Below are 255,269 nucleotides of genomic sequence, written 5' to 3'. Positions count from 1 at the left end.
AATAGCAGGGGAATCCTGTATGTTTTCTTGTCACAGTAATTATCCTGTTGTGGAGAGAGCCATCTCTTAACAGCTCTTTTACTGTCAGTACACAATGTACCTCACTGTAAGGGCTGTAATTGTAATAAATTTAGTGGAGCTCAGCAGCAGAAATTACAGCATCTATGCTCTGGATGTAACCTCAAAGACAAGAAGACAATAGTGCAAATGATCTGTTTGTCTTTAGAATAGCTGTGAAAACATGTTTGGAGATGGACAAGAGTTTTGTCTTCAGAAATGGTCTCATATTTTCATGTGGAAATCTTAAATAAGTAAATATTTGCATGTAAGAAGGTCTCTCAGCTTGTGATTTGAAAGAAGAGCTCCTTGTCTGAAATTACAACAGAGACTGAGATGCACTTCGGTGACCAGTGAGTCATGTAGCCTGTGTGTGGAGGGATGATGAAGCACAGTGTGCATTAAGTAATGAATACTTAAGCTCGCTAGCCCAAATGGCTGGGATTATGGGATCCCACATGGCAGCCGTGATTAACATAGTCACAATTCATTTCTGATATAATCTGGAGGCTTTAAATGTAAAATGTATTCAAAGGTAAGAGGGTTAATGGAAAATGGGCCACAAACTGGATTAGAGGTGAAGAGGCGTATTGGCTTTGTGACTAACTCACCTAAGATTTTAAATAAAATTTGTAATATACAAGATACAACTTTAAATAGAGATATCTGTTGTAAAATGTCCTTGGTACACTGTACATACAGTATAGCGAGGCTAAAGGCCAGTGGTTCCTGACTGGTCAGAGGGTCAACATTTCTCCATACTCATCGAACCCCACAGGGTTCGAATTATACAGCAGCTTTCAGGGGAGCTTTATTTTCTGGTATGCTCTGCTACTAATCTTGTCAGATGCACACACATGGAAGTGTGTGCCAGCACGGCCAATTGCAGGGTTACTCCACAAAACATTTTATACGGACAGTTTATGCTGTCAATAACATTTCATAGAAGCTAAACAACAATAACATAAGGCTACTTTTTCAGTATCAAAGAATACAATTGTTTTTACATGGGAGGACTTAAAATATCATAGGCAGCTTTCTCTATGTCTCTCTGTCCCTTCACTTCCCTGTCGTTCCTCTTCTGTTTCTGGAAATGTGAATTAGGGACGAAAGTTCTACTTAACAGCAATGGAAAAACAGGCAGACTAAGAAACTAAACTAAGTGGTGTGCTCTCTATGTCTGACTGTCCATTAATCTCCATCAATCAATCAACGAATAAACAAGCAACACTGACCCAAAAATGGACGATGTTGTAGAGCCTCCCCCTGAATGTCTTGCACGGCTCCACTTAACTCCCCCCTAATTCAAACCATGTGCTCACATACAGGCTAACTTAACACCCATTTAATTTTATTTCCATATTGTGGCCTCTAAAACTATTTTACAGCAAATGAAGCAACACAGTCTTTTTTATTTTTAAAATTAACCTTCATTTAACTAGGGAACACCCACTGAAAGTGAGATCTCATTTTCAATGTGCCATTTGACTGTTATGGTCAGTAGTTGCTAGAGTTTTCTCCTCCCTGGTGTCCCTGTCTCTCTGTGTGTGTGGACTCCTCCCTCTCTCCCTGATTACCTGCTCACCTGTCTGACTGCTCAAACCTGCCAGCTAGTGGTGGGCGATACCGCAAGATTTGGTATCGATCCGATACCGATCCGATACCAGTCAGTATCACCGATACCAATACTGATACTTATGCTGCTCCTTTCCAGCTGTTCTGTCCGCCGTGACAGGAGCGGCACTCAAAAGCAGCGGCACTTACACAGAGACAGACAGATTGCCTCCGCAGCAGCGCAGACAGGACAGAAACTAAAGTATCGATCCCATTACACTGGTATCGATCAATATCAATACCAACGTTGGATCGATATATCGGTATTTTGGATCGATGCGCCCACCACTACTGCCAGGCATGCACTCATCAGTAGCAGTATATGGTTCTCCATCCACTCTCCGCCAGATCGTTGTCTCTACATGCCTGGTAGTAACTTTCTTGGCCAGTAAGAGAACTAACTAACTCATTCATTCACATTCACACACCAATGACACAGCATCAGGAGCAATTTGGGGTTCAGTATCCTGCTCAAGGATGCTTTGCCATGCGGCAGGGAGTAGCTGGGCAATCAAACCAATAACCTTCTGGTTAGTGGACCACCTGCTCTACCTCTGAGCCACAGCTGCCCCAGCGCATAGAATGTCTAAGTACAGGAAGTTGACAGAGGCTCAACTGTTATTGGAGCACAGAGAAAAAAGGGGCGGTCTGAAAGTATATGTCTCATAAATGGTTGCCGCAGTTTTTGGGTTGATACCAATAATTACAGACATTTGGTGTGAAATGTTAGCATTTGTGATCACATGAAAATTGATTAAGAATGGTTGAACATCTCACCAAGACCTTGAGGAACACTATAAAAACATTTATGCTGTGATTTGCCATTGGACCTATTTGGAGATTTATGTAAGAATTGCATTTTTCTGTTCTGGAAATTGCTCAGAAACTTCCTTATTGCAGACAGAGCTAGGACAGCCATCCATCCTAGTCTCTAGTTATTACTTGTACAGTTTTATGAGGCTCTGATTATCCTCGAGGTCACAATAACTATTTTTATACAGTGAGGTCAAATTTCAAAAATGCTCTCATTACAATGAATTGGCTACTATAGGGACATGACACATGAATACAGATGGGCTCATTGGATCCCAAGAGTCTCATTTTTACAGTCATACCCAAGTGGCAAGCTCTGTGCTTTACAGCAGAAATAAATATATTTACAGCCTAGTACAAACATTTTTTTGGTCTCTATAAATAATTTCCCTGTTAGTGACAACTGTACAGGGGTGAATTTTTATACAAGTCACCTGTTTAAATTATATTAAGACTTAAAGTTATGCATTTTTAAGGGAGTAGCTGCTTTGAGTGACAGGTCACAGGCGGCTGTTTTCAGTAACCAGGCTTCATTCAGCTCCAGCCATACTCAACTTCTTTGCCCATTTTTGGATTTGCCAGGACTGCCCATTTGGCGACAGCCAGAGCCGACCACACCATACAACTACTGCTTTTTAGAAACCTATGGGAGATGTTGCATCACACTATTTTTTTTATACACTCTATGGTCATACCCAATTTATGAAGTATGCAGAAATATGCTGTATGCAATAAAACCTGCATTGCTTTTGCTCGAAACTGCTTGGGTTGCATGCTTTACGCCAGTAAAGAGGAGACTTGTGTAACTATAGAACCCATATTTAGCCCCCTCCCCGATATGGTTGGTACTAGTGTGTCTTAGGTCTTTTAGTTTCATATGATATCAGTATTTACAGCTGGCAAGCTTTAAAACTGAACCCACTACAGCCTCTGAAACACAGTAATGTCGGCCGAGGACGATGTCATCCTTGCTAAGTGGAAGAGGTTAAAGAAAGAGACAAATGGAGAGTATGAACCAATTGCATGCAACAGTACCGAAACTGACTGCTAGTGATTCTGAATGAAAAAACAGGTGTAACAGTATTTCAACATGAATTCAAATCCTGTAGGAGGGTGATATTTAAGGAGCCTTTTTATATCCCAGTCTCGAGAACATGGTGAAGAAGCTAAATCCATTAGAGAGAAACTAAAGCCTTTCAACAGGCAAATAGAAGAGGCCACATTGAGATCATGATCAACAGCATTTGTTTGACATGATACTAACCTGCTATTATCATGAATATGCATGCATTCGACTGATTTAAACTTTCCTTCCAAAGGTCACAAGATCAATGAGATTTCCAAAGGTACCATTTTTTTACGTTACATTTACATTCACAGGGGAAATTACTGTGATATTTCACATGCTGATTCTAAGTTTAATGGTTTGCTAAATGGAGGCATGAGCACTTACATTAACACTGTAAATCCTTTTCCTGACACTCTAAAATTTAAAGCTGCAGTAGGTAACTTAGAAATAACTTATTATCATTATTGCAGAAATTTTCACTATATCCTGACAGTAATACAGATAATCTGCAAAAAAATCAGGTTCCTCTGGCTCCTCCTAGTGCTCCTAATGGTATTTGCAAGAATCCCCTGGGCCTGAACAAAAACAACCAATCAGAGCCAAGAAAGATATAAAGACACTTTGGGCTGTTGGCTTGAAGATAGTTGATTGTTGAGTCTGTAGTGTCTGTCTTTGACACCCTGCAACTATCTTTCTCATCTGTGATTGGTTGTTTTCATGGTTAGGTTTCTGCAAATGTCATTAGGAGCACTAGAACAAACTTGATTTTTCATCAATTATCTGTCTCATATAGTACTGTGAGAATATAGTGAAATGTGCAAACTATGACAAAAAATATTTTTAGGAAAATTACTTACTGCCGCTTTAATATATTAGATTTATTGAATGATAACAAGAAGACAACACAAGCAGCTTTTAGTGTCAGTTCTTGGCTTGGGTATAAATCATTTGTCATGATTGATGTTGTGCAGGTGATATCTTTTTTTGGGGGGGGGGGCTTTTATTGCCTTTACTTGATAATGACAGCTGAAGATAGACAGGAAAGGGGGGCAGAGAGAGGGGATGACACCCAGCAAAGGGCCGCAGGTCAGATTCGAACCCTGGGCTGCTGCAGCAAGGACTCAGCCTCTGTACATGGGACGCCAGCTCTACCCATTGAGCCTACTGGGCACCAATATCTTGATCTTGCATGTTGAAAAGATACAGGAGCTGATTGTAACTAAAATAAATTAATTCAGTTGTAGGTGATGTTTGAAAAGAGCGTGCAGAGGTTGTCTTTAGACTATAAATGAGCTTGATTGGATGTTGGGGCATCGTTATAGGCAGGGTTGTTTGTCTTGCTGCTAAGATACAGTAAATGAAAGTTGAAGTTACATAGATGTGGTGGGGGTTTATAATCCACAGATGGTAAATGGAAGCTCTAATGGCCATCATAATGAGCTACCTATGATAAACACATAATTGGACAAGAACAGTAATTTCCGTTGTGAAGTGATAAACTTTTATTCCTCATTATAGTCATAAGTTTACATCACCCCTCACTACCCCTCCCCTCATCTCTCATTTTGCAGGTTCCACATTAAACTGAGCCAGCTATAATTGGTTAGTAGAATTGTGCTGCTGCCTTCTGCTGCCAGTCCTCATCCAACCAGGAAATGAACTTTTTACAGTATGTCAACATACAAGGAGGAAATGCCCCTGGAGCCAACAGCCACTCAGACTGTGCGTCTGGGGATAAACAGTGCCACTTGTTGATGCCACGCACACTTATTGTTCATTTAACTACTAAAAACTCATTTATACTGTCAAATGGGTAACTGAGTCCATAAGTCACATTGAAAAAGGCATGGTTATTGTTAAATTAATGTGTTCCAGAAACCCTAAAGACGTCCACATAAATGACTGGAAATGCACATCGACAAAATAACACCATGATTCCTACAAATTAAACAGATAATAAAAAAGATATTTTAATCCGTGTTCAGACAAAGTTGAATCTATGGCTCAACCTTTGGCACAATACAACATCAACAAGCGAAGTCCTGCGGTGGCCGGTGCACATTCCTAGTGGGTTACTTTTTAATGCAAAACATGTGGAAACTTTTGCGCATAGAATCAATAAGGAGCTCTGGCATTTTATACATTATAATAAAGTTACAGTGCACGGCAGCAGATTTCATATGTATGAGAGATAAGTCAGTCCCTTCTGATTTGGTCATTGTTCTGATAAAGATTTTGGAATGACAAGATTTCCTGATTTCTGTTCATGTCACAATCTTTGCAGACAGGAAACGAGGCACAGATAGATAATTATGTGTTATTCCCAAAATCTTTCAGTGATACCTCATATATCACTATAATTCAATAAATAAATCAATAATGTAATAATAATAATATATAATGTAAAGACATATTAGGCCTGTGTATCTTTTCAACAATTGTCTGTAAATCTGTGGAGCAGTGCCCATTTTAGTAAATTCTTGCAAAGAAATAAGTTTGAATCAGATTTTCCAGCTACTTTTCCTTTGCATTGAACACCTCAATTTGGTAAGTATTGCAAACACCAAATTTAAAATCCGATTTTTCCTATTTCTGTTTTTTAAAAGTGCCTGCCCTGTTTCCAACGATGACTTCCCAGATGGTTCTGTGTAACAAACCATATGACGCCGTCAGGTTACCAATCCACTCGGGTGCCAAACTTTTATCTTTACTAACATCTCATAACCATTTGCTAATTTACTAATCCTTGATGTAAGTGTTGCAAATAATGGACAAGCTGACACTGAAGTGTGAAGGCAAAACATATATAGATATTTCAATTTGAAAAGATGGATTTTCATCATCAAAGGATGGAGAAGGTTTCAGTTTTATTAAAATTAGCATCTTCAGAATGCACAAGGATGATGTGACAGGATAGTTGTTTGTGACACACGGTGGATGATGGAACCTCTTTGGCTGAATTTTGTGAACCCTAGCCCTAACCCTGAATTTCCCTAACCTTCCTAACCCTAAACCCTGACCTGACAAACCAAAAACTGGCTCTTGATAGGGGTCTTTTTTTTGTGCCACTATAGTTTCTTCTTTGTGCTTGGAAGGGGAATGTAAAGCAAGGGAGATAAACTATAAATGCCATCTGTAGATGCCACTCAATGCTACACACTCGTCCTTTAAGTTATCCGAGTGTTACCTGCTTTTATACAGAAATGTAATCATGTGGTAAAAGTGTGTTTAATCAGTGCTAATAAGTGCAACATCAGGAGACATAACTGATTTTAAAGTCAGTATACCTCACAATACCTAGTCAGTATACCTAATAACAGGACCTTAAAATGGGTTTATGCACACTAACATGCGCACATTGATTAAGGAAAACACAGAGGTAAGCTTCAAACCACAAAACAGCCTGTTGAATGGCACCTCTGGAAATCACAGTCATGATGTGGCCTTTAGCAAATGGTATTTTTCTTTGAATGTGAACATGAGGCCTTGACAGAAAAACCTGGAGGTGGAATCATTCAGGAGCCAGAGAGAGGCAGCGTCTTTAATCAGGTATTGACAGAAATCTCTTCACTATTCAACGCAAATACCCCTGAGAAGGACCTTGTCCTGCACATGCATAAAGGAAAGGGCAAACTGAACAGTACATACCCTGCCAAAAGTTAAAAAAAATTTGAAAACTACATAGTAGTTGCAGTGATGAGTGGGTGGCTGTCCTTGAAGAGCAAGGGCAGCATGCTATAATCTGATTTCTGATGCATATATGTGTGTAATTCTAATTAAGTGCATGATAATCAATTGTAATTTGTTCATAAATAATTAATTGTGAAATCTGAAATGGGTTCTCACAGAGTGTGATTGGATGGTGGGACAGAAACCACCTACAGCTCAACACAGGGAAAACCAAGGAGCTGGTGGTGGACTTCCAGCGCAGCAAGAGGCCCCCCTTCCCAATTGCGATAAGGGGGGAGAGGGTAGGGATGACACTCAACAATAAACTTGACTAGATAGACAACACTGAGGCACTCCATAGGAAAGGACAGAGCAGGCTGTTCTTTCTGAGGAGGCTTAGGTCCTTCAATGTGTGCACTCGGCTACTACGGATGTTCTACCAGTCTGTAGTGGCCAGTGTCATCTTCTTTGCTGTGGTGTGCTGGGGAGGAGGCATCAGGACTAGGGGTGCCAACAAGTTTAGCAAGCTGGTGAAGAAGGTTAGCTCTGTGGTGGGGAAGAGAAAAATTTTTTTTTTTTTTTTTTTTTTTTTTGTGTTTTTTTTTTTTTTTTTTTGTGGTGGGGGGGGGGGGGGGGCAGTGGGGGTAAGGGGGGGGGGGGGGGTATGGGGAAAAAAAAAAAAAAAAGGTTTTAAAAAAAAAAAAATAAATTTTATTTTTTAAACCTCTGTGGGGGGGGGGGGGTGGGGGAGGATTATTATTTAAAGTTTTTTCCTTAAAAGCCTTTGGGGGGCCTTTTTGTACCATCAACCATCAGACTCCACAACCCCACCCCCAACATCTGCTGATTAAGACTTGAATAATTAAATAATTAAATTGGACATGTACTGTTTGGTTTAATACAGTTTGGCTGCTTAAGATATTTTGCACACCATTTTTTTGCACATTGCATATAGTGTATACATTTTTCATTTATAGTTTTATATTTAGGGACCAAGTGCTAAAAGTCAAGGACCCTTGGTTCTTAAATTATTATTTTTCTGAAAAAATTCTGCTGAGCAAAACATTTTGTGGTCATTTTTGGCATTTGATTGCAGGGCTTCTATTTTAACTAACTCCTCCTACAGGTTTTCTATTGGATCTACTTCAAAATTGGTCAGTGCAGTAAGGTCTAACAGTTTTCATTTTCTGACTGTACGTTGAAGGGTGTGTCCGTGGCGTGCCAACATTGTTGCCCATTTAAAAAATATTACACTTTTATTTTTTTTTTTTTTTTTTAGGGCTTCTTTTTTAACGAACTCCTCCTACAGGTTTTACTGGATCTACTTCAAAATTGGTCAGTGCAGTCAGTTTTTTGCGTGGCATCCCGTGGCATCCAATTTCAAACCTTCGCCATGAAAGAGGGATTCGTCATAACTTCTGCGTACATGATCCGACTGCAACAAAACTTCACATGTTCGATAAGAGTCCCGCCCTGAACACGTCTACATGATAATATTCGGTAATAGTCAGAGCGCCACCTAGTGGCAACAGGAAGTATCACGTTTTATACTTTTATGTTCTACTCCTAGCAGGATGATCAGATCTAGCTGAAATTTACCTATGAAATGCAAAACACATTGTTGATGATATGTGATGAAATTTTGATGTATCGCCACGAAACACGAATTCACTGTAACTTGAGTGCACATTGTCCAATCGGCTCCAAACTTCACATGTCTGATAAGAGTCCCGCCCTGAACACATAGTGATAGTGCCACCTAGTGGCAACAGGAAGTGCTGCGTGGCGATTTTGAGCTGATTTACGTGAGATTTTCATGTCTTAAAATGTTTATTTTTTTCAAACTTGAAGGACAGTAATCCAGCCTGTATTATCCCATGGCCTGTGCCAGTTCTTGCTGGAGTTCCGCTCCAGTAGCTAGCCATGCAGTTAGCTGGCTTGCTAACAAATGAATCTTCACTATGTGTCACTAAAAGGTGAAGATTGATTGACAGCTGAATGTCATGACATAATTGGTTGAAATCGGTTAGTTCAAGCTTACATAAGAACACGTCACATTTTGTTTTAGAGGAAGACAGAATGATTGGATTTTGATATAATACAAATACATTTTTTGTCATACATTTTTAAGTAAGGGTGCAATATGACTGCAATACTAAAGGGTTTAATGGCCCTTTTCATTTAATCTGAACTTGTTTTGGATCACATTTTAATGTCAGATGTTTCTGTTATTTTGTCCACCCCCTGTATATTTAAAGCTAATTCTTTGAACATTTATAGACACAATCCATGTTACAAAGTTTTGCAGAGAGGATGAGTCATTGACCCTGGTCCATTGTATATTCTGTGTGCCATGCCTCTTAACAGCCACTAGGGAGCAGCTGCACTAACAATGGTGACTTGGTGAATGAATAAATGGATGAATGAATGAAAGTGTTGCTACCCTATCTAAAAGCCCAATTCAAATCTGTTATGATAATTTTTAAGAATGTGGCATGGCATCGTTGAGGAAAGCCATTCATCCTGAACAGGCCTATAGCCAACAGCAGCACTATTATTGGATTCATTAGCCTGATTGCACACAGTCTTTTTAGTATGCAGTCTGTATTTCATCCTGGCCTGGCAAGGTTCAACACTGCGAAAGCGTCAGGAGGTGGAACAGCTTTCTCTGGCTTCCTTTATGAACAAAGAAGAAATTAAGTACAAAAAGTGATGGTCAAATACTGTTACAGGAACTCTCAGACATTGTGACGCAGGAGGTTTCTTGTCAATTGAGTTAAATACTGCGGCAGCGGGGTGGTGAATGAGGGCCACACCCTCCTTTTACTCTGTCCGTCACTGTTGTGGGAGAAGTGCCAGGGGGGCTCCTGCGTATTTCCCTGTCTGAGTGTGATTGATAATGTCTGGGCTTCGTCCTCTTCGTCATTGTGTGTAGAAACATCAGAGTGACTTCACTCAGTAGTGCAGTCATTCAGACTGGCTGGGAATAGGGGATACTTTGAGTCATGAATGCATGAATGAATTCATTAAGTCCTTGTGTACTGATGACTTTTATTAGTCTGATGTATTTGTTTGCAAAAATATGGGGTATGATTTGTTAATATTACTCATACTCAGATAGAAAATATTTACCTTTTTGTCCAGGGTTAGGGTTACTTGTTCTGAATCAAACTAGAGCTTTTGAAAATATACTATTACCATATAGAGTAATGTCTCATTAAAGAATGTATGCTTATGCTTACTGTCACTCAAGTGTATCTCCAGCTACACTAAAAACAACAACACCAGGGCTTGTGTTTGATCAGGAAATTAAAAGAATCTTTTGTGTTTATGTTTAATAAATAATTAAAACAATTCAGATGAATTAAATCAACATGATTCTTGATATGATTTTTGATTTTGTGCATGTTTTCCACGCCTAGCGAATGTTTGTTGTACTTTTTCATGTAAGTTACACTCGAAAGGATAAAGCAAATACGTTGGGCCTACTTAATTTACTTTGGTTGGTTAATGGCTGTTAATATACTGTATGTGGAAATAATAGAATTATTTACAGTACAAACAGAAATTTTCTTACATGTTAGCAAATATGGATACCCAAACCTGTCAATATTAAATGAATAAAACAACTGTACTATGTTTTCAAAAGAATGTTTCTTGTTGTAACAATACAACATATTATACAACGTATCATTTTATCTTGTTAAAATACAAAATCAGTGTATCTTATTAATACTAGAAAATTGTGAAATGGTAAATTATTATTTATAATTTAATATTATTTATTACAAGAATGAAATGTGGACTGTTAAATATCAGGTCTCTGTCCTCTAAAGCTGAATGAATTAATATCACATTATGACATTGATTTACATTGTTTTACTGGGAGCTGGCTGTCCCACGAGGAGTATGTTAGCCTAAATGAATATGACAGTGCTGTAGCTAAATTTAAGGAGATTCCATCAGTGTTCAATTCAATGCCATGTCTGAATACAACAGTCATATAATAACTTTAGTCCCTCCGAAATCGATAATCTTGTTAATAGTGCTGCAGGCTCACTACGATCAACATTAGATTCTATCACTCCTATAAAATGGAAAATATTAAAACATAGGAGACTAGCACCGTGGTATAACCACCAAACCTGCAAAAAGTGCGGATATCTGAAAGGAAATGGCACTCTACGAAATTATTAGAATATCGCTCAATTTGGCAAGATAGCCTTAAAACCTATAGAAAGGCCCTCCGTAATGCCAGAGGAGCCTATTACTCAGCACTAATAGAAGAAAATAAGAATAACGCTAGGTTCCTCTTCAGCACTGTAGCCAGGCTGACAGAGAGTCACAGCTCTATTGAGCCACATATCCCCATAAACTTAAGTAGCAATGACTTCATGAGCTTCTTCTATAATAAAATTATTATTATTATTATTATTATTATTATTATTACTATTAGAGAGAAAATTAGTCAGCAAAAAAGGAACTTTAACTAATGTAAAATCAGATATATATTTAGAATGTTTTTCTGCTATAAATCTTCATCAGTTAACTTCAATAATTTCTTCATTGAAGCCATCAACCTGTCTATTAGACCCGATCCCAACTAGGCTGCGTAAAGAAGTCGTACCCTTAATTGGCACTTTTTTATTGGATATGATTAATCTTTCTTTATTATCAGGATATGTACCACAGTCCTTTAAAGTAGCTGTAATTAAACCCCTTCTTAAAAAGCCCACTCTTGACCCAGGGGTTTTAGGCAACTTTCTTATTCTTATTTCTGATTTCTAACATCCCCTTCTTCTCTTAAGATTCTGGAGAAAGTAGTCGCCAAAGAGTTGTGTGACTTTCTACATAACAATAGTTTATTTGAGGATTTTCAGTCAGGATTTAGAGTTCATCACAGCACAGAGAAAGCTCTGGTTAAAGTTAATAATGACCTTCTGATTGCTTCTGACAATGGACTTGTCTCTGTACTTGTATTATTAGATCTTAGTGCTGCATTTGACACCATTGACCATAATATTCTTTTACAGAGACTCGAGCATCAAATTGGCATTAAAGGAACCACACTAAGCTGGTTTAGGTCATACTTATCAGATCTTTCTCAGTTTGTACATGTTAACGAATCTTGCATAAATAATGGAGTGAAGCCTGCGAGCTAGTTCAGGCAGGTCAACTCGAGCTGCACTGATTATGACATGCCTTATTCTATAATCACTAACCAAGCGCTCCCTTCCAATCTGGCGGTCTATTTAAATTGCACAATTTCCCAGCTCTCCCTCTGCTCTGTCAATGCTGCTGTTGCCCTGCATCCGTATTGCTGGTGCTGCTGCTGCTGCTGGTGCTGCTGCTGGTGCTGCTGCTGGTGCTGCTGCGCTGTAAGCCCCACCACCACCCTAGCATCCACCTGTAGGCTCCGACTGGGGGTTAAGGTATTTGCGCATCACTCCCCAATATCTCTATGTAAACATATCTGCGGGGAGTGATGAGGTCGGAGCCTAGACACCAAAATCTAAATATGCTATACTGCTGTAATAAACATTCCAAACGTGAGTTGGCTGACTGAACTACAGTTAGTCATGGAGTTCCACAAGGTTCTGTACTAATCCTGGATGAGCAGTAATTTTCTTATGTTAAACTCAGAAATTCTTGTACTTGGCCCCAAAAACCTCAGACTCACTGTCTAAAGATATAGTTACTCTAGATGGCATTACCTTGGCCTCCTAGCACCACTGTCAGGAATCTTGGAGTTATCTTTGATCAGGACATGTCATTTAATTCCCATATAAAGCAGACCTCTAGGACTGCCTTCTTTCATTTATGTTATATTACAAAAATTAGACACATCCTATCACAGACAGATGCAGAAAAACTAATCCATGCATTTGTTACTTCTAGGCTGGATTACTGTAATTCCTTAACTCCATTAAGATTCTCCAATTATTCAGAGCGCTGCAGCACGAGTACTGACAGGAACTAGGAAAAGAGATCACATCTCTCCTGTACTAGCTTCTCTGCACTGGCTCCCTGTAAAATTTAGAATAGAATTTAAAATCCTCCTCCTCACCTATAAAGCTCTTCATGGTCAGGCCCCTTCATATCTTAAAGAGCTCATAGTACCCTATTACCCCACTAGAACACTACGTTCTCTGAATGCGGGGCTACTTGTGGTTCCTATAGTCTCTAAAAGTAGAACAGGAGCCAGAGCCTTCAGTTACCAAGCTCCTCTCCTGTGGAACCAGCTTCCAGTTGTGGTTCAGGAGGCAGACACTCTCACCACATTCAAGAGTAGGCTTAAGACATTCCTCTTTGATAAAGCTTATAGTTAGGGCTGGATCAGGTGAGTCCTGAACCATCCCTTAGTTATGCTGCTATAGGCCTAGACTATCATTTCCTGCAGCTACGAAATGTAGCAAAAATCAAAAGATTCTTGTCCTCCAGTGATCTGGAACAATTAATTCACAGCTTCATTTTCTCCGTCTAGATTACAGTAACTTCCTCTACATGTGCCTCAGTCAGGCTTTGTTAAATCGATAACAGGTCCCACATTACTCCTTGTCTTGCATCCCTTCATTAGCTTCCTGTAAAATTCAGAATCAATTATAAGATCTTACTGATTACATATAAGGCACTTCATGACCTTGCCCCCAGTTACATTTCAGATCTCCTTGTGCCTCATTCCACTCCTCGGCCACTTCACTCCTCAAATCTCGGCCTTTTATCCGTTCCACGCTCTACCTGTAAATCTAAAGGTGACCGTGCCTTTGCTGTTTTAGCCCCAACATTGTGGAACAGTCTTCCCCATTCACTTAGATTCACTGAATCTGTGGACTGTTTTAAGCGGCTGCTCAAAACCTCTACAGGCAAGTCTTTTTATAGGTCTCCTTGTTTGTTTTCTCATCTGTCGGGTCTCTTTTAATTTATCCCTCCTTTTTGTTTTATCTTCCTTTGTTTGTTTTTGCATGCTCTCTATGTTTGTGTTTTTGTGTGTTATGTTTATTTATTTTCAATCATTTCAGAAAGTGAAACTCATATATTATATAGACATAGAGTGAAATATTTCAAGCCTGTATTTCTTTTACTTTTGATGATTATGGCTTACAGATAATGAAAACCCAAAAATTGAGCATAGCGTTAGTTCAGGCAGGCCACGAAGTCAGGCTCGGCTCTCAATTCCAGCTACATCATATGATCACAGCTAGTCATAAACACATATCAGCTGATGGCTCAGCTGATTCCTCCTAAGCTTCCTATTGGAAACCATACACAGTCAGCTGACAGCTCAGCTTTAGCCTGCCTATCTTTGCTGCTTCCTCTACAAGCCATTTTCAACCAACCTCCACCCCAGCTCCTCCTTTTTATGTTGTATCTAATTAATTAATGTCATTTTCTTATTGCCATTGATGCTTGCTCTGTTCTGTACCCTGGGAGTCTCTGCTTCCACTCTCCTTGTCTTAAACTTTTCCATGTATGCACATGGAAGGGCAGGGAGATGTGCTCTCCCTGCTTTAAGGTTTTCTACGTGGGAATATATATAGAATGAAACTTGAATATATGGAATGAAAGTCTGAATGTATGGAATGAAATGTCACTTGATCAAGGCACTGCACCATTTTGTGTTTGCCAGCCTAATATTATTCCATAAGGATTTTACTGCAAGAAGTGTGGGCCTGAGTGAGCCTGCATCGAATCTATCTGAAGCAGTTCTTACTAATGAAGAGATAATTAACACCATGGCGAATGCGGGCAAATATATTAACGCTGTTACTGTACTGTAGCTGTATGTTCCATCACAATGCATAGGAAGCTGCAAAAGGTTTAATTTGGTTAAAGCAGGAAAGCAGTAAATCAGTCACTGATCTATGAATGAATGTGGATGATTCTTACAGTATCTGCTGTCCACAACAGCTTTATATTGTATAAAAAGCTTCTCCTTCAGTTCATGAAGTCCCTGCAGCATCTGAAGGCATGGACGGATATGTGAAGTTGTTTTAAGTGCCGCGCCAGAGTTCTGTGTCTTTACGCACGACCGTTTGCTGAGTTTACCTGCATTAAATATAAAATATAAACATACAGACCTCTACACGGATCAGACTGGTCGGATATAACTCTATATTTATGCTTTTTTATGAAGGAGACATCCGGTTACCAGGGCTAATCATAGCCTCATCCAACTTTCTTTTTGGCAAACGTAGTATCTCATGTTTTATCCGTGAAATTACAATGCAATGCAAACGCTACTGTGTAACATTAATTACTGAACTATATGACCATGTACGAGATGAGATACATGACAATTATTACTAAAAGACCATCAGTCAGATAGCTTATAATAATACAAGCGGTTTCACCAAATCAGTGTCTTTATTTATCACCACCTATGATCTATATTTACCCAGCCCTTTTGCAGGTTGCGCTGCTGAACATACATGGACCAAATTAGAAGGTTCACATGGAGACGCCCATACAGTCTGTGCGCCTAAAAGAGCACCTTGCGCTTGGCATTAAGGGTGCAAATTATTAAACTCAGGGTGAAATGCATGTTTGTGTTAACGCGAACCCATTTTAACGGCATCATTTTTTTTATCGCGAGATTAACGTTCTTTTTGGCCTAGCACACTTTGTAGTTTTTTTCACATGCTGTTGCAACAACTAGTAACATTAGAAAAACTACAACACCACACCGGATCTAGCTAGACCGGAAACAAAACAACAGGCACGCCGCACACACCTGTTTAAGAGTAGTAGACGTTAAGTTTTGAGTGGATGGCGAGCGTGAGAAGCCGAAATGGATGCCAATAATATTCTGAATGGAAAGTTTACTTTTCAAAAGTTGCCATATGGTTCCATTGACAAGACCAAAGTGATCTGTGTGTTTTGTCGTTGTTAACTGAGCTATAATCGCAGCACGTCCAGTCTGAAATACCACTTGATGGCCAAGCACACGGCTGATGCGAATTCTCCGCCCCCTCGTCAAAGCCAGGCGACAATGGATGATTTTTCAATAAAAACAACATTTGCACAAAGCAAGCCGATCCACTTTTCCATGTTGATAAGAGCATTAAAATGAGAAAAAAATAATGGGACAAAAAGAAATCAAGGGACATTTAGAATAGATAAAAATGTGCGATTAATTGCGAGTTAACTATGACATTAATGCAATTAATCGCGATTAAATATTTTAATCGTTTGACAGCACTAATATATATATATATATATATATATATACCCCACCTAGAGCCGAAGGATCTGTCCTAGGTTTCTGCCTTTTAACAGGCACTGTTTCCTTGCCCTTGTCGCCAAGGTCTTGCTCATGGTGGTACTGTTGGGTCTCTGTAAATAATGTTTTAAACAGTTCGGTCTAGACCTGCATTATTTGAAAAGTGTCCTGATATAACTTCTGTTATGAATTGGCGCTATACAAATAAAATTGAATTGAATTGAATTGAATTGAATATATATATATATGCCGTTTAGGAAAAGCAGCAAATACGATAACTGGCTCTGCCCTGCTTGTTTTGATTGGCAGAGAAATTGCCAGAAAAAACTATATTGTTGTGAACTAACGACTGCAGGGGTTCAATAGAAATGATCAACTCAGTTATTTTGAAAAAAAATTAAATTCTATCATACTGAGTTGATTTTTAAAAATATATTATGGTTATTTTACGCAGTTCATATTCATTCACATAATTATTTATTTCATAATGTCATCATTTATGTATTCAATGTGGGACATTTTGGGTCATCATAAATAATGATGAAAACAGTAGACCTTAGGATCAGGTTTACTGACACACACAAGGACTGTGTGACTCCTGTTTGTCAGAAGCTCATAAACAGGAAGATAATAGACGTCAGCTAACAAGATACTAAAGATAAGGAATGAACGATGAGGACAAACAAGCATCAGATAATATAAATGATCAACAGCAGCTGGACAAACGGAAATATACAGGTTGAATAAATATATTAGATGCTAACTGTTCTACATAGTACAGACACAATCAGCCTACTTTTATTGGTAGATACAGTGTATACAGCCCAAATAAAAGGTACATTTGATATGATTTGACATGATGTGATATATATGTATACAAAACATAGTACAAATAGAAAATACAAAATTTAGTTAGTTTTACTTTTTAATTTTGTGAGTGAAATGAACACATCTATTTACAGTGTTAATATATGTTTAGTTCAGTCTCTTTCTCTTTGCTGAGTCTGTGTTCTACAGAGCCCCTACATAGTCTATTACCAGCATAGTAATAGTAGAAACACTATGAACTACTCTACTCTACTACTCTCACTACTCAAAGTATTTAAGTGTTCAAAGAGATATTTCTCAAATGTTCTATTACACAAAAAACAAATAGTTACAGCAGTTGTTTCAGCTATGCATGTATGAAAATGTATATCATACAGGAAATTCACTCTAAAAGACCATGCCAATGACGAAACTAAATTATAATGATTTATTTCATATAATGGATAAAGGTAAACCAAGATTATGAACTGAAGGAGGGACAACAGAGCTACGGAGCTATCGTTCCTGGTAATAGTAATTTGCCAACAAAAAACAAATAAAAGATCTGCACTCAAAGCAGGGTAACCCGCAAAAATGTTGCCTAACGGGTAAAAAATATATTTATTTAAATTCACGGTTACTGGTATAAATGAATTAAATGTGGGCAGGCAGTGGGTGAGAACAAAAATGTGCTCTTTTTCTGGAGAAATGATTGTGCAGCATTTTCTGGAGCTTTCAACCACATGAAATGGTCTTCATCAGTGTATGGTGTTTTAGTATTACACAACCTTTATTTTTGAGTCCTGTAGCTGAACCTCCTGTGTGGTCATGCTTTGGAACAAACTGTACAACCAAGCGGGAGGTACAACTCTTTTAGCTGTGTTTGTGGGTGGGAAGCCAGCAGGGGTTCTTATCCTTGTTGCTGCACTGGTGACTTCTACCACTTGGTCGGGGTCCCTGCACAGAGGGCTCGGAGCTGACTAGGATATCATGAACCTCCTACACCTTATGCCCTCCTGGTGAAGCTCATTGCTGGCAAGTGAATAGTGAAAAGTGGCTGGTGATACCATGTGTCATGTGACGGCATGTGACGGTGTGCAGAGTTAAAAGTGTCTAACCTGACTGCACCGCATGGTTTGTTCCAAGACAATTTATTTGATTAAGTCATTATACAACACAAGGTTGCACAACGAAAAGAAAGTTGCAGTCCCTTCATACACACATAGGACATAACAGATAATTAAGTTACATATACATCAAATAAAATAAATCAATATATACAGTTATTTATATACATATATGCATATGTATAGTAAAGCTTAAAAAAATAATAATAATCAAAGAAACACTATAGTAGGAAATACTATAGTTGGGCCACAAACTCACAGATTGAAGCGTGGCAAGATGATGATTAAGATGATTATAATTATTGCAGTGTCAAAAATTGGATTGTCCTTCAAAAAGACATAATTATTGTTCAGGTCTAAGTACAGGTAATGCTGAATTGCAAAAGGCAATTCACAACAAGGAAACAACAAAACTATAAAACGTGCAAACCAGTAATACCTAGATCAATATATTGCTCAGCTTAATACTTACCCAGCATTCCTTTTACAGATCACATTTGGTCCTGGGAAATGGAAAGCAGACATATACAGTTTTATTAAGGCACAGGTTTGACACATTGCCTGTAGCTGCAGTGACAAACCCAGGAGCATCTCTCTGTCCTTGTGTGAGCCCACTTGAAGAGAAATACAGGAGCGGGAGCAGGGAGGGGAGAACCGGTTCATTTAAGAAATGAGTGGCAATGAAAGAGTGCCCAGCAGAGCCGCAAATTAAGGTGACGTGTCCCATCTGGACCATCTTGAATAACATTCCTCTAAACTGAGTCTTCAGTGTGACTGAAAGGCAGTCACCCCTAAACAACTTTCAAAAGGTGATTCATTCTTTTATTCCCTTCAGGCTTTGAAGTGTGTGTGTACAGTATGTGTGTGTGTAGTGTGGAAGGGCAGATGAGTGATGCAACTATTGTGGCAAACTGGATTCCTGCAGATTTCACATTGTATGACTCATTCTTGTAGCATCTAAGAAAATGAAAAAGTCCTCACAACCTTCAAACATGAAATTGTATTTTGAGGTCTATGTGATCTGTGTGTGTGTGTGTGTGTGTGTGTGTGTGTGTGTGTGTGTGTGTGTGTGTGTGTGTGTCTGTGTGTGTGTGTGTTTGTGTGTCCACTTGTGAGAGAGGTACACAAAACTGTACTTGACATTTAGCAGCTAACAATAGCTAACTTAAGTTGATGGTGTGAAGTACAGATGACAATTGCACATGGATTTGTTCAAACGCCTCTCACACTGGAAGCAAACCCCACTCCTGGCACTCCTGAGTACTTGATGGCCAAGCACAGCCACTTCACTTTTCATCCCTCACTCCAGAAAAGTCATGGCTGGTGGGTGTTTTTGATGTGTGGGGGACAATATTAGATTGTAGCTTAATCGTTTGCAAAAAGTGTGGAGAGTTGACTCCAGCGGCTGGTGAAGGCCATAAGGTGCGGTGGAAAGCTCTGCGGATGAAGCAAACTCCGGCTGTTGATGAAGACTGTGAGTTGAAGTCATTGACAGTTTATATAATGGATAGAGCTTCTGGGTTTGTAAAGTGAAGCCAACACGGAAGTGTCTTAAAACCTGCATTCTGTGTAAAGGTTGGCAGGGGGGGCTCTATTGGCTGCAATAAAAAAACAATACAATGCAGTCTAATGGAGAAATGACCCGACTTGCTCAGGGAACAGATATTCCTAATGAGTTTGTTCCGATCTCTAGTTTCAGTCTTCTTCCATACATCATGATGTTCGTTTAGTAAATGATGGTCCCATTTAGAGTAAAATAGACAATAAATACTTTTGATGATTTGATGATTTTGATAAATGTTTTTTGGTTCTGGTTTTCTACCTTTGGGTACTTGGTGAAGTTAAACAAGGTATTGCTTTGAGCAGGTTTTAACAATACAATTATTTCAGTTTTAAAGTACAACTTGAGCTTGTTTTGTTGGTTGGCTCAAGGTAAAGTTAACCCAATACAGTATTTTTTTATTATTTCTGTTAGTATGTTACCCATAGATTTTTAGTGTATAAATTTCTCATGTCCACACTTGGCCAATCACTGCATAAAGTTGGTGTGCTTGTTGAATTGGCAGTTCTGTAACTTTACAAAAGATGTCAGATGCAGGCCCCCCAATTCCAAAGTCAGAAATGTGTCGGGGGAGGGGGATCCAGATAGAGTTGCTCTTATACCAATACCAGTGTTGGAATTTCCTCTGATACTGCCAAAAATGTGGGATTGGGTAATGGCAAGTACACTTGTACTTGTGTGTACTTGGTGTAAAAATAGGAACTATTGTTAGGAAACATTGTTTAGTTCTATGTGTCACACATGTTTTGAAGTGACACCACCTGAGTCACCGGAAAAGGCTGAATGTTTACACGCATGCAGTACGAAAACAGTACGAAGTACCCTTCCTGTGATGAAGTAACAGACTTTAACATGGTGGCAGCGCAAGAGGACTCTGTCTGAGTACGTGCAAGTTTTCTCCGATCAGAAGAGAGTTAACTGATTCTAGTTTTGAGCCGCTAGCGTGTGACTGCCGTGTGATTCCATGGAGGGACTGAAGCCGCCACAAACGTTGTGTTTAGACTCCAGCAACCTTTCTAAAACATGGAAGGGACGAGTTTGCTCTTTATGTGGATCTGGCGATGGCTGAAGCTGATGATAAACAGAAGGTAAAACTGTGCAGCTATCTTGTCGGCGAGAGCGGCAGGGAACTTTTGGATACCCTGATGGGCGACACAGCTAAGGATGCATGGAAGAGGACATCTTAACAAAGTTTGATGATCACTGCAACCCCAGCGTGAACGAGATTGTCGAACGCTATCGTTTCTTCACAAGAAACCAGGCAAATATGCAAATATAGTCAGTTATGTCACTGAACTGAGACTGCTGGCCAAAACATGCAACTTTTAGACTTTGAGAGACTCGCTCATTCGTGATAGGATTGTGTGCGGTGGTAACAACACGATCGTGAGAGAAAGACTGCTACGGGAGAAAAACTTGACACTTGACACATGTTTGCAACTGTGCGGAGCCGCAGAGCTCTTTAAGGAGAATGCTAAAACCATCACTGGGCCGATGGTAGAAGAGGTGCATGCCGTTCAAGGAGCACAGTACCAGAGGAAAGGTACACACAACACAGTGGAGTGTAAATTCTGCCGAAAAACACATGAAAGAAATAAACAGAAATGTCCACAATATCGCTTGGAGTTCCAACTGGTAAATACGGACGGTGCAGTGCCTCTGCTGGGTAGGAAAGCCAGTGAGGCAATGAAACTGATTTAAGTACACCATGAGAATATCATGACAATAGACAGTATAGTCACAGCAGGAAAACCTACAACAGGGCAGTGGACAATAGAACAAATCAAAACAAGTTATGCTGATGTGTTCACTGGAGATGGCTGTCTTGAAGGAAAATACAAAATGGAGGTGGACAGCACAGTGAAGCCGGTGCAGCAGCCAAAGAGACGGGTCCCAGTGGCCCTGATGAAACCACTGAAGGAAGAGCTTAGAGACCTGCAACACAGAGGAATAATCACTCCTGTAGAATGCAGCACAGACTGGATCAGTGCTATGGTGGTAGTACAGAAACAGAATGGCAAGCCAAGAGTTGTATTGATCCCAAACCCTTGAACAAAGCACTAAAGGGCAGTCACTTCCCACTTCCAACCATCGAGGACATCTTACCAGACTTGTCAAAAGCTAAAGTGTTCACAGTGTGTGATGTCAAGAGTGGATCCTGGCATGTACAGCTGGAGGAGGAGTCCAGCTATTTGACAACATTTGCCACTCCATTCGGACGGTACAGATGACTGAGGATGCCGATGGGGATAAGTCCAGCCCCTGAAATATTCCAGAGAATGGTACCTGGTCTGTACATTATTGCGGATGACATCCTGATCACAGGACAAGGGGAGACACAAGAGGAAGCGGAACTGGATCACGATGAAAAACTGAAAAAGTTTCTTGACAGATGCAGGGAAAAGAACATAAAACTAAATGCAGAAAAATTCAGACTGAGACAAAAGGAGACCACATACATTAGACACCGCTTGACGGCAGATGGACTCAAAGTGGATCCTGAAAAAGTGTGTGCCATTGAGCAGATGCCGGCACCGACAGATGTAAAAGCAGTGCAGAGGCTTATAGGTATGGTTAATTACCTCACCAAGTTTTGCCCTTACCTCCCAGACCAATGCAAGGTATTGAGAGACCTGACACACAAAGACAGTGAGTGGAAATGGACAGAAACTGAAAGAGACAATAGCGAATTCTCCAGTATTGAAATATTATAACCCTGATGAGGAGCTGACAGTACAGTGTGACGCTTCAGACACAGGTTTTTGGCGCAGCACTCGTGCAGATGGGGAAGCCAGTCGCTTTCGCAAGCAGGGCACTGACACAAACTGAGGGGCGCTATGCCCAAATAGAAAAAGAGTTTTTAGCAATGGTTTTCAGCATGGAAAAATTCCACCAATACACATGTGGCCACAAAGTCACTGTCCAAAGTGATCACAAGCCATTAGAAACCATAGTACGAAAACCCCTACGAAAAGCATGATGCTGCACATACAAAAATATGACTTGGACGTCATTTATGTGCCTGGAAGAGACATGTCACTGGCCGACACTCTCAGCAGAGCCTATCTTCCTGAGAGTACACCTGTGGAAGCTGAAGTAGAGACTGTCAACATGGTGCAACACTTACCGATCTCATCAGACAGACTACATGACATAAGGTCTGCCATAGAAAAAGACAATACATTGCAGTTTATCATTGAAACAATGAGCCAGAGATGGCCCAAGGACAAGTCACAGGTACCGAGTGAAATCAGGCCTTACTTCTCATTACAAGGAGAATTAAGCCACAAAAGATGGAATAGTCTTCCGGGGTGAGCATGCCATCATTTCTGATACACTGAGATCAGACATCACTAGCCGCTTACACTCATCACATCTGGGTGTTGAAGGATGCCTACGTAGAGCTAGAGACTGTGTCTATTGGCTGGGCATGAACGATCAGATCAAAAAGTATATAGCCAAGTGTGATATCTGCAGATCAATGGACAATAAACAACAAAAAGAAACACTAATGTCACATGAAGTGCCAAGCAGGCCATGGGCAAAGGTGGGCACAGATCTGTTTGTGTTTGACAATAAGGACTATCTCATCACTGTGGATTATTTTTCAAACTTTTGGGAAATAGACTACCTGGCAGATACCAAATCTACCACAGTGATCAAGAAACTGAAAGCTCATTTTGCCCGCCAAGGTATTCCAGATTCAGTGATCTCAGACAACGGCCCACAATACGCATCCCAGGACTTCCAAGAATTCAGCAAACAGTGGGGATTTCAGCATGTGACCTCATCACCTGGCTAGACGTGACTGGGGAGAGGGATGTCTGAGATACCTTACTTAGTCTGAGGCCACTGTGAACTGCACCCAGATAAGTGATGGACAATGGATGGATGGATGAATTTAAATGTGCAGATTTGCAAATGTAACTGGACTTCAACTCTTTCTGACTTTTGCTACATTCCTACTATCTTCCACTGGGCAAATGTGTATGGGAGTTCTGTCCAAAACTAAGACTCCTACGTAGGCACTTCCCACAGTGCTACACACTATGCCACAACTTTTTCGCTTATTAAATGGTATTTGTATAGCCACTCAAAGCGCTTTTACACTACGTGCCACATTCACTCAGTGAAGATGGCAAAGTCCATCCAACAGAAACTAACATTCAACGATGCACAGCATCGGGAGCAATTTGGGGTGCAGTATCTTGATCAAGGATACTTCGACACGTGGCACCAGGGGCTGGGGATCGATCCCACAACCTTCCGATTTAGGAACGACCCGCTCTGCCTCTGAGCCACAGCCGCTCATGGGCTATGGTTAGCGTAAGGGTGTATGACTGCTAGCGAGGTAGTTGACCTGCAAACTCATCTCAGGGAAAAAAAATCAGCCCAAGTGAGCATAAACCTGATTGCCCTGTCCTGTCCATCCAACGTTTTTAGTCTGTGGTTGATCTCCAGAGCAGGGCCGTGATCACTGTGCCCATTTGCTATATCAACTCTTTATTTCATCATTTTTTTCTTCTTCTTTGCCCCTATAAAAAGGAAAATATTAAAACATAGGAGACTAGCAGAAGAAGTCTTACCCTTAGTTGGCACTTCTTTACTGTGATCAATCTTTCTTTATTGTCAGGATATGTACCACAGTCCTATAAAGTAGCTGTAATTAAACCCCTTCTTAAAAAGCCCACTCTTGAGCCAGGGGTTTTAGCCATCTATAGACCCATTTCTAACCTTCCCTTAAGTAGTCGCCAAACAGTTGTGTGACTTTCTACATAGCAACAGCTTATTTGAGGATTTAGAGTTCAGTAATATTGCTGATATTATCGTTATTATCATTATTATTGCAGTTACTATTATTACTAATATCATTCCCCACCCCCCATCGTTGTGGCTGTTGTCGTCATCATCATCATCATCATCATCATCTTCATCATCATCACTATCAGTCACTTCTATTAGTGTAGTTGTTGCTACTGTTGTTGCTGTGCACCTTTGTCCTTCTGTCTTTAGTCCTGTCTCTGTCCTTCTGTCTTAACCTTTACTCTCTTTCTCCCTGTCTCTCTCTCTCTCTCACCCCAACTGGTCGAGGCAGATGGCCACCCACCCGGGGTCTGTCAGAGGTTTCTGCCTCTTAAAAGGAAGTTTTTCCTTGCTGCCGCCGCCAAGTGCTTGCTCATGGTGGGAACTAAGGAGTACGGTCTAGACCTGTTCTATTTGAAAAGTGTCCTGAGATAACTTCTGTTATAAATTGGCACTATCCAATACAATTTAATTGAATTGAATTCTAACCTCCCATATCATACAACAGAAACCTGGTTATTGTTTGTAATAGACTTTCACCCACACTCTGAGAAACAAAAGTTACCTGATACCTGTCCTGTGCAGTAAATCTAACATAGTGTCTATGGTGAAGCTTGTTCCTCCTTATCTCAGACAGATATCAATATTCCTCTCGCATCAGCCACCCGCCCACCAAGTGAGCATCCATTATCCAGATGGACCCCAGGGGACCGACTCCATCAGAAGGTCACAGCATTGTTCATGCAACCAAACTCTCAGCATATAAAGCAATTCAGCCACAAGGAAAAGAGTGAGATTTCGTCAGAAACAAAACTTGATCCCAGGTTGTTTTTCAAAAGTACAACCAGAGACAGATGCACAAACACAACTACAGCTAAAGCTAATGTTTTTATCAAAAAGCAACGCATTTGCAAGGTAATAGAAGACCTGACAGACTTATCCTGCAGTGCGGAACTTTTGTCTCCCCCTTTTGGCAGTGAGAGTAATTACACAAACACTGTTGACGCATGCACATGACGTTACACAGAGCTGCCAACACTCACGCTTTCGCCGTGTGACACACGGTTTTGCCTGTTTTCACATGCACTCACGCCACACATCCAATTTCTCACGCTAAAAAAATCTGATCTTGGGCCGAGACTCCTTTTTAAACTCCCCGACGGTAGATGGCGCTGATGAGCGCCACTGAACCCTATGCGCTGCACCCATATATGCTGCACCCCGTTCTATATATACAGTCTATGGCACCCCGAAGTTGGCGACAGAAGATGAGATACCGAGAAAGACAGCGGGAGAAACTACCTCAAGAAGTCTGATGAGAATCTGAGCTGAGACTAGGTATGTAACAATGAAATGTCGTCCAATTGAGTACTCACTCTCTTAAACTTTAAATCTTGAAATAAGTTATTTGTTTGTGTTTGTGCGTGTGAACATGATTTAGTGTGGTGAAAGCTGTCATAACAAGCAGCAGGAGAGCACCTTGTCAACCTCGTGGTATACTGCATGCTCAAAATATCAGCTCATTGCATTGTTTATTTACTCACATGGCATTTATCTTTTTATTAACAGGCCAAAGAAAAGGACTCACTGTGGATGAAGACTTTTTCTGTAGGACCAAACAGCACTTCGAAAGAAGAATTTAACATAAATACAGGAAATGTGTGCAATAGAAGTGTTGCATGTGCATGTTTTTGTAACTGAGAGTAGAGTTATTAAACCAACATGATCATTTGAATTCTTTAAGGTTTCAAAGATGTCCCATAAGAGACCTTTGCCAGGACAAGAGCGAAACCTTTTATTTTATTTAAAGAACCAGCCAAGTAAGAAAAGACAGACAAACACACTGACAGAACAGCCAGAATGAATGATAGAAATGACAGGACAACAGACAGAGGAGCAACACACAGGACAGAGAGAGCAGGAGACAGGACAGACTGACAGACGAGTAGAGGAGCAACAGACAGGACAGACAGACGCACATGCAGAGGAGCAACAGACAGGACAAATAGAACAACCAACAGGGCAGATGGAAGAAGACACAGAGGGACAGACAGAAGAGGCCCCCCCAATCCAACAGCAGGGCCAGAAGAGTCGTGCTCTGGCTGGAGCAGCAACATATAGATGCATTTTCAAAAATGAGTGGACCTCTTCATGGCCATTTATTACCAGAGGGAGCCTCAACACACACTACTGGTGTGCAGTATGCCGTATTGAAAACTCATGTTGCCACCAGGGTGTGGCAGATGTAGTGCGCCACATAAAAAGCAAAGGCCACCAAGAAAAGCAACAGGCTCTCCAGTCCACAGCCACAATATCCCAATATGCAGTGCCCGTTCCCTCTGTTGGGGGGATGTCTGCACAAGAGGTTAAGGTATGATATGTGTAATGGTCCTGTCAAGGTTCAGTCAAGAGTTTTGTGTAATAGTTGATCAAGGTAAAGTCATGGTTGATAGTTTTGACTAATTTGTGGTTTGTATTTCAGTGTAGTACAGTCCAGTTTTTTTAATTTGAGATCTTAGTTGCTGAATGTGTTTTTTACCTGTGCCCTATTATCGCAGGTGTCTATTTGAAATAAACTAGGTTAGGTTTCAGTTAAGAATTAGTTTAATACCATTCTAATCAAAATATCAATCAACCTACAGGTACCTAGGTCCAATCTTAAACACTGGTCTATGAATAAGGCTTTATTGTGATACCGGCAGTCATTTAGGCACAACAACAGTTTTCTGGTTGAATTTTCAGCTCAAGTCTAGAAGGCCCTACAAGTCATGATGCCGAACATGAATCAGAATAAGTTCAGGTATTGCACATCTTTAGCAGACCACCCAAAAATCCACTAGAATGCAGGAAATCACATCTACTTAATCCAAAATTTCCTGGGGGTGGACCTTCAGCTATGTCTGCTTTTCAGAATGTAACCAATATTGTCCATCTCCAGTAGGCTGCTCCTATCAGCGGCTTTGGGCCTCCCCACAAACCACCAGAATGCAGGGTACAACATTGGTACAACATGAAATGAATTCCAATTCTCTGATATCTGAGCCACCAACTTGTGTGGCTGCGTGCGGGCATAACTTTGGTCACCCCCGACAAAATCTCACTCCAAGATTTTTTGAAAAGTTGGCAGGTATGGTTACATAGCACTCATACCCCCGGAAAGTAAGTTATTTAAGTAGATTAATGTAATAGTTACATGGCCTAATGCAAATATTTTACAAAGACCAAGCTGTCCAAGGGCAATATCACAACATCTGTGTCTGCTCTTAGTCCTTTCTCTCCTTTCTCTAACAAGGAAAAGCTATACCAGTGGTTATCCGTGTTTGTCCTCGATTGCTTTCTTTTTGTTTTGTCAGTAATCTTTCTTTCGAAAGTTTCTTTTTTATCTGAAGCAAACCTTTTCTTGGCCAATTCTTAGGTCTTTCAGTCCATAGTCTCCACCATACTCCTAGTTGCTGTAGCCTACACTAAAGACAGAGATTTACCTGGTGACGATAGACCTATTCAGCATTGTGGAGATGCGTTTGGCAAGGACCTCTTAGTATCTGTTACCGGACCCCGAAACCTAATTTGGGTTTGCCTATTTGATTCTGGTGAGGCAACACCTCATGTATCATGGCAACACGGTGGCTCAGTGGTGACCACTGTCATCTCACAGCAAGAACGTCCTGGGTTAGATTGTGGGTTGGGGCAGGGCCTTTCTGTGTGGCGTTTGCATGTTGTTCCTGTGTTTGCATGGGTTTTCTCCAGGTGCTCCAGTTTCCCCCACCATCAAAACATGTTAGTTTGACCACTTTGACCACTGGCTCAGGTACCTGGGTGCTGCACTGTGACTGCCTACTGCTCCTAGTACTCAAATGCAGAGAATGAATTTCTGTACAGTGATCAATAAAGGATAACTTAATGTTGCAATGCCTGTAAAGTAGTTACATTTATAATTTTATGATCTTCGTGGGGACTGGGATTGTAGATTTCATAACTTGATTCTGCTATTTCTGAAGTGAAAGTTTTAGGTTAGGGGTCACCAGATAATCAGACTTCTGCAGTATCTGGCCAGTCATTCTCAATATATCTGGACCAAAGACAGAACGACCAACATTTCCATCCTCAAGCCCAAGCAGTAGAAGTACAAATTTGATCAGTACAGCACAGTAAACCATACACATTCTCAATCTGTAGTCTTAAACCATGTCATTTCTGGACATTTTGCTTTGAGATATTTTTGTTCCATGGGATGTAATTCCATCAAACATCTAGGGAATTAAATTGTGGTGAGATTTACTTTTGCTGGGAGGCTTATTAATGGCCCCTGGTGACCCCTGGACACCAGTGTGTGAACCACAGGAGTAAACCACATCACTAGATGTTTTAATCAAAGTACTGAGTGGCTACCAGCAGGATACTGATAATACTGAACAGCACCAAAATAAGAACATAGATAGTTTCATGAATATAAAATAAAGGAGATGATGTTGGAACAGAGACTGTGTGCTCAACAAACCTATAAAATATGTGACAATGATGTTTTGGACTTTATGGAGCCAACCAGGGCATTAAGGTAGTTTCAGTGTGCCATAAATCTAACACAATCCAATAACACCTAATTGGAAAGATTAACCACAGCATTACACATACATATTTCAGAAGTGTTATTGGCCTCCTTGTGGATCTACTGTGTGGTGTTTTGTCCAGCAAAATGGATTGTCCTTATGGTTAGGCCAAGCATCAACATGAATAAATACACATGAGATTCTCATTATAGCTGCAGTAGGTAATCTTTATAAAAATAAAATTTTGTCATTTTTTTCACAAGAATCCACCTGGCCTGTACAAAAACAACCAAGAAAGACAGAATGACGTTTTGGGTTGTTAGCTTGAAGATAATTATTTTTTTCACAGATTATCTGATATACTGTCAGGATATAGGAAGGTTAGGTAAGGAAATTTTCACCAAATATGACAAAAACATTTTTTTAATAAAAAATGATCTACTGCAACTTTAAAGGCAGATGACGTGACAATCACATCTTGCCAGACCAATTTTACGATGTGGGTACATTGTCTGTCACAAGTGAAGGCAACATAATGTTGTCCTGGTGACAGATATGAAAAAAATAATTTGGGTCATTTTGGGAGGCAATGACACATAACCTGTTTCCTCTAAGTTGCAGGACTTAATGCAACCTTTCTAAAGTCCAATTTTTATATCAGGTCTTATATATCTACAGAAGAAGGAGTTCTTGTGTCTGCTCATATCTCATATCTGCTCCTGTTGTGAAATATCTGGTGGGCATGTTATATCCACAGAGGAAAATGAACATGTGGTAGCCCCATTAAAATGATCACCACATCTTTAATTTGAAAAGAATGAAAACGTGACACGTACTTTGGTGAGTTTGTTTGTATCAAGTCTCACAGAGTTGGTACACCCATCATTTTAACATCTGTAAATTATTACCACCCTTCTTCCTCATTTGACAATGTCTTATATTACATTACATACAAGGCAAGTATTGGAGTTTTATGTTTTGTATCATATTTGCTGAAATTGTGTTCTGACAGTAGTACTTGCAACATAATCTGTGAAAAAATTCAGGTTCAGAGAAGGAAAAGATATAGCTTGAAGAGTTGATTGTTGAGTCTAATTCAATGTGAATGGGCTAATGTGGTGTAGTGTTAAAGTGCTTTAAATCGTCAGAAGACTAGAAAGGCGCTATACAAGTACAGTCCATTTACCTCTACCATTGCAGCAGAATTGGTCTGGCCCAGTCATGGTCCACACATTGGACGCACTTAAACTGGCCCCATTCTGGCCCTATGTTGGACCAGACAAATAGTTAAGTTATATATATGTATGTATATATATATGTATATATATATATATATATATATATATAACAACTCTGTTTTTATTTAGCATCTTCTAGGCTCTTTTTAATTGAAGCATAAATTAAATTTGGTAGGAATCTGTTTACACCAGGGATTTTCTAATTCAAGTCGCTCATGTATTTACTATTGGCACTGTGTTGCTTTGACTCAGTCATCTCTTTCAGCAAATGATCTGTTTTGGATTCATTCCATGCACTAAATCAACTTATGCTCTAATATATTCATGCATCGCAGAGTCCCATTTGTTGCTGGATGCCTTATCAAAGTTAGAGGAGTGTCCACAGTGGCCGACTACGCATTCCAGCTGATCGTATTACCTCCAGGCAGCGGTATCGACTGCGAATGCCTCTTGGTCTCACTGGACTGATGTCCTATTTGTCCACATCTCCCCACATAATCTGCATATCTGTTTATCTCCGTGCCCCAACTTCAATTCTTTTTTCTTGTTTTTTACCTCCTACATCTTCCTTCTCAATCCTCCTCCTCTGTGGTAACTCCCTCCCATGGTTCCAACAGCTCCATCACCTCGCTCTTTCCAGCTCTCTCTCCTCACCTCCCCCTTCCGTCTGTTAATTGGATGAGCTGTCACAGTTGTGAGGATGATTAAATTCCAGTCCGAAGTGGCTCTGTGAGCATGTAGCCCCCTCCCTGTTAGAGATACGTAATGAGTATTAGTGTAAACCCATCCACAGTCACTTTACCTACAGGAAGTACAACAGGACATCATCACTTTATGTGTCCTAGAACCAGGCAAAATGGTCATTTCGAAGGAAGAAAATTAACCATGTCCATGGTTTGAACTCAATGCTCTTAATTCTCAGAAATATTAACATCTAAATATACTGAATATGGAGGTCAACTAGGGCCAGTCGATGCAAAGCATCCTTCAAAATCTCCTGTTAATGTAAATGTGTTGCAACTTGGATTAATTGAACAAATAGATGAAACACTTGCCATAGAAGACAGACCAAGTCCATTCCCACCACAGGGAAAATATTTGCATTTGCCAATAGCACATGGGTAAATAAAATGAACTTATTGTTAATGTAATAAAGGCACTTGAGCAAATCAAGCACTGGTTGAGGTACATTGAAGCTCAACTTGGTGTGGCAACGTGATCCTCTATTCATGCTGAGCATCCTACTCTTGAACACACAGCTTTTCTAATGGAAATCAGTGGCACCCTCAGGTCACACACCCTTCTCCTTTTCATTCAGGCTTTTATATGAGTGATTTCTATACAGTGTTTCCTTTGAGCTGTAGGAATAGGCTATAATACGGAAGAGGTTTAGGGCCACATGTGAAACATTTATTTTAGATTAAAGCAAAAAGTAAGAATTCTGAGTTAAAAATCTGAATTCTGACTTTAAACTAAAAATATAGTTACGTTTTTCAAATGTATCCCTATTTGTCTTCCATACTGTCTGAGGCATTGAGTGTAAGATGTTGCCAAAGTCAATTTCAAAATGATACAATCACACATGTTTTTTTCACATCTGAAAGATTTATTTGAGTCTAAAGTTGAAAAAACAGTTAGAAATCTTTTTTTTTATTTTATACCAAAAACTGAGTTTGCACACAGACTTTATATGTAGATTTTGAAACTGCGACTTAAAATTTGAGTTTATAACACTGAGCTCCCTCCACTCTCTTTTCCAGGCAGAATAATAGCTTACATAAGGCCCAGTCACCATGAGGCTTCTCCATGGAGTTCTTGTTATCAATCTGAATGCTGAATATTAGTAGGTTATGGTGTCATAACCACTTTATCAATGTTTATGACCAACGCAGATCGCATTTAGACCCACACCGGTGACGCACATCCTTTACAATCCGTAAAGTGCTTGGACTGGGAACTACATTATTACTCTAATACTCGTGACTGGCCGCGAGTAATCACACTACTGTAACGGCGTCACCAATCAGCGCCGCTGAGGCTGCTATATAGGAGCGCACGCGAGGCACACTGGACAGCAGGACGCACGAGACCGAAGACCGCAGAGGCTGCAGAGCGAGCGCGCGGAGAGCTTCGGAGACATTTGGCGGGAGCCCGGCACAGCGCTTTGACGCACGCACGCGCTATGGACTACTGTTGAGCTCAGAGAGAAGACGCACAGTACAGCCGCTGCTCGCGCCTCGAAAACGTACTCGTTTGTATTTTTTGTTCTGAAGTTGATTATCGGCCGTTATTTTATTACAACACTACGTCTAAGTGAATCTAAAAGCAGGTCTGGCATCATGAAGTTGCTGCTTTTACCTGTTTTAATGGCTTTTTTCGCCGTCGCCCAAGTTTTTTGCGAGGAAATCGACCCAAAAGAAGACGCTGACTACTGGACGAGCAGTAATCAGATTCAGGTAGTATACAGCACGGCTTTATTGAGCCCCTATTCTAGAGTTAGTCTGTCAAGTGGTATTTACTACTAACTAATGTGTTCTTGTCAGAGGCAAAAGCAGCACTTGTTTCTTTTATTCTGGAGGAAAGTTGCAGCCTACTACTGTCAGCTTGTTTAACCCACATTAAAGAGCAAAAATGTAAGTGTTTGTGATAAAAGTAAAAAATATGATCGGCTAGTTAATAGTTAAGCCTTAAATGATACCGTTTGCCACTAACAAACACCATACATCTGTCAACAGCTGGCCTTTCTCTACAGAGTTGAACAATAACCCATAATGATGAGATAATAAAGCCTGTTGGTAGTATTACAATTCATTACAATATTATCGGAATCGCAATATGCAAGTCACGTAAGCTGCAATATGTAAGTTAAACAGCATTATAGGCTAATGAAGTACCCTGCAGAGGTGGTACAGACCCCAACAAATGTCACATCATCATGATTTCATTAGGTTGTTTTTTTTGTAAAAATGAAATCTGTGATGACAAAATGATCATTCCCAATAATCGTGAATCATACTACAATCACAATATCTGTCTAAATAATCGCAGCCCTAATAAGTATGGTATAATATCAGCTCCTTAGAAACATTCATCCAGATGTTTTCGGACTCTTTAAGATGCCATTCATTGCTCTCTCCATTAAACACAAGTTTGAATGATTAATCAGTACAAACAAATTAGGCTATACTATTAAGTAGGGATGCACAATATGGATTTTTTATGCTGATACGATAACCGACAATTTATCGTCTTTATCACCGAAAAGACAACTGATAAAATTTTTGCATTTTAAAATGAAGTTCATAACCTGTAGATTTGATATAATTCAAGGAAAGAAAGGCTGAGATGTAGTGAGCAAAAATGGATGATTTAATATTCCATATCTGTTCTAACATCACTATTGTTAACAAACAACAGTTCTGACTCATCAAATGTTCATTTATTTTTTCTAGTAAACTTAACAAACATATTTTGGCTTTCACAGAACATAAGGCCTATTAATCATTTTGCATAAGAATCCAAAATAAATAATTATTATTATGGTTTGATTAATCATCAGCTATAATTTCATTATCAGAATAATACATAATAATATAAATGTCCCACTATCAGCTGATCATTTATCTGCCCTGATAATCATTGTGCATCCCTGCCACTAACATATCCACAGTGTCGCAATTTGCCGCCACATCAACTGACACCAGTTCCCTTCTGAACAGCAGTCCAACCTGCCAGCAGACTGCTTCCAGTTCCTGAGCTTCCTCAATCCAGAAACCAGCAGTGTGAGATAATCGTTCTCAGCTGTTCTCAGCGCAGTTTCATGAATCTTCCCAAAGCAGTGCCAGTGCAGGGACATGCAGCATATAGCAAAGGCAAATTCATTAGCAGGATATCAATGAAATATTCTACACTTGTTTCCAGACAACTGTGAGAGAAAGAAAATAAGAATTAGGGCTCTTTAGGACACGCAGGTGGAGAGTGTTGCAGTGGTTGGAGCAGCCAGCCAGTGGGAAATGAAATAAAGCCTTAAGTGCTCACTGTAGTCGGGGTTGGAGACCGTCTCCATTGACATGATACACACGTCCTGTGTTTGACATTGGCAGTTGGAAACGTGCCAGTAGCCTAAACTCTACTGTAGGCTGGGGCCCATTCTGCAGATGAATGAGCCTACAATAAATCATTACAGCCCAGTGTGCCAGACATTAGTGGCCCCCAGGTCCACGTCTCAGACTAATGCATCCTGGGATGGAAATAGAAACATTAACATAATGAAAGTTCAAAATTCAAGCCTTATATGGATTATTACTCAGTGTAGCTTGTGTGTGTGTGTGTGTGTGTGAGAGGGTTGGTTTATACTAAATGTATATATAAATGTTATACCCTACTATAATCGACAAATTAAGATGCATTCAGGACATTTTCTTTTCTTAGCAGTTATTGCCTGATTTACCCTAAAATGTTGCGGAACTATGCAATCATACTTGTCTCTACAAACACTGATTGAGACCCCCCCCCCCAGGACGGCTGGCTCTCCAACGACCCATTCAGAGAAATCCTTCTGAGGATGACGAGAAAGCCGCGGCCACATCAGTTCATTGGCCTGATGGGGAAACGCTCCACGGGTGAGAGCTCCTTCTCGGCACCACACACAGCTTTTCTCTCCCTCCACGGACCTGTTTTTAAAACCCCTCTCTTTCCTCTCACAGCAAACGCACAGATCACCCACAAAAGTAAGTATCATATTAGTGTAGTATGGATTTACACTTGGTTGGTTGACATTTTTCCGGCCTGCAGCTATCCCTTCTTTAGCTTGTAAGAAGCCTATTAATGCCCAGTCATTCTTCAAAGCAATAAAATCGCTTGTCAGTTTTGTTAATGTTACATTCACTTGTTATTGAATTTACCTCAAAAGTCAGGGGGAAGGGGGATTTGAATGCATAATAACATCTGTGCTTTTATGGGTTCAGAAAATTCTCCAATGCCTTTGCCAGTCCATGAGTCCCCCCCCCCATCCGCCCAGAGACCAAAAAGATCATATAAAATTCATATAAAACGTGTAGAATGTAATCTTTCCAGAAGAAATAAGGAGAACATGACATCAGTGTCCTCAGTGGTAGCTACGCCCCTGCTTCTGTGTCTCAGACTTAAAATAAACCGTCTATAAACACACTGAATGCTGTAAAATGCTTTGTCACAAAGCTGCTCTGTATCATAATACTAAAACTCTCCGATTTCTATGCAGATTGCCTCATATAGGAGAAAAGCCACATCTGTCAACATCAGACGCAGGTTGTTGTGTGACTGACATTAGCGGCAGTAAAAAGCATGGAGCCAGCAGGTGTTTTAGGGGGCGCGTGGCATATATATCCCAGAATGTTGCAATAAACTACATTAAAGGAGTGATGGGTTGAGCCATTTGGTCTCCGACGCTTCGTTCCAAAATCACAGAACAGTGTAAGCACAATGGGGAAGAAAGCAAATCCTCTCATATTTCGCCCACAGTGTTATTAATTGAGTTTATGCCAGTGGTTAAGAAGGAGTGTATGAGCACACCGTCTCACGGCGTTTAATTCATTGATTTTGCACATTTTTTGCTTTTCTTTTGAACACCAGACCACATTAATTTGTCAGTAAAGAGGGTGGTCTGGAATCTGTGTGTGACAAAGAGGAAAGAGATAAGGAGCAATGGAAAAGGAATGAGGAGGAGGGGATTTTCCCTTTTCTCTGTCAGGTTTTTTTTTTTCTGGTCTAAATTAGTCACCCACTCAGTGATGCAACACAGCGCAAGTAAGTATACATCTAATTTATTCCTCTTATGGAGGCATGGCTAGAAGTCAGTCATCATTAGGGGAGAGGGAGAGTGCTGGGATCAATGCCCCAAGGACATGTGAGAGTTAAATTGGATTGTTTACGCGTGTGATGGATAGAGGGAGCTCCGCGTTTCTCCCGTCACTTGGAACCAGAATGTATTCTGCCAATACACTCTTACACAAAGGGACAAATCAGTGGAGAGACAAGAGTCAGCTTCCTCACCTTTTTTATATATGTAGGATCAACTCTCATCAGACTAATGCAAATATTGATGTTTGTAATGTAAGATATTCCCTCAGGGCTCACTATAGTTTTAGAACACCCCAATCCAATATACACCCACTCCCCCTCCTCATGATCACATTACAGTCCATTACTGTGATTGACAGGTGCCCCAGTCAGTCTCCATGCAACTGTCTGTCACATTTACACCACTCAGGGTTCCCACTCTTTAAGAAATCATTTTCCAGGACCTTTTTCAAGAGTTTTTATTGTAGGTGGTCAGTGTTTATGGGACATTCCGCGTTAGCTCACTTGTGTGACGCACTTGGCCGATTTTTCCGCTGCGGTCTCTGGTGAATTGACTACTGAGTTTTCCACTCATTGTAACATTCATTTGGCCATAAGTAACAGTTCACATCAAGTAGAATTTATCTTGTTTTACAGATCTGAGTGAAAATTGTTGATTATTTCCAGGATCTTTGGGTAATTTTAATCAATTTCTGGGTTTTTCAGGACGAATGGGAACCCTGACCACTGCAAACCCAGGTCCCAGTGTCTTACTGAGTTAAGTTTGGTTTCACAGAGCTGAGGTTAAAGCAGTGAAATGTGTCTCTATCAGGGCCATAGCTACCACCAAGGACACCGTGGTCACATCCACACTATACTGTCAGGCGACATTTTGACATCGTACTGAGAAAGAGTCTATATTCTGCTCTCACACACAAACAGAGAAGGTTAACAGAGAAGGAGAGCAGAAAAAAAGATTTGTGATGCACAAAATTAGGTTTATTTCTTCAGGCTTGAGATGAATCTACTTTTTGTTCTTGTGAAAAACGACCTCTTAGGCTTGATCAGGAATAATGACTTGCTGGTTAAAGTGGTCACAGCCTGCACAATAAACATCCCTTCCAGAGCTTTGTTTTAATGAGTCACAAGCCTTTTTGTGACTCCTTTTTCTTAAAAGCTTAAGAAACACTGGACTAAAGGTCTTAAAATGTGAGTTGTTTTATTATATATGAGAAACAAATATGTATAGAAAATACTGAAATTCTTAAAGCTGCAGTAGGTAACTTTTTGTCATATTTACTGAAACGTTCACTATATCCTGACAATAGAACATGAGACAGATAAAAATCAGGTTCCTCCGGCTCCTCCTAGTGCTCCTAATGGTATTTGCAAGAATCCACCGGGCCTGAACAAAAACAACCAATCAGAGCAGAGAAAGATAGAAGGATGCTTTGTGTGGGAGGCTTGAATATAGTTGATTGTTGAGTCTCATTCCCAAAGCGTCTGTATTTGACACCCTGGAAATAGGACTCAACAATCAACTAACTATTCTCACCGCTGATTGGTTTTATATATGATATTATCTGTCTCATGTTCTACTGTCAGGATATAGTTAAAGTTTAGGCAAATATGACAAAAAGCTATTTTTATAAAAATTACCTACCGCAGCTTTACATATAAATGTGTGTATATCTTCACCAGGGAGTCAATAATATTAAGAAAAAGCAATCAGTAAAATCTCATTTAAATGATCAGAAATGTTCAGACTATTCTACAGTAGCTGTTGTCTGAGAGGTTGCTGCGGCACTGGTTGCAGTTAGCTACTACAAACTGGTCTCAATTTAAAATATGTTTTCTTTGAAGGGCACAAAGTCAACTCCTTTGTTGGACTGATGGGGAAAAGAAGCCAAGAGGAGCCAGGTGAGCTCAATTCAAGTTAAGCTGCACCTCATGGTTCTCACTTTATTTATGAAAGTAATAAAAGGGCAAAATGTGTGCTTAAGCTAACGAGCTGTGTCCCTCTGCAGAGTCCTATGAGTGGAGCACAATACAGACGTACGACAAGCGCCGCTGAGCAATCATCTCCTCTCCTGCCTGCTTCTCATCTAGCCATTCCTCATCCACGGGAGGGGTGCCCGATGCTGCTTTTGTTTTCTCCAAAACTGTGTGTAGCTGTTAGTCAAATAAAATGATTCTGTTTCCACATTGTAGTGATGTAGCAGTGCTGTACCTGTGCCAGTTTCATTCGTCCCAGCAGAAGGTGGATGAGGAGGGGGAATGGTGTCATTATCAATGTTAGTGTTTTCTGTGAGCGTTTTCCACCAGCTGCCGTGCTACAAAAGACTAAATGTTGTTGTGGACCATCAATGCAAAGCTATACCCTGGGGTATGCTGAAAATTGCACTGCCAAAGTCACTGTATAGTGCCTCATAACTGTTTAACTGCAACTGATTGTTCTATAAATAACACACTGGTTCTCCTTTTGACTTTCAACTGACTTTAGAAGAGCTGTCATGTTCTCCACCTGCACATATGGTGCAGTATGACAGGATACCTGTGTGTAATATTAAAATTATTTTCTTTACTGGTTCAACTTCAGCTTGCAAGTTGTGAATTCCTTGTGAAAAAGAAAAAACCTCCCGGTGTTCAGAGCGTCTGAAATAGTGAGGTAAGGGCACACTCTGTTAGACAGCAGAGGTACTACAAACTGACAACACACTCCAGTTCCAAGAGGTGAATTTATTTTAGCAGCAATTAGTACCAAACCGCAACAATAAAGAAAAATCTAGTTAGGCAGATCATGGACAAAAAAACTAAAAATATAATGCAATCCAATAAAACAGACTTGCAATAAATTATTCACAACTATGAAGCTCACTTTGTTCAAATGATCCTCAAGGTTTGATGCTTACTGGTTACTGAATTGCAGTATATTGTCAGGCATCCATTTCCTGTAGTTCACTCACATCTCCACACTCTAACTAGGGTTGAGCAAAATATCTATATATATCTATATAGATATATATATCGCCCGAGCCTTACTTAAAACTGCAGTAGGTAACTTTTATATTAGCTGAAACCCTCACTATATCCTGACAGTAGTACATGAGACAGATAATCAGTGAAACAATCAGGTTCCTCTGGCTCCTCCTAGTGCTCCTAATGGTATATGCAAGAATCCACCGGGCCTGAATGAAAACAACCAATCAGAGCCGAGAAAGATAGTTGATTTTTGAGACTCATTCTCTGGGATTCAAATAAACACTCTTTGGCACCCTGGGGATGACACTCAACAGTCAAATGTCTTCAAACTTCCAACCCAAAGTGTCTATAACTTTCTTGGCTCTGATTGGTTGTTTTCCCCCCCCCACAGATTATGGTCTGGCCATCATGGTCTACTGTCAGGATATAGTAAAAGTTTCAGCAATTATGACAAAAAGTTATTTTTATGAAAGTTACCTACTGCAGCTTTAACATGATGTGCCTGTGCCACACACTTGCATAGCCAGTCCTAACCGAACACCTAGTTCCCAGTGAAGAACAGCAGAGGTGTCATTAATCAGCGTGAAAAGCTAATGCCAGCTTCACTCACTGAGTCACCTCCATCCATGAGAAACTGTAAGATGTCTTTCACACAAATTGCATAAGATACTAGTCAACAAGCTGGAGCATCAACCTTTTTGGTGTTAGCAGCTCTGAATACAGTAATCTGTTAGAGGTTACACCCTAAACCTACATAGAAACATGAGAAAATATATCTCCCAAATAGACATCTAATTTAGATAAGTTGAAGGATCAGTATGAAGCTATTAAAATATATTTATCATGTCTACGGTCATTTATGAGGCCACGGTATCTAAGAGGGTCACCCTACATGGTTCTACATAACAAGACTGATGTGGCGTTCAAGGCCCATTGTTTTTAGATTGGTAACTGATCTTTTTTGTGCCCTTGAAAATAAAAAAATATTGACACAACAAGGAAAGCAGTGTAACAGCATGTAATCCATGACACTAAAGCTCAGGCTCAGAATGTTTTAGTTGGCTGAGCAGCTCCTCAGGGAAGGCTTCACAGTCACATATTAAATGTAATATATCATAGTGCCCAAAAGATCATGGTGTTCACTGTGATGGATCATCTTTCTCAAGCAACTTTCAAATCCCTGCAAGTTCATTTTCATCTCTCAACACAGGCCTTTGTGGCTACAATCACACATCAATGGCACTTGCTGTATAGCGCAGTCAGCTGCACAAAGCTGAACAGGGTCTAATCAGGTTTTTCTAAATAGTAGCTGTATAGCTCCTCTTATTTTGACAAGTAGCAGTCCCAGAAATTGCCCAGTTGACATGCTCAGTGTAACTAATTTCAAATGGAGTTCAATTTAAAGCTGCAGTGGTCATTTTAGAATATATGTCATATTTTACAGTACAGTATTACATGAGACAGATAATCAGTGAAAAAATCAGGTTCCTCTGGCTCCTCCTAGTGCTCCTAATGGCATTTGCAAGAATCCACCGGGCCTGAATGAAAACAACCAGAGGCGAGAAAGATAGTTGATTGTCACAGTTCAGTCGTTGTCTTATTTTGAAGTTCTGTGCGTTTCCCGTTTTATTTTGTACCTTTCTTTCCCTTGTTTCTGATCTTCTCACTTCCTTTCCCTGTGTTTCCCGCCAATGGTAATTGTTTGCTCCGCCCTCAATCACCTGCACCTGCATCCGATTACCTTACACCTGCTCACTATATAGTCTCTGTGTTTTCCTCCCTCCTGTGCCAGTTCGTCTTTTTCTTCTCCAACAAGTGTACCAGCAGTATTTATGGTGTTCATGTACGTTGGTTTTCTGGATTTTTGCCTGCCCTTTGACTAGCCTTTTTTGGACTGGTTTGCCATTCTGTGGATCCTGTGTACTGAACCTTGCTTCAGTGAAAAAGGAACTGATTTACCAAGTTACATCATTCTCTGCTCTGATTGGTTGTTTTTGTTCTGGTAAAGCAGATTCTTAAATGCCATTAAGCGTACTAGGAGGAGCCAGAGGAACCTGATTTGTTCACAATTTATTTGTCTCATGTACTACTGTCAGAACCAAGTCTGAATGTCACCCATTGGTCTGTGGAGTACCGTTTTGAAGGCTTGAGTTTGGCGTTATGGCCGTTGCGTGACAGTGTCAGAGCCAACAGCTGTCTCATGTACTAGTGTCAGGACAGGCAGCAATAATGACAAAACTATATTTTTAAAGTTACTAACTGGAGCTTTAAATTGATAGTTTAGGTTTTTTGAAGTGGGGTTGTATGAGGTACTTGTCCACAGTCAGTACATTACCTGCAGTAGATATACTCCTGCAGTTGCTATTTTAACAATATTTTCAGAGCTTGTCCTTGCAGTCAGACAGCCCTTTCCTTTGGTGCTACATTTCCTCAGCCATATCTGATCAATCTTCAGAAGTTCTTTTTCTGTATACTCTGGTTCATGAAGGTATCCTCTTGGCTCCACAGGGAACAGTATTTCATCATTGCTGTCAGAGTCAATTATTTTTCTGTTCCATAAACTCCACTCCACTCCAACAGCTGATCTGCTGCACAATACGCCGTTCAAGGAACAGCTGGGCTGAGGCGTAGGAGTACAGAAGTTATAAGTTGAGACAATGTAGCGTCAAAGGACATGAGAATGTTCTTAACACTGTACAGTGTACACTAAAACTGATATTGATTTTTTTTTTTTTTTTAAAGCTGCAGTAGGTAACTTTTAGAAAAAATAATCATTATTGCTGAAATTTTCAGTGTGTTCCAACAGTAGTACATGAGACAGATAATCTGTGAAAAAAATCAAGTTCCTCTGGCTCGTTCTAGTGCTCCTAATGGTATTTGCACAAATCTACTGGGCTGCAACGAAAAAAAACCAATCAGACCCAAGAAAGAAATAGACACTTTGGGTTGGAAGTTTGAAGATAGTTGATTGTTGAGTCTTATTCCCAGGGTCCCAGAGCGTCTGTATTTGACGACACAGGAATGAGACTCAACAGTCACCTGTCCTTCTTTGCTTGGATTGGTTGTTTTCATTCAGGCCTGGTGGATTCTTGCAAATGCCATTAGGAGCACTAGGAGGAGCCAGAGGAACTTGATTTTTTTTACAGATTATCTGTCAGGATAAAGTGAAAGTTTCAGCAAATATGACAAACATATTTTAATAAATTACCTACTGCGGCTTCAAGGTGGCTAAAATAAGGTTTTCTACTGCAGGCAATACAGTGACTATGGATAAGTACTTCATACAACCCCACTTCACAAAAGCTGAACTAAACAAAGTACAGTATGACACACAGAATGTTTTAAGAAGACCAACATATTGTTGACTGACACACACACAGCTGTTCCCGAGCTGCTCATTGATCTTTATCAGGTTTGTAGATACACAGGGTCCGGGCCGATGGGTCGGTGGCATTGATCCAGCGTGGCATCCAGTAATGGGGGAGCCACTTAGCCCGGCCTGGGTAGTGCTTCTCAAACACCTGTCTGAAGTAGTAGGACTCTTTGGTGCGTGGAGGGTTGTGAGGGAACGTCTTACAAGCCTTCTCCATCTGGTCATCGTTCACCTGAGAGAAGATAGAGGCCAGGTCAGACAATGAAGGACCACAGAGGTGTTTCAGTGTCCCTTCAAATATACTGGAATACATGTGTTGGACTGAGATATGTAAGGAATTCTTATTTTTCTACCAAAGAACTGCATTTTTGGCAGCTGCAAAACATATTTGAAACATGGCACAAAATTTACCTGTGGCGAAAACTTACATGTGATAGAGGTCTTACACCTGGGCGTGGTAAAATGGCTCGACAGTGCCCTCTAAATGTAGCCCCCGATGCACGTTTCACATTATGTATGAAAATCAATACACACATGTACATAGGCAAACAAAAAGGCCACCTGGACCCAACCCTGAACTCAACAGTAAGTCGTAGTAAGTAAGACATTTTTAATTTAGTGGTCATTTGTGGCGATTTTCACGCACTGTGAACAAACTCCTCATAGAGAACTGATCAGGAATGAGACCTGTGTGATGTTACACTTTGTTAAAAAAAATCAACTCAGTTCAGTCTCCTTGCTCGTTGTTCTGACTCAGAATCAGTACCGCTTTTCCGTTATTATTTAAAAGGTGGCTGTTCAAATATATATATTTAAATTATTTAATTCTTTTTACAGGTCTTGGTTCGGCAGTAACACGTACCATAGACTCTAGGTGGTCCTGCAGGCAGGTGTACCAGGACTTCTTCTCAGACATCATACCGTCACTGAAGGCCTCTTTGCGCCTCCACAGGATCTCATCAGGGATCAAGTTGAGACCTTTGAAGGAGTCCCTCAGAAGATGCTTTTCAACGCCGTTCTGTTCACACATGACATTCAACACTATCATTACAAAGCCACGCTAAAACACCGCCTCCAAACATACCGTCATTTTATGGAGAGTGAAATAAATGCAACGGCTGTACACATCTACTGACCTTGGGAACCCTCATCTCCTCGGGCAGAGAAAGGTAGTACGCTGTGAATCTGTGGTCCAGGAAAGGCACTCTAAGTTCCAGACTGGAGGATAAAAAAAAAGGAACATCAGAGCAGTTGAGACAAATTCATCAACAACTTACGTACAGAATGTATCATATGATTAGGGGGTGTAAGAAAATATTGAAAAATATCACATCGTAATATTTCGGTTTTGTGATATAGTATCAACTCTCAAAAATACTGTATCAACAGCAGTGATAGTAACTTTTTATTTTATTTTTTTAAATCATAATATATCACCCTGTTTACAGTATCGCAATATATTGAATCGTAACCCCTGTATCGTGATACATAACGCATGGCCAGATTCTTGCCGATGCATACATACACTGCAAGTGAAGAGGTAGGATGATTGCAGGACTCCCTATATGTTATTCATCCACTGGCACTGTATAAAATGGTTAATAGCTCCATTACTATCAATTATTAGTGTTCATCATTGGGTGCCTTTATTTTTAATTGATTTGCTCATATAAAAAGCAGTATTAACCTTACTGATTGGTGGCATTCATTTCTGCAGATCTCCAGCCTCATTATTGAGGTTTAATTAATCACATTTTGCTCTAATTATAATGCATTATTCATTTCACCACTGATGCTCCTCAATCATGTTGCTGTTGACCACTTTATCTTTCTCCTCTCACAAAGGAGTTACCTTTTAGTGGTAAAATTAAAGATCTGAACACCTTTCAGGCTACTGAAAATGAACATTCCTGAGAGAATGAGCACAATGTTAATTAGTACAATTACTAATGTAAGTCAATAATGAATAGTTTTTCTCCCCAATTAAATAACTGACTCACAAAACAAATGTACAAAGAATTAGAGTCCCGTGGTTGTATGCCTCTGCGATACAGGAAAGATTCAGTTTACATCCACGTTTGTCCAGACTCATAATATACATTGCGAATACTGGAAGTTATCACTATATTGATGCTATATATGTATGATTGCAGTAAATATACACTACACACATATTTGATTACTATGTACAGATGGATTCTTACAAAGTGTAGTGCTAAATGTGCTGCTTCTGCGTTCCGCTGGCATTTTTAGGATACATTATATGAATATATGTGAAAGCTGAATCTGTGTAAAGTGACAGTGTATACATGTCATGTATGTAGGGCGGCTGTGGCTCAGAGGCAGAGCGGGTTGTCCCTTGAAGGTTGTTGGTTCGATCCCCGGCGCCTCCTGCCACGTGTCGAAGTATCCTTGAGCAAGCTACTGAACCCCAAATTGCTCCCGTTGCACAGCATTGGTGTGTGAATATGTATGACTGAGTTTCTGTTCGATGGACTTTTCCATCGCTGTGTGAATGTGTGTGAAAGGGTGAATGTGGCACGTAGTATAAAAGCACTTTGAGCGGTCGGAAGACTAGAAAGGCGCTATACAAGTACAGGTCCATTTTCCATTTTTTCCATTTCCATTTTGGAATCTACATCGAATATAAAAAGAGGGAATGATACACAGATTCATGTCTTTTGCTGGTTTATGTTTCATGGACACACTGCAGTGTGTACCCAGCCTGAATTCTTTAGTGAGGGCAGAGGTGAAGTGAAAGATGATACCCGTGTGCAGCAGTTGTGCGATCAGCACGGAGGACATCAAACAGGTAGAGTTCCTTCATCAGACGAACACTGTCCTCTGCAGCTACTTTGGGAGACGGAGCCTGGAGGAGGAACACAGTTCTGTTAGTACACATGCTTCAAGACCCCCTTTACATTCCTAACACGTTCAGACAGGCGGTCTCATGTCACTCTTATGTAAATGTCACAACAGCAATCAGACGTAGTGACATTTCTTTATCACTTTCAATGTGTCGCAAGTCTGAAGAGAGTTTGTACACGAGATTGTGTGTCAACAGGCGAGCCGCCATTGTTTCCTGCTATGGACGAGTCGAAACTGCGCAGCCAATGAGAGCAACTGCAGGTGTATATCTACAGCAGGTGTATATCTACTACAGGTGTATATCTACTGCAGGTGTATATCTACTGCAGGTAATGTACTGACTGTGGAGAAGTACCTCATAAAACCCCACTTCAAAGAACCCAAACTATCCATTTAAAGCTCTTTGAAAATAACTTTGAAACTATAGTTTTGTCATTATTGCTGACTGTCCTGACACTAGTACATGAGACAGCCGCTGGGTCTGTCTTACTGTCATGGCGATGGCCATAACGCCAAACTCAAGCCTTCAAAACAGTACTTCACAAACCAATGGGTGATATTCACACTTGGTTCTGACAGTACATGAGACAGATAAACCGTGAACAAATCAGGTCCTCTTGCTCCTCCTAGTGTTAATGCATTTGCAAGAATCTACCATGTCTGAACGAAAACAACCGATCTGAGAAAGATAGAAAGACACGTTGGGTTGGTGGTTTGAAGATAGTTGATTGTTGAGTCTCATTCCCAGAGTCCCAAAAGCGTCTGTATTTGACAACGTGGGAATGTATTACTGTCTCATATACTACTGTCAGGATATAGTGAAAGTATATGACAAAAAGTTATTTTTATAAAACTTTTATAGTGCAGCTTTAATAAATAGGGATACCTACACTATCAGGGTGAGATTCACACAAACTGTCTAAAACAAAATTAGGTATTTTCACTGGTTTGGCCAACACAACATTTATTAAAAACAAAATCTTGGGCCGTCCTAGTGCCGCAGTAGTCTAAGGAACACACATGTAACAGCTACGCCCATCTCACCAAAGACCCTGTGCTGCATGTCACCCTTCTCTCTCCCTGTTTCTCCTCAGTGTAAGCTTTCAAATAGAGGCACACTTCAACAGACGAACTTCAGCCACTGAAGGTCAGCAAACACAAGGTTTTCATCCATAGTTACTGACTCTGCTGCTCTGCATGCCTAGGGAGTTTAGTTGGTCACATGGTGCCACATATTGTAACTTATGCTGCATTCACGTGCTCTTCAGACAGTCTCACTTCCCATATTGGGAAGGACATCATTCTTCTGATTTGAGGCTGAATTAGTGTGAAGTTTCTCCCCATTAAGAGACGCTCTGCGCATTTACGCACAAGGTATTTTACACCTCCAGAAGTTCCCACAAACAGCAATCTCCTGATAAATCTTGTTTCCTTTGGAGAGTTTCTTTATTTTACTTCATAAATGGTAAATATATATGTATAGCGCCTTTCTAGTCTTCTGACCACTCAAAGTGCTTTTACACTACATGGCACATTCACATTTTCACACACATTCACAGAGCGATGCACAGGAGCAATTTGAGGTTCAGTATCTTGATACTTCAACATGTGGCACCAGGAGCCGGGGATCGAACCAACAACCTTCTGATTAGGAGACGACCCGCTCTGTCTCTGCGCCACAGCACAGTTTTTAAGTTTTGCTGCTTAATGATATTTGCTGCAGTGACTTTGAAACACATGGAAATGTTTAAAATGACTGAAAGCATCCTCTCTAATCATTATAGTCTATTACAGGCTGCATCAATATAACACAGAATAAATAAAGAAATCACCTGTAACCTGCGCTGCTCGACAGAAGAGGCGCTTGAAGAAAATCAGTTTTTGCGCTTTTCCACGGCTTGCTTTGGAGGATAGCAGCTTGGATGCAACTTTTATAGTCTCTGTTGAACCTCTCTATTGCACCGTTGGCAGATGGGGGTACACAGAAGAGAAGACATGAGCAATGCCTCTTTCCTTGAGGAATGAAGAGAATGCAGCAGCTGTAAATTGCGGCCCATTACCAATGACCAAGGACTCTGGTTGGCCATAGTGGGCAAAGACACTGCTGAGGAATCCAAGCACTGTTTCAGTGGTGACTGATGATGCAAAAGCAACTTCGGGCCACTTTGAGTAGTAGTCAGTGAGAGTGATTGCAAGTCCCATGTTGTTGTTTTAAAGGTGCCAACGATATCCAGGCCCAGGTTGGAGTGGCGCCTCAAAAATCTTGCAGACTTGTCTGACTTTTGCCACAGGGAACATGCAGATATCTGAGAGCGAAACCAGTGCATCCATACCAGACAGGTCGCACAAGCGCTGCTTTGTTCACACAACACCCTGATGGCCCGGAGTGTCCAGCGCACAGAGACAGGTACAACGAAGCGAGGAGCGGTTCAACCACTGTGGCAAAGTTAGGTATGAATTTTCCATACCAAGATAGTATAACTAGAAAAGAGCAGAGGCTGGCAGCATCTTTGGGAGCAGGAGCCTGTGTTATGGCTTGCAAGTGGTCTGTGTCAGGTTTCATGCCGTCTGCTGTCACCAGAGGGCCCAAGAACCTATTTTGTGTAACTATTGGTGAGAGGAGGCGGTTCAGCTCTTCTGATACAGCATTTCTCACTCAGAAGGGCTTTTGACGGACAGAAACAACTGTTGGTGATACTTTCACTTTATGCACGAAACCTATAGCACATTGTACGATTGCAGATGAGGCTGTGTGGTGAGATACCCAACTGAAGCTTCAGGAGATGAACGGTAAGTGGTAAATGGACCTGTACTTGTATAGCGCCTTTCTAGTCTTCTGACCACTCAAAACGCTTTTTACACTACATGTCACATTCACCCTTTCATACACATTCACTCAGTGATGCACAATTTGGGGTTCAGTATATTGCTCAAGGATACTTCGACATGTGGCGGGAGGAGCCAGGGATCGAACTAACAACCTTCCGAATAGTGGGCAACACCCTCTTCCTCTGAGCCACAGCCACTGAGGTGATGCAGATGGCAGATATACAGTGTTATCATGGATGTTCAGATGAAGAGCAGATAATCCCTCCCCATACGTCCACCACATAGAAGCTGGCAGGTCCTTTAATGCCTTCCATATGAACGGTTGCTTGCATGCCGCCCAGCACCTTGATAGTGGTGTGTGAATATTCAATTCAATAAAATTCAATTCAATTTTATATGTCTAGTGCCAATTCATAACAATAACAATTTATCTCAGAACACTTTTCAAATAGAGCAGGTCAAGACCATACTCCTTATAACATTATTTACAGAGACACAACAGTTCCCACCATGAGCAAGCACTTGGCGACGGCGGCAAGGAAAAACTGCCTTTGAAGAGGCAGAAACCTAGGACAGACCTCGGCTCTAGGTGGGTGGTCATCTGCCTCGACCAATATGTGTCAATTTCATCAGCTGTACAGAGGACTGAAGAGGAGGAGCTTCCTTGACGGCGTGAGTGTCCATTGTGCACTGTATTTCATTGGGCTAATCTGTTCCGTCCACAAGCAGAAGTGTGTATTCAGGCATTTCAGCCAATGTCACTGGATGAGTGTGCACGAACCAACACACACATGCTAAATGTCCTTTTTTACTACAGCTTTTGTAGGTTGCTTTTGCTGCTGGACATTCATGTGAATTGGCTAGGTGTTTTTCGGAGCCACAGCGGAAACAGGTACGTTTATCACAAGGTCATTTTCAAACATCCTCACTCACATCTTGAATGGAATTGCTGGCTCACCACAGCATGGCAGAAAAAGATCTGGGAATGGTGCATTTACAGCCATCTTCACTCAAAACATTGGCAGGTCCATCTCGTCGCAAGTTTGTAATGTTTCAGTGTAGAAATAAGCAGAATCAAGTAAGATGATTACTGAATTCGTTCTAGACCTGCTCTATTTGAAAAGTGTCCTGAGATAACTTCTGTTATGAATTGGCGCTATACAAATAAAATTGAATTGAATTGAATTGATTTTAATAACAGAGCAAAGCACCAGCTCCATAATAGCATACAGACTGTAACAACAACTTTACTCAGCACTGCATGTCCCTTTCCTTTTGTGCGCAAGCTCACAGCACCACCTTGTGGTATAATGTAGAATGGAACAGTTATTACTGAACACAACAGTCTCATTCTAAGGTAACAAAAACACTATGATCTTACTTGTATATTTTTTTAAATAAAAAAATACCTACTGCAGCTTTAACTTTTTTTTGTGGGGGATACAATGGACAAGCCGAGCCTTCAGCCATGGTGACAGGCTTAGGATTTTGGTACTCTCTCTTGTGGCATTTCAAAATAAATCAGGAAATCAAAACAGAAATGTTTCATTCACGATTCATTCAATTCATTATCCCGATAAAGATAGTTTTATCTTATTTTTGTCCTATTCAAACATCAGCGTGACTGATTCGACAGCAGTGACTGGTTTCTGGAGGACTTGCCTTGTGGAAGTAAATGTATCCCTGAGTCAGCTCATCAGAACCCTCTCCGGAGAAGATCACCACACTGTCTGACTTCTCCTTGATGTACTTTGAAACCAGGTACATCCCTACAGTGTAAGAAACAGAGAAATCATGACAAAATTATCATAACTGCCGTAACACACACACATACACACACACACACACACACACACACACACACACACACAATGCAGAGTTGAAGAAGTTATAACATGCATATAGGAGCCTTTGAAAGATGCAATTATTAAGGATATTTGAACAGATGATTAGCAGTGAAGTGTGCAGTTTCGGTTCAGATTTATGATAAAGGGCCGTACATTACTAACAGATGTTCTTTTAATATGAAGAGTTTTCTGTGGCAAAATTTAACAATAAATGATGGAAACACGCCAGCTTCCAGTCTTAAATTAACAAATCACCACATTAAGAAACATATGGCCACATCTTTCAATAAAATAATGACAGCGAAATAAAATGTGTTGTGATTCATCTGTGCAAAAGTTTTTCTTCTTTGGGTCATTTGTTATTTGAAGATATTGTCACTGCATATCATTACATATTATTAGATTGTGGATACATTTGTATCGTTAATATCAGGGTTCCCACTCTTTCAAAGAAATCGTTTTCTAGGACATTTTATAAGAGTCTTCTTGACAATACAGGACAGTAATTGCTACCCAAACAGTCATATGATTTACAGGTAGACCATATATTGAAACGTTTAACACCATTTTTATTCATTACATACATTACTAGGTAAAGTAGAAAGTGTTTATTGCGTGTACAATTAACATTTCTACGGAGCATTTATTGACCACAAAAACAAGAAATTTTTCCACTGGGCATTTTCCACTAAATTTCTGCTCGCAGCTCTAGAAAAAATTGACTCAACACCAAAAAGATTGCTGCAAGTTTGTTCCACATCTAGTAAAACTGCTTTGAAGTGTCATATGCGCAGGTTACCCTACAAACAGTTGAGTTTAAAACTAAATACACAGGCACAGATCTTAGTAAAGGTCCAGGATGCGTGGGAACCCTGAATAATGTAGTGCTGGGTTGTGGCACAGTAACTGCCCCCTCTACTTCATGACCTCTTTGACCAATTCACTAATCTCACTGGATCCCAATGTGATTTAAACGAGCCAGTCAGGAGGAAGAGGAATGTAGTGATGCAGCATATTCATACACATTTTTTTGTCACATCAACGAGCACATTAATCAGCAGAAATGTGAGGCATTAAAAATTTTAGAGAGGAGTTTCGAGTTGAGTTTGACAGTTTGATCTGAGTTTGGTGCGTTGAGCTGGACAGAGTCACTGAGAATGACCTGTCAATCACATTTATCCACGCCCTAAAGCATACCCTGCTTTATCTTCTATTTTACTCTAAATGGGATCATCATTTACTAAATGAACTTAAACTAGAGATTGAGACCATAAACTCATTAGGAAACTGTTTACTGAGCTCATAAATCAAGTGATGAGTCGGCTCATGTGGTATCGTTTTTTATTGCAGCCAATGAAGCTCCCTCTGCTGGCCTTTACATAAAGTGCAGGTTTAAGACACTTCGATGTCGGCTTCACTTCACAGACCTGGAAGCGCTGTCCACTATATATATTGTCAATGGTTCTACCCAATCAGAGCAGGAGTGGGGCTGGTCATGTAGACGTTTTTGTTCCTATATTCAGGTGATTATACACTAATGAAAATACCTATGAATATCATATTCCATTTCTGCCAATAGATCCTCCTAAATCTTACACACTGGACCTTAAATGACAGGGAATATTCAATTGCTATTTAGAGGCTACACCCGTTGTGATATTTGCTACAACCAAATAAAGGATGTCTCTATTTCCCTTCTAATTAACACCAAATTACATAGATAGGGCACCAAGACTAAACTGGCCGTGTGGGTAGTTAGATAGATACATATACTTTATTGATCCCAAGCTGGGAAATTGCAGTTCATTATAGAAGGGGAATTTCGGCCACACAGTGGGGCATCCACGACACGGGCTGTTTCCTGCCCTGCAGATCTTTCCAGGAAATTATGCAGAAGTTAATGTGTAATGTGTAATGTGTAATGTGTAAGGAAACCCCATTGGGGATCTTACACTGCATTCCAAATTATTATGCACATTGGATTTAATAAATCATAAACATTTAATTTTTAGTTTTTCAATTAAACTCATGGATGGTATTGTGTCTCAGGGCTCTTTGGATCATTGAAATCAATCTCAGACACCTTTGATAATTAGTTTGCCAGGTGAGCCCAATCAAAGGAAAGCTACTTAAGAAGGATGTTCCACATTATTAAGCAGGCCACAGGTTTCAAGCAATATGGGAAAGAAAAAGGATCTCTCTGCTGCCGAAAAGTGTGAAATAGTGCAATATCTTCGACAAGGTATGAAAACATTGGATATTTCAAGAAAACTTAAGCGTGATCATCATACTGTGAAGAGAGTTGTGGCTGATTCAGAGCACAGACGGGTTCGTGCAGATAAATGCATAATGAGGAAGGTTTCTGCCAGACAAATTCGTAGGATTAGGAGAGCAGCTGCTAAAATGCCATTGAAAAGCAGCAAACAGGTATTTGAAGCCGCTGGTGCCTCTGGAGTCCCGCGAACCTCAAGGTGTGGGATCCTCCAGAGGTTTGCAAGTGTGCATAAACCTATTATTCGGCCACCCCTAAACAATGCTCCTAAGCAGAAACGGTTGCAGTGGGCTCAGAAATACATGATGACTAATTTTCAAACCGTGTTGTTAACTGATGAGTGCCGTGCAACCCTGGATGGTCCAGATGGATGGAGTAGTGGATGGTTGGTGAATGGCCACCATGTCCCAACAAGGCTGCGACGTCAGCAAGGAGGTGGCGGGATCATGTTTTGGGCTGGAATCATGGGGAGAGAGCTGGTAGCCCCTTTAGTGTCCCTGACGGTGTGAAAATTACCTCTGCAAAGTATGTAGAGTTTCTGACTGACCACTTTCTTCCGTGGTACAAAAAGAAGAACCATGCCTTCCGTAGCAAAATTATTTTCATTCATGACGATGCACCATCTCATGCTGCAAAGAATACCTCTGTGTCATTGGCTGCAATGGGCATAAAAGGAGAGAAACTCATGGTGTGGCCCCCATCTTCCCCTGACCTCAACCCTATTGAGAACCTTTGGAGCATCCTCAAGCAAAAGATCTATGAGGGTAAGAGGCAGTTCACATCAAAATAGCAGCTCTGGGAGGCTGTTCTGACATCCTGCAAAGATATTCAAGTAGAAACTCTCCAACAACTCACAAGTTCAATGGATTCAAGAATTGTGAAGGTGATATCAAAGAAGGGGTCCTATGTTAACATGTAACTTGGCCTGTTAAGATTTTTTTGATTGAAATAGCTTTTGATTTCTGTAAATATGATCTCCTGATGCTGCAAATTCAACAAATTACCATTTTAGTTCTCTTTACAACCTTTAAAATGTTTTGATCTCTGTTGTGCATAATAATTTGGAACAGTGCATTTTGAGTTTTTAATTTAAAAAAAAATCTGTTACCATTAGGAGATTTGTTCAATAAAATTTGAATTATACTCTAACGGTTGATGACTTGAAAATTATACTGACTGTCATTTGCATCGACTATTTAGGAAAATCTGAGAAAAATATCATTTGCATAATAATTTGGAATGCGGTGTGTGTGTGTTTTATTATTTATTTATTTATTTATTTTCTTAAGAAACTGGTTAAAATTGGAGACTGACTGACTCTGGTATATGACCATCAGATTATTTGACTTTTCTCCCTATTTCTCTCTCCACTTTGTGTTTAATTTTAAGTGTATTCTGAGCCGTGCTCTTTATTGCTCAAGTAAACAAAGATGGCCCGTCACTTCTTTAGCCCGAGCGCATTAAAGCAAATGTATTTTACTGCAGACACAAAAGAATATTCAACTGCTCTTCAACTGGCATAACTGAGTTGTGGAAGCCATGTTACAACCTTCATCTTTTTTCATACAATTTATTTTTGCTACACTCACCAACAGAGGCACGTACTGTGGTGATGTCATAGGTCTCCAGGTGAAAGATGACGTCCTCTACAGCTTGGATTCCTTCTTCCGCAGTAAAGTTCACCTCGTAGTGTTCACTGCCAATGTGATCTGCAACCTGAAAAAACATAAACATACCAAACTCCATCTTCTTTTTCCTTCAACGTTGCTGGCAGGGGAAACATCATCTGAAAGCCTTCTCTCAGAAGAACTGACCTTGCGAGCAGCTATGATGTCTGGACTGTCCTCTGACCCAATTGAAAAGGTCTGAATGGGATACTCCACCTCCTCCTCCTTGGCCAGCTTCACGAGTGTAGCAGCAACCAAACTGGAGTCCAGACCACCTGAGGATCATCACACAAATCACATTAATCCCCACCTGTCTATATCAATAACGCTGTCCTGAAAAGAACTAACTTCAGGCTAAGCTAATGACAATCTTATCAGGGTTTATGTTCTTATGTATCTTCAAATAAAGTATTAATTTTTACATCTTTCTTTGCCACCACTGTTTTATGTAACAAACAGCCACTGGAGCTGTTTCAGTATAGAGGACCAAAATTGCCAAAATCAATAATAAATACCTCAATACATAAATAAATCAACATGCCATTTAATGCACCAACATAATATTAAAGATAAATGAAGGCATTAGATAAATAAATTGATATAAATTGATATATCTGAATGACAGTCCCTTGTTTGCATAATGAAACAAAAATGCATAAAGAAATGAAAGAAAGAAAATACTGAAATAAATAAGTGGGGAAATAAATGGTGGAAATTGCAATGGGCAAATAATATATACATAAGTAATTTTAAAAAGTAATACATTAAATAAAAAACATTAACGGGAAAGTAAATAAAGGAATTAATACAAAGGAAATACAGAAATTAAAAATTTGGCACATCATTTTATAATTAATAAATGTCTACATTGATTTTTTTTAAAGACTTTTGGTGCATTATTAATTTATTTATTGAGTCATTTATTTCTTTATTTTTGTTATTTTGGTGGTTTGATAAATATGATAAAGATGATGAATAAAAATCTATGTATAGATTTTTAGACGTTTACTTTACCTGACAACAGACAGCCAATTCTTCTGTTAGCCATGAGACGTTTCCTTACAGCATTGTCAAACAGGGTTCTGATGGTCCTTTTCACTCTTTCCTCCTCAAAACCTGTCAGGACATCAGTTTTAAAAAATGTCATACAAACCACCTAAATGACCAAATGACTGAAATAACACTGGTTGACAATGAACAGTTTCATACTTGTAGGCAGTCTCTCCACAGTGTCGTAGATGGCATGAACGGGCTCTTTTGTGCAGCAGTGAAACTGTTCCATTTTAATGGACCGAACTTTGCCATCCTGCTTTAAATCAAAGACCTCAAAGTGCCCAGGAAGAAAGGGGATGATGTTGGCAGGAGTGTCCATTGCATGTGTAAGGTTTGTAAGGCCTTAGATCAGAAAAACAACAAATTAAACAGTGCTAAAAAGCTGTAAAACATTTCTTACAATAGTAGAAAAGACCCAGATTGAAGGAGGTGTAATAAACTATCCCATTACCTTTGGCTTCTGAGCAGACTGCAAGGAATCCATTGTCTGTTAGGAATTTGAACAAAGGCCGGACCCCATACGTATCTCTTCCCAGATAGACCTTTCTGTTGGCTGTGTCCAGCAGGACAAAAGCAAAGACGCCATCCAGGAGAGAGGCCATCTTCTGTATACCAAAGCGGTCATACAAATGGAGCAAAACCTCACCATCCACTTTAGTCTGGTAATCAAAGTTAAACTTCTCCCCCAGCTGAAAGAAAAGTAAGGAAATGGCACGGACAGTTATTTTAGGTTTCCTGTTTCTCATAAAAGTGCACACCTCTCCATCCATTTCTTAGAGTTATCTTTGATCAGGACATGTCAATTTAATTGTTGCTGTTGTCGTCGTTGTCCTCTTCATGTTCATCATCATCAGTCACTACTATTAGTGTAGTTGTTGCTACTGTTGTTGCTGTGTACCTGTCTGTCTGTCTCTCTCTCTGTCTCTCTCTCTCACCCCAACTGGTCGAGGCAGACGACCACCCACCTAGAGCCGAGGGGTCTGTCCTAGGTTTCTTAAAAGGCAGTTTTTCCTTGCCCTTGTCGCCAAGTGCTTGCTCATGGTGGTACTGTTGGGTCTCTGTAAATAATGTTATAAGGAGTTCGGTCTAGACCTGCTCTATTTGAAAAGTGTCCTGAGATAACTTCTGTTATGAATTGGCGCTATACAAATAAAATTGAATTGAACTGAATCACTAACAAAAGACCTGATTTAAAAGAATGACATTATTTTGCCATGGGTAGAGTTAGAGTTTGGTTGTCTCCATACCATACCTTCAAAGTGTCAGTGAGACTGAAGTTGACCCCATCTTTCCACTGTCACTTCTTCTTAATTTTGTGGTGTAATGATTAAATCAATGAAACATCAATAAATCAATTGTTAAAATTGTCAAACCTTAAATTGTGACTTAAATTAATATTTTTCTTTATTTTTTAATTCCTGTATTTATTTTCCTTTGAATTCATTCCTATATTTATTTACTTTTCCATTAAATTTTTATTTAATGTTAATTTATACTTTTTTACATTATTTATTTATGTATTTATTATTTTCCCACTTACTTTTTATGCATTTCTGCTTCATTATGCAAACAAGGGGCTGTCATTCTGATATATCAATTTATGTCTCTTTTTGCAGTGTTAAGAGAAAGTTAAGACAGAGAAAGAAATAATTATATTTAATATGTGAATCAATCACAGCAAAAAGAAGAGGGCCCTCCAGTGTCGGGACAACACTATGAACGCAATCAAACATTTAAAAAAGCACCGCACGAAACAGCACGAGGATTTTTTAGGCGGGCTGTCAGGAATCACTTCTGGAGTCATTCCAAAAACAAGGTAAATTCCAGGCAGACAACGTGAAAGCTAAAGGGATTACCGAGTGTGTGTGTGTGCGGGCGCGTAAGAACAGTTATTGCACTTTTCTTATATTTCAGATAATTGACATTTTAAAACCTTGATTTGTTGATGCTACAAGAGCCAGTGTACTTGATTTGTGCTGTTCAGATGCACACTGTTTTATTGATAGTGTGTGTGTGTAAGATGTTTACACTTATTGCACTTTTCTTATATTTCAAGACTCAAATATCTGACATTTTGGGAATTTAATAAATATTGACATGACAATAAATTTGAAACCCTTACAGTTGCATATTTGTTTTCAGAATGGGATTCTTCCTGTTAACAGGATTTCCTGTTTTTCTGACTTCCTTTTCTGACCTTATACTTACCTCAAGTTGCCTTTTGGGACATACATGCATACATACGTACATATCATACTTGCCTGTTGAGAGGAGTTTATTTCAGCCTCATATAAAATCAACAATAATGATAATAATAATATTAAAGCAAACACAGCTCTGGTATCGGAATAGTATCGGTATCGGCCGATATCCAAATTCAGGTATCGGGATTGGATCGGAAGTGAAAGAATGTGGATCGGTGCATCCCTACTAGAGCCCAACTGATATATTAGTTGGCCGATATTATCTACCTATCTGCCGATATTAAAACTGTTTTTTTAAACACCGGTCAGCCATAACATAGTGACCCCTGACAGGTGAAGTGAATAACACTGATTATCTGGTTATCATGGCTCCTGTCAGTGGGTGGGATATATTAGGCTGCAAGTGAAAATTTTGTCCTCAGAGTTGATGTGTTAGAAGCAGGAAAAATGGGCAGTGTGCGGATCTGAGAGACTTTGACAAGGGCCACATTGTGATGGCTAGACGACTGGGTCAGAGCATCTCCAAACCTGCAGCTCTTGTGGGGTGTTCCCGGTCTGCAGAGGTCAGTACCTATCAGAAGTGCTCCAAGGAAGGAAAAGAACCAGAGAAAGGGTCATGGGGGGGGCCAAGGCTCATTGATGCACGTGGGGAGTGAAGGCTGACCCGTGTGGTCCGATCCAACAGACGAGCTACTGTACCTTAAACTGCTGAAACAGTTAATGCTGGTTCTGATAGAAAGGACTCAGAACACAGTGAATCACAGTCTGTTGGTATGTGACTGCAGAACATTATGACCACCAGGGTGCCCAGGTGCTCACAATGTTATGGCTGATCGGTGTATATTATATACAGTCATGGAAAAAATCATTAGACCACCCTTGTTTTCTTCAATTTCTTGTTCATTTTAATGCCCGGTACCACTAACGGTATATTAAAATGCAGCTGATTCCATAATACTTTATGTCCTATTTGACATGCTTAAGCTTAATTGTATTCCCAGGGTATATAAGAGGCCATTTCATGTCATAAGCAGCACTGCACATGTAAAGGCCTAGAGTGGTTTCCTGCTTACATTCAAGCCGTAGCACAACTCAGAAGTTGTCAGCTCTCACATAATGCCCTAAAAAAAAGAATTATGTGAAGCCACAAAGGCAGCCATCTTGGCACTGCTGGAAAATGGCATGAGTGAGAGACAGGTAGCCAAAAAACTGAAGATCTCCAAGACAGCCGTTCATTACGCCAAGAAAAAGCAAGCTGAACATGGTACTACCAAATTGCTAGCTGGTTGAGGCAGGAAACGTCTTTCTACCCCACGAGGTGACCGTGCACTCATCCGTTCTTGTGTCAGGAATCTTCGTCAGACCTCCAGGGACCTTAAAAATGAGTGGGCACTGTCGAGAAATGTGACTTGTTCAGCAAGGACAGTTCGAAACAGACTTCTTGAAGCTGATCTGAAGTCACACAGGGCACGGAAAAGAAGCCCTTCATCAACGAAAGGCAGAGGAACACCCGGTTACCATTGCTAGGGATCACAAGGATTGGACTGTTGATGGTTGGGCTAAAGGCCAGGACACACCAACCCGACGGCCGACCGTCGGCAGAAAAGCAGTCGGACTGATCAGTTGGCTCCTGTCTCCCCGAGTCAGTCAAAAAAGTGCCTCCGAACACACAAAACCGACGCTGACTGGAGTGTACGTTCTGCGCGTGCGCGAGGCGTAATACGTCCCCATAACAGCAGGCGGCGCTAATCTGTGTTGTCGCCCAAAAAAAAAGAAAATCGGAAATGACGGATCACTCCAGACCTAGTAAACACAGAGCACGCTGTCGTTAGTCATCGTTTTCATCAGAGAGTGTTGATAGTAGTCAAGAAGGATCGTCTACACGTTCTACATGTTGAATCGGCCAAAATGAACACAGACGCCGACGCCAACTGACGACGGCATGGGACACACCGAACCGACTCAAGTCACCGACCTCGCCTGACTGTCCGACGGCCAATAATCGGGTTGGTGTGTCCGGGCCTTAAAGTTCTCTTCAGTGATGAATCCAATTTTGAGTTGATGCCCACTCCAGCCAACTTACTGGTTAGGAGGAAGCCTGGACAAGCCTACAAACCAGACTGTCTTGCCCCTACAGTAAAACATGGGGATGGATCAGTGAAAGGGCTCCAGACTAACTTTTTAAATTGGTTGCACTGGTGCGCCTAAGCACAATTATATATAAAAAGAAAAATAAAGTCTTTAAAGTGCTTCACTGAGCTGAAATTGAACATTTCAAACTAAAACACTAAGCAAAATAAAACATTTCCAAATAAAGTGCTTGTGCTTAAATTGCTTCACTGAACTGAAATTGAACATTTCAAACTCAAACATTTCAAGTAAAATAAAACATTTCAAAATAAAAAGTGCTACTTTTTAAAGAGCTTCACTGAACTGAGACCTAACATCATTTCTCAAAATCTTATGGCAGGTCTCCCCTTGCTGTCACATGCCCCTCAGATGGCCAAAACCTGTAATTTGGCCTTCTTGCCCTTTGGCCTTGGCTAAACCAGCTTGCCACACTCTCCCTAGCACCAAAATCCTCCAAACTGGGCCCCTCCACACTGATCCTTATGAGGTCTTCCACTGTGGCTGTGTGAAGCGATGCTCTAGCATCCGATTTGATTCTCTTCTTCACATATCGTGTGTTTTTTTAGACATGTTTTTTTAAAGTTTCAATATGAAACGTTGTTGACCCACTCACGAATGCACTATTTCCGGCCATATTCTGACCGCACTCCTCACAGTACACGCAGTGCATTACGTTACGTCCTTTGTTGTACCTCAGCCAGGGGAATTGTTTCAGACAGTCCTGTCTGAAGGAATATATTTTGGCCTTTTTAATTTGGGTTTCAGAACCGGGCTCTATCCCAGACTCGGTTGTCTCCTCCTCCGGTTCCGAGTCTGATGCTGTCGCCGAAGGACCGGGGCTTGGGATCTCATCAGGGACAGAGGGCTTTGTGTCTTGACGGGATGGACTCTCAGTAGTGGGGATGGATGGGATTATAGTAGTAGGGCTGGTTGTAGGCTTGGTTTTCTTAATGAAAAAACTTTCAATATTTCTGCCTCTCTTCATTTTCCCTCGTTTTGTCACGTTTATTTTATTTTTCCGTTTCAGTTCAGCTCAGGTCGCGCGCAATTTTTAAACACACACAACTTGCGCGGTGAACAGGACCACAGCCAATCAGAGGCAAAGACCTGCCCAAGCTCTGTCTCTTATTGGTTTAGAACACGATATGATCCTACCATGAGTGTTTGAGTTCGGTCTCAGGAGAACACAGAGAGATGATGCGAAATAAATTTATGTTTTCACCCGGGCAACGTCAGGTGCACCAGTGCGACCTAGAAAAATTATTAGTCGCACTCTTAAAAATTTTGGTCGCATGTGCGCCTGGATGGAGAACCAGAACATTCGAACCATGCCTTGGCCTGCTCAATCACCAGATCTAAATCCAATTGAAAACCTGTGGAACATCATCAAACTCAAAATGGAGAACCATAAGCCCAAAAACAAAGCAAATTTGTTTGAATTTTTGCAACAGGAATGGGCTGCTGTGACAGCAGAACAATGTCAGAAGCTGGTGGAGAGCATGCCAAGACGCATGGCTGCAGTCACCAAAAACAATGGTTATGCAATCAAGTACTAACTCCTGTGTGTATCATGTGACTAAAACAGATAGAAAAGAAAACATGGAATGCCTAACAGAACTGTTTTTGGCAGTACAATGCCCTAGCTATTGATGTAAGAACTTAAGTGATTTTGGTTATTATCAAGGAAACCATAGAACATGGCTAGATATCAGCTCTTAAATTAAACTCTTATGAGCTATTTTTGTTGGTATCATTATATTTGTCCAAACAAATGTACCTTTAGTTGTACCAGGCATTAAATGAACAAGAAACTGAAGAATCAAGGTAAATGGACCTGTACTTGTATAGCGCCTTTCTAGTCTTCTGACCACTCAAAGCGGTTTTACACTACGTGCCACATTCACCCTTTCACACACATTCACACAGGAATGCCAAAGACCATCGAACAGAAACTAACTCATTCATACACATTCACACACCGATGCTGTGCATCGGGAGCAATTTGGGGTTCAGTATCTTGCTCAAGGTGGCAGGAGGAGCCGGGGATTGAACCAACAACCTTCTGATTAGGGGACAACCCGCTCTGCCTCTGAGCCACAGCCGCCCTTGGCAGCAGGGTGGTCTAATAATTTTTTCCATGACTGTATTATCATCTGTGATCTTAAAGCTTGCAGTAGGTAACTTTTGTCATATTTGTTTAAACGTTCACTATATCCTGACAGTAGAACACGAGACAGATAATCTGTGAAACAATCAGGTTCCTCTGGCCAGGGTGCTGTATTGATCTCAAAAATATCATATCGGTCGGGCACTAGCCAATACATCAAAAAAGTCTGGCTTTATAATATCAGTTTCGTCACTGTGCATGTAAAGATATTCAGAACCAAGTTTCTCAAAAGACCTCAGGCACCAGTGCCTTCAGAGAAGCAGCTAGCTTATCCTTACTGTGTGATGGTTGTAAATCTCTCCATTGTAGCAGAGCCAAAGGAAAGGGAACTTTTTGATGCGCAAGGGCTGCATTCCATACAGCTGGTCCACAATAGCCAACCGGTGGAAGCCAAAACAGCAGTTGGTGAAGCCATTCACGTTCTCAAAGCGGAAGGCATCTGGGCCCCTGTGAGCGATCTTCATGGCACTGGTGCACTGAACTGACAGGCACTCATCACTGCCAAACAAAGCCCAGATACCACACATTTCACAGCTGAAGAAGATGGGTAGAAAACAGAGATTGATTAGTATGCAGTTAATAACCATACAATGAAATATTATATAGTATATATATATATATATAATACTAATAGAGTAAAATAACTGTCCAGTAACAAGAATTTGAGATTTAGAGCTATTGAGAGTATTACAGCCACATGAGGAGTTAATGTGTTCAACAGTGTGGCTGTTTTACCTGTTCTACAACTGGTGAATTACACAGGTTCAATTACACAATGTGCATAGAAAAAACCCTCTTCTACTCAACAGAGACATTCTGTCCCTTCTGGCTACAATGTGGCGAAGGATTCATGTGTACGAGGAAGAGAAAGGACTGGTAGTGTGTGTTATTACATACTTACAGGGTTCCCTGACTATTAAATAAGAACATGTGAAGAACTTGAAGGGGCAACTGACACCCGATCTATGAGATTTCCCCAATGTCCCTGAACGCTGCACGGCCAATACATTTGAAGTCAAACATCTCAAAAATTGCAAGTTAGGCTACATTTCTGAATTAGTGCCAATCCATGTGCTGAACTAAAAGCATCGTGTGAGGCAAATGGCGAATATAACTGTGACTGCAAAGTTTTGTTTAACTTACTCCTTACTTCGCTATAAATATTCATTCATTGTACACACAATGCATGCCTGCTCAGCAACAACTCTGAACACTTTATTAGTTTTAATAATATTAAACATTCTCACATGCAGCCACAGCTATTCAGGTGCACACTTTTCATTCAGCGAACGTTACCATATGTTCCGCTCTGTTGTGACAAAGGCAGCCTACGCCAAACTCCATTTAAAATCCTACCCATTCAAATTTTGATTAGCTATGGGCAAAAACTTAAACACCTAACAACATGGTTACGGGGCTTTCGTGAAATATTACGTGGTATTGTTCAATTCGGTGAGAACCAATAGGCATTTATTTCTATATAATGCAACGCTGGCTCATCCTTTATTCCCATGAGCCTCTCACAGCTCTTGGTGTTCACCGCCGGGGCAGGCGGAGACAACGTGCAGGTGCAGTCAAACATCCAGCTAGGATTCCTCGGAGCTAAGATGCTAACGTTACTTGGTGGCTCACATATAGGCTACTCCGAATTTTCAGAAACAGCCTCCTTAGTCGAAATTGGTTAATAGTCAAGCTCTATGTGCACATAACGTTATACCTTTCAGTGATACCCTATTAAATTAAGGAGTTTGTGAGGCAGAATTCGTTTAAAAACTCCATTCAACTGAAAGTCACTGTTTGGACAACACAGACATGTAGTCCCAGTTTAGCCACTTACCTTGTTTCAAAGGATTTCGTAAAAATGATGAGTGAGACAGTAACGTCGTTCGGCTGCACTGATACTACTGTACGTTAGCCAGCACCCCGTCACCGGCGGAGACAGCATGTGACTTTCTCTTCAAAATAAGAGCGAACAAATCTACATAGCCGTAGTAGCCCCGTACTCACGAGGAGAAGCAGTTATAATGTTGCTAAAACTGGAAATAAAGTTCGTTGTAAAAACCGACAGACTACAAACACTGGGTAGACATAACGTGTTTGTCGTATGTAAAAACTTCTCACAGCCCCATGTCTACGCATAGCGTATATATTATATTATATATTTAAATGTATATTGAATTTCAAATATACAGAGGTATTGTATTACTGACAGACATTGTATGGCACATCTAAAAAGCTTGAAATGATTTGGTAAAATGATTCGGTTTTATGTTGAAGGCAATATCCACAGATTGTTTTTCATTACCGCAACTGCCAACTTGATGCAACACTAAGTACTGTTGCATCACCTACAGAATATAGATATATATCTGTAGTAGTTTGATGTAGACATTGTTGCAAAGGCAGTTACCTAACCATGTTCCACTGAGATGTGGAAGTGCCTTGTGGCATCTTTGAGAGACTTAACAGCTATATTATTTTTATTTTCTACAAATTCCACTCCTCCTAGAGCTCCTAATGGCATTTGCAAGAATCCACTGGGCCTGAATGAAAACAACCAATCCGAGCTGAGAAAGATAGTTGATTGCTCCAGGTCGTGGAGTATTTATGTTTTGGATTGGCATTTGTGTTTGACAACTATCAGCTATCTTTCTCACCATTAGGAGCACTAGGAGGAGCCAGAGGAACCTGATTGTTTCACAGATTATCTGTCTTGTGTACTACTGTCAGGATATAGTGAAAGTTTCAGCAATAAAGACATGTTATTTTTATAAAAAGTTACCTACTGCAGCTTTAACAGGTTTTAACCTAGGACAGACCCTTCGGCTCTAGGTGGGTGGTCCTCTGCCTCGACCAGTTGGGGTGAGAGAGAGAGAGACAGTCAGACAGGTGCACAGCAACAACAGTAGCAACAACTACGCTAATAGTAGTGACTGATGATGATGAACATGAAGATGATGACGACGACGACAACAACAATGGGGGACAATGAGCAGTGATTATAGTAATATTAGTAACTGTAGTAGCTTCTTGGCGCTGCCTCAGGCGGCAGCTTGTAGCCACAGCTCCCGTCGTGTTTTTTTAATGTTGTTTATTTGTTGGTTTACACAGGCTGCTCCAGCTCCCCTGTCGAAGGGACAGATACAGGAAATCTTTCCTGCCACATGCCATCATCACACTGTACAATAACAGCTAAAACTCTGGTCATAACAATACAGTCTCCAAGCACCTTATATGTTTTATCTGTTCACTGCACCTTATATTTTTACTTTGCACTACAATTAGACCGCTTATTTATACATTTTTTATATTGCATTTTATATAGCTTTTTTGATATGTCTAGGTTGTTCTCTTTACTTATTGTGTTGTTACTGTGTGTAATGCTGCTGCTACACTGCAATTTCCCAGCTTGGGATCAATAAAGTATATCTATCTATCTATCTATCTATCTATCTATCTATCTTAGTAATAATAATATTAATAATAATAATAACAATAATATCAGTGATATTAGTAATGGCAGTCAAGCAGGATCTGTCATGTTATTTCACTTGTCTACACTAATCATGTGACAACTTGCCAACAGATATAAGAAACAGTTCAAAGGCAACCATGTTGTATTTGCCCTGATGAAAAGGGGACTGTTGGGTTTCTATAAAGGAGTACAGTCTAGACCTGCTCTATTGCTCTATTTGAGAAGTGTCCTGAGATAACTTCTGTGCTATAAAAAAGAAACAAAATTGAATTGAATTAAAGACAACAAATATCCCCTCAGGGACAATAAATTTAAAGTTGAAAAAAAATGATTTGAACATTACTTATTAGAAGCAGCAATTACTGATTTTTGGGACACCTTGGGGGAGTGTAATAAGTTGTAAAATTGACATATTATCACTATAAAGTTGTTATGGTGAACACAACATTAGCATTCATTTCACCCCATATTTTTGGACACTGGGTTTATTGTTTGTTTACTGTTGTCTGATGTGGTTATTTAGTTACTGCTAACTCTACAACAAATTGTCCTACGGGGAAAGTAAAGCTATCCTTGACCTGACAAAACATATGTGGCTGTTAAGATGCTAGTTGCCAACATGTCTGTCTGCCCTTTGGTGCATAACGGGTTCTGTAGTGTTGGTTTAAAAGAGCTTTTTTGTTGAAAACAGCTGCTGCATGAAACTAAGTTGATGAGAGTGGTGGGACTAAACAAAACAGTAAAGTTGTGACCTGTGAAAGCAAAACAATGAGCTGACAGATGCTCCTGTGAACTGCAGAGTCAGTGGATTATTTGTCACTGAGCCACCTCTTTCACATTACACACTCATCATTTGATCCTGTGTCAATAGAAAAACAATGATTAGTGCAGCTTTACAGCTGCAGTAGGCAATTTTTATAAAATCCTTATATAAAATCTTTACAGTAGTACATGAGAGAGATAATCTGTGAAAAAATCTGGTTCTTCTAGTTTCTCCAAGTTGCTCCAAGTTGCTCCTCCTGGTCTAGTATGCAACTTCTAAAGAAATCAGGGAACAGGATTTCCATCATAGGCAACAGACAAAGGTCCCCCCACATTAAAAAGTCACAGAAGGCCAACAGAGAGTTATCACATCATGATTGTTGATGAGGCCGATCGTTCCTTAAAGCCCCTATGTGCTTCTCAAATGGTGTCCCATGTACCTGTTCACTCTGTACCAGAGTCCTTGCTGCAGCGGCCCAGAGTTTGAATCCGACCTGTGGCCCTTTGCTGCGTGTCATCCCCTCTCTCTGTCCCCCTTTCCTGTTTGTCTTCAGCTGTCACTGTCATAAAGGCAATAAAAAAAAGCCTAAAAAAACAAAAAGAAATGTGCAGTTTGGGTCCCCAGCATATAGGAACTGCCAGATGTTGCATGTTGGGCAATTAACATCATCACCTATACAGACAATGTTTCAGCAACTGATTTTGGACAATATTGTGGTTTTGGAGTTATTGAGGATGCTGAATCCATTCAGAAGTTTCTCACAGAACACTGGATTATGTAACTATAGTCCATTGCATTGAATTCAAGCTCAAAGTTTAAAAAAAGGACAAATATTGTGTGTATTCTGTATTGCACAGCCCCAAAGTACATGGGAACTACTGTAGTGAAAATAATAACCATTCATTGATAGATGGATGATATGGACACAGTTAATATGAACAGCATTATCTTTAAATCACTGTATAACATATTGTATATAATGTGATCATATAATAATATACATATTTACCAAAATATTTAAAATCATACAGTAAAAAGTGAAAATCAGAAAAACTAAATGTATTTGATGAGTCTGCTGTCACAGACCTCGGCATTAAACATGTCAATCGAGTTTTTCTTGCAACTTTATATCTTTCTCAGGAAAAAAACTTGCTAATGAACTGGAAACTTCTAATGTAGTTAAAATGTTTCAATGCTGCTCTGAACTTTTCACAGTTCATTTAGTTCCTCATTCAGTCCTTCTTGAGTGTCCTGATTTGCAGTGTTGGGCAAGTTACTTTAAAAAAGTAATTAGTTACAGTTACTAGTTACTTCTTCCAAAAAGTAACTAAATCAGTTACTCAGTTACAAATTATATAAGTAACTAGTTACTTCAGAAAGTAACTATTGCGTTACTTTCAAGTACATTTTTAAATGCTCAAATGTGACCCCACCTCCACCCCTCTTTAACGGAACTTAAAATACATGTGCATGTTCAATTATTTATGATAAATCTGAATATTATAATGAAATGGACACTTAATACAATCCATTATTAACAGAAACAATGTACACAAGTCTAAACTATTTTAATGTTGCTGTGGAACAAAGTGAGACTAGCCTCCAATCAAATACCGTGTATGTAGATATTATGTTTATATAGTGGATCCATACAAATAACACAATAGATGTTTTGGAACTTTTGATATTTATTGTCCCTCAACAGGCCACAACTGGGCAAAATTAAATTATGCTTGTTAAGCACTATACCAAAAATAAATAACAAATATATACACTCTTTGTAGTGCAAATAAAACAAAAAAAACTTCAGACAATTGTCTACAATTGTAGATATACTGTACTACTTGAAAAAGTGGAACAGTGTAACAATATGAGGTCCTTTCAATCTAACTGAAAAGTACAATGTATAGCAAAACTAAGGAATCCAAATATAAACAGGTAATACATAAGAAATAAAAAATACATCTCCATAAAAATAAATCTCTTTCTCTGGCCATTGACAATCTCACTTCAAGAGGCTGCAGCCAGCCAACAAATAAATCTAAATTAAATGATGCTCTTTAAGCAATGTACCAAAAATGTATTCAAACAATATATACACTCTTTTTAGTGCAAATGTAATAAGATGCAACACAACTCGCCATACCTGTCTCTCGTTGACTGACACGCTTGTGTTGTTCGTTGTGTGTCGGACTATGCGTGCTTTCGAACACCCGCCCAACTCTACCTCTGATTGGCTTACCATGAAATTTTACTCAACCTCAGCCAATCGTCAGCATTTATGCGCTTGTCTCGTGCACTGCCCACTAACCAAGGAAGAACAGTAAAAAAAAGTCTTTGCCTCTCGGCTCAGAGATCTAATTGGTCTGATGAAAAAAACAGATTCAATATTTGATATAATCTTATCATCAACATACATGTTATGTTATCGTTAGCTCTTACAACTTTATGCCAGTATAGCTACTTTTGTAGTCTTGCTTACTTTGTAGACTGAAACACCATGCTCTCCATCTCCCTTATCATCAATCAGCCTTCTGATCTGGGCAGGGGGGAGGGTTTCCTCTTTGTTGTCATGGAAACCCTGGGTCCATTGCTGTAACGTGTTCCTCCTTGTCTTTTCTCTCTCCAGCGAAGCTTCCATGCTGCACCTGTGGGGCCCAGTGCTGCTCCAAGATCCCCTACAGTTACCATGTGTGAGCACAGGGAGGGGCTGCAGGGTCCTGGTGGTGGAGCGGCTGTGTACTGGCAGGAGGACACTCAGCTCCCCTTATCACCTCTGGACGGTGTTTGGGAGCAGCTGAGGGAAAACACATCAGAGTGTTAAAAGTGATAATAAGACTTACAGGCGTGTTCCTGTTGTCATGAACGCACCTTTACCTGCTGCAGCAACCTCGACCTGTGTGAAAACAACCACAGAATAAGAGAGATAAATCATCTGTGAATTACTGAAGACATATTCAGATTGAAGATTTTAGTTCATGTTGTTACTCATTATGAGCATACCTCTGCCAGTTACAGCCATCTGCAACTGAGGAAAAATATACAGCAGAGTGAGCAAATGACTTATAATAAGATCTACAGACTCTTTTGCTAGAAAATCTGAATGAGTTCCATACCTGTGCCTCCTAAAGTCACCTTCACCTCAGTAAATAAGGAAGATATCAAAAAACAAAAGAATAAGTTATCTTTAACTTTTTGAATAATTTGAATAAGTGTAAGCTATAAAACATGACGTCCTGTGTCTTTATATAAAGGACTGCTGCAGGTCGTCTTCTGTCCAAGTCACAGTCTTGTACTTACCTTTATGATGTGAATGGCAGAAGCTCAGGTGGTAGAGCACACTGAACCTCAGGCCAACATGACACATGTTGGAGCCAGTTGAGGTATTTCAGTCAAACACCTCGACTGGCTCCTGTCAACACAAAGGAGCAGTGGTAAGGATGTAATCAGCCCTGGATTAGGAAGAGGGGTCCCCTCTGAAAACCAGGCCTAAATACATCTCCTGTGTTTATACTGATATAACTGTCACGGCACAGGTAGTACTGGAGAAGAGATTTCTTATTAACTGCAGTAGGTAATTTTTACAACTTTCCTAAAACTTTAACTATGTCCTGACAGTAGTATATGAGACGGATCATCTGTGAAAAGATATGGCTCCTTGTAGTGCTCCTAATGGTATTTGGAAGAATCCACTGGGCCAGAACGAAAACAACCAAGATAGTTAATTGTTGACTCTCATTCCTAGGACGCCAAATACAGACGCTTTGAGAATAAGACTCAACAATCAACTATCAACTATCAGCTTCCAACCCAAATTGTCTTTATATCTTTCTCAGCTCTGATTGGTTGTTTTTGTTCAGGCCCGGTGAATTCTTGCAAACACCATTAGGAGCACTAGGAGGAGCCAGAGGAACCTGATTTAAAAAAAAAGAGAGCCCAGTCCCTCAGAAGCTTTTCTGAAACTTTGTGCTGCATGTTGAAATGTTTTGGGCATTTTTGAAAATTGTTCTTTCTTTGAAGAATTCCTTAAAGATGAAAGGTTCCGGTAAGGTGAGAATAAAATTGCTAGTAGATGGTGACATATGGATCAACATTTTGCATAGGGAACTGCCATGGTTGGTGAAACTCATGGATGTATGGACAAAATTGTAAGGTCGTGTAGAATTCACAGGGATTGTTTTTAGGGATTGTTTCTTTTAGGGATCATACTGACTGACTCATTGCATTAATGGGACTGATGTCCCATTAATGCATGTTACTAACTTCACTTCTTTCCCGGAGTTCTTGTGCTTTCTCGTCTCGCAGGTTCTCATGGATCCTGGTGGAGCCTCCTGCCATGGTCCTGCTTGACTGCCATTGCTAATATTACTGATATTAGTGTTATCATCATTATTATTACTATTATTATTATTACAGTTACTATTATTACTATAATCACTGCTCATTGTCCCCCATCGTTGCTGTTATCGTCGTCATCATCTTCTTCATGTTCATCATCATCAGTCACTACTATTAGTGTAGTTGTTGCTACTGTTGTTGCTGTGCACCTGTCTGTCTGTCTGTCTGTCTCACTCTCTCTCTCTGTGTTACCACCCCCCCCTCTCACCAGAGGCAGACGACTACCCTGTCCTAGGTTTCTGCCTTTAACAGACAGTTTTTCTTTGCCCCCGTCACCAAGTGCTTGCTCATGGTGGTACTGTTGGGTCTCTGTAAATAATGTTATAAGGAGTAAGGACCGAGCGCACTACCAGCCCTGCCAGACACAAAGGCCTCAAAGAAAAAGCCGACACTCAGATGCAAGTGAAAGAGTCCTAACTGATAATGAAGTGATGATTAAACAGTCAACCACAGTTAGACACCTGTAGATCAGTGGAGCTTTCTTCTTCACTGAGCTCATAACAACAAGATCTGATTGGATGAAAATGTGCAGCTTCTTACTGAAGGCTTTTACACTTTTTCCACATTTAGTGTGACATTTTTTTGCAGTGGTACCACCACATGTTAACAATGATAAGTTTTTGACTAATACTGAAACTGAAAATTTTAGTGATATAAAGGTCAAAACAACAGCATCAGCATGTTTGTTTATTTTCCTACAATCATATTCATTATTTTTCCCTGGTCAATGCAAGCCCCCTCTGCAGTGGCTATATGCCCCATCAGGGGACCCCGCCCCACAGTCTGAAAACCACTGCTAGGACATCACCAGTGCATTATAGGAGGGGATACGACCTGTGACAGGTTGAAAATTCAGCCAGAAAGAATGATGTGTATCCCCCTGTAACTTCATGTTGGAAAGAAACTTCTTCAGATGCCCCAAGGTTTCAATGTTTCAACGAAATTGTATTATTTACAATGCAAGGTTATAGAATAACATTTACATATAGTCCAACATCCAGATGGTAGATGCTCCTACAACCTTGCTGAATAACAATAAAATATACTTGAATCCTTGAATCCTCTGCTGGACTATTATGCAAACCTTTGTTGTAACTTGTTACTGGTTAAATCGAGCACAATATGAGCTGTAATATCTTTTTAAGACAAAGTCTTTTTTACATTCTTGAGATTCTTTTTTTGCAGTGATGGTGATGTCAATTGTTAGAATGATAATTTGACCTGATGATGGTGCTAGAGGAAAGGACAAAGGATCACCAGTCAGCAGGATTCATCATCTGGGAACAATGAGTGTCTGTACAAAATGTCCAGTAAATCCGTTCTAATGCAACATGCTGGTGGAGCTCAGGGGCCCATAAATTTCTACATGCTGTACCTATATACCAACGCTGTTATATTTATTATCACGTCGCTAGCATGTCTAAAAATAAATATATGCAAAGACAAATGTACAAAGCTATCATGCATGTTATGTCTATTTTTCGGTGTGTGCCAAGAATACGACTGCATGGCACTGTGTCGAAACATTTCCTGCTACACTGGTGCGGTCTTCCTCCTTCCTCACCAGGGAGATCCACACACACACACACACACACACACACATACATATAGTTAAGGTGTCTAATCTCAGTAGCTGAGTTGGAACCAATGGCAATATATATTTAGACCATGAAGTAGCTTTCTGATAATGCAGAACTAGCCCCTCTGGAACTTCCTGAACAATCTGACTAAAGAGTAAAAGTCTTCTTTCCAAACCTAGTACGGTCAGGTGTTTATATGCACAGACACATTTAATCAGAACGGTGATTAATTATCAAAAGTGATGAATATGTCGTGTATTCGTCTTCCTCAACAGTTACCTTTCAACCATGATTTCTAATAGTTTTGTCATATTTTGTTAAATTTGGCATCATTTGTTTGACAGTCTATCCCGGATTTGTCAATTTTTTCATGGACTTGTTTCATTTTGGTATTTCTTCTTTTCCTACCCTTTGGGTGTCCAGTAATGTTCAAATCTTGGAGAATTTGAAAAACAAACTCTGCATAGGTCCAGTTCAGCTCAGAAGCTGAAGCTGGAACCTTTTCCAGATTTTGCGCTGAGAGAACTCAGCCAGAAAGTTATCAGGTTAAATTGTTTACATGTTTTATGATTTTTCTTCCTGTCTTTCTACTGTAGAATAGTAGGCTTCTTGTAAATGAAAAAAAAACATGCTAAAGCCGATACCTGGTAATGAGAACGGGCTGTGAAGTGTGTGGGAGAAACTACTGTGGCCACAAAACTCACAAGAAATGTGAGATCTACAACCAGTGTTTTGTTTGTCCCTTCTGGGCTACCCTAGGACTCCAAGGAGGGCGACCACAGGTGTCTGAAGATAGAAATAGCTCATTCTGAGGTATCGAAAACATAACGATTCCTATATTATGTGATTATACATACTAATATTATATTCCATTTTTGACAATAGATCCTCCTAAATGTTACACACTGGACCTTTAAAGCTGTAGTTACAAATTTTTATAAAAATATCTTTTGTCATAGTTGCTGAAACTTTCACTATATCCTGACTGTAGTACACGAGACACATAATCTGTGAAAGTATCAGGTTCCTCTGGCTCCTCCTAGTGCTCCTAATGGTATTTATAATATAGTCCTCAAAACTATGTTCTTAATGTGAACATTTTCATAAATATATAGAAATGTGGGAAATGCCCTTAATTCTGTTCGAGGGCTCTCATTTGGACCCCTACAATGTCTATACAGTGGTTATGCCCTTGAACCAACTGCATTATAGAGTTATATTACAATGACACCCTGAATAGTAATGACTGTACAACAGGGACCACATTTTTTATAAAAAAGCTGCTCACCTACTAAATATAGGAGCTGGATAATTGCAGATACAGTTGCAATTTCTATCAGGTCATCACATCCTGCTCTCAAACATAATATGTGTGCTATGAATGATTTGATAAGGTGATACAAGCCTGTAACTTTTTCTCTTTTCTCTATGTGAATAGCTACATTAATATTCTAGCATCTTGTAAATGGTTTGATACTAGGCTGTAGCAAAGAGCAAATAATAGTCTATACCAAGCATTCACAGACAGCTGAACACTGTGTGCATGTACGTGTGTGTGTGTGTGTGTGTGTGTGTGTGTGTGTGTGTGTGTGTGTGTGTGTGTGTGTGTGTGTGTGTGTGTGTGTGTGTGTGTGTGTGAGGGGGCGGTGATGATTCAGAAGTCAGATTTCTCACAGGAACAGCCACTTCACTAGAAGCAGAAGCACATTGCAGTTGGCCAGTGAGGAAAGACTTAGTTTTTTCCTCTTCGACAGGGATCTGAGGGACCCACAGCGAAGCACACAAACGTTGATACTGGATATTATATCTTCTGACTCGCTGGCCACCGTTTGAATCTGTCATTGTGAGAATAATACAGCTGCCACAATGTCCAGAGTTGCCAATCTGTCGAAGCTGCGACAGGAGAGGATAAGGGAGATTAACCTGCGGGTGAGTTGCCACTATGTTCATCATTAAGAGTAACATCGAAGACAGTGACATCAGGCCATGGCATCTGACTGACTTCAGGTCCTGCCAGCCAGTTTTTAAACGACAGGCTAAACAACCACTTGTGTGTGGAATGGTGTGACTTAAGAGGAGAAGGTTAACTTCCGGACTATAATTAGTTCTGTAGAAAAGTAGACATTACTACAAAGTCGTACTATCTTAATTTTTTTTTCCTGTCTTTGTTTTTTTCCTCCTCTTTCTATATCACTGAGTCACTGCCTGTTTTTGCACTCTCAGCCATAAAACATTTCCTCTTCACGACAGGAGCCTAGGCCTCTCAGGCCCTGGTATAGCTGCATTTGTTGCACACCTCTCTTAATCTACAGGATATGTACTGTATCTGTCTGATAGTGTTGTTGGTGGTGTGTATGTATGTTTGCTTGTACACAGTGTGCTTGCTCACTGGATATTTGACTATAGCAACTGTTGCCATAGAAATGGCAGTGGGTGTAATATTACTGCTTTCTTTGAGAATGTTGTAGGCCTCAAAAATGTGTATAAATAAATATATATAAAAAGCACTAAGGGCTTGATATACTGAGGCATTTGCACCAGCTGTACAGCCGCAGATGTGAGGCATTTGCATTTGTAAAGTGCACATACACACGAGAGGGTCACACACCAAAAAGAGGGGTGGGAGGGGGGATGTTAATGCCGGTTGATTATGTAATCTGCTGGATTCACTAAGGTCACGCAATATGCCGTTCTTGTGAGCCATCAGCTGTGTACCATCTACGCCCTCCACCTGCACTCTGGAGCTTCTGGCAGACCTGATCCTTCTCTATTGCTCTCTCTCTCTCTCTCTCTCTCTCTCTCTCTCTCTCTCTCTCTCTCTCTCTCTCACATTCCATCTCTTTTTAATTTCTCCTGGAGTCCTATTGCATTAATAAAAATGTATTCAGACCTAAAGACCTGACATCCCATCACTGGCTCGAGAACAGTCTCATACCTGCTTGGATGCTAATTAAAGCTGCAGTAGGTCATTTTTTTTGTCATATTTGCTGACACTTTCACTTTATCCCTACAGTAGTACATTAGACAGATAATCTGTGAAACAATCAGGCTCTTCCTCGTGAGAAAGATTGATTGTTGAGTCACAGGGCATCAAATACAGACGCTTTGGAATCCTGGGAATGAGACTCAAAAATCAACTATCTTCAAGCTTCCAAGCCAAAACATCCTTCTATCTTTCTCAGCTCTGATTGATGATGTTTTCGTTCAGGCCTGGTGGATTCTTGCAAATACCATTAGGAGCACTAGGAGGAGCCAGGGGAACCTGATTTTTTCACAGATTATCTGTCTCATGTACTACTGTCAGAACACAGTGAAAATTTCAGCAATAATGATTATTTTTTATAAAAGTTACCTACTGCAGCTTTAATGAAAACCACAGCCATTTCTCATACATCCTTATTTGTCATATTTCTCTTATTTCCTTCGTCGCATATGTGTTGGCATTTTTTCCTGGTTTGGTGTCAGCACAATATGTGTGGCATTGTCGGTAATATGTCGGTCAGAAAGGCTAAACTTAAATTACCCAGGGTGCTCTGCTGCCCTTTAGGAATCAATCTGGGTTACTGGACCATTTCCATCCTTACAGCCGCTCGCAGCTGTCCTTAAAGTGGAACACCTCACACGCAAATGGCTAATGCACACATATAGTACAAAACTGTGTGCATTAACAACAATTTATTATACATAAATACACACATTATACAGTAAAATATACCACAATTAGAACAATTAATTTAGTAGAATGTTACATTCATAATGAGAGGCTGGGAATAAAACTACTTTCAATAAGGTGACTATTGACGTTTGCAATATGGAAAGAAAAAATCTTGGGAGAGAATTCCAGAAATATGGGACAAAAGAAGGCCCAGTCAGCCCTGGCCTGGTTCTGGAAGCAGAGCCTTTAAAAGAGAGTGTGTCGTTGGAAATTGTCAGGTAGGGGATGGGGCTGTAGGAGGGGGCCTGGTTATGGAGACGTCCGTATGCCATGAGAAAGACTTTGAACTGAATCCCTTGTGGGACAGAAGGCCACATGAGGTTTTTAGGACAGTAGTGGTCTTGGGTACAGGAGTAAGTTCTAAGAGTCAAGTAGCAAATTTCTGAAGTTTATTAAAGACGACGGCAGAGGTCATTCCTGGATGTGACAAGGAGTGATCAGAGTTTCAGCAGCTGAGATGAAGAGGGACAGGTGAAAACCGATAGTACTTTCAGATGGGAAAAAAGCACATATTTTATTATGTTTTCAGTGTATGATGTTTGAATAAATATTTCTGTCAGAGATTACTCTCAGGTTGCCGATATGAGATGACAGGGGTCACAGAGGAGCTGTCTATTCTGTTTCCCATGTTGTTCCTTTGTGTTCATTAAAGCTGCAGTAGGTCATTTTTATAAAAATATTTTTAATATATTTGTTGAAGCTTCATTATATCCTGATAGCAGTATATAAGACCGACAATCTGTGAAAAAAATCAGGCTCATCCTAGTGCTCTGAATGATATTTGATAGTTGGGTTGCCAAAGACTTTGTATATGACAGCCTGGATCCTCCCTGGACCCTTTTTGTTGCTCCCGATGCAGTGCATCGCTGTATGAGTGTGTATGAATGATTAGTTTCTGTTCTGGTGAGCAGTTGGCACCTTGCATGGCAGCCACTGCCATGAGTGTATGACTGTGTGTGTATGGGGTGAGTGTGGCATGTAGTGTACAGCGCATTGAGTGGTCAAAAGACTAAAAAAGGCGCTATATAAGTACAGTCCATTTACTATTTACCATTTACCCTCTTGACACCTTGTACCGAATATTTTCTTTTTCTACATGAAAGGACCACAAAATCATCCCCATTGCTTTATGACTCTGTCTCTTATTAAGTTCATATTTTGCAACAAATAGTACAATAAAACACATCTGACTCAGTGTGCAAGGTCTCTATGCTTAACGATTTTTATCAGATGACGGATAAAGAAAAAAACGCATATGAAATATGGACTTGCTGTGCAAGACCAATCACTGAAAGCTTTTCTCAATCGAAAATATGTTTTTGCTGTTCTACTGACTGACTTCCTTGTTTGTTGGTCTGACTGGTTGAAGTCAGCTATAGAAGGATTCAGACAAGGATATAAAGACGCTTTGGGGTGGAAGCTTGAAGAAAGTTGATTGTTGAGTCTGTATTTGACACCCTGGGAATGGGAAATTTTTCTTGTCTCTGTGGATTCTTGCAAATGCCATCAGGAGCACCAGGAGGAGCCAGGGGAACCGGATTTTTTCACAGATTGTCAGTCTCATGTTCTACTGTCATGATATATTAAAAGTTTCTGTAAATTCGACATTTTTTTCTAAAACGTTTTTTAAGAAAAACAGGCCCAAAAAGTGTTGACATTTTTTTCTCTTTTTATTTATTGGTAGGCTGTCGAGTTATAGTCCTGTTTCTTAGTGAAGTCAAATACATGCAATGGGATAATACTTCATTAAAGTGGAACTAAACCACAAAAAGCTACCACCATATATGTCAACTGCATGCACATCAGTCAGTAGTGGGAAGAAAAAATTTGCAATAGCCTTATTCCAACCAGTAGAAGGAGGTGGAGTTTAGTTACATTTAGTAAGTAAGTTATCCATTTGAAATGTTACAGTAAAAGTCTCTATCTCTCTCTCATTAGGTGCATTTCCATCCATCTGTGTGACTTCCACAGACGCTTCTGCTCCACTGGAGAGGAGACAGTAACCTTCCTCACATTAACACATGAAACAAACATTATTCCATCATGTTTTCTACATTTCTTTTTCCACCATGTGAGGTTTGTCTGGTGCTCTTTTTAATTATATCATCTCATTGCTTCTTCTTCTTCTACAATGGCTTTAATGGTACCTGACTGAAGAATTAGCACCTCCTACTGTCCTGCATCAGTGAACTGGAAAATCTCAGCTCAACCCTAACACTAGTCCTAATCTTTTTTTCTTTAATATTCTTTTTTATCCATTTTGTCATTATTGCTGACATTTTCACAGTGTTCTGAAAGAAGTACATGAGACAGATAATCTGTGAAAAAATCAGGATCCTCTGTACGGTGGCCGACAAGGGCAAACGCGCCACAAACAAATAATATTATTATAGAAGAATATTATAATAATTCTTCTATTATAGAAGAATATTCTTATTATATATATATATATATATATATATTATATATTCTTAGAATATTATAGAAGAATATTATAATAATTCTTCAATTATAGAAAAATATTCTTCTATAATATAATATTATAATAATATTATTATATAATATAATATTTTTATAATATATAATATTATTATAATATATAATATTATAATAATATTATATATTGTAAAAGATTACGGCCAAGCTTTATGTCTTTCGGGTCTGGTCCCACAGGACTGGTCCATCCCTCAGGTCAGGTCCCTCTAGTGGCCGGGTGCACTTCCGTTTTGTCGAGTGAATTTGCAGCGTTTATCTCTTGGAGTTGTTTTGGGGTTTTGTGTGTTTTGGCATTTGCAGCATTTTTCGTTGGCAGTTGTTTGGTGGGTTTGTAAGTTTGTGCTTCCGCTCCGTTTCTGGAGCTTTTTGTTGATTTGTTTTTATGTGTTTGTGTGTTTTTGGTTTTGCATCATTCCCGTGTCGGCCAGCGTTTTGCTTTGCCTTTCCCTTTCGGCCACCGTACCTCTAGCTCCTCCTAGTGCTCCTATTGGTATTTGCAAGAATCCACCGGGCCTGAACAAAAACAACCAATCAGAGCCGAGAAATATAGAAACACGCTTTGACTGGAAGCTTGAAGATAATTGATTGTTGAGTCTCATTCCCAGGGTCCCAAAGTATCTGCATTTGATGCTCTGGGAATGAGACATCAACAGTAACCCGTCTTTCTCGCATCTGATCCGAAGTTTCAGAATTTTCTTTTAATAAATATTACCTATTGCAGCTTCAACAACAGGCACTGCTGTACATAGGGTTTTAGAAATATCAAGCATGCAAAACTGAACTTGGGAGGGGGTGTTTGGGGGCTCAATCAAAAGGAAAGTTACTTTTAGGCAATTACTTCACAACCTTTATTGTATACCATGCTCACCAGCTTGTACCCAATAAGAAGAAAGGGTACGAGTGGACAAAAAAAAGTACTAGTACTCAGTACCAGTAAGTATCAGCCTATTTCAGGCACATTGCACAGGTGGGAGGTTTCTTCTGATGAATAGATGAATCAGCACCAAATGTGAACCTGTAGTGACGTCACCCACTGGTTTGTGGAGTACCATTTTGAAGCCTCGAGTTTGGCATTATGGTCATAACCATGACAGTTTGTTGGACCCAGCGGAGGTGACGCAAATTGAGCTGCTTTCATTGGCTGCACAGTTTCGTCTCTATGGAAACAATGGTGGCTCGCTTGGTCATACACAATCTTATATTCCAGATAAATATAAAACTAAAAATGTTTGTTTCTGAAACAATTTTAGGTGAGAAATAGTCAACGCAGTAACAGAATCTTGATTCATATTTGATCAGTACTGCCTAATTTGACAGTTTGATCTGATCCATTACATAGAATGCAGGTTTAAGACACTTGTGCATTGGCTTCACTTCACAGATCCAGAAGCTCTGTCCATTATATATATAATCAGCACAAAGCAAGTTGGTATTTTTGGCATCTTAGACCTTGCGCTGAGAATAGATGTCTCAAAACCACATCTCTTTCTGGTTGTCCCTTTTGTCTTCAAGAGCAAACTAAACAAATGCACAGAAATTACAGAATAATGTTTCAAATTACACTCGAATAGATCAAAAATAACACTTAATGTGGTTATTCTTTGCCTTATTTGCCCATAAGCAATAAATAAAAGGCTGGCACTACTACAATGTCATCATTATTTCCACTTTGCGGCTCTCATTGTCGTAAAACAGCAATGTCTGACACACACTCTTCTAGAAGTAGTCCTTCTGATGGCTGAAAGTAAGTGGAGGAGGCTGGAGGTAGGAGTATTTATAGTCCCAGAATCTCAGAGCAAGTCTGAGGAGTAACTCTGCAGCACAGCAGAGCTCAGAGAGGAAAGAGATGGGCCTTATCACAAGAGGTCCAAAGATTGGTGGCAGCTTCCTTTTTTTCCATTCATTTTCATTTCATTTTGTTTAATTATGTACATTTTAGACTGAAGAAGGCAGTTGTATTTAAAATTTATGGATTTTTGTAAGCTGCAAAATGCCTGTGTATAGAAAATATCCTTAAAGATATTTAAAGCTGCAGTAGGTAATTTTTATAAAAATAATGTTTTTCTGTATTTGCTGACATTTTCACTGTGGCAAGAAAGATATAAAGATGCTTTAGGTTGAAAACATGAAGATAGTTAATGGTTGAGTCTAACCATTGACTAAAGTTTCAAGTCTTTATATCTGATTGGTTCTTTTTGTTACCATAGGAGCACTAGGAGGACCTGGAGGAACCAGATTTTTTCACAGATTATCTGTCTAATGTACTGCTGTCAGGATATAGTGAAAGTTTCAGCAAATATGACAAAGTTATTTTTGTAAAGGTTACCTACCGTAGCTTTATGCATTTTATTTTAAGCTGACTGGATCTGGTGCTGTTGAAAGAAGAAGTAAATGGCATACGGTTGAAACAACATACTGCATGTGGCTATTCTGCCAGGCTGTTACGCCATAATTCCACGGGACATGGCCTTATGACATTATGCTTGTGACGCGGTTTGGCTCCAAGTCTTTAAATCCCACCGCGCCTTCAGAGCATCTTGCCTTCCTGACATTGTTGACTTGTGTATTTTGTTCTTTTGCTGATTAATAGGTTATAACCGCCTCACCTTCCCCTCCCAAAACTTTTGCAATTAAATTCCAGGCCTTGTCCTTGTTGGTGCTGTCATTGTAAAAAACGGATCTGTGGTGCCATACAAAACACACACAGCATGCAGTATTTTATTTTGAAACTCAACCAGATTTTCTATGCTGTTTCTGTGCCTGACTGCTAGGCTCCGACCTCATCATTCCTCGCAGATATGTTTACATTGAACTATTAGGGAGTGATCAGCAAATACCTTACACCCCTAGCCGGAGCCTACAGGTGGATGCTGGGGTGGTGGTTGGGCTGACAGCGCAGCAGGCAGCAATACCATTTACCATCCATTCCAGTCAGCAATACTAATGCACGGCAACAGCGGCATTGACAGAGCAGATTGGAAGGGTGCGCTTGGTTAGTGATTATGGAATAAGGCATGTCATGTGTGTATAACAGCGCAGCTTGAGTTGACTTGCTCGCAGGATTTGCTGCATTTATTATTATAAACTTTAACACAGATGTTAAGCAATACAACGATGAAGTGATGACGTGTTTTACCCAAAGGTTCAAAGGTCAACTTCACTATGACATCATAATGTCCTGGAAAAACACATTTTGGTCGTTATTCAAGACCATATCTCAGGAACAGAGGGGAGATTGTGACCATATTTCACAGCTGGTCATACACTGAACTAGTGACACTTTTGGCAATTAGCAATTTTACTACCACCACAATTACTAGTGTTAGTAATAGCAAGAGTGACAAATCATGATCCTTAATATTCCTTACTCTAATCATTTTCTTAATTCCTAAACTCTTTCCTTTAATAAATAAATAAATGTCATCAAAAGTTAGAGGCCATGTATAGTTAAGAAGTAGAAATGTTTCCATGTGGCAATCTGCCCACTTCTGCTTTTTTTAAATGTGTTCATGTGATCATCATGAGCTTCTTCTTTTCTGAGCAGCAGCTTTCAGTTGAGAGGAAAAACCACAAACAGAACAAATACAGGAAAACTACAGTGGCTTCACACTGACTTCATTGTAGGAGGGTCATATAGAACAGCGGCAACTACCACCGCTGGAACTAGCTTAAATACGCTGAATTGTGCTTTGAGAATACTAAAAGTGCTGCCTTATATCAGTGACAATTTCCTGTGCCAGTTCTTCAAATGAGTAATACTTCTGTTTTCAGAGAGGTGAATAAAATAATTCCATTTTCTTTCTATTTGGCTTTGTGTATTGGTGGTTAATCAGTAAATCTGGATTGGTGTGCAGCTATCATAGGGATGCTGGGGACATGTCCCCATCACTTTTTAAAAGCATATTTTGTTGAAAATGTTTTCAATAATAGCTTGCACCAAGAAATAGCCTCAGGTTTGCAAACAGATCATTGCGTCTTATTTTACATTGCATAAGAAGATAGTGACTTACAGTAAAGTGCTGCTTGCTAAAGCAGTTTCTAATGTCTTTCCTCTTGTATTTTATAAAAATTATCCAGTGCAACTTTAAAATACATAGTAGAGTCTGAGAATACTGCTACCCCAAAGAGCAGGTCAAATATCCCTTTTGGGCTGAGTAAAAACCAGTGCACAGATGAAAACAAGGTGTATCTGACTACTAACCAGAGAATTAGGTAATTGAGGAGCAGCCATAAGAATGATTTGTGGGGTCGCAGTCCAGAGAGGTAATGAAAGTGAATCCTCCAGCAGTTTACTAAACTCTCCGGTCAACAGTAACAAAATGGAGAACAGTGATTTGCTCAAAAGGCCTTCAGTCATTTTCATCAATGCAGCTTGGAAAGTGAGCAGGAAGGCTAACAGAAGGGAACACTGTGAGAAGGAAAATGCTTTTTGTGTCCAACTGCACTTGTCAGCACACAGCTTTTACCTTTGACCTTTCAACCACCGGTCTGATGTGTTCACCTTCTCATAGCAAACTTCAACTCCATCTGATCTGCTTTATGATATCACAAATACACAAATACATATATATGTTTTTCACGTTTTGTCTCTGTTCTCTTTTCCAGAATAGAGAGAGAGAGCGCATGAGGGAGCGAGAGAAGGCGGCGAGGGAGAGGGAGGCACGTTATAGCAATGGTCATCTCTTCACCTCGTTGACAGTGTCAGGAACCACGCTCTGTTCAGCATGCAACAAGAGTATCACTGCCAAGGAGGCACTCAGCTGCCCCAGTAAGTAACACAGTTACTGCACTTCTGCATCTTCACAAAGTGAGAGGTGGTAGAGTGGCAAAAAACTCATTTAGAAATACAGTACAGTTAGTTCTTACTTAAAGCTGCAGTAGGTAACTTTTATAAAATTAACTTTTTGTTATTATTGCTGAGATTTCCCCTGTGTTCTGACACTAGGAGCAGCCAGAGGAACCCGATTTATTTGTACAGATTATCTGTCATATGTACTACTATCAGGATAAAGTGAAGGTTTCAGGAAATATGACAAAAACTTATTTTAATAAAAATTACATATTGCAGCTTTAAGTAAGAGTATGAAGGTATCTACTGAAATATGAATAAAAAGAGCTATGTGATAGGTTTGGCTTCTCTTTCGTACACCTGAATTCTGGGAATGGTTCAGCAATCAGCTATAACATTCTGATCACCTGGGCGGCCCCATACCAACAAACTGTGTTGCACTGTGTGTTCTGACACCCTTCTATCAGAACCAGCATTAACTTTTTCAGCAGTTTGAGCTACAGTAGCTCTTCTGTTGGGCGACCAAGTCTTATTGATGCATGTGGGGAGTGATGACTGGCCCGTGTGGTCCGATCCATGACCCTGTCTCCGGTTCTTTTCCTTTCTTGGAGCACTTTTGATAGGTACTGACCTCTGCAGACCGGGAACACCCCACAAGAGCTGCAGGTTTAGAGATGCTCTGATCCAGTCATCTAGCCATCAATTCAATTAAATTGAATTTTATTTGTATCGTTCCAATTCATGACAAAAGTTATCTCAGGACACTTTTCAAATAGAGCAGGTCTAGACTGTACTCCTTATAAAATTTGGCCCTTGTCAAAGTTGCTCAAAATCCTCACGCTGCCCATTTTTCCTGCTTCTAACACATCAACTTTGAGGAAAGAATTTTCACTTGCTGCCTGATATATCCCACCCACTGACAGGTGCCATGATAACCAGATCATCATTGTTATTCACCTACCTGTCAGAGCTCATAATCTTATGGCTGATCGGTGTAAGTTGCTGCAATGTTGAGACAGAAGAAAGAGAGAAAGAGATCTGTCATCTTTGTGTTCTTGATGCCAGCTTTTCTGTTTTTTTCCAGCATGCAATGTCACTATCCACAACCGCTGTCGAGACACTTTGCCGAACTGCGCCAAAATGAAACAGAGGGTAGGACACAGGCTACACTACAAATCATCACAACTTTAATGACTGAAAGATATTATTAATATTTTATTCTTATTGTCTTATTCCCACACAAATGTTTTAAGGATTTTAAATCAGTTTCGCTTGAAGATGAATGAAACGGTGAATTACAGTAATACTTACAGGCTGTGGAACTTTAACCCTGCAGTAGGTAACTTTTATAAAGATAAGTTTTTATCATGTTTGCTGAAACTTTCACTATATCATGACAGTAGTACATGAGACAAATAATCAGTTCCTAATGGCAGTGGTCCCAGTGACATTTGCAAGATTCCACCAGGCCTTGATGAAAACCACCAATAAGAGCCAAGAAAAGTAGTTCTGGGGTTGACGACAACAATTCAATTTCAATTCAATTTTATTTGTATAGCGCCAATTCATTACAGAAGTTATCTCAGGACACTTTTCAAATAGAACAGGTCTAGACTGAACTCCTTATAAAATTATTTACAGGGGGGGTACACAGGAACAACTAGTGATTGATGATGATGAACATGAAGAAGATGATGACGACGACAACAACAACAATAATGATGGGGGACAATGCAGTGACTATAGTAATAATGCTGTAGTAATAATAATAATAATAACAAAAATAATATCAGTAATATTAGCAGTGGGAGTCCAGCAGGACCATGGCAGGATGCTCCACCAGGATCCATGAGAACCTGCGAGACGAGAAAGCACAAGAACTCCGGGGAAGAAGTGAAGTTAGTAACATGCATTAATGGAACAGAAAAGAAAGAGAGAGAGAGGAAGAGAGGAGCTCAGTGCACCATGGGAAATCCCCCGATAGTCTAGGCCTATAGCAGCATAACTAAGGGATGGTTCAGGACTCACCTGATCCAGCCCTAACTATAAGCTTTATCAAAGAGGAACGTCTTAAGCCTACTCTTAAATGTGGAGATGGACCACCCACCTAGAGCCGGAGGATCTGTCCTAGGTTTCTGCCTTTTAACAGGCAGTTTTTCCTTGCCCTTGTCTCCAAGTGCTTGCTCATGGTGGTACTGTTGGGTCTCTGTAAATAATGTTATAAAGAGTTCGGTCTAGACCTGCTCTATTTAAAAAGTGTACTGAGATAACTTCTGTTATGAATTGGCGCTATACAAATAAAATTGAATTGAATTGAATTGAATTGAATTATTAAATCAAGGATCTTTAACAGTAGACTTCTATTGTAGATACATACAGATTTGTGTCCTTTATTCACACAGCAGCAGAAGACGGCCCTAATGAGGAATAACTCAGCCTTGCAGAATGTCAGTCTTCGCACAAAAAGTGAGAACCTCACTGACACACACAAATCTGACACACACCTAGTTTGTACCTCAATTAGTTCTCTTTTTGCCATTTTTATTTTCTTAGTCTTTCCTGACTCTCTGCTTCTTTTTCTCCTCTTTCTCTAAATGTTGTTTTCTTCTTTATTATCAAACTCCTTTTCTCCCTCCCATTTGTTTAATCTCCTTGTCATTATATTCCCCTTCTCCTCCTACACATCTTTCCCTTGTCACCCTCCTTCCTTTTCATGTCCTCCCTCCTCTGCCTGCAACATTTTTTTATTCCATAGATCCAGGAATGCGTGAGCGTCCGAGTTCAGCCATCTACCCTTCCGACAGCTTCCGACAGTCCCTGCTGGGATCCCGCCGTGGTCGCTCCAGCATATACCTGTCCAAGAGTGTCTCCACCAACAACATTGCAGGGTGAGCCTCACTTCCATTAGCCAGATACAATGTAAAGCGCACTTCTGGGCAGCTGTGGCTGAGGCAGAGCGGGTCGTCCTCGATTGGTTCCATCCCCTGCTCCTCCCTCCAAGTGTCCAAGTATCCAAGCATCCTTGAGCAATATACTGAACCCCGAATTGCTCCTGATACTGTGCATCGATGTGTGAATGTGTATTAATGAGTTCTGTTCCATGGGCTTTGCCATCACTTTTGCCATCAATGTGGCAAAGGGGCGAAATCAGGCATGTAGTGTAAAAGTGCTTTGAGTGGTTAGAAGACTAGAAAGGCGCTATACAAGTACAGGTCCATTTACCATTTACTTCTTAACCCTAAGTTGGGCACAGGCAGCTAAGGCACATTTCTCTAGGGAGCCCTACCAGGGATAAGGTATGGTCTAGCCTAGCTTCATTTGAAAAGAGTAATGGATACATAGTTGACAAAACTACTAAATGGATAAATGCAAAGCTCAACAAACCAAAACTGCTGTTCAATTCATCATCATCATCATCATCATCATCATCATCTGCTTATCTGGAGTCGGTTCGCAGGGGTAGCAGGTCCAGCAAAAGACCCCAGATCATGGGAAATCCCCTGATAGTATAGGCCTAGAGCAACCTAACTAAGGTTCACAATTTCTATTTCTTAAAACTATTTATCATCTTTTTAAAATACATACAGGACTGACATTAGTTATGTTTAGTAACTTTTTAAATTGCATTATTTTGGTTAGTTCTGTACGTAATTTAATTCTTACTTCTTCCTCAAGATGGTCAAAACATTTAATATTCAGAGTCGAGGGACCTGAAATGCTTAGGCCTCATTTTGCCTTATAATTCACGCTACATGGGCTGAGGTTAAACAGGATTATTAACAGCAGGCTCTGCTGGGCCACTACTTCCTGACCGCACAGACTGTCTGTACTGCAGTTTATTTTCATATTGTAAGGCTAAATAATTAGTACACATTAAGCCTTGTATGTGTGTGTTGTAGGACCCTAAATGATGACTCTCCCCTGGGGCTGCGCAGGATCCTGTCCCAGTCCACAGACTCCCTCAACTTCAGGACCAGAGCTATGTCTGTGGAGTCTCTCACTGATGACGGTATCAGAACATTCAAACTGTACTTCATACAATAAAATGACAAAAAAATCTTCTGATGCACGATATTCCAGTGACACGAAAAAGATGTTACACCATGCGTTTGTTTCTGTTAGATCTACATTATGTGCAAATGTAATTCTGCCATTATGTACTCACAAGACTACAGGCACCTCCGTTCAGTCTTACTGCATTTTCCAGTATATATACTTTAATACTTTAAAGGACACTGGATGACTAGAGGAATACACAAGGAAACTTGATCATTCTTTTAAAGCTATCATGGAACACTAAAGAAGTCAGTATACTCTAAATGTATGCCCTAAATCTTATTAAAGCAGCACATCCAGAAAAGGACGCCCTACTCTTTCACATTTAGCTCACCCAAAAATGGGTCAGTAGTATTTTAACATTATCATAACTTTTGCTGCTTGACTTCAGGGAGTATGGATCATTATGAAGTTAACATTAGCCACAGAAGAGGTGCAGATTTTGTAATCAATACTGGCCAGACTGTACGGTGAGACAACTGCATAATTATGCTTTTTTTAGTGAAGTATACCTTATTGCTTACTCTATCCACTCAGGAAAAATTTAAAACTTGGAAACTATGTCATGTCTTCTTCATCCTAAAAAAAAAGCTTGCAAATCCCTACTGAATGATGCATATCAAAGGGGATTTAGAAGTGGGTATACCCTTTGCTGACTGAAAAATAACACTTCTGTTCACATGTCAGACTGCTACTAACAACTTGTTTATCACACAATAGCTGTCCTCACTAAAAGTTGTTGCAGGCAACATATTTTTCAGCTATACAGCCAACCCAACATATTTATACATTTATTCATATTTTCCAGCACTGCAATCTCCCAAGTAACAGGTTGTTGTATTTGGCAGGATTTAATAGAGGGAAATCTGTCATTTGTAGAGCTGTAAAATGAACACAAAAATACATATAAGTAAGCACCCTAACAAGTACTAAATAATATTTCTAGTATATCAGTATAGAAAGCTTTACTGACATAGACCAACGTGAACAGGTACTTCAAAGTATGTTAATATCACTCGCCACCAGACTCCATAGACAAAATCGTTAATTTTACCTCACATATCATTGTAACATTGTAACTTCATTCAAAGTAGACAGAAACAAAATAAAACTCAGTAAAACCATCTTTGTAAGTCAGTCCACTGTTCCAACAATCAACAACTCTGGTTTGGTCTAAATAAAGTCCTGACCATCTTTGTCAACAAACCACAGAGAATCTGCGATAACAACACAGGCAGGGGGAGTGTGACAACATTCTCTGCTCAGGTCACCATGACTCCACTATATCTTAACAAAAGCTAATAATTGTTTGCTGCTATATTAATGTATGAATATATATAAGCTTGAACAAAGGCACAAGAGAAATGTCAAGTTGTCTCTTCACACCGTGGTAGTACAGTACAAAGCTCAGTTGATGTTGATCTGTGATCTTTTATGCTGATGGCTCTCTCTTGTTTAGGAGACATCTACTATACTTCAGTACTGGAGGAGTTGGAGTTCGAGGGTCAGGACTTTAAGGCAGACTCATGGAGCATGGCAGTGGACAGCAGTTACTTGCAGGCACACCGTAAAAACATCATCAAGAGGCAGGACGTCATCTATGGTGACAAGAACATTATCCGTTTTTTAGCAGTAGTTTATTGACCCATAGTCTAGAAATTCAATAAACTAGATTGTAATACTAAGATTAAATGCTACGGTCTGCTTTGTGATTTTAATGTGTGTAATGTGGGTATGTGTCCCCTTTTAGAACTGATTCAGACAGAGCTGCACCACATGCGAACACTGCATATCATGGAAAGGGTGTTCCGGCAGGGTATGCTGGAGGAGCTTCAGCTGGACCCCAGCACTGTGCATGCCATGTTCCCCTGCCTGGACCAGCTGATCAGGATACATTCCCATTTCCTGGCACAACTTCTCCTGCGGCGCAACAACAGTCTGCAGCCTGGATCCAGCCGCAACTTTACCATTCAACAGCTAGGGGACATACTACTAGAGCAGGTGACTGCCATGCATTCTCACATAAACCAAGAGCCAACTGGCTATATAATTATAATTATGATTATTATAATTCTATAATAGAAATTTTGCAAGCCCATTCGAAACAGCTTGTGTGTGTGTTCTTCTGCCAGTTCTCAGGCCAGTGTGCAGATGATATGCGGAAGACCTACGCAGAGTTCTGTAGCCGCCACTTGAAGGCTGTCAAATCGTACAAGGAACTGCTGGCCAGAGACAAGAGGTTCCAGTGCTTCATACGGGTGAGATAGACACATCCAAATACAGAGCAGCCTGTGCTTTACAATGGAAAAAGGGAGATTATTCACATATTAAAGCTGCAGTAGGTAATTTTTGTACAAATATTTTTGTCATATAGAAACTCACTATATCCTGACAGTAGTACATGAGACAGAAAAAAAGCAGGTTCATCTGGCTCCTTCTAGTGCTCCTAATTGCATTTGCATTAGCAAGAATCCACCTTGAACTAATACAACCAATCAGAGACGAGAAAGATGGGCAATCATGGGGTCTCATTCCCAGGGCGTCCAATACAGACGCTTTGGGACCCTGAGAATCAGAAACTCAACAATTCAGTTCAATTTTATTTGTATAGCGCTAATTCATAACAGAAGTTATCTCAGAACACTTTTCAAATAGAGCAGGTCTAGACCGAACTCCTTATAACATTATTTAAAAAGACCCAACAGTACCACCATGAGCAAGCACTTGGTGATGGGGGCAAGGAAAAACTGCCTTTTTAGAGGCAGAAACCTCAGACAGACCCTTCAGCTCTAGGTGGGTGGTCGTCTGTCTCCACCAGTTGGGGTGAGAGAGAGAGACAGACAGACAGACAGACAGACAGACAGACAGATGCACAGCAACAACAGTAGCAACAACTACACTAATAGTAGTGACTGATGATGAACATGAAGAAGATGATGACGACGACGACGACAACAATGATGGGGGACAATGAGCAGTGACAATAGTTATAATAGTAACTGTAGTAATAATAATAGTAATAATAATAATAATAATAATAACAATAATATCAGTGATATTAGCAATGGCAGTCAAGCAGGACCATGGCAGGAGGCTCCACCAGGATCCATGAGAACCTGCGAGACGAGAAAGCACAAGAACTCCGGGGAAGAAGTGAAGTTAGTAACATGCATTAATGGGACATGAATGAGTGCAGAAAGAGAGAGAGGAAGAGAGGAGCTCATGGGAAATGGGAAATCCCCCGATAGTCTAGGCCTATAGCAGCATAACTAAGGGATGGTTCAGGACTCACCTGATCCAGCCCTAACTATAAGCTGTATCAAAGAGGAACGTCTTAAGCCTACTCTTAAATGTGGAGAGTGTGTCTGCCTCCCAAACCACAATCAACTGTCTTAAATCTTCCAACCCTTTATATTGTTCTCAGCTCTGATTGGTTGTTTTCAATCAGGTGGATTCTTGCGCATAACATTAGGAGCACTAGGAGGAGCCAGAGGAACAGATTATCTGTCTCATGTACCACAGTCAGGATATACTGAAAGTTTCAGCAAATATGACAAAACATTTCTTTTTAAATAAAAGTTACCTACTGCAGCTTTAACTATAAATTACATTGCCCCACCAATAGATAATCAGGCTTCCAATTGATCCCAGCAAGAAAACCAATGGCAGGCTTATACCATCAGCCCACATCCTGTAAGTCAAACAATAACTGAAAGGAAGGAAATCCTACTCCAGACGAGTTGTTGGCTCCTCATTTTGTGAAGTGATACAGCGACAGGGTAAATGGGCCTGTACTTGTATAGCGCCTTTCTAGTCTTCCTACCACTCAAAGCGCTTTTACACTATGTGCCACATTCACCCTTTCACACACATTCACTCAGTGATGGCAAAGTCCATTGAACAGAAACATTCATACACACGGCATCGGGAGCAATTTAGGGTTGAGTATGTTGTTTAAGGATACTTCGACACGCGGCACCAGGAGCCGGGGATTGAACCCACAACCTTCCGATTAAGGAACGACCCGCTCTGCCTCTGAGCCACAGCCGCCCCCATGGTGACTCCTGGTCTCCTGGTACATGGACTCAGTCTGCCTGTTGGAATTGAAGAGGTGAATAGGGCCCTTAGTATGACTAACTGTATTACCATTGGATGTGGCCAGACTGGTAGCAAAGATCAGGGTGAGATGATTTTGGGGCCAGGAGAGGTTGGAGTGCAACGAGAGACCTTGTGCTGAGAGCACACCGGACGACAAAGTACAGCTCTTCTCCTTGTGGGCCACCAAAAGTGTTGACAGAGGAGGGCAAAGGTATGGCTTGAAATATTGGAGGCATTTCCCCACTGGAAAAGGCCCTGTTAGAGCAGTAGTTCCCAACCTTTTTTATTATTGAGTTAACTAAGTAAAATATTTTATGGATATTTTATATTATATTCAATGCTAAACAATAACAGAGAGAATAACTGATAAACTGTACAATGAACCCGAACAATGAAAACAATAATTGCAGGAAGTTTGTGTAAAACAAGAGATTTGGATGAATTGTTTACATTTCTTGTAAATATTGCTGATAGAGATAATTTTTTCAGTTATTTTTAGGATGTTATTATAAAATCCTCTAGCTGTATTGTGTGTATTTGCTTGACGGCCCACAGGTTGACAACAGCTGCTCTAAACACTTGCAGGGAGGTGTATGTGCTGGGAAGCTGGTAGCTGGTTGGGAGGTGGGTGTGGGGGTCAGGCTATGACTGATGGCAGGAAACTGCAGGGCAGGCAAAGAATGCTCTGAAATGACAGGAAGTAGCAGCTGTCAAACTGTCAACAGGAATTGCAATTTTAACTGTAGAATCCAGGTCACCATGCACATAAAGCCAAACATTTTACAGTTTTTAAAGAAACCGAAAAGGGAAGTCTAAAAGATTTTAACTCTTTTCACTGCTATTTTGCTTCTCATTTTTCCAGTTTATGTATCTTACTTACCTGTCCATTACTTAAAGGTCCAGTGTGTAACATTAAGGAGGATCTATTGGAAGAAATCATAATATAATAGTCATGGGTATGTTTTCATTAATGTATAATCACCTGAATATAAGAATCTATGTGTTTTTGTTTCCTTAGAATGAGCAGTTTTTATCTACAGAGGGAACGTAGATAGTCCACCATGTTGAACAGACAAATGAAACACTGGCTCTAAATAGGACCTTTTGTGAGTTACGTGGCCACCGTGGTTCCTCCTTTGCACTTGGTTAAGTCAAGGAGTTTCAGGTGGTTGCAAACTGCAATCTCACTGCTTGATGCCACTAGACACTGGTTCTTTAAAGCTACAGTAGGTAACTTTTATAAAAAATACTTTTTGTTAATATTACTGAAATCTTCCCTGTATTCTGACAGTAGTACATGAGACAGATAATCTGTGGATTCCGGGGGACTTTTGCAAATGCCTGGAGCACTAGGAGAGCCAGAGGAACCAGACAGATTATCTGTCTCATGTACTACTGTCGGGACACAGTGAAAATTTCAGCAAACATGATAAAAAGTTGTTGTTTTTTTTTAAAATTAGCTTTAACAGTGGTCTTTTTTGTTTCCTCAAAGGTGAGAAAATGTGGTAAGAAATGACAGCTAGGATCATTTGGTCATTGTGTGTCTTTTTTTTCTGGGCAGCGGGTGAGTCGAGGACCCTTGCTACGTTGCCATGGTGTTCAGGAGTGCATCTTGTTGGTGACTCAACGGATCTCCAAGTATCCTGTCCTTATCCAGCGCATTCTGGACAACACCACTGGTGAATCACCTTAGTCACAATGACCTTATTATCAGTCCACTTATTCTTTTTTTTTTGTCATGAAACTATTTATTTCACTTCAAAATAAAATGAGAGGAAGTTTGCACATGCAGTTAATACTTACACATGTGGACAAAATTGTTGGTACCCTTCTGTTAAAGAAAGAAAAACCCACAATGGTCACTGAATTACAAAAGTAATAATAAATAATAATTAATGAAAATCAAACATTGCTTTTGAATTGTGGTTCAACAGAATCATTTTAAAAAACAAACTAATGAAACTGGCCTGGACACAAGTGATGGTACCCTGAACTTAATATTTTGTTGCACAACGTTTTGAGGCAATCACTGCAATCAAGCGATTTCTGTAACTCTCAATGAGACTTCTGCACCTGTCAACATGTATTTTGTTCCCACTCCTCGTGAGCAAACTGCTCCAACTGTCTCAGGTTTGAAGGGTGCCTTCTCCAGACTGCATGTCTCAGCTCCTTCCACAGATATTCAATAGGATTTCGATCAGGGCTCATAGAAGGCCACTTCAGAATAGTCCAATGTTTTGCTGTTAGCAATTCTTGGGTGTTTTTAGCTGTGTGTTTTGGGTCATTATCCTGTTGGAGGACCTGTGACCTGCAACTGAGACCAAGCTTTCTGACACTGGGCAGCACATTTCACTCCAGAATGTCTTGATAGTCTTGAGATTTCATTGTACCCTGCACAAATTCAAGACACCCTGTGCGAGATGCGGCAAAGCAGCCCCAAAACATAACCGAGCCTGTTCCATGTTTTACAGTAGGTACAGTGTTCTTTTCTTTGTATGCTTCATTTTTGCGTCTGTGAACATAGAGCTAATGTGACTTGCCAAAAAGCTCCAGTTTCGTCTCATCTGTCTAAACGATATTCTCCCAGAAGCCTTGTGGCTTGTCAATATGCATTTAGGTAAATTCCAGTCTTGCTTTTTTATGATTTGTCTTCCATTCAGTCCACTTTGGCTCAAACAGCGATAGATGGTGTGATCTGACACTGATGTAGCTTGACCTTGGAATTCACCTCTAATCTCTTTGGAAGTTGTTCTGGGCTCTTTGGTTACTATTCGTATTATCTGTCTCTTCAATTCGTCATCAATTTTCCTCTTGCGGCCACGTCTAGGGAGGTTGGCTACAGTCCCGTGGACCTTAAACTTCTAAATAATATGTGCAACTGTAGTCACAGGAACATCAAGCTGCTTGGAGATGGTCTTATAGCCTTTACCTTTAACATGCTAGTCTATAATTTTCTTTCTAATCTCCTAAAACAACTCTCTCATCACCGTCTGTGGTCCATGTTCAGTGTGGTACACACCATGATACCAATCAGCACAGTGACTACGTTTCACCCTTTAAATAGGCAGACTGACTGATTACAAGTTTGAAGACACCTGTGATGCTAATTACAGGACACACCTTTGTTTAACATGTCCAGGCCAGTTTCATTAGTTTGTTTTATAAAATGATTCTGTTGAACCACAATTCAAAAGCAATGTCTGATTTTCATTCTTCAGTTCATTTTCAGTAAATTATTATTTATTATTACTTTTGTCAGTTTCAAGTTATTTCAGTGAACATTGTGGGTTTTTCTTACTTTAACGGTTACCAACAATTTTGTCCACATGTGTATATCTCTAATTTATCTTCTAACTTTATCTCTAAAGTAAAACCAATTACCAATAGGCCTTGACAACATGACAATACAGGACATTCACTGTATCCACATTCAACAGCTTGGAGTATTCACATCTTGGCATTTTGTTTTTCTTACATGGATATTAGGTCAGCCATTTTCCTCATGCAGCACTGTGATTGGCATCATTTGTTTAAAACTATGAGACGTGTAATGTCACAGCTTTTATACTCTTGATCAATCGCCAGACATTCAAGTTCCCTATGAAAAACTTGTGTATATAGTTTTACTGCACCTAGATGATTTAAAACAGCTTTACTGCACGCAGTTTATATGCAAGCAACTGTCACCAACCCAGTTCTTTCTAAAAGCAATCTTTGGACCTGTCTATAAGCAGTTTGAGTGACGGTGTCTGTAGCCATAGCTTCTTGTACTTCCACAATAATCCTATTCATTTGTTTCTCTTCCAGATGATGAAGAAGAAGCTTCCTCTCTGGCTCAGGCTCTCTCCATGATCAGAGAACTTCTTAGTTCAATTGACCAACAGGTACCAAAATACTGTATGAGTAACGTATTGGCTATAATAGAAGATGATTTTGTGCCGCATCTTTTGCAGCTTAAAAGATGCGTTATTCAACAGCATCAGCATGAAAATTAAAGAAATACTGTAGTAGTCACAAAGTAGCCTGCACGCTGGTACTGCGTACCACACACCAGGACAGACTGACTTAATATTTTTTATACAAATGTAGGAATAACTTATTACATTTACACAATTTACAAGTGACAAATAATTCAGAATATATATTGAACACAGTTTCAAATGAGGATAACGAGAATGCATTAAAATACCGGGTGTAAACGCAAAGGCAAGATCAGATAATTTATTATCTCCTAATAGCAGGCGTAAATAGGGCCAAATGAATGTAATGTAATCATAGTGACTAAGCACAGTATTTAAAGGTATCCTTGAACCTGTGCACCATTCTTATTTATTCCCTATGTGCCCCTCTATACGCTCAAACTGGCCTGGACTAAAAGTTCAAAATGGCTACTTGAAAAATACTTGAAAAGAGGTGGCAGATCCATATAAGTATTTTTACTAAGGTCAGCACCGATTCATATATTGGATCAGTTTAAGATGAACAAGTGCACCAGTTTTTTTGTAATGTCTCCTGCTATATTGTATTTAACTGCAATCAGATCAGTTAGATTCATTCATGTTCATTAATTCTCTCTATTGAATTTGGTTGGCAGATGGAGGACCTGGAGAAAACACAGCGACTGCAAGAGATCCAGGCCAAGCTGGACCCGAGGACTGAGGCAAGAGTAAGGAATGGGGGACTTTTCAAGCCTGGAGAGTTGCTCCGCCGGAGACTCGTCCACGAAGGGACCCTTTTCTGGAAAAATCCAGGATCCCGGGCCAAAGGTACACAACACTGTGGAAGTATTAGTGGGTGTGGAAGTACATTACATGTAGTGTTGCAGAGAATCATATCATGTTAGCTCTGTCTGGCACTATACATTTAAAGTTGCAGTAGGTAACTTATATAACTTATAGATTTTTATAGAAATTTTGTGTTCTGACAGCAATACATGAGACAGATAATCTGCTCCTCCTAGTGCTCCTAATGGCAAACCACTGGCCCAGAATTAAAACAACCAATCAGAGCCAAGAAAGATATTTGATTGTTGAGTTTCATTCCTAGGGTCCCATAACGTCTGTATTTGACGTTTATTTGAAGTTATTTTCATAAAAGTTTCCTAAAGCAGCTTTAATCCACGTTATCTGCGGCAAAAATTGGCCCTTTAATTCTGGATCAAAACGATGCCAAAATAACTACATCATGATGCCGATTTGTAAAACTTCTAAATTCGGACTTTGTCAAGTCTGTCTAAAACAGATAACTGGAATCAAATAACAGACATATTTTCAGCTCTTACCAGGTTGTCCCCTCTTGTGGGGAGCACAATTTTTATGGATCTGGCCCCTGCTTTCCTGCTGCAGACCAATGTTTTTGCTCAATGTTGAATATTTTCAACCAGTGTGAATGAAGCCATATCTTGCATGTTTTTGCAATTCACGTCTCCCACTTCACCCAGCATGGATTCTTACTATTTGCGTCTTTGCATTGACTTTAGGTTTAAACTACTATAAACTAAACTTAAGCATAAGATGGCAGCAAAAGCTCTTGCAGACTTCTAGGTTTGGTTTCAGGATTGAATGATGGAAAATACAACTTGTGTGTGTGTGTGTGTGTGTGTGTGTGTGTGTGTGTGTGTGTGTGTGTGTGTGTGTGTAGATACACAGGTCTTACTGATGACAGACATCCTGGTGTTTCTGCAGGAGAAAGACCAGAGGTACATCTTTCCATCTGGTCTGGTAAGAAAATGTACTCACACTAATATAAGTGGGCTTTTGGTGCGAAGCTGACTGGAAAAACAAATGGAGTGAAGCCTGCAAGCTAGTTCAGGCAGTCAACTCGAGCTGCTATACACACATGACATGTCTCACTCCGTAACCCTTCCAATCTGGCGGTCTATTTAAACTGTACAATTTCCCAGCTCTCCCTCTGCTCTGTCAATGCCGCTGTTGTCCTGCATCAGTATTGCTGACTGCTGCTCTGTAAGCTATTGCTGCCTGCTGCTCTGTAAGCTCCACCACCACCCCAGCATCCACCTGTAGGCTCCGGCTAGGGATTTAAGGTATTTGCTCATCACTCCCCAATATCTCTATATAACATATCTGCAGGGAACGATGAGGTCAGAGCCTTAGACGCCAAAATCTAAATATGCTATACTGCTGTAATAAACATTTTAAACGTGAGTTGTCTGACTGAACTGTTCATGCTGTTGTTGCTGCTCGTGTTTGCTCTCTCTCTCTCTCTCTCTGTATTACTTTCTCCAAATAATTCTCTGTGTGTGATACAGGACAAGCCTCCAGTGCTGTCCCTCCAGAACCTCATAGTAAGGGATATAGCCAATCAAGAGAGAGGCATGTTCCTCATCAGTGACTCTTCCCCTCCTGAAATGTACGAGTTCCACGCTGCCTCCAAGGAGGACAAGAACGTCTGGATACGCTACATCCAGCGCACCGTCAGCAAGTGGGCAAATGCACCAACACAGACATATATTCCTTTCTGTAATTTAAAACTGCAGTAGGTAATTTTTATAAACATCTGTCACAGATAATCTGAGACAGATAATCTGTGAAAAAGTCAGGTTCTCCTCCTAGAGCTCCTAATGGCATTTGCAAGAATCCCCCGGGCCTGAATGAAAACAACCAATCAGAGTTGAGAAATAGAACTCGACTATGACTAGCACTAGAGGAACCAGATTTTTTCACAGATTGTCTGTTTCATGTACTGTCAGGATAAAGTAAAAGTTTCAACAAATATGACCAGATGTTTTTTTTTTACCTACTGCAGCTTTAAAAAAAATACTTCAACATTCTTTTACAGAGTAAGATTTATTCCTGTAATTTAACAATGATGAGTTTCCCTTTAACCTTTAATTTGATCTGTGGTATGTCTGCATCTCTGTTTCAGTGACTGATGAAGTACCTCTTTACACCCCTAATAGTTAAAAGTGCTAAAAACAAACAGAATACATCCATGTCTGTCCCATTACCGCTAACAAGGTTTGTGTGGTCTGTGCTTTCGCTTGTTAAGGTGCCCATCAAGAGAGGAGTTCCCCCTCATAGAGACCGAACACAAGGCCCATCTGAGGAGACTCAAAGGTCAGGAGAGAGAAAGGAAGGAACATTTTCATACATGTATTTCTGAGTGACCGAGGCTTATGCTGTCTATTACTATTAACTTAACTCTTTACTTAAAAGAGCATTCATACTCCCTTGTTGACTAGTTTATGGGGCCTAGATGTAATACAAATGGTGATTGCAGCATATACTGTGAGGGTTCCCATGCTTGTGACTTTGACTTTGTGTTTAGGAGTACACTCTAGACCTTCTCTATTTGAAAAGTGTCCTGAGATAACTTTTGTTATGAATTGGCGCAATACACATAAAACTGAATTGAATTGAAATTAATTGTTTGATGTATGATTTATTAATCTTCACACCCCTCACCCACAGCTGACCTCCAGCAGAAGGACCGGGAAATGCTGGAGCTGCTGCAGGAGAGGGTGACTCTGTTCTGTGAGCTGGCAGAGGTGACGAGTGGTCAGGAGGGCCTCCAGCCTCCAATTACTCGTTACTTGTTCAGGGCAGACACCCCCCAAGCTCCCCGTGCGGAGAAACTCCTACTGGATGCCACAGCTGAAGGTAACAAACCTAGTTTCATGTTTAACAAAAATAATGGTTATTTGTTGGCTTGCAACACCGGTGGAAAGTGTGTACATCAAACCGCAGTTGGACAGAACAACAGCATACTTTCTTTGTTAGTCTGGACAGAACTACACCTGTTTCCAGTAAGAGAGCTAATGGTATTAAAGTTGCAGTTTATATTTGTTTTCACTATATCCTGACAGTAGTACATGAGACAGATAATCTGTGAAAAAATCTGGTTCCTCTGGCTCCCCCTAGTGCTCCTAATGGCATTTGCAAGAATCCACCAGGCCTGAACAAAAGCGACCAGTCAGAGCCAATGTATTTTTGATTTTGGGGTCGGTCCGTGTATGTTTTTTTTTTTTTTTTTTTTTTTTTAAAAAGGGTATTAAAAAAAGGAAAACGAGTGGTTATTTGATTTCGTTTTAAAATACAAAAATTAAAATTGAAATACAAGGCTTTTCTTTTCGTGGTCAAAAGGGATGAGCGAAATTAAAAACAAATTTTCGATTTTCATTTTCTATTTCATATAACAAAAAATAAAATCACTAGAAAACAGAAACAAAAAAGGCCTGTTGTTCATATTCTGAAACCGGATGTTGTCATTTACAGGACGGTGCTGTGTAGAAGAAACAGTAGGCTAGTAGACTGCGGTCAATCCAGCCGTGAGTCCGATTTCCGTGGTCAAATCAGCCGCACTTAAATTTAGAGTGTACAAGTATTCTCAGCATTATGGTAAATGCGAGAAACAGCGTATTACTCCGGTTTTCAAAATAAAGGTATTTAGAGCCGTAAGCTATAATTAAAATATGTTACATTAAAGTGTTTCATGCGCCCTGATGAATAAAAAAAACTTTATATCAAGTATCTTTACTGCACCAGTGTGGAGAAATGCCAAAATAAAAGCCTCATATTTATGCCTCCAGAGATTGCATATTTGACCATATTTGAGGTACTGTAAAAACATTGCTCAGTGTTTCCTGGCTACTGATGGTATATTTGACTTTACACATATGAGACTACAAACATACTTAATATCAAGCATTTTTACTGTACCAATTTGGAGAAATTGAAGAATAAAAGTCCCATATTTATACTTCCAGATTCCATATTTTCTTATATTTGAGCTGCTGTAAAAATGTAAACTGTATGTGGAACCACCTGCAACAGCTGTCACAGAATAATATAAAAAATAATATGTAGGAAGAGACAGTAGGTACAATGGTGTTTTGAAGTTAAAACTAATTATTTTTCCCTTTTACCTACAAATGGACACAGCAGAGCTGCAAAATAAGAAGAATGTGGACTGGCATTGCATTGTGTGAAAAGTAAACAAATTAGAATTGTGTAGGATTTAGTGTTTAGTGTTTAGTGTTTATATTATCAAGATGTTATTAAACATTTGTGTGAAATTTTGTCATGATTACTGCAGCATTATTGAAGTATAATGAAAATGCTTCACCCATAGCCAGGAAATATTGAGCAATATGTTTTTACAGTAGCTCAAAAATATAAGAAAATATGGAATCTGGAAGTATAAATATGGGACTTTTATTCTTCAATTTCTCCAAATTGGTACAGTAAAAATGCTTGATATTAAGTATACTTGTGGTCTTAGATGTGTAGAAGTCAAATATACCATCCATAGCCAGGAATTATTGAGCAGAGTGTTTTTACAGTAGCTCAAATATATGAAATTATGCCACATGGAGGTACAAATATGGGACTTTTATTGTTGAATTTCTCCAAAGTTGTATAGTAAAAATGCTTGATATTAAGTATGTTTGTAGTCTCATATGTGTAAAAGTCAAATATACCATCGGTAGCCAGGAAACACTGAGCAATATGTTTTTACAGTACCTCAAATATGGTCAAATATGCAGTCTCTGGAGGCATAAATATGAGGCTTTTATTTTGGCATTTCTCCACACTGGTGCAGTAAAGATACTTGATATAAAGTGTTTTTTTATTCATCAGGGGCACAAGACTTAAATGTAACATATTTTAATTATAGCTTACGGCTCTAAATACCTTTATTTGAAAACCGGAAGTAAATACTTTTCTCCCATTTACCATAATGCTGAGAATACTTGTACACTCTGAATTTAAGTGCGGCTGATTTGACCACGGAGATCGGACTCACGGCTGGATTGACCGCAGTCTACTAGCATACTGTTTCTTCTACACAGCACCGTCCTGTTAATGACAACATCCGGTTTCAGAATATGAAACAACCGGCCTTTTCCAATCCGTGTATCATTCGTTCTTTTCATATTCAATTGAGATTCCAAAATCGGAAAATGAAAAAACGGTTTGTTATTTCCTTAATTGTTTATGAATCTGATACCAAAAACAAATAACGGTTCATTTTTTGTACTTTCGATTTATTGCTCAGATCAAACATAGGAAATTAAATAACAGGCCACGGATTGATTTTGATTTTGATATTTAATGTTTTCGTTTTGTGTGAACCGGAAGTTATTGTCTTCTTCGTGTGTTGCACTTGGAAGTTTGCAGCAGTTTCGCAAACCCTGAAAAAAGTCAATCCTGCAGTGATTGTACTCTGTATTTAAGGACTTATTGTACTCTGTATTTAAGGACTTATTAAGGACTTATTTGAAACTGGCAAGACACATGTAGAGATTTCTACTCGGCTGCAGCAGATGGAGATCCAGTGATGTTCTGACAGTCACCGTTTAGTTCCTCTGAACAATCACAATCAGACACTTTAATAAACCCAGGGGGAATTACTTTCGTTACATGCTCCATATGAATTAGACATAAATATATTAAGAATATACATATAATATAATATAAAGTCACACAGTGTAAAGTGGTCCAGGCTTCCTCTTCAGCAGAGGCTCATAGCAGATGTTGGGTTTGCAGAGGGATGTACGACAACGATGATGACGTGCAGGATCTCTCTCGGTAGATGATATGGAGTCCAACTGCAGCTGTTCGCTCCCGGTACAACCCCGGTCCGCCCGGACGGTGTGGAGGACACCGACAGATATGCTCCGGTCCGTGATGTCCCTGTGCAGCCCTGTCTCAGTGACACACACCAGACTCCCGGTACTCTGCGGGGCCCGCAATGCCGTCAGTTCGTACATTCCGCTGCTAGGAGACCGCACATCACCATAACAACAGAGGGAGACTCTGCTTCAATCTTCTCTTCTCCATAAACCCGTCCCGTCTCCATCCTCCTCTCTTCCCCGACGTTACTTCCCTCCCCTTCATCCCCGGTGTGTTTCCTCCAGAGTTCAGCTGGTAGATCAGCTGTTCTGTCCACCGTACCGACCGGCATTAGATCAGCTGTTCTTTGGAGTAAACAACGGCAGCTGTCCCGGTGGAAGCGACATTAAAACACGAAAATGAACACAAAAACTCTCTCAAACAACCTCGTTAGAGAGGACAGGACTTCAGAGAGTGAAAAATAAGAACGAACAAAAAGAGAATAAAAGTTAAGAAGTTAGAAAGCAGACTTTAGTCACTGCAGTATGCAGTTTTTCGCCCACGCGCCAGGAAGATGAAGATGAATGAAAAGATGAAACTCTCCATCATTGATCTTCAGTTTTGAAGACTAACGTTAGTTAAACTGAAGAAGTGAATCAAGCTAACGAGACAATAACTTCCGGTTCGCACAAAGCGAAAAAATTAAATATCAAAATCGAAATCGATCCGTGGCCCGTTATTTAATTTCCTATGTTTGATCTGAGCAATAAATCGAAAGTACAAAAATTATTGTTTTTTGGTATCAGATTCATAAAAAAAAAAAAAAAAAATTTTTTTTTTTTTTTTTTTTTTTTTTTTTATTTTTATTTTAATTTAAAAAGTTTTTTTTTTTTTTTTTTTTTTTTTTTTTTTTTTTTTTTTTTTTTTTTTTTTTTTTTAAATTAAATTTTTTTTTTTTTTTTTTTTTTTTTTTTTTTTTTTTTTTTTTAAAAAAAAAAAAAAAATTTTTTTTTTTTTTTTTTTTTTTTTTTTTTTTTAAAAAAAAAATTTAATTACCTTTTTTTTTTTTTTTTTTTAACCCCTTTTTGGAAAGGAAAAACAAAGACCCAAAAATTCACGGACCGGGGTCAGTGACTTTTCACTATTTAACTGAACCCACATTTTTATCCCCCACCTTAAATGTAAGTGTTTTACTAGCCTAAGCTCAACAACACAGGATGTGAATCTCTATCGCTATTATCTAAAAGTTATGGGGCATTTTACACTATATGTGTGTGTGTGTGTGTGTGTGTGTGTGTGTGTGTGTGTGTGTGTGTGTGTGTGTGTGTGTGTGTGTGTGTGTGTGTGTGTTTCCACAGTGGACAGGTTAAGTGAGCTCCTCCTGGGCTCCAGCGTGGACATCCCTCTTTCTTGCCATCACAACCACATGGAGGCAGTAGAAACCAGTGAGTAACTGAAGACTCCCGTCTGTCATACAGTACAACATGAGAAGAGAAAACAAGACTTAATTGGGGTTCCTCATTGCTATCAAAGAAGAAAAAACAAACAATAATAAAAAATAAGAATAAAAACATTTAGAGGAACATATAAGATTCATAAAACAGACACAGATCTAGTGAGTCATCCATAAAGAACCCTTTCATCAAATTTCATTAACCAAATGACACCATAACATCCATAAGGTCAGTATTGAAAGCTGTAATATGTGACACTAATTAGGTTTCATTAAAATGAAAGAAAAAAAAGAATTGTATACCAGGGGTCATATTCACAAACAGTCTGAGAGCACCCAATGTAGCCAAAAAAATTCTGCTTAAGGAACTTTCTCAATGCAACTCTGAGCAAGAAGGGACGGAAACTTTTACCTGCTTTATCCCCTTGCTAGGTATGACTCATTCTTATAAAAGGTGTGATTGGTTCATTAAAAAAGAAAACTGCTCTCTGATAATAGGCACAGAATGGACAGACGATAGGCATAATCGTATAATTCAGTTTCTATTAATGCGGTAACAGGTAACTTTTTATCAAAATATCTTTTTGTCATATTTGCTGAAATTTTCACTATATCCTGACAGTACAAAAATCAAAGGTGAAAAAATCTGGTTCTTCTGACTCCTTCTAGTACTCTTGATGGCATTTGCAAGAATCCACTGTACATTGTTTTCCTAGTACTAGCACTAAGTGACTGCTGTATGTGTCTCCATTCAGATGATCCAGAACTGCTGGTCAATGGAGCCCATGATTTTTTTGCAGCAAAGGTGAGCTTGGGGCCAAAATGGAGGTGTAGCAGGTGGGAACGGGTTTCTCTGGTGGGAGGGGGGGTGAATGCTTTTTCAGTACTTTAAAATGATTAAACTAAATTGTCCACCACTACCAGTGTTGGGCAAGTTACTTTTTAAAAGTAATTAGTTACAGTTACTAGTTACTTCTTCCAAAAGTAACTAAATTAGTTACTCAGTTACAAATTATAAAATTAACTAGTTACTTCAGAAAGTAACTATTGCGTTACTTTCAAGTAAATTGTTAAATGCTCAAATGTGACCCCACCTCCACCCCTCTTTAACGGAACTTAAAATACATGTTCAATTATTTATGATAAATCTGAATATTATAATGAAATGGACACTTAATACAATACATTATTAACAGAAACAATGTACACAAGTCTACACTATTTTAATGTTGCTGTGGAACAAAGTGAGACTAGCCTCCAATCAAATACCATGTATGTAGATATTATGTTTATATAGTGGATCCATACAAATAACACAATAGATGTTTTTGAACTTTTGATATTTATTGCCCCTCAACAGGCCACAACTGGACAAAATTAAATTATGCTTGTTAAGCACTATACCAAAAATAAATAACAAATATATACACTCTTTGTAGTGCAAATTTTAAAAAAAAACTTCCGACAATTGTAGATATACTGTACTACTCGAAAAAGTGGAACAGTGTAACAATATGAGGTGTTTTCAATCTAACTGAAAAGTACAATGTATAGCAAAACTAAGGAATCCAAATATAAACAGGTAATACATAAGAAATAAAAAATACACCTCCATAAAAATAATCCTGGCCATTGACAATCTCACTTCAAGAGACTGCAGCCAGCCAACAAATAAATCTAAATTAAATGATGCTCTTTAAGCAATGCACCAAAAATGTATTCAAACAATATATACACTGTTTTTAGTGCAAATGTAATAAGATGCAACACAACTCGCCATACCTGTCTCTCGTTGACTGACTCGCTTGGGTTATTCGTTGTGTGTCGGACTATGCGTGCTTTCGAACACCTGCCCAACTCTGCCTCTGATTGGCTTACCATGAAATTTTACTCAACCTCAGCCAATCGTCAGCATTTATGCGCTTGTCTCGTGCACTGCCCACTAACCAAGGAAGAACAGTAAAAAAAAAGATCTAGTTGGTCTGATGAAAAAAACAGATTAAATTATAGTAACGCGCCGCATTTTCCTGGCAGTAACGGTAACGGCGTTATTAAGATGGGAAGAGTAATCAATGAGATTACTCGTTACTGAAAAAAGTAACGCCGTTAGTAACGTCGTTATTTATAACGCCGTTATTCCCATCACTGACCACTACCACCACTAAGTCAGGGAATTTAGTGGTTGTGGTCTTTTCACTGGGTAGTTTCACTTCATGTCAGTTAGTTTTGGTATTTTGATGAAGTGAAAGTATGTTTATGGGTCTCTAACACTAAGTTACAATATCAACAAGGTCCCATATTATTAGGCTCATTTGTAGAGGGCCTTGTGTAACATACATTTTGGTCCCAGGTTCCTGCAGCTGTTTCCCAGGTTTAATACATTTGGCATTTGCAGAGAATTCCCAGGAAATACTGGTGTAATGTTTATGGTCTCATATATGTCATAGTGTGACGCTCGTGATTCATTATCTTAATATGGGGGAAATTAAAGCTCCTAATAGCATTTGTAAGAATCCGAATCTGAACGAAAACAACTAATCAGAGCCGAAAGGGATACAAAGACGCTTTGAGTTGGAGGATTGCAGATAGTTGATTGTTAAGTGTTTTTATATGAATCTGTATTTGATGCCCTGGGAGACTTAGCAATAAACTAGTTGTCATGGCTCTGATTGGTTGTTTTTTTTCAGGCCCAGTAGATTTAATTTCAATAGTTCTTTTTAAATTAAAAATGGAAAGTAACACATATAACTGAATTAAACATTTCAAATTTAAATCTGCCCCTGCAGGGCTCCAGACTAACGTTTTGCATTGGTTGCACTGGTGCGCCTAACTTTTTTTTTTGGGTGCACCAGCACAAAATGTAGGTGCACCCAAATTTTTCATTGCGTTGCCTTTAAAGCCATAAGGTCACCTTTTTAATCGCTCTCCATAGCTTTCATATAATGTGAATGATTTTTAAACAAGAATAAGGTGTAGAGAAATGCTTGTCTTTATTTGATGTACTATTATATATATAAAAAGAAAAAAAAAGTGTTTAAGTGCTTCACTGAGCTGAAATTGAAACTAAATTTCAAACTAAAACACTAAGCAAAATAAAACAATTCCAAATTAAAGTTGCAAGCAGCGATGGACGGGACCTCGCACTCTGCGCAACTCGGGGCGTGCTGCAGCCGCGTCACGTGCCGTCGTAACACGTGCGGACCACGACATGAAAATCTCACGTAAATCAGCTCAAAATCGCCACGCAGCACTTACTTCCTGTTGCCACTAGGTGGCGCTATCACTATGTGTTCAGGGCGGGACTCTTATCAGACATGTGAAGTTTGGAGCCGATTGGACAATGTACACTGAAGTTATAGCAACTTTGTGTGTTCTGGCGGTACATCAAAGTTTGACGCCACACCACGGACACGCCCTGTAACAAAAACTCACCACAATCAAGAAATATCATTAAGAACATGTTTTCCATTTTGTGACTAGATTTCAGCTTGATCTGATCATCCTACTAGGAGTAGAACATGGAAGTATAAAAAAATGACATTTCCTTTCACCACTAGGTGGTGCTCTCACTTTTACTGAATATTATCACATAGACGTGTTCAGGGCGGGACTCTTATCAGACATGTGAAGTTTGGAGCCGATTGGACAATGTACACTCAAGTTATAGCAAATTCGTGTTTTGTGGCGGTACATCAAAATTTCCCGCCACGCTACAGACACGCCCCCTCACCGCAGTCATCACATATAATCAACAATGTGTTTTGCATTTTATAAGTAAATTTCAGCTGGATCTGATCATCCTGCTAGGAGTAGAACATGAAAGTATAAAACGTGATACTTCCTGTTGCCACTAGGTGGCGCTCTGACTATTACTGAATATTATCACATTGACGTGTTCAGGGCGGGACTCTTATCGAACATGTGAAGTTTCATTGCAGTCGGATCATGTACCCAGAAGTTATGACGAATCCCTCTTTCATGGCGAAGGTTTGAAAGAGGCCGCCGGCCCCGCGCGGGGGAAAATTTTGGGGGGAAAAATGGCACGACCAATTGAGTAGCAGTAAACCTGTGGGGAGTTTAAAAAGAAGCCCGAAATACCAAAAAAACAGTGGACATTCCAAAATGGCCAACTTTGACGGCACGCCACGGGCACCCTCAATGTACAGTAAAAATAGGACAACTTGTAATCAGAACATTATTCAAGATCAAGTTTTGAAGCATATAAATTCCTAATTTGTTCAAATAAAGACCATGGACTTCACAATGACCAAACAAATCAAAAAGAACAGCTTCATTCAGCACCATGTTTGACTGTACGACCAATTCTGAAGTAGATCCGATAAATTCCCTAGGAGGCGTTCCTTCAAACACAAGCCCAAAAAGTCAAAATGACCACAAAATGATGAAAATTACAAATTGAAATTGCAGACTTCCTGTGGGTTTTGGGGCATGGGTCCAAGAGGCTTTTCTGCTTCTTTTATCATGATACACATGCGTAGCAATTTTTGCACATGTGGGCCTTACGTGTCTTGGGGGCTGATTCTGGGGGGCGTGGCTTAGACGTTTCAATTCAATTCAATTCAATTCAATTTTATTTGTATAGCGCCAATTCATAACAGAAGTTATCTCAGGACACTTTTCAAATAGAGCAGGTCTAGACCAAACTCTTTAACATTAATTACAGAGACCCAACAGTACCACCATGAGCAAGACCTTGGAGACAAGGGCAAGGAAAAACTGCCTGTTAAAAGGCAGAAACCTAGGACAGATCCTCCGGCTCTAGGTGGGTGGTCGTCTGTCTCGACCAGTTGGGGTGAGAGAGAGAGAGAGAGAGAGAGAGAGAGAGAGAGGCTAGAGAGAGAAGCGAGAGACAGACAGACAGACAGGTGCATAGCAACAACAGTATTGGCAACGGCAATCTAGCAGGACCATGGCAGGAGGCTCCACCAGGATTGACAAGAACCTGCGAGACGAGAAAGCACAAGAACTCCAGGGAAGAAGTGACGTCACGTTTGGCAGCGCCCGTGCACAGGGACAATGTCATATCGGTATTTTAGCTACGTTTGAATTTTGTGCAAATTTTCATGGCATTTTGAGAATGTTGCGGGGGCCAAATATGCGGTCGAAGTCCCAGAGGTATAATAATAATTCCTAGAGGAACAATAGGGTCCTTGCACTTGTTAGTGCTCGGTCCCTGATAAAAGTTCGATACGAAACGTTGTTGACCCGCTCACGAATGCACTATTTCCGGCCATATTCTGACCGCACTCCTCACAGTACACGCAGTGCATTACGTTACGTCCTTTGTTGTACCTCAGCCAGGGAAATTGTTTCAGACAGTCCTGTCTGAAGGAATATATTTTGGCCTTTTTAATTTGGGTCTCACTCGGTTTCCTCCTCTGGTTCCGAGTCTGATGCTGTCGCTGAAGGACCGGGGCTCGGCAATTTTTAAACACACACAATTGAGTGCGGTGAACAGGACCACAGCCAATCAGAGGCAAAGACCCGCCCGAGCTCTGTCTCTTATTGGTTTAGAACACGATATGATCCTACCATGAGTGTGTGAGTTCGGTGACAGGAGAACACAGAGAGATGATGCGCTTGCGAAATAAATTTATGTTTTCACCCGGGCAGCGTCAGGTGCACCAGTGCGACCTAGAAAAATTATTAGTCGCACTCTCAAAAAGTTTGGTCGCACATGGTCACACTCTGGATTCCTGCCCTGGTCAGTGCATCGTGGCACTGCTTTTAAAGATGAAAGAAAAAATATCACTTACCACTTTAGTCAGCAGCTTCTAACACACCAAACTATAATGTACCAAATAACAGTCTTCCTAATCCCACCCTGTCTGTGACTGCACCCCAAATTAATTTCTAAACCCACCTATCCAGTGCAGAGTTGGAACCATTCTCTATCACATTGTTTCTTTGTAGGAGTGTACATTTGAACTGATACTAATGTACAATTGATATCTAATGATTGTGTTATGTTCACATGTATCATCATTGTTCTGATTTTGTTTATTACCTTATGAAGGATTGCATAAGGAATCAAGACAAGCCATTACCCATGGTAAGTAAAGAGTGTGTGTGTGTGTGTGTGTGTGTGTGTGTGTGTGTGTGTGTGTGTGTGTGTGTGTGTGTGTGTGTTAGACATCAGTAATAATGAATGTTGCCTGTGTTTGACAGGAAATCTATCAAAGGCTGGTGAATCTCAGTGTTTATCTACATGCACTCCAGGTGAGTAAAGCTGAAGTAAAGCTGTTTTTAACGGTTGTAAGAGTACTTAAAAGAAATATAAACCAAAGGCCTATTTCATTCCTTTTTGTGAAGAATACTAAAATAAAATGTTATTTTTTAAAAAGGAGTAGAGGGCTAGAGGGGATGGGTGGTAACATTTCACGCAATGCAAGCAGTGTGCTTTTTTGGATTAAAATGCACAGAAGAAGAAGATATACTTATTATCAGCCAGCCAGCTACAAGATGAATCTACTTCCACCACCTAAAGCAAGGGGTCTTAAAACTCAGCTATATTGTAATTTATGTCAATTTTCAGTCTGTAAAACTGGATCCTCTAACACATCCTACAGGGTGCTATCATCAAACAAGACTCCATCTTGGAGCTGCTGCTGCTGCAGCCGCAGGACGCCTTGTCGCCAGCTACAGGAGGAGTATGGCGCCCGCTTTGGCGAGATGGTTGCAATCGGGAGGCCAGTGCAGGGTCAACCATTGGGGAGCTGGCTCTTTTGCAGAGACAACACAGCCTGTTACAGGAGGAGCTGCTGAGGCTGAGGGATGCTGAGAGCCGGTTCAAGGACAGTGAGAAGGCCCGGGTCAAGCTGGAGCGGCAGGTCCGACATATGAAGGTCTGCAGCGGGGCTGCACCGGCCTCCCAGCAGCTGGAAGAGCAGGCTTCTCAAGTAAGGATTGCAATGCCATAAAGTGAAAGCTGCAGTAACTTTTATAAAAATAACTTTTTGTCAAATTTGCATGAGTACATGAGGCAGATAATCTGTGAAAATGTTTTTCTCTTGTCTCTTTTGTCTTCTCTTCCTTTTGCAGCCTGTATCTCTACAGACAGGAAGGGAAGCTTTAACTGAAGCTGACACCCCACGGGCCAGCCAGGATCATTCCCAACAATCAGATGGCCTCCAGGACGGGAGTGATTTGGAGGTAGACATGACATCAGATGATGATGATGGGTCGGAATCCGAAAGCTCCAAAGGTCAGATTACAGACATTAACACACAATGACTGTGAATGGTAGCTACATCAGGTTATAATGTGCTATATACTGTAAGTGCAGTCCATATACAGCACTTTTCTGGTCTTCTGATCACTCAAAGCGCTTTACACTACATACTGTATGGCAAAGGCTGTTATGCAAGGTGCCAGCTGCTAATCAGGCGGGCGGCTGTGGCTCAGAGGCAGAGCTGGTTGTCCCCTAATCGGAAGTTTTGTTGGTTGGATCCCCGGCTCCTGGTGCCACATGTCGAACTATCCTTGAGCAAGATTCTGAACCCTGAATTGCTCCCGATGCTGTGTGAATGTGTATGAATGTTAGTTTCTGTTCAATGGACTTTGCCATCACTGAGTGAATGTGTGTGAAACGGTGAATGTGCCATGTAGTGTAAAAGCACTTTGAATGGTCGGAAGACTAGAAAGGTGCTATACAAGTACAGATCCATTTACCATACAGCACTTGCTATTGTGTGTGCTCCAAATAGGAATGTAAAGATATATCGCAAAACAGTTAAATCGCCATACAAGTATGTGAAGATTCAAACTGGTCACCTCCTAAGAGGAAAAATGCACTGTTTTTCACAGTTCACACCCTACCTCAGCAATAAAAAAAGATTCTATAATTTGAAAAAGAGAAAATATATTTTGTAGACTTTTATCTGAGAAATCATGAGTTGCGTGTAACATTCCATCTCCAGCTCACAATGATTCTGAGCTCATACATACCCTCACACAATTTGGAGTTCAGTATCTTCTTTAAGGACACTTCAGCATGCAGCAGGAGGAGCTGGGGATCAAACCGCCAACCTTCTGATTAGTGCACAACCCTCTACCTCCTGAGCCACCCTGATATTCAGTTATTACTTCCAGAAAACTTGAAACAATTTTAAGAGCAATACTACAATATGTGAGAACACTTTGTGACTCTGTAGCAGATTATTGGGTTGTAACTTAAAAACAATTTGTTATAGAATCAAGACCCAAATGAAATACATTTTCAGGACTGAATTTTGATTTGTTCTCTCTTTTCCAGATCTTCAAGATATTCCAGAAGAGATCTGATCTCTCTATCTGCATGTTCCACAGTGCTAATGAGCTTATAGCTATAATTGATTATGATGTAAACTAAGTGACTCTGGCCAATATGCTACAAAGCACAACAATGCGCCTGCCTAACTTTTCTGCAAGTCTTAATATTTATTCAGCTGCTTTGCATTTGAGTAGATGTCTTGTGACAGTGAGTTGTTTTATTTTTCGGTTATGCTTTGGATTATTTGGATTTCCTTGATTTAATTGCATCACTTAACCAAAGGGGTGTGGAAAACTGTTAAAGCTGCAGTAAGTAATTTTTTTTTCATATTTGCTGAAACGTCATTTTATCCTGACAGCAGTTCCTCTTGCTTCTCTTAGTGCTCCTAATGGCATTTGCAAGAATCCACAAAAACAAGCGAGAAAGATGGGTGACTGTTGAGTCTTATTCCATCATCAAATACAGACACTTTGGGACCCCGGGAATGAGACTCAACAATCAGCTATGTACAAACTTCCAACCCAAAGTGTCTTTATATCTTTCTCAGCTCTGATTGGTTGTTTTCATCCATGCCCGGTGGATTCATGCAAATGCCTAGGAGGAGCCAGAGGAATCTTTTCACAGATTATCTGTCTCATGTACTGCTGTCAAAACACTGAACATTTCAGCAATTATGACAAAAGATTATTTTTATAAAAGTACCTACTGCAGCTTTAAATCTTTTTAGACAAAATGGACATTAGGGCTGATGGTTAGGGCATAACATAAGCATTGGTAATCTTTTGTTATTTTTATGTCTTGCAAAAAGGGGGGTTTATTATTATCTCTCCCAAAATCAGGGAATTTGTTAGTATTTAGTTATATAAAACAATAATAATACAAAGAGCTGGGTGAAAATTTGATTTTTAAATTACATATAAAATGTGTCTTCAGCATGAGGCATTAAACTTTGATGTGACAGTTTCAGCAAAATAAAAAAGAAGTCACAAGGGAAAAAAGTTTCTATTTCTTGCCAGAAACATCACCAAGACAGCAGGCCACACAGAAATACATATATAAATATCTAATAAACATAGATAACAAGCACAATCTAAAGCATTCCAATACAACTGCCCTGCAATAAACCCTGTTGTTACAATGCAATCATACTCAGGTTTTGTTAAGAGTGTGTCAGACAGATGCTGATCTGTCTTTGGTAACAAACTATAAAATATGCCACATTTATGTGACTTATGTCAATCTCTTGAACAATCTCATTTAAACTCCAACATGTTTGTTTTATGGATCTGTCACAGGGACACACAAAGTCACAAGCATTTAGGCCTGACAGCAAGGGGTGTGTCCAGACATTTTTCACTGTGGTGGAGTTATGCAGAATAGCATTAATATACCAGTATCACAACAAAACAGTGACACCACTTAAATCAACATACATTTTCAATACTTGATTCAATACTTGATTCTTTCAATACTTGATTCATAGCCAAAATTGTGCCTAAATTTGGGACGTTATTTAGTGCCATTGCCAACAAGTTAGCAGCTTGTTATGCTGGCAAATTAGACCAAATTGACTAAAACTAAAGACATTTCCTTACATTATTTACTTTTTTTTAATATGTTTTCAACATTTTCACTGCATTCTTAAAGTAGTTAATGAGACAGATTCCTCTGGCTTCGATTGGTTGTTTTCGTTCAGGCCCAGTGGATTCTTACAAATACTGTTGTTGCTGTGCACCTGTCTGTCTGTCTGTCTCTGTCTCTGTCTGTCTCTCTCTCTCTCTCTCTCTCTCTCTCTCTCTCTCTCTCTCTCTCGTCTGTCTCTCTCACCCCAACTGGTCGAGACAGACGTCCACACACCTAGAGCCGAAGGATCTGTCCTAGGTTTCTGCCTTTTAACAGGCAGTTTTTCCTTGCCCTTGTCGCCAAGTGCTTGCTCATGGTGGTACTGTTGGTTCTCTGTAAATAATGTTATAAGGAGTTCGGTCTAGACCTGCTCTATCTGAAAAGTGTCCTGAGGTAACTTCTGTTATGAATTGGCGCTATACAAATAAAATTGAATTGAATTGAATTGAATTGAATTACAAATGCCATTAGAGCACTAGGAGGAGCCAGAGGAAGTTTTAGCAAACATGTCAAAAAATTATAATAAAAAAAAAAACATTGCAGCTTCAATTACATTTTTCAATTAAATTTTATTTGTATAGCGCCAATTCATAACAGAAGTTATCTTAGGACACTTTTCAAATAGAGCAGGTCTAGACCGAACTCCTTATAACATTATTTACAGAGAACCAACAGTACCACCATGAGCAAGCACTTGGCGACAAGGGCAAGGAAAAACTTCCTTTCAAGAGGCAGAAACCTCAGACAGACCCCTCGGCTTTAGGTGGGTGGTCATCTGCCTCGACCAGTTGGGGTGAGAGAGAGAGAGAGAGAGAGAGAGAGACAGAGAGACAGAGAGAGAGACAGAGAGCGACAGACAGAGAGAGCGAACACAGGTAACAACAGAAGGACAGAGACAGAGACAAAGATGCACAGCAACAACTATACTAATAGTAGTGACTGATGATGATGGTGATGAACATGAAGAAGATGATGACGACAACAACAATGATGGACAATGAGCAGTGATTATAGTAATAATAGTAACTGTAGTAATATTAATAGTAATAATAATAACAATAATATCAGTGATATTAGCAATGGGAGTCAAGCAGGACCATGGCAGGAGGCTCCACCAGGATCCATGAGAACCTGCGAGATGAGAAAGCACAAGAATGTGTGCAGAAAGGGAGAAAAAGGAAGAGAGGAGCTCAGTGCATCATGAGAAATCACCCAATAGTCTAGGCCTATAGCAGCATAACTAAGGGATGATTCAGGACTCACCTGATTTGAGGAATGTCTTAAGCCTACTCTTAAATGTGGAGAGGGTGTCTGTCTCCCGAACCACAACTGGAAGCTGGTTCCACAGGAGAGGAGCTTGGTAACTGAAGGCTCTGGCTCCTGTACTATTTTTAGATACTATAGGAACCACAAGTAGTAGGCCTGCATTCAGAGAATGAAGTGTTCTAATGGGGTAATAGGGTACTATGAGCTCTTTAAGATATGAAGGGGCCTGACCATGAAGAGCTTTGTAGGTGAGGAGGAGGATTTTAAATTCTATTCTAAATTTTACAGGGAGCCAGTGCAGAGAAGATAATACACGAGAGATATGATCTCTTTTCCTAGTTGTCAGTACTCGTGCTACAGCGTTCTCAATTAATTGGAGCGTCTTAATGGACTTATTTGGGCAACCTGATAATAAGGAATTGCAGTAATCCAGCCTAGAAAGCATGGATTAGTTTTTCTGCATCCGTCTGTGTGTCTAATTTTTGTAATAATGGGAACCCCTACCCGCATACACGCACTAAATAGGTAATAAATAGCCTAATGAATTTAAATTTGGACCAAAAATATGTTTCAATTTGGATTATACAGAGTTTTGATTATCCAATCGGGTGTGTTATTGTGATTTTATTAATTTATTTTTTGTAAATAATAATTTTGGTAACCTCACAACCTCAGCAGACAAAGTTGTGCACACCCCCTGCGATCTCTAGAACCACTGATCTAGAGTAACTATATCTTTAGACAGTGAGTCTTGGCAGTGTTTGGGGCAAGTACAAGAATTTTGTTTTTTTTCTGAGTTTAGCATCAGAAAATTGCAGCTTATCCAAGTTTTTATTAAGACATGTTTGTTACTTAGATAACTCATGCATTTCATCGGGCTTGATCGACAGGTATAACTGGGTATCATCTGCATAACAGTGAAAGTTAATGGAGTGATTCCTAATAATATTGCCTAAGGGAAGCATATATAAAGTGAATAAATTGGTCCAAGTACAGAACCTTGTGGAACTCCATAACTAACTTTAGTATATATTGAGGATTCATAGTTAACATGTAAAAAACTGACACGGGTCCTCTTCTACAGAGTCTGCCATGTTGAACCACAATGTTTTTACAGTAGCCCAGACAAACCAAACTCTCTAGAAAGGGTCTTTTTCACAAGTATCAAGGAAGTTTTTCCTATACGCCTGGTTTACATCATTGACTGTAGATGATGAACAAACAAAACATGAGATGACATCAAAGTTACTGCACTTTATTTTACCATAATCTAACCCAACTTTCTCCCTAAAAGGTTTGATGGAGAAGCCAATACCCACACTTAAATAAATGAATAACTTAAACAACTGCCAACAGCGCCTAAGTGCCCATTAAAGCTGCAGTAGGTAATTTTTTATAAAAATAACTTTTTGTCATTATTGCTGAAACTATTACTATTTCCTTTCAGTAGTAAATGAGACAGATAATCTGTGAAAAAATCAGGTTCCTGTCAGAACACAGGGAAAATTTCAGCAAATATGACAAAAAGGTAATTTTATAAAAGTTACCTACTGCAACTTTAAGTCTGCAAGGCCTTTAAGTATGGAAGGCCAGAGAGTATTACAGTTACAATCAGTTGATGGTAAACACACAGCAGTTTAGAGAAATACAATTACTGAAGCAATTCAATCGAGATATTTAGTTATTTTCATTGTCTGACAACATTTTTAAGGAATGCATTTCTTAAAATAATTGATAAAAGGATATTTAATATTTATGCTGATAATGTCAAAACTGTCATATTATTCATATCAAGAAGAATGGATTTTGTTTTATATATGAAGTGGTAATCATCTGCGCAAGTTCTGCTATAACTGTTTTGAGTCTAGCATTTCGCAAACTTTATGTCTGATAATAATTGTCAGTATAATCTAAAGAATTTGTATGGATTTATTATTTATATGTTCACTCTGGTAGACATCAGCAGCCAGATGATGGTGGGCTTTCTGTAGCCTCTGAAGCAACAGGAGACTTAGACAGGCTGTGCATTATTATTATTTTTTTTTAATATATTTTTTATTGCCTTTATTGTAGTGATAGCTGAAGATAGACAGGATGGGGGGGCAGAGAGAGAGGGGATGACATGCAGCAAAGGGCCACAGGTCGGATTTGAACCCTGGGCCACTGCAGCAAGGACTCAGCCTTGGTACATGGGTCGCCAGCTCTACCCACTGAGCTATCCGGGCGCCCAGGCTGTGCATTTTTGTTAAAGAAATAATCAGTATTATAATAATCTGTTTTGCATGTTTTTAAACCTGAGCCTCTCCCTTTTCTAATAACTGCAATAGACATAAACTTGGAGCTTTATTGTGTTTTTATGCTTAACTATTTTTATTACATCTAAGGACTGATTGCTCTATCTATCTATCTATCTATCTATCTATCTATCTATCTATCTATCTATCTATCTATCTATCTATCTAGGATTGCATCTGTAATACTAATTTTACTAATGTCACCAAGAAGGCGGTGGCAAACTTACACTTGTTTACCAAATCAATGTGTTATCCTCAGGATATAGCTTTTTCAGTGGATTTTAAGTGTAAATATGGTGGAAAGTGGTTTGAACACCCCTTTGAGTTATGCAAATGTTTTCTGTGGCTGAAAAATTATTGTGAACTTTCTGCACAGTTGTCCTCATATGAGAATGTTCCAACTGTACATCTACTTCTCTGATACGAATGTATTATAGGCTACAACTTGTGTTAGCTAAAAAGGCAGGGCTAGTACACTTTTCGGTAAATCCAACATAATGTTAAGATGAATGAGATACCTTAAGCAGTATAATGTATCATGTATTCAGCAGATATTGTATTTGTCTCTAAGTAAGGCCTAACCAACAAGGACTGTACTTAATTTTGCACACTCTTTTGTCATTCATGTAAGTTGTATTACTACATTAAAAATGAAAAATTGTAATACAAAATACATGGTGTATTGTATTGTGTTGCTGATAACTTATTTCTAAAATGAAAAGACAAGTGAAAGAAGACTGGTGACAATGTCATTGATAAAGTTATGCTAATAGACCTTTTTTATAGCAGCCCTTTTAGCATGACAGAGTAGGTTAAGTAGAGGCGTTGCAATGATACTAATTAAAGCTACAGTAGGCAACTTTTATCTAAATAGCTTTTTGTCATTATTGATAAATTTTTTTCTGTTTTCTGACCCTTCACTATATCCTGACAGTAGTACATGAGACAGATAATCTGTTAAGCAATCAGGTTCCTCTGGCTCCTCAGTGCTCCTAATGGAATTTGCAAGAATTGACCGGGCCTGAAACGAAAAAAAAACAATCAGAGCCAAAAAAGATATAAAGACACTTGAGTGTCCTTCCCAGGGTTCCACAACATCTATATGTGACACCCTGGGAAGGAGACTCAACAATCACCGATCTTTCTCTTCTCTGATTGGTTGGTTTTGTTCAGGATTCTTGCAAATGCTATTAGGAGCACTAGGAGGAGCCAGAGGAACATGATTTCTTCACAGATTATCTGTCTCATGTACTACTGCCAGAGCACAGTGAAAATGTCAGCAATAAAAATCACCTACTGCAGCTTTAAGAGTAATTTTAGTTCTTACCTGCTGTTGTTTTATGAGGGACACTTATGAGTGTTACAAACTCAAGGTAACATGTGCAACAGTGAAGTTTGCTGTGAGTATTCTGTCTTACAGTGTTGGTTTGTAGAAGGGAGAACAAAATAACTGTCAACTGCTTCTTATAACCCATAGCCTCTGACAAGAAAAGATAGGGTTACTATGGCAGCAGCAGTCATCTGAATAGTTATTGAACAGCCATTTTTGTGATGAGTAACTGTTTCAGATTTGACAATGAATGCTAGACAGCTAACATTATATATAGCCTTTCCCCCTTAATGCCACACTGGATCCCTGTCACCATATACAGTATATGAGCACCATCAGGTCAACGAATGCACTCAGACCCCATAATAGAAAGAATCACTGTTCAACCCATCCAACCCACCGAACAGACACACAAAGAGGAAGATTATACAGCCTTGTCTGATAGTTTGATGCCATATAAAAATGTATTTTAGAGAATTTTCTTAGAATTCAGAAAACACAGCAACAAACTTCTATTCCCTTTTCTCTGTGTCCATGTCTGCCTGTATGTGTGTGCACAGCTGCGGATAGTCTCTTATTCTAATCCTCTAGACAATGTCAGCCAAAAGATGTTTATTAATAACCAACTGGGGCCTAGAGAGGGGAATAACTGACATAGTCACCCCGTTGCCCCTGTACCCTGTCCATCCCCAGGAGAAATCCAATTATAGGCATTACAGGCCAGGTGATGGAATAGGGTTACAGGACAGGCATTCCTACCCAGTGTCAGTTTGTATTGTGTTTGTTCTATCTCACAACTTTTCTCCCCATCACCAAGGCAGGTCATATAAAATCAATGTTTGAAATACTGAACATAAAGGAGCATTCTGGCAGTTATTACATAAATTAAAATGTATGCTTTTAGCTGTGAATTCAAGCATATTTTCTCAGACAAAGCTTTTTGTGTTCAAAGTCAATAGCAACTTTAGATGTAGTCATTCCATGACTACATCAGACTGTGACTCTCACCTGGAAAACACTGAAACACTTAGAACCTGCTATGGTTGTATGGCTTAGGTTCAACCCTTTGTAAGAGTAGGGCAGGTCATCCTGCGGGGGGAAAAATTTGCAAAAGGGACACTGTTGGGAAGCAACAGAGTCCGGTTTTGGGACTAATAAATTACATGGTATTGGACTGGCACAGACACGCAAACTCAACAATACCTGATGCCAAATTTTAGGCATATCAGAGGAATTTACAATAAGGTTATCACTATCAGAACAACTTTAGATGCAATATCCGATACATGATCCGACATTAAACATTAAACAGTCCATCCAGGTAGTTGTGATTGCACCAGTTAACACAAATTCAACCAGTCCCTGTGAATTCTGAGCCCACAAAATCTTGGAGGGACTGATTAAAGCTGCAAATACCATTAGGAGACTAAGAGTAGCCAGAGGAACCTGACATTTTCACAGATTGTTTCTGTGTTATAAGGAGTTCAGTCTAGACCTGCTCTATTTGAAAAGTGTCCTGAGATAGTTTCTGTTATGAATTGGCGCTAAACAAATAAAATTGAATTTAATTGAATTGAAATTGAATTAGATTATCTGTCTCATGTAATATTCTCAGGATATAGTGAACGCTTCAGCAAATATGACGGAAAGGTATTTTGATCAAAGTTAGCTGCTTTAAGGATACATGTGAAACAACAATGTGATACAATACAATTCACCCCATTGCGATTCAGTGGGATTCAGCATGATTTGATTCAATACAATTCCACTCAAACCGATACAAAAGAATAAGATGCTACAGTTCAATATAATACAGATTATTTGATTTTATTTCTTTGCTCATTCTTCATTAGCAAATGATTTTATTTAAAAGCTAGTAAATGGACCTTGCTGTGAGTTGGTGTTCTTAGCTATATTAATTGCCCCTTCTCTCTCATATGACATATGTTGTGATAGAAGATGCAATTCATATTGCCAGCCCCTATTAACAGGCATCACTAGTTATGGTGCCCTAATCCCACATCATATGTCTTTCAGTGTAAGCTTAAATGGTGTCAAATGGATATAGGATTGCAATAGTGCTCTACTCATTTAATGGCAGCAACAGCTGTTGTTTAACTGCATGCTGGTCATAACAAAAAGTGCCATTGAATATGGAAACCTGTTAAAACATACCTTTTTATCAAGTGTAATTGGACAAAAACTGTAGTGAATATGTGAGATATTGAAAAGAATCAAAGGACCCCCAAACATTTTGAATATAACACGTGAACTGAAGTCTGGTGATCGCAAAGCCACAACTGACAAGTATTTTTATTCCTATGACTAATATCCAACCTTTGGCTGGTCTCTTAAAGCAGCGTGTGTCACACAGAAAAAAGACAGGTTTCCTTTGCCATGTCTTCTAATAGCATTTAAGCTTTTGTCAGCCTCCTATTATTTCATATTAGATATGGAACCCATGCAGGGAATTAGATTATTTACAGTGTTGTTCTTCACTTTAGAAGCAACGTCACAAGGGAAAGGCTACAGCTGGTCAAATAGAGGAATTCTGAACTATTTGTCTCTCTCTCTCTCTCTCTCTCTCTCTCATATATATATATATATATATATATATATGCAAACATATGTTGTTAGTGTGCAGGTTCACTTTTCATTGGGTGTGGTCCTGTGGTTGGTTAGTTGAGGGGGCTTAGAAGTGGGACTGTCTCCTCCTCCTCCTGTCATATAAATGGTCTCCCTCCATCTTTGTCAGAGTCTAGTCTCTCCACCAGTTTGCCAGGCTCTCAGGTCCTCTGTCCTGCACCCATTTGTCTTCCCCTCTCCGCTCATTGTGCAAAAAGCCCATTAAATCTCTGCCAAAATGGAGGCCATCAAAAAGAAGATGCTTATGCTGAAGTTGGACAAGGAGAATGCACTGGACCAAGCTGAACAAGCCGAAGCAGACAAGAAAGCAGCTGAGGACAGAAGCAAGCAGGTGTGTTATGAACCCAGAGAAGCATGTTTCATCAAATAGATACTTCCAAATATCAATCAGGTGTAAGGCAAAGTGATTTCACTCCTGTGAGAAGTGAGATTGGCTCTTTCTTCAACTGTCTCATGAGGATGAGCATTAAAAAAACTTAATAATAACATTTTTTGTTATAGTACTCATTTCTTCTGTGGTCGGTCAGAGTCTCATATTTTAAGGTAGCATCTAGCAATAGGGTGAATGGATGTTACCTGTGTATCATGTCTGGATGGTATCTTCAAGCTATTTCACATCATGGCTTTGGATGATGACAGTCCAACAAAGAGTTCTGCACAGGCCTAAAACTGAGACACGATTCTGGCCCTGTATCAGTGTCTTGAAGACCCAACCCAACCCAACTAAATCTGACTAGTACTGCCAAATTTTTGCCTTGCTTTGTGGCTTTGCGTGTAGTTGCAACCAGTGCCTGAAATGGGCCACCAGCACAGAATACTGGCACTTGTTATTTTTGTCCACGAGTACCCTTACTACTTATTGAGCATGCTCTGGTGAGCATGGGCGTACCCACCACTAAGGTCACCAGTATTTTTCCAAGGAATAGACAATAAAAGTCATAAAATAATTGCCTTACTATATATATATATATATATATATATATATAATATCTATACAGCTCCCTCTAGCAAGTTCAAAAAAATGTGCGGACAACAATGCTGATCAGACACTTCTATACAACAAAAAACGCCAAAAGAGTTAGGGTTAGGGTTATGTTGTGTTTAGGGTTAGGGTTGTGCTGAATTAGGATACTGTTTTTTTGGTCCAATTTAGGCAATGGTTGTGACACATGTAAACATTGGTACAAGGAAATAATAATTATATTTGACATGAATAAATTCCATTAAAAACATAGGCAAACCTGACACCAGAGCCCAAAGCTTGCCATGACAAAAAGGCCCAACCATGACCCAAAACCTGATACTTTGTTGGGTTCAGGTCGGGTAGCAGTCTAATTAGGTTCGTACCCAACAGCCTCTAATGCTAAATTATTCAATACTACAATACCTCTGTGACTGCACACATAGGAGTACGAGGGTAAATGCTTTACCTAACTATTTCAAGAGTGGAAGGGGACAACTTTAACTTCCTGAATAGGGGGCACTTAAAGGTCCAGTGTGTAACTTTTAGGACTCTCTATTGTCAGAAATGGAATGTAATATTCATAGGTATGTTTTCATTAGTCTATAATCGTTCTACTTAGCATATGCTGAACAAAATGAGCATCTACTTTACTTTTTCCACAATGATAAAATAACAATTATATTATTAGTACTAAATATAACTACAGCTCCTAAATCAGTTGTCAAGGGCGCCATTGTGTAGCATGACATTGTAACATGACATGTTATTACAAAATAATAAATAATAAATAACAAAATACGTCCTCATGGAATATATGATTGTATTAATAAATAAAGATAAAGCAAAATAAATAACTGGCTATGGCCAACTCAAGTCTATTGGGAATTCCCTTTGTCATCGTATACAGAATATTTGGGTAACATTTTACAATATAAAATTGTGAGTAGTTACCAATAAAAGTGAAAAACTAATCAGGAACTACCTGATAATTTATTGTTAGTTTTTCATGAATATTGCCAAACTGAGGACTATATAGTAGATAATGATGAGTTCCAAGAAAACCAAGTAGGAGATACCATATTAATGACTCATTAGGTAAAGATTAGTTTAAAAAAAAAATCAGAATCTTGCTGCCCACTTTCTTGATGAGTCATTCTTGATTAACTCAGTGGCACAAAATATGTAACAACTAATTAGTCACTACCTAATCATTAATTACTATTTTGTTCACTATCAGGTAAAGTGATACATCATACTAAGTACTTACTGTATGGTCCCCCAAAGTAAAGTAAAGCATCATCATTTCATTTCAAAAATTACATACTGCAGTTTTAATGCCAGGTGTAAAATGGATCTATTTGACCTACTGACATAGACATCAGGACCAGAATCAGAAGTACTTTATTAATCCCCCAAAGGGAAATTTGTTAATGAAACCTTACATGAGACCTGCTGGATACAATTGCACCTGAATCAGTCAGACCTGTTTGGACCTGGTCCAATCTTAGTCCTAGATTAAGTTTTAAATACTACTTGACTGCACATGCTAACTGACACATAGGTTCTAGTCACCCTATGATATATATGTAGGCTGCCTACCACTCTCAATTGTAAGTTTTTCTTGCGTACCAGTTATGTGGAGACACAATCAGTTTACTTACACCCACAATCAGCTACTGGATTTCCTTTGGCATACATACCAGAGGAGATATGGAGATAGTGTTGGCATGTCAGGAGAGCTGGTGTGAAGGTCATAGAAGGGATCAAGAGGCACACAAAATTTAAACCTACTCTCCCATCAATTATCATAGGGGAATGTGAGGTCAACAGGCAGCACGCCTACAGGGAGTGTAGTTTGCTCTGCTTCACGAAAGACATGGCTGAATCAGATTATATGGGACAGCTCTGTCGAAGCAGCCAGCAAGGAAAGCAGAGTGGTAAGAAGAGAGAAGGAAGTCTCTTTGTAACTCCAAGTGGTCTGGACATGTACTGTGAAGGAATGTATTTGAACTGCCAATATTGAACTTCTGATTGTAGAGTTAAAACCTTACTATCTGCTGTGAGGTCATCTACACAGTCAATACGGAACTTCAATTGTGTCCTACAAACCTCAAACAATACATAAACAGTGCAAATCAGACACTGAAGGTCTTTGACTGCATAACAGATGCCATCCAAAGAAAATAAACCACCATAAACGACAAAGACCTTCTTGTATGAACTAGTTTCAAGCATACCCTGACCTTATGTGCTGTTGTCTCCAGGTCCAATCATGCATTGCTGACAGCCATCGTGTGTTTTTGGATACTACCAGTCGCCGAAGTCTGAAATTTGTACACATTGTACATGAAGGAGATTTAATATATATATATATATATATATACATATTTAAATTTCAAATTGCAACAATTTGTGTAAAAATGTTTTTATTAAGATACTCTACAATTCAAACTAAAGTGAAGCGATAGGTTCACAATTTTGTTGGTTTTTAAACAATATTCAGATGCCAATATATGTGCATTGAGTGTACGTATAGTTTTTCTTGCCATAGTCATTCTTCCTGTCCATACTAGATCTTGTCCTAATCAATTCCAATAGTGTTTCTAGTGTTCCCACCAAGTGATTGTTGAGAAAACACAGTTTTTTAAAAAATGTATTCCAAAGTCTGAAGTTAATATGAGGCTTTGACAGTTAATCAGTTGGATTGCTTCCAAATTTGCAGTAATTTCTTTTATATAAAATTCCATCTTTGAACAGAACAAATGGATTTTGACTTAAGATTTTTGTCCTCAATCTCTGCCACTGGGATGCATGTTAGGACAGGATCTCTTCATGGTATGTAGTATGAACCACTAACAGATATAATTAGTGGACTGAGCTTCCAAGTCTGTTAGGTGAAGCCAACGCGGAAGTGTGTTAAACCTGCGTTCTTTCTAATGGCCAGTAGGAGCCATGGACTGCAAAAAAAAAAGCCTGATAGTATTGAGGCTTGTGGAGAAATGACACAACTTTTTACTTTTTAGCTCAGTAAACAGTTTCCCAATGAGTTTATGGTCTCAATCTCTAGTTTCTATTCTTATTCCATACAGCATGATGTTCATTTAGTAAATTATGGTTCTTATTTAAAGTAAAATCAGGTCAGTTTTAGGGCGTGACTTCCTTTTGATTGTCACGAAACTCTAATCTAAACTAAGCGCAGTCAGTGAGCCCATCTGGCAGTACACCTCCACTGGCTCCGAAAAACTGACATGGTGACAGTCATAAAGCCAGACTTGAGGTTTCCAAGCGGTACTGCACAAATCAATGGGTTTGATAGGTTCACACTTGGTATGAAGGGTTAGATTATTACAGCAAGTAAAAACTGCTTCAATATACATATATTTTAAAACAGACTTGGAAAAAAGTCATCATATCTTTAACTGGAACACATAGAAGTTATAATGTTCCACGGTATTACAATCACTGTATTAAGCATTAAAGAAATTCTATGATTTCGAACATGAAATTGCTAACCTGCTAACTGTGTTTGATGTCCCACATCAGCATGAAGACGAACTTCTGCAAATGCAAAAGAAGCTGAAGGGGACAGAAGATGAGCTTGATAAGTACTCTGAGGCCCTGAAGGATGCGCAGGAGAAGCTTGAGGTTGCCGATAAGAAGGCTGCAGATGTGAGTAATACATTTCCAAAAGTGCAATGCACAATTGTTGTCCTATCATGTATCATTTTGTCTATGTTTGACAAGTTATTTCAGAAAATGTATGTACCATAAGGCCCAGATAAGTGTCTCTTTAGGAGATACAGTAGTTGGTTTTTCTTTCTTTTATTGTTTCTAACAGATTAGTTACAATAACAAATCACTGTAACACATGGTAAACCTGTAAATATCACAGATTCTGTACCTTTACCAGTCATACTGGCATACAGGGTGAGTCCTGAGCTTAGGCTCTGATAAAAGCTGTGATGCTGCCAGTGTAAATCAAGCCTGGTTGAGTCCCTGCTTCTCCGTTGCATTCCATTCTCATCGTGCCCTGCATGGACTCCCCACAGCTGTCGGGGGGATTCAGAGCCCTATTTTGGCCATGATGTCAGCCACTCAACCTTGACTGTGAGCTTAACAATGGCCCAAGTCCATTTTAGGTACACCATCCACTCCTCCCAGGTCACAGTATCTGCTGATCTTTAGTCTCTCTCCTTTTGGTGTCTGGCTCCTTTTTAAAATAATTTTGCCTTAATACAATTAGGTAAGTACAGTTTGTGTCTCACATGTTTTGTCAGACTACAGCCACAAAATAAACATTTTCATTCTCTCCTTAAAAGCTATTAGAGCAGTAGAGTGTTATTGTATGACTCCTGGGGACCACCAACCATGTTGGTTTAAAATTATAGAGGGAAGGAAAATAAACATTCAAGCCTCTTTTTCATTATCTAACACTGAGTTAATCTTGAGTCACCGCTCAAAAATCAATTCCAGAGTCTACATATAGAAAGCAGCTGTCAGCAAAGACCATTATTCTGCCAACAAACAATGCCAGGAACGAAATACCAATGGAGCACAGGCAGTGTTACAGAGTGGGTCTTGGGCTAGCAAGCTCCAAACTCTAGTTATCAACTAATATTAACACTGACATACACCATTTACAGTACATCATCCTGTATCATGACTAGGGCTCGTATTAAAGCTGCAGTAGGTAACTTTTATAGAAATAACTTTTTGTCATTATTACTGAAATTTTCATTGTGCGCAAGAATCTACCGGGCCCAAAGAAAACAACCAATCAGAGCCAAGAAAGATATAAAAACGCTTTGGGTTGGAGGCTTGAAGAGTAGATTTTTTTAGTCCTGCAAATGGCAATAGGAGCACTAGGATGAGCCAAGAAAGATATAGTATAAAGATGCTTTGGAAGCTTCAATATAGTTAATTGTTAAGTCTTATTCCCAGGGTCCCAAAGCCTCTGTATTTGATGCCCTGGGAATGAGCCTTAACAATCAATTATCTTTCTTGGCTCTGATTGTGGGTTTTTTTCGTCCAGGCCCGGTGGGTTCTTGCAAATGCCATTAGGAGCACTAGGAGGAGCCATTGGCTAACTTAAGATGTGTCTATAAATATATAGACCAATCAGCCATAACATTCTGAGCACCTGTCCCATACCAGCAAACTGTGATTCACTGGGGCTGTTGGTTCAACACGGGTCAGCCTTCACTCCCCACGTCCATCAATGAGCCTTGGCCTCCCATGACCCTGTCTCCGTTTTTTTTTCCTTCCTTGGAGCACTTTTGATAGGTACTGACCTCTGCAGACCGGGAACACCCCACAAGAGCTGCAGTTTTGGAGATGCTCTGACCCAGTTGTCTAGCCATCACATCACACAGCCATCGGCTCAAATCCTCACGCTGCCCATTTTTCCTGCTTCTAACACATCAACTTTGAGGGCAAAATGTTCACTTGCTGCCTGATATATCCCACCCACTGACAGGTGCCATGATAACCAGTGTCAGTACAGGAAAAGAGAAAGTTGACAGAGGTTCCAAAAAGGGCAGGACTTTGGAAGGGTCAATTACACATTTATTCTGAATCCTATGTAAAAGAATGCTGGTTTGTCTGAATCAGTCTGCATCATGCTCATTTGTGCTTAGGCTGAAGCAGAAGTGGCTTCCCTGAACAGACGTATCCAGCTAGTGGAGGAGGAGTTGGACAGAGCTCAAGAGAGACTGGCAACGGCTCTGCAGAAGCTGGAGGAGGCTGAGAAGGCTGCTGATGAGAGCGAGAGGTGACTTCTTGCTGTGATTTAATCATTTTTAACCACTTTGTGTATATACCTACATAGCAAAATTGGTGTTGCCCAGTGATGGCCCACATAGAGCCCAAATACAGCAACATATGGCCAACATAGGGCCAGAATAGGACCAACTATGATCATACATTTGGCTGAGATATGACTACGTCGTGGGCCATATGTGACTACCAGATCTGAAACACCATTCATTGCTAGGTCAGACCAGTTTTATATGATTAGTATTCTAACACAAGAGGGATCTGTAATATACTTCTTTCTTAGCTTTGCAGAGTAGAATAATTAAAATTTAAATTATACTTTGAAAATATTCGTACTGTACAAGAAATAAGTAATGGTCTGTGTGTGTGCAGAGGTATGAAGGTGATTGAGAACAGGGCTCTGAAGGATGAAGAGAAGATGGAGCTGCAGGAGATTCAACTTAAGGAGGCTAAACACATCGCAGAGGAGGCTGACCGCAAATATGAGGAGGTAAGTTTTCTATTGACGGCCACTGTATGATGAAGATCAACATCTGAAAGGAGCTTTTTGTACTGCTACAGTGGTGTTTTTTTACAGCACTATTGACAATAATATAGCCTTCCAGATGGTGTTTTACTGGTGACTACCAAGGAGTGGATTTTGTTTTTATGTTTATGCCTGTGATGTGACGTGTCTGGTGCTTTATAATGTACATATAATGCATTTTTCCAGGTGGCTCGTAAGCTGGTGATCGTAGAAGGAGAGCTGGAACGTACAGAGGAGAGGGCAGAGCTGGCAGAGGCGTGAGTATCTCTAGCATGCCCTCCTTATGCTTTTTTAGATGCTTTGAAACCCCCAAAAGGCGAGCTGATAAATAGCAAGCGAGCAAAAGGTGGCCAAAGAAAGTGCTTCAGGAACCAGGAGAAGAAAAGTCCAGGAAGGAAGCTCCTGTGCTATATTGAAGAGGCAGTAGTGCATATATGCCAACCTGGCTTGTGGTTATACCTCAGAGTTCTACATCCTCCCTGACCTGTCCAGTGTGCCCAAAAGTGGCAGGGCAAAAATAATAAAAAGGGCACCAGTGTGTAGGTGAAACAAATTATTCAGGGTTTGGGTTAGCATTTTCTCCACTGGAAGAAAACCCTAGAGAGAACTTTATCATATCATGTCCCTGAGTCCGCCAGTAATATGTAGGTATGTTCATGAATTGTCACATCTACATATCTGGGCTTTCTGGAAGAATCACAACTGAATCTCCACAAACATTACAAACTGAGTTACAAAATTAAACTCTTCAGCTGCCAGGCGTGACAGAATATAAATTAATTTTACAAATGAAAATGATTCTGTTGGTGCATGGTCCAGTTATGTTTGCTAACATCTGCTCATGTGGGCAATTATATTTTAGATGCCAATTAAGATTATCAGTTTATGAAATATGCTGTGTTGAACCTACCCGAGAGTGTATAGGAACACCTCCACCTCGAACTTGCCTGTTGGAGCAGTTGCTGGAGGATCTGAGAGCAGGAGGAAGAATTCAAATCTCTAAGTATTTTTTTAGGCTTTTATTGCCTTTATGATAGTGACAGGTGAAGACAGACAGGAAAGGGGGGCAAAGAGAGAGGACAACACGCAGCAAAGGGCCGCAGGTCGGATTCGAACCGTGGGCCGCTGCAGCAAGAACTCAGTCTCGATACATGGGTCGCCCAGCTCCATCGACTGAGCTAACTGGGGGCCATTATAATTGTCACTTTTAACCAGTTCAGTTCTTTAAAGCTGCAGCAGGTAACATGTAAGGTAAGTAGTACATGAGACAGATAATCTGTGAAAAAAATCTGGTTCCTCTGGCTCCGCCTAGTTCTCCTAATGACATTTGCAAGAATCCACTGGGCCTGAATGAAAACAACCAATCAGACTGGTTTTATTTTTTTTAATTTAAATGCAGCTTTATGTGAAGGCTCTAAATACTGCTTCCACCACTATTTTGTTTTGCAATGGTCACTTGAAATGTTAATTTCTTTCCACTGTTCACAGTTTTCTCCAAGCTAATCTGACGTTTCTCTCCTTCTTATATGAAATTAAAAGTAAATGTGCTGAACTGGAGGAGGAACTGAAGAACGTCACCAACAATCTGAAGTCTCTGGAGGCCCAGGCTGAAAAGGTAGGGCCGGCCTACAGCATGCTTTCCTTATTTTGCATTTAGACAGGTGACATAAGATCTGCAGATGCCTCCACTATCCTGTCATGTTCTATAGAAAGTATAAGAATGCTGAGTGACTTTGACAGAGGGGGTTGTTGTTGGGGCAAAGATGGCTGGAACTTCAGTCAGAAAGACTTCTTGACTAGCTGTGACTGAAGGGACATCTGCATTCAGGTTTATGGGAATAGCTGAGACTGAATGCTTCACCCCTGAGGGGGTCTGCTATTCTATTGGGAGCATTTTCCTTACCTGGTTGGTGTCCACTTGTTCTCTTAGAGGGCAATGAATACAGTGTGATACTAAGATTGTACCTTTGGAAGATCCCCAGTTGATTTATGTAACGCATGTATTGGTTTACATGGTCTCTAAACAAAGAGGAAGGGGGGGTGCAGACCAATTTTATCCAGAGTTGTTGACAGCCATTGAGGAAAAACACACTTTGCAAAGACAGAAACATAGCAATAATCTTTTTTTTGTGAGGAAACGTCACATTAGTATTTCCTAGAGGTGGGGCCAAGCGCAAGTCACAAGCCAAGTCTCAAGTCTTTGCAGTGAAGTCCCAAGTCAGGACAGGCATGTCCCAAGTGAAGTGACAAAGTTCAAAGTTTGAGTTTCTAGTCTTTCACAAATACAGCACCAAGTTTTTCTACACAAATGATGTTTATCATTCTTTCTGACTTGTGCTCAGTAGTAATGTTAGTTCTTCATGGCTCTCTCCTGCAACTTGATTGGATGCTCTCTGAGTGGTTGAGTCTGCATAATTAAGTGTTGACTTGTTGGGAATGTATGTTATTAAGCTGCAGTAGGTAACTTTTGTAAAAATAACTCTTCGTCATATTTGCTGAAACTTTTTACTATATTCTGACAGTAGAACATGAGACAGATAGTAGATTGTTGAGTCTCATTTGTCAACTACTAACGCTAGGAATAAGACTCAACAATCTACTTTCTTCAAGCCACCAACCCAAAGCTTCTTTTTATCTTCCTCAGCTCTGATTGGTTGTTTTCGTTCAGGCCTGGTGGATTCTTACAAATACCATTAGGAGCACTAGGAGGAGCCAGAGGAACCTGATTATTTTTTCACAGATTATCTGTCTCATGTACTACTGTCAGGATATAGTGGAAGTTTCAGTAATAATGACAACAAATATTTTTATAAAAGTTACCGACTGCAACTTTAATGATTTGTCTAGTAAGATAAAGGTTAAATAAAAACATAAAAAGGACAGGTTTCAGAACTGAAATGTGTGTTCAATTTCTTCTTTCTTTAAGAAGTTATGAAGTCACAAGATGTTGTTTTTGCCCACAGTACTCTCAAAAGGAGGACAAGTATGAAGAAGAGATCAAGATCCTGACAGACAAGCTGAAAGAGGTGAGCTAGAAGGAATGATGACCTTTAGATATTGTAAACCCTCAATTTATAGGATATTTTATATCAGTATGATGTGCTGAGACACATCATATTGGCTCAGAGGGGCGGCTGCGGCTCAGAGGTGGAGCGGGTCCTCCACTAATCGGAAGGTTGTTGGTTCGATCCCCAGCTCCTCTCGTTGCATGTCAAAGTATCCTTGAGCAAGATACTGAACCCCAAATTGCTCCAAATGCTGTGTAACTGTGGGTGTGACTGCTTAGTTTCTGTTCTGGTGAGCAGTTGGCACTGCCATTACATTGAAATTTCCCCATTGTGGGACAAATAAAGGAATATCTATCAGTATATGAATGTGTGTGTGAGTGTGGCATGTAGTGTACAGTGCATTGAGTGGTTGAAAGACTAGAAAGGCACTATATAAGTACAGTCCATTTACCATATTCTGCTCGTTATAATTTGTTGACTTTATTTGTTTTCTGATCAGAAGTTGACTTGTGTTTTGTGCCTCAGGCTGAGACCCGAGCTGAGTTTGCTGAGAGATCTGTGGCCAAGCTGGAGAAGACTATAGATGATCTGGAAGGTACAGTACAATACTGACCACTTCCCACCATTACTAGTGTACTTTTTAAATACAATTAGAATTTACTAATTTTCCAGAAAAAAGGCCAAAGGCATGCGTCCACAGCATATTTTAGTTGCTTCAAACCTTAAACAAGTTTAACCAAGCAGTCTGGACAAATAAGAGCACAGTCTGCCGAAAATGTCTTAGGTCCCCTCATCATTTTATATAGTATTATATATAGTCTACATAGTATAGCATCACACACACCTTGCTCATCAATGAAATTCATTCACAGATGCCAATGCAGTCAGAGAGTGAGTTACTTTCTGACAGTAAGGTTATAGATTGGCAGGAGGAAAGGAAAGTGACAAGAGATGAAAAGGGAAAGGCTTGGTCTAGATCAAGTTCTCATGATCTAGTTGCAGTGTAGTTACAGATTGACTGCACAATGCCTGAAAAACGCAAAACGTCCTATCTTTTTATTGTATTTGGTCTGCCGGATCAGGGCTGCTGTAGAAACATGGCAGTTCAACAACCTCCATAGATAAAAACTCTGTAGTTTTTATCATGCTAAGATAACAAAAACACACTGCTTCGAATCATTAGAACTGTAATATTTTAGACAATCCTATGTAGTAGTAGTTGAGCTGTATATAATTGCATTTTATTAACATGAACACATAATTACATAATGTAATACTACCTATAATGATAATAATAATATTACTTGATATTCCTTTACTCCATCTGGAAAAAAGTTTAACCCGGCTTTTAACCAGGAGTTAAGATTCCAATACATTTACATGGATGTATATTGTTCTGGTCACTTAACATCCTTATTATATTTGCCTCGTTTTCCACAATACTAATTTCAGCCTCTCTTGTCTTTCATTTTCATTTTCTTTGCAACACACCTCCCCTTGGTCTGTGTGTGGACATACAGATGAGCTGTACGCACAGAAACTCAAGTACAAAGCCATTAGCGAGGAACTGGACCACGCCCTCAATGACATGACTTCCATGTAAGTAGTGATACATGTTATTTCCAAGTGAGAAGCATGCTTATTGAGCCTGCCAGTGTAATGTTCCTTTAATTTTTATAAAAATACCATTAGATAGAGATAGGTAGATACTTTATTTATCCCGAGGGAAATTCAAGATTATTGTACACTGATCTGTCTGGCTAATATTTCAGAGTAACAACAGTCTTAAGTAATGATAGTTGGTGTTTAGATGCATAATGAATTATTATCTTAAAACAGTTACAATAGCTTTAGGCATTAACATTGTGATATATTAGACAGGAAAAGATCTGGACTCAAAAACTATTGTTATGGAGCCAGCTCATTAAAAAACAAAAACTGACAAGTCTGATAATTAACATCACAGTTTAAAGCTGTAGTAGCTCATTTTAATATAAACATTTTTGTAATATTGCTTAAATTTTCTCTATATCCTGACAGTAGTACTTGAGGAAGATAGTTGATTGTTGAGTTTAATTCCCAGGGCATCCCAAGGTGTACAGACGCTTTGGGACCATGGGAATAAGACTCATCAATCAGCTATCTTCAAGCTTCCAACCCACAGCCTCTTTATATACAATATTATCTGTCTAGAATACTGTCAGAACACAGTGAAAATTTCAGCAATAATGACAAAACGTTTTTTTTTAATAAAAGTTACCTACTCACCAATTGAACCTTCCAGAGCACCATGTCATACTCTATGTCATTGTGCATTGTGCAGCGCCCTCTGTTGGTTACACATCTATGGTTACCATGGTTCCTCTCAAAACTGGTGGAAACTCGGGCTGGTTCCCTAGATCGCACCAAGGTTCCAAGGATCTTAAATGGAACCAGTTCAAGAATGAGAGCTAATTTGGTAGAAATGCTATCTGTGTGTTAGCATTACTTGTGAATCTGCTTTGTGAGATGGGACCCTGGTTGTCTGAAACAGGAGGACTGAAAAGCTCTGCTATGACAAACTATTAGTTCATGAAAGACTTGTTGAAGGGCATCCAGTGACATGTTGCTGAGGATGGTTAGTTCAAATGTGCACTTCAACACCGTCTCTTGTTTCTTGTATTTTCAGCTAAACGTCCAGAAGCTCCACCATCCTGTCCGGTTGTGGTTTTTAACACTCTGAACTGCTGATCTCTTGGCTACATTTCTTTATCTGTCTGTCCCTCGCCCCATCCCCCCTCCCTTTACTCTGTTTCATCCACCTTTCCTCATTCCTCAACTTGCTGAACTGTTGAAATATGTGTGTGCCTGTTGTACTTTGTTTTTAGCACTTTCTCAATGTATCTGCTGAACTTTTCAATCAGTCATCTATTAGACATTGTTTATTGTATGTTTTCTGTTTACGGGTGTCTGATTTCACTCTGTTCTGTACCAGTGTTAAACATAGGAGGGGAGAAATGCATCTGTGTCTATGGCTGTTTTTTGTTAAACACACTTTTTTACTATTTCTATTTTATAGTTTTAAAGCTGCAGTAGGTAACTTTTATAGGAATAACTTTTTGTGATTATTGCTGAACACTGCGTTCTGTGTATTTTTAACAACGAAGGGCCAGAGGAACCTGATTTTTTTCCCAGATTATCTCTCATGTACTACTGTCAGGATTTGCAAATATTGCAAAAAATATTTGTATTAAATGTACTTACTGCAGCTTCAATAATAGTCGAATAGAAATTTATAGTCCTTGTAGGAGATTTTTTTTGTGAACTTGAGTTGAATTTGCAGCAGCTTTTGAAATATTTGTTATTTTGTGATGAACTGCAAGTCAGCTGTAGAAAATTATTGAAGAATTAATCAGAATTAATAAGTTCTAGTGAGCCTGGTGGAGCCTCACTGTCAATCACAATGACAGAAAAAAAACATTTCAAATAGAACACATCCTTTAGGTGGATTTTGTGAAGCAAACCAAATCATTTATGTTGCACAACTCAAAATTGATGCATAGAACTTCCCATCTAAATCTTTCAAAGAAGGTATGGTTAGGGCAGATATAATTAATACATTCATAACAATCAATGTATTTAAATAACCAAGATACACTCAGTGTTATACTGATATTTCTAGTATTTTGTTTACTTTCATGAATGGGGTACAATCACTTCTCGAGCACAAACTACAGCCTGCAGAATGACCATAAAGTTGATTGGATCTCTAAAGCAGTTCAAACACAAACTATACATATTCATGAACCTTGCTGATGATTTATTGCAGGGATTAGAATTCCTTATAGCTACACAAAATTAATCTTCAGGATCCCAGCTTTCAGATGATGTACATCATTTTATGTGGCATATATGGTTGACCTGCATCTCCCCCTTAATATCCCCATGGCCCCCCATAAAAAAGACAAAATGGGTCTACAGTAGGGAGGAGTGGAGTGGAAAAGATTAAATAAACAGATAAATAGACAATGATTTTTACTACTTCTATATTTCTGTCTCATTGGCATTCAAGGCATTAGAAAATAATAATTATATATTCATATTTTATAATAATCTTTCAAAACACATTTGGTGTACTAGTAGTTGGGATAGTGATGTGTATGCAGTGCTTCACATGGCTATAATATGTTAGCATTAAAGATTCCTTGAAATTGGGATTCGAACTTCGAAAAAAACAGTCATTCATGCTCTGGTGGATGTAACGGAGAAAATTTAGCCAATGAAGTCATCAAAATGTTCTCAGGAAATCCAGCTTCCTGCACATCATTAAATCACCCCATCTTTTTCTCAAAAAATAATAACCTATTGGTCTCACTCATTTCTTCCACAACCACATGCTGTCCCAACAAGAAATACATCACATTAGGCAAGTAATAAACTGCTTTGAGATTCAAGCTTCAGTGGGTAACTTTTATAAAAAAAAATAACTTTTGTCATTATTGCTGAAACTTTCACTATATCCTGACAGTAGTACATGAGACAGATAATCTGTGAAACAATCAGGTTCCTCTAATTCCTCCTAGTGCTCCTAATGGTATTTGCAAGAATCCACCAGGCCTGAACAAAAACAACCAATCAGAGCCAAGAAAGATGTAAAGACAAAGTCTCATTCCCAGGGTCCCAAATTTCTTCTATTAAATTATATTTCTGTTATCTAAATATTAAATGTATTCCCTAGAAATTTAGACTCTCTTCCTTAAATAAAGTTTAACATTTGTATAATAAACTCAGTTATATCCAGTTCCCCTTCATTGATATGTTGGGATTTTGTATAATTTCACAATACCAAAACAATTACATAAGGTTCTGTTATTGACACACAAACGGGAATATTTAGATGAATTGATTTAGCTTATGTTGGTTCATAAAGGTCCTCATCAACCACACATTTATGAGTGAATTAGACATTTTTTGTAGGTCAGAGGTATGATGTGACCTAACCTTTGGTCAGAGGAACACAACATTAATCAGGAGGCAGAGAAAATGAGGACACCAGACTAATGTACTATAAGCAAGAATATATCTCACTTTGATATTATTCAAAAACATCCTTTATTATATTTCATCAAAAGCTGCAGTAGGCCACTTAACTTTTTTGTCACATATTTGCTAAAACTTTCACTATATCCTGACAGACCGGCTCCTCCTAGTGCTCCTAATGGTATTTGCAAGAATCCACCGGGCCTGAACGAAAACAACCAATCAGAGCCGAGAAAGATAGTGGTTTTAAGAAAATAACTATCTTAAAACCACCAACCCTAAGCCTCAGTATATGACAACAAGGGAATGAAACTCAACAATCAAGTGTCTTGCTTTGCTCTGATTGGCTCTTACAGGTAGGTATAAAAGTTACCTACTGCAGCTTCATTATGTGATGTATGTACATTTTTATATAGGCTATATTTAGACTAGAATAGCTCATTACAGTGACCAAAGTCACTAGTTGCACTACTGCAATGTGTTTTATCAAATATATCAACTGAATGTGAAATTAAACAGACAAATAGAGGTCATTCCAACAAACATTCCCAAGAAAAGAGACAAAGTTGTAGCTTTGGCAATATTTCAAAATACCTAAAAAATCTTACTGTTATGATTGTTCAAGTCTTAGATGAAGCCAGATGGCAATAAAAATTATCATATGTATAGGTGTTGAGGTTATTTATAACATGTATGATTGCTTCATTTCAAAATGATACATAATCAGACAAGTAATAAAATACATGAGAACACAAAGGATAGACATTGTTGGAAATGTACAGTACTTATTCAAATATAGTACCTCCTGCAGTATGAACTATAGTAGAGACTAAAACACACTCACTGATGCACTCATAGCACCCTCAAAACCCCACAATTCCTCCCATCTAACTGCTGATGTCTTAAACATCAGCGGATTTTAGCTGACACTTCATCTTTGAGCTTGAAAACAGCAGTTTCCAAAACTGGGGTTGAGTGAGAACTCGGCTGAAAGCAGTATCCATTACAGATAATGTACTCTCTATGAGTATGTGTATCGTCACACTCAAATGTGTCAATATCTGTATTCTAGGAATAATAATGTTAGCCATCTAACATATCCACTCTGCTCTTGCTAGTGATTGCTAGTAACCCAGCCACACTGAAGAACGTTATTCGCCACTGGATAATATCTGTTAGTTAGTTAGCCAACATTTGCTTGCTCGCTACAGCTAGCTGGCTACAGCTAGCTGGCTTCCTTGCTAATGTTATCACTAGCACATTACTGTCTGAGTGGATATGTTAGTTTGAGTGGATAAGTGGCTTGCCAAACTACTTCCCCAGCTAACGTGATCTATGATAATAACTTATGTATTATGGTGTTTATTTTAGACAACAAAAAATGATGTTACGATACAAAGCTAACAATTGCTTTCTACGAGCCAAGAGTGATGCAAGGTAGCGTCCTTCATTGTGTAAGAACATTACAGATATAGTAAGGCATTCTTAAAATGATTGCAACTTACAGGTACTACTTGGAAAATTAGAATATCGTGTAAAAGTTGTTTTATTCAGGCAATTCAAAATAAAAGGTGAAACCAATACATTCTATAGACTCATTACATGCAAAGTGAGATATCTCAAGCATTTCTTTGTTGTAATTTTGCTGATTATGATTTACAGCTTATTAAAACCTCAAAACCAAAAACTCAGAAAATTAGAATACTGTGAAAAGCTTCAGTATTGTAGGCTCAAAGTGTCACACACTAATCAGGTAAGTAATCCAAAACACCTGCAAAAGGGTCCTGAGCCTTTAAAAAGTCTGTTTGGTGTGTCTGGTTTGGTTTAGAAGAATTCACAATCATGGGGAAGACTGCTGATCTCACAGTGGTGCAGAAAACCATCATTGACTCCCTGCACAAGGTGGGTAAGACACAAAAAGTGATAGCAAAAGAAGCTGGGTGTTCTCAGAGTGCTGTCTCAAAGCACATTAATGGACAGTTAAGTGGAAGGCAGAAGTGTGGAAGGAAACGGTGTACAAGCCGGAGGGATGACCGCAGCCTGGAGAGGATGGTCAGGAAAGGGCCATTCAAAAGTGTGGGGGAACTTCATAAGGAGTGGACTCAGGCTGGAGTTGCTGCTTCAAGAGAAATGTCGAATTTCCTGTTGTCAAGCCGCTCCTCACGAGCAAGAGCTTAGCCAGAGGCGCCTTAGCTGGGCTAGAGAGAAGAAAGACTGGACTGTTGGCCAGTGGCCCAAAGTCCTCTTTTCTGATGAGAGCAAGTTTTGCATCTCATTTGGCAACAAAGGTCCCAGAGTCTGGAGGAAGACCGGAGAGGCGCAAAATGGAAGATGCATGAAGTCCAGTGTTAAGTTTCCCCAGTCTGTGATGACTTGGGAATCCATGTCAGCTGCTGGTGTTGGTCCTCTGTGCTTTATCAAGTCCAGCTGTCTACCAGGACATTTTAGAGCACTTCATGCTTGCTTCAGTGGACCAGCTTTATGGGGATGCGGACTTCATCTTCCAGCAGGACTTGGCACCTGCCCACACTGCCAAAAGTACAAAATCCTGGTTCAACAACCATGGGATTACGGTGCTTGACTGGCCCGCAAACTCACCTGACCTGAACCCCATAGAAAATCTGTGGGGCATTGCCAAGAGAAAGCTGAACGGGAAGAGACCAAACAATAAAGAAGAGCTCAAGGCCGCGATTGAAGCATGTTGGTCTTCCATAACACCTGAGATATGCCACAAGATGGTAGCATCCATGCCACGCCGGATTAAGGCAGTCATTCGTGCAAAAGGGGCCCCAACCAAGTACTAAGTACAGATGCAAGATTTTACATTCAGAGGCCTGACATTTTTGTATTTAAAATCCTTTTTTTTTTGTTATTGATTTCAAGCAGTATTCTAATTTTCTGAGTTTTTGAATTTGAGGTTTTCTGAAGCTGCAAGTCCTAATCAGCAAAATCAAAACAAATAAAAGCTTGAAATATATTGATTCGCATACTATTTGTCTATATAATATGTAAATTTCACCTTTAAAGTTGAGTTACAGAAATACATGCACTTTTTCAGGATATTCTAATTTTCCAAGTAGTACCTGTATTTGTCTTGTGTGTGTCATGTCACTGCTTTGTGTAGGATGGTGGAAGTGCTGCAGTTAGCCTAACACTACTGCAGGATTGTCTTTTTCTGCCACCACTTAGGCTCTGCCCACAAAATACGTCGTCATTGTTTCCAAACACAAAAAAGGCCTACAGTATACAGATAACAGTGGACTCACTCATCCCAACATGGTCCTCATGAGGATCGGTCTCGAACTTAACTTTTAAGTCAACATGGACTAGAAGTCCTAGAGGTTCTCAGAACTCTTCAGAACTGATGGTTTCTACATTTTCATGGTAACTGAGCAAGCTACTAATGAGGAGTGATACAGTTGAAAGCTCATGCATAGCTACTAAATGGACCTTAAGGTGGTATTGTCTTGTCACCAATCAAGAGTGGATTTTTGTTGGGACTTTGGGGTGATATCAGGCTCAATCAACAAAATCATGGACTTCACATATGATAACATTGTGCTCACCAAAGTCGTCCATGTGGGAACATGGCGACACCGCCAAAAATAGGTAAAACAGAGCAAGAAACATGGTAGGTAGTTTTCATAAAATAACTTTTTGTCATATTTGCTGAAACTTTAAAAAAAGAATCAGGTTCCTCTGGTTCCTCCTAGTGCCCCTCGTGGTATCTGCAAGAATCCACCAGGCCTGAACGAAAACAACCAATCAGAGCCGGGAAGCGCTAGAACAAGCCAGAAGAACTTGATTTTTTCACAAATTATCTGTCTCGTGTCCTACTGTCAAGATAGAACATTAGATAATTATATTAGAACATTATAGAACATAGAACAAAATTATTTTTATAAAAAAATTACCTACTGCAGCTTTAAGTACTAATACACCATAGTTTTCCTTTTAGCTAAACAACTTTAGTGAAACAACTTTGCATACTATTTTTTTGGTTCCTTATGTTTACATGTGTTGTTTAGTAGTATTAGTCATCACAGTACAACATTTTAAACAAGCATAAATATTTGCATTTGTAAAAGTCATGGAAGACATAAAATTACATTTTCTGTAGAGGAAATATAGTTCTACCCAAAGTTTCTCTATGCACATTGTTTTATCAAAGAGTTTCCCCAAACCAGTAACCACCCTAATACATTCTATCCTTCAAATCAAGCATCATTAAAGGCATATGCCCACAGGGACAAAGAGCTGAACTTTAAAAGAAAGTACTTTATCTTCTGAAAGTCTTTCATCAGATGAGGCAGTACTTGTTTGATACTACCATCCCAGCCACATCTGAGACAGTCTGTAACATTTCACAACATTTAGTCGTCTATTTCACTTTAACAGGATAACAGAAAATGTTTCCCCTCAGCGATCCTCAGCTCCAGCCTGGACCTGGATCCTGGACTCTTCTGCCCTCCTCTGGTCAGCTCTATGAACTGCTGCTGAGTCTTCGACGCAGCAAGGAGGCAGGCTTGGTTTCAGTGTCCTCTACATCGCTCTCACATTGTCTCTGGAGAAAAGCATTAGAAAAATTGGATTCCAATCTGATGCAGACTTTTGGATGTCATGAATTTGCACAACTGTATCTTGTAAAGCTTACAGTGCGGCTTTGAATAGACCATCTAAACTGAATTTGAAGAAGTACATAAAAATGGACAATATATACATCAAGAAACACTAAGTATCTTTGCATATACAAGATTCAGTGTTGAGTAGCTCTAAAAAAAAAATTGTATTCAATATCAAATAAGTTGAGTTAAGTGACTTTATAAAAGACTATGCTTTACTACAGACATACACAATTATTTTTCAAGGCACCCTGCATAAGCTTCTTTGACTTTACCAAAATCTAAAACTGCATCAGTTCATCGTACAATAATTATACAGGGCAATGCTACAATGGACTTCATTTTCAAATCATATTAAATAATACTATAAAACTTTTAATAATAGCCTGGGTTTTTATTTGCTTCAACCACTGAACTCACCCTGCACTTACTGGGGACAGGCAGGAAATACTCTCTAAGTTTAGTTCAGCAACTATGACACAGCTTCCATTTCAGGTTGTATTGTTTTCTCTGTGCTGCCGCCATCACACTTGAGCTCACTTGTTTTCCGAGCCAAAGATTTACGGCAGCCAGCGTACAGATGGTGAGCAATGGACTTCACATGACAATATTCACAACTCGGATTAGTGTTAATCAAACCCCTCTGATTCTTATGATCCTTTTGACCCTTACGCACTAAGGTAATATAAATAATGGAAGAATGGACACAAACTGTATGGGACAGACTTTATGAGCACTTCAGAAGTTGGGAGCCAGCTCTTTTTTCTGTCTTTCTTGTTAACCATGCCGGTAAATCTGAATGAATTATACTTTGTGTCCCATAGTTTCTGTGAAATGAACCAAATGATTCAACGATCTAACTGATCTAACGATATGCAGTATCTCCATGTTGACAAAAGTTTAAACATTTATGTTTGTTTAGGAGATCTAAGCAGCTTAAAACTCGCTCAAGTGGGAGACCTGGTTGCTTTTGAGAGTTTTTATGCATCCAAAGAACTTCTATAAAATCCAGACCAGGCCTCTATGTGAGACCTGCATTTATCTGTCAAAACGTGTACCACACCAGGCTAGTAAAGGAGACCTGCGTCTGTTTAAGACACTAAAAGAGCATTACTCAAGAGGAAACTTTAGTAATAAATAAGTACTCTTTGGTGTGTGAGGGTTCTATCGGCAAACAAGGTGAAATGATGAGATTTATCTGTTTGATCATAATACATTCAGTAAGAGCTGGCCTTTTTTATTTTTGTTCTTATTTTGTCTATAGAATTGTTTTATTGGAGTATATGTGCATCGCGATGGGTTGTGTCAGTGTTCTGTGATGAGTAATGTGAGTGTGTTTATTTGTATGGTACTGACACCATGTAAACTGTGTGGCCCCCAGGAAGAATGGCGGCTGTTATGCAGAAGCTAATAGGCGATTGTAATAAACAAACTAACATTAGTGGTCTTACCTGCACTGTATCTGGATCTGAGCTCCCCTTCAGCAGTTTCAAATGGACCAGCCGGTTACATATCCACACCATGTTGTAGGACATCTAGAGGATGGAGGGGGGCACAGGGTGAAGAAAATGGTTTACAGTCTTCAGTAAGTCTTTCCAGCCAGTGGTGCAACCAACCAGAATACCTGAACGTTCTTAAAGATAATACTTAGATGATGAAGAGCAACTCTGTCTTCATTTACATCAGCTCGGTATCATATAATGTTTCTATAAAACCAGGTAGCTACACCCAGTGTGTGTAATTTGGGGGATTTAGATACCCCAATTGCTCAGTTATTTTCTATTTATCGATAGCAGGGATCTCAAACTGCTGGCCAGGGGCCATTTGCAGCCCTCGATCCCCCTACCTCCGACCCAACATGATGTCAAAAGTAACCCCTAACTCCTGCTTACTGTAGCTGCTGTTGGCTAGTTAGCTCAGTTAGCTGTGCAGCTAGCTGTTCTATTAACGTTAGCTGACTTCCTTAGCGGACTGGGAGCTCGGAGCAGCAGGGGAATGCACAGGAACTGTAGACTGCTGGGAGGAGAGGGTTTGTTTTCATGCCTGGTGTGGGGGTCCCCAGCAGGAAATGCGGTTGGGGATCAACAGGCACCAGAACCGGAGCCAGGCAAGCGAGAAACAGAGACGGGTCAGCAGCCTCAGAGTGGCTAGACCTCCCAACCTCCCCTATCTCTCTCTCCCTATTTTCTTCTCCTTGTCCTCTGTGACTGCCACCTCTCTCTCCTCTGGCTCTCGGTGTCTCATTCTACATGTTTGGATCTTCCTCTCTCTCTCTCCCTTGTGTGCACGTTGCTGTCGTCTCTCTCTCTATGTGTGTGTGTTTCTCCTGTCTGCGTGAAAAGAGCTTGTTTGGTGACACCTGAGTTTGCTCAATGTCAGTGTCCAAACTGTGATTTTACTATGGTACGTTGGTCTATTCTGTACACACATCTTTTTCCTCTCTGTCCCTCCTGGGAGCAATATTTTTTTCCCAGGATGGCGAAATTATGACTAGCTCTACTCTGACTCTGATTGGCTTACCCTAATTTTCTTACCCTAACCCTAACCAAAACCAATCAAGGCAACAAGTATTAGCCAATCAGAGGCAGAGTAGAGCGGGTCTTAACTTTGCCATCCTTCCAATCTTTCCCCATTAAAGGACAGAGGGTGACGTATCCTGTACAGATTGTAAAGCCCTTGAGGCAAATGTGTTATTTGTGACATTGGGTTATATAAATAAAACTGACTTGACCTCTGCAGAAACTTAGTTGTGCACTCTAACAAATATAACTGGCTATATTTGCAGATAGGAACTTGAGGGTCCTACTGTCCCTGCACAAGTGGCTCCTTCTGGTTGGTGGGCCAATCCCTGATAGCCGATATATTCGTTCAATCACCCAACCATAATGCCCTCTCACCTTCCATTTCCGTCTGGCATTGAACTTCTTAAAGTTCTTCATATTGATTGAGGATCGGTTTCTTTTGGCCAGCTGTGTGCGTGTGATGGGCTGAAACAGACAACATTTACATTCATTTTAAGTAACATCCAGCAGCTAGATGCGGTTAACAACTAAAGCATGTTTTGGGCCTTGAAATGGTAGCAGACGTATAGTAACCTTAATCCATGGATGAAGCAGACACTCCTCAGCTGTCATTCTATCACTGGAATACACATCAACAAAGAAGTAATGACAGATCAGGTAACAGATTAGAAGAGTAGTAATAAGTGACAAGTAATAATTAATTGCCACTCTCTACTGGATAAAAAACAGGATCAAAAACAGTTTCACACTTTTTTTTTTACACATCAAGTAAGGCAGCTAGTTGTACTGAGATGGAAAATAATGTTATTGGTCATTAATAGGGATGCACCGTTTGGGAAATCTTGGCCAATAGTCGATGCCATGTTTTATGTTGTTAGTTATTCACTATTTATAGTGTTATATATTATATTGTTGTATATTGACAAACATCTACAAAGATAAGTGTTTCTGCCTTGTTCACTGTCCGAGCTGCTGCATGGAGCACATTGGTATTTGCATGCAATTTGTGCTGAAAAAACTGAAATTATTATCTATTATTATGAACATCAGCCACTGATATCAGTGGATGCCATCTTATTTGATGCTCGGCTGATACATCAGTACATCCCTAGTCATCACATATGAAAGCAGACAATGGATCAGTAGCTATATCACAATATTGGTTCTGCCATAGGAAGGGCCCTATGCTGCAGCAAGATCCGTCTAATTTATTTTCCAGGAGCCAAATTCACACAGTGATCCTAATAATTGTACTAAAATCTATATATTTCAGCCCAGTGGTGGAACAAACTCCAAGCAGAGCTTGGAACTGAAGAATCCTTCACCATCACACCAACACAGCCGAATGTCGACCGTGCCACCAGCTTTAAGTTTGTGGGTTGACCCTCCTGAAGAAGGTTCACCAGCATCTGTTTTCCTGAGAGGACTAAAGAAAGTCCATCTGCTTCTTCAGAGTTGACGCACCACAGTGTTTGCAATCCTCCCCTCTGGGAGGCGCTACAGGTGTCTTCATTCAGGGACCGGCTAGCTCAGGAAACGCTTCTTTCACCTCTGAGATATTTTACGGCTTTTTACCCTTCTGGATGCTGAACGCCATCCCGTTGTCTCAGAGTACAAGCACTGAGACAACAGAATGCAGTTTATGACAATGACAATAAAGTTCCATCTAATCTAAACAACTAACATGAGATGGTCAGTCAGCACCACCTTCTATAGCCAGAAAGCCCAACAGCATCTGCACTTTGCATAAGTAAAAGCAGGCTCCCTCACCCAGCAGCACTATACACAGTGTGCTGACAAGTCGCATTACTGCTCAGTACAGCAACTGACCACCTCTCCTCCATCCCCCTCTTTCCTGTCAGACACACTCAGGCAGACAGAGACCTACCTCACCAACAACCCAGTGACTCATACGCTGCTCTTGCTGCCATTTCTATGTATTTCATCTTTAATGGTGAGGGTATTAGAAGTACATCTATCCAAATTAAAACTGTTTATTTTTTTTTATGAAATGAGGCACACATTTGATTACATGTGTGACAGCACATGCACTTTACTCAACTTAATACTACTAGCACCAGCACTGTGTTTGTACCTCTTGTATGTCCTAATCGAGTATTCTATATGGAAAGGATGATAATAAAACCTTTTAAACAATGTATTTCTAGACCGTTTGTTATTTTTTATGAATCCTTTTTTTACACTTTATTGCTGATTAATATTTTAATTTGTAAATATTGTATAATTCTTCTTTTATTGCCAATTTAAATATCCATTGATGAAGTACTTAGTACTTTGAATCCCTCCAGGGGGTTGCAATGTTACAATTGCAACAATTAACGCAAATTTAACCAATCCCTGTAAATTCTGTGCAACCTTGCAATTTTGTCCAATCACTGCAACTTTGCGCAAGTTTTACCATGAATTTTACCAATCATAAAGTCCCCCGCCAAACATTAAGCTATATGTCAACAAACTACTAACAATGCTATTCTCGCTGGAACAAGATGCCTTTTTTAAAATCACACTTTCTCCCAAAATTTCATTGCAAAAAAATGCTAAGAAACATTGCAACATGCATCGCAATTTTTTAGAAAAGAAAACCAAATAACAGTCCTATTGGCTACTGCCACTAGTCCTCCCTAGCTGCTTGCTTTTACAGGAAATACATACATATGTGGAAGCAAACAACAATCACATTCCTGTTTTTAATCTAAACTTTATGTGACTTTTTTTCAAGGTTCTCATTTTGAATTTGTGGAACTGTACATTATTGTTGTCATGTGACCATCCTTGTCGTTGTTGCCATCTAGTGTCTTGGAAGCTCATATAGGCTAAAATAAATCAAGCACATAAAGCCACTGCCACTGTCACTCCAACAACCTAGCTATCCCATAACTCCTAAGAGCCTATAGGGGGAAACAGCTTATGTTAAATTACCAATGACAAATTCTGTAACAATAGTACATACTTGGGATCTTTCACCAAGAGTTTCTGGATGAAGTCTTTGGCCATGGAGCTGGTCATGCTGAAATACTGTGGATCAAACTCGTACTTCATGGCGATTATGTTCCCCAGAGTCTCTTGATTGGTCTCACCTTGGAATGGTGACATCCCGCTCAATCTGAGGACAGATTGCACAGCAAGAGTCAGACTATGGTAAATGGTAAATGGACTGCTGGTTTAGTATTTTGCTCAAGGAGATGCATTCCATATCTGATAAAAGCTCCAAATTCACTTAATAGGAAGTAAATTAAAGATCCTTTAAAAGCAGATGGCCATAATACAGAAAAAGATCTACACACCAGTGAGTGTAGACTGATGTAACTGCAGATAGTGTCAAATATTATCAAACAACAGATTAAAATAATTTTTATAAAAAATAACCTTTTGTCATTATAGCTGAAATTTTCACTGTGTTTTGACAGTAGTACATGAGACAGATAATCTGTGAAAAAAATCAGGTTCCTCCTAGTGCTCCTAATTTGCAAGAATCCAGAATCAGGCCTGAACAAAAACAACCAATCAGAGCTGAGAAAGATATAAAGATGCTTTGGGTTGGACGCTTGAAGATAGTTCAAGATGATAGTAGTTGTTGTTGAGTCTCATTCCCAGGGTCCCAAGGGGTCTGTGTTTGACACCCCAGGAATGAGAATCAACAATCAACTATCTTTCTCAGCTCTGATTGGTTGGTTTTTATTCAGGCCCAGTGGATTCTTGAAAATACCATTAGGAGCACTAGGAGGAGCCAGAGGAACCAGATTTTTTACATAGATCTCATGTTCTGCTATCAGGATATATGTCAGGATGTAATATGCAAATCCCAGAAGTTGCTCTGGCCTACAAATCTGGAGAACAACATTTGAAAAAAACATGTTAAATTAAATTTGTGATGCAAAAATTATCATTCCCACACTAATCATAAATCATATCACAATATCTGTCAAAATAAGCAGAATATGGTGTTTTTATGTGTACAACAACATATTCAAAGCCTCACATGCAACCCAACACACAAACACTTACAGTATGTAGGTAATAACTCCGATGCTCCTGGAGGAGAAAGAAGCACAGGCAGTCATGTGATGTGGTTTACTCATTTTTACTACTGATGACAAACGTAAGAAAGATAGTGTTTAAATGGTTGGACATTCACTCAGTCTGCTGTTTCACACAGTCAACAGACTGAGAGTCAGCTGGGATCTTGTGCAGTTCAGTGGGTCTCAGAACAGGTTGGAACATGTCAACAGAAGAATGTACTTCCTTAGAATGCTCACCACATATCTGCAGCTGTGCTCAGAGGTTCACAGTTGATCACCTCAGGGGCTGAGAGAGAGAGAGAGAGAGAGAGAGAGAGAGAGAGAGAGAGAGAGAGAGAGAAGAGCGAGAGGGAGAGAGAGACCAAGAGCGAGAGAGAGAGAGAGAGAGAGAGAGAGAGAGAGAGAGAGAGAGCGAGAGAGAGAATTTTGAGACTCAATACAAAATCACAAAACAAAATATCATGATATGATATATTATATATATATATATATATATATATTACCCCTCAATACTATATTAATGATACCTTGCCAAATTCCTTCACTAGCTAACATGACCCATGATTAAACTGGTATGTATGTATTGTATTGTATTGTGACAGTGTTGGTGACGATGTTGATTTTAGCCAACAATAAGTGACAAAGCAAATGTGTATAGCTAATCACAATATATTTCACAAGCTTTGCAGTAATGTTAGCTTTGAATTTGGGCTTTGCATTGTGGAGGGTGCCGGTCGTCTGTAGAAATTAGCAAACTCAATTTCAAAAGCAGAACAAGACAATTGTTTCTTTATTTCAGGGATCTTTCAGTTTATCTCAGTCACTTTCCTTTACTCCAAATTGGTGTATATCACTGCGTGGCTAGACAAAATTTCTGACATCATCTTTATGCTACTTTTGCTGCTACTCAGACTCTTTGAAAATCTTGTAGCTCTTAACCCCAAAATTCCACCGGGCACGGCTTCATGATGTCGGCGGTTTGGCTCTGTGATGCGCACCTTTAAATTCTACTGATAGTGTTTCAGAAGCCAAATGTCTTGAGAGCGTGTTGCCTGCCCGACCTTGTTTACTTGCATATTTTGTCCTTAAAAAGGATAGATATCTGTGTTTCTCCGCTTAAAATCTCCTCAAACCTGCCTCTGACTGACTACTTCTGGCCTGGTGCCATAGAGTTGATGTAGCATCCGGAGTTTGCATGCTGTATTTTATTTTTAAAACGGACCAAATTCCCTATGCCTTTTGTGTATCTGACTTCCTGCCAGTGCAATCTGCTCTGTGCTGCTTAGACCAGCCGCATATTCTACGTGGAGCAGAGCGAAGAGACGCTTCTGGGTCACGGCACTGGCTTCTTGTGGAATTTTAAGCAATTTCTAGAACGGTTGTAGTCAGCTGCAGCAAACGTGGACCGGAACGTATTGTGGCCATGCCCATTGGAATTTGGGGGTAAGTGTTTGAAGGCTGCCTCACTCATGGCTGGCTCCCACAGTGTTCCAGTTGCTACTATCTCTATCTTTCTACATTGAGTTTGCTTTTTATAAATACAATACTATAAAAGCCATGTTAACAAATGAATGGTGCATGTTTATGAGTGACTGAATGTGTTAAATGAGAACATCATGTCAAATAAAGGACTATTCATCCTCACCAATGTACTGTGGGGTCCCACTTGTGCTCCTGTACTCCTCCCCCTGATTAAAATGGTGGGCCAGGCCAAAGTCGATGAGTTTGACGTTGTGCTGTGGTGACACTTTGTCTGCCAGCATGATGTTTTCTGGCTGAACAGAGACAATATTGTTGTTAAAGTGGAAGCATATATTTTAAAGTCACAGTCGTGTCTCAATAAAGTAACTCAGAGAAGTAATTCCGGTTGGTTTGCCGGCACCTTGAGGTCAAAGTGGGCAATGTTCTTGCTGTGCATGAATCCCAGTCCCTCCAGGATCTGCTTCATGAACTCAATGGCCTCACTCTCCAGCAGGTTATCCTTTGCAGCAATGAAGTCAAACAACTCCCCTCCATTAATGCTGAAATGTCAAACAGAAGTGTGTGTTATAATACTTATTTTGAGGTAGCAAATACCTTAAAGGACAACACAAAGGAAAGGTGTTTTGGTGGTGGTGATTTGTGTGTTGTTTGTGGCATACCCCTTTAGTCGTGACAAGCACTAATTGTCTATAACTGAAAATACTGTATCTGACTCAGTAAAAACTCTCCCTTCCTAAGTCCCGCCCCTTTTTGCTCTGTGCTCCAATAACAGTTGAGCAAGCCCCAGTCAGAACTTTGGTCAACTTTCTCCTTTCCTGTCCTTAGATATGCTATGTGCTAGGCTCACGCTCCGTCTATGTTGAAAGTCAACCATATTTTGAAGATGGTTAAAAAATACAAGCGACATATGAATTTATAGTCACATCTTGAAGGTCCAGTGTGTAATATCTAGGATGATTTATCGGCATGTTGAACCACCATGTTTCTTACAGTATTCCAGGAGGGACAAACCAAACTAGATAGGGGTGTTTTTTTCGCAGCCACCGTAGTTTCTGGAATCAGTCAAATATTGAACAGTCAGCTCTACCTTTTAGGTTTAAGCTTACTAAAAAAAAAAAAAAAAAAGATGACCAACTTGAAGACTGGAGATAGAAATCTTAGTGTAATGTTGGGCATCATAGTGTCATAGGTTGCCCTTATTAAACTATGATTTACTCCTAAAATACCATGTAATAAATCTCTTTCTGTCTATTTACTTAAGTCTGCTCAAGCATTGAACTGTCAATGGTGTTAAATAATTGGCCAAAACATGCCAGATGGACTAAAATGATGTCACTGAAGTCAAAAATCTTCTTTATTGTATTAATGAAATGATTTAAAAGTCCAGTGTGTAACATTTAGGAGGATCTATTGTCAGAAATGGAATATAATATTCATAGGTATGTTTTCATTAGTGTAATGTCCCAGTGGAAGTTGTGGCTATTCAGAATAATGTTTTGGCATAGAGCAGATTAGATTCGCCCCCAGTAACTGAATTCATTCCATCCAGTAATCAGTATAATCTCTATGAATAACCCAGATCTTCACAGTGCCCTATCATGTGAGATTTTGTTTATATACGTTTATATCTTTAATAATCTAAAAACAATCTAAAAAGACATTTTTTCTCACTGAAATTAATGAAATGCTGATATTGCAACAATTTGTGTACAATAGTCTGAAAGCAGGCACTGGTTTTAGTATCAGTTTCAAAACGCATTTAAACCACATACGTAGCCCATTTCCTGACTGGTGTGAGAGAAGTGATAGATAATGAAAGACTGGCTGAGACCGAGAAAACCAGACATGCTGAACATGTCTCACTGTAAGTAAGTAAGTAAGTAAAGCTTTATTTATATAGCACCTTTTTGACACAGAGATCCAAAGTGCTTTACAAACAACAAATAAACATAAGGGTATAACCACACCCAATCAAACAAACATAGGGAGCATGTAAATACAAACAAAGGAAGATAAAACAAGAGGGAAAGAATAAATTAAAAGAGAGACGACAGATGAAAAACAAACAAGGAGATCTATAAAAAGGCTTGCCTGTAGAGGTTTTGAGCAGCCGCTTAAAACAGTCCACAGATTCACTGAATCTGAGTGAATGGGGAAGACTGTTCCACAATGTTGGGGCTAAAACAGCGAAGGCACGGTCACCTTTAGATTTACAGGTAGAGCGTGGAACGGATAAAAGGCCGAGATTTGAGGAGTGAAGTGGCCAAGGAGTGGAATGAGGCACAAGGAGATCTGAAATGTAACTGGGGGCAAGGTTAGCTCGGTCGGTAGAGCTGGTGACCCATGTACGGAGTTGCTGCAGCGGCCCTTTGCTGCGTGTCATCCCCTCTCTCTCTGTCTCCCTTTCCTGTCTATCTACAGCTGTCACTATCCAATAAAGGTAATAAAAGGCCAAAAAAATTACTTAAAAAAAAAATGAATAACTATCCCAACCTCTGAAGAGAGGAAAACAAAACGGTTTTTAAGTCAATGATGACCATCATTGTGTTCTGACAGTAGTACATGAGACAGATAATCTGTTAAAAAAACACATTTGCTCTTGCCATCCACCAGACCTGGATGAAAGCAACCAATCAGAGACAAGAAAGCAAAAAGAGGCTTAGGGTTGAATGCTGGAAGATAGTTTGTTGTTGAGTCTCATTCCCAGGGTCCCAAGGCATCTGTATTTGACACCCTGGAAATGAGACTCAGCAATCACCCATCTTTCTCGGCTCTGATTGGTTGTTTTCGTTCAGGCCCGGTGGATTCTTGCAAATACCATTAGGAGCACTAGGAGGAGCCAGAGGAACCTGATGATGTGGTGGAAAATATTAGTGCATTAGAGCATAGTTGAAACATCAAGAACAGTTTCCTGTTCTGAAAACGCTGAGTTTGTCCTCTAAGGACAAACCCAAAAGAACATTGGAGAACACCTTGACCCAAAACTGGAAGCTCCCAAAACTCCTGTCCGCTTCTGTTGAAATTAGATAACATATTGAATTAGAATGAAAATTGATAACTAGCCAACCACTGATGAGAAATTACCAACTGCTGACGTCAATGACAGGTATAAGACCAAAAGCCTGGATACGGTTTTGGGAATTCTGTGGTTGTTCTGTACTGTTGTACTAGGTTTTCTGAAGAGTTCTTGGAACTATATAGTATCAATTTGAATAAATCCTGCAAAGGCTGTTCATGAACTTCTGTCTCCAAGTATTTTTCCAACAATGATCACAGATTATCTGTCTCTTGTACTACTGTCAGGATATAGTGAACGTTTCAGCAAATATGACAAAAAGCTTCTTTTGTTTTTTTTATTACCTACTGCAGCTTTAACAAACAGTAAGACCACAACCAACAGATGCAAAGTTCCTCCAAACTCCAAAATGTTTATATAGTGGATCCATACAAATAACACAATAGATGTTTTGGAACTTTTGATATTTATTGTCCCTCAACAGGCCACAACTGGGCAAAATTAAATTATGCTTGTTAAGCACTATACCAAAAATAAATATCAAATATATACACTCTTTGTAGTGCAAATAAAACAAAAAAAAACTTCAGACAATTGGTAGATATACTGTACTTCAAGTATTTTCTTCCTCGAAAAAGTAGAACAGTGTAACACAGTGTAACTGAAAAGTACAATGTATAGCAAAACTAAGGAATCCAAACATAAATAGGTAATACATAAGAAATAAAAAATACATCTCCATAAAAATAAATCTCTTTCTCTGGCCATTGACAATCTCACTTCAAGAGGCTGCAGCCAGCCAACAAATAAATCTAAATTAAATGATGCTCTTTAAGCAATGTACCAAAAATGTATTCAAACAATATATACACTCTTTTTAGTGCAAATGTAATAAGATGCAACACAACTGGCCATACCTGTCTCTCGTTGACTGACTCGCTTGTGTTGTTCGTTGTGTGTCGGACTATGCGTGCTTTCGAACACCTGCCCAACTCTACCTCTGATTGGCTTACCATGAAATTTTACTCAGCCTCAGCCAATCGTCAGCATGTATGCGCTTGTCTCGTGCACTGCCCACTAACCAAGGAAGAACAGTAAAAAAAGTCTTTGCCTCTCGGCTCAGAGATCTAGTTGGTCTGATGAAAAAAACAGATTCAATAATAGTAACGCGCCGCATTTTCTGGCAGTAACGGTAACAGCGTTATTAAGATGGGAAGAGTAATCAATTAGATTACTCGTTACTGAAAAGAGTAAAGCCGTTAGTAACGTCGTTATTCCATCACTGTACAACACTGACCATCACAACATACTATGCCCACATACTGCTCTGCTTTCACTACTGTCACTAAAAACCCAATCACCTCAGTGTCTCCACTCCTATCTGCCAGTGGATTTACTACTTCCTTTACAAGATGAAGGAATTTGTCCATGACCACATTTTAAAACCACTATACCTCAGCACAACCACCTCACAGGGCTGTGTTCTGTACTCTCTCTCCACACCAATGATTGTGAGCTAAACATGGGCTGCTGGTCTAGTTTTACACTGATGGAATGAATCCATTAACACCTCTTCAATCCCCCTCTGGCTCTGCATCGCTGCACTCAAAGACTACAGCTTGCTGCACGGCCTGCAGAGAAAATCATTGACCCAACTCACCATGGCTGATTCTCATTCTCAGCTGACAATGAGAGCCCTAAAAACCGGGACCACACCCACACACACCACATCCACAGCTTGTTTCCTCAGGCCTTAAACCTCATAAACAACTCTTTACTGCACAGACTCACAATCTCTACATCTGCACTGGACTTATCTGACAACATCACTGCCATATTTGCACATTAACTTGGCGGCTGTGGCTCAGAGGCAGAGCGGGTCGTTCCCTAATCGGAAGGTTGTGGGTTCGATCCCCGGCTCCTGCCGCAACATGACAAAGTATCCTTGAGCAAGATACTGAACCCCAAATTGCTCCTGATGCTGTGCATTGGTGTGTGAATGCGTATGAATGAGTTAGTTGCTGTTCAATGGGCTTTGCCATCACTGTGTGAAAGGGTGAATGTGGCATGCAGTGTAAAAGCGCTTTGAGTGGTCGGAACACTAGAAAGGGTCTATACAAGTAAAGGTCCATTTACCATTTACATTACTTCCTCTGTTGGTTGTATATATTGCTTTTGTGTATAATAACCTCAATGTGACTCAGAATCATGTCATTAGTTTAATTATGATGGACAGTCAGACAGCTAAGGATGGGACGATATACAATATTATCATGTACTACGTTAAAAAACACTTACACTATATTTGGCCACACCTGCTAATTCTTGAATTCAGGTGTTTCAACCAGACCCCTTGCCACAGGTGTATAAAGTCAAGCACCTAGCCATGCAGTCTCCATTTGCAAACATTTGTGATGCAAAATGGGTCGTTCTAAAGAGCTCAGTGACTTCAAGCGTGGTACTGTGATAGGATGCCACCTTTGCAATAAGATGGTTCATGAAATTTCATCCCTGCTGGATATTCCACAGTCAACTGTAAGTGATATTATTAGAAAGTGGAAGAGTTTAGGAACAACAGCAACTCAAATCTTTCCAGTCATTCCAAAATTCTGTCACTATGGCTCAACTTGCCGGAGCCAAAAACAGTTAAATTAGATGTGTGGAAGTAGTATAAATTCCAAAATAAAGAAGAGGGAGATGAGGTTTCTATATGTGAAACAATAAATATGCATTTCTTACAATCACAGGATGAAAATCAAACATACGCACACACACACTTTACTGTCAACTCACAGCTCCAGAATCAGCACCACTTCAGCTCGACTCTCAAAAACGTCTTTGAGAGTCACAATGTTTGGATGTTGAACAGCCTGGAGGATCTCCACCTCCTGCTCTACGCTGCTCCTCTCCAGGCCCAGGCGGCTGCACGCGCCCTTCCGGATCTTCAGGAACTTCCCCGCCCAACAAGTCCCAGTGGCCCGCTCACGAACCTGACGAACCTGGCCAAAATGCCCACTGGACAGGGCGGGAACATAATTCACAGTAAAACACCAAGCTTGAAATACAGCAAGAATACAACTGCCCCTTCCTAAGCCCCACCGCTATCAGATGTAACCTCCTAGCTAACAATTTATGTAGATTAGCTAGTTATTTGGTGTATTGCAAAACGCTAGTTAACTAGCTAGCTAAAGATTGACGTAGGTTAGCTAGCATTTTGTTAACATTAGCTAACTTAAGATGTGACTATATATATGTCCCTTTTATCTTTTAACCATCTTCAAAATGTGGTTGTCTTTTCAAGCTGACTGAGGTTCTGACTGAGCCTTGCTCAACTGTTAATTGGAGCACAGAGCAAAAAAGGGCGAGTTTAGGAAGAGGTTTCTTTAACTGTGGCAAAACTGCAGAAGCTCTGGCAGACCTAGCACCTGCTGCAAAACATTCCAAAAGTTAGAAAAAAAAGAAAGAAAACATTATTAAAAGATGAATTAATCATATATGTTGTTCTGTCTGTAAATATTTGGACATGTTCTGTTCTCACTTTCAGCTTTAAATAGGGTGGCCATTTCCTTCACATCAAAAAGGAGGACACTTTGCATACACGGGGACACGCAAGCAGGTATGTGTTTGGTATGATCCGGTTTTAAATTTTAATTTTTTTCCACCAGATTACATAAAGGTGCATACACATACCACATAGCTAATAATAAATATACAAGATACAGCTCATGACAATGTGCCCTTCCAATTCAGATTACATAGGTCTAATAAACATCATACAGAAACTGTTCTTAATGTTTTTATCTGGATAGATAAAGGGGAAAAAAATGCAGCAACTTCTGTTTCATATATATAGGCTTTGCCTATATATATGAGTATGAGCATTTTCAGAATTTCAGTCCAACAACCAACGTTAACTCACGTTACGTTCTCTGTCGTTGAGAGCTTGATTGACAGCCTGGTGGTAGCAACTGCGGTGATGGAGTGGCGAATCAACACATGGCTCATTTGAATATTAAAATGAGCCATGTGTTGAAAGGTCAGGACACGAAAATGTAACCAATGAAATTACTTATTTTGACACACAATTTTAGCCAATAAGTATTAAACTAACGAGGTAATGTGTCAAAAGGCGACCTTTTTAGTTATTTTCTCAAAAGGAGGACAAATGAGTGTCAGGCTTATGGCTGCGCCTGTAGCCGGACAGGGTGTTTAAAAGCCGGACTGTCCAGCCTAAAACCGGACGAATGGACACCCTAGTTTTAAAGTGTGTAAGTGTTAACGTCCATTAAAATGTAGGCCCTAAATGTTAACACTGTGCAATATGGATGAATGTTACAGAAACTACTGTACTAACAGTAAGATTTCCAGAATACACATCTGGGGTGAGACTACAGCTCATTGTGCAGCCTGCAGGGAAATTAATTGACACACCCAACTCACTTTCAGCCCTGTCCTCTCAGCTGAGGATGAGAGCCCTAAAAACTGGAACTACATACCACCTCCACAGCTTGCTTCCTCAGGTCATAACCCTAATAAACAACCCCTCTCACACCCCCTCATTCTATCTGCCACTTGCACCCCACTACACAGACTCACAATGTGTCACCCATCACATTTCCTGGCATATAATGCAGACTGTCCTCCTTTCCTATCTCTACATCCGCACTGGACTTATCTGACAACATCTCGGCCATCTTTGCACAGTACTTTGCACATTACATCCTCTGTAAACTTGGTTGTATATATTGCTGGGCTCACTTTCAGCTTTAAAGTGTGTAAGTGTTAACATCCATTTAAATATAGGCCCATGTGTTAACACTGTGCAGGAGGACAATGGCAAGGCTACAGTTCATAATGCTGACAAAGGATGGATGTTACAGGAAAACAACATCTGGGGTGTTGTTAGTTACCAGGTTTTTTTATTTACATTGGACGACTGCAGAGGAAGAAAAAGTATTGAGGTACAAACACATGATAAGGTGCATGTCTGTGTCCTTCTATGGTTACCTGTGGGAATTGAAATCAGGCTTGTGCATATGGGACCCATTAAACTCACTGACATTTATAAAACAGAACCATGTGTATGTATGGCTTTATTCATCTGATGAAAGAATTCCTATGCATGTATCTGTATGTGCAAACACAAGTTTTAGTTGTGAGTTTTATTCATCTAGCCCCTCTCTTCAGAATAAAAGCAGAGAATTCTTTAAAGTCATAATAATTTAATGCAGCATTTAATTAATTTTTAAAATCAGGTTCCTCTGGCTCCTCCTAATGCTCCTATTGGTTTTTGTAAGAATCCACCAGGCCTGAATGAAAACAACCAATCAGAGCCGAGATAGATAGTTGATTGTTGAGTCTCATCCCAGGGTGTCAAATACAGACGCTTTGGGACCCTGGGAATGAGACTCAGCATTCAACTATCTTTAATAATGTCCTCAAACTGACAGTGAATATCAGCATTTTACCTTCATAATCATTGTTTTATTTTAACTCCAAGAAGCTGGAGTAGAGAGGAAACACAGCAACAAAGTCTGTAAATGACCACTGACTGCATTGTGGTAAACACTGCTTGAGACGTGCAGAGCTTTAAAAGAAAAAAAAAAAGAAAAAGTCATATCCTTACCTTCCCAGAACTTCACCAATCTCATAAAGGTCCTCCACATTTTCAGGCTTGAAGACTGCCATGTTGATTTGCTTCGCTTAGATCCACCTGCTCCTTGGTTAGTCCATTCCTGGCTGTTTAACAGTCAACTTCAAGTTGTTCATGATCCTCCAAACTCTACATACACCAAAGCTGGACCTGATGAACATGATAAATGGATGTCAGAAATTACATTACTACATATGTTGTTCCACTCCCTGTATGTTAACGGTAGAAAAAAAAAAAATCTAAATATATTTATTCTGTGTACAGTTAACCAGTTCATAACGGGGAAAAGGAGAAGCTGAGACAACAGACAACCCACTATCAGATCAAAATCTATGTATTCGTACCTTTTCTTCTTAACACATTCTTAACCACGATGTACCAGTTTAATGCAAGCCTTTCTGTGGAATAGGAAAGACCCTATGACATCATCAGTTTCTACAGAGGCGCAGGTCACATGTGGGTGTAGCACTTCCTAATTTCAGGTTCTACTGCAGGGCTGTGAACCTGAGGATTTTTAAAATCAGCTGCAATACTAAAAATGCAATAAACCCCTTCCTTAACTACAGATTTCATCTAACCTCTTTATCTGCCCTTCCTACGGTCCCATCAATAGCTCTTTATTGCACAATTTCTATTCCAGCCATGCAAAATAGTCCTTAAATGTTTTCCCAAATTACACTCCCTCTCTGATGACACATAAATAAATTCTTTTATCACACCACTCCCCACCTTAAAAGATTTGGCATCAGCTGTATGTAACCAACTTCCCTCTATACATCTGACTTCCCTTAATGACAGAGTATGAAAGGATGTGAGAAAGGGATAACACATTTTAGGGCTACTAGTCCCAACCGATGTAGAGCTGTGTAACATGTCTACTGGCTAAAGGAAGCATTTTCAGCTATATTAATGTGGACAGAGGGTGGTCTGTTGATAGAAAATCGTCTATGTTTTTATATCATGCTCTATCGACCCAGCAGGCAATGCTACCTGGGAGAGGGTTCAGAATGAGCGACAGGACTGGAGCAGGGCGAGTGCGCAATGGAAACGGATTCACAGCCTGTAAGACTGACAGAGGCCAGCTGATCTACACTCTGACTCTGGGAATGAAGACATGGCGGATTCAGACAGGGGAAGGGGAGGAATGAAATGGAGGAAGAGGAGCGAGTTTGTTGTAAAGTATCGATTGTTGTAAAATCAGGGATATACTAAATACTATAGGGGACAGCCCTATAGTAAAGTAAATTGAAAGATAATTCACTGCAAAGCCTGGTTAACTGATGGCCTTAAGACTATCTAGTGTTTTAAACCTGTTCAGTCTGATATAATGAACACAAGATTTTTAGAAATAAATCCTTAATGTAGAAGTGTTTTCATAACTGTGGTACAAAAAACAGGAAGACTCTACTACCAAAAAGTGAACTTATAAATGCACTTATGAATCCATCAGAGTTATCTTAACTTAATCCCCTTCAGCAGGTTTAACTTCAGCTGAAGACTTGTAAATGCCAGTCATGCTCATGTACTCATTAGACTTGAACCCAACCTTAAGCACACATCTGAGAGTTGACAAGAACCTGTGATGAACTGGATGGTAGCCACCTCTCACCAAGGCTCAAGAGCTAAAAACAAAAGAACAATGCACAGCAGGAGTTCTAAAAGGGGAGCATGGAGCCTCTGAAGCTTTTTTGTGCGAACCTCTAAGGTTTGCTCTGAAAAGGCTCATATGCTTTGAGCTGAAGGATTTATCCTATATCATCTGATAAAAAAAAAGAATTTTGGATCTGTATCTTGCATGTTTTGTGTATAATCACCTGAATATAAGAATCGTGTTGTTGTTACCATAGAATGAGCTGTTTTTATCTACAGACACTGCGAGTCAGCCACGTAACATTTCACACAACGTCAAATACAGATGCGAGCTGTGTTCAGTTAGTTGCAATCCGCATATTCACCACTAGATACCGCTAAACCTAACACACTGGTCCTTTAAATGCTTTTAATGTGAACCTGCAGCTTGATCACCCGTGGTGGCTGGCTGTTAGTTTAGGAAGCGCAGTTTTCTATGAGATGAGCACGCATTTCAAACATCAAGATCGTAAATGATCATGTTCATTTAATTGTGGGAAGCAAAAATCGTGATCATGATATATTATTCGATTAAATGTGCAGCCCTATGAGAGAGAGTTAAATGCATTTCCATGTACTTAAATAACCAGGTTACAGTCTGCTCTCTTCAGTAAGCTGATTTCTTAAATGTCAAATAAACAAGAAATATGGTTTCTGTAATTGGGGTACGGAGCACCCTTTATGCAAAGGCGCACAACTTCAGACACCGACTCAACTAACTGGCATCTTAATCACCATCTTAGTACCGTCCAACACCAGTGTAGCCAATCAGAGTCCGTCAACCCGGACTTTCCTTCATAACCCTGAGTCATATCTGAGTAGGTTTACCTCCATTCATAGTACAGACCTCAGGTCACTGGAGCGCATGCACAGGCAGAGAACCAGAGTTAATGAAGGACAGCCAGACAGAGATAAGCGTGAGTGAGAGGGCAGGGCGAGATCTCAAGAGACTTCTAGCAACAACGTGAGACTGAGAGGAAACACGAGTGACAGGCACAGCGTTTTAAATGGCTGAGAACCTTTAGCATGCTGATTTCCATCCATAGATAAATGTTGTGCACTCCTGGAAATTTTTCACTGTTATTTTGGATTGCTAAATCAAGAGAACACCAGGGTTCCTACTCTTTTTAACAAATCAAATCAATGCTAAATTGTCAGGAAACAAAACGGGGAATTGGTTACTGTTTACTTTATTGTGAAGCACTTGAGTTAAATTAAGTTCATTAAGTTTATTCCCAGGTCATCCACCAGTGAATGAGACTCAACAATCAACTATCTTACTCTAAAATGACCGACCCCACATTACAAGTCAGTTTTGAACATGCGACACGACATCTGTTTCACCTTATAAAGATGGGGCCAGTGTCCTCATGGTGAATCACATAATGATGGTTTGTAAAAATTCGGTTCTGTCAAATTATAATTGACAAACTAACCATATTAGTTAAGGGGACTGGAAGATTAAGGCTGGGGAGTTTCAGTGCATCCTGTTCTGCCACTGTAAACACACATATTAATCCATGACTAAGAGGTCCAGTCTGTAGGATTTAGTTGCATTTAGCAGTGAAGTTGGAGATTGCAATGATTTGAAAAAAGCCTGTATGCTTGGAAGGCTGAGTTGTGAACTTATTTATATTAAACACAATTTAGTTTTACGAAATATTTTTACATTTAGTAAAGAGCTTTACTTTGCACTGTCCAGTGACAGTGTGCTGATACAGAGCAGTAATCCCTTCTTCCCTTCCTCTTTTTTTTGGGCTCATTCTTAAATTCTAATCTCGACTCTACGTAAACAACGTCCTCTGTAAGCCTGTTGTGTGCCAACGCTGCTGATTTTACTAAACTAACCACATACGAGTCCAACCAGTCTCACCACAGGAACTCTCACTTTATTTTTCTTTCATTGCTCATATGACACGTTACGCTGGGAGTTCCCACAAAAGTAGTTGCCGTTGTTGCATCATTTCACTCTATCCCCTTTTTACAACATAAATTCCCACATTACTCAGAGTAACCTTGTAAATCTGACTGATAAGACACCATCAGACCAAAATGTTTCCTACAGTTTGTTGATTATGTTTGTTTGTCATATTTGTGTAGAACTAACACCCAGAGAATATCAGTCCTACAGTTGTAACATTAAGTCACACAGGCATTTCGGTAGTGTGACTAGACACAGTGTGAACTGATATAGTGATAACACAAGGTGAGTGACAGCAGAGCATGCTGGATCCTTTACAACAGTCTCTGTGGTCAGATGCAGTATTTGGTTCAGTTTTTGGAAGCCGATCATGGCACATGTTTTTAAATTGTGTAACTTTTGTGTGAATTAGACCTGTGAGCAGCCATCTAGCTCAAGCAAGCAGGCTGAGTCAGTTTACTCAATGATAGTAAAGATATAGATAGTCAATGATTTATAGATTAAAGTAGAGCTTTAACGTCCCTGAGGGGCAATTTATTTACTTTTCCTTGGAGGCCCAACCACCCTTGCTCCCACCCAGCCCTGTTTTCCAAGGATGTAGTGCAATGACGGTGTCCGAAACAACCCAGATTTGTATGGTGTTTTCATTTTCGTTTATTTATGGATTTTTTTTCTTGTCTGTGTTTTGTTTTGATCTCTTTGCTTATTATATTGATTTCCCCCGCACTATCTTGATTTATCTCTTATGTTCTTCTCATTCCCAACCTCCCCTAGCAGTAGTATATGATAGAAAAGGGCTCCATTAAGGAAAAAGGTTGGGAACCACTGCTTTAACTGACAATAGCTTATCCTACACAAATTCAATTGTTCTTTATTTACACTCCTCGTGGCATTTGTAAGAATCCACCTGCCTGAACAAAAACAACCAATCAGAGTCGAGAAAGAGAGTTGATTGTTGAGGCTCATTCCCAGAGTCCCAAAGCTCAACAATCAACTATCCTTCGTGGCTCTGATTGAGGGGCATTACAGGGCACCAGAGTTAGGATGCATTTATGGTGAAACAGATTAGTCAGGGTTAGGATTAGCATCCTAAAGGGAACTTTATTGTGTTTGATCTACAATGGAGGCATCCAAAAGGGAACTGGTTCCAGATTAGGCGCTGGCTCCGAACCAGACCTCAAACTGCCTAATCAGACTAATCAGGTTCCTTTGAGCTTTCTATAAAACTAATGTTTTCTTGTTTTGCAGATCCAAAAAGAAAGAGGGAGAAGGAATGAGAGTGGAACCTTGGGGTCACCATAAACAGATTTTTTTTCTTGTTAAAAATATAATGTTGGCTTAGGTTTAGGCCTTGCAAATTGAACGAGGCCACAACATGCTCTGAAGCTAATGCGATGGGGCACACGTCAGCCGTGGTAAAAAATGACGTACTCTATGGGTCTCGCACATGTGCGTGGAAAAATGGCTTATAAAGAGCAGCTCCAATGGCACGTTTATAGCACATCCAGACATACAAACACATGCCCCTTGGACCCATTCCCCAAACCCAAAAGGAAGTCAGCCATTTTGAATTTAGTGGTCATTCTTGGCGATTAGCACACATTGTACTATATCAAACTCGTCCTAGGGGATTGATCGGATCACCTTCAGATTTGGTCAGTGTCTTTTAATTTCTTTGTTTTTTGATCGATGTCCTTTTGTACTGCACTGTTGTTGTTTTTCTACGGCACTATTATATTGTTTCTATTGAATTGTATATGTTCTGTTTCCCTTGGTATATGTTATGCTCCTTCAAAGCAGCTCTTTGACACCTGTATGTCAGTGAAGATATAATAAATTATGAATTGGATTTTTTTTTTTTATTTGTCTTGTTAATGTTAATAAATAAATGGTAAATAATATATAGCAGGCCTGTAAATGAGAAAACCTGTGAAATAGCCTTTCCTAGTTTTTGTAATAGTGAATAGGCCTAATAATAATCTCAATGTTTAAATGTGCTTCCTATAGTCACTACGTGGTCCATACTGACTCTACAAGTAGCCTGCAGCGTTTTCTTTCTCTCTACCTGTTGGGACAAGAAGCCTATGTAGGAAAAAGCTCAAATCCCACAGTTCTTAACGAGTGCAATAATACAAAACTTTAGAATCCCACACAGTTCCTTCCAGTATTTCAGACACAAACACGGATTGAGAGCACTGCCGGCACACTGACCATCGACATCAATGTAGAAGTAGCCTCAGCAGCAGAGCCTGTAACGCAGAAGGTACGCACCAGTGCGGCTGCTCGGCTTCCTGGTCGGATGTTCCCACGAACCGTCGTCTTCTATCCCATGGATGTGTCCCTGCGCGCTCCTGCTCCCGGCGGCCGTCCTCCACAGCGTGAGCTCGGCCCTGTGACTGACAGACGGTTGGGGAATGCGGAAAACAGCCACACTCACTCACTATTCGATGTCATGTCCGAATTACCGTAAATACGCGTTTAGCGACCTTCGGAGGCGTTCACGACACCTTCTGACGGTTAAGACATTCAAGGAGTAGCCGTATCTTTTTTTACTTCATATTTTGACAAGGACTCGCCAAACTGATAAAATAAAAGCAACACTTCCGGTTTCAAAATAAAGGCGGAGAAGTCGTAAAGTTACAAAATACAGTCCGCCGGATTGGTGTTTCTGGAAAAGACAGCGCTTATATTCCCAACGCAAACAGATATTAACAGTTATAAAAGCATTATTAATAATAATAATAATAATAATACGGTAATAATAAATGTAGAATTGTATACATATTGAATCGCAAACCCTAGCAAATAGGTAATTGTTACACAAATATGGCATTAACAAACAAACAAACAAACGTCATTTTGAACACTGAGCCATTTGTACATTTCTCAGTCACACTCTTCGTTGCTTACAGATATCACATTGTGCAAACAGATATAGTGCCACTGTGATTACAAACACAGCAGCACATTTTGGGATTAGATGTAGCAGCAGTAACTGCCTGGCCTCAGTGTACAATCATCTGTTATGCCTTTGTGTGTTTTCTTGGTTAATGGTTTGTTCATGCATAATGTCTTGTTCTTATATTTTCTAGTCTACCTCTGTTCTGTGTTATGCACTAAGCAATAAAAGCTTTAGAAAGAAAGAGCAGCAAAAAGCAGCAGGTCATCTTGTCACATCGACAGCTGCTAACAAACTGAATGACATTCAAAAGCACGACCTGTAGGGGGAAACTACTGGCCTGATGGAAGCACCTTAAACTCAGATTGTAGACTGCTGGCTGTGATAAAATGACCTGCCCTTCCTGTGTGGTTCAAGGTGTATTATCTAGAGACACGGAACATTAACGTTTATGAACAGATACCTGCCTTCACTAACACATCTGTCTCTCTTTGATGAGGGTGTACAATCATTTCATTCAAATGACTCAAAGCTAACATCTGCTGCTCCAAACCAAAGGAAAATATTATAGCTTCTGTTTGTGCTTCCAGGGAATGTTAAAACTTCAGAAATCAATCAGACACAGTTTTAGAAAAACCCAGATTGTTTTTATTAATTTATTTTGAAGTTTGTCAACTGGCTGTAAACTTCAAATCTGAAATCAGTTCATTACATACACACAATTACCAAAATACAAAACCCTGTTACAGTAGTAACTGCTATTGTAATTGTAATGTAATCTATCACATGAACCCATCTGCAAATATGAAGGAATGAGTAGCAGCAGAAGATGAGAACAGAGAGCTCAGTTGCTCATGTTGCTTCTGCTGCTACCTCCTGATCCAGAGTTCTCTTAATCTTCTTTAATCAAATTACAAATCAGGCTCCTTGGTCACTGTACTTTTCTGTCGACTTTCACCCCCAATATGGGTTATTAAGCTATTCAGAGATCCTGTGCCCATTGAACCCTTCGAATTCCACCACCACCCCAGCCCCACACCTAAACTCAGCAGTGGCTTCTCAGTTCTTCTTGGCCTTTGGTGAGTCGTACTTCCTCTTGCTGGAGTACCAGAGGAGCAGAGGGATGCCGATGGAGGGCAGGGTCATTACGCCAAACGCAGCCCAGTCCAGCTAGAAAAGGGAGACATGGGGAAGTGAGTGAAGCTAAAGGGGCAGTTCATTTCTTTGTCATTATTAAATGTCAATGATTCAATGTTATTTAAAGCTGCAGTAGGTACATTTTAATTTTTGCAAAATTTGCTGAAACTTTCACCAAATCCTGACAGACAGACAATCTGTGAATTATCATCACTCCTCTTAGTGCTCCTAACGCAATTGCAAGAATCCACCTTAACAAAAACAACCAATCAACTCTTAACCCTAAGCATGTTTTTATCTTTCTCTGCTCTGATTGGTTGTTTTCGTCCAGTCCTGGTGGATTCTTGCAAATACCATAATGCCACAGATTATCTGTCTCGTGTACTACTGTGAGGATATAGTGAAAGTTTCAGCAAATATGACAAAAGCTTATTTTTATAAAAGCTACCTACTCTGCCGTTAATTGTCATTTACAAAACAAGGTTGTGTAAGGAATTTCAGATTGTACTTCCCTATTGAAAGATTATGTATCGTAAAATTGATTATTAAGTCATAAACATTTCTATTTGTGCTGAGGATGAAGTGTTATTTAAGAAAAAAATGTTTTATTGCCAGCTCCGTGTTATATGTGTTTACCTATACTGCCACAGAGCTGTAAGAAGCCGTTTCCCTACAAAGGCTTTATAAGTATATACTCATTTGCCAGTTTATTAGGTACAGCTAGGTAAGACAAATGCCATCTAATACAACAGTCCTGCAATAAATCCTCCCTTCATGAAGGTTCAGTTTTTCAGTTTGGATCCCTTTAACAGAGGGTTGATTCAACTGTATGATGCCTTTATAACGTACATCTCATTTGTAATACAGGCAAAATCTCAAATGGAACACAAAGCCTTTTTTGCTGCTCTCAGACAGAATAAACTGCAGCCGAAATTAAAACCTGTTCTCTTTGGCTGATTTTACAGTTTTAACCACTGACTCCACCTGTACTTGCAATGGTTACATCTCATTGAGAGCAGATCTTTACAGGTTAACTAGGCCTTTAGCACAAATAGTTAGATTTGTTCATCACTGGTTATGTGCCTTACTCAGTTCCACTTTTACTTGTTCAACGTTGTTTTTTTTCCCACCACTTTCCAAGTAGTTCGGCAAGTAGGTCAGGCATCAAATTGCTGGAATCAATATGTACTTGCACCTATACAGATTGTTTTATTTATTAGTGGGTATGAAATAACAAGACCCTCTTAGCTGTCTTGCAAGCGAGATGCTGTTGGCTGTTTTCAATGCACTCCAGCTGAATTTTTCTAAAACTTGACATGCCTTTGAAAAACTATCCTCTTCTATCCACCTTGCTCTCAAACTTGTGGCAAATTACGCAATATATAGTTGGGGTTTCACCCACATCCTCTAATGTCACTTAACTCCTGTTGCCAGAATAATTCAAATGCTCACTTGCATTTCAGCTCATGAATTTTGTCTTTACCCGCCGCCATTTTCTCCAAGTGCCCAATCGGTACTGAGCATGCGCAACTGTCAGAAGAGAAGGAAGCGAGATGGCTAGCGCACCGTGGTGTTATTTTGTTTAGTTTTGTGTGCTTTCATTGTCAAGTATACAGGACACCCATGCATGTGTTTAAAGTGGTCCTGTGTTTCCTCAGCTAAAGATTAGGAAGTTCTGCAGAAGGTTTGTATACAGAATTCCACTAACATTGATCATTTCCTCTACTAAAGTACCATTTACTACTGCTCTTTCTAAAGTTAATCAGGTCCACCCACTCAGTCAGGAGCCTAAGTGAGTGAGTGAAAACCACTTTTTGAATGTTAACACTCACATAGTGTGGGGAGAAGCGCCGGTCGAACTCCCTCTGAGCCAGGATGCCTCCTTGGCCGGGGGCGCTAGTGTAGCCAACCTGCAGGAAAGGACAGACACTTCAGCTTCCTTCACTTCACTAAACACTTAACCGGCTTTGATCCATGATGATAATCAACTGGGTTTTACCACGACTTGTCCTCCCTCCTGGGCCAGGTAGCTGACAGAAGCAGAGGTGAAGTTGAAGTAACCGGCCTTCAGGGGGCGCAGCACCACGGTGTGAGAGACATTGCTGGCTCTGAAAGTTCCAGGGTTAATTCTGACAACTTGAACTATATGAAGAGTCCGTTGATGTAAACAGCATAGTGATGATAGTAACCCCCTACAATCATGTTCTATAGCCCCGCCCCTTTCCTGTACTTAGATATGCTATGTGCTAGACACATACAGAGAAAAAAGGGGGCGGGACTTAGGAAGACTCAATTAAACTTGTCTTCTCAGTGATGGAGGTGTAGTTTGTCCAAATGTCCCTGTCTCTCACAGATAAGAGTACTTCACCTGCCAAGCTTTCTCACCATCAGTTCCACTATGTTGTATGTTCACCGCCATCTATTTTTCCATTTGAGACAGTACATTAAAAAGCAGCTGCTAACAGAGGTTACATAATGGTTGAGAGAGGACCTAATCAGTGTCAGTGAGTGGATGCAGAGGTGTGTTTGATCAGCTGTTTGGGAATGTAAGGTTTTTCTCCCATCAAAGCTACAGTAGGTAATTTATAAAAATATTTGTCATATTTGCTGAAACTTTCACCATATCCTGACAGTAGTACATGAGACAGATAATCTGTCAAGAACAATAGGATACCAATGTTACCTTATAGTTTTAAGGATAATGTGATGCCAGTAGTAAGCTTTCAGTAAATGTGGAGACCTTAAATCAACTCAGTTCAAACGTAATCAACTCAAATCAATGCAAGAATTTCATACCAGAACTCAAAATAAACTGTAATGAATCCTCTGAGACTATTTCTATGTCTATGAAGCATGTTTGCCATTGTAAAGGTCTAGAACCAGTTCCTTAGTGCCAACTAGCCTTGATGATCCAGTTTTACTCGGCTAGTGGTTGATTTTAATGTTAGCTACAGCATGAGAAGGGAAAAATAGTTCAAGAGTCTGCCTTACCCAATCTTGAGATGTAACCAGGCTGTCTTATTACGTATAGGTACAGATAACAATGAAGAGAAAGGGGGAATTTATGATTGGTTGTTTTCATTTAGAATTACTGTCTCATGTACTACTGTCAAGATATAGTATTTCAGCAATAATGACAAAAAGTTATTTTTATAAAAATGACCTATTGCAGCTTTAAACTGACATTACTGACTTCATCACACAGTACCAACAACTGCGAGGTGAGAGGACCAGACATTTAGGTTCAAGGATACGGTGCAATCCTGTCCCATTTGACATTCAACATTCCTGAAACGATTCCAAAGTCTTCAGGGGGAAAGGAATCATCTGACAGCTCCACCTCCAGAGCAGCACTGTAGAAACACAAAGGGAAGAGGACAAAGTTAGATGACAGTGTTTAATTAGATTTTACTGAATCTCCAGGATACAGCAGGGCCATGCACAGTACCCAGGGCAGGAATTATGCCACGGTCAACCAGCCAGTGCCACGGATGCCCTGCTGTGCGGCCGTAATTCCAATTAGCGCTCCTAGCGTTCCTTAGCGCTCCTTCAGTCAGCCATTAGTGTGTGCAGATGAGCTCAGTTTGCAGTATACTGGTTACTGTGTGTTGTGTTTGCTGCCACAGAAAAGAAATAAGCTAGCTAGAATTAGAGCTATGAGTCAGGCTAAATACAGTTAAACTAGCCTAAAAGCTGAGCTCTAACAAAACTTACATGTTTATAGCAGGGTGCATGAGAGTTATAACACAGGGGTCAAAACCAACTCTTTCAATACCTTCTCAAAACTCACAAGGGGGAACGTTAACCTCGTTCCACAGCGGCCACACTGACAATGCAGCCTGCAGATAAGGCTAAAGGGATTTCTTGTTGATTATCTCAAAATGCAAGATAACTGACCCGATGAATCACTGTATCACTACAGGAGAGCATTCTATCACACTCAGTGCAGTCCTGACCTGGAGCCCACGTTGTAGATGTTGTACTGCAGGGTGAGGTCACGGCCCTCCACAGCATAGCGGTTCAGCAGGGATTTCGAGGCCAGCAGACGGGCTCCTTCTTCTCCTGAGCCCAGAGCGAGCAGAGCCAGGACCAGAAACACATGCAGCATCTTTGTCATCTGGAAAGAAAAGTGATCCAATTAAAATGTGACACACTGTGAAGAACTGCTGATGAGACGGGGCGCAGTATGGGGACACCTCAGCCACTGCAGCCTGCACCAAGCCTTTTACAACAGCACAGTAACGGGGTGTTAGTAAAGGCCACACTTACATGAACTAGTGTTACAAAGCCAGAAGACAATTTGTAAAAATACATAAATATTTACGGAATTGAACACTGAGATATTATAAAGGTTTTCTTTGAAGGAAGTTAAAGGGTCAAATTAGACTAAAGCCGATGGATAACAGTTAACGTTAGCTAGCTATAAAGGGAGCTAGCCTTACAGCTATTTTAAAATGTTATCGTTACAAAAGTAATAGCAGCGTTTCTGTTCAAAAGCTTGAGAGCATTAATGAATATGTTAAGTAAAAAGTGTTACATTTTAGTTTGTATTAACGTTATATGTCAAAGGGCTCAACATCGACTGTTCCAGACGCCTACGTGGACCAAACGTCACGTACCTAACGTTAGCTGTCAGTCACAGAATTACAACGAAGAGAAGCTCGTTGTCTACATTTACGTTACAGAACGTCCATGTATGTGATTCTAAAATATCAAGCTAGCAAACGAGTGCAGTTTGTACAGTTATAGGAAAGAAAAGCACAGCCCGTTACCGTTCACTGGTGTTCCTCAGACCGCACAAATTGAAGGAGCTGGGGACGCGCATGCTCAGAAGCTTAAAGCTGATGTTTGCATGACGTGTACCGAGGGTGAATTTAAGGTAGTCTCGAGACAGCGCAGCGCCCCTAGCGTCTTGGAGGCGGTGGTGTTTCCTCGGATTCGACGGACTTGTATGTAGTTGACTCACCAATCTTTTTTTAACCCATCTGGTTATAATCAGAACTAATCTAATCCATGCCTTATTTCAAAGTAATATTGTTTCTGTTTCACCTGGAATAGTCGTTTAAACAATTTATGCTGAAAAGAAAGTTTGGAAAAAAATACTTCACTTACGATGAACACTGTATGGAAGCCCATTTCTGCCAATTCTTCTCCACTACCACTGTTTCTCTCATCTGCGCCCAATAGACATCTTTGGTTTGGTGGACCTTTTGGTGAAGTTTGTGAAGCTAGTCAACCCATTGCTTGTGATGACTACCTTGTGTACATTTGCCAGCTCTGTTGTAACATTCTGCCTCTTCACCTCATACTATGCAGGGATGAGGGTGTTGGACAGAACAGTCCTGCAGAGAGGGGTCTAACTGCATTTTCTCTATATTCAGCATCGTCCTCCACCTGAATTGTCCTACAATTGGCTGAAGTTGGACAAAACAGGGTGCAATACATGTCAGCTAAACCAGGATCTTAATATTCACATACAAACATCCTAACAAATGATACAAAAATTACAATCAAAATCCAAACTGTATCATACAAATATATGATTCCTTTTGTCCTCAAGTGAGAGACGTTGCCTAGCCATGCTGTACTGAAACACACAACAAGACGCTTTGAATATCTTTGTATTAATATTTGCCTATACTATGCTAGAGTGGGAGTGTGTCTGCATCTACTCACCATATGTTCCCTCAGACTTATGTTCCCTGAATCTTATGTTCCCTCAACCTTACAGTCACTCTGCTATAAACTTCCAATCCACAAAAATATACGCTTTAACATTTTTTCATTTATTTATTATTATTGTGTGTGGCAACTTTAGCCTCACCACCGCAGGGTCGATGACCCTCTCCACTTCGAAGGGGCCAATGAACCTGGGTGCCAGTTTCTTGGATTCGACCTGTAAAGGGAGCCATACCTTCTGGCCCACCTGGTAGGTGGGGGCCTTGGAGCAGTGGCGGTTGGCAGTGGCAGAGTAACGGTCAGCGGAGCATAGGAGGGAGGCTCTGGCTTGCATCCAGGTCCTGCGACTCCATGTCCTGGTTCTTCCTCTCGGTCTGACCATTGGGCTGGGGATGGAACCCGGACGACAGGCGGTGGCCCCAGTGCACAGAATTCCCCTTCAAAATATCGAGATGAACTGGGGTCCCTGGTCTGAGACCACTTCGATGGGGAGGTCGTGCAGCCGGAAGGCATGGAGCAGCACCAGTTTCTTTAGCCGAGGGGAGCTTGAGCAGAGGAATGAAGTGGGCTATTTTACTGAACTGGTCTACCACGATCATGATGGTAGTGTATTACGCCCCTGTCTAGGGTTAAGGAGCGCAACATAAATGTAAGAAGAAAATAAACCAATAATACTATCCTGATCCCCAAACCAACAACGAACAGGATTTAACAATCAAGGGAAGTAATTTATTTACAAATGTGGAAAAGGTGCAACAAAAACCAGGAAGAACTTCAGGGTGAACCAAGGCCAAAAACAACTAACTAAGATCTAACTCTCTCAAACTTAATGCTGACTAATCCCTATTTAACATATGAGTAAAACAAAAGACATTTACTATCCCTAACTCCTTAACCTAATGAAAAACAGGAGAAAAACAGTACAAAAGAAAATGGCAGTTTACCCCTACAACACCCACTATATACAACCATAAGAAAGAAAAAAACAGTGATGGGAAGGTTTGTGCTGGCTACACACTGGACAGGCCCCCACAAACTCCTGGGTGTCTCCGTCCAAGGTTTGCCTACCAAAACCTCAGCTGAACCACCTCCTTGGTTCGCTGGACCCCAGGGTGACAGGAGGGTAGAGGGGACAAACAGGCAGTCCAGGCTGATCCTCCAAAGCCCCCTTAACTCTCTCCTCTACTTCCCAGGTGAGGGGGCATGAAGCATGAGGACGGAAGGATGGTATCAGGATTGGGGACAGAATCCTCCCTCTCCACAAACTGACGGGACAGGGTGTCGGGTTTGACGTCATGAGAACCAGGCCGGTAGGGGAGAGAGAGATTGAACCGGGTGAGGAACAGGGACCAGCGGGCTTGTTGGGAGTTCAACCTTTTTGCTGATTGGAAGTAGTCAAGGTTTTTGTGGTCTGTCCATACCAGGAACGGTTGCTTGGTACCCTCCAGTGGCGCCATTCCTAGAGGGCCAGCTTGACGGCCAAGAGTTCTCGGTTGCCTATATCATAGTTTCTGGTCTTCCGCTGCTCTTTGGGAGAGAACAGCTCCTACCCCTACCTTGGAGGCATCCACCTCTACCACGAATTGTCTCTCAGGTCCGGGCATTTGGAGGATGGGGGCCAACGTAAACCGGGTCTTGAGTGACTGGAAGGCCGCTTCTGCAGCAGAGGACAGCGCTGTGAGAGGTGCGGTGACAGTGCTGTAGCCCCGGTTAAACCTCCGATAGAAGTTGGCAAACCCGGGAAATCGTTGGAGCTGCTTGCGGGAGTCAGGAGCAGGCCAGGTGGTAACAGCGGATACTTTGGCGGGATCCATATGGATGTTCCCCCTTAGTGAAAGCTTTGATGCCCAAAAACAAATTTAAAAATCTAAAACCTACAGTTCACAGACAGATGTTATTTGACCAGAATCATAGTCGTAATTTTTCATAGTCAGAGTTGGAGCTCAGTTTTTGCATTATCGCGCTTTTATTTGGCTTTTTGTACTTTCATAGTACACACTCCTGACCTCTGTGACCCTCAGCAGAAACATTCAGATACATTAAGGTTATATACCTGTGTGTCGTAAAGTCTCCAGATGTGTTTTACTCCACAGATGTCACAGCAGCTCATAGTATCATTTATAGGCAGGGTATCCTGAAACCTGGTGGATATTATATCTTTTCTAATCACCTGTGCTGTTCTGTGTGTTTACAGTATAACAATGTACCAGAGATAAAGCTCCTGGAGGCATTGACCAAAATCTGTGCTGTGTTGGAATGCTGTAAGTAGGAAAACACACAAGCGAACAACTGTTTGCATTGTCACACACTCTTTCCATGATCTAATGTGTATGGAAGCCCAATTCGTAAACCTTCTTAGTTTTAGTTTATTTTGACTTAGCATCTCAAAATATCAAGACTCAAAAATGACTTTGTGATACTAAGTAATTATTTTGGGAAGGTTTCTTAATATAATGACTTTTTTGTCACATTGGCGGAAATGGGCCATAATGCGTGTTTCTGTCTCTGTTAGTAATGGAGAGTTGGTGTACGAGCTTCCGGCAGAGGTTTGTGCTCCTTCTATCTCTGCTGCTCCACCATCTACCGTCTCCATTCCAAAGTAAGTTTGCTCTGGACAGTTTTGGTCAAAGTGTATCTCTTTTTTGTGACTGGCTCATGATCTGCAGCAGTAGTCCTTATAAATTAGCCAGACCATTTTGAATCACAATCATGTTATATTTACTCTCTAGCAGCTGTTGTTTGATTTCAGGTGTCTTTTATTTGTTATATAATCAGTCTTTTAATGTTCAACTCAGCCCATATGTTATATTATTTTCTCACAGTTTTACACAGTGGTAACAAAAGTTCTTACTCTGTTTCTGTCCTTTAGAAAGAGAACCCCTAACTCTATATTTTCACATCTTCATAGTGATTTGTGCTTTTATTTTTATAGCAGAAATACACTCATTAAAGCTGCAGTTGGTAAATTTTATGAACATAGTTTTTTGGCATTTTTGCTGAAACCTTACTAAATACTGACAGTAGTACATGCACTAGCAGGAGCCTGAGGAACCAGATTTTCACAGATTCACTGTCTCGTAGGGGTGGGCGATATGGGCAAAAAATAATATTGCGTTATTTTGGGGGATTTTGGCGATAACAATAATCAGTCGATATCCTTTAAAATGTGATTGGAAATGTCTGAGTTAGGGCTTGTGTCCACCAAACGCGTTTTTAGCGCTGAGAGCGCTCAAAAACTAATTTTCCGAGCGCCCAGCGGTGTTAAAAGTTGAACAGATTTAAACTTGAAGCGCTCTGAGTGCTGCGCTAAAAGTCTTTTCGAAACTAAACCATTTCCATGCCAGAGAGGTAGACCCACGTCTCGGCACTAAATCATCTGAAGTACCGGTAGCTTGAGGGACTGGAGGTGCTTGCATTTTCTCTCTACCATCACATCACTGCTAAACTGTTGCAAGGAGGATGGTAGTGAAAAGTCACGTGATCACGTCATGTGATCACATAGGCCCACTAGTCATGTGACTGAATCCTTGCATGCGTTGCTGCACCGTGTATTAAGTGGATGTGAGGAGTTTACGCGTGCGTTTCAATATTTTTGGCGAAGTAATTTAAATACTCGATAATGGAAATTTGCATATCGTCAAAACGACAATGACGATATTATCGCAAACGATATATATCGCCCACCTCTACTGTCTCATGCTCTATTGTCAGAAAAAGTCAGCAATAATGGCAAAAAGTTATTTTCAAAAGTTACCCACTTTTACACTACATGCCACATTCGCCCTTTCACCACATTCAATAAAAAACATCAAACAGAAACTAACGCATTCATTCACATACCGATATTGTAATGGGTCAGTTTAGGACCAAAATGAAGCACACTTAGGCAGGTAGTCAGTTGATAATGATCTTTATTTTCAGCTCGTGGAACAAACAGAGCAGGCAAGCTACAAACGATAATGTTCAATTCTGGCTTTAGGTTGTGAACCCTTAGAGTGTTTTGCAGCAATCCAAGAGCCGGCAGGTGGGTGTGCGCACACGATGGTATGTGTGGCAATACGCTCAGTCTCTGAGCCACGGAAACTCACAGGAGAGGAGATGGTCGAACTCACGCAGTGTTCTTCACACTTATGTTGGTTTGTGTCAACCATCTTTATTCAGCTAGGTTGAATCACAGATTAGTAAATAGCACTGATTTACTTGAAGTAGTTAAACATTTACATTAAAGACTGTAAGAGAATCCAGGGGCCTTATTTATAAAGGTTGCTACACACAAAAAAGTTGGCAGTGAAATATGCGTACACATATTTCTCCGCAAAAGTTGGGATTTACAGAGAAATGAGGTGCGGTGAAATGTGTGCATTTCTACACATGCTTTCACCCATACATAGAGCTCCCACAAAGTGTGTGCCTGTGTCTAAGTAGGGTCGGCCCATTCATGATCTATTTAGCATTGACCATTTATGGCTGATTGTGGGAAGACACTGAGAGGAGTACACTCTGAGTTTTATAAATGAGGCCTCAGCTCACTTGGACTTTTAAGTTGAAATTCAAGGTCAATACAAACAATTGTACATTTTATTAGATGCAATATAAATGTTACAAAACAACTTCCCTACAAAGTAAACAGTAACACTGTGATACAAGGGTCCCTTGTAACCACAACTGAAGACAACAGAAGTTGTGACTTTTCAACTTAAATGCCCTTTGATTCAATTTCAGTGTTTTTGTCTATTTGTGTTGTGTGTTCATCTTAAACCTGAACAGGAAACACAGACAGATGTGGTGGAGGCTCCTCACACACAGACAGGTGAGATGGGTGCTCCTCACACACAGGTGAGATGTAAGGTGGCTCTTACCCTCAGACAGTGAGGGTGCAGCTGCCACAGTGACCCTGCCTGTGTGTGACACGTGTCACCTGCCCCAGGTGGATGAGGTCATCCCTGCGTGGATGTTCCAAGGACAACGGCTGGATGTTCCAAGGCCAACGTCTGGCCAATCAGAGGACGTCAGAGGACATCCAGTAGCGCAGCAGCTTCAGCCCCAGCCCCAGCCCCGCACTGCACAGCCAAAGCTGACCACCTCTCCACTGGACATCTTTACTGTGGACAGGAATCGAATGAACAATAGAGCTAGAAATTGTAATCAAAATACAAATGACTTATTATTAGAATCCAACAGGGGACCTTTTCGAGGTCACAGCAACAATGATTATCTTAGCTCAGGGATAAAGTATCCTGGACAAGCCCCCAGTTGTATTAGGTCCCTCTTTAAGAATAAAAAAAATACGAAAACACAACAACCAAAGAAACTAAAACTAATTTGAAGTAGTTGTGAATTAAGGGTAATACAGGGTACCCCAAACTTACCTAGTCCTAAACCTCCTACCACATACCTTTCCTTACAGATTTTAACAAGTGTGCTTACACAGAAGGCAACAACAGTAGTCAATGTTAGAGAGAGTGAACTTTCAGGCAGACTTCTTATATTGTGGGCTTGTATGATGATTGACCAGCTTCAAACATGTTGGATCAATGAGTCGCGAGGGAAGACTTGTTGTGGAAATTTCTCTTCTGCTGATGAAGAATGAAATAGAGAACTTCTGCCGGCCAACAAGGTTTTATTTTCTTTGCAAAGAAAAGGTTAATCAACACGCGAGCGGTCAAAGATGAAGAAAGACCCCGAGCATGGGGAGACCTAAACATTTATACCTGAGGAACACCTCTTTCACATCCCTTTGTCTGCTGCAGGGGTCTGCCCCTGCAGGAAGTGTTTTCACACCCTTTTGTCTATTGCAGGTATCGGCGTTGACCCCCCGTTGGTGTGTTTCATATCTGAGGTATCCTACAGGATCTTGTATTTAGGTGCAAAGTTGAGTCTAGACATCACAATTTGAAAAACACAAAAGGACCTGGTATCTTGTGTTAGGAAGGGGGAGGTTGGGCATCTGTAGTGGCTGAAACCAAAAAATGTATTTACCATTACAGACCGCACAGCTGGAAAACAATCAGTCTTGTTTGCCCCTGGAAGGAACGCAGGAGAAAACCCAACTGGCTCTGCTTGGAGAGACCTGAAAATGGCTGTCCACCAACGTTCACCATCCAACCTGACAGAACTGGAGAGGATCTGCAAGGAAGAATGGCAGAGGATCCCCAAATCCAGGTGTCAAAAACTTGTTGCATCATTCCCAAGAAGACTCATGGCTGTACTAGCTCAAAAGGGTGCTTCTACTCAATACTGAGCAAATGGTCTGAATACTTATGACCATGTGATATTTCAGTTTTTCTTTTTTAATAAATTTGCAAAAGTTTCTATATTTCTGTTTTTTTCTGTCAAGATGGGGTGCTGAGTGTACATAAATGAGAAATAAAATGAACTTTTTTGATTTCAGCAAATGGCTGCAATGAAACAAAGAGTGAAACATTTAAAGGGGTCTGAATACTTTCCGTACCCATGGTATATCAGTTAAGTATGTTGTTTATTTACAGAACAAGACAACCAGTGGATGCATACTAGATAATCTATCATTCTTCAATGACAACTGTTACCACCACCAAACAGTGAGGAGAGCATTTCACCACTTTTTGTCATTGACACAATTCCAGTATGACTTGTTACTAGTGTTAACCCTGGTGTTGGGTCTGTGGGACCCGTTTTCATTCTTTATTAAAGAAAAATGATACAATTAATTAATTTTCAAACTGAGACCACTGACTTTGGCTCATTTTCTGTGAAGAACATATATCAGAATACATATTTAATGACCACACACCATACACCCCCCCTACACATTTCTATTACATATAAGATGTCCGGGTCCACTGGACCCGGGGCTAATAGAAGTGTGGAAATTGATGTTCTGTTTACCGCACCCACCCACACCCACACCCATACCCATACCCACACCCACACACACACACACACACACACACACACACAGCAGGCCTAGACAGGAGGAGGACAGAGGGTCAAATGTGCCAGAAAATGAGAGCAGACAGTGTTGACAAACAATGTTGCAATGTGACCTAACAAAGGTAAAGGGCAAATATTAACCATATATATTGTTTATACTGCTTGTAATTGGGATAAGGTAAACATCTGTTCAGTATTTTAACATAAAAGTGTTTGATTGTGAGGTATTAAAAGCCACAAAATGCAACGGGTCCATCAGACCCACAAACGCTGGCTGAGTAACAACAATATGAACAATACACAAGGGTTAATGTTATAAAGAGTTCGGTCTAGACCTGCTCTATTTGAAAAGTGTCCTGAGATAACTTTTGTTATGAATTGGTGCTATACAAATAAAATTGAATTGAATAGTGTGTAAACCACCCAGCTGTGGTAGTTGCACATGCAATAGGAAACTGGCCTTTGATGTCCCAAGAAAGAATAAGAATGTAAAGAATGTAATTATATTTTTACTATCTGTACTTATGTGTCTGTACAAATGTTTGCCTGTATCAAGGATGTAAGCAGTCAATAAATGATTAGTAACTTCCTTGTATGTTGCTAGGGAAAATTGTCCATCTTTCTTGAAATCACAGATTTGTTGGTAGCATTGACTCTATGCCTCTCTGTTAAATGATGTGTGGGTCTGTCATGCCTTTAATATTGTTTTTTTAGTTGGGACAACAATTTTGTGTGTTTTAGTAGTAGGAACATCCAAGGACCACAATACATTCTGCTATCTAAAAATGTATTGGCTAATTGGGTCTTGAAGAAAATCAAACTTTTCTCATTAAAAAATGTTATTATCTGGATAACCAGACGACAACAGAACACAACAGTCAACAACACATCCAATTATTAGAACATGTGACTGATACTCTCTTTATGACCAATTCCACCAAAAAAGGCCAGAAGAGAAGCTGAGAAGCCTAAACATCTGCTCCAGCCTGCAAACTGAAGTCAGCTCTGCCGTTGTGGAGCAGTTTAATGGAGAACTCGCATCTGTACGGTATTCACTGTGCCAAATGAAAGGGGCTCACTTTAAACAGAGTGCTGATTGAGCTGCACAACAAAAAAATTAACAGAAGTTTTAAGACAGTAATGGAAGCTATACAGAAAATGTAAATGGTAAATGGACCTGTACTTGTATAGCGCCTTTCTAGTCTTCCAACCACTCATACATTACGTGCCACATTCACCCTTTCACACCCGGAGAACGATAATTGTTTTTATGAATTTTACTTTACTTTTCTTTGTTTTTTGTTGTTGAAAATAGACATATCAAAAGGTATAAATCAAAGTATTTAACAACAAGTATACAATATCACAGTAGGAAAAGGTAAGTATGGTAACTGGTAGGGCATTTATTGTAAACTCAAGTCTGAGAATGGGTGAGGGGAATATGGAGCTGAAGCAGATAGTAAGGGGCTGAGCTGAGCAGAGAGGGTCTGTGGTTGCCGATCCAGGGTCCAAAGAGGTCCAAAACTGAAGAGGGATAGATGAGACATACATTGGTGTTAAAAAAAAAGTCACAAATGTCCTTATTATGACAGTTGCAATGTTTGTAGGAAGAATTTTTTTGTACTTTTCAGTACAATTCTTAATCATTTATAATATAAAAGACATGTTTGCTTGTTGTAAGTGAAATACACAACATGTCTTGTATTAATTGTGGAGGAAAAAAGCCTACCTTTGTAGCTGGAAGACGGGAGCAGGAGGGAGCATCATCTGTCATCCAGAAGTTTCTTGGCTGTGGAGGTGTCTGTATGTTGGGCACCTGATGACACATGATCAAGACACTGTTGTTCAGCATATATTCTGGTAATTTCACAATAAACATACACAGGTGGGATAAACTATAGGTTATCACAGCCAGCACCACAAGTACATCCCAACAGAGGGAGCTACAACCTTTCCAGTCACTGATATAAAATGCAAAAAAATCTCAAACACACCTCAAATGACATGACAAGAAATATTTCATATAAAACAAACCAAATGAAATCTCCTCATTTATACCATTGGCGATGAACATATCAAGGAAGGGTATCCACTACCTCTCCCTTTGGAGAAGGATTCTGTCCCCATTTCCACCTCTCTGTGTCAGCTTCACTCTCTCAATGCCCATGTAATGTAGTTCAAGTTGTGGTTATGACTGTTATTATACTATTATAAGTGTCTAGCCACGGATGATTTAACATCATGATTACGAATAGAACACTTATGTTCACAGATCCTGGTTTACTGTCAGCATTCAGTAAAAGTGTCAGCAAATATGACTTCTTTTTATAAAAACTACCTACTGCAGCTTTAATGACAGTATAAGAGTGTATACAATCATGACAAGGATGATTCCCACTAGTGATCTGAGACAAAAAATGAATGGGCCTCTTAGGAGAATCTGACTTCACTATAAATAAACTAGCAATCTGAGGGTCACTTTTCAGTATCTGTCAATTCAATTCAATTCAATTTTATTTGTATAGCGCCAATTCATAACAGAAGTTACCTCAGGACACTTTTCAAATAGAGCAGGTCTAGACCGAACTCCTTATAACATTATTTACAGAGACCCAACAGTACCACCATGAGCAAGACCTTGGCGACAAGGGCAAGGAAAAACTGCCTGTTAAAAGGCAGAAACCTAGGACAGATCCTTCGGCTCTAGGTGGGTGGTCGTCTGTCTCGACCAGTTGGGGTGAGAAAGAGAGAGAGAGAGAGAGAGAGACAGACAGACAGACAGACAGACAGACAGACAGACAGGTGCACAGCAACAACAGTATTGGTAATGGCAATCTAGCAGGACCATGGCAGGAGGCTCCACCAGGATCGATAAGAACCTGCGAGACGAGAAAGCACAAGAACTCCGGGGAAGAAGTGAAGTTAGTAACATGCATTAATGGGACATGAATGAGTGTAGAAAGAGAGAGGAAGAGAGGAGCTCAGTGCACCATGGGAAATCCCCCGATAGTCTAGGCCTATAGCAGCATAACTAAGGGATGGTTCAGGACTCACCTGATCCAGCCCTAACTGTCAGTGTCTACTCACTACTTACTTAACTGATTTAGTGGAGACAAGATGTGTCTCTATAGCTTGGTGGCTAATTTTAGCGCACCCTATTGAGATGGTTGTCCCATAACATGGAGTTACCTTATATTATCTATTAAACTGAATTTAATAGTTTCTAATTTAAAATATTCCAACTGAATATTGTATGCAAAATTTTAAATTGAATTTCACAGATTGAAAATGAATCTAATAGTTTGAAACTGAATTTCACACATATTGCTTTTAACTTTTGAGTTTCAACTCAGAGGCACTCATCAAGGGTTCTCTAGACTAGAATAGAAGAGCACCAATTCAATTCTCTTTTAATTGGGTTTGTTCGCATCGTAATACTTGGCGGTATGTCATGGCCAACAAAATACCTACAAAAGACAAAAGAATTACCAAAAATGTCTTTGGGAAAAATTTATTTGACTTAGATTTTTTAGGTTGGCCCATGTCCCATCTGCTTATTGGAGTAGCATGTAGCTGCAGTACCAGAGGCTGCACTTAAATATGCACTCAGGAATCAGGACCACAATCCTCAGACCACATTTGTAGGACCCTAGTTTTTTGTGACACTGCCACCCACCAGATTGGATGACCAAGAACTGGATTTCGAGGACACAACTCAAGGATGAGACGGACGACAACCAGAGTTACTGAATGAGAGTCAGCTTTAAAACAATCTTGGTGTCTTGAACTGGACAGAGAAATTAATGTCAGCTAACGTTAGCCTACTGTTAGCCTAACATTAACGTTATTTGTTTATTTGTTTAGGTTTTAGGCAACACAGCCTTCATCAGCCTGTATTCTGTCAATTTCACAATCAACACAGGTGAAATTACAAATTACCTGTATGTTTTTAATGAAACTGTAGTGTGGTTTGGGCTGATAATTAATTAGTGATTATGTTGTTGATACTTTTTTAATGAAGTGGTGGAATTTGAGGGATAGACAAGCAATTGAGTAAAGAAGGGAGTCCATTCAATTGGCCATTACCTGCTTCATCTGGGGTTTGAAAATTGAAGGTTCAGGAAACGGTAAATGGACCTGTACTTGTATAGCGCCTTTCTAGTCTTCCGACCACTCAAAGTGTGCAGGAGGCTCCACCAAGATCCATGAGAACCTGCGAGACGAGAAAGCACAAGAACTCCGGGAAGAAGTGAAGTTAGTAACATGCATTAATGGGACATGAATGAGTGCAGAAAGAGAGAGGAGGAAGAGAGGAGCTCAGTGCATCATGGGAAATCCCCCGATAGTCTAGGCCTATAGCAGCATAACTAAGGGATGGTTCAGGACTCACCTGATCCAGCCCTAACTATAAGCTTTATCAAAGAGGAACGTCTTAAGCCTACTCTTAAATGTGGTGAGGGTGTCTGCCTCCCGAACCACAACTGGAAGCTGGTTCCACAGGAGAGGAGCTTGGTAACTGAAGGCTCTGGCTCCTGTTCTACTTTTAGAGACTATAGGAACCACAAGTAGCCCAGCATTCAGAGAACGTAGTGTTCTAGAGGGGTAATAGGGTACTATGAGCTCTTTAAGATATGAAGGGGCCTGACCATGAAGAGCTTTATAGGTGAGGAGGAGGATTTTAAATTCTATTCTACATTTTATAGGGAGCCAGTGCAGAGAAGCTAGTACAGGAGAGATGTGATCTCTTTTTCTAGTTCCTGTCAGTACTCGTGCTGCAGCGTTCTGAATTAATTGGAGCGTCTTAATGGACTTATTGGGGCAACCTGATAATAAAGAGTTGCAGTAATCCAGCCTTGAAGTAACAAATGCATGGATTAGTTTTTCTGCATCTGTCTGTGATAGGATGTGTCTAATTTTTGTAATATTACGTAAATGAAAGAAGGCAGTCCTAGAGGTTTTGGTTTATGTGGGAATTAAATGACATGTCCTGACTATCTATGGGAATGATTTTTAAAAATGTGTCCACTAATGTTTTGTTTTTACACAATGTAGTTTACAGCTAAACACATAAGAGGTATCATGCTATTCCTCTACATGGCTCATATAAAAAGCTCTCTCAAGCTGAGCCAATTTGCCAAATAAAACTTTATCATTCTTATCCACTGCAATGCTGCACTGAAGGGTAGAATGGCTAAACTGCACTGCTAATTATGATTACTGTAGCCTTAACTATGTTTATTAGAACAACATATACCATTAACTGTATTAACACTGTAACCTTCAGTCACAAATCCACTGCTGGTCAAATCACAATTGAAAATTCTTGGAAGAATTTATTTATAAATAAAATGATACTCACCTCAAAAATGTCGTTTGTATATCATATTCGCTCAGCGTACAGGTCCTCTAACACAGAGTCTGCATGTGATGTGGGTAGGGGAGGGGACTTGAAATGCTGAACTCAAGGTGGAGAAAAATTAAGTTATCAAGCAAATTTGATATAGTTATTACAACTTGACTTTGGTTTTGAACCAATTAACTCAGAAATGTTAGTTTAAATTAAACAAAATATTAAGTTGACGTAATTACCGACCTTATTATATCAACACAACTCATAAAACATTTTTTGCAACTTAAAAGGTCAATCTAAATCAATATATTAGAATCTTTAACTTGCAATCATGCATTTAAGTGGTGATAAAAGGTCCACTGAGTTACTTATATATGAAAATAAAATATCTGGTTGAGAACTAGTGACTGAAAAGTCATAGCATGTGATTCCATATTTATTTTACCTGAGTATAATGAGCTAATCAGATAAATTGCCTAACATGCAACCCTTTGTATTATAAGTACTTGGACAGAGTAGTATTTCGATGAAAGCTTTTATAGAAAGTAGTATTTGTCTAGATGGTGCTGTTGTGAAAAACTAGTCATAGAAATGTGGTCCTGAATGTGAAGTGTCCTCTATACCGTATTATTGGAACATAGAGGCAACAGGCTTTATGAGTAGCAATCAAGATGTATTGGCTTTATGTTGTCCATGTTTATATATGTGGATGCTCACAACTGTCACACACAGTGTATTAGCACTTTGTATTGACAACATAGCATTTCTTTTTTTATAATGCACACGCTGAAATAAAGCCTTACTTATACCTGACACGCATGGCCGTAGCCAGCTATGAGGTCACAGAGGTCGGGACCTTGGTAATTAGTTCCTTAAAAAAAGTTATATAAAAAACATCAGCACTACGTAAGTGTATAATCAGGACTTTAAAACATTTCTCTGTCTGTAAGTGTTTGTGTGGCAGCTGAAGAGCTGCAACTTGTTCCATTATGTGACATGTAACGACTGCAGTCCTGTCATAATATTTAAACTGCAGGTGAGGGGGCTGTAACCTACATAACAACCCTCAACAATTAACCCTGCTTGTTCACTATTAACCTATATGATTTCAAAATCAATCAGGAGTTTCTGCTCTGACATATTCAGTGGCAAAAATATTCACAATGGGAAATAACTGAATGCATCATGTAGGGGATAATGCCAGACGCTGGGTCCATTATCAGGAATTAACAGATGACATGGAAAGTGGTGGCCTCTGCAAACAATTTTATACGACTTCTTTGAATCTGTGGAACATGTTAGTAATTTTTTTGCCAAGAAATAAGATTAAATCAAATTGTAATTTTCCAAGTAAAATTTTCCTGGTGGTTTTTTTTCCCCTTGCAATGAACACACCATTTTCAGTGGATGTAGCAACAACCAATTTTAAAATCTGTCCCTGAGTGGCCACCTCACACCCTGTAGTGCTTACACACTGGCTACGCTGCAGTACAATTTTCATCTGTGTTGGCACTGACATTATTTCCTAAGTGATTATTGTTACCCTCAAAAGGCATTAAAATGCATAGATTTATATAGTTCTCACACACACTGAGAAACCTCACTATTTCTAAAAAGTGGATGCACCCCTGCTGAAATCTTCTGTGGCAGAAATGTTGCTAAAACTAAGAAAACCAGCCTATTTCATGAAATGATGACTCAGTGATCAAAACAATAGGCGTAAATATTCTTCAGAAGGAATAACGTAATGCAAGCCAAGAGTTTCATAATTGTATGGGTAATTTACTCAACACATTTATTTTTACGTATTTAGTTAGTGAGTGATAATTATTTATTATTATTATTATCATTATTATTATTATTATGAATTAGAACAACAATAGTAGTTCCTTCATTTTATGAGAAATGTTTGACTAATATACTGTAATTTACTCAAAATGTCACAATGACCTTGAAGCTTATGTAGTGGCGGGTCAGCAGCAGTCAGTGGAGCCGGTGGGGGCTGTAGTTCAGTGGGTGTGCGTTCATACAGCGTTCACAGTGGAGGCTATATAAAGCTCAGCAGCAGCAGGTCGCTCATTCCTCAGGTGTGTATGTGTGTGTGTGTGTGTGTGTGTGTATCACTGATCAAGTCGCGTGCAGTCATGCTTAGTCCTGCCAGCGGACTCCAGCTCCTCGCGCTGCTGCTGCTGCTGAGCACAAGCCGGTCAGCCGTTCACAACGACGCCACCGAGTCAGTTCATCCTCAGGAGGGCGACGACACCCAGCACGAGCCGGCTGCCGAAGACACGAACCAGGCGAGGAACGGCGGGAGACGGCCGGCTGACCCTGTGCGTAACGGTGAGTCCAAACCGTCCGCATGACGTATTCACAGCACGTTTCTGTCAGTTTGAGGTGATTTTTTCTGATTCTTGTTCAGTAAAGCTTGATGTACCTATCGTCCATAATAATGAGGGTACAAATCATATTCTGAACTAATGCATGACTCATGATGAATTAATAAAGGTTGTGTCATGATTCCTCAAAAACTCCTTACTCAGTTCAAATTTATTATTATTATTTTTTTTATGTAATTACTTTTCTGCCACTCCCCACAAAATTGGTAATTGTGTCCTTTCTCCCCAAAAATCCGACTTGAATAATGGGATATTTCCATTTAGTCAATGTAAGAGTTCCTAGCTTCAAAGTTTCCTCCCAGATTACAAAAACGAATCCAAGGATGGGATTGGATTGTTGGATTTCAAACTAGATGAGGGGTGGCAACAAAAGTAAGGTTGTAACTAATTATTTCTGAGGGGTAACTGTAATATTATTACTGAAATTCATTATTAATTAGTTACTCTACTAGTTACTGGGGGAAGTATTATTATTACTGTAATATTATTCCTAGTAACACTCCTTTCATGACTGACTTCATGATATCATTTTACACTTTAATTGACATGTGACCAAATCAGCAGGATTCCAGTTCCAGTTTCAGGACCTTACATTCGCTCACCCTGTCTCATAATAAAAAAAAGAATGATCTGACACTGACATTCCACAAACACAATTATAAAAAAAAAAAAAAAAAAGAAACCACCACCAGTATCGAGCAGTAAGGTATTACTAGTAATAACATTTCTTTCGATGGTAACTAGTAGTGTAACTAATTACTAATAAATGTCAGTAATAGTATTACAGTTACACCCCAAAATTAATAAGTTACAACCTTCAACCTTCAATCATTTGTAATGAGTTAAAGATACCATTGGGTCAATTCATACTTTGCACGTAACGTCACAACTACTGCTAGCTGGCGGGCAAGAACATCGTTCAATGAAACCCAGTAAACTAATAAAGGATCTTACCAGGACGTCACCAGTTTTACTATACAAAAGTATATATATATATATATATATATATATATATATATACATGTACGTGATTTGATATGATATGATGAGAAGAAGAATACATGTTACAGTACACACGTTACTGTTGTACTGTGTCTACTTACTTACAGTTACTTTGCATACATACTATGGTACAGTTATTACTACTACATTAACGTTACAACCTAACAGATTGCTAACAGGATTAAAGACATTTCACTGCTCCAGCTGCTCTTGTCTGTTGTCTGATGCTATGTGGAGTGGATGAGCAGGTAGGCTACAATGTTTGACATCCTGTTAGCCATATATGATACAGTCTAGTTGGCATAAGGTTTTTTTAAACCAACGTTACTTATCAAGCTGTCATTAGCCGGCAGGCAGGGTGTACATATTCAGATGAAGACTTCATCACACGACGGAGCAGATGTCACTTTGTGTATAGCTACAAACATGCAACGTTAGCGGGTATCATTAGCTAGCTAACTAGTAACACTCACCTTTTCTTTGATTATGAAGATATTCCTGTTCTTCACCTCCCATACCACAGCGTTGTTAACCCATCCACTCTTGAAGAAAAGATAGCTACCCGTACTGTTGTAGGCTTTCATTTTTTGTGCGGTGTAAGGTGACGGATATATGTAAATATATATGTTTCTTGCCCGCCAGGTAACCATGGTAATCACATGACTGCAAAGTATGAATTCTCATAGAAGCATTACTTAAGCATATGATTTGTAGCCCTTATTATAAACTATTAGCACATTACTCTGTATTGATGGGTAGCAGGTGTTGGAGGTGGATTTTCAAAAGGCTTCAAATAAAATTTAGTCACGTTTTTTCTTTTTTTTTTTTTAGAAATAAACATTTCTTGAATTCCAATATGTGAAAAATTACATCAATACAAGTACAATACAATACTATCACTAGTCTAAAAGTCTAAAATGTGGCCATAACAGCTCAAATTATATGTGTTAATTTAAATTTTTTAACAAGTCATCTAAATGAATGTGTTAACTTAATGGTGGGCACAAAATAATGTAGCAAGTCATCTACCCATACATTCATTTAGTAAATAACTTCAGTGTTCTCTGCAGTGTTGTTGTGGGATGACAGGGTACATACAAGCATATTGCCGATTAATATTGTGACACAATATTGAAACAGCTCAGCTCTGAGGGGCTAGATTGTTCATAATCAAACTTGAAAGGAAACTGAAATGAAAAGGTCTCTGATTCAGCAGAGGGAGGCAAAAAAAGCCCATTGTCCATGTAGTGGTTTATTTATCCTTGGCAAGCAAGCAAACAAAGAGCAAAGAAATCACAGCTCCTGCTTCTATACTGTAGACCCTCCCAGGTGCATGCTGGTCCTATACTGGCCTACCTACATACAACCTGCCTATTGTGCTATCCAATTATTACGCAACTAACTAACAAAACTAAATGGATAATGAGCAAATTTACATCTAATCTAAATAAAGCAAACATATAGAATAATTTAAATCATTTTACAGATTTTACAGTTTTTCTTTAAAAATACCCCAAGTAGAGGACACATTGTTGAGGCTAAAAATCTTGGTTTCCATTGTCTTTTCTAAGGTTATTTGTCTTATAGAATACATAAAAGTCATATCATTGACATTTATTTTCTCTTGTCTTTATTTTCATATTTGGTATTGAGGTAATCCAAAAGTAATGGAAAGTAAACAAGTTGTGTTGTAGTAGCATATAAACAGATGTCACATCAGAATGAAGTTGAGCATGTGTGTGTAATTCCATTTCCATTGCTCAGGTCCAGATCAGAGTCAGGTGGGCTGCAGGGAGCTGAGGTCCACAAAGTACATCTCTGATGGTCAGTGCACGAGCGTCAACCCCATTAAGGAGCTGGTGTGTGCTGGGGAGTGTCTGCCGGCCCACCTGCTGCCCAACTGGATTGGCGGTGGGGGTTACACTGGTAGGTACTGGAGCCGCCGCGATGCCCAGGAGTGGCGCTGCGTTATTGACCGGACCAGGACCCAGCGGATCCGGCTGCAGTGCCAGGACGGCAGCTCCAGGACCTACAAGATAACTGTGGTGACCTCCTGCAAGTGCAAGCGCTACTCCAGACAGCAGAATGACTCAGGACACAAGGACACACCTGTCCACAGTGGTAAACCGAGGAAGAATCAGAGGAAGGCTGAACTCCCTGAGGAGGGAGCCGGGAGGCAGTCTGACAACTAAAACCACTGTAATCCTGCTGTTACAATGAAAACTCATAACAGCCACTAATGCCTTCATCATGAAGTCTATGGATGAATTATGTGTGCAAATAATAACCAAATATTTAAGAGGCAGACCAAATAGAAGAAAAGTGAGTAGCGTAGATTTGTCTCCAGATTCACATTTTTGTGTCACAGAAAACTGTTTTAAGATTCCTCTGTTGCTCCGAGTACAGTTAGTTAGTGGAATAATTCAAGATATTGGGAAATAAGCTTATTTGCTTTCTTTCATACATTTAAATGTTCAGATGGATATCACTCCGATACGTTACAATACAATACGAAACGAAACGAAACGATACGATACGAAACGATACGAAACGAAACGATACGATACGATACGATACGAAACGAAACGAAACGATACGATACGATACGAAGCGATACGATACAACACGACACGTTTGTTTAATCCATAAAAGAAATGTAGAAACTACAATATGGTTTTCGGGGGAGTTACAGGTTGGAACTATTTCTTGATGAACAACACTTTATCTATCCACCTGGCACTTCTGTAGTATCTCAGTCACTATAGTGCAGGTTAGCAGATACGATCAGTGCTGCTGAACAAAACTGTATGCAGTCACTGTACTCGGCTATTGTTCATCAAGAAGTTGTTCCAGTGCATAACTCCAACAAACAAGATACAACATGTTAATCAATTTTACAACTGTTTTATTTTCCACTTTGTACAGAGCCAGGCTAGCTGTTTTCCTTTGCTTACTGCCTTTATGCTAAGCTAGGTTAAATACGTCTGGACTTAAAATGTTGAACTATTCCTTTGACACTAACCAAATCATGTTAATTTTAAAGAAACATTTTTGTAAAATATGCCACAGTCAGGAAATGTCATTCAGTACAGACGACTTGGAATATGATACGATATGAAACTGTATCATACCATACAACTTTATTGTCGGTTTACACTGAAATTACACACTTACAGATTCTTACAATAACATCTGTTTTTATTAACTTGCATATGTACAAATTTGAAACGTGACCATATGCTGTAAGTACAAAACAACCGTACAATGTCTGAACATTAAATGGTCAAATGAAGCACAAGGCTTTACACTAAGTTGCTTAAGTTCGACGTTGCTTAGTGCCTGGCCAGTTTTTAAAAAAATATCCTCCCTTTGGCAGCTCACTTTGTGCCAGTCTGAATTTCCAGAATGACCTGACTCTACTCTCTCATTCCACCAGGACTTGGCTGAAAAGCAGGAAATAAAAGAGGGTCAGAGATACCAGAACTGACAATTCATTTTGTTATTATTTCTGTAGACCCCTAGAAATTCCATTTATATCACTAAATTGTTTTCCCAATTAAGCTGTGGTAGCAAACGTAATTGGTGGCTGGATTATGTTTACAGGCAACGTACGTTTAAGTGAATGACAAGCTACAGCTATGTACCCCGCCAGGGAGGTTGTCGGTGCAGGTGGTGGGCATACAAAGTGAACTTTGACATATTGCCATGAAACAGGAAGTTGTCTTATCTTGACACACACAAACTGCAAGAGCACATTCGTTGTTCCTTTCAGCTTTTCTGTTGCAAATTACTTGTATATAAACATAATTTCTAGGACAGGGCTGGGTTATTTACCTTTCAATCTAGTCCATAGCATCCGAGTTAGCTGATTTGTTTTCATTTTGCGCTCTACCTCGCTCAAACTATTAGCTCTGGAACATTTAGGACTGAAACTGCCATCAGAGGTGCACATCTGTTAGTCTGGGATCTCCAACATTGCCACCAGGGGATGTATTATGTCACTTGAGAGCTCCCACAACACACAAGGACTTACAAAGTACTGCCCAAATACATTGTGTAATGTTAATGGGGGTTCTATAGGCTGAGGCTCTGAGGCTCTGGTTCTGAGCAACATGCAACAGATTGTCTGTACAGGAGGTTTGTGCTGGAAAGAATGCCAGGATAGTTCATAGTTAATTGTGTCACAGATGGTAGTTTTGCCATAAATCATCTTTATGTAAAAAATAATAGAAAACAATAATGCATTAGATAATTCAAAGGCTTTACAGACTTTGGATGCAAGAGATGTAAAACATAATGTTACTATGATTCATAAAAGTTTCAAATGTGAAGTTAGATTGATATAATAAAGTGATACTTAGATAGCCTATAGTGTGAATGTACTGTACAATATGTGGGTAAAGTTTTTATGGGTTTTTTCAGAGTGAATAGTATGTAATTTATTTTTGTACCAGAACAGTTGAAGTTCTTTTTTTATATTTTTGTCATTGTTTGAAATAAATATGAAAATTCTTAAAGGCTGTGTTTCTGACATAATGCTGCAGGCATTCCAGACAGGCTCGCGGCAAACAGGAACCTCCTCACAACAGAGACATTAGTCAGTGAAGAAACTCTCTTTTCAACAGACACCATACTTTGTTTTATTGTGAAGGGGATACCTTCGCCTCAAGGCTAATGGGGCTTGTTCCAGCTGCAGCAACATGTTAAGACGCTGTATTGTCTCATGTATCCGTTCATTTTTTCCTCTCTCAAAGCTGTGGGCTAAAGTAGGCAGTGAATAGAATCACCTGCACTGGATGACAACAGGATGTTTAACTTGTGTTCCCTGCGGAGGAAAAAGAATTGATGTCCCTTTGTTAATAATATCCTGCAGGTACAGTGAGGGGCATCAGAACAACTTAAAGTCTAGTTAAAGGAATGTTGATTAGCAGGTGGGGGGAAAGCATATTACAGCTGTTTTTCAGGATTTGTGTGGTTGGTAGCAGAAACTAATTGCTGAAGATGACAATAAATACATTTACCCAAACACTCTAGACTTCATGCTTTTCTTTATACTTTATCATTTCAAATGTATATATTAACCCCACAACATGGTGGCTGAATTTACATTATAGGTTTAACATATTACAAGCAAACATACATTCACTTGCTAACACTGCTTTCATTTGTTTGATTTGATTTGATTAAGGAAAACACAAAAAAACACATTTCCTTGTGGTCCTCTTTCCAGGAAGATAAGATGGTAGTACAAGCCACAGATGAACCAACACATAAGCTACATTAAAATACAATCCTTCCATATGAAAGTAAACCGAAAGATTACCATTATCACACTTTATGTACATGCATTGGCTGCACTCATTCCCACATGCCATCTTTGAGTGAGACCACCTCTTTAGGCTCACCCAACTAAATGAATGCACAATAAACATAAAAAAGTCTATATTACTATATACTGTCCATTCTAGACATTATGTCATTTCCCTTCCCTCCCGCAAAACCATCCTCAGCTCATTCCTTTCATGTCTTTGTAAGTCTAATTGTATCCTTTGTATCCAACTCTGACACTGTTTATTCTGCCAGCTCTTTGCCTTTAATTGAAAGGACAGCTCAAGATGGATAGGAAAGGGGATGAATGAGGGGGAATGACATGCGGCAAAGGGCCACAGGTAGAGAGAGAAAGACAGAAACAGAGAGACAGACACACAGCAACAACAATAGCAACAATAACAACTATAATAGACCAATAAATATGACTAATAAGGATGATTCAATTCAATTCAATTTTATTTGTATAGCACCAATTCATAACAGAAGTTATCTCAGGACACTTTTCAAATAGAGCAGGTCTAGACCGAACTCTTTAACATTAATTACAGAGACCCAACAGTACCACCATGAGTAGGCACTTGGCGACAAGGGCAAGGAAAAATGATGACGATGATGATGAAGCCAGAATAACGATGATAAATAATAAATAATATTGATGATGATAATAATATGACTAATAATTGTAATATCAGTAATATTAGCAGTGGGAGTCAAGCAGGACCATGGCAGGAGGCTCCACCAGGATCCATGAGAACCTGCGAGACGAGAAAGCACAAGAACTCCGGGGAAGAAGTGAAGTTAGTAACATGCATTAATGGGACATGAATGAGTGCAGAAAGAGAGAGAGAGAGGAAGAGAGGAGCTCAGTGCATCATGGGAAATCCCCCAATAGTCTAGGCCTATAGCAGCATAACTAAGTATAAGCTTTTTCAAAGACGATATTTCTGCAGTAATAGAACTTTTGGTCCATTGATTTTCGGGTCCAGTCGGAGCAACTGAGGGGAAATCACAGTTATTTTATAAGCCTAAAAGATTTGAGGCTTTTGAGAAAACATTCAGGGGCTGGAGCCCCAGAAGATGTTCGGGTGGTCAGAGGTATTAATCACTGAGTCTGGCCTAATGTGGGTAAAAAATGGAGTGGCACTGCCTCTGTCAAGGAGCCCTGAACTGTGTGACCCTCCAGCAGCTATAATGTGTTGCTTACTCAGTCAACATGAGAGCGGCTGCCAATTTGCAGCACATTCATTTCTTTGCTCATTTCACAGCCGTGAAACTTCCCCTATAATTACACCTCTATTGATGCTCCCCTTAAGCAAAGGGCTTACAATACTTTTTCTGAACAGATTCCACATCCTGCCGAACCCCAGTGTCTTACATTAATAGAGCACTGCGATTCTTAGAATCCAACAATCACATGTGGGTGTCAGGAAGCCATGTGGTAACAATCCAGACCAGAACAAGCAGCAATTTACAATGAGAAAATATTGTGTGACTGCTAGGTCACAGCCACACTATAGCTCACGAAGCCCCTCTACGTTAAGTGTTAATCTTCCTCTTTCCTATATTATGAATCATATGAGGAGGAATTTTTTTGGGTTGTATACATCAAAGAGAGGGTGGAAGCCACATCAAAAGCTGCAGAAATTCATCTTCTGCAAACATGCTAAGTAAAAAGACCAAAATAGATTCATACAAAGGTCCATTTTGTTGAGTGTCCTGAGGCCTGAAGCTGTGAAAGGTGCCTGCTGCTGGGTGTCTGTCTGCATGTGTGCTCTGCACTCAATAGCCTCAAATAGTCAAAGAGAGTTTAATCTCTCTGCTGCAGACACACCTGTTTCTCTTTCAGGCAGGATGTTAGTGAAGGATGCCCTCATAGCCACAGCACTCAGAAAACCCTCACCAGACAAAGACGCTGTGTGTTCCACAGCCGCACAGGGATCACATGCCTTCCCTCTCTGCGACATCCAATTATACTGCTGTTAAAGCAGCTCAGTGAAGTAATGGATGGAGAAACCCAAAGAGAATGAAAGCAGAATAAATAGCCTCATTTCAACCAGTTTGGGGTTCTGTTTTGAAGTGTTGGCACAAAAAGAAAACTTGCATGCCGAAACACTAGACCTATGTTCTATATGAAGTTAAGTGTACTTACATTATCCCAAATGTTTCCAACAATAGTGCAAATAAAGTTCTATTCCATTTTGTGTAGCAGAGCCTTTCATGTGAGCTAAAATGTACAACACCAGCACTCTGACTGTTTGATCTGAATGGAACATAACTTTAATTAGTACCATTGGTAACACCTGTGTTTACTCTACTATTTAATGTCAAAATGGCTCCTGTGAAAAAGGTCTATTCAGCTTCCAGTAGAAACCTCCTGAACCATGAACACTGAAGGAATCCTAACCAGGAGAAGCTGACTGCAATGACGGCAATGGTGGTGAAGACAACAACTCCCATGATCCCATGCTACTTCACAACTTCATCAAACTTTGTTTTTTGTTATTGATTTGATGTGAGACATATTGGACGTTTAAAGAATAATAAAAGTTGTCAATACTACCTGATATACTCCAAATGGGAGTCTTTTTCACAATGACATCTGTATTTTCACTCTCAAGCACAGTTCCCAAGCATTTGTAGCTCTGGACAATGTCAGTACTCCATTTGTCACTTATGTAACTGTTCATTTCATACAGCTGTGAGAGAGGACGGATGACACGCAGAAAAAGGCCATTTGAACCTATGGCCACTACAGCACAGACTCAGCCTCTGTACATGGTGTGCCAGTTCTACCAGGTGAGCTATCTGGGTACCCCTAAACTTGTTATTTCAGTCACTTAAATTGTTTTTTTTTTAAAGCAGTAGTTAAAACATTACTTTTTGTCATTACTGCTAAAATGTTCCTTCTAGGGCTCCTAATGGCATTTGTAAGACTCCATCAGGCCTGAATGAACCAATCAGAGCCAGGAAAGATAGTTGATTGTTGAGTCTCATTCCCAAAATGACTTATTGCAGCTTTAATTTTACACAGCTTTACTAGTCAGTTAAATGTTATACATATATGAGATTTAAACATAATATATCCATAATATAATATATCCGCAAACAACTATTTGTTATGTTAAGATTCTTCATTATTTGGGCAGTTGTCAGCTTTGTGTCAACCACATGAAGAGGAGATATATAACACACCTTTTATTTACCATTACATCACTCATCATTAGGAGGAAGCTCAGTAGTAATAACTGGTGATTAAGGATACAGGGTTTCCTATCCACGAGGCTGTCTTATTGTAACCCACGCAACCCCTGCAGACAGGAGAACAAAAAAGCTGTGCTGTTTGTTCTTCATCTGGTATTAGGTGACAACACAGGAGTCTTAAGGAGCATTTGATAGCCTTGTTGCTTCTTTGATTACCTCATCCTTCTGGATACCTGCATTAGTACCAACACACTCTTAAATTACAGTCCAAAGCACAGGTTTCATTTGGGACCTGTATTTGTAAAATATCTCTTTTTCTATTTGATGAGAGAAGGAATCTTGAAGGATGGGAAATGTTAATACTTATCTGTTAGATCATGAGGATATTTTTGTTAATTTATGATACATTCAATCGGAGCCAGTTTTTTTTTTTTTTTTTGTTTTTGTATTTTTCTGTAGAGTGCGTGAATTGTTAGTTTCTTATCTACAGTATGAGTTACAATGTGTTGTGTCAGTGTATTGTGATGAATAATGTGAGTTTGTATATTTGTATAGAATTGTCACCATATAAACTGTGTGGACCCCAGGAAGAATAGCGACTGTTATATGTGGATCTTAATAAACAAACAAACAAACAAACAAACCCACAAACTGTTAAAAGATAACAACTACTACTTACTGTGCACACAGTAAGCCTTATTTGTAATCACCAAAGGGGCCGATCGCGCAGAGAAGCATTGCTGCAAAACCATTGTTTTCCTATGGTGTCGCTTGGTGTGTGCTACTCTCTTGCACTATGCATGATGTTTACTATGCGAGTAAATATGTTAGCTAGCTAGCTTGTTAGCTTGCTGTTTGACTGTGAGAGAGCTATGGAACAGGGATGATGTGGGAAAGTAACCTCAGTTATTACCTCTTTGAAATGAAGCTAGAGTTTATTCATTTAGAGCTCGACATCTGCTTCAATACAGTTTTTCTGTAAACACGTGTTACTAATGACTCTAATTAAGGTTCCGTTACGCTTAGCGTAGAGCCTTTCAAGTGAGCCAACATACATAATAGCAGCACCCTGACTCTGTTTGACCGGAACAGAACTTTATTCAGTATCATTGGTAAAACCTGTGTTTACCCTACTATTTCATGTCAAAATGGCTGTTGTGAAAGATGTTTAAACCAGACAAAAACTGGTTTAAAAGGTATGTTACTGGATGCAAAAAGCAATGGCTTCATGTGCTTCTGCAACTCTACTTTGTTCCCTTGACTTAGGGCCAACAGCAGGCTGTCCTAGCATATATGTACAGCATCAGGACCTCTGATAAATTCCATAAGTTTCAGTTCAGACTTTTTTGTAGCCCATGGAGTGCCTCCTGCTGGCCATTAGAAGGAATGCATATTTAAGACACTTTCTTATTGGCTTCACGTCACAGACCTGGAAGCTATGTCCACTAATTATATACTTTCAATAGTCACCGCAGCTGGCAACAAAAAACAACAGAACAACGACCATAATGCCACACAACAAATCAATGGGGGACATCACAGTAGGTTCAGACTTGGATCAGAGTTCAGTGTCATGATCTGGATAAAAGTTTTGCGTTGGAAATGAAGTTCTTCACTGAACCCTGTCCAGCCAAAGCTGTGTGGATGAGCTCACCATCATGATGTATATGTATGTCCATTATCCAAATCGTACAGTAGCCAGACAAAGCCTCCTCTCCTTCATCCGGCCGAAACCTTGCCGTTAAGACCCAAGGTGTCCTCTTACAAGCCTTTCCCAGGGCTCTCTGACAATGACTTTACTCCAGTTCTCCTTGTCTTCCCTTTGATACCACTGAAAATAAATCCACTCCAAAACTGTCCAGCTCATGCCATTATACACAGAGGTAGGGACTGTTTTTTTCCCCTTTTGCTCTCAAAATGATCTCCAATTACCCCAAAAAGCTGTGTTTGTCACATCACATCATCGAGATAGAGGTATGGATGAGGCTGAGAAAAAAAAGAGCCCGGGGGGGCTTGAAAGAAGTTATTTGATCCGAGAGAGCATTTGCTAATTTTTACATCTCAGAAACCGGAAATTTGAGATCGAGCTTTTATGCACCGCTACAGTCAAGAGTGAGTGTGACACGCAGTTAAGGGGAGAGGGGATAATAGGGTGGAAACAGGAGGACGGGGCTTGAGTTGTGACTCTATTGACAATCAACGTGATAGCCATGCTTGCTGCTTATGCCTACGAACGCAGTGACAGGGGTCAGTTAGCTCCCATGGGAGAAGAGCTGTGGAAAATGAAGAACAATGCGGCCAGGGAGCCGGAGCTCTATAGAAATATAACACATAGCCAAAGGATGTTCATCATGTGTGAGAAAGTGAGGCTGAGGAGAAGCTTCTTCTTTATCCTTGTAACCCTTTTGTCATCACTTTAAAGATCTGGCTTCAAGCTGCCACACAGTCATTTATGAACTAAAGTTTAAGTAATAAACTAATATATTTAAAACTAGTCAGTGGCCACAAACCAATCCCTGTAAGGTTAAATAATAGTAAAAAAAAAAAAAAAAAACTCAAATTAAGATTCAGCCTAAACACAAGAGACGGAGTAGCAGAATACTAGAGATTACTGTAAGTAGGAAGCTCGATCTTAAGTAACAAAAGCTAAACAATTCTTATTTTCTTGTGATAATACACTAATGAAACCATACCTATGAATATAATATTAAATGTCTGACAATAGATTCTCCTAAATGTTACACACTGGACCTTTTTTTTATAATTCACTTGTTATTGCTTTTCAAAAGACAACAACCTACAGAACAAAGATATCAGAGACAGACACAGTAACAATAAAACAAATAACACAACACAACAATAAGTAATAAAATAAACTAATTCAGTTATAAAGATAAATAAATGAATATGTTATACATAGGGTAAGAATTTGTATTATCGTGTTGCACACCATTATAACAACAATATACAAGGTAAATATAATTATCACTGTTATATCAAAATAATAGGGATAACCAGGGCAAGTATTTCAGTATTGCTATTCACATCTGCAATAGTAATAGTCACATAGGACTTCCATTGCAACCATCTACTTGGTTATGACTATCCCCCACATATTCTGATAACTCCTTACTGGCAAACCTCATCATCACAGAGATATCATTCATGTCTTAATGTAAGTAAAAGCAGAAACAATCACCATTACCTCATCACACACTAAATACTATATTTATGCAGGGCCCCCATATAAAAATACCTCCTGTCTGTTGTTCAACTAAAAAAATGATTGTTCATAATTAGCTGTTTTGGTCGTTTCCCACCAGGCTCTGTAGCAACATTGTTCCAAGTACTTTGCTGATGAATGTTACTATAAGTTTCCTGTACGTTCCAAGTCACACACTGGAGATTTAAACACATTTTTTAAACTAAATAAATAAGACTTGAATATAACATAAAATAATCTTTTTCACCCAATAAAAAAGTCTAACAATTAACATTAATCTTGATGCTCCTAATAAAGTTAAACCTCAAATTTAGATTCACTCTAAACACAAGAGAAGGAGAAAGCTGCCATCTAGTGTTGTAAGTGGAGTAATATCAAAATATGGGACATTACTGTAAGGAGGAACATTTAAAAATGACCTAATCTAGTGTTGTATAGTGGAGTAATATCAAAATATGGGACAAGCCACAAGAAATACGCCCGCCACATTGTGAAAACAAGGTAAACTGTTGTTGTGCCCCACACCACTGTCGCTAAACACTAGCTACTCACTATTATTATAATTCTTCCTTCCCAATCTTCCACATTGCCCACCACACTATCTGTTAATTAGCGGGTGGGAGAGTCGCATGAGCTTCTTAAAGTCAAAGTCACAAGTGGTCACATAGACAAAGATTTAATATTAGCATGTGATGCCCACCACGGAGCCGTCCACAGAATACAATGGCAAAAACCAATTTGTCGACTACAGGGGAGAGTCGCAGCGGAAAAGAAGGTTTGGCTGTGATTTTTGGTATAAAAAGGTTCCAAAAATACCTCTATGGCAGGAACTTTACAATTGTAACGGATCACAAGCCCCTGATTTCACTGTTCAATGAAACCAAACCTGTACCTCAGATGGTTTCACCACGGCTTCAGCGGTGGGCTGTCTGGCTCAGAGCTTATGTGTATCGTATAGTGTACAGGCCAGGAAAACTAAATGCAAATGCAGATGCCCTCAGTAGGCTTCCCTTGCCAGAGGCATGCCCTGCGGACGGAGGGGAGGAGGAGCTAGTACTGATGCTGGATGTGATGGATGATGCACCTGTAACCACAGAACAAGTAAGACGACGGACAGCCAAAGATGTAACACAGTCGCTTGTACATGGGTTTGTGTTAAAAGGATGGCAGTAGAGCCTCAATTCATGCATTACTTTACCGACACTTAGAATTAAGTGTTCGAGATGGATGTATGCTGTGGGGTGCTCGAGTCATTATTAAGAAAAATGCAGCATCAGTCCCATCCAGGAATGTCTAGGATGAAAGGTCATATGTTTGGTGGCCTCGGATGGATCAGGATGTAGAAAATGAAGTACACCAGTGTGAAGCTTGTCAATGGCACAGCAAGCCATGGGAATGGCTGGAGAAGCCATGGACTCGACTTCATGTGGATTATGCAGGTCCCTTTTTAGGCAAAATGTTTTTGGTGCTGGTTAAGTCACATTCTAAGTGGATGGATGTATATTCACTAAAAACAGCAACCACTTATGTAACCCTTGAGAAACTCAGACAAAGCTTCATCAATCCATGGATTACCAAAAATGTTGGTGAGTGATAATGCTACCTGCTTTACAAGTGCTGAGTTTGCAGATTTCATGTCTAAAAATTGAATAAAACATGTGACTTCAGCCCCTTTCCATCCTTCATCAAATGGGTTGGCCGAAAGAGCAGTTCAGACCTTTAAGGAGGGGATGAAGAGGATGCAAGGAGGAAAGGAGAGCTGGGAAACTAAAATGTTGAGATTCCTGTTTAATTACAGAATCACTCCACACTATACCACAGGTTTGTCCCTGGCAGAGCTGCTCATGTCCAGGAGGCCCAGGCCATGTTTGATTTGTTCCTCCCAGACTTGAAAAGAAAACGAGATGGAAAAGAAACAATGGAAACAAAAAGCTCATCTTGACAAGACTACCAAACTCAGATGTTTTAATCCAAGAAATCTTTACAAAGAACTGTGGATATGGTCCCAAATGGATCCCTTGAACCATTGAGAGCTGCATGGGTCCACTATCATATACCGTTCTCACTGGAATAATTTCTCTTACAAAATATTTCCAATATTGTCTTACGTTTGTTTTGGATGTCACTCTCAGAGCAGGAAATCCTTCTAAACCCTTATCTCTGTGTACACGATGGGCTGATGTTTCAATCGTTTGGTTCTCTATTATTGTCAGGAACCAGTTCTTTCTTTTAATGACAAAAAAGCACACAGTTTATGAATGTGAACAAAAGCTTCTTTTTATTTTGAAAAAAATTACTACCTGCAGCTTTAATTAGCAACCTTTGCTTTGTCTTGTGATTGCCTTTTGAAGGCCTAACAGTATAATGACTTGTTGCCTGTATTATGAATATCTGCATGTCATTGTAGCTGTAAAAATAACTTTACCCGGTCCCTCTGATGAAGACAAACTTTATTAATTTAAAAAGATAAGGCAGATGACAACCAAAAAACATTTATCTAAAAAGATAAAATACGCATCACTTTGTTAAATACAGCCCGCACAAAGAGCACAGTTATGTTTACATTATGAAATACTGCATCCATGACACAACTGTAGTTTTACAGTTTGGTTCAGGAAACTGCAGGAAACAGTCAAGTATTTATGTTTTTTTCATGAATACAATTACAAACTGCATTTGTATAAAGCTGAGTCAGCTCCTACATACAGAACTGAAATGTGTGTTTTTCTTTGATGTGACTGGCTACAACAAACAACATGCAGCTTTATATTCTAACCAGACTAAAGACTGGACTACTTCATGATATATGCAGGGACGCAGTATAGGGACACCTAAAAACAACAATGTACACTGCAGTACACAACCTGACATATGTTGCACGTAGAGTCAAACTGGTGTACAATCTTTGACAATAATGGAAATAAAGGATGCACAAAAGAAAATTTGATTTGACTAGAGGTTATCACTATGCACTGGACTGAAAATGGCACTCACAAGTTGCAGCCTTTAACCTACAGATCAGGAACCAGCCCGTTACTGGCTCTGAGAACTATGGATTTGAGGCCCCTGATGGCCCAGAGCAGCTGTCCCACCTGACTGTACTAGGCCTCCCTGGTGTTTCTGTGGTGCAACACATTTACATTTATTTAAAGCTGCTGTAGGTCATTTTTATAAAAATACTTCTTTGTCATAACTGCTGACACTTTCACTATATCCTGATAGTAGTACATGAGACAGATAACCTGTGACAAAATCAGATTCCTCTGGCTCCTCCTAGTGCTCCTAATGGCATTTGCAAGAATCCACCGGACCTGAACAAAAACGATCATTTTGAGCCAAGAAAGATAGTTGATTGTTGAGGCTTAGTCCCAGGGTGGCAAATACCAAATACTCTGAGAATGAGACTCAACAATAAACAATCTTCAAGCTTCCAATCCAAAGCTTCTTTCTATCTTTCTTGGCTCTGATTGGTTGTTTTCTTCTGGGCCTGGTGGATTCTTGCAAATGCCATTAGGAGCACTAGGAGGAGCCAGAGGAACCAGATTGTGTCGCAGATTATCTGTCTTATGTACTACTGTCAGAACACTGAAAATTTCAGCAAATATGACTAAGAGTTATTTATATAAAAGTTACCTACTGCAGCTTTAACACTGTTACCCGTCTGTTAACAGTGCAAAATCATCCATTCTCCCCAGTAGAGATAAAGTTATCACCAAGGCAACTTAACAGTCACGAAACACCAGTTCCATAACATTCACAACAAAAGTTGATCGCTGATAAATGTCGTCATTGATCTGAGTTTTGAAGAATCGTTCAATATCACTGGTCTTATGTGGCAATAGGATAGTATATATGAACAACACCTCTTGTATTCATTATTTTTTTATGCCCTTATCAGATAACGACAGTCATAGTAATTCACAGGAAATGAAGAAGGGAACGACAACAAAGGACCCCAGTCTAACGTCAGCTGAGTATATTCATATTAATCTCTTGTTTTGACCAGCATTCCCCAGGTCTGCATGCAAAATCATTACCAATGTTTTGAGGTATCCTGCTAAAAACTTGATAGAACGTGAAGAAAATATACATACAGAAATAGAGTTACACACTTAAACATAGGGCACTTTAATAATTAGCTGCCAGTATGATAAGTTACCTTGAGAGGCTTCTGTATCACTGATTATCTAAAACTACAAGGGTAGGTGTGAAATATGCAAACAGGATTAACCGCGTTGACGTGGCCTCTGTTCAGCCACGCCTCTCCATATGTAACTTTTGTGAGGATTCACAAAAAGCTCAACATCCTTAGTCAGCTATTCCTCCTCAGTCTTGGGTGAAGGGTGGTGCCTCGGCAGAGGTGGAGGGACAAGCCAGCAGCTCTGCGGGGCAGCCTCCAGCAGCGGCCACCTTCTCCTCTGCCCGCAGACACAGCTCCTGTAGGAAGTTGGCCGTCTCCATCACCAGGTCACTTTCATCATCTAACAGGGAGCAGTCATTATGTTTATTTAACACAAGAGGGCACACTAATCTCACACAGTAGCCTGACAGCCTGAAAGCTGCAGTAGGTAATTTTAATTAAAAAAAAAGTATGTCATATTTGTTGAAACTTCTCTATATCCTGATGGTAATACACAAGACAAATAATCTGTGAAAAAATCAGGTTCTTCTGGCTCCTCCTAGTGCTCCTAATGGCATTTGCAAGAATCCACCGGGCCTGAACAAAAACAACCAATCAGAGCCAAGAAAAATATGATGACTCTTTGGGTTGGCAGCTTGAAGATCAATCACCTATCTTTCTTGGAGCACTAGGAGGAGCCAGAGGAACCTTTTTCACAGAGTATCTGTCTCACATACTACTGTCACAGTATAGTGAAAATTTCAGCAATAATGACAAAAAGTTATTTTCATACAATTTACCTGCTGCTGCTTTAAAATGGGGCATGTAAGTAAAACAAGATATGGCCTAATATTATAAAACACATCCATCTACTTTTGCAGTGGTGCCATCAATTGGTGAAATACAAAAGTGAACTATAAATGAGTTCAGCAGGATTACCAACCAGTAAGGCCCAAGCAACCTTTTCTACATTTTCTAACATGTAATCTTTAACTGATCAAATTACTTCACTCCCTCTAAACACTAAAGGTTTTCTACAACTTCATCCACATGTACACTTTGATATGTAAAATTGGTGGTGTTTCCCTTTGAACAAAATATAAGTCTGCCATGTGCCTGACAGGCAACAGGATCCATAATGACAATGCAGGGAGAATGGGAGGAAGGTGGTAACCCACAGGCATCTAAAAACAATATGTCTGCATGACATACTCTGTGATCCACAGGTGTGCGGTACATCAACTGTAGAGCACAGATAAAAGATGAGCACCTTTCAATTCTTTGAACCTTGGAGTGTCTTTATCCAGATCAGCATCCTGTTCCTGCATAGACCTGCACATCCTTTTATGAGTGAACCAGTGGAGCTTTTGGCATGTCAAGCTGCAGTAAGTCACCTTAAAGATAAATAAAAGAGAACATGACCTGGAGGTAGTTCAACGTGGAGATTTGATGACATGATTGAACCATATTACAGAAGGTGGCTGTTAACAGACTTTGACCTACTGCTTTACAGAGGGAGCACCTCTTGTCTGCTCCCTTCTCCCCACATGTAGCACAGTAGTCAGCATCTACAAACGCCATCTGACCAGTCAGGGCCTGGGTCAACACGGAGAACGCTGTTGGGTCGTTGCCCTGAAAACGAGATGCAACAGTGTGTTAAGGTCATATCAACAGCAGTGATTAAAAACCTATAACATCCTCTGTAATCAGCTACTACTACTACCAACTGTTCTAATATCCTCTTTAAAAACAAAGGCCAAAATGATATTTTATATACTAAACTTCAACTCTCTGCTTCACTTACAATCTCTACCGGTGCAATGCTCCTCACCAGCTGCTGAAGCAGTGTGGCCTCACAATAAGGAAACTTCCTGATGCAATCACGAATGAACTTCTCCTGGTACTGTGGGAAGCCATCACTGTCTCTGCCCTTCAACAGACTGGGCCCCAGCAGCGTCACGGCAGGTCACGGACAACAGAAAAAACACAACATTTATATGAATATTATTCATAAAAGCCCAAGATGGTAACCCTATCATAACAGGAAAGACAGGATGAGCCTTGATTTTAAAAATAAAAGCTTGTAACAGCCACTGCATGTTAAAAAGAAACTCAGGATGAGGCTATTTTTTTCCAAAATAAAAGCCATAAATATCAATAGTATCTTAACAAGAAAAAGACTGGATTGCTTTATATGTGATAGTTATGGCTGCAGAGTGACAGGAAAGGGCAGAGAGAGGGGATGACGAACAGCAAAGGGCCACAGGTCAGAGTCGAACCGATGGCTGCTGCAGCAATGACTCCGCCATGGTACATGGGATGCCATTTCTACCAGGTCAGCTTGATGAGTAAAATCTCTGGAGCGCCCCAATAGAATCAAGCCTACAGACTTTGTTGTCAGAACACAGCATTTGTATAGATGGAAATTGGTGGGCCCCTGCGCTGGGTTGGACTAGCTATGTGTGAGTTCTTTCCTAAGATAAGTCGACATTTGAGACTCCACCACGGCTGTGGCTCAGAGGCAGAGCGGGTTGTTCCTTAATCGGAAGGTTGTGGGTTCAATCCCCGGCTCCTGGTGGCACATGTCGAAGTATCCTTGAGTAAGATACTGATGCCGTGCATTGGTGTGTGAATGTGTATGAATGAGTTAGTTCATCACTGAGTGAATATGTGTGAAAGGGTGAATCATCATGGTTACCGTGCACATTAGTGTTCTGGCATGCATGAGCCACTTGGCATTGTAGCACATCATAGTAGTTTTGATATTGAAATATATCAATAAATTAGGTCTCTACTCAATTACTGTGTAATAAAATGGCTGCAATTAATGAAAAAATGATGTTGTGAGGCAGCTGCTCTTTTACCATCAGTGAGTCTAATTCTGTGACATTTTATGATTTACACTACTATAGGGGCATGTGTAAAAATGTAGTTGTTACTTAGAGTACTTAGAGAGAACTACTTTTATTTTAGTAATGCAACTTAGTAATAATGTATGTTGTAACTAGGCTAAGTTTGAACATACGCACAGCTGGCGCAACAGGCTGAATGGGAAAAACTTGGGGTTTGGTGTCATGCTCAAGGACACTTTGAGACATGGACGGGGTAGCTGAGGAATACAAATCGGTCTATATTTTCCCTATATTTATAAATATTTGGATGAGACACAATGCTATAACTCTAACTCTACAATCCCTAGTAACCAACTATAAAATGAGTGCTGGGAGTGATGAGTGATGAGACTTATTCCTCGCAGAAGCCTCACCTCTTGACAAGTGCGTCCAGCTTGTCGTCTCGTTTTTGTAGGAAGGCCAAGCATTTCTGCAGCACACAGCTGATGTAGTGCATCTTCATGGCCAGAACCTCGTTCATGTCTTGTTGCTTCACACACTGCTCACATAGCAAGTCCATCACCTGGTAACACTTCTCCAGGGCCGCCACATCCACCAGCACAGGGTTCTCCTTCACCAGCATGACTATCTGACAGATGGGAGAGTTGGTTAGACAAACACTTTTGGGCAGAGCTGTTCTGAGGTCAGATATACTGCAATTGATTGAGACAGAGAGGAGAGAGTATGTACAGTATATCCATAAGTTATAAGTCCATATCACACTTTGTTATTTATAGCTTAAGTGCCGTTAACACTGCATTGCTTACACTGAGGCCGGCAGTGAAAGAAACCAGACACTAATCCGTCGCCATTTGGAAAATAGCCCAGTAGATGTCAAATAAGAGATTGCCAAGAGCCTCATCAGTTCCCTCTGTCAGTGCTTTTTTTTGTGTAATAGGGGTGGCTGTGGCTCAGGAGGTAGAACAAGACGTCTACTAATCAGAAGGGTGGCAGTTCGATCCCTGGCTCCTCTTGCTGCATGTTCAAGTGTCCTTGAGCAAGATACTGAACCCCTAATTCCTCTCAATGCTGTGCCATTGGTGTATGAATGCTCTGTTGCCAAGTGCTTGCTCATGGTGGGAACTGTTGGGTCTCTGTAAATAATTGTATGTATGGTCTAGATCTGCTCTATTTGAAAAGTGTCCTGAGATAACTTTTGTTATGAACTGCCACTATACAAATAAAATGGAATTGAATTGAATTTAATTGAATTATAGTTACATGGTGTACAGTACAGTCCGGACAGAATAAAAATAAAATTGTAAATATATTTCTAAAATCACATGCTTGTGAACCTGTGAGTAGGTGGGCATGTTTCGGCTCAGTGGAAGGCCTCACCTTGACCGGGTTAAGGTTGGTGGTCATGATGATCTTGTGCAGGGGTCCTGCCAGCCTGGGGGGCAACTTGGGCTCCCTCTCCAGCCCCTGTGGTCTGGTGTAGTACTCAAGCCTCGCCCGTGAGAAGAAGTTATTGATCACTGTTACACAGTCATGCTGACCTGGAGGGAGTAGGCACAGGTTGAGATGTAAGCCTCCTCACAGTCACCAGTTAACTTGCACTACAGTCTTACTGCCTGTCTCACCTACAAATGCTGCCATCTGAGCAGCAGTGCGACCCACAGAGTTCACTAGATCTGTCTCTGCTCCTGCGTCCAGCATCATGGAAGTGATGTCTGTCTTCCCTGGAGGAGGAGGTTTGATATTTAGAGATAATCTACACTTCACCAACATATTATTTATCTAAACTAGAGGGTTAGTGTTGTAGTCCAGCTAAACTCATAACGTTAAATTCATAAAAACTTCAAGTGATTCTTACAGTCAATGCTGCAAAATTGAGAGACATCCATAGTTATACCTGACAGGCCAGCAAACATGAGAGCAGTGTATCCGTATTCATGCTGGTTGCAGTTGACATCGGCCCCATGCTGAAGCAGCAGATGACACATATCTGCCTTGCCCTTATAGGCTGCATGCATCAGTGGAGTCATGCCATACTTCAGAAACAACAGAGAGAGACACTGTTACAGGAGGTAATAAACCTAGAGTAAGCCAGGTATTTAATCAAAGCAGCATTAACTGATTTGTTGACCACTTGCAGGTTGGGCAGCGAGATGAAAACAGAACATTAACATGTTATTATCACCTTATAAAGTTGATATGGCTAACGTGTTATTTACATATCCAACAAACACAGAGCAACATCATCAATTTGGAGTGGTGTTTATCTCCCTTTGGTGAATAGTCACTTTAAGTTACATTTCAGTTTTGTCGTTACTCTCAACTAACTCCAGACAAAAAAAAACAAGCTACTAGCAAATTTGTTCTGACTGGAACAATTTGCCTTTGATTTTTTCTGAATTACGGGGGAAAAAATGCTACTATTTTTCCAAAATGCCACAAAACATTGCAACATGCATCACTTTTGTTTAAGAAAAGCTGCAGCAAAATCTGGCATTATGGGCTTCAACAATCCCAAAAATAATTTCAATGAATCATCAATGAAGCTTTAAAATCTTTCTTATACCTCAAGAAATGTGCACAAGTGTCATGAGCATGTAATTGTACAATATATCACAAGCAAAAGTTCTCATTATGCCCAGTGGCTCCTGTCCAAGTTATATTATTTGATTATCTTCACTGATGCATTAACATGTAAGGAGAATTGTCTAGTTAGCTAGGTAGCTGGTCATAGAAGTTAATTTTAGCTACTTTATATAATGTTGGTAGTTTAATCTGTAACAATGTATCATATTTTATGAACTGATCTTGTGGTTTGTGTTAAATCTTATTTTAAAAAGAACCTTTAGCTGTCAAATAGTATTTTTCTTTGAAGTATAATGGAGTAGAGGTATAAATTAGCTTAGAATTATCAGACTAAAGTGAAATACAAACAGTGCTGGGGAAGTTGCTTTGCAAGCTACCAATTACTTCACACTGGAAGAAGTTGAACTACAGCAAAGCTAGAGGGAAATCTAGTTTGGTTAACTAAAGCTACTTAGGCTACGTTCACACTGCAAGCCTTAGGGCTCAAAAACAAATGTATTTTTGTTATATGACGCCGCATGATGAATGTTGATCTAGAGTGACATAAAAGTCACATAAATTCTGATGCAGCTGTTCACACTGAGTTCGCAGTGCAAAAAAACTGACTTGATCTAATTTGGTTTTTCTCTGTGCAAAATCTGGTTAAAATTTGACTTGAAATCCTTTATTTGACTGTATTTGAAGAATATTGTGCAACAACAGTGACTCCTCTAATGACATAATCCTGCACACACAAGCACATTTTAAAGCCTTACATCACACACAGACAAGACTCCTCTAACATGTCTTGTAACATGTCTGTGTTGTGGGTAAAGGTTACTGCGTGGGCAGAAGCTCTGTCACAACACCTGATTCTGACAGACAGGCAGTGTGAAGGAGTCTGTGAGCTACATGTAGTGGCGCGATGCTATTATCAAACACCCTTCTAGGGCTGCGTCTGCCTCTCAAGAGTCGTTTCCATATGTCTCCACCACAAAGGATAACATATGTTACAGTGACATAACATTGCATGCATTATGGGTGGAGGAAGTGGCGAGTTGGGGGAGCAAAGCCAACATTTTGTAAAACACTTTTGCAACATGAACCTCCTGTGATTTGCTTCTGAGCTTCAAAAAAATATTTTCATAATTTCTATACAGGAAATTTTGTTCTTGAACACCACATACAAATGTAAATTTGTAGATTTACAGGACACTTGCTGGGAGTGAAGATTCTGGGATGTGAAATAGGGTCACAGTTAAGAAAAGCTTTAGAAATCAGTATGGTTAGAAATAATCTCTACTGACTCTACCAAAAAGGGTAGGGACTGTTCCTTTAAATGTCTGTTTGAGTATATACAAATCTTTTAACTAAAAACATCAATAAGTTTAGCCTCAAAGTTCATTCTTGACCTTGGAAACAGTATAATAGAAATATTAACATACGGTACAATTACTTGCTTTTTTTAATTTTAAAGGCATGCAAATGTAAATTACTGTTCATAAAATACTATTCTTCTATTTCCATACCTCATCCAAACAGTTGACTCGTACTTCGTTGCTAGCAAGCAGCTGGGCAGCCTCCTGTACATCCCCTGCAGACCAAAAGCATAAGTAAGAAATAATAAGAAATAATAGAGGATTGAAACCACAATGTAATGATTTTTGAATTCAAGCCCTATAGCCTGAGTTGTGAAATGAAAGATGAAAGACATTTAAACATTTAAATGTAAGGAACTCTTCATATAAGTTGAACAGTATGATGCATTTAGACAAATTTCACATAATGTATAAAAGATTCTATAGGTCAGTGGTTCTCAACCTTTTTGGTGTCTGTAAAAATGAATACAGGAATTTAGTGGAATCAGCATAACTTTTGTCATTAACTTAACATAAATGTATATGTTTTATTTTTTCAAGCTGAACTTAATATTTCTAGTTTTTTACTTCCAGACCACTTCAGAACTTACAAACATGAGTTCTTCTAACTTGAAGTCTTTTCACTTAAAATGATGAGTTGAATGACTGTACTGTACTGAGTTGTTTGTACTGAGTTCAATCAATTCATTAAATTAAGTTTCTAAATAAACACAATCCTGAGGTTCTTCTTTTTTATAGAAGAAAGCATATATGATGTAAACTTGCTGTTTGTATCTAAGACATTTAAAAATAAGTCATGGTTGTTTGTTTTTACAGTAATAAAAACATTGTGACCATTGATGATTGATTCTTCCCCGAATTCTTGTGCTTTCTCGTCTCGCAGGTTCTTATCGATCCTGGTGGAGCCTCCTGCCATGGTCCTGCTAGATTGCCATTGCTAATATTACTGATATTACAATTATTAGTCATATTAATATCATCATCAATATTATTTATTATTTATCATCGTTATTCTGGCTGTTATCATCATCGTCATAATTTTTCCTTGCCCTTGTCGCCAAGTGCTTGCTCATGGTGGTACTGTTGGGTCTCTGTAAATAATGTTATAAGGAGTTCGGTCTAGACCTGCTCTATTTGAAAAGTGTCCTGAGATAACTTCTGTTATGAATTGGCGCTATACAAATAAAATTGAATTGAATTGAACTGATGATTAATGAATTCAGTACCTACCCCCTTACACTTAACCTCACTGGGAGCAGTTTCACAAATTGTCAACGCTGGACCAAAGCTCCAAGTTCTGTGTCAAGTGAAGAACTGATTCATCAAAAATGTGAAAGGAAATCAAATTTGTTTGTAATGTTTGTCAGTGTGACCAAACAGTTGTTGGTTCAACTTAATATCTATTAATATATAAGCTTATTGAACATATGTTCTCAAGTTAACTTAATTTGTTTTACAACTCAAATAGGAATTTAAACTAATTGTTCAACCTAAGTTCTTTTCACTCACATTTGTAAGGCAGCAAATGAACTTCTATGTTTAAGTTGAGCTCAATATTATTTACAGTGTACAAACCAGCCAATTTGATAAATCAATTTGATATCATGTAATCTCAGGGATCCTCATCTAAAAAGATAATAACTGTCCATAACTGTCAACAGTACTGTAGATTGGCAGATTAACTGTAAACGGTGTGAAACCAATGGACAGACTCAATTCTCTCATTGTGCTAACTTTTGTCAATGAAATAATAAAGCAGGTTATATTGACATTATTAGCTGAATGTATTATGAATTGAACACAATGTCTTTATTTTACTTATAATTTCTGCCAAATTACATAGGTTTCAGAAATTACATACCCATAATGTACAATTACTATGATTTAACCTCTAAAATGTTGCAGTGGCCTCCAAATGTCTCTGTGTTGTTTCTCATGTATTGCTGATGCATTGCAGACATACAATAATTACACCCAGTACTATTATTAAAACCACATGGTAAATATTGATTGAAATACAAATCAGTCTGTCAAGCTCTGAACAAAATCTTGTGCTACAAAATTATCTTGAGTGAGTGCCTAAACGTTTACATGGCATTTTAAATGGAATAAAATGTATACAACGTGACTGGCAAAAACAAAGTTGTCCCAATATAGAAAAATAATTTTAAAAAGTGAAGAAAACAAAATAATCTTAGAACAGACCAGTACTACTCACCAGCAGCAATAACTTGCAGGATCTTCCTCTCAGATGCTGACAGGTCTCCTTTCTGAGGTGAAGCCATCCTCTCTGATCAGCTCTGGTCTGTTCTGGTCTGGATGATTGTAAACTGGACAAACTGCTGTTCTGTCCAGCTGATGGTTACAGTCTACAGGAGGATACAACCAGCACTACTGACAGTTGAGCCATCCCTGGAACATACCACTATAGTAAACAAAGGGGGAGACCCCTGTTGACAGCTGAGTAAAAATGCTTACATGAAGAGTAGTAATTATTCTAAATGCCACTTGATTCAGCTAGTGAGATTTTCAAATACAAAATTAGGATGTCCAGTTCTGAATGGTCCCTCTGACTAATGTATTATCTATTCATAGAGTCCAAACCCGCACTGAGGTGTCAGGTCCGTCCTGCCTGCTGTACAGCAGACTGAAGCTCCTCCATTTGGACAACACAGTTTGGACAGGGAAGTGCGCTAAAGCCGGATACACAAACTACTACTATCCACAGGTACAGGCTACATGTACTAAGTCGTTTAGCCTTTACATTTACACCGTGCGTCTTACCTTAAAGCTGCAGTAGGTAACTTTTGTAAAAAAAATAACTTGTGGTCATTAGTGTTGAAACTTTTAATCCGCCATGCCTGATAAAACCAACCAACCAGAGCCAAGAAAGATTGTTGATGCCACCAACCCAAAGCATTGGTATTTCACATCATGTATTACTGTCAGGATATAGTGAAAGTTTCAACAAATATGATTAGAAGTTATTTTTATATAAATTACCTACTGAAGCTTTAGGTGTGCCGAGCTGCAACTAACATTATTTCCATTGCTACTGTATAGGTCGTCACTGCCGAGATAGTATACATTTTAGTATTGTTATTCTAATGTCATTACCTGATAAAGTCCATTTGTTTCAACAGATGCGTAAATGCGTTCAGTCTTCAATAATTAATAATCACATACATACAACATAAGGCACTAAGTCAGAGGAAGATTTTAGAGGTAATTCTTTAGGGACAGCAGTGGTGGAGCCACTGGTAACTAAGTACACTCAGTTTCTCTGCTTTAGTACAGTTTTGTACTTTACTTTAGTCTATTTTACATTTCTATTTCACTACAGTTCAGAGGCAAATTCCATAGACAAAACCAATTTTACCCGATAATTGTAAGACACAATTCAAACTCAACTGAAACAAAATAAAATTCACCAAACAAAACAGCTGTGATATGCTTGTGACCACACTTCATAGACACTCATTTTACAACATTGTAACTTCATTCAAAGAGGATTTGTGTTATGCCTGGGTCCTGATAGCCTTATGCCTCAATGCATGCTGGGGTAGGCCCCCAGACCTAACCCAATGACCAGTACAGATTTTACAGATAAAAACCAAAGGTCTGTAACAGCATCTTAGAGGTCCAAGATCCTGTTAGTGACACCTTCCACTTATTTTGCTCTTGAGAAAACACACTCACTGTGACATTAACAAACAGCTTGGAATAATGCACTGGCTGACTCCCAATTTACTTTCCAGAACTTAATAATGGAAAGGTTATTTTTAGCAAGGTGCAGAACCCCTAACCCCACACAGCCAAACACACACACACACACACACACACACACACACACACACACACACTGGAATCTAAGAGAGCACATGGCTGAGATGTACATATCACAGTATGTACATGAATTATGCAAAGCTCATTACTACACTGAAACACTTGCTATTGCTATGTTAATATGTGACAGAAATGCCACCAGCCCTCGGATTTCACAGTGAAGTGCTCAAGAGATTGTGTTCAGTTGGTGATTTGCATGCATTTATTGGCATATATTTTACTTTTGTGTGCTTGAGAGAAGACAAGTCTGATGTGCTGTTTTCATAGCGCTTTTGTACCACAGCAGCCGTCGCCATCCGTCCTTTGAGGGAATTTTTTCAATTCTGGCAAAATTGTCCTGTTGGACTCAAGGTTAAACTGATTTGAATTTGGTAGTCACTGTCACTGTGACCTCACAAAACAAGTTTTGGCTACAACTAAGGAGTTCATACGCTAACAAATGACAAAATTTCACACAAATGTCTCATCAGATAAAATAATCAAGTGATGACATTTTATATCCAAGTTCACGGTGACATGATATTGCAAAAACTTTTTCTGGCCATTATTCAACACCATCTAAGCAGAAGGGGAGAATATAAAGCTTCTTTGCAGCAACATCCATATTTGAGCTTTGTAGACCACCACAAGTTCACTGGTTTAGCTGATTGTTAGCTCAATGGAATGCACCATGTTTCTCACTGGAAATTATTCACTAGAATCATACATGTCAATTTTCCACTTAAAATCTTTTATTAAACATGACGCAATGCCATTTTTTCCTTCCCAATACTGATTCTAATATCTGAATTTTGCATATCAACCAAAAAAAGAGTACCAATCTACGGAGCCCCTAAAGGGACATGAAAAAAAAAAAAAAAAAAAAACTAGTGCGCACTAGATACTACTTGTCAACCCCTTTCTAGTGCGCACTAGATACTATCTTGTGCAGACTAGATACTATCTTGTGCACACTAGATCGTTTCTAGTGCGCACTAGATACTATCTTGTGCACACTAGATATGGATGGAGTGTTGTGGCAATCAGCACATGGCTCATTTGAATATTAAAATTAGCCATGTGTTGATAGGTCACAACACGAAAATGTAATCAATGAAATTACTTATTTTGACACACATTTTAAGCCAATAAGTATTAAACTAACAAGGTAATGTGTCAAAAACTGTTTTTGTTTTTTTTGTCAAAAGGAGGACAAATGAGTGTAACAAAAGAGGTTACAGATTAATTTACATTTATTTTTTAGTTACAGACAAATTAGTTTAATACTCATTTGAATATTAAAATTAGCCATGTGTTGATTCGCCACAACACTGATGTATCTAGTGCTCACTAGATAGTACTAGATAGGGATCTAGTGCGCACAAGATAGTATCTAGTGCGCACTAGAAACGTTTCATTTTTTATTTTTTTTCCCCATGTCCCTTTAGGGGCTCCGTACCAATCCAATACGTGTCCGTTAAGAAATTTAAATGTATGATTGTTGTCATAGTTGTAGGTTAGGTGACGGTTAGGTTTGTCAGAGTCAGAGTAGGGCGGGTCATGACTTTGCTATCATGGGGGGACCTCACCACAAGTTTCACCAATTGTACCAGTTCCCTACGCAAAAGGTTGAGCTATATGCCACCAAACTACTGATGATTTTATTTTCACTGAAACAAACTGCTTTTCATTTTTAATGAATTGTATAAAAAAAAATGTTTCACTTTCTCACGCAATTTAATTGTACAAATGTCTAAAAACATACCATGCATTGCAATTTTTTTTAACATCAGGCATTTTAGGCTGCAACAATCCCATAAAGGACCCATAAAATCCTAGAGGGACTGAATCTCAGTGAGGAAGGTGAGGTGCCCTTGATCATGGCCCTTTATTCCCAACTGCTCACAGATTACACTGCAGTTGTACTGGGTGTAAATGTTTGAGATCATTTCTCTCAGTGAATGAAAACCTCACTGAATAATACAGCTTAAAAAAAGAAAAGAGGCAGATGGAATCAACACTTAGCTGTGGAGGCAGGTGTTGCTCCAGCCCTGTTCCTCTAAATATGTTGTGCAAGAGCAGGTAAGTGATGACAGTGAATTATACACACACAGTGTGCTCCTGAGCTGACCAAGACCCAGACAACAGGGATTGATGTTGTGGATTAGAAAGTGCTGTAATCCGTGACCCAGCCGGTAGCACTGCTCCTTGTCTACCAGAGCACAGTGGACTGGGTGGATGGGTTTACCGTGTGTGCATGCATGAATGACAGAGAGAAAGAGGGAGGGAGGGAGAGATAATGAGCTAGACACAAACTCTGAGTAATATGACACGTGTCTCGGGACTAAGAGTAAGAGGCAGGTTTACACTGCAGGGATGAGCCCACTATATATAGAGCAGAGCACAAGGTTGGCAGGCACAACGACAGTCACACAGTCAGCACAGGCCAACTCATTTACAGGCAGCACAAGGAACTCACTGTTGGTAAGTCTTCAACTTTTTTGAAAAAATTATTTTCAGGAAGAGCTGTTCATAAGGCAGGAATAGACTCGTTAGGCCAGTGAAATAGCTATGAGATTTAAGATGCTATGTCTAGTGTTCAGTGGCCACAGTTTTCTTCCTAGGAGGCTGAAAGTTGACAATGAGGTCAAGTGTTTGTGAGGTTGTATGTGTGTGAATGCATGAATGCATGTATGAATGAATGAGTTTCATTGCAGCTATTGTGCTATAGCTAATTTGGACTGTTTACAACTTGTGTTATATTTCTGTAGTTTTATCATTCCTGGTGAATTTCTGAAAGTAAAACTCCCATTCATATTCTGAATGGAGGATTTTGGTCATTAGCCATAATGTTGTAACCATGTAAATATAAAAGATATACAAAAGATCAACATTGCGTCTCCACTATCTTTCACTGTACAAAAATGAAACCAAAATATGCGGGATACAGCTGCTGCCATCTTATGCTGGTGACTGCGCAGTAGTGATTGGGGTTGGCACCACAGTATTGAAGTCCGGCCCATACAACTGGGATGATACTTAAATATACATTAGCATGATAACAGCAACCTAAAATGCCAGAAACCATTTTTGGGAAAAATGTATATGACGTGTATTTAGGTTTTTTAGTTTTGCCCATGTCCCATCTGCTAACATGCAGACAGTGGGCTTTATGACCTATACTGCAACCAACCACCAGAGGGCCATTTAGATGTTTTGACTTTACTTTTGGAAAGCTGTCAAGTCGTCCATCTTTATGTGCGTCGATGGTCATAACCATCCAAGCTAGCCATACCACGAGCTATGACATTGTGAAATGATGATATATTTTCATGTAGAAGGCACAAGTCCATATGATATCAACATTGTTTTAATTCAATTCAGTTCAATTCAAGAGAGTGAAAAATATGTTTTATTTGCAATCTCATGGAGAAGTACTACAGTACGTGGCTTATCTAATTGGTAGAGCTAGCTATTACCATAGAAATGTTTACCACACCAGCAAATGTGAACCTGTGAATGGATAATGAGTTAAATTGAAAAAAAAAATAACGTTTACACACACAAGCTAGTGACCTAGGCTCCTGCTACAACTGAACTCTACGATCATTTAAAATAGGTTTACCACAGAGCAACCATGATTTTTTTAGAGAATCACTACAAGTCAGTATTTTTCAGGGCCACGTAGCTACATTAGCTCACACTAATCATGTTTTAACATCACATATACACGCACACAACACAAACTAACATAACAATTGTATACTATTATAAAACCACCACTTAAAACCAATCAGAGCCAAGAAAGACAGTTGACTGCTGAGTGTCATTCCCAGGGTGTCAAATACAGATGCTTTGAAACCCTGGGAATGAGACTCAACAATCAACTGTCTTCAAGCTTTCAATCCAAAATGTCTTGATATCTTTCTCAGCTCTGCATTACATTAACTCCAAAAGCACCAGGTTCAGAGTTATTTGCTCAGAGGATTAGCACATCTTGTTTGTCACCTTTTTCATCCCACTTTTATGATTTTTTTCTTAACTCCACCCCCACCCCAGTATCCACCCCAGTACATGAATAATTTTCAGAGTGAAAATTATATAGTGCAGGCATAGTAAAGGCATATTCCAAAGTAATAATTATTGCCAAAACCTAACCCTAACCGTACCCCTAACCCAAATGGCCAGTGTTCATCTGTTAGTCTTAGAGAAGTTAGATTGATTGTCTGTTTGTGTTGTTTCAGGACTTGTATGAATACCGGTAAGCAGCAGAAGCCAGTGCTCACAGGCCAGAGGTTTAAGACCAGGAAAAGGGGTGAGTACAAATGAAGCTTTTAGGTATATTTTAGGTACATTCGTATACTAAACCGCAATGAGAAGATTTAATTTTCCAAAATTATTTGATGCAAGTCACACAGTGAACAACTGTTAGGTCTCTGTAAATAATTTTTTTAAGGAGTACAGTCTAGACCTGCTCTTTTTGAAAAGTGTCCTGAGATAACTTTTGTTATGAATTGGCACTACTATACAAATAAAACTTAACTGAATTGAATTGAACACACTCATATTCAGTAATGCACACACACCAAGTTCTGACAGAGACTATTAACACTCCCTCCCATCGGCCAAGCTGGTGTGCAGTCCACTAAGGTGTTAACGAGTTGTTTTTGTCGGGCAGTGTTTCACTGACTAGCTATTACACACGCCCTTTGAGATCTCCTTTTCACACACATGCACAGAAACTGTATAGACATGTCCTCATAAAATGTCACAGCCACTTTGGCAGATAGCTGGTGGATTGGAAGTGTATCCACTGTTTCAGAGTCAGAACATAATCAAAGATATTGCACTGATTAACTAGTTTCCATGCTTACCAAACTAAACCAAAATGTTTTATCCCACGGTCACTGCTGGAGTCTGCCCCATTATGTACTGGGTTACAGGCAAGGAAACGCCTTTCAAAGGTCCACATTCAACTCCAAGAGTAAAACCCTAGTCACAGCCGAAAGTGACATGGAAATTAATCTGCACATCAAATGCACATCACTGCACATCAAAGCTTGGTGACGCAGTGACAACTCGCAGGTTATTAGGCAAGCTATTGTTGCTGGTGAGTAAAGGTGTCTGAAACATCAAGTTTCAGACAAAAACATTTAAAATAAAGAATTATCCCAGTGATTTTGTCTGATCGATTCAATTCAATTATTATTTTGTAGTTATCTCATTTATCTCAGCACACTTTGCAAGTAGAGCAGGTCTAGACCGTACTCCTTATAAACGTATTTACAGAGACTTAACAATTCTTTTGTTGTTATCTAAACAGTAGAAATACTTTCACATTACAAAGTAGTCTGCCAGTATGTGCACTTTCATGTATTTGATGGCCAAGATTTTTTGTCAAGCCAAGAGTTCAGCTTTTTGCCACTTGACCAACGAAATGTATCCCAGTTAAAGCTCTTTGCATTTGAACCTCCACTGTGTCAGTGGCCCCATTTAAATCATCCAAATGAAATCAGACCAAATGGATCAAATTTCACGTCTGCAAAAACAGAAAAAGAAAATTATCCACCGCTTCACAGACTGGAAAAAAGTATTTTTGCACCAGTGTGCATCATGTGCCAGTAATTCCTCATAGGATACTAATTGGTCCAGTACTGCTGTACTTTTACCATAAACGCGTAGTCTTAGGCCTGGCAAGGTGCATTCTTGCGTGATCTCATAATTTCATGATCTTGCTCCAGCTGCCTCGCAAGATTAGGTAACCATATCTCCTCTATCATCCACATCTTGTGGAGTACCCAAAGGGTCCATCCTCAGGCCTATATTATTTTCTATTTATATGTTACATTTGTGTGACATAATAGGCTGTCACAGTATCTCTTACCATTTTTATGCAGATTATACGTAGTTGTACATTTATTTTAATCCTAAAGATCTTAACAAATTATTGATTCATTTGAAATCTCATCTGAACAATCTGCATTTATATTGTTGTCAGAGTTAAGTTGCCACTATATGCTTTTAAAACTGACTGCTTCAGAAAATAATATCTCATCTCCCACTGCCAGCTTTTCACTCCATCTTTGAGTGTGGCTCTTCAGACCAACTCTTAAAAACTGGTTTTGTTCAAGCATAACCCGACAACTATACTGTTGAAAATGATATGCAGTCTGAAATGAATGAAAACCAATGGTAGCCTTGACGGAAGGAGAACAACTTGAATTTGAAATACTATGGATTTTGGCAAATATGAGCATTTATTATAAGACACTGATTGGCACTGATCATGTGATTCTCTGTCCTAGATGAAAAGGAGAAGTTTGAACCAACTGTTTTTCGAGACACGATTGTTTCGGGCCTCAATGAAGCAGGCGGTGACCTGGATGCTGTAGCCAAGTTTCTAGATGTCACAGGGTCGCGACTGGACTACAGACGCTATGCTGACACTCTGTTTGACATCCTCATTGCAGGGAGCATGCTTGGTGAGTGTCACTGTGTTTGTTTAGACTGGCTGAGATAACCACTAGTGGCTCTTATCTCTGGATGACTGCATGTGTTGTTGTGTTGGGACAGTACTTTCCTTGAAAGCTACAGTAGTATTTTTAGTATTAATAGTATTTTTTTGTAATATGTGCTGAAAGCTGAATTACAGATAATTTGCGCCCCTGGGAATGAGATTCAACAATCAACACTAATTTGTATTACACATTAATATTACTATAAAGTCTTTCAATTAAGGGAGAGGATTAGAGAGCTTAAGGGTTGCATAATAAATTATTCCACAAGAATTCAAGACATCCAATTTTGTGATAATATAATATATTATATATAATATAATAACAATATCAGCAACAATGTGCATCGAATATCAGTACAGGCTGATACAAACCAATATAAGTATGAAAGACATACATTTCTCAAAGAGTAACTTAGCACTAAAGAAACTTCTTTGAATTAAATTACTTGGAGAGTGTAAATTAAATCTATCTGTACTGTATCAGAATCAGAATCAGATTTATTGCTAGGTGGGTTTTTACACATACGAGGAATTCTTCTTGGTGCAGTGGTGCATAAAATAAACAATCACACACTCTATTCATTAAAACTGTGTTTACGATATATATATATATATATATATATATATATATATACGATGTATACAGTATATGTCTACGAAAGTGTACACAATCCATCAGATTAGGGGGAAATACAAAGGGCCGCTGGGGCAACAGTCTGTCAGAGCTCTGTCATTATATATTTTAACCTTTATAACCATATGATCTTAAACTGATCTTTGAATGCCGTAGACTGTCTCTCTTTCAACACACACACATTCTCCCATCCTGTCCTTTAATCTTTAAACTAGTTCATTCTCTGTGACTGCCAGGCACCATTCAGGGTGGCTCACTATCTGCTAAACCAATTAGAGTTAAAGGATTTACTCTCAGCCTAAAGTAAGAGTTCACAGCGTTAATAATAATACACAGCAGTTAGTGCATGACAGCTGGTTGCTTACTTAATATAATGGGTATTAACTTTAGAAGCTGCCTTAGCTCCTTCACTGTTTCCTCCCTAAGAACTAGTTTTGCCTTTGCCCAATTAGCAGCACATAAGAGTCATTATAAATGTAAGCAGCTATTGCTGTCATCCTCTTTCACCAGCTTTGAATTGAGCTTATTTGAGCTTGGTCACTCTCACAGTGTTGTGTGCTGTGGTCTGTCGGCCTCCCAAGTACAATAAGGACTTTTTAAATGACTTCTCTGATTTCCTGGCTGAAATCATGCCTAAATATGACCGTGTTCTTATTGTTTGGAAAGGTTTTCTAAACTCATTGATTCTTTTGCAGTACAGAGGAGCTTAGCTCATGGTTTCACTCCACCTGCCAAACTGTTTTAGACACTGTGGCTCCATTAAAATCCAGGCAGCCTAAAACTAAATCTGAGCCCTGGCTAAATGACACGACTCATGCGGTCAGACGTGAGTGCCATAGAGCTGAGCGCAAGTGGAAGAAGGACAAACTGCAGGTGTCTTTTCAAATGTTAAGGGACTGCTGGCGTCATTATCAGAAAACTGTGAAAGATGCTAAAAGAAAACATTTCTCAGATATTATCCTGTCAAACTGTCACAAGCCTCGTGTTTTGTTTAACACTATTGGCTCACTTCTGATGCCCCGCAGACTGCCTGTATGGAGGCGTCCCCTGCTGTGTGTGAAAACTTCCTTCACTTTTTTATTGATAAGGTCACTTCAACTAGGGCTCAAATCTCACCTTCAGTTTATGACCCCTCAATCTCTGTCCCCTGCTCTGCTGTCTTTGACCATTTTGAGCCTGTGACTTTTTCCTTTTTACAGGAGGTTGTTGGTCATTTGAAGCCCTCAGGTTCTCCAAATGATGCTGTCCCCCCTCGACTATTTAAGGAGGTTTTCCCCACTGTAGGACCATCTGCTATTGCAGTCATTAATAGCAGTCTGTCCTCAGGTGTGGTCCCTGAAAATTTTAAACATGCAGTAGTACAACCTCTGATTAAAAAACCTGCTCTAGATCCTGCAGTTCTTGCTAATTTCAATAATAATCTCAATTCTATCTCCAAACTGCCTTTCCTTAAAAATCCTGGAAGATTGTGCACAGTCAATTAATGGCTTTCTGGAAGAACATAATATTCTAGGGTTTTCCAATCCGGTTTTAAAACCCCACAGCACAGACTCAGCTCTTTAAGAGTTTTTAATGACATCTTTACTACGACTCTGGTGACTGTGTTATCCTTGTGCTTTTCGATTTAACTGCTGCATTTGACACAGTGGATCATGAAATATTGATCTCACGTTGATCTGGGTTCTTTGGCACAGTATCGCAAGCCAATTGTAAAAAATCTGGGGGTAAAAGTGGACTCAGACCTTAAATTTGACAGCCAGATAAAAGCTGTGGTGAAGTCTAGCTTTTTCCAGTTAAGGCAGCTGGCAAAGTTCAAACCAGTCCTTCAGAGACAGCACTTTGAGACAGTAATCCACGCCTTTGTGACCACTCGGCTGGATTACTGTAACGCACTTTACATGGGGGCTAGTGGGTCCTCCATTGCTCGTCTCCAACTGGTTCAAAATGCTGCTGCACGTCTCTTAACTGGCTCAAGAAAGTATGACCACATTTCACCTATTTTAGCTGCACTCCACTGGCTGCCCGTCCATTTTAGGATTCATTTTTAAATTATTTTATTCGCTAAACTTTGGAATGGATTGCCCCTGCACATTAGACAGGCCTCTGTCTAATGTCTCATTTTAAAACTCTTCTTAAAACCCACCTTTTTTCTTTGGCTTTGACACCATGTAGAGCGTTGATTTTATGTGTATACATGCATATTTTATCGTGTGCGGGCAGCGCATTTTATTTATTTTACTTATTTATTTTATTGCTTTTATTTTTCTAATGTTTACTTCATCTTTCTATTGTGCTTCTATTGTGTTATCTGTTTACTCTGTTACTCTCTTCCTCTCTCTTTCTGCACTCATTCATGTCGCATTACTGCATGTTACTAACTTCACTTCTTCCCCGGAGTTCTTGTGCTTTTCTCGTCTTGCAGGTTCTCATTGATCCTGGTGGAGCCTCCTGCCACGGTCCTGTTTGACTGTGCACCTGTCTGTCTGTCTGTCTGTCTGTCTCTCTCTCTCTCTCTCTCTCTCTCTCTCTCTCTCTCTCTCTCTCACCCCAACTGGTCGAGGCAGACGACCACCCCCCTAGAGCCGAAGGATCTGTCCTAGGTTTCTGCCTTTTAACAGGCAGTTTTTCCTTGCCCTTGTCTCCAAGGTCTTGCTCATGGTGGTACTGTTGGGTCTCTGTAAATAATGTTATAAGGAGTTCGGTGTAAACCTGCTCTATTTGAAAAGCTGTTATGAATTGGCGCTATACAAATAACAATGAATTGAACATTGAATCTTTTTGTGCAGCACTTTGGAAACCTTGTGTTTGTTAAAATCGTGTTATATAAATAAAGTGGATTGGATTGGATGTAAGAGGATGGTTCTTAGAATTATGTACCTGTAAAAGACAAGAAGTTCTAATTAGAAACAAAATGCATTTAATCAATTCTACAACTCCTTCCTTGCTCATGAAATCACAAAGTATCAGTTTTTACATATTTTCAGTAACAGTAGTCCTCCATTAGACCAACATTGTATGCATTTACTGACTACATCAGCTTATGTTTTTGATCATATAAAGTTTTTATAGTATAGTAGTATTTTAATAGTTTTTATAGTCACAGTTGCCCATATTTGTTTTACATTATTCAAAATGGATTATGTTAACCTGCTCTAAAATTGTGAGCCAGTGACCACACAATGAATTTCACAACCAATAACAAACGTTTATTAACACTGAATAATTTGCACATGTAGTTTTTAATATCTTGAAAGTAAGACTTTGTTATGACACAACAGTGTGGCTGCTCTAATCCATTAGCGCAAAATTAATAAAAACAACATACTCCACCATGCACAGTCACACGCGCTGCAACCTTCCCACCGACTGACCACCGGCACCGTTAAAATTCAACCGGACGTGTTGCGCTAGTGAGTGGAGCAACACTGTCTGAACATGAAGCAGGTGGTCAAGTCCGCTGTGGCTGCCTTGAGCCATCTTTGGCTGAGAGTCACCTGAAGTCTGTGGTGCAGGGCTAATTAACTGCCCACATGCTTGTGAGAATATATCATTAAGCACAAAAGTCAGTCGCTCATTTTAAATGAACTAATGAGTCATTTTAATTACTAAAATTAGCCATGTTGGCTAAACAGGAATAGCTCACTAGCTAGGTTGAAGTTAGCAAGCTACTAGACTACACGAAAATGTTTACAATGATGTAGGCTAAATTTGATAGTCGATATATTTATATTACTGTGATATGATGTGAATTGCACTAATAAGGTACAAACACTGATAACTGGCAGGTTATACTAAGACAAATGCACATGTAACTTACCAGTCAGCTCAAGACACATAAAGGAGTTGCTTCAACTTGCTTGAGAGAAGGTGTGAGCAGCAGCTTAGACCATGGATGTATTGGTGCAGACGGCGGGAAAAAGTCCTTCTTCTTCTCCAGTGAGTGACTCTGAATTTGAATTTCAAAGGCCGTTGACAAACCGTTGCATTACCGCCACCTACTGGAGTATGGAGCATGGATGTACTGAAATCTTTACGTAAACCTAATGGAAACCAATCTCATAAATTTTAACTAAATCAATCTTGGTTGAGCCACAGCTCGTCATATTTAAACTAAATTCATACGTTTTAACTGATTAAATTTCATTGGTTTCGCAATTAACAGATTTATGTTGATTTTAAGGAATCTGAATAAATAAATTCTTAAAAATGTATTATTTAAATAAAATCGAATAGATGCAAATACTTGCATCTAAGCTATGCCATGATTCATTATTCTGAGTGCAGATTTATCCTGCCCGTCCGGGATTCAGCCGACAACCTCTTGGCCATGTCAAGTGCTATTTAGGCCCGACCCTGCTTAGCCTCCGAAATCAGGCAGTTGCAGGGCAGCATGGCCAGAACCTGCCAAAGGTCTGTTTGTCCATCTATCTTTGATTCTGAGAAGATCTCATATATATAGACTGGAGCTGAAATTATCTTCAATATTGACTAATCCGACAAAACATTTTTAATTGATGATTTGATCAGAAAATAGTAAAAATTGACTATCACTTCTTCCCAGTGCCCATGTAGACATCTGCAAATAGCTTGTTATATCTGACCATTCAAATCTGAGAAGCTGGAGTTCCAACGAATCCTTGGCATTTCCTTTTTTTTTGACTCAAACAATTTGATTTGCTTCACAGTCACGGCCAGATACAGATGTGCCCACAACAGAGATGCAAGAGATTTATCAGATATGCGATATTTGTCCACAGGCAGAGAAGTTCATTGGTATAGTGTAGGTTTGACCAGGACTTGCAGGCACAAAGGAGCAGTTTCTTTCACTTCCATGTAAGCAACAGAGTCTTGGTGCAAGTCTAGGACTAGCAGTCTGCAGCATTCCAGCTATTTTTTTGAGAGATTTTTGCAATTTAGATGAGATGTACTGAATGTAAAGTAGCTGTCTATATATATATATATAGATTTCTTTAGTAGGACAGCCAGCAGGCCTACAGATTTCTTTGTTCTTCTTCTTGTGTCGACAGCCACATTACAAGAGAGAATAACAGAAATATTTAAAAGTACATAGTATATGAGTTCATTGTCAGTTTAATAGCGAGTAAATCGCTAATGAACAAACACGATAAGCAGGTAATTGTATTTGCTTATAGTAACCTAAACTAAAAATTCTGTCGCTGTTCTGCTTGCTCGCCAGCTTAAGACCTCAATTAGCTTCAACTTTAAACCTCTTCCCTCAGCTCCTGGGGGGACCCGTATTGATGAGGGCGACAAGACCAAGGTGACGGCATACTGCGTGTTCACGACTGAGGAAAGCCATGCCGCTTTACGTCTATATGCTCAGGTATGCCCACAATCCCCTTTGTACTGACTGTGCCAAGCAACAGGAAGGATCTGGATCAGTTCTGACACACTGATTGTTGTTGTTACTTGGCTAATTATGTCACTGTCTACTTTGTGATTGCAGGTTTTCAACAAGCTCATCAGGAGATACAAATACCTGGAGAAGGCCTTCGAGGAGGAGATCAAAAAGGTGAGGTCTTCATAATATGTAGTGAAGTATGATGTAGCTGCATCCAAAATTCTTTATTCTTTACATGGTCCACTCTTTACTGTGTCTGACTATTGTTATGCTCTATATAGTAGTCTGTATAGTAGAACACTGTCCTGTATGACTTCTCCACAGAATTACCTAAACAGTACAATGAAGGTGATGGTTTTTGACTAATGAAACAAATTAAATTCTTTAAGAAGTGCCACAACTTTTTAAGCCAGGTCACGGTGTGAAATCAAAAGGTTTGATTGAGTAATATCTTTGTTCTGTTCTAAAACTTTTGTCTTTGCTAACCACTCTCAACTCTGTGAACAAGTCAAAGCTAAAACAAGTCTCAGCAGCAAACCAGCGTCTGACTGTGGGCAATGAAAGCACAAAACCTGCAACAAAAAATAAAAACATTTATTGATAGCAAATGATTGTTCTTCTGCCAAACAACATTCAGCAACATTTAGCCCAATGGTTGCCAAGCAACATACAGACAAAGTGGAAAAGTGTGCTTAAAGATCGCTGCCAGACATGTATTAAGACAAAATATAATTTACACATTTACATTTTTATTCCGTCAGCTTATTAAAAATTCTAGAATCTATGAATATGCAAATGTGGTTCAGTGTTCCTGAACCAAAAATGTTCCTGCTGGACACAAGATCCCTACTTTACTGTAAAGTCCATTTTCAGTGGATATGCACTGGTGGCTTTAAGTTTTTACATCACTTTTGTAGAAGTAACATATTGGACCAGGGCTCTATACGACGGAGTATTAGGGCCAAACTAAGAGAAAAAAAAAAATTGGGGGGGATTACGAGAATAAAGTTATAATATTAGGTCTACGAGAATAAAGTCGTAACATTACGAGAATAAAGTCACAATATTACGAGAATAATGTCATAATATTGCGAGAATAAAGTAGTAACATTACGAGAATAAAGTCGTAATATTGCGAGAATAAAGTAGTAACATTACGAGAATAAAGTCGTAATATTACGAGAATAAAGTCATAATATTGAGAGAATAAAGTAGTAATTTTATGAGAACTGTCAGCCTGTTGGCTCAGCCAGCAAAACTGTTTAACGACGAAATTATCAATACGTTAGCTTACCTGTTCACTGTACGGTACGACTGAGACAAACAGCGGCTGCTGGGCTCAGGCTAAGGCTGCTGATTGGTTGAGCTGGTCACGTCGAATCTTGATAACTCTATCGAAGCTTTTTTCTCTTTAAAACAACTTTTTTTCTTGTATTATTATTACATTATTTTCGTATTATTACGACTTTATTCTCGTAACATTACGACTTTATTCTCGTAATATTATGACTTTATTCTCGTAATTTCCAAAAAAATAAAATAATTATTTTTCTTAGTATGGCCCTAATAGTCCTTCGTAGCTCTACACTGTAACAACAATTATATCGATGCAAAATAACCTGAAAAAGTGAGTGTAAAAACATGCAATCTAGCTCAAGTTCTATCATTTACTTATCACTCTTGGCGTTGTGCCTGGCATTGAACTGGCTGGGTGTCCCCTTAAAATAAAAGCTGTCAAAAGTCACATTTCCTAGTGTCAGTCATCACGCTGAACATCAACAGTAGAAATTTCTCCCACAAATATATTTGTTACCAGAGACGGTGTGTTGTGTTTGCTGCCACAGAGTAGAAATAAATAGTTGCTGTTGATGTAACATTACTTTTTGTCAAATTTTACTTTGAGTCAAGCTAAAGACAATTAAAACAGCCTAAAATCAGAAGTCTGCCAAATACTTTTCAGAGCTGGAAGTCAAAGCCAATGTGGCCTTGCCCTTAAGACTTAATTCCAGGCCTGTAAAGTATTTACAATTATTGTAAATAGTAAAAAAATACACTATATGGCCACACCTATTAATTCTTGAATTCAGGTGTTTCAATCAGACCCACAGGTGTATAAAGTCAAGCACCTAGCCATGCAGTCTCCATTTGCAAACATTTCTGATGCAAAATGGGTCGTTCTAAAGAGCTCAGTGACTTCAAGCGTGGTACTGTGATAGGATGCCACCTTTGGAATAAGACGGTTCGTGAAATCATCCCTGCTGGATATTCCACAGTCAACTGTAAGTGATATTATTAGAAAGTGGAAGAGTTTAGGAACAATAGCAAACTGTGTGGCGGGAGCTTCATGGAATGGGTTTCCCTGGCCCGAGCAGCTGCATGCAAGCCTTACATCACCAAGTCCAATGCCAAGTGTCGGATGGAGTGGTGAAAAGCGCATCGTCTCTGGACTGTGGAGCAGTCGAAACGTGTTCTGTGGAGTGATGAATAACGCTTCTCTGTTTGGCAGTCAGATGGTCGAGTCTGGGTTTGGTGGATGCCGAGAGAACTTTACCTGCCTGACTGCATTGTGCCAACTGTAAGTTTGGTGGAGAAGGGATAATGGTATGAGGCTGTTTTTCAGGGTTTGGGCTAGGGCCCTTATCTCCAGTGAAGGGTTATGGTAATGCTTCAGCATACTAAGACATTTTGGACAATACTATGCTTCCAACTTTGTGGCAACAGTTTGCGGAAGGCCCTTTTCTGTTCCAACATGACTGAGCCCCAGCGCACAAAGCAAGGTCCATAAAGACATGGTTTGATGAGTTCGGTGTGTAAGAACTTGACAGGCCCACACAGAGCCCTGACCTCAACCCCATGGAGCACCTTTGGGATGAACTGGAACGGAGATTGCGAGCCAGGCCTTCTCATCCAACATCAGTGCCTGAACTCATAAATGCTCTACAGAATGAATGGGCCCAAATTCCCACAGAAATCCTCCTAAATCTTGTGGAAAGCCTTCCAAGAAGAGTGGAAGCTGTTATAGCTGCAAATGGGGATCCAACTCCATATTAAAGTATATGTATTTGAATACAATGTCATTTCAGTCCCTGTTGGTATAACGGTCAGGTGGCCGAATACTTTTGTCCATATAGTGTAATTCTTAATACAGGGTCATTCAGCTCCTGACAGACATGCCAAAATACACCGATCAGCCATAACATTCTGAGCACCTGGGCACCCTGGTGGTCATAATGTTCTGCAGTCCCATACCAACAAACTGTGATGGACTGTGTGTTCTGACACCTTTCTATCAGAACCAGCATTAACTGTTTTAGCAATCTGAACTACAGTAGCACAGTTTTGCCCTTGTCAAAGTCGCTCAAATCCTCACGCTGCCCATTTTTGCTGCTTCTAACACATCCACTTTGAGGACAGAATGTTCACTTGCTGCCTAAAAGATTCAATGAAATGCATTAATTCAGTAAAAAAAAGTTGCAACATTAAGACTAGTTTCTGATCACTAGTTTCTAATTCATTAATTCAGTTCAATCCAATTCAGTTTTATTTGTATAGCACCAATTCATAACTAAAATTATCTCAGGACACTTTTCAAATAGAGCAGGTCTAGACCGTACTCCTTATAAAATTAGATCTGTATAAAGATAGATAGGAGGGACTAGGGACATAAAGCATAAATTAATGCAATTGTCTAAACACAGTTGTGTTCTTTATGTATAAAATATTGGTTTTATTAAGCTCTAGTCATACATCAGACTGTGACTGTCCTCACATTGGGCTGTCTGTCATTGTGTAGCTACTGCTCTTCCTGAAGGCCTTCAGTGAGTCGGAGCAGACCAAGCTGGCCATGCTGACAGGCATCTTGCTGGCCAACAACGCTCTACCACCTCCCATCATCACCAGCCTCTTCACCGACAGTGTGGTCAAAGAAGGTGAGAGGACACAACTCTGCTGAATTTTAAAGGAGAAGTTACCATTAGGATAGATTTGTGCCTTGTAGCAGGTCTAACTGTGAGACGTGGATGTGGAAAGAGGTTTATAGTTTAATTTGCATGTACTTTAAGCAAAAAGTGGAAGTGATTTTAAATAATTACTTAATAAGAAATAGAAAATCAGAAAGGGCTGTTAATTTTTTAATCAGAAATACTCTATTGATCCTGGGGGTGGAAATTATCCAAAACATATTCATAACATTAAAGCTGCAGTAGTTTACTTTTATAGGAATAACTTTTTGTCATATTAACTGACATTTTCACTGTTTCACATTTTTTTAATCCTATTTGCTGAAACTTTCACTATATCCTGACAGTAGCACATGAGACAGATTATCTGTGAAAAAATTTGCTTCCTCTGGTTCCTCCTTGTGCCCCTAATGGCATTTGCCGAGAAAGATATAAAGATTGGGTTGGAAGCTTGACGATAGTTGATTGCTGAGTCTCATTCCCAGGGTCCCAAAGCATCTGTATTTGACGACCCAGGAGTTATCAACAATCAACTATCGTTGTTGGCTCTGATTGGTTGTTTTTATTCAGGTCCATTTGCACAAGACCAAAAGAATTACTTGCTGCAGCTTTAAAGATATAGATTAAGATATGTGTCTCTGGATATATGTGTTTCTGAAGAGGATCTGTGCCATGTTTCTGTTCCTTAGATATCACTCTTCTATCGCCACAAGTAAATAGTTATGCCAAATAACAAAGAGATGGTTTTCCAACTTGTCTCCTTCTTTACACTATTTTCAGGGACTTCTGCATCATTTGCTGTGAAGATGTTCAAAGCATGGATCGCAGAGAAAGATGCCAATTCAGTAACCTCATCTTTGAGGAAGGCAAACCTAGATAAAAGACTTCTGGTAAGAAGAACACAATGCTCAACGGGTACTTCAGCAGGAGGTTTATTAAAGTGTGGTATGTTTCTCTAGAAATAGAATCAGAGAGTAACCATGAAGGGAACCAAAACAGGATGGAATGCTGAGTATTGTAGCAGGAAAGGGTCCATGGAGATTGTGTTCACCTGTTAGCCCCAATGCTTGATGTTTCTAAATATTAGAACCTGATACAAACCAGATCTAGAACTCTGACTGTGAGCCTTGATTCCCAACTTTCCTTGCACAGCTAAAGATACAGACGCCATTGGTCTGTTGCTATGGATATCAGACAAATAGCCCATGAAGATCTGACCTCCTCTCCATATGAGTGCCGTCACTCATATGTATTTAAAGCTGCAGTTAGGATTTTTTAAATAAAACTAACTAAAAATACGAACTGCATCTCTTACTTTGAGCAATAGGATTTTTCAAATTATAGACCAAGCAAACACCCAGTAACAGACCATGAGTTATACAAGATTGATTTAAAGCTGCAGTAGGTAAATTTGATAAAAAATAACTTTTTGTCATTATTGCTGAAGTTTTCACTATATCCTGAAAGATATAAAGATGCTTTGGGTTGGAAGCTTGAACATAGTTGATGAGTCTCATTTCCCAGTTTCCCAAAGCGTCTGAATTTGACACCCTGGCAATGAGACTCAGTCAACTATCTTTCTCTGCTCTGATTGGTTGTTTTTGTTCAGGTCTGGTGGATTCTTGCAAATGCCATCAGGAGCACTAGGAGGAACCAAAGGAACCTGATTTTTCACAGATTATCTGTCTCATGTACTACTGTCAAAATATAGTGAAAATTTCAGCAAATATAATTTAAAAAACTTTCTCATTTTGACCTCAGGAGCTGTTTCCTGTTAACAAGCAGAATGTGGAGCATTTCTCTAAGTACTTCAATGAAGCTGGGCTCAAGGAGCTGTCTGACTTCCTGCGCATACAGCAGAGCCTGGGAACCCGCAAAGAGCTGCAGAAGGAACTACAGGAGCGCTTGTCCCAGCAGTGCCCCATCAGAGAGGTACACATCTCCCAATGTAGGAAACATACTGTACTGTCAGTGTCACTAGATTTTGAGCCAGGCATTACTGTATACGTGTGTGTGTGTGTGTGTGTGTGTGTGTGTGTGTGTGTGTGTGTGTGTGTGTGTGTGTGTGTGTGTGTGTGTGTGTGTTCAGATGGTGGTGTATGTGAAGGAGGAGATGAAAAGGAACCATTTGCAGGAGCAGGCTGTGATTGGGCTGTTGTGGACGTGCCTGATGAATGCTGTGGAGTGGAACAAGAAGGAGGAGCTGGTCACAGAGCAGGCACTCAAACACCTCAAAGTAGGTCACACACAGCTGATCACAGTGCTGTATTGTACATAGTGTCCCTCATCAACTCTTTCCACTGAGTTCAGAAAAAACAATAGAGGTTGTGACAGAGGTCCAACTTCAGAACAGGAAACAGGTTATAAAACATGTAGTTAGTATTCTAAAGGTGTAATATGGAATGGATTTTAGAAAATCTTCTGACATCAGCTGAAACTTTCAATATATGCTGACAGTTAGTATTGGCATTGATTTTGTTTTTCACATTTGATTTAAGGTCCAGTGTGTAACATTTAGTAGGATCTATTGGCAGAAATTGAATATAATATTCATTCAGGTATGTTTACATTAGTGTATTATCACCTAAGGGTGGCTGTGGCTCAGAGGCAGATCGGGTCGTTCCTTAATCAGAAGGTTGTGGGTTTCATCCCCAGCTCCTGGTGCCACATGTCGAAATATCCTTGAGCAAGATACTGAACCCCAAATGGCTCCCCTGTGCATCGGTGTGTGAATGTGTATGAAAGTTAGTTTCTGTTCGATGGGCTTTGCCATCACTGAGTGAATGTGTGTGAAAGGGTGAATGTCTAACGTAGTGTAAAAGCGCTTTGAGTGGTCGGAAGACAAGAAAGGTGCTATACAAGTACAGGTCCATTTACCATTTACCTGAAAATAAGAATAATTCTGTATTTGTTCCCTTAGAAATCCACTAAAATCCTACATACTAGGGATTTAACTGTAACTCTAACATGAACATTTGTGTAGGTATTCAAGGTCATGTGTTCACTCTGGAATTGTGGTGTGCTCTTTCTCAGCACTATGCTCCTCTGCTGGCGGTGTTCAGCACTCAGGGTCAGTCTGAGCTGGTGCTGCTCCTGAAGATCCAGGAGTACTGCTACGACAACATCCACTTCATGAAGTCCTTCTCTAAGATAGTGGTGCTCTTCTACAAAGGTCAGCATCTTACACATCCACACTGCATCCATCAATTGTATCCTCTTGCATCCAATCCTGATTTATCTTTCTAGATGTGTTTTCATTGTTGTCCTTCAGTAGAAGTTTTAAGCTCCCAGTACTGAATGTTTTTCTCTCTTAACTCAGCTGATGTACTGAGCGAGGAGGCCATCTTGAAGTGGTACAAAGATGCCCATGGTGCCAAAGGGAAGAGTGTCTTCTTGGAACAGATGAAGAAGTTTGTTGAATGGCTCCAGAATGCTGAAGAAGGCAATACAATTTTTACTTCCCTTATTTCAGTATTTGTTATTACTGGAAACAAACATGCATAGTCATGAACATATTTAGTCAAAAATAACATGGTGGATGGTCACTTGGAAAACGGTTATACATATGAAATTCATTTACAACTGTCACACAAAAGCACCAGCATCTCAGACCAAAACCATGGGCGTTACAGCCAACCAGACTTCATAGACAAATCCTGTAATTTTACAGCACTGTGGTGCAGAGGCAGATCGGGTCGTCCCATAATCGGAAAGTTGTTGATTCGATCCCCGGCTCCTCCTGAGTATCCTTGAGCAAGATACTGAACCCCAAATTGCCGATGCTATGCATTGGTGTGTGAATGTGTATAAATGCATTAGTTTCTGTTCGATGGACTTTGCCATCACTGAGTGAATGTGTGTGAAAGGGTGAATGTGGCACGTAGTGTAAAAGGGTTTTGAGTGGTCGGAAGACTAGAAAGGTGCTATACAAGTACAGGTCCATTTACCATTTACCAATTACCTAGCAGATCATCGTAAAACACTTAAAAATGGATAGGAACAAAATAAAACTCACCAACACTGTCTTTGTTAGTCTTTACACAGTCTTTCCAACAATCACCAACTCTGGTTTGGTCAAAATAAACCCTTAATTCACAGACTTAGATGTTAAAATAGCTGCTATGTAACGTTAGCTAATCTTTTAGGACAAATGTACAGTCAAAGTACTTCCATTAAAAGTTCTTGTTTTTGCCACTGACATGCTCAGATTGATATTCTAAGTGTCTGACAACCTTATGGAAGAGCCCCCTACAGAGACAGACCTTTTGTTTAACAGAAACAGCTAACGATATCGCTGTGACTCTCCACCAGACTCCATAGACAAAAACGGTAATTTTATCTTGTAGATCACCCCAACATTGTAACTTCATTCAAAGTGGACAGAAACAAAATAAAACTCACTAAAACTGTTTTGGTTAGTTTTTCCAGTGTTCCAACAATCACCAACTCTGGTTTGGTTGAAATAAATAAATTATTAATTCACCTCTCATAATTAAGATTGCCAGTTTATCCAGTTATAATCACAACTATGATAGTCTCTTATAACTTAAAGGATCAGATTTCTGATTATTGTATTTCTCAGTTATAATATTGTTATTGTTAAGTGTAATTTTTACTTACAAAAAATTATATAGTAGATTTGAAGTCATAATTTTTACTATTATTTATTATGAGCAAGTGATACAGTTTCATTGTTGTATATTAAAAATATAATTTACTTACAGAAAGATACTCACTTTTATTTCTAATTGTCCTATATTATCATCTAAGTATTTATTTTCCTGGCAGGAATCAGCTTCCATACATAGGCTCTTCTTTTGTGAGACAGTGATGTACCTAAATGAGATAGTAATTCTCAGTGTAGCCAGCAGGTGGAGCCGTTGTCTCATGCTTTCTTCTCTTCCTGCCCACAGAGTCGGAGTCAGAGGGGGAGGAGGGCTAGAGGAGGAGCAGTAGGAGTTTCTGTAGTCTGCATCCTGTAGCCTGAATGACAGCGTAGCAGCTAGTTAACATGTAGAGTCCATCTCCCCACCTGAGGCAGCCAAACACCGTCAGATAACCAGAGAGTTTCTGAACACTGGACCAGAGGGCCTTATTGACATCCATCCATCTGAGCACAGACTCCATCTATAACATTGTCCAGGAAAAGTAACCACTTGTTTTAGTACACACACTCACACACACACACACACACACACACACACACACACACACACACACACACACACACACACACACAAGTGAGTTTTAAGCACACCTGTGTATTTAACGTGGCAATGCTCTCATCTTTTTATGAATAAACTGGTTTTATATGTTTATGTATACACTCGTTTATTCTCACACATTAAATCCATTCACAAAGCGGATGTGACAGGGATCTTTTCACTAGTCATCAACATCGGTTATGATGATGTCAAAACTTAAAGCTGCAGTAGGTAACTTTTATAAAAATAACTTTTTGTCATTATTGCTGAAAGTTTCACTGTGTTCTAATAGTAGAACATGAGACAGATAACCTGTGAAAAAAGTCAGGTTCCTCTGGCTCCTCCAGCAAGAATCCACCGGGCATGATCGAAAACAACCAATCAGAGCCAAGGAAGATGCTTTGGGTCAGAAGCTTGAAGATAGTTGATTGTTGAGTCTCATTCCGAGAGTCCCAAAACATCTGTATTCGATGCCCTGGGGATGAGACTCAACACCCACCTGATTGGTTCAGGGTTCTTGCAAATACCATTAGGAGCACTAGGAGGAGCCAGATGAACCAGATCTTTTCACAGATTATCTGTCTCATAAACTACTGTTAGGATGTGGTGAACGTTTTCAACAAATATGACATAATTTTATAAAAATGACCTACTGCAGTTTTAATCTACGGTAATAACATATTGTTGATGCTGTGAAAATTAGATATATTGGTTCACCAGGTTGAATTTTAAATTTGCTGTATCTTAGTACTTTTGTCAGTTTCAGTTAATACCTCCCTCAGTGATTATCACTGATCTGTTAAACAGGTAGATGGTGTCACTGCACGTAATCAAATACTAACAATAATATCAAAAATAGAAGTAATGCAAAAATAAAAATAAAAAAAACTAAAACAAAACCAAAAGAATAAGTAAGCAACTGTGTATTTCAAGAGTGGTCATAATGAGACAATCATTTTGATACTGTATGGAGTAAAAAGATCTGTCTAGGGGTCCCTCTCAGAAAAAAATCCCTTCCTGCCATTCTAACATATTTTAAAATTCATGAACACATGGGTCAGAGTGTATGGGTAAACATTTTTCAACACTCTCACAATCGACAGTGATATAGCCTACAATCATATTACATTCTAGTTTTTCCACTTTTAAATACATTCGAAGCTAATAAAATAGAGAGAGAGCACATCATTTGACACTGATTGTACCAACAACAGTCGAGCAACAGACTCTACAGTAACACCACTTGGACAAACCACACACAGAACTATAGTACACTGTATCAATGTCTCAATCTAGGACAGGAAGTAATGATAATGGCAATTTGTTAAGTCTAGTAATAACTAATTACATGAATATATCAGATGGCAGTGTGTGGTTCTAATAGCGTTTTTTAATATAGGCTATATATTAATATATTGGGGGTGGGCGGGGGTGGCATTTTGAGTGTATTTGAATAATGAGGGGGAACGTGTCCTCCCCATTATATATTAATGTGACCAGAATTATTATCGTAATTTTTCATTAGTTTTTATTTTTACTTTCAATTAGTTTTCCTGAGTGAGTTTGGGTCATCTCATCCTTTAAGTTTAGTTCTAGTTAACTATAATAGCCTTGAATCGTACTGTGGTTGTTATATTGAACACATTTAACTGACAGTCATTTTGTCAGACAGTTAACTGTGTTCAATATAACATAGGTCAATATTTCCTGTTGCAACATGTTTCTGGCTTTTTGGCTGATATGCAGTGAGGGTCTGCTGAACAGGGACTGTCACTTAAAGAGTCCTGGTGTGACCCAGAAACAACTGTGCTCCAATCAGACCAACAGGGTCACTGATGAATCATATATGAAGTGTGAGAGTAACACGAGACAGGAAGATTCAGCAGCTCACACTGGCTGTAATGTAACCTGACTGCTCATCCGCACACTGTAGGCCTACTGATCCATTCTTTCTGGAAGATTTTCAGAGGAAATAACACAACCCCACTGCAGCCAATCAGCGGGCTGGATGCTCTGGAGCCCTCCCTCACTGAGTCATATGCCGAACAGACGTCAAGCTAAAATAAGTGACTACGTTTAAACCGAAATTTAGTGGAATGCGCCCTTCAAAATTAAAGCATAGGATTTCAGGCGACAATCAATCCCAATACAAACTGAAAGACCCTGCATCTAATATCATCAATGCCACATCAGTTAAAGTGAAGACTGATACTTAATACGCATTGTTACTTAAATAATGAGTTAAATTAGTCAATATTGGTTAGATTACGTTTAAGATTGATTTCAAACATAAAAGTAAAAAGATTACAGATTATTTTAGGAATCATTCATCTTTTGTGATTTTTTACTTTTTTAAAGGAGCATAAAGGGAACTACCATAGAAACTGTCACGTGACAAATGACATGCATTTATTTTGAAAGCTTGATAACTAACTTCCTCTTTACGCCTGTTGCATTGTCTGGTATTGACGCATCACTCTCGGTTCTTTCCAGGTTAGACCTACTGCTGCTGGGCGACCATCTACTCCAGCGGGGAATTATTTTTGTCTTTTTTATTTCTGGAATGCAGATATTTATTTAACTGTAGTTTTGAAGGATTTGTTGTATTTATTTGTTTACCAAGATGGGTTGCGCTGGATTCACCTGCTCCAAACACTCCCTGTGCGCGCTCAACATCCTCTATGTAGTGAGTATGGATGTACCATATGGATGATTGTACTGGCGCTTTTATCTACAGACACTTGTTTTATTCATCCTGTGAGTGTGTAAATATAGTGTAGGAAACCTGCTGCTGTAAACAACACACCGATGAGGTCAATAATCAATTATTCACTGCTGTGCCGCGATCAGATGCTCTACTGGATCCATCCGATAAAAACAAATTAGAAATAGCTTTTTAAGGTCTCTTTTTAAGGAGGGAATGTTTGCAAAGTGCAGCTTCTAAAGCTTTAAATTTTATTTTCTTCCATCCATTTTATGGCAGTACAGAGGACGTTTGCCTGCAGCCTCTGATAGCTCTTCTGCTTTCTCAACTTGAACTATAGACCTGTGTGTATATCACCCCTCCAGGTTCCAACAAGCAGAGTACACCTGCTGCAGAAACGACCTGAACCAGGGGCGGATATTTACTGGGTGTCCAGAGGATGGCTTTAAGGGATGGCAGAAATATGTGCTGATTTAATCTGAAACATTCACATATATCAATATTTGCTTGGAAACCCCCCCAAATGAATATATTCAAACTCAAAAACATTATTGTGGAACATTAGTAAAGCATTGAATAGAAATATATAAAGGTGGCATTAGAAATCAATATACTGTTTTATTTCCACAAACTTTTTTCATTGAATTTAAGACTCTCTTTGAGTCTAAACTGGCTCGTGGTGCTCAAAGCACCAAAAAAGATACATTTAGAAAGCTCAACACTAATGTCTATTTACAGAATTCATGACCCGGTAGCCTACCCAATATGAGACCTTGCTGTGAGCAGTTAATAACGATGTTCTTGTGTTATGTATTTTTCATTTTGGGGTAAACTGTCCCATTAACAGACAGTTTGATATCTTGGCCTCTGCTGCAGTTTTGACCATTAGTTTTTTAATCTTTCTACAAACTTTTCTTAAAAGTGTAAAGTTAAATTGCTCTAGTAGCATGTTAAAGGTAGAAACCACTCTCTTTATTTGAATAACTATTAGCTTTAACTCATGTCAAGAATGTGTTTTTGCACAGGAAGGGGGCTTTCAGGAATGAAAGGGATAACTTAGTACGGACACAAGGAATGATGATAGCCAACAATACCTCTTTTAATGTGACCTGATATAAAGATTAATAATCATACAATAGTCCTCTATACATGGATGTGTATTTTTGTTATTTAGGGAAAGAAACATACATTGCAGTCTGTGTTTATGAATCTGATTGAATGATGATGATCTGTACTAAATAATAACATAACATCTGAACATTTAAATCAAGCAACTAAGTACTTTACTTAAGTACATTTTGAGGTACTTTACTTAAAGATCCCCACCAGACATGTATAACGACACATATACAAGTAGTCTGCTTGGAACAATAATGTGTCTGATATGCTTTTTCTACAAAAAAAGTATAAATTCCACATCAAAATCCTTAAAAAGTGATCTACTCCTTCTACCTCATTAAAATTCCAGAATCTCTGAATATGTAAATGTTAATTTCAAACATTTTCCTGCTGAACACAAGAAGTCTCCTCCTTCACTGTAAAGTCCATTCTCAGTGGATGTGCACTGGTGGCTTCAAGTTTCTACATCACACTGTACAAGTTGATACTGGACCAGGACTGACTTCCTGCTGGTAGGCCCCGCCCCTTAAAATCAGATTTTCAGTGAGCACAGAGAAACTTTCCACTTTCAACAGATGAATGTGAAAACATCCTTCTAGTGTCAAACTCTGCACATACATCATTCAAACAGCGCACTGTAAGGACAAGAAGAAACATTGATTTCTGACTGGAGGAGGATTTCAAAGATTTTAATGTTATGCTATTTTGTTATTTATTAAGAGATTCTGAAGGACACATTTTACTTTAATGCTTTTTAAGTGAGCAGCTGACTGTGTGCTCCTAAATCATTCAGACTGTTGGACAATGTCCACACACACAGCGTTTAAAGACATCACAATAAAGCTTATTTAGAACCTAGGACAGAATTTATAGGAGATTAAGCTAATCCAGCTGTTTGTCTTCCTGCTGGGGTTTAATCCTCATATTTCAGCATTTACACCCATATGTTCTTCTACAAACTTTCTGGGGGTTCTTTGCAACATAGAAACCGAAATTAATTAATCAGGCAGATTATTTGGCATTGTGAAATAATAGGCATCGGCAAATGACTGTACTCACAAGGCTGATAAACAAAAAATGTCTTCAGACACATCTGCAAGCTGTCTTTTTTCACTCCCCCTTTTTAGGAAGGGGGTTTTGAGCCCTGTACTGTAACTTGGTTATGGAGCCGTGTGGTAAACATATGTCTGAATGTCCTATAGAATAGAATTTTAATATTGGCATTCTATATAGTCACTACTATTAGTGTAGTTGTTGCTACTGTTGTTGCTGTGCAGCTTTGTCTCTGTCTCTCTCTCTGTCTCTCTCTCTGTCTCTCTCTCTCTCTCTCTCTCTCTCTCTCTCTCTCTCTCTCTCTCTCTCTCACACCCCCCCAACTGGTCGAGGCAGACGACCACCCACCTAGAGCCGAGGGGTCTATCCTATGTTTCTGCCTCCTTGTCGCCGTCACCAAGTGCTTGCTCATGGTGGTACTGTTGGGTCTCTGTAAATAATGTTATAAGGAGTTCGGTCTAGACCTGCTCTATTTGAAAAGTGTCCTGAGATAACTTCTGTTATGAATTGGCGCTATACAGATGAAATTGAATTGAATTGAATATTGGCCATTAAAAACCCATATTGGTCGACCACTAATAGAAACTTTCAAAATATTCAGGTGACTTGGGAATGGTGTCACTACTTTTCTCATTTATACCTTTCACACTTTCTGAAACATTCCAGGTTTTCCTGGGGGAAAAATCCTCATTTAAAGCTGCAGTAGGTACATTTTCATAAAAATAACTTGTTGTCATGTTTGCTGAAACTTTTACTATACCCTGACAGTAGTACAGGAGACAAACTGAATGGCATTTGCTAGGATCCACCGGGCCTGAATGAAAACAACCAAACAGAAGTGAGAAAGATAGCTGATTGTTGAGTTTCATATCAGGGCATCATATATTTTAGTACCCTGGGAATGAGACTCAACAATCAACTATCTTCAAGCTTCTAACCCAAAGCATCTTCCTTGGCTCTGATTGGTTGTTTTCGATCATGCCCTGTGAATTCTTGCAAATGCCATTAGGAGCACTAGGAGGAGCCAGAGGAACCTGATTTTTTCACAGACTATCTGTCTTGTGTACTACTTTCACAACACAGTGAAAATTTTAGGAATAATGACAAAAAGTTATTTTTATAAAAGTTACCTACTGCAGCTTTAAAATAATGGACGGAATGTCCATAATTCTCACATTTTTACAGTTTCCAACCCCATTTTTTTAATTCATAACTACTCATTCATCTTTCCATTAGAAACAACATTGAAACTCTCAAATGTTCCACATCTTTCAGATATTGTATATAAATATTATTCAACTTTCAAATACCATTCAACATTTTAAAATATTCAACTTTATTGAAGTTTATAGAAGACAATTAGAAAGACCTTCAAATCCACTTATCTCCAACCTCTTCCCACTTATTCATACATTCACATAGAAACTTTTTCACATTATTACGTACTTTTAACACAATCACAACTCAAAACTCATCCAATGTTCAGCCTTTGTTTTGCATTCATTCTTATGGACCAGAATGTTAAGACTGTATTTTTTCAAATTTTCAAACTCTTTTGTCAACTCATATCCATACCTTTTAAGATGTATTCAACTTTTCAGTCCTAGTCATAGTAATTAGACTCCTTCCCACTTTTCCAGCTAGAATACTAGTTGCAGCTTCTTCATACAATTTAAAGTCAGCAATTCAGTGTAGCATCAGCCTTTCAACCTCCAGCATTCACACCCGCAATTTGTACAGAAATTGCCTTCATTTGATACTGAAATCTTGAAATTCCTGCAAGGATAACATATATTACAGATCACAATAATGGTAGCATCCAGACTCAGTCCATGTGTCTGTCCTGCAGATGGTGAGCCTGCTGATGATCGGCATCGCAGCATGGGGGATGTGGTTCGGTTTGGTCTCCAGTTTCCAGGTGGTGGGGGTCATCATCGGTGTGGGCGTCTTCCTCTTCTTCGTGGCCCTCGCCGGACTCATCGGGGCCATGAAGCATCACCAGGTCCTGCTCTTCTTCGTATCCTTCATACTGCTCATACTATGGCTGTCTTTATGTATATTTGATATAACTGCCACCCAGAAAATGTCATTTGGTTGAACTGGATCTGTGTTTAAAGGAATTCATCACTTAATTGCACTGAAAACGTTTTTTATGTGTTAACGCTTCACAAGGTTGTTGGTCTCAATCTAAGGCTACATTCACACTGCAAGAAAAAGTGACCAAATCTCATTTTTCTTTTGGTCATATGTGCACAAACCACATTGATTCTGATCATTTTAGTTTGATTAGCAAAGCCAGTTTTACCCTTTAAATCATATTAACCATCATTGCAAATTCCACAGATCTTAATCATAGTGTATGAAATGTACTGATAAATTTGTGAGGAAATGAAACACATTGTAGCAGTTTTCTGTAAAGTATGTTATGGTATATATGGTATATATATCTGGATGTTTACTGATTCACGCTGTAAAAAATATTTGGAGATCTTATTCCACTCTGTTCTTCTGAAGTAACGATGTATTTTCTCATAATTCATAATCTTTCATAATAAAGACAATTATGCTCAGATTTTTTGAATTAACAAGATATTTGATAGATAGATAGATAGATAGATAGATAGATAGATAGATAGATAGATATTTTTTTTCATTAAGAATTCTAAAAAAGGATATTTTTTTTGAATATTTACATTAACACCATAGATATCTGTTAGAATGTGTCTTTTGCAGAGGTGAGGGGCTTGGTAATGAATTTATGACCCACAAGCTGACTTTAATCTACCACAGTATGCTCTCTGCACCTCAGTGTTTTGGAAAATCCATTTTCCATTCATGTATGCATGTGCAATAAGATCCAGAGCGGCGTCATATTTCATGCTGTAGTCAGCCATGGGGGGACAGTGCATACAGCTCTGTTTCTAGCCCTACAAACTGCAGATTTCATTCTATTAATGCCAGTGTCAACACACTGTGTGTATTTGTTGTTGTTCCTTGACACTGAAGCCCAGTACATGATCATCCTGTTCATGGTTTTCATCGTGCAGTTCTCTGTCTCCAGTGCCTGTTTGGCCATTAACAGGGAGCAACAGGTAAGATCTTCAGTTTCTCCATTAAAGCAGCTTTTAGGTGGAAATCTTAAACAATCAAAGGACTGGCAGTCATTCGTAATCCATCGTTTGAGAGGGAGGTTGTTGTAGGATAACTTTCAATAACTTGAGAAAGAAGCATTAAAGGCACACTATGCAAGATTTTTACCTTAATATAACAGCTTCTAAGTCATTTTGATGGTAAACAAACTCGTAGTATAGCGAATCATCCCGATGGCACAGCGGGAGAGGGACGCTGTTGGCAGAACCAGCAATGCAAGTCTGAAAGGTGCCTTCCCGCCAAATCTCGCGAGAATCACAAATTGCTTTACGGTGCGACGTCACATACATCAGCGACATAAGAAGCAGCCTCAATGGAAGACACTAGCAGGCATTCACTCAGACGTTACCTGGTCAGTAGACATCTTCGGAGTCTATCTTTGCCTGTTCGATGTCCGACACTTCCATCCTACTGAACATGTACCGGTATACAGGGGGGAGGGGATCAGGCCGTGAGCGCAGAGACGCAGAGCCGTATATAGAGACTGCTCTGGTGAGAGGTATTTACGACTCTTTTTAAAGTTAAATACAAGTACTCCGCAGCGACTCTAGGGGTAGCTGTTTGACAAAACCGGAAAACTGCATAGTATGCCTTTAAAGGACTAGTGTGTTACATTTAGGAGGATTTATTGTCAGAAATGAAACATAATATTCCTAGGTAGGTTTTCATTAGTGCGTAAGTACCTGAAAGTAAGAATTGTGTTTTTGTCGCCATGTTGAACCCCCAAGTTTCTACAGTCGCCAAAAACGGAAAAAACCCGAACACTGGCTCTAGATAGGGCCTTTTAGCCTAGTTTTTCCTACACACTTCACAGCCCGTTATCATTCCCAGATTGTCAATATAGACACGAGTGGTGTTCACTTAATTCAATTCAATTCAATTCAATTTTATTTGTATAGCGCCAATTCATAACAGAAGTTATCTCAGGACACTTTTCAAATAGAGCAGGTCTAGACCGAACTCCTTATAACTTAGTTAGATGTAACTTCACGGCTAGATGCCATTCTTCTCTATCACTTTAGTTGGATTGACTTCTTGACCCTGCAAACACACCCATATATATGGGAATCAAGACCATATTTTATGTGCATACGTCTAGCACAGTGGGTCTTAAAGCTGCAGTAGGTAACTTTTATTAAAAAATAAATACTTTTTGTCATTATGAAACGTTCACTATATCCTGACAGTAGTACATGAGACAGATAATCTATGAAAAAACATCTGCTTCCTCCGGCTCCTCCTAGTGCTCCTAATGGTATTTGCAAGAATCCACCGGGCCTGAACAAAAACAACCAACCAGAGACAAGAAAGATACTTGGTTGTTAAGTCTCATACCCAGGGCGTCAGCAGATGCTAGGAGACATCAATCAACTATCTTTAAGCATCAGCCCAAAGTGATAGGCCTCTTTCTTGACTCTTTCGGTTACATTGGATTCTAAATATCAAATCAGTTATTTTTTCGCTGCATTGGGCAACCACCCTCAGCTTCAGAAAATTCTGAGAATATCATGTGACCACATGGTATTAACCAAATATTTTAGTTCAGATCCTCAGTCACTGGTACATCCATCACAAGCGGGATATAAATAAATTCATTGTTATTAATGGGCCATGTAGGAAATTACTCTGTGCAGAGGGCAACCAAGGGAGCATTTTTCCGCTCCTTTTGATTCCTGTCTCAGAAGAACAGTGATGCATTACCCAGAAGTCACCATTTGAAGAATTTGTCCAACATACACAATCCTCAGCCCCCTCAGGGAACATCATCCATTAGCACTTGTTTAGCGCAGCTCACTGGCAGCGATGGATATCATCTTCCCTTATCAGGAAGTGGCTTTGCTAGATGTGTGGGCACTGTTTAAAGCCCTGATGACACAGCAAACAAGAAATAAGACAGAAGTTCACAGCACCTTTCTAATGCTACTTATGATTCACAAATAATGAGCTCAGACATACTGTATATAAAATTACCCATATTTCAAGTGTGTAAGGTAGAGCAGACTGCTTGAGAAATGGGACCCTGTCCAATAACTGCAACACAGTTTTTCCCTTAAAGAAACTTCGGTCACACTTGGCGGTTTAAAGCCGGCCATCAGTGTCGTTTCTAGCTTTTTGGAGGCCCTTATTTTGTTAAAAATATACTTTCAAAATACTTTTAAAAATGTTATTTTTTTAGTGGAGTTTGAAATGTGTGACATCTTGAACACACAAGCATCTCATAATCTAAACCCACTCGCATTTTATTATAAAATGCCTGAGTGGATGTTCTATTCGCAGGGTAATGTTCATAATTCTTGCAATTTAATGTTTTCAGGCGCAGCAGTATTTATTATTATTTATTTGAAAAAACTTCTACTTGTCATCCTACACTGTATTATTGCCTATTGTCTATGGCTAACATGGCAGCTTGGAAACCGTGTACTGATTACAAGACAAAACTGAGTGCCTCAGAATGTGCTCTGTTTAAGGAGGAGGAGGGTAGTCAAGCAGCAGGATTTCTGAGAAATTCGGTTTTTTTTTTAAAAACACCATAATTTTAAAGGTGAAGTGTGTAGGATTTAGTAGTATCTAACAGTGTAGTTCACTTCAAACTCCCCTTTCGAGCCCGGAGGAGAAACTACAGTGGCTGCAAAAAATGCAAACACCCCTATTTTGAGCCAGTGTTTGGTTTGTCCCTTCTGGGCTACTGTAGAAACATGGTGGTTCAACTCCATGGAAGTCAACCCGTGTCTGTAGATAAAAACAGCTCATTCTAAGGTAACAAAAACACAACTATTCTTATTTTCAGGTGATTATACACTAATAAAAACATACCTATGAATATTATATTCAATATCTGACAGTAGATCATCCTAAATGTTACACACTAGATCTTTACATTTATTTTATTCTGCTTTATGCAGTTGATTTCAGTTTGCTTTGAATAATTCTTTATTTATAAACTTGAAACTCAAGAACGGCTGTTCTCTCCCCCAATGTTTTGGTGAAATGATACCTTCCAAACTAACCATAATATTTTTAACCATTGTATGATTAAAGACCTTTCACGATATGTCTTCTGAACACAGTAGACAGTTCGGAATAAAAACTGAAAATGCTGTCAATTCAATTCAGTTCAATTCAATTTTATTTGTATAGCGCCAATTCACAACAGAAGTTATCTCAGGACACTTTTCAAATAGAGCAGGTCTAGACCGAACTCTTTAAAACATTAATTACAGAGACCCAACAGTACCACCAAATACTTCCTTTTAAGAGGCAGAAACGTAGGACAGACACCGGCTCTAGGTGGGTGGCCGTCTGCCTCGACCAGTTGGGGTGAGAGACAGAGGTAACGACAGAAGGACAGAGACAGAGACAAAGGTGCACAGCTACAGCAGTAGCAACAACTACACTAATAGTAGTGACTGATTGTCAATAATGCTTTGTGTTGCTGCTGTGTGTGTGCTGCAGGATCACCTGCTGGAGGTGGCCTGGAATAACTCTCAGAGCACTCAGAGGGATGTGGAGAAGAGCCTTAACTGCTGTGGCTTCAAACAGTTGGACCCCAACCGCACCTGTGACGCTGTGAGTCTGGATCGGTATTTCAACATGTTCAAATAGACTGATGGTTTCTCAGTTGTTAGGATTGAATCATTTGAAGAATAGCAGTAAAGTTCAATTTGAGATCATAAAAATCTCTAACATGACACAATACATTGGTTCTCATATAATGGTGCCTATACCACTGGTGATTCAGCAGCCTCAAGTGGTACAAGGAGGAATTTCTGAAATATTTTTATAAAATGAAATAAATCTGTTTTAAAACATATAATATGATTAAAGCTTCAGTAGGTAACTTTTATAGAAGTAAGTTTTGGTCATTATTGCTGAAACTCTAGCTATATCCTAACAGTGGCACATGAGACAGATAATCTGTGAAAAAAATCAGGTTTCTCTGGCCCGTTCTGGTGATCCTAATGGTATTTGCAAGAATCTACTGAGCCTGAACAAAAACAACCAATGAGAGTCTCATGTACTATTCAATTCAATTCAATTTTATTTTATTTGTATGGCGCCAATTCATAACAGAAGTTATTTCAGGACACTTTTCAAATGGAGCAGGTCTAGACCGAACTCCTTAAAACAATATGTACTACTGTCAGGATATAGTGAAAGTTTCAGGAAATATTTTATTTTTATAAAAATTGCCTACTGCAGCTATGAGATTTCTGTCATATAAAATATGTTTTGCACGTAGCATGCATACATCCATGATAATTTAGGAGCTAAAGTGTGATGGTAAGATAGTAATTGGAGGTAAAATGAATGGTTCAAAAACACTGCAATTATGGCTCCAAACAGGAGCTATTGGGAAGGGAAGTGTGGACCAGGAGGGCCCCTTTTACACCAAAATAAGCTCTGGTTCTTGAACTGGTTCCATTCACGATTCAACAAAAGTCAACAATAAATAATCTTCTTATTTGGAATAAACCTGCATGAACTATCCATAGCTGAATAGGCTCTATGTACGCTGCTGTATTTTAATGTCAGTCATAGCGGTGGTACTGGGAGAGCCTGATTTTTTCTGAGTTGGTAGACGCAGTAAAAGGTGTGAGAAACTGCTTTAAGTTTTGTATCTGTGGTTCTCCTGCAGACTTGTTTCCCCAACCACTCGTGTAGGCCCTGTGCAGATAAGATCCAGGCACATGTTGGAGAGGCTCTCCGCTTTGTGGGAGGGATCGGACTCTTTTTCAGCTTCACCGAGGTGAGCCACAACTACAACACTACTGAGGGTTGTTAGATGCTATACATTAGCATTAGGACCATTAGTTGTAGTTCTGTTTGTATAAGTAATACTAGTAGCTGCAGTTGCAGTAATAATAGTACAGGGAGTCAGTAGTGCCAGAATTTTGAAGTGAGAGGGCATCCAGATTTGGATTATGTTATACTCTAGTGAACTTCTTTTCAACTACCTTTAGTTTCAAGTTTCAAGTTTTAAAAAATGGTCTCACTACAATTAAATGTAACCCCAGTACGCAGAAATAATAAAAATACACAAGGCAAAAATAACATTTATACTGTATGCAAAAAACGTGGGATCAGTATAAAGTGGTCCATAAAGGTCTGTAAAGGGCAGACTCATAAGTAACAGTAGAACCAATTTTCATTCAGATATCTTGAGGTCAGAGGTCAAGGAATCCCTTTGAAAATGGCAATGCCAGTTTTTTCATTGCAAAAGATTACACTAAATGTGGAGCGTTATTTAGCCCCATTCTTCAAACTAGCATGACAAATAACAATGGATGCCTCTAGTTTCATATGATACGAGCATCTTTACTCTAACTCTAGACAAAGACAAAAAGTCTTGTTGTCTGCCCTATTCCGGCGACAGTGATGTGAGCAGCAACAGCAGCAGCAACAACAGTAGAAACAGCGGCAGTAGTGGGAGTAATAGCAGTCAGGAGGACTATCACGAGCCTCGCTGCAGGCTGAGCTGTGCACTGGGACCTGCAGGCTGTCTCTACACTCAAACAAACACACTGTTGCATTGCAACCAGCTCTACAGTAAGAGAGGCTCCTCAGACTCTATTCATTTGAAAGGGATGGTTCAGGTTTTTTGAAGTGGGGTTTTGTGAGGTACTTAGGCGATCAGAGATGTTATTTTCGGATTTCTGGTTCGGGACTTTTAGCCAGCTTATAGCTTACTCTGTTACAGCTAAGGCTGTGCACTGTCCTTGTCAAATAAACATATAAATAAATAATAGTGGCAGTAGTAGTGGTAGTTGTATCAGTATAATCCATTTCCCTTAACAGATATGTTATTTTCTGTTTCCTGACCAGGAACTTTAAGCTAGTTTATAGCTAACTCTGGTACAGCTAAAGCTGTGTGCTGTCCCTGTCAAATAATAACAATAAAAATATTTAATAAATAAATAGTGGCAGTAGTAGCAGTAGTAGTGGTACTGGTAGCAATAACTGTAGCAATAGTAGCATCAGTAGTAATAGCAGATGGCAGTAATAGTATCATTATTATTGTGTTACTACAGTATTTAAAGTTTCTATTCTATGTTTCTGTTTGTCAACAAATCCCATGAATAGACACAAAAAAACATGTTCCATCTCTCAATACTGTCTGACTTCCTGTCTTCTCAGCTCCAAACCCATTGGTTCCTCCTGAAGATGAAATCTTTAAAAAACACCTCACAAATAGATAAATAGATTTTCCTAAAACAGCTGGCTCTTTTCTTTGATATCCTTTAACACAAACCTGAGCAGATGTTACTGTTTGTCTCACACTGTGTCCTTTGTGTCAGATTCTGGGAGTGTGGCTGACATATCGCTACAGGAACCAGAAGGACCCCAGAGCAAACCCCAGTGCTTTCCTGTGAGACAGCGCCACTGTGAACCTCCTCTGGGCTTTAACTGTAAATACAAGACTGACCTGTGTGTCCACTGACTGCAGCAGCCATGCTGTTATAACATGTTTGGTTTTCACAAGTGAAGTGTGTGAAGGAACACATGTTGCTTGCAGTGTGACAGCTCTGCATAAGAAAAGTGTCTGATACTGAACAAGGTGAACAGTTATACACTGAGCACATGTGGGTGTAAGAAGAGGGAATATTGTTCACAGCGGTCTGCTGTATATTTCAGCCTGCCCGATGTTGACCTGTTTTTTCCCCCCCTTTTTTGTTGTTTGTTTATTCTATAAAACAGTCAATCCCACTGAACGCAATAATGTCAGCCACTGCTCTGTATATCAGTGACTAAATTATTTTCACCATGTAGGAAAATGTGAATATTGTGTGAACCTGGGAGTGTTTTTTGCTTATATGAGAATGTGTGTGTGTTTGTTACCACTAGTTTATTTTGCTCTTGGCTGTGTTCTGTCTATTTGGCCTTTTGCATGACTCTCCTGCAATTATACTGTAATGAGCTACTGTATGACAACTGCAACAGCACCCATCTGAGCCTTTGTACTGTAAAACACAATTAAAACACTAATGGAAGAAAAATAAATGGGCTTTTGTTTTTTTGTTTCTTCTCCATAAAAATATTATGTTTTCATGAGTGTAAAAATAGGGCTGCAACCAGCAATTATTTGCATTATCTGTCAATCATTTTCTCAATTAATCAATCAGTTCCATAAAATAAAAAAAATTGTGAAAAATGATCACTGTTCCCCAAAGCCCAAGGTGACGTAACGTAAAGATATTAAGTTTACTGGATTAAATAAACCAGAAAATATTCACTCAGAAATTATAAATTGATTATCAAAATAATAATAGTTGACATCTAACTAATTAATCAACTAACTGTATAGTACAAAATGTTACTCAGTACTGCAAAACAAACTTAAAATGAAGGTATTGTTTTCCTAAAACAAGTAAAACAATGTCAGCACAGTGATGATTAAATTTCATCTTGTTTCTTATACAAGTCAATCTGTCTGATATTCATTTAAAATCAACATCTTGTCAGAAGAAAAAAAGAAAGATTTGTGCAAAAGAGTACAATTTTCTTTTTAATAACACCTATATGGTTTGGGAATGTCCTCAAGTTCAGAATTAGTGGAAGGCTCATACATGTATTTGTTATTTTTCAAGTTATAATCTGGGTTTTAATCATAGGCAACATTTAGGTGACCCATACTCAAGTTTCTGCAGCAGGTTGTAGGTTGAAGTCTTCAACAACCAACTTGTGCCATGCTCTCACTGCTTTGTGGGGCTCATTACACAGCACAATAGTCTCAGTTGAGCCTTGGTAACCCGGCAACAGGAAAAGGCTTTCAGTTCTGGCAGTGTGGACCCACCCATCCAGGATGTTAATTACACACGCATACACACACACACACACACACACACACACAAATTCATAAAAGAATTTCTCACAAACTAATTTTCACTTCTAAAGATATGCTGGTGCATATAAACTTGACCATTATCTTAAAGCTACAGTAGATCATTTTTATAAAAATAAGTTTTTGTAATATTTCAATTCAATTCAATTCAATTTTATTTGTATAGCGCCAATTCATAACAGAAGTTATCTCAGGACACTTTTCAAATAGAGCAGGTCTAGACCGAACTCTTTATAACATTAATTACAGAGATCCAACAGTACCACCATGAGCAAGCACTTGGCGACAAGGGCAAGGAAAAACAGCCTGTTAAATGGCAGAAACCTAGGACAGATCCTCCGGCTCTAGGTGGGTGGTCGTCTGTCTCGACCAGTTGGGGTGAGAGAGAGAGAGAGAGAGAGAGAGAGAGAGGCAGAGAGAGAGAGAGCGAGAGACAGACAGACAGACAGACAGACAGACAGACAGACAGGTGCACAGCAACAACAGTATTGGCAATGGCAATCTAGCAGGACCATGGCAGGAGGCTCCACCAGGATCCATGAGAACCTGCGAGACGAGAAAGCACAAGAACTCCGGGGAAGAATTGAAGTTAGTAACATGTATTAATGGGACATGAATGAATGCATAAAGAGAGAGGAAGGGAGGAGCTCAGTGCACCATGGGAAATCCCCCGATAGTCTAGGCCTATAGCAGCATAACTAAGGGATGGTTCAGGACTCACCTGATCCAGTCCTAACTATAAGCTTTATCAAAGAGGAATGTCTTAAGCCTACTCTTGAATGTGGTGAGGGTGTCTGCCTCCCGAACCACAACTGGAAGCTGGTTCCACAGGAGAGGAGCTTGGTAGCTGAAGGCTCTGGCTCCTGTTTTACTTTTAGAGACTATAGGAACCACAAGTAGCCCCGCATTCAGAGAACGTAGTGTTCTAGAGGGGTAATAGGGTACTATGAGCTGTTTAAAATATGAAGGGGCCTGACCATGAAGAGCTTTATAGGTGAGGAGGAGGATTTTAAATTCATTCTACATTTTATAGGGAGCCAGTGCAGAGAAGCTAGTACAGGAGAGATGTGATCTCTTTTTCTAGTTCCTGTCAGTACTCGTGCTGCAGCGTTCTGAATTAATTGGAGCGTTTTAATGGACTTATTGGGGCAACCTGATAATAAAGAGTTGCAGTAATCCAGCCTTGAAGTAACAAATGCATGGATTAGTTTTTCTGGATCTGTCTGTGATAGGATGTGTCTAATTTTTGTAATATTACGTAAATGAAAGAAGGCAGTCCTAGAGGTCTGCTTCATGTGGGAGTTAAATGACAAATCCTGATCAAAGATAACTCCAAGATTCCTGACAGTGGTGCTAGAGGCCAAGTTAATGCCATCTAGAGTGACTACATCTTTAGACAGTGAGTCTCTAAGGTTTTTGGGGCCAAGTACAAGAATTTCTACTGTTTTTTTCTGAGTTTAACATCAGAAAATTGCAGCTCATCCAGGATTTTATGTCCGTAAGACATGTTTGTAATTTATTTTATTTGTTGAAACTTTCACTATATCCTGACAGTAATACATGAGACAGATAATCTGTGAAACAATCAAGTTCCTCTGGTTCCTCTTAGTGCTCCTAATGGCATTTGCAAGAATCCACCAGGCCTGAATAAAAACAACCAATCAGAGGCAAGAAAGATAGTTGATTGTTCAGTCAAATTTTCAGGGTGTCAAACACAGATGCTTTGGGACCCTGGGAATGAGACTCAACAATCAACTATCTTCAAGCTTCCAACCAATTGTCTTGGCTCTGATTGGTTGTTTTCATCAAGGCCTGGTGGATTCTTTCAAACGCCATTCGGAGCACTGAGGAACCTGATTTTTTCACAGATTATCTGTCTCATGAAAATGTCAGCAATAATGACAATAAATTATATTTATAAAATTGACGTACCACAGCTTTAACACAGCTGCTAAAGATATGTTGATCCATATAAACCTGACCATTATCTTAAAATAATAACCTTTGACAAGTCCTTCCTGCCAAGCATTTACTGAACAGATCACATAACAGATAAACAAGAAACGTATTGTTATTGCTATTTGCAGAATGCACTGCGTTTGAGCAAACTGTGTTCAGGAAAAGTTTGTGCCCGGTCAGGTTTCTGACATTTGCTTTTCACTTGCACATGTTCCCCTGCTTAAGTGGTAAGCACACTGCACCACAAGGAAGTCCTGGGCCAAAGAAAAATGAAAGATGTTTGTATCTTTAAAGCTGCTCTCATCAGTATGTTTTATTAAGGTGATGATCATCAATATTCTTAAATTAAGCATGGATTATATATTAAGTTAAATGCCCCACACAGCTTTACAGCCTCTTTCGGCTTATCGTTTTCATTTTCCAGCTCACAGCTTTATTGCTTTGGTTCCATCTCACTGCTCTGCCATTATTTGCCACAACCTTGACAAACCAGTTGTAGAATGCAGTCTGGCAGCCTTATACTGCTTCTTCTATAGAAGTCTCTCACATTTTCTTCCTTTCCAGCTGCTCTAGAATGCTCACAGTTTTTTATGTTTAAAAAGTTTGTTCATTCAACTCTCCCTATAAAGGACTGGCCACCTCATACATGTAGGAGTCTAATATGCTCTTCCTGAGGAAACAGATCCCTGCACTCTCTAACGCTTACTTTTATACATATACTGTAATTAGGGACAGAGCCAGCGACCGCTGGAGGTCCCTATTGTTTTTGCTATGTTTCTTCTTCCTACCTATTATTATTTTTAGCCCCCTTTGACTGCATTTTTGCCCCCCTGAACATATACGAAAACGCAATTTTATTTGGCAAAGTTGTCAGGCCTGGTGAAAATGGGGATATTCTATGTGTCGCTTTCTGGTTGTCCACTAGGTGGCGCTATTATCATAAATAGTGCATTTAGGCTAATAACTTCTGCATAGTTTGTCGCACATACAAAAACCTTATATCCACGCGTTCAGTGAATGGAGCTGAATCTCGCCCACCTTCGCCTAGATTTTTTCTTTGCTAGAGCGCAACATTTCCATAAACTACTTTTTCGTGTTCCTCCTATGCGCTTTGTCCGATTCGCACGTAGCATCTGGGGACCATCCTAATAAAATTAGTTCAAAGAATTTTGATATTTCAAAAAATAAGCACGTTATAAAATTAGCACTTCCTCTAGATTTTTCGTCAAAAAAGGAAGTGGACCATTTCTCCACATTGGTATGTCCGATTTACACCAAGCTTGGGTCCATAGTTCCCCATGTCTTCCTTAGGCATCTTGCACAATTTCAGGCCATCACCTCCAGGTGGCGCTCTTTAAAATGAAGAAGTTTATATCTCTGCAACGGCACGTGTGATTAAAATGAAAATTGGTTCGATGCTTGCCCATGACTCCCTGAGGCTTGCTAAAAAATGTGTCAACAATCTGCCACTAGGTGGCGCTCTGGTGGCATGGTAAATCACTGAGCGGAGACCGTAATAGTTATGAGAATGAAATTCACAGGGCACATGTAGAGTGGTGCCTGTAGCTCACACACCAAAAAAGTTTGTCATGTTGGTAGCGCCCCCTACAGGATAAAAAAACAGCAGCCATGTTTCACCGATATGTACGAAACTCAGTAGGCACGTGCAACGTGCCGAGACCTACAAAAAAGCCTCCTGGACCCATACCCCAAACCCCACGGGAAGTCAGCCATTTTGATTTTGATTTTCACTTTCGGCTAACTTTTCGCGTTGTATTTGAACGAACTCCTCCTAGGGAATTCATCGGATCTGCTTCAAAATTGGTCTGTACAGTCAAAGTATGGTCAGAGCCCATCTACGGAGAGCCTGGCCACTCTCTATTAAGTCCCATTCTACCGAATTTTGGTTGCAGTTCCAGCAGAGTTCCACTGGGGGCGATCGCCCATGAGTGCAGAATGAATGGGAGCAGATGGAGCTAGACGGCTAAATTTGTCTCTTTCACCTGATTGTCGTTGAGAAATCTCAGATTTGATTGTAGTTTTTGCAAGTTCAACATGGGTTATAGGTCGAAAGTTGAATGAACGAGTACTTATGTCCTTTCGATTTCTTACAGGACGAGTTGTTGTTGCCCATAACACGCTAGCATTCTGCTAATGAACGCTGATTGGCCAGTGAAGGACTGATTACGACCAGAGATCTCTTGATGGCATCGTGGCATCCGAAGCGGGACCAGAATTTTAAGGCGGATTTTTTCGCCCAAGTCCTTTTTTTTTAACACAGGAACTTTTTTTTTGGGTTGCTGGTACTTTTATCTGCCTATCGTTATGTCTGTGTTGTCGATGCCTCGAGAGAAAAGGAAGTGCAGAGCGCGGAAGCACAAAGTGACTCAAGGCTTGCCGTAAAGCGGTATCTCTGGCCATATGATGTGTGTGCCATAATTGACATTTTAAAAGACTTTTTAAAGAAAATAAGTGACTCTAAAAAATCTAACACCCAGCAATGTGTCATTTCTTTGCATCCCCTTTCGAATGCAACATTCAAATTACTAGACAAAAAATGATATCCTGAGAAAAGTGGATTTTGAGGGTATAGCTCCATAGAGCTCCATTCATTCTGCACTCATCCTGTGAGCGCCCTCATATGGAACCAGAGGGGAACTGCAACAGTTCAGAACCCGGAAGTATACCGAGAGTGGAACTTCTCTCCTTATTAGACATTCTCTGGTATGGTGCTGATTAAAAGTTGTGCTATTTGTGCATGTACGTTGAAGGGTGTGTCCATGGCGTGCTGTCAAATTTGGCCACGTTGAATTTCGCAGCCTTTTTCTGAGATTTTTTGCATTGTATTTGAACGAACTCCTCCTAGGGAATTTATTGGATATACTTCAAAATTGGTCAGTACAGATAGGAAATGTTGCTGATTAAAAGTTGTGCTATTTGTGCATGTACGTTAAAGGGCGTGTCCGTGGCGTGCTTTCAAAGTTGGCCATTTTGAATTCTGTGGTCATACAAAGTGTAGATGAAAAGTTAGGCTATTTGTGACTGTACTTCAAACCAAAATCACTATGTCTGAATATTGTCATGTAGACGTGTTCAGGGTGGGACTGCTATCAAACATGTGAAGTGTCATTGAGATTGGACCATGTACGCTGAAGTTA

General features: G+C 39.6%; 10 protein-coding genes and 1 long non-coding RNA gene across 22 annotated transcripts; 7 read left to right on the top strand and 4 right to left on the bottom strand.

The window, feature by feature from the left end:
* Positions 1 to 32,491: 32,491 nt before the first annotated feature.
* Positions 32,492 to 38,938, top strand: tac1 (tachykinin precursor 1). Of its 3 annotated transcripts, XM_051415419.1 has the most exons (6): positions 32,492 to 32,981; positions 35,045 to 35,147; positions 35,232 to 35,255; positions 37,072 to 37,122; positions 38,209 to 38,265; positions 38,373 to 38,938. In XM_051415419.1, the coding sequence occupies exons 1-6, from the start codon at positions 32,865 to 32,867 to the stop codon at positions 38,417 to 38,419; spliced, it is 399 nt and encodes a 132-aa protein (XP_051271379.1). In that variant the 5' UTR covers positions 32,492 to 32,864; the 3' UTR covers positions 38,420 to 38,938. The 3 variants fall into 3 exon arrangements, with proteins under 3 accessions (XP_051271379.1, XP_051271381.1, XP_051271380.1); XM_051415420.1 differs by lacking the exon at positions 37,072 to 37,122 and having other exon boundaries at positions 32,520 to 32,981; XM_051415421.1 differs by lacking the exons at positions 35,232 to 35,255; positions 37,072 to 37,122 and having other exon boundaries at positions 32,498 to 32,981.
* Positions 38,939 to 39,069: 131 nt separating this feature from the next.
* asns (asparagine synthetase) lies at positions 39,070 to 63,731 on the bottom strand. Of its 2 annotated transcripts, XR_007886488.1 has the most exons (13): positions 63,575 to 63,731; positions 62,016 to 62,271; positions 55,688 to 55,925; positions 55,393 to 55,578; positions 55,198 to 55,299; positions 54,331 to 54,458; positions 54,106 to 54,232; positions 50,060 to 50,166; positions 45,469 to 45,569; positions 43,837 to 43,918; positions 43,563 to 43,718; positions 41,076 to 42,932; positions 39,070 to 41,032 (listed from the first exon to the last, which is right to left on the bottom strand). XR_007886488.1 is itself a non-coding variant. In XM_051415333.1 (12 exons), the coding sequence occupies exons 2-12, from the start codon at positions 62,262 to 62,264 to the stop codon at positions 42,723 to 42,725; spliced, it is 1,686 nt and encodes a 561-aa protein (XP_051271293.1). In that variant the 5' UTR covers positions 62,265 to 62,271; positions 63,575 to 63,731; the 3' UTR covers positions 39,070 to 42,722. The 2 variants fall into 2 exon arrangements, 1 of the variants encoding a protein (XP_051271293.1); XM_051415333.1 differs by having other exon boundaries at positions 39,070 to 42,932.
* Positions 63,732 to 73,620: 9,889 nt separating this feature from the next.
* arhgef1a (Rho guanine nucleotide exchange factor (GEF) 1a) lies at positions 73,621 to 112,404 on the top strand. 3 transcript variants are annotated; one of them, XM_051415290.1, is made up of 24 exons: positions 73,621 to 73,882; positions 77,607 to 77,744; positions 82,770 to 82,932; positions 84,038 to 84,105; positions 85,356 to 85,419; positions 85,709 to 85,841; positions 86,853 to 86,962; positions 88,469 to 88,612; positions 88,760 to 89,010; positions 89,142 to 89,267; positions 92,669 to 92,786; positions 94,915 to 94,991; positions 95,702 to 95,873; positions 96,748 to 96,827; positions 97,376 to 97,548; positions 98,116 to 98,183; positions 98,538 to 98,726; positions 103,040 to 103,126; positions 103,890 to 103,939; positions 109,172 to 109,207; positions 109,324 to 109,374; positions 109,725 to 110,054; positions 110,197 to 110,359; positions 111,410 to 112,404. In XM_051415290.1, exons 2-24 carry the CDS (start codon positions 77,712 to 77,714, stop codon positions 111,436 to 111,438), a joined length of 2,715 nt encoding a protein of 904 aa, XP_051271250.1. In that variant the 5' UTR covers positions 73,621 to 73,882; positions 77,607 to 77,711; the 3' UTR covers positions 111,439 to 112,404. The 3 variants fall into 3 exon arrangements, with proteins under 3 accessions (XP_051271250.1, XP_051271249.1, XP_051271248.1); XM_051415289.1 differs by lacking the exon at positions 77,607 to 77,744 and having other exon boundaries at positions 85,359 to 85,419; XM_051415288.1 differs by lacking the exon at positions 77,607 to 77,744.
* An 8,266-nt stretch (positions 112,405 to 120,670) lies between these two features.
* tpm3 (tropomyosin 3) lies at positions 120,671 to 133,839 on the top strand. The gene is made up of 10 exons (XM_051415396.1): positions 120,671 to 120,896; positions 125,073 to 125,198; positions 127,166 to 127,299; positions 127,677 to 127,794; positions 128,017 to 128,087; positions 129,370 to 129,445; positions 130,794 to 130,856; positions 131,364 to 131,433; positions 132,359 to 132,437; positions 133,507 to 133,839. Exons 1-10 carry the CDS (start codon positions 120,783 to 120,785, stop codon positions 133,508 to 133,510), a joined length of 855 nt encoding a protein of 284 aa, XP_051271356.1. The 5' UTR covers positions 120,671 to 120,782; the 3' UTR covers positions 133,511 to 133,839.
* Positions 133,840 to 134,622: 783 nt separating this feature from the next.
* Positions 134,623 to 163,335, bottom strand: si:dkey-240h12.4 (death-associated protein kinase 2). 3 transcript variants are annotated; one of them, XM_051415378.1, is made up of 12 exons: positions 162,954 to 163,334; positions 157,166 to 157,342; positions 154,333 to 154,554; positions 148,924 to 149,062; positions 148,687 to 148,816; positions 147,279 to 147,327; positions 147,028 to 147,054; positions 145,973 to 146,125; positions 143,575 to 143,620; positions 143,377 to 143,466; positions 141,931 to 142,014; positions 134,623 to 140,421 (listed from the first exon to the last, which is right to left on the bottom strand). In XM_051415378.1, exons 2-12 carry the CDS (start codon positions 157,225 to 157,227, stop codon positions 140,341 to 140,343), a joined length of 1,083 nt encoding a protein of 360 aa, XP_051271338.1. In that variant the 5' UTR covers positions 157,228 to 157,342; positions 162,954 to 163,334; the 3' UTR covers positions 134,623 to 140,340. The 3 variants fall into 3 exon arrangements, with proteins under 3 accessions (XP_051271338.1, XP_051271339.1, XP_051271340.1); XM_051415379.1 differs by having other exon boundaries at positions 163,014 to 163,334; XM_051415380.1 differs by lacking the exon at positions 154,333 to 154,554 and having other exon boundaries at positions 162,954 to 163,335.
* Positions 148,299 to 159,804, top strand: LOC127372071 (uncharacterized). The gene is made up of 3 exons (XR_007886526.1): positions 148,299 to 148,484; positions 155,084 to 155,155; positions 158,170 to 159,804. It is a non-coding gene; the product is annotated as an uncharacterized LOC127372071 (long non-coding RNA).
* Positions 163,336 to 164,266: 931 nt separating the features above from the next.
* On the bottom strand, positions 164,267 to 169,636 carry ssr2 (signal sequence receptor, beta). The gene is made up of 6 exons (XM_051415410.1): positions 169,551 to 169,636; positions 168,735 to 168,895; positions 168,033 to 168,131; positions 166,778 to 166,886; positions 166,611 to 166,688; positions 164,267 to 164,811 (listed from the first exon to the last, which is right to left on the bottom strand). The coding sequence occupies exons 2-6, from the start codon at positions 168,893 to 168,895 to the stop codon at positions 164,701 to 164,703; spliced, it is 558 nt and encodes a 185-aa protein (XP_051271370.1). The 5' UTR covers positions 169,551 to 169,636; the 3' UTR covers positions 164,267 to 164,700.
* Positions 169,637 to 184,790: 15,154 nt separating this feature from the next.
* sostdc1b (sclerostin domain containing 1b) lies at positions 184,791 to 191,143 on the top strand. Its single transcript, XM_051415401.1, has 2 exons — positions 184,791 to 185,059; positions 187,882 to 191,143. The coding sequence occupies exons 1-2, from the start codon at positions 184,813 to 184,815 to the stop codon at positions 188,307 to 188,309; spliced, it is 675 nt and encodes a 224-aa protein (XP_051271361.1). The 5' UTR covers positions 184,791 to 184,812; the 3' UTR covers positions 188,310 to 191,143.
* An 8,980-nt stretch (positions 191,144 to 200,123) lies between these two features.
* On the bottom strand, positions 200,124 to 214,786 carry LOC127372013 (ankyrin repeat and MYND domain-containing protein 2-like). 3 transcript variants are annotated; one of them, XM_051415370.1, is made up of 11 exons: positions 214,742 to 214,786; positions 211,004 to 211,154; positions 208,936 to 209,000; positions 206,739 to 206,877; positions 206,467 to 206,565; positions 206,222 to 206,382; positions 205,258 to 205,472; positions 203,797 to 203,932; positions 203,496 to 203,624; positions 203,263 to 203,386; positions 200,124 to 202,353 (listed from the first exon to the last, which is right to left on the bottom strand). In XM_051415370.1, exons 2-11 carry the CDS (start codon positions 211,068 to 211,070, stop codon positions 202,199 to 202,201), a joined length of 1,290 nt encoding a protein of 429 aa, XP_051271330.1. In that variant the 5' UTR covers positions 211,071 to 211,154; positions 214,742 to 214,786; the 3' UTR covers positions 200,124 to 202,198. The 3 variants fall into 3 exon arrangements, with proteins under 3 accessions (XP_051271330.1, XP_051271329.1, XP_051271331.1); XM_051415369.1 differs by lacking the exons at positions 211,004 to 211,154; positions 214,742 to 214,786 and adding an exon at positions 209,620 to 209,733; XM_051415371.1 differs by lacking the exons at positions 211,004 to 211,154; positions 214,742 to 214,786 and adding an exon at positions 209,620 to 209,733 and having other exon boundaries at positions 203,824 to 203,932.
* A 201-nt stretch (positions 214,787 to 214,987) lies between these two features.
* On the top strand, positions 214,988 to 240,543 carry bzw2 (basic leucine zipper and W2 domains 2). 3 transcript variants are annotated; one of them, XR_007886489.1, is made up of 14 exons: positions 214,989 to 215,094; positions 216,855 to 216,925; positions 218,916 to 219,092; positions 225,002 to 225,105; positions 225,229 to 225,294; positions 228,917 to 229,052; positions 229,863 to 229,972; positions 230,844 to 231,014; positions 231,172 to 231,318; positions 232,116 to 232,254; positions 232,402 to 232,524; positions 233,996 to 234,230; positions 236,780 to 236,972; positions 237,356 to 240,543. XR_007886489.1 is itself a non-coding variant. In XM_051415375.1 (12 exons), exons 2-12 carry the CDS (start codon positions 216,862 to 216,864, stop codon positions 234,022 to 234,024), a joined length of 1,266 nt encoding a protein of 421 aa, XP_051271335.1. In that variant the 5' UTR covers positions 214,989 to 215,094; positions 216,855 to 216,861; the 3' UTR covers positions 234,025 to 234,400. The 3 variants fall into 3 exon arrangements, 2 of the variants coding, with proteins under 2 accessions (XP_051271336.1, XP_051271335.1); XM_051415375.1 differs by lacking the exons at positions 236,780 to 236,972; positions 237,356 to 240,543 and having other exon boundaries at positions 233,996 to 234,400; XM_051415376.1 differs by lacking the exons at positions 231,172 to 231,318; positions 236,780 to 236,972; positions 237,356 to 240,543 and having other exon boundaries at positions 214,988 to 215,094; positions 233,996 to 234,400.
* On the top strand, positions 236,826 to 249,311 carry tspan13b (tetraspanin 13b). Its single transcript, XM_051415409.1, has 6 exons — positions 236,826 to 236,972; positions 241,012 to 241,179; positions 242,174 to 242,254; positions 245,766 to 245,879; positions 246,949 to 247,059; positions 248,609 to 249,311. Exons 1-6 carry the CDS (start codon positions 236,910 to 236,912, stop codon positions 248,681 to 248,683), a joined length of 612 nt encoding a protein of 203 aa, XP_051271369.1. The 5' UTR covers positions 236,826 to 236,909; the 3' UTR covers positions 248,684 to 249,311.
* Positions 249,312 to 255,269: the final 5,958 nt, after the last annotated feature.

This window comes from Dicentrarchus labrax, unplaced genomic scaffold (genome assembly GCF_905237075.1).
Source record: "Dicentrarchus labrax unplaced genomic scaffold, dlabrax2021, whole genome shotgun sequence".
Classification (NCBI taxonomy): Eukaryota; Metazoa; Chordata; class Actinopteri; family Moronidae; genus Dicentrarchus; species Dicentrarchus labrax.
This window is presented reverse-complemented; position numbering and strand designations above follow the sequence as displayed.

Excerpts from the sequence above, each read along its gene's own strand:
- tac1 (XM_051415419.1), top strand. The coding sequence starts at position 32,865 with ATGAAGTTGCTGCTTTTACCTGTTTTAATGGCTTTTTTCGCCGTCGCC. Across the intron at positions 35,148-35,231 it reads GATGGGGAAACGCTCCACGG|CAAACGCACAGATCACCCAC; the intron begins GTGAGAGCTCCT and ends TTCCTCTCACAG. Across the intron at positions 38,266-38,372 it reads AAGAAGCCAAGAGGAGCCAG|AGTCCTATGAGTGGAGCACA; the intron begins GTGAGCTCAATT and ends GTCCCTCTGCAG.
- asns (XM_051415333.1), bottom strand. The coding sequence starts at position 62,264 with ATGTGTGGTATCTGGGCTTTGTTTGGCAGTGATGAGTGCCTGTCAGTT. Across the intron at positions 50,167-54,105 it reads CACAGTACGTGCCTCTGTTG|GGATGTACCTGGTTTCAAAG; the intron begins GTGAGTGTAGCA and ends CTTACACTGTAG. Across the intron at positions 43,719-43,836 it reads AGGAGATGAGGGTTCCCAAG|AACGGCGTTGAAAAGCATCT; the intron begins GTCAGTAGATGT and ends ATGTGTGAACAG.
- arhgef1a (XM_051415288.1), top strand. The coding sequence starts at position 73,820 with ATGTCCAGAGTTGCCAATCTGTCGAAGCTGCGACAGGAGAGGATAAGG. Across the intron at positions 92,787-94,914 it reads CATTCTGGACAACACCACTG|ATGATGAAGAAGAAGCTTCC; the intron begins GTGAATCACCTT and ends TTTCTCTTCCAG. Across the intron at positions 95,874-96,747 it reads TCCAGGATCCCGGGCCAAAG|ATACACAGGTCTTACTGATG; the intron begins GTACACAACACT and ends GTGTGTGTGTAG.
- tpm3 (XM_051415396.1), top strand. The coding sequence starts at position 120,783 with ATGGAGGCCATCAAAAAGAAGATGCTTATGCTGAAGTTGGACAAGGAG. Across the intron at positions 127,795-128,016 it reads CTGACCGCAAATATGAGGAG|GTGGCTCGTAAGCTGGTGAT; the intron begins GTAAGTTTTCTA and ends GCATTTTTCCAG. Across the intron at positions 129,446-130,793 it reads TGGAGGCCCAGGCTGAAAAG|TACTCTCAAAAGGAGGACAA; the intron begins GTAGGGCCGGCC and ends TTTTGCCCACAG.
- si:dkey-240h12.4 (XM_051415378.1), bottom strand. The coding sequence starts at position 157,227 with ATGGCAGTCTTCAAGCCTGAAAATGTGGAGGACCTTTATGAGATTGGT. Across the intron at positions 148,817-148,923 it reads TTGCCCACTTTGACCTCAAG|CCAGAAAACATCATGCTGGC; the intron begins GTGCCGGCAAAC and ends GTCTCTGTTCAG. Across the intron at positions 143,467-143,574 it reads TGCTTCATCCATGGATTAAG|CCCATCACACGCACACAGCT; the intron begins GTTACTATACGT and ends TGTCTGTTTCAG.
- ssr2 (XM_051415410.1), bottom strand. The coding sequence starts at position 168,895 with ATGACAAAGATGCTGCATGTGTTTCTGGTCCTGGCTCTGCTCGCTCTG. Across the intron at positions 166,887-168,032 it reads AAATGGGACAGGATTGCACC|AGCCAGCAATGTCTCTCACA; the intron begins GTATCCTTGAAC and ends TGGAACTTTCAG. Across the intron at positions 166,689-166,777 it reads AGGAGGGAGGACAAGTCGTG|GTTGGCTACACTAGCGCCCC; the intron begins GTAAAACCCAGT and ends CCTTTCCTGCAG.
- sostdc1b (XM_051415401.1), top strand. The coding sequence starts at position 184,813 with ATGTGTGTGTGTGTGTGTGTGTGTGTATCACTGATCAAGTCGCGTGCA. Across the intron at positions 185,060-187,881 it reads GGCTGACCCTGTGCGTAACG|GTCCAGATCAGAGTCAGGTG; the intron begins GTGAGTCCAAAC and ends TCCATTGCTCAG.
- LOC127372013 (XM_051415369.1), bottom strand. The coding sequence starts at position 209,701 with ATGGCAGGAGGCTCCACCAGGATCGATAAGAACCTGCGAGACGAGAAA. Across the intron at positions 209,001-209,619 it reads GGAAGAATCAATCATCAATG|GGGATGTACAGGAGGCTGCC; the intron begins GTCACAATGTTT and ends TTTGGTCTGCAG. Across the intron at positions 202,354-203,262 it reads AAGGTTCAAAGAATTGAAAG|ATGATGAAAGTGACCTGGTG; the intron begins GTGCTCATCTTT and ends GCTCCCTGTTAG.
- bzw2 (XM_051415375.1), top strand. The coding sequence starts at position 216,862 with ATGAATACCGGTAAGCAGCAGAAGCCAGTGCTCACAGGCCAGAGGTTT. Across the intron at positions 231,319-232,115 it reads AGGCACTCAAACACCTCAAA|CACTATGCTCCTCTGCTGGC; the intron begins GTAGGTCACACA and ends GCTCTTTCTCAG. Across the intron at positions 232,255-232,401 it reads AGTGGTGCTCTTCTACAAAG|CTGATGTACTGAGCGAGGAG; the intron begins GTCAGCATCTTA and ends CTCTTAACTCAG.
- tspan13b (XM_051415409.1), top strand. The coding sequence starts at position 236,910 with ATGGGTTGCGCTGGATTCACCTGCTCCAAACACTCCCTGTGCGCGCTC. Across the intron at positions 242,255-245,765 it reads CCATTAACAGGGAGCAACAG|GATCACCTGCTGGAGGTGGC; the intron begins GTAAGATCTTCA and ends TGTGTGCTGCAG. Across the intron at positions 247,060-248,608 it reads TCTTTTTCAGCTTCACCGAG|ATTCTGGGAGTGTGGCTGAC; the intron begins GTGAGCCACAAC and ends CCTTTGTGTCAG.